This window comes from Notechis scutatus, chromosome Z (assembly GCF_049901735.1).
Source record: "Notechis scutatus isolate UNSWTSFEM ecotype Mainland chromosome Z, rNotScu1.2, whole genome shotgun sequence".
Classification (NCBI taxonomy): Eukaryota; Metazoa; Chordata; class Lepidosauria; order Squamata; family Elapidae; genus Notechis; species Notechis scutatus.
In genome coordinates, this window is record NC_142025.1 from 7,505,775 (window position 1) to 7,749,319 (window position 243,545).

Below are 243,545 nucleotides of genomic sequence, written 5' to 3' on the forward strand. Positions count from 1 at the left end.
TTTTCAGCCTGCAAAGGCTGCAGAAGTTTTCCTCAAGCCTCTGGGAGGCCGAAAAAGGCCTCAAACAAGCCGAAAATCAGCTGGGAGGTGCAGTGCAAGTAAGAGGATGGGGGAGGGGATTGCACGCGCATGTGCAGGAGGCATGGGGGAGGGCGTGTGCATTGCCTTCTGGGTGCTGGCACACGAGCACATGCGCGCAAGCATGCACACAATTTTTGGCACAGGAGCCCAAAAATGTTAGCCACCACTGGTCTATGGGAAAGGCAGATTCACTAATCAACAACTGCAGTGATTCACTTAACAACTGTGGAAGGAAAGGTTGCAAAATGGAGCAAAAGTCACCTAACAACAGAAATTCTGGGCTGAATTGTAATCATAAATTGACTACCTGTAGTCAAGATGGCAGCTGTGACCATAGGATGAAAGCAATACCTATTTCATATGTGTGTCAACATATCCCACATGCATAGAACACACAAATAATTATTTCCCAATGGTTCCCCTTCTCAATATTACCCAGGCTTAATCCTGCTTACCTATCTAGACTAGTGTTTCTCCAAAGAAGATTTGGAGTTTCTTTTGCCATCTGTATTCTAGTCAATTCAGTCTTGTTTTCAGGCAAAACAAGAAACTCCATTCACAGAGTTTGCTGGTTTAGTCCATTTGCCAGGAGCATTTTACACACAGCTTTGGGTCTGTTGAGGTAATTCCCCATTAGGAGAATGAGCGCACACAGGGAGATGTAGTGAGAGTGGTGAAGAATAACACACAACCAGCACACAGATACACTGTATAGTAAAATGTAGGTTTTTACTTCCAGTAAACGGTAAAACAAAGTCCAACAAACAGTCCAAGTCATTCATGGTTAAAACAGTCAGTATTCAGTCCAGGGATAATCCAAAATCAAAGTCCAGTATTAAAAACAGTTCAATAATAGACTTACATCAAATCCAAGAAGAACTATGACCAGCAACAGTCAATAGGGAAATGCAGGAATGGCAACACTCTCAGAAACCAGGTTTCTGGCTCCATCTTATGGCCGTTTGAGGAACCACACCCAATTACAATTTTAGCATTCCCTTAAAGAGACAGTATTAAAATGTCTATCCTGGTTTATATATTTCCAACCCAACTGTTAGGTGACTTACATTCCTAACAGGGTCTTTTTGTGTTTTCTTTTGTTGTGGGTTGCCCTTAATTCGAGAATCATTCAAGACTCAGAGGAAGATTATTTTTGGTTCTTTAGGAACAATGCAAGCTGAAACAGCTGGCATTGGATTTTCAAGGGAAGATGCTTTGAGTTAAGGTTGCCAGTGCTACCAGCATGTTCTGCAGTGCTGCTAAAAGGAATTCCTGACATGGGCAGAGACATGGAAGGGGAAAAAGCTCAGTTGGAACAAACTTCTTAATTCTATGGAAGGCAGATTCTGTGGTCTTTTGCTTATCAAGAAGTAGAAGAAGGGCTGAAATCAGAGGTGGTATTCAGCAGGTTCTGACCAGTTCTGGAGAACCAGTAGCGGAAATTTTGAGTAGTTTGGAGAACCGGCAAATACCGCCTTTGACTGGCCCCAACCCCATCTATTCTCTGCCTCCTGAGTCCCAGCTGATCGACTGGGTCTTCTTTTGTTGCCCTGCACAGGAGAACAGAGCTGGAAAGCAGGTTAGTGGGGTGGGGAGGGAATGGGGATTTTGCAGTATCCTTCCCCTGCCATGCCCACCAAGCCACACCACGCCCACAGAATGAGTAGTAAAAAAAATTGAATCCTACCACCGGCTGAAATCCCCAATGTCATGGAATACATAGCATGAAAAAGGCGAGAATCTTAACTGGTATTTTAATACCTTTTATCAATAGGTAAAAAAGATAACATGAATGCTGAGGACAAAAATAACATCTGATTGCAGATACAAATATATATCTGATTTAGCACCTTACCTTCGATCTGCACTTAACATTCTTTCTCATTCCTTTGCCACTTAATCATATATTAATGGCCATTCTTGTAAGGTAGAGCCTGACCTGAAATTGCAGAAGAGCTAATAATTGACCAGCTTATGCTATCATAATATTTGATCTATTCTCCCACACTTTTTGTATAAAAGAAACTCCCAGAACACTCCCTATTATGAGGGCTGTCATGTAACTCTTGCTAAATATTAAAGTGAAACATTTAATCACTGAACATTTGATGGAGTTGATAGTTCCCCTGACCTACTTCCAATGCAGGGGGTAATTCTGGGGGAAAAGCTTGAAGGAGAGGGAGGTAGGATATTATTGTCCAGAAGCCTAAAAGTTTACAATAAAGTTAGGCAGGATAGGAAAAACACAGGTCACTGAATATACAGGTTAATACAGGTCAAACAGGCTCAATCTGATAAGCTGTCAGAAAGCTGGATGAGGAACTGGTAAATGAAGTATCAGGAAAAAAATGTATAGTTTAAACATTTTAAACACTAAAGCAGGCATTTAATTTTAGTAAGGTGAGACATATTCAGTACATCAGCAACAGAATTGGGAGGAAAAGAAAGATGCCATGCCAGTGTATCTCTATCTATCTATCTATCTATCTATCTATCTATCTATCTATCTATCTATCTATCTATCATCTATCTATCTATCTATCTATCTATCTATCTATCTATCTATCTATCTATCTATCTATCTATCTATCTATCATCTATCTATCTATCTATCATCTATCTATCTATTTATCATCTATCTATCTATCATCTATCAGACAAATGGCTGCCCAGTTCTCTTCTTGAAAGCCTCTAGTGTTGGAGCACAACTTCCGGAGGCAAATCATTCCACTGATTGTTCTCACTGATAGGAAATTCCTCCTTAGTTCTAGGTTGCTTCTCTCCTTGATTGGTTTCCATCCATTGCCTCTTGTCCTGCCCTCAGGTGCTTTGGAGAATAGCTTGACTTCCTCTTCCTTGTGGCAGCCCACTTAGATATTGGAACACTGCTATCATGTCATCTTAGTCCTTCTTTTCATTAAACTAGACATACATAATTTCTGCAACCATTTTTACATATTTTGACCTCCAGTCCAGTGGTGGGATTCAAATTTTTTTTACTACCGGTTCTGTGGGCGTGGCTTGGTGGGCGTGGCAGGGGAAGGATACTGTGAAATCTCCAGTCAGAGGTGGCATTTGCTGGTTCTCTGAACTACTCAAAATTTCTGCTACCGGTTCTCCAGAACTGCTGAATACCACCTCTGCTCCAGTCCCTTAATCATCTTTGTTGCTCTTCTCTGCACTCTTTCTAGAGTCTCAACATCTTTTTTTACATTGTGATGACCATAACTAGATGCAGTATTCCAAGTGTGGTCTTACCAAGGCATTATAAGATAGTACTAATGTTCTACATGATTTTGATTCTATCCCTCTGTTAGTGCAGGCTAGGAAGGTTATTTTTGGCTCTGTACGAACAATGCAGGCAGAAACTGGATTTCTAAGAAAGATACTTTGGATTAAAATATGGCAGTGCTATCAGCACATTCTGCAGCTGCTGCTAAAAGGAATTCCTGACATGGGAAGAGACACCAAGAGAGAAAACAGGTGAGTTGGAACACACATTGAATTCTAATCCCGCCTTGGGAATGAAAGCTGGTTGAGGGACTTTTGACAATCACTTCCTCTTCCAATTCAAGGTTGTTGTTATGGAAAAAATAGGAGGAGAGGAAGGAGTAATATACATATTCATTACCTTGAGTTACTTATAGAATTATAAAGATGGGATAAAAATCTAATAAAGCAAATAAAGAAACGTTTCAGTAGTCTGGATATTTGCTTGCACAACGGAATCTATATCATCATTTGCATGTGAGCCCCCTTGAACAACACAGATAAGGGGGTTATTATTCTGGGTTCATGTATGTGTCTTGAAATACACCCAATTTTCCAACAACTATCAATAAGTTCAATCTTAGGAACTTTAGGGGAAAATTCCTTTGGGAATTTGTAGAGGGTTTAGCCCCTCATCTCAATGGTTCTTCTTCTAGCTTAATGTTGTTTGCTCACAAGGGAGAGGTTTTGTTTCCCTAATTCAGGAGTTTCCAAACTTGGCAACTTTAAAACTTGTGGACTTCAGCTCCCAGAATTGGCTTCAACTCCTTGAATTCTGGGAGTTGAAATCCACAAGTCTTACAGTTGCCAAGTTTGGAGGCACCTGCCCTATTTGGATATTCTGAAGCAATGATGAGAAATTGGTGATTCCTGAGCCAAAGATATGTTTAAGGATTCTTAATGGATTTACTTAGATATTTTTTTTCTGTTTTGAGACTTCTTTTTTCCAGTCCAAATGCAAGAAATCTGATTTGAGAAAGTGGGTTAAAAAAAAAAATTAGGGAGGATTCCTCTAAAATCTCTCTCCATACCATGACTAGGCATGGAAAAAATGAAGGCAGGGATTTTATGGTTGTAATTTTTATTATACTTTTGTAAAGCATCTAAGAGATTTGCCAAAGCATTTTTTTTTAAACTTGTGACTCTCCCCTCTCTCTTGCAAGCAAAATCAACTGTTCTTTTCCACAGGAATTTCTCCAGAATAAATGTTGCAAGAATCAAAGGTTTTTAATTTCATCTTTTGTCTAATATGGTAGAATCACAATGAAGGTCAATCAAGTGGACACTATTTGGAGTTGCTGAGCATCAGGTGACAAATTCAGGCTTGCGGTGTAAGTGGTATTGTTAAGTGATTTATTCATTTTTTAGAGTTTAAAGTTAGCACTTCTTCCAGATGCTTACCATACAAGAGCCTTGCTTCTCATTTTCTGCACAATAGCAACAATTTTGTAAAGTAATAGGCAGAAAGTAAAATAGGAAGCTATTTTTTGAGAAAACCTGGGTCTCTCATTTCCTCGATTGATCCCTTAATCCCTGCCCCCACCCAGCAAAATCACTAGTAATTATTTGGTCAGAATTGTTACATACTCTGATTACCAAGAACTTGATCCATTTCAGAATTAGAATGCAGAATGCTATCAAAATGGAATGCCCCTGTACAGCAATGCTCTTTCTAAACTACGTCGAGTTATGGTTTTTAACAGCCTCTGGCCATCATCGCAACGTCATGATGGTCATAGAGCCACATTACATGACCAGCCTGATTTTACAACTGTTTTGCAGCAGTTAAGCAAATTACTATGTTAGTTAAGCAGATCCATGGTTGTTAAGCAAACCCATGGTTGTTAAGTGAATAGGGCAGCTGTTAAGCAAACCAATTATTTGTTACGGGTGCAGTTTTGCAGAAAATGGTTATGTCACATGGCCGCGGGATGCTGCAACCAGCAGTAAATGAAGCCTGGTAGCCAAGCGCTCAAAATGCACTCCTGTGGCTGTGGTGATGGGGTAAATGTTGGACATCTGAATCTGGGTTATAAGCAGGGGTGGGATTTCACCAGTTCGGACCAGTTCTATAGAACCGGTTATTAAGATTCTGTGCAGTTCGGAGAACCGGCAAATTGTGCCCCTGGCTGCCCGGTCCCTCTCTATCTGTCCCTCCCCTCCTTGCCCAATCAGTCCTTATCACGCATGCGCCACATCGCGCGTATGCATGACATCGCTGGCTTATTCTCTCCTGGCCATTCACTTGTTAAGGTTTTTTTTTCTTTTCCTCCCGATGATCAGCTATTCCGACGATCGGCTGTGCCGGGATCCCCCTCGCTGTCTTACTGTCTTACTTTGGCACCCAGGAGGCTTCCCTGAGGCCCAGGAGGCAAAAAGGGGCGTGTGGAGGGGGTGTACTGCGTGCCCCCCTGCGCTCCATTTTTTTTGCCTTTTTGGGGCTCAGGGAAGCTTCCTGGGTGCAAAAATGCCCCCCCCGGAGGCTTCCTGAGGCCCAGGAGACCCCAAAGAGTGTGTGTGGGGAGGGTTGCTGCAAAAAAGCCACGCTCACCTCACCATGCCCACAAAACCGGTTGTTGTTTAATTTGAATCCCACCCTTGGATGTAAGTATCCCTTAGGTAGGTTTGTCAGAACTTCAAGTGGTTGCTAAGCCAGCGGTCGTAAGTCCCGTACTCCATTACCACATAGTCTCTGTTTTCCCCCTCCAAGCATTTTTCCCAATAATTGTCCTCATTCGTGCCTTTGTTGGCTTTAATTTCTAAAGCCCCACATATTGTTTCTCTGGAGTAACCCTGCTGGTGGCCTCATCCACCTGGATTTCCCAGAACAGTCATTGAGAGAAGAGAGGTGTTAGGAAATTTCTCTTGAGAGTTTGTACTATAGAAGGTGAACCATCTCCCTGGTGAGTCTTGTGCTTTGCAACACCTGGCTCCCAGAAGTGTACCTGGCTGCTTTGCATAAGGAGGCAAAGATGATTTTCTTTAGGTAGGGTTTTTAATCTAAGTAATGATGTCAGGAAAGTGTGAGTGGTGCAGAGTTTAAGAACATTCGGCTAGAAACAGGGACATTTGGGTTCTAGTCCTCCCTTAATCAGGAAGCCAGCTGGATGATGCTGAATTCTCCTCAGCCTGAGAAAAAGGCCACTTCTGAAAATGTTGCCAAGAAAATGTTATGGGCCATGTAGTTGCTTGGAGTCAAGATTGATTCAAGGACCATAACAAATAATGGTGGTCAGCCTTTTTAGTTGGAACCTGATATTACCATCTGCAGTTTGCGGATTTTTGTAGTGATGTTTTATGGTGTTTTATTTATTTTTGTTTATTAAACAGACTTATACAACTGCCCAACTCACACACAGTGAATGTTTTATTGCATATTATAGCCCTTTCATTAGTTTAGGCACATAAACTGCCTGGAAACATGGGAGGGGAGTGGTATGTAGATAGATAGATAGATAGATAGATAGATAGATAGATAGATAGATAGATAGATAGATAGATAGATAGATGAGAGAGAGAGACAGAAAGACATTTAACAAGTAAGCAAGCCATTCTGAGGAAGAGAAAAGCATCATATTTTAATTTGTGTGACTTTACCTATTGGCTGACATAATGGAATTCTAAAAATCGAGCAAAAAATAATAACCAGAATAGCAAAGCAAAAAATGACATTAGTAGATCATTCTTTTCTAATTTCATTTTGAATATATTGATGTTAATTGCCTATATTAAGTTCCACAGAGCTATGGAGAAGCTATATTCATGGAGTTATGTAAATTGGCGTTCCTATTTCTTCTATCTGTGCGAGGAAGAGGAGGCTCTCCATCCAATCAGATCCAATTATCAACAATTCTATGGACCAGTTATCTCCTCATATTCCAATCTTACATGGCTTCTTTCTGTTGTTTTAATGCTCTGGTTGGTGCTGGTTTTGATGTTGTCTAGCCACTATGTTTTTCTGGTGACCTCATTTCCTTTTACCACTGACCATTCCAAGCAAACTCTTTTTCAACGAGTTTAGTTGCATGACATGCATGAAATAAGTAAGGCAGAATGTTATAATCTTGCCTTCCATATTCCTGGTTTCATACACTCCAGGACTTGATTGTTCATCATTGTTTCTATCCAAGGAATATACAGGACCTTTCTCCAACACCACAGGTTAAACAAGTCGATTTTCTTCCTGTCTAGTTTTTTTTTCGTAGTCCAGATAGTTTAATCTGCATTTAGTTGCCAGGTTGAATATTTCGTATTTCCAAACTCGATGCATGCCCATCATTGCAATGCTATTACTGCAGTTTGATTTATTTCTGGATTATATTGACTGCTTTCACCAATATGTGATCCTAGGAAAGTGAATTCTTATACAATTCAATCTTTTCACCACAATTGTTTTTTTTAACATTTTTGTTCCTCACAAAGGTAATGAGCTTGGTCTTTTGGATGTTCAGGAAGAGGCCAAATTTCTCTTTCTTTTTTAATCCTTTTGATCAGATGTTTCCAGACTTCTTTGGTTTTTGAAAGGACTTTGAAAATTGTTGATACTGTTTCCTCCAATCTTTTCTCTGATTTTTGATTCTTCAAGATCCTGCTACTTCATTGTCAGTTGAGCACAGCACATTTGATTTATCAGATGGTTTTGGAGAACCATCTAGTGAAGGCATGGAGAATTGCATTTGGCCAAAGAAGAGAGGGGTTTGTGTGTGTGTGAGAGAGAAAATCCAACAATATCAGCGTCAATAAAGAGATCCAGGTTTCACTTTTAATGAATTTCACTCCTTCTAAACTTCATGTCTCTTGTTGCTATTTTTTTATTTTATTTTAGCTATCTCCTATTTTACTCCACTAAGTTTGAAAGATGTGTGTTAGGCATTGTTTAAAGGAAGTATTGGAAACTAGGAGACTGCAAGTACTAGTTCCACCTTAGGCATGAAAGCTGACTGGGTGAGTTTGGACCAGTCATTCTCTCTTTCAGCCCAACCCATCTCATGGGGTTGTTGTTGTGGGGAAAGAGGAGAAATAAGGAATACTGTGGATATTTGCCACCTTGACATATTTATAAAGGTGCGATAAATATCAAATGAATAAATAAATGTCTTCAGTATCAGCATTTAATGGAGATTACTTTTTAAATAATCTTGCTGAGCCTTCATGTGTCACATGACTGTGTTCAATCAATGAGTCAAAATAAGAAAACTCTGTGTACATACTGTGTATGTGTGTGTGTATTGTATAAGCAGAAGTTATTATGGTAATCTGAAAAGCAGAAGAAAAGATAATTCCATCTCATATTCTACTGCCTTCTATTGTCCAGTGCATTGCCTAGACTGAAATCTTACCTGTTGGCAGAATCTGAAGATCAACTTACTTTTTGTCCTTGTTTTTTTTTTTTTTTTTGGTTTTTTTTGAGGAGGGAGGGCAGGGGATTGGCTGGAATTTGGCTGACTTCCAATCCAAACTCAATAACTTACCTTGACAATTGACAAATTTCAATCTATCATACCTTAAGGTATCTTAAGGCTAAACTATAAGGAAGCCTTCATTATCTCATTGGAAGAATGTTGAGCTCTAAATCAAATAAACACAAAAGTAAAAGAAAGTATGTTATTAAAATAAATACATGGTCCTAGAAGGTCTAATTTTAATGGAATAAGATCAGAAAACTCTACATCAGCATATCATTGGGCTGATATTACAGGTAATCATCAACTTATGACTGTTTGCTTGGCAACCATTCAAACTTATGACAGACTATAAGGGTTACAACCCGGATTCAAATTTCTGACCATCATTACTTCTAATTTTTGACAAAACCGCATCCACAGTGAATAATGGTTCACTTAACAATTGTGACATTTGTTTACTGATTACTGCAAAAAAAATTGTAAAATTTTTTGTCAGTCACATGATGAATCCTTTTTTACAACCATCATGATTTACTTTATTATTGTTGTAAGTCAAGGACTACTTATGGTTGACAACACTATTTTTCAGACCTGTCTCTGCTTTTAGATATGCAACATTTACCTCCATGAAGATCTGGTCTTAAATTCCCCTTTTTGGACAAATTCAAGCATTAGAATTATCACTTTTAGCAGAGAAAATACTGCTGTTATTAGGGACAATTTATTGCAACGTGGCTTGCTTTTTTCTTTTCAAATCATAGTATCAGATGCTATTTGTCTTTCAGCAAATAAACGTTCACTACCACAGATCTCTCATTACATTTGCCAAGTTGATAAGGAGCAACGGAACTTTGAAATGTTTTCCTACCTTGAAACTCTGCTAAAGGTTAAGTGGGAGTGATCATAGAGGGAAGGACAGCATTGGATGCTGAGATGATTTGATTTATATTAAATCTCACTATATTTTGAATTTACATGCTTTGGAACTGAGAACAAGAAGTACTAAAAACCACATTTTTTCTGAGGAATGGTCGCCCTTTAAACAAGATTAGGGTTCTTGCCAAATTCAGTTAACGCATTTGGAAATGTGACCAAATTGATTGATTAAAATTGATCAAAAACAATTTTCAAAGATGGAACAATCACAAGATATCCCATGTTTGACTTTTTGGCACTTTTTTTTAAAATGATGAGGATTTATATTAATCCAAAATAACTTTACACATGTATGCGGTGGAGAGATATTTGGAGGGAATATTTGAAAGACTCACAATGATGTCTGTGATAGCACAATTAAAACTCAACCTGTTTTTAACGTGGGAGTTGTGTGCATTGTAGGTAAAAAGGGAGTGGAGGTAGAATTATGAAAGTGTGATCATTATTCTGCTTCTGAACCCTCCACAAAAGACTTCCACGTTTCCTGCACACATTTTACTGGTTACAATTGGAAGTATAAGTTTTCCTTGACTTATGACAATTAACATCAACGTTTCCATTGCTAAGCAAGGCAGTTAACACTTTGTCCCATATTACAACCTTTCTTGCCAGAATTGTTAATTGAATAACTGCTGTGGTTAAGTGAATCATGTGGTCATTAAGAGAATTTGGCTTTCTCCATTACTTTGCTTGTTGGAAGTTGGCTAGGAAGGTTGCAAATGGTGATCCTGTGATCTTGGGACAAGACAACTGTCATAAATACATGTCAGTTGCCAAACACTCAAATTTTGATAATGTGACCATGGAGATGCTGCAACAGTCGTAAGTAAGAAAACCAGTTAAAAATCCTTTTTTTCCAGTGCCGTTTGTAATTTTGAATGGTTGCTAATCAAATGGTTGTAAGTCAAGGATTACCTGTATTTTGACACCAAAGAAGTCATTTGCCCTAGGAATACATCTTAGTGCAACTTTATTTTTAAAGAAACATCCACTACTACCAACAATACGGTGAAAATAAACCAGCTTAAACACAAAACATAGAGCAAGTGGTTGTGAGTTATAGCCCAAAGTTTGAGGGATTATTTTTCTTGTTCTGAATTGAAACTATTGGTATAAGCTGGATTTTAGAGTGACATTTCATAAAGGTGTGTGGGGTGTCCAGTTGAGAAACCCACCCCTAGGTAAGCTCACTGCTTTGAGTTAATAGATAAAAAGGTGGGATGAAAAAAATTGAATAATATTGCATATTGACAACATTTCCATCCATTAATTACAAAAGGCCACACTCGTTGCATTTACACATACTATGTCAATGACCTCATCAGGATAATGATATCCTGGACTGTTGTCCATTGTCTCAATCATCTTCCATGAGTTGGGCACTCATATAAATTTGATTAACAAATACATCCTACGTCCTTGAGATCTAAATGCCTATGAAAGCCAATGTCGGCTAAAGAAGAACTGCCAGTTGCGATTTCACATTGTTGAATATATAATGTGAATATATAATTTTAAGGCCTTTTTTTTTAGCTCACTGGGCATCTGAAGGCAATCGCCACAGGTTTGAATGAATGAATGAGCTGGGACCTTGGAGGTCTTCTAGTCCATCTCCCTGCTCAAGTAGGAGAACCAGAGGTGGGATTCAGCTGGTATGGACTGATTCGGGTGAACTGGTAGTTCCAGCTTTCATTTGGCCCCACCCACCCACCCCTGCACTATTCTGTCCTATATTTCCTTTGTTTGAAGCCCAGCTGATTGGTGTGGCAGCCCTGAATGCAGCGCCTCAGCTCTTTTTACTCACTGAGGCTGCAGTAAAAGGTAAGTTTTCTTGCTATTTTCAAATATACCACGCACAGTGCATTTTTGGCAAAGCACACACTCACTGAACCAGTTGTTGCACCGGTTGAATCACACCATTGAGAACTATAGTATTTCAGACTATCTAGTCTCTTCTTAAAAATATCCAGTGATGGAGCACCCGTGATTTCTGGAGGCAAGCTGTTCCACTGGTAGGAAATTTCTTCTTAATTCCAGGTTGCTTCCTTCTTTGATTAGTTTCCAACCATTGTTTCTTGTCCTGCCCTCTGGGGCTTTGGAGACTAATTTGACCCACTCTTCATTGTGGCAGCCCCTCAAATACTGGAATTCTGCTTTCATGTCACCCCCAATTCTTCTTTTCTTTAGACTAGCCAAGCCCCAATTCTGCAGCCGTTCTTCATATGCTTTAATCTTCAGGCCTTTGATCATCTTAGTTGCTCTTCTCTGAACTTTTTTCAAAGTCTCAACATCTTTTTTTGTAGTATGGTGACCAAAATTGGTTGCAGTATTCCAGGTGTGGTCTTACTAGGGTTTTATAAAGCAGTAGTAATACTTCAAGTGATATTGATTCTATGTCTCTGTTTATACAACCCAGAATTGTATTAGCATTTTTGACTGCTGCTGCACACTGCTGGCTCATATTCAAGTGATCATCCACTAGGACTCCAAGATCCCTCTTACAATTACTGTTTTTGAGTCAAGTCTTGTCCAATCTGTACTTATATCTTTGATTTCTCCTGCCTAAAGGTAAAACTTTGCTTTCCTCCACATTGACATTCATTTTGTTGGATAGGGCCAATTGTTCAAGTCTGTCAAGATCTTTTTGCATCTTGAGTTTGTCTTCTGGGGTGTTGGCTATTCCTGCCAGTTTAGTGTCATCTAGAAATTTGTTAAGTTCCCCCGTCTATCCCGTCATCTAAGTCATTTATAAAGATATTGAAGAGTACTGAGCCTAAGATGGAGTCTTGTGGCACCCCACTGCTTACTTCCCTCCATGCAGACATAGATCCATTAAGGACTACTCATCGAGTATGGTTTGTCAGCCAGCTACAGATCCACCTGGTGGTGATGTTGTCTACTCCACATTTTTCTAGCTTACAAAGAAATAGCTAGTGGTCTACTTTGTCAAATGCCTTATTGCATAAGTGCATAAGCGCACCAACGTGCCTACCGTCCCTGTCCTATTGTTTCTCTTATTCTTCTTTTATTTTTCTTATATGTACCCATTTCATGTATTCACAACTATGTATACACTTATACCTATTATCTTGTAAACAATTGGCAAATCAAATAAATAAAAAATAAAGTATGCTACCTTCACACAGTATTTTGCTGGTCTACTAGGTTGCAATCCATAACTGGAAGCATTTCCCGCCCCACCCCCGGTTTTCTTTTCCACACACAAAAAAGAAAAAAGGTCCATAATTATTCAACCACGCAGCATAGAGTTCTCACGACTAGGTGGAGTCCGTTTGAACCAGTGGTGTTTTTTGCTTTTTCCAAACTTGGCCCCTTGAAGATGGGTAAACTTCAACTCCCAGATTTCCTCAGGCCTCCCTACAAGCCACGCCCCTTGGATCGCCGGTTGCTTTTGGCTCGCACTCCCCCACCCGGCCCCCCCTCTCCGCCGTATCAGCGAGCCGTCGTCCGCGGTGCCGTTGAGAGGAAGGTCAGGATGCTTCTTCTCCAGGCGCGCCGCCGCCGCCACCCTCCGCACCGTCACGGCCACGGGTGAGTCCCAGGAAGAGACGCAGAAAGAGGAACCGCGGTGTTCTCTCAGGAGGAGGCGGTTGCCCGGGGCGGGAGGGGGGAACCAGGCGGCGGAACCCAGCTCGGGCCTGAGCGGCGGGGCGGGGAGAGGGAGAGAGAGAGAGAGAGAGAGAGAGAGAGAGAAGATAATTCCCGCAGCGCCCCTTACTGGCGGGAGGGCGAAACAACCCCGCGGGTCACTTGGCCCAGCAGCAAGGCCGGGCTGGGTTTGGAGGAGCTGCTGGGATCGGCGGCGAAGGGGAGGCGGCCTCTCCGCCCGCCCCGACGGCTTCCTCTCTTCCTTGCCACGCCGCCTCTGTTCCTCCTCCTCCTCCTCCGGAGGGAAGGAGGGAGGGAAGGTGCCGAACCCCCGTCCTCGCCCCAGGTGAGCAGCTGATCTGCCTGGCGTGGCAGAGGGTCTCGGAGGCGGGGGTGGCTGCTGGGCTCACGGATCGGCAGACCGTCCGGGTCTGGTAAGCCCAAAGAGAGGAGAAACGGGTGGGCCGAGTCGTTGAGGGGTGGGTGGGAGGCTGGGAAACTTAGCAAAGGAGAACTGCACTCTAAAAGCCTGGTTTGTTTTGTTTGTGTGTGTGTTGTGTTGTGTGTTGTGGATGCATGCATGTTTGTGTTTGTCTCTTACACTCAAGAGTGTACTTTGAGTCCCAGTTTGGACTGAATACCTGTGTCCTTTTCATCATCTTGGTGCATACAGTCCGTGTTGATCGACTGTGTGCCATCAAATCTGTGTTGTCTTTCAGCAATTACATAGATTTTTTTTTCCCTCACCAGAGAAATTTATTATCCTTAATCTGCTGGTGTTTCAGATCTTCTAATAAATGGTGCATCCATTGCTGCTGTCACTGAGTCTGTTCACATTCCTGATGGCCACTCTTTTCTGGCATCCAAGCCTTTCCCTGCCAGTCTTCCCATAATGTGACTGAAAGAGGGAGGCAAATTAGAGGCGGTAAAGGTCCTGCTAGTATTTGTGCGAGCTTTGATGTTGTACACAGAGTTGCATTTCTGTCTAGACTGGAAAGAAGATGTCTTAGCCCTCTTTAGATGAAAATACCTGGAGTGATTCACCTTGTAAATGATTAGTTGACTAAACTTGTTTTGGAGGCAGGACCTGTGAGAGGATCTAAGCGTCTTAATGGATCATCGGGTGAACATTACAAAAGAGTGATGCAGTGTGACTCAGAAAGCCAGTGCAGTATTACAGGGCATTGGCAGAAGAATTGCATCCAGATCAGCGGAGGTAATTGTTTCATTATGCTCTGCTCAGGGCACATTGTTTGGGCATTGCACTTTGAAAGGAGCTGCTTCAGAGCTCCCAGAGTGTTAAGGAGGCTGGAGGCCAGATTGTGTGAGGGTCAAGGAGCTGAGTATGTTTCTGTTGCAGAAGAAAAGGCTCAGGGGAGAGATGTCTACAGAGATCTAAAAGGCTGGTGCAAGCAGAGTGCTTAAGTGAATGTGTTCTCTATTGACACCGAAGAAAGGAGCAGAACTAGCTAAAATTAAAAGAAAGATTGGCTGCTGGATATTGGGAAGAAGTTGCTGTCAGTAAGAGCAGAACAGTCCTCTTTAAGCAGTGCTGTTCTTTTTGCTGAAGATTTTTAAATGAGGATGAATGGGCCACCTGTTGTGGATGATTTAGTGGGCTATGGAACATAGTGGTTGTATTATAAAATGAATAACAATCAATCAGGGACTGAATTGCTTTGTAATTATATTGAACATATATTGAAGCTATTATCTGATTTTAGATAGAGATACCTTTTCTTCCCATTTGATTCATAGTGGATTGATATTTAGAAATCATTTTCCTAAAAAAAAAAAAAGTTTGTCAAATTGGTAGAAATTGCATGAATATAATAGCAAGTTCAAAACACTGGGATTAAGTAACTTCTAGAATGGAAAATACAGTCTTGGTGTTTGTCAGAACCAGCTTTAAATTGGCAGTTAAAAAACATTCTTATTCTCAGAAAATGAGCTGAGATGTTTCCATAATGAAATGGTTGGTTTGCAAATATTTCACAGAATTTTTTTCCTTGAGTGAATGATATTGGTCTAGTTCCAGGAAAATAAGAATCAAGTTAATAGCATATTAGAAAAGAGAAAGCTGGTAGATTTACATGTCTTCATGGGAATGATATAAACTTGATACCCATGTTCTTAGATACATATACTAAAGAATGTGTGGGTATTATCAATAAAGCACTGTTGGTGATTTTATCATACAATAATTTTTTTGCAGTCTCCCATGAAGTAAGTACACAAGAATTAATGCTTCAAGGAATAGCAAATCAGCACAAATTACGGTATTTCTGTTGTGGAGATTACAGGACAAAGTAATATGGAATGGTTAGTTCCACAAAGGAAGTGTGTGTTAAATAATACAAGTCATAACCTATATACACTAAAGCAGAGGTCTCCAACCTTGGCAACTTTAAGACTTGTGGATTTCAACTTGAAGTCCACTTAATACTTGCCAAGGTTGGAGACCCCTGCACTAAAACACTCCTGTTAACTCTGTAATCTTCAATTGGGTGAGAAACAGTGCATTTACAGGGCAACAATTTTTGAATCAATATGTCTGAAATGGACTACTTTACAGAATTCATCTGAAATTTGGGATCCATTATTATTATTACCATCGTTATCCATTATTCCTGTGGGATTAAAATTTGGTGAAGTTGTGGCCACAAGTGCTGCTGCTTCTAACACTCCCTACTAGCTTCCCACAAGCAAAGTCAGTGGAGAAGCTGGAAGTTATTCCTGCTCTTCCCCACCCATGGTTATTCTGTTGCTTTTTTGTTTAGGTAAGGAAATTCCTCTGAAACAGTGACCCAGCAGGGACTAGTTAATAAATACATGTATGAATATGGTTTGAGTAGAGTAAGAACAGCTTAGCTATTTATTTGAGATTTTGATTATAAAGACTTACTGAGAAATGTTGGCAGCTAATGTAGCAGGCTAAGGTGCTAAAGGGTCAGCTGCTTAAAAGCACTGCTGATTTCTGGTGATTGTATGGGCAGGTATCCGATATTGGGACCCAACATAAATACAAAATCTAACTCTTCTAATGGCATACTAGCGATCTCCCTGTTTCCATCCATTCCCCCACCTTATGTGTTGTCTTCCCCTGGTGCTGTTTCCTTCTAATTTGCCAAGCAAAATTGGCAAACTATATCACATGCTCAAACTATGTGAGTTTCTTTGTGCTGGTTGTCACCTCAAAGATTAGAGGACAGCAGGGCTTAATTAAATATCCCACAGGATTTTTTTCCCTACGGGCAGAAAGCTTTGCTGCCTCCTCTGGCTTCTGTGCTTTAGTAATTCCCACATTCTGTCTGAACATTTCTCCTATGTGAAGTTGACCCTGAATGGCAAAGCAGTGGACTGCATTGGATCACCTTGGTTTCCTTTTGTGGCATGGGATTAGAATGACATAGAATAACCACGTTGGAAGGGACCTTAGAGGTCCAACCCTCTACTTGAGCAGATCCTATACCCGTGATGGTGAACCTATGGCACAGGTGGCGTGCAGAGCAGTTTGTGTGGGCATGCGAGCCCCAGGCAAACTTACTTCACTGCACATGCACGTGCCTCCTAGCTGATTTTTGGCCAGTTTGAAGAATTTTCCGGCCTCCCAGAGGCTCGAGGGAAGCCTCTGCAGCCTTTGGAGGCAGAAAACCAGGCCTGTTTCATCACTTCCTGTATCTCCGGAAATACCGGAAGTGATGAAATGGGCCCATTTTTCAACCTACAAAGGTTGCAGAGGCTTCCCTTGAGCCTCTCAAAGGCCTCAAATGGGCCGAAAATCAGCTGGGAGACGCAGTGCAGGTAAGGGGGCGGTCGGAGGATGGGGAATCACGTGCGTATGTGCAGGAGGCGTGGGGGACTGCACACATTGCCTTCTGGGTACTGGCATGCGAGCATACATGCGCAAGGGCGAGCGCAATTTTTGGCATAGGAGCCCAAAAAGGTTAGCCACCACTGCCCTTTACCATTTCAGACAGGTGGCTGTCCAGTCTCTTCTAGAAAGCTTCCAGTGATGGAGCACCCACAACCTCTGAAGGCAACTTCTTTTCCACTGGTTGATTGTTCTAACCTTTTAAGAAATATTGGATTAGTTCTAGGTTGCTTCTCTCCTTGATTAGTTTCCATCCATTGTTTCTCGTCTTGCCTTCTGATGTTTTGGAAAATAGTTTGACCCCTTCATCTTTGTGGCAGTCCCTGAACATGGCACTGAGGCAACAAGCTGACTGGTTTGTTCCTCTAGTGGAGGCTGGAGCTGATGGGAAAGCCACTGTATGGAGCTGCGCCCAGATCTACCTGCCTACCTACCTACCTACCCACCTACCTAGACAGAATAAAAAAAAAAATGAAAAGTATGGTTTGTGATTCCTAAATAGATTTCAGAAACAGAACAATGGGGCATCTTGCAAGATTAAGATGTGTGAGAGAAGAAACTTAGCATTTTGAAGATACGTGACTTCTTTGGGAATTTGGATTTGCTCATGCTCAGAGTTATTTAATACGTCAAATTGTCCAGGTACTTCCTCTGTAACTAAGTATTTTGCCAAATATGCAGATAATCAAGATAATCTTCTGCATGAAGGAATAATATAAGCCTTTTAATGGATCAGATTGTAGGTGTCCTTATAATTTTGAGAAATTTCAGGATTTGTTAGTTGATTATTACTCTGCTGTAAATGACGTTTCTAGCTCTTTCCAAACAGTATTAAAGTTTATGCCTTCTCCCACAGAGGTTGTTTAAGGTTTAGAACAGTGGGGCACCACAAATATAGTTTTGCACATTTTAAAATTGATTTGGAAGAAATGTTCCAGAACATAAACAGGTAGTGACTTAAGTACTGCCCTGTTTATCAATGGGAATTCTGATCTCAGTTGTGGTTATAAGTTGAAGATTGCCTGTATAAGAATTGCTGGCCAACTGCGGACAAGGAAGACTACCCGTATACAGTTAGGATTGGCTACTCTGCTGCTAAATGACACAGACATAAAGTGAATTGTCTTGTGTCAGCATCAGATTACTACATTAGTTCCAGCTGCACTTGTTAAGTGAAAGCATCCATAAGATTTCCCCATTAACTTCGATTTAGGAGTTGCATTAATTTTTGACTCCTTAAAGAGCCACATTTTTAAAGACTAACATGGAAAGCTGAATAAAAGATGGATGCTTCAATGAATAGGAGTGAAGAGTTAGTTATACCAGTTGAGAAGCACTTTTCCCAAATAATTTTCAGAATGTTCCAGGTCTTGCAGAGAAATTCTTTGTTAAGTTCTCTCTTCCCTGTCCTATGCTGCAAGATCATTGAGTTCATCTTACACGAACCACAGATATTTAAGATTAGGAAAATACATATTCATCTTTGAAATATTCGAGGATTTTATATCGGCAAAGGTATTATTCAAGAACTGGATCCTATGACTGATTCAAAGAGGTTGTTTCTGTGCATTTAAATATTCCCCCTATGAGTTTGTTGTGCTTACTTAAATGGGACTAGTTGTACAAACTTTTAATCTAGAATGAATACTGATTGTGTGCTTTGTGTTGAAAGTATAGTGGATTTCAGAAGAATAACTCACATGTATATAGTTGCTAATGTTAGTGATAAAGATCTGTAAACCTATAATAAAGAGCACATTGAATATAATTTATGTCAAGAGTTTAGAAAAACTTGCAATTTTAATCACTCTATAAATTATATAGATTTCATCCAAGTTTAATCTGATTTTTGGGACCTTTCCCCCCATCTACCATATTCTCCTATTGTGTTTTGAGGCTAATTCCTATATTAGAATCTCATAATACATACTATCTGTGTCTCAGGTTTTCATTCAGGAAAAGATAATTGAATTGAGATAGAACTAACACTGCTGGTTTTAAGCTTTTGCTAAAATATATATTTTCTGTTAAAAATTGTTACTTGACCTAAGTAACAAATACTTCAAGCAGTAAATATTTAAACTTTCTAGTTATATTGGTTTTTAATATATTACAAATTAAACTTCAAGTAATCAATTAATTAAAAATACAGCAAGTTATAGTCCAGCTCAGTCTTGCAGTTGAAAAATGGAAAAAAATTAAATGAGAGCATTTGATAAAACATGAGAATTCCTAATCTTTTAATTTATATCCTACAGTTTGCAAGGAAACATAATGAGTATATGAGACCAAATGGAAACATTTACATAAGTGATAAGTTGAAAATGTAATCTTTATAGAATTCTATGTAACTCTAAATCATATTAAATGCCTTCCTTAATGCCATATTAGTGTAGTAGATATTAAAGATATATAATTTAGAATATTTGCTGCTATTTTTTGTTGCGTTTATGTAAAATGAAATGTAGTCTCTAAAGTAATTATCATGTAAAATTAATCTGGAATAGTCTCTTTTCAGAAAGGCCAACTGTTAATATGCCACAGGAAAGAATCTCTGTACTTAATTTTTTCCCTTTTGAATTTCTTTTAGGGGATTGAAAATGTGCCAACAACAATGCTAGGATTACAATGGGAAGTGTCACACTTCGCTATTTTTGCTATGGCTGTCTCTTTACGTCGGTAACCTGGACAGTCCTGCTGTTCATTTATTTTAATTTCAGCGAAGAGGCCCAGTCTTTTAAAAATGTGCCCATCAAGGGGCTTGAACCTCAGAAGCCCTTCTCCAAAAGATTCTATCCCCAGCTTGTGAATGGGCCAGGACGAATGCAGGAACCTAAGCCCAGATATGGCAAGATAAGGAATCCTTTGGGAAATGCTGCTCAGGATCTCCTCAAGAGCGATGCAGAGTTTTCCCCTGAAATGGGTATGTTGGAGGGATAGAGCGCTAAGGTAGTTATTTTCATACCGGGGAAGGCCGGGCCAGTGATCTTTGAATCAGATCTGAAAGCCCGATAAAACAGGTTGGAGGCGGAGACCTTTGGAGAGACGTTGTCTGCCTAAACCAATATCTGATCCGTGTGGATTCATATATTGCAGGAGGAAAAATTTGGTTTAAAGCTAATTTGGTGAATTAGCAGCCATTTTAACACACCAGTTTGCCCTAGTAGTTAAGGCACCAGGCTAGAAACCAAGAGAAGGCAAATTCAAGTTCTGCCACAGCCATGAAAGCCAGCTGGGTGACCTCTTTTTCAGTCCAACTCACTTCACAGGGTTGTTGTTGTGGGGACAATAGGAGGAGGAAGGGATGTTGGATATGTTTGCAGTCATGAGTCACTTGTAAAAATAATGAAGGCAAGAAATCAATCGATCAATCAATCAGTCCCATGATATATAAGCCACTGTAGAGGGCTCACACTTTGCATTAAGCCAGACAAAATAAAGACAGACCCATTATGGCTTTTTATGCAAAGAGTGAAAAACAGAGCTGCAATGTCATTATGTTGTTACAGATATTATAGTGTTCTGTTGCTCATGCTGGGGATTTATGATGTCTCTGTGTATTTACATATTTACTTGCCAATTTTCTTGAGTTTCAAGACAAATTAACAAAACAATTGTCGGAAAGTAACGTGTTTTGGGAAGCATCCTTAGTGGAATTTTTGAGATTAAGGGGATATTTTAGAAAATGATTTATTAGTGTGTAAACAGAATCAGTGGGTTCTCTGTTTCAGGTATGATTTTCAATGAACAGGATCAGGAAGTAAGAGATTTGGGCTATCAGAAGCATGCTTTCAATGTGCTCATCAGTAACCGATTGGGATATCACAGAGATGTGCCAGATACGAGGGACAGAAAGTAAGCTATCACATGCTCATCAGAAAATAAACATTTTGTTCCAAGAGTCAAATGACTTTATGGCGGATAGGAAAAGTGAAATGACATGATAATATAGGCCTTTTTTCTTCTCCAGGTGTAAAGAAAAAATATATCCTCACGATCTTCCTTCTGCTAGTGTTATAATTTGCTTCTATAATGAAGCTTTCTCTGCCTTGCTCCGGACAGTTCATAGCGTTCTGGATCGAACACCATCACGTCTTCTCCATGAGATTATTTTGGTTGATGATAGAAGTGAATTAGGTAAGAGATTCTTAGATTTTTGTGTCTCTCTGGGATAGGAGTTGGCACTCTATAACTATCACCTGACTGTGGTCCCAAAAAGAAATATTTTTTCCCAACTCACAAAACAGAGGGCTATCCAGCTCCTTAGATAAGTCATTTTGATGATGGCTTCACCATCCTTGGTGTGGCATGACCTCTGGCCTCTAGGCACAAGAAGACTGCCAGTTCAGTTCTAGGAAGAATTGGATTAAAATATGACTGTAGGTTTTATTGCCTCAGTCTCAGCTCCCTGGAATAAATAAGGACAATAGCATGAGTGTACAAGTACTTCAGATTTTGAGCAGTTGTTTGGCATTTGAGACAGGTTGTTCCAGCATTGTTGGAAATATTTTGACAGGGTTCCAGCCATTATGGAAGTAAGTTGAGCCCAGTAGATCTCTTTGAAACAGGTGTATTGAACACACAAGAGAGAGACATTTTAAGTTCAAAACATTTGTGGGATGTTCAGGGCAGCTGCTCCATTACTGAACAAAGCATTTCAAACTTGACACAGCTTTTCAAGTGCAAAATGTCTCAAATGTTTTGCACGCCACCCCTCTACTGGGGAATTATTCTGGAGAGAAGGCCTTAAGGATACGCAGCATGGGCAACGCAAGTTACTTCCAGAAATGGAATTCTGTCCATTAAATGATAGTCTGATTGATTCTCTGTTCTCTTGCATTTCTAATTATGCCATGGATACTGACATACCTTTTTAAATTCCAATCTTTATTAGAGAAGGACGTGTCACTAGGATTAGTCAGTTATCTCATTTCCTTCCACAAGGAAGAACACTTAACAATTGTCACAGCTGTTGGGTTTTATTTCAGGTTTGTTTTGCCAGCCTTTTAAAATAGAAGAAATGTGAGAAGTAGCTGGAAAGGTTTAGGATGACTATAAAGCAATATTTTTGTTCATCTTTCCTTCTCCTATTGTAGCTGATTTAAAAGAAGACTTGGACATATATTTAACGAAAAATCTTCCAAATAAAGTGAAACTAGTAAGAAATGAAAAGCGTGAAGGGCTAATTCGAGGGAGAATGGTTGGAGCTTCCCATGCTACAGGTAACATCCAGCACTAATGCAGGCAATACCCTAACCTTGTGCCTTTAAGTAGCAATGTTATATCCTTGTGGTGTACTCTTCCTAAATAGAATTATTGGGAATAGTGAGGTTTATCAATGCAGTAAATTCACTAATGGTTGTTTGCCATAAATCTGTAGGAATATAGTACAGATAGTCCTCGATTTGCAATCACAGTTGAACCCAAACTTTCTGTGGTTAAGTCATCTTTGCTGCATCCAATGATCTTTCTTGCCATAGTTGTTAAATAAACTGATTTCCCCATTGACTTTGCTTATCAGGAGGTCACAAAAGGTGATCTCTTGCCCCAGGGACACTGCGACCGTCATTTAAATAGGTTGAAATTACAGTAGTGACATTAGTTCACTTTGTACCTAATGATTTCCGGCAAACGTAGAATGTATAGAAATACAGGCATACCTTGTTTTGTTGCACTTTGTTTTATTGGACTCACTGATAATGCATTTTTTAAGACCCTCCACTAGCCAAAACACTACAACTACTGAAGCCCAAGTCTAGTTTTTACCAATAAAGTATTTTTAATTAAGCCATGTACCTTATTTTAGGCATAATGATATTGCACACTTAATAGACTATAGAATAATATAACTTTTATGTGCTCTGGGAACCCCAAAACTCGCTTTATTGCAATATTTTGGAACCAAGCCCATGATATCTCTGGGTACAAAACAAGTTCGCTCCATACCTTCCAATGAAACATAACTTCTTCCCATTAATGCCGAGGGGTTTTCCCCTCCCGCTGTTTCTTTTCCTATCAGCTCCTCTCAGTACTAATTCCCATTTTCTCTTACACGGAAAGGTGCAAGTTATAAGTGTCTTAATATTCTTGAGATAACGGTGTTCTCAGGAGGGCTTTGTCTCTTGTCTTCTTGCCCTTTGTCGAACAAGAGACAGTGGATGGAAACTCAGCAAGGAGGGAACTTATCTAGAATTAAGGACGCATTTCCTCATAGAAAAATGATTCAGTGGAACAGCTTCCCTCCAGAACCTGTGGGTGCTCCAATACTGGAGGTTTTCAAGAAGAGATTGGACAGCCATTTGTCTGAAATAGTTATAGGGTCTCCTGCTTGAGCAGGAGGTTGGACTAGAAGACCTCCAAGGTCCCTTCCAATGTTGTTGTTTGGTTATTCTGTATCTCCTATGCCTCTTCTGCTGTTGCTTTCTCAGGAAAGGTGCTTGTGTTTCTGGACAGCCATTGTGAAGTGAACGAGATGTGGCTGCAGCCGTTGCTGACGCCCATCCAGGAATCCCGCAGGACAGTTGTTTGTCCTGTGATTGATATCATCAGTGCAGACACGCTGACGTACAGCTCCTCTCCTGTTGTCCGAGGAGGGTTCAACTGGGGCCTTCACTTTAAATGGGATCTCGTTCCTTTGTCAGAGTTGGAAGGACCCGAACCAGCCATTGCCCCCATCAGGTGAGACATCCCAGTTTCAAATACCATCCTCTAATGCTAACCTGTGGGCTGTGGCCCGCTACCAGGCCATGGCTTCTTGGCTACCAGCCCAGGTGAGTGGCTGGCCAGTGCCTATGTGCATGAGCAGGCACGCACCCCCACCTCCACTCACAATGGCCCCGTTCGCTTGTGCGCATGCGTACATAAAGAATAGAATGGAATGGAATGGAAAGGAACGGAATAGAACAGAATAGAATTCTTTATTGGCCAAGTGTAATTGGACACACCAGGAATTTGTCTTGGTGTAAATACTCTCAGTATACATAAAGGAAAAGATACATATGTCAAGAGTCATATGTCAAGATATATGTGGGTGTGTGTATGGTATTCAGCTTTGTTCGGGTATTTTCCCACGTCATTAAAATACCCGAACAAAGCTGAATACCATACATGTAAGTACCTGCAAAAACTTAAGAAAACAAATTATATATATATATATATATATATATATATATATATATATATATATATATATATATATATATATGTATATGTATATGTATATGTATATGTATATGTATATGTATATGTATATGTATATGTATATGTATATGTATATGTATATGTATATATATGTGTGTGTGTGTATATATATATATATATATATATATATATATATATATGTATATATGGCCTTCAGCTTTGTTCGGGTATTTTCCCACGTCATTATAGTTGTGCTTTTAAAGTTGTAGCAACGTTTCAGCAGAATCTCATCTGCCATCATCAGGCTTCTGTATTGTGTCCGTCTGTGAGTCAGACTTTTACAGTGGTTTCAGATTTAAATTTGGGGCAGCCTATTGCTGTGCCAGAATGGTTTTTTCTTCATCCTGATTGGTTGGGTTACAATAAAGTAACACAATGCTGCCAGCCAATCAAGATACAAAAAGAGCCAAAAAACAGACAGAAGATATTAGAGACACCAATCAAGCAGAACACAGCAAACTCCGAGACCAATAAACACAGACCAAGACTCCCAACCAATCAGGATGAAGAAAAAACCATTCTGGCACAGCAATAGGCTGCCCCAAATTTAAATCTGAAACCACTGTAAAAGTCTGACCCACAGACGGACACAATACAGAAGCCTGATGATGGCAGATGAGATTCTGCTGAAACGTTGCTACAACTTTAAAAGAACAACTACAATGACGTGGGAAAATACCCGAACCAAGCCGAATACCATATATATATATATATGTATATGTATATGTATATGTATATGTATATGTATATGTATGTATGTATGTCATTATAGTTGTACTTTTAAAGTTGTCAGCAGTTTGGCAGTTTGATTCTCACCAGGCTCGAGGTTAACTCAGCCTTCCATCCTTCCGAGGTGGGTAAAATGAGAACCCAGATTGTTGGGGGCAATAGGCTGACTCTGTAAACCGCTTAGAGAGGGCTGGAAAGCCCTGTAAAGAGGTACATAAGTTCTATTGCTATTTTTATTTTTTTAAAAAGGTGTTAAGAAGAAACTTGTTCAGTAAATAATAACATTTGTTCTCTCTCGTTTTTATTAAGATTATGATCAACTGCTTCTTTCATTTCTTCTATTAAGTTTATAAGGCAACAAGACCTTGTTCTCTGTTGCCATCCAATGAAACCATAGAGGTAGTATGTAGAGCTGGGGTGGGCAGTATTCCCAGGGGGCCACATGAGAAACTGGGACTGTCTTAAGAGGGTCAAATCAATAGCTCCTGGCTGTGCTCTGGCCACTTGCCTGCAAATCCATGTTTGACCAAGGTCACACTGGGTGGCCAAGCCCTGATCCCTTCATGCGATGCTGTTGCCTCCTGAGGCTGCTCCAGGCAAGGGGCAGTTGGTTAGATTTAAATATTTTCTTGACCTAGGACAGAGGTCTCCAAACTTGGTAACATTAAGACTTGTGGACTTCCACAAGTCTTAAAGTTGCCAAGTTTGGGGACCCCTGACCTAGGAAGTTCCTTCCTTCCAATTCTTTGTAGATCTATGTTTCCCTTTTCTTTCTTCCACTTCCGCCACTTCTTTGACTTTGCTAAAGAATTCATTTCCAACTTAGGTCTCCCACAATGGCAGGAGGCTTGTTCGCAATGGACAGACAATATTTCAATGCGCTTGGACAGTATGACAGCGGCATGGACATCTGGGGAGGGGAAAATCTGGAAATATCATTTCGGGTATGTGATTTGGGATTTACTAGTGGGCATTCTTTTCCATTCTTGGATGATTGATGCAGGCCACTTTCAGAATCGGGAGGGGTTGGCGCATTATTGTTAGGCGATCACTTTCTGCAGCACTGAAGACAACAGTAGTGTTAATTTTGCTTATTTTAAATAGCTAGAAAGGATTCTGGCAAGATGAAGTTAGCTTCCAAAAAAGAAAAACCCTCCAAAATGGTAAACAGTAATTCTAGAGTAGTAGTTTCTCTGAGATAATTTTAGGTAAAACATCCATTGCAACACACACACAAAAATTATCTAGTATACATGTAATTATTGTGAGAGTAATTGAAATATTATTTAGTTAAAAGCAGGAAGGACTGTTTCTCTTGCTATCTAACTATCTAGTTAGCTACAATCTGTTTTATGTATAAAAGATAACATATAAATATATATTATATATAATAGTTATAAAGAACTGAGAGGCATATGGTTTGTGGGGCTTTTGTTACAGAAAGACAGGGCTTGAATTTAGGCAACTGACATTCTTCTGGAGTGAAAACAATTTGATGATGAATTCAGAAAACTTTTAATTGTTTGCAGTGTTCTCAGAGATGTTGTGGATTGTGCTATCCAGTAAAATTAAGGTGAAAAATAATTTGTAAAATAGCTATATAAAGCCTATTTTTAAATAAAATAACTTCAATTTGTGGGAAATAAGCAGATGGTGGATTGCATGCTATTCTAAAAAGAGATCCTCTTGGTAATTTATTGTTGTATATTAAATTTACATGCCCCCATCTCATGGTTTGGGGCATCTTTGAACAGCTTACAACGTAATAAAACATGTATAGATATAATAACAATTAATAGAAAAAGAGATTAAAATTACAAAAGATTGAAACAAACTAAAAACCATACGAGTGGTGCAGAGTAGCGGTGGTGTCTTCTCTTGGTACACAAACCACCTCCAGCCAGTGGCTTCTCTTTCAGGACGCCATGCCAGCCGGCATAACCAGGTTTTAAGGCTTTTCCTGAAGGCTGAAACGTGTGTGTGTGTGTGTGTGATAACTTGCCTCCTGTGGGTAGATGTTCCTTGGCTGATGGGGTCCACAGTAGGCCCTTCTGCCAGCATGAGTGGGGCAGGCTAACCAGGGGTGGGCTTCAAAAATTTTAGCAAAAGGTTCTCTGCTATGGTTGCAGGGTGGGCATGACCATGGTGGCTTGGCCTAGTCGGCGTCCTGTACCACCATGGCAGGGGAGGCGTTTTTGCACTCTCAGGGCTCTGGAGGCTTTCCGGAGGCCCATTTCTGGCCTTCCCAAACTTCCAGAAGGCCCATTTTTCGCCCCTCCCTGAGCCTCTGTGTGTGCCCTGCACTTAACCTGCATCCAAAACGGGCTGTGTGGGGACTCCTGGGAGGAGAGAGGAGGGGTGGGTGGGGCCAGCCAGGAGTGGGATTTGGGTTTTTTTCCAAACTATCCAGAATCCTAACTAGGGGCTCTCCCGAACCCCTGCGAACCCCCAGCAGCCCAAGCCCTGAGCCTAACCCTGTTGGGGAAGGAAAAGCTCCTCCGATACCTTGGACCGATGCCATAAAGGGCTTTCACAATACAGGTAGTCCTCAACCTAACGACCATAACTGAGCCCAAGATTTCTGTCGTTAAATGAGACATTTATTAAGTGACTTTTGCCCCGTTTTACAACCTTTTTTTTGTCTCAAATGAATCACTGCAGTTGGTAACTTAGCAACCCGGTTGTTAAGTGAATCTGGTTTCTCCATTGACTTTGTCGGAAGGTTGCAAAAGGGGATCCCATGATGGTTGTAAGTATGAACCAGTTGCCAAGCGGCCAAATTATGATCATGTGACCATGGGGATGCCGCAAAGGTCGTAACTGTGATAAATGGCCATAAATCAGTGCTGTTCTAACTTTGAACAGTCACTTAATGACCTGTTGTAAGTCGAGGACTACCTGTATTATAAAACTCCCCGCTTTCATTCTGTGTCACTGGAGGAGCTTTGAAGACAGTTGTCATCCTTAATGAGGTCATTAATAAGACCCGGGTGTAACAGTTATGCAAATAAGCAGACCTTTTCAGAAACTTAGATCTTGTGCCTAATATCACCTGCCTTCAGTACAAATATTTTACTAAGCCCTTCTATTCCCGAACAGATTTGGATGTGTGGAGGCAAACTTCTCATCCTCCCTTGCTCCAGAGTAGGGCACATCTTCCGTAAAAGGCGCCCCTATGGGTCTCCAGGTGGGCAGGACACAATGGCACACAACTCTCTACGCCTTGCGCATGTGTGGATGGATGAATACAAGGCAAGTCTGCCACTACTAGGTATTACTGGGCGGGGCGGGGCGGGGCGGGTGGGTGGGAGAAGGAATATACCTCAGTGCACCTGTGAAGGGGGCAAAAGAAGGACCCAGGAATTGTTCCCACCTTCCTGGAAAAAAAAAGATCTATTGATTTTATGGCTGTTGGTGGAAATAAGCATTGCTGCATCTTCCATTTCCAGGGCATTAGTGATTCTGATTATTAGACTGTGCCTGGAAATTCGGATGCCTGTCATATGGGAAGGGAAGAGAGGCATAAATGTTGCAAACACAACGTAAAAACTTTAATTCTTTTCAGTAGTATTTTGTAATTTTTAGCTGGGGAAAGAATTTGAATGTATAGCTCAGAGAAATCAGTCTCCCCACCTCCCAACCTAATGCTGTGGTTACCAGTAGTCCTTGTTTAATGATCACTCATTCAGCAACCGTTTGAAGTTACAACAAGGCTGAATGAGGAGACTTACAACCGATCCTCTTATTTGTGACCACTTTAGCCTCATACAGTCACGACTCAGGCGCTTGGCCAACTGTTTGCAATTACAGTATTTGCGGCGTCCTGCAACCACACACAATTGGCATTTGTGACCTTCCCTGCTGGTCAGTGAAAAGCCAGAGAAGAGTGCAAAGGATAACACCAAAGACTATGCAGGATTTGCTTAACAGCCACAATCAGAACTGCTGCATAATTTGCCGTAGTCGCATGACATCAAATTTCCTACAACCACATTGCTTAGCAACAGAGTTATCAGTCTGCAAATTGCTGTCATTCAGTGAGGATTGCCTGTTCTTAGACTTAGTTCCGCATAACAGCGATACCAATGATTCTCTTTTGTGATCTTTTCAAACAGGAACAGTATTTTGCCTTACGTCCAGAGCTGCGAACAAGGAACTATGGGAATATTACTGACCGTGTGGAATTAAGAAAAAAATTGAACTGCAAATCATTTAAATGGTATTTAGACAATGTGTATCCAGAGATGCAAATCTCTGGGCCCAATGCCAAGGTACAACTTCCGGTCTTTTTCAACAAAGGACAGAAAAGACCAAAAATATTGCAACAAGGAAGGGTAAGAGGCTGTTCTTCAGATTTGCTTAAATCCAAGCTCTTAAAAAAAACTAGACGTGGAAATTTTGAAGTGGTGTTTGAAGGGAAAGGAAGTATATTAGTACAACACAGCAATTTAGCTTTAAAATAAGTAATACACTGCAGTAATTGGAATAAAGATGTCTGACTGTCATTTGGTTTCTGTTTGGGCAAACAGTGCTTAATCTTTCTGAATGTCTTCTACAGCCGGTGCTAAAAGCTGTGATGAAAAGGGCTCACATCATAACTGAATGGTCAGTGCTGATCAGTTTTTTTAAATCTAATTTTTGATAAGCACGCTTGCCATGTGATTTCCTTTATCAGCAAGGGCTGCACAGCCTGGGGAGGTAAATAGCTTGTCTAACATTTTCTTCCTTTTGGATCAATCTGTAGTTTGATTTAACTAGAGCGCTGCCCTACTTACTGAGGTAAAAGTACACATTCAGCTTTTGTTCTGGTAGCTTTCACTCCTCGGGCCTGCAGCTTCTCTTAGCTGTACATACAAAGGAGCTACGTAGAAATCAGCAGAAATCAAAGTGATTTATTTTGGTCGCGGCACCTGTGCTCTAAAAGGGATGACTTTTTGATCTAAATTCTAGGCAGAGTACATTATTATAAAGTCCAGGAGCCTCCATCTTTTTTAAAAAAAATGTCCATTCTTAGTTACAGTGGTGGATTCCCAAAAATCACAGCCCTTCTTGTTTTCTTGTCTACTATCCATATTTAGAAGCAGAGTTTCAAAATATACTAGTTTAACCGCTATGACCACTATACTTTCAATATAAAGTCCTTCTACAGAAATTGGTTTCTAGCACTGAATTTTTTTAAAAAAGTGTAGTCATTGTGCCAGTTAGTTTTCTATTCATATACCTTTTGTTTTAAAGCTGCCAAGTAGTAATATTTCTCTCTAATTACACTGTCTCCACTCCTAGCAGTAATGTTTTTCATGACATAAGTAACGCAGTTGTAGCCATACAAGTGATCAGATGGCTTTTTAAGGAGAGATCTTATGCCCCTGCATATCATGCATCTTTTTTGCCAAGTTGATTCTTGGCCCATCAGGATGGTGGCAAATATTAATGATAGAATGAGACAAATATTTCATTTGTGAAATACCCCAGTAAAATGAAGCTGAAGATGTTGGGTGATAATTTATACTTGTAAAAATCCTTCTCCTCCTTCCTTGTTTATTCCTCACTCTTTTGTTTCTTAGAGAATATAACAGGAATGTTAAGGAAGGGTGGTTGGAAATTTCTCCTCTGCTCACATCGGTTGTTCTCTCCTCAGTGTGTTTGTGTTCCTTTTCCTTGCAGTTGCATCACCTTCACACTAATAAATGTCTAGCAGCGCAAAGCCACCCGAGCCAAAAAGGAGGACTTGTGGTGGTCAGAGAGTGTGACTACAGTAATAAAAATCAGGCAAGTTCCCTTTATTGCTTTGCTAATTTTGATCTCGCTGACACGTCTGACATGTGAGGGCTGCCTTACTTTAGTCCATCGTCGTCCGACTTTTTTGCTTGCCTAGGCCTCACTGAGTGAAGAGGAGTTGGGCCGCATATAAAATATATAATATAGTTAATATACATAAACAGTGAACTTCCTTCGTTTTTTAAAATATTTTTATTATCTTGTGGCTACTAGCTGCCCAGGGGTCCATGTGGTCTACAGGCCATGGGTTGAGCTTGCCGGCTTCAACCATTCCCAGCAGAACAGAGGATACGCCCTCAGATGCCATGGTCATTATTTGTTCAGTGAATTTTTATATTTGACATATTTATCTGTCTATGTAATTTTTAAAGATGGTTCCAAATACAACTAGTCCTCCACTTAATGGCCATAATTGGGACAAGAATTTCCATCACTGAGCAGGGCCGTTACTGGGTAGGTTGCCCCCGATTTTGTGTCATTTTTTGCTACGGTTGTTAAAGCAGTCACTACTGTTAAGTGAATCATGCAGTCGTTAAGCAAATTTGATTTCCCCCATTGGCTTTGCTTGTAGGAATTTGGCTAGGAAGATCGCAAATTGGGATTACATGATCCTCATCTTACGTAGCCATTCATTTAGTGACTCTTCAGGTTTACACTGGCACTGAAAAAAATGACTTGCGGCTGGTTTTCACGCTTACCATTGTAGCATCCCCATGGTCACACATGATCCAAATGCAGATGCTTGGCAACTGGCGTGTATTTAGGGCAGTTTTACTGTCCCTGGGCAGGTCAGGTAATCACAGTTTGTAACCTTCCCAACCAGCTTCTGACAAGCAGAGTCAATGAAGTGAACCAGATTCCCTTAATGACTGCGTGATTCACTTAACCAAAGCGATTGGCTTAACACCCAAGGCAAAATATGTAATAAAATCGGGCATGGCTCACTTAACAACTGCCTTGCTTAGCAGTGGAAATTACTGTCCCAATTAGGTCTGTAAGTTGAGGACATGCCAGTTGCCAAGCAGCCAATTTTGTTTTCATCACATGCCTGGGGGTGCTGCAATTAATGCAAGTATGAGAGTAAGTTTAAGTCAGTTTTTCCAGTGCTGTTGTAACTTTGAACAGTTGCACAATGAATGGCCATAAGTCAAGGACTACCCCGTGTTGCAACAGTCTGTTTCTGACCCCCATGTGCTGATCAGTAGTAGCTGCGGACCCAGGCTGTTCCCCCGATCTGCTTCTCTTTCACTTTTGTTGCCGTGGTGTCGTCCTGAGTGCGGGCCTCTTCCTCCAATTAGTTGTGTTCTCTTTTTCTTCTCGTCATTGCTCCCGTGTCTTTTCTGTTGCTGTGTATTCTGGAGCTGCTCCAAAGTCCAGAGGGGCTACCGGGAACGGTGTCTTCACTGTTTCAGGCCATGATGAGGTGCCTGGCAGATGGCTGGAAATTCCTCAGGCATATCCTGAAAACCAGCTGGACCCACTCAACACTTGGGCTGAACCCTTCCGATGGGTCTCCTACCCTTGCTGACCATCTTAACCGAGTGATCTGGCCGTGACAAAAAGGGAGGGGATTCATTTCTCCTCTGTGCTTGGATTGGATGCTGCCTCCTCCAAGGTCCAATGGCTGAGCTCGTTGTGGAGGGGACAGTGGTTGCTCCGGAGACCGTGAACTCCTGGGACAATCTTTGGTTCCATAGGGAGTCCTTGACTTACAGCCGTAACTGAGCCAGAATTGCAGTCACTACTTGTGCTGTTTATTAAGGGGGTCATCACATGATGACCCCCTTAATCTTTTTTAACAAAAGTTGCTAAGTGAACATGGGGGTTGTAAAATGAATGCCACCGTCATTAAGCAAACCCATTATTTACAGTGGTCATTTTCACCGGGAAGCAGAAGTAAATGCTAGTTTCTGGCAAAAATATAAATTGTGGTGATTTTTATGGGTCTCTGCAACTGGCCATAAAAGTGGGCTGGTTGCTGAGTTTTTGGAGTCTGTCTTAACTTCAGGTAGCTGCTAAAGGACTAGACATAAGTCAAGGACTACGTCTACCTAGATTTTGTTTCTGTCAACTCATAAAACATTTCTGTGTCTAATCCTCTGGAGTTTTTGAAGCTTGGCTCGAAGCTCATGATTGGATTACGGCCACTGCTGGAATCCTGACAGCTTCCTTATTTTGGCAGTTATTCAGTAAGCATATTCTTCCTTTACCGGTTTTTTACAGATCTTTACTATCACTTTGACTTTTGCTTCAGGACTACTAATTAGAAGAGGCTTAGTATATACCAGGCATACCAGATAATAGACCATATCTTGAAAACTTGGCATTTGTTTACATCTAAGTTAACTTCAATCTCCCAACAAGCAAGATAAAAGAGGGAAGATAAAATTTCTAGGGCAAGAATGTATTGACATATTTGGCTTTCAGAATTGTCAACAATTGATAAAAAAAAAAAGCAGTTTGTGAAGGAAAGCCATGAGATTTGTATGAGAACTGCCCGATAGGTCTTTTTCTTCCTGAAGAGAAGCATGAAGTTTATTGCATCCCCCACTCAGAAATCAGGAGCTACGTAGCCTGAGCCGATGTTGGATCGGCCTCTCTTCTCTTAACTCCTGCTCAGGGCAGTCCTAATTTTCCTACAATGGGGAAACCTGTCAGTGTGTCATTCTTCCCCTCCGTACTCTCTCTGCAAATACAGCCTCCCAGAGCCTGGCCTTGACAGGTGGGCAAAAGGCACTCAAGACATTGATCACACAAACTTAAATTTACTTTTGAACATCATTCACCTCAAAAGTCTTATTACTAGCTGATTTTATCTTGCTTTTTTTTTTAAAAAAAACCATCCCTAAATCGAAGACTCCCATCTAAGATTTGGTAGCAGAGCCCTTATCTAAGAGCATGTTTTTTGGCTGAGAGGTAGCCAATTTAGGTCCTGAATATCAGTGCTCTAGGACCACGATGGCGAAGGTATGCCAAACATGCCGGAAGTGACACACAGAGCCATCTCTCCGGGCACACCAGCCGTTGTCCGTTACTCTTCTGGGTTCCCGGCATGTGCATGTGCACCAGCTAGCTGGTCATCGTGCGTGTGGGAGCGCCAGGAACCAGAAGAGAAGCTCCCTGGAGCGCATGCATGTGCCAGCCGGCTGGTCTTCACGCATGCAAGAATGCCGGAAACCGGAAGAGCAGCTCCCTGGAGCACATATGAGCGTCACCCAGCTGATCTTCGCACATGCATGTGTGTTAGAAAATGGAAGACCAGGTGGCCAGAGTGCATGCGTGTGCTGGGAAGCTAAGCCTGGTTCCTGGCACTCCCGCGCACGTGTCAGGCAGCTGCTCTTCTGGTTTCTAGGGTCTGCGTACATGTGCGTGCACTTCCGTTTCAACACTCGGTGCCAAAAAGTTTAGCCACCACTGTTCTAGGATAATCTTTATCCAACTTGGGCACCTTTAAACCTGTTGGGCTGTAAATCCCACAGTCTTCAGATAACAGAAGCCTGATGGTCTAGGTCAGGAGCTATTTGTGGTATAATCTGAGTTTTGTAGCTTTTTTGGAGGCATTGGGTGGAGAAAAATTATTCTGGATAGTTTAGGGCTTTCTTAGGGCAAGTTTTTCTTGGGGCTATACAGATCCAGCTGCTATTTGGATCAACAATATATCTGAAAATTATACCTTAAAAAGAGCAATATCTCTTCCCAGGAGTGGTGCATTAATTGTCACCGGAGCTCAGCAGATTTCAGAAAAGTATCTGTAGCTAAAGCAGTTTTCATCCCTTTGTTCACTGAATGCACCTACCACCACCTCCTCCCTTCACATATACACATAGACAAAATTGACCAGCTAGATTGCATGCCATACACTAAATAAATAAGTAAATCTAGAGTACAGTTTTGTTACCTGAATTTAGGTGCATTACGGAAAAGTGCCAGCTTAGTAAACTGTAGCAAACTGTCCATGGTTAACCATGGTTAAAGCTTATAAATTATTTTTTTAAAAAGTGGACAGGATTGTTTCTGACCTACTAGTGATTTCCCCTTATGTCACTTTGAATGAGAAGCTGAGGCTGGTGGGAAATTTTTCTGTACTTTTATGCTGATAAAAATGATCTGGTGGGAAAAGAAGTGAGTCCTATGCTAAAATCAAGACCCATTGCTTTTTTTCAAGTGTTGAAATTACGTTTTTAGGTCCTAATTCACTATTCATCCGTGGACTGTTGGTTAAGTGCAAATGGTTATTTTTTTACAGCCAAACTTACAAACTAATTGTTCCAAAATACATTTTCAAAAGGCAACTGGAACTTGTTTTTTCTTGAAGACGTTTTGCTTCTTCAGTTCTGAGTGAATGGTGGAGCATGGAAGGATTTATAGTACTTGCTGTCATCTGGTCATTAGCACTCTTTCTGGGAGCCATTGAGGCCACTTGCAGGTTTCTCTGTGCCCTTAGGGTCACCTCAACAGTGCAAATGGGTGTGGAACCTTCTTGGAATGGCTGAAAGGACTGTGTTGTAAACAGGAGAGAGGTAAGTCATGTTCTCTGCGCACCCTCTCTCTGTTGAGAGAGGGCTGTTCAACCTTAATGTAGATGGCCTCTTTGATCCCACTTCCAAACCAGCGGTCCTCTCTGTCCACAATGTGAACTTTGCTGTCTTCAAAGGAGTGGCCTCTGTCCTTCAAATGCACGTGGATCGCCGAACCTGGTCCTGATGGGTTTGTTCTCCGATGTTGTGCCATGTGTTTGTGAAGCGGTTGTTTATCTCCTGTTTACAACACAGTCCTTTCAGCCGTTCCAAGAAGGTTCCACGCCCATTTGCACTATTTAGGTGACAAGGCACAGAGAAACCTCCAAGTGGCCTCAACGACTCCAGAAAGAGGGCTGATGAGTAGATGATCGCAAGGAATATAAATGCTTCCATTCCCCACCATTCAGTCGGAACTGAAGAAGCTTCTTGGACGAGGAGCAAAACGTCTTCAAGGAAAAACAATGTTCAGTTGCCTTTTGAAAAAGCAGCTTTGGGACAACTATGACCTGGATGACTGAGAATCTCCATAGACACTCACAAACAAGTTCGCACTACTGGAGGACAAATTTAAAAAACCCTATAATCAATAGATTGGTTTATATTTATGCCTAAACTGAGCTACTCTATGGAAAGCGAGGAAATAGATAACTTTTTAATTTTTTCCCCCCTGAATTTTCAATATTTTCAGAAATCAACCACTGTATATTAAATATTGAGGGGTGCCTTGGTTAAAATTGTATTCTGCGTGGCAACGCAGTTCCAGCTTGTTTCGTTATCTGTCTTTCAAATTGTATTGAATCAACTTTCCAAATTCCTTGGACACATTGGGTAACGTTATGGGAATTGGAGTCCAGCACATATGAAAAATACCAAGTTGGGGAAAGAAGTTCTGAATTTAAGTAAATATTACATGAAACAGATAACAGATAATCAGAGTTGGAAGGGACCTTGTAGATCATCTAGTCCACCACCCCACGCCCAAGCGGGAGACCCTACACCATTTCTGACAAATGGCAGTCCAATCTCTTCTTGAAAGTCTCAAGTGATGGTGCTCCCACAACTTCCGAGAGCAACTTCTGTTCCATTGGTTGATTGTTCTCACTGTCAGAAAGTTTCTCCTTATTTCCAGGTTGAATCTCTCCTTGTTCACTTTCCATCCATTATTCCTTGTCTGGCCTACAGGCACTTTAGAAAATAGCTTGACCCCTTCCTCCCTGTGGCAGCCCCTCAAATATTGGAAGACTGCTATCATGCCTCCCCTGGTCCTTCTCTTTACTAGAGTAGCCAGGCCCAGTTCCTGTAACCGTTCGTTGTATGTTTTAGCCAGTCCCCTAATCATCCTGGTTGCTCTTCTCTGTATTTTTTCTAGAGTCTCAACATCTTTTTTATAATGTGGTGACCAAAACTGGATTCAGTACTCTAGGTGTGGTCTTACTAAGGCTTTATAGAGTGGTATTAGTACTTCCCTTGATCTTGACTGTATCCCTCTGTTAATACAATTTAGGATTGCATTAGCTTTTTTGGCTGCTGTTGCACACTGCTGGCTCATATTTAGCTGGTTGTCCACTAAGATTCCAAGATCCCTCTCACAGTTACTGCTATTGAGCCTGGTTTCACCCAGTCTAAATGTGTACTTTTGGTTTTTCTTGCCAAAGTGTAGGACTTTACTTTTCCCTACATTGAATTTCATTTTATTAGATATGGCCCAGTGTTCTAGTCTGTCAAGATCCATCTGGATCTTGAGCCTATCTTCTTGGGTATTAGCTATTCCTGCCAGCTTAGTATCATCTGCAAATTTGGTAAGTTCCCCTTCTATTCCCTCATCTAAGTCGTTAATGAAGATATTGAAGAGTACTGGGCCTAAGACGGAACCTTGTGGCACCCCACTGCTTACTTCCCTCCATGTAGACTTAGACCCATTAAGGACTACTCACTGAGTAAGGTTTGCCAGCCAGTTGCAAATCCATCTAGTGGTGGTGCTATCTATTCCACATTTTTCTAGCTTACTAAGAAGTAGGTTGTGGTCTACTTTGTCAAATGCTTTGCTGAAATCTAAATATATTATGTCCACAGTATTTTGCTGGTCTACTAATTTAGTCACTGTGTTGAAGAATGAAATAAGATTGGTTTGGCATGATCTGTTTTTAACAAACCTGTACTGACTGCTAGTTATTACTTTACTTGTTTCTAGATGTTGGCAGATCTGTTTTTTATTATCTTTTCCAATATCTTCCCGGGTATTGATGTTAGGCTGACTGGTCTGTAGTTTCCTAGGTCTGGTTTTTCCCCCTTTTTTGAAGATGGGAACCACATCAGCTCTTTTCCAGTCCTCTGGTAGTTCCCCGGTGCTCCAGGATTTTTGAAAGATATGGTGCAGTGGTTCTGAGATGACCTCTGCCAGCTCCTTTAAAACTCTGGGATGTAATCCATCAGGCCCCGGTGATTTGTTTTCATCAAGATCAGACAGGTGTTCTCTTACTATTTTTTGGCTTATTTTAACTTTTATTTCTGGTCTATCTTTTACAGTTATGTTTTTGGTGGGTTGAGCTATAGTTTCTTTTTGCGTGAAGACGGATGCAAAGAATGAGTTAAACAGTTCTGCTTTCTCTCTGTTGCCTGTTACTTCCTTGCCATCTTCTCTCTCTAGTGGATCGGAAATGTGCCTGTAGAACAGACGGAAACAAAGGGTAGGGGGTCTTTTGAAATCATCCAAACAGAAGCAAAATTAATAGGAAACTGTTATTTGTTTGGTATATATGCAACTTTTAAGTGCCTTTTCATTCAGTGTTAACGTTCGTAAATTCAGCTAATTTTATTAATTAACGGCAAAATGTATCAGCTTGGAAATATGAACCTGCCAATCGAGCTAATTCACTTGCTCCTCTCTCAGCGCAGCTATTTCTATATGAGAATTTTTCTTGCTGTTCCATCTGGATGGTTGGAAAGGGTCATATGAGCAGAAGTGATTTGGTTGGTTTGTTAATTTCATAATTTTCTTGGCTAATCAACAGCATGTCATCTTAAATAATATTCCCTGCAGTAAGAAATAGTTTTGCTTTAAGGTGGGAGACATACGCAGGTGATACGGACACAATGAAAGAGAAGTGTATGTAGTTTTCTCCCCTTTGTGATTAAACCATTCTCAAACATAGGTTCCTAGTGATCCTAAAATATTCATAATTAATTTTGTAGGTATGGCTATACAACGAGGATCATGAATTAATCTTAAATAACCTCTTGTGTTTGGATGTATCTGAAACACGCACCTCCGATCCACCACGCCTTATGAAATGTCATGGGTCAGGAGGCTCTCAGCAGTGGCTACTTGGAGTAAGTGAATTTGGCCAGGACGAATTTCGTTCTAGTGTAACTCTGGCTAAAGATTGTTAAAAGTTTATATAAGCTTGAGAATTGGTTCATTGTGCATGGATGAGTTCCTGTTTACATAGATTATTGTGAAAACTAGATATTCACGAGAAAGCTTAACCTTACTGGCCGTGGATCTTTCACAAGGCAAGGCCTCCAATTAGGAATATGCCACATGGCCAAAAATGGTTTTGACCAGTTAGATAGTTTTGAAAGCTTAAATCCTTGCCTTTCAGTATGATTTATTTATTTATTTGATTTTTATCCCACCTTTATTACTTTAGCAACAGCAATAGCACTTAGATTTATATACCACTTTACAGTGCTTTACAACTCTCTCTAAACGGTTTACAGAGTCAGCATCAGTGGTGGAATTCAAAAATTTTTACTACCGTTTCTGTGGGCATGGCTTGGTGGGCGTGGCTTGGAGGGCGTGGCAGGGGAAGGTTACTGCAAAATCCCCATTCCTTCCCCATCCCACTAACCTGCTTTTCAGCTCTGTTCTCCTGTGCAGGGCAACCAAAGAAGACCCAGCCAATCAGCTGAGACTCAGTGGGAGGTAGAGAAGAGATGGGGGTGGGGCCAGTCAGAGGTGGTATTTGCTGGTCTTTCAAACTATTCAAAATTTCCACTATTGGTTCTCCCGAACTGGTTACAACCTGCTGAATACGACCTCTGGTCAGCATATTGCCTCCAACAATTTGGGTCCTCATTTTACCAACCTTGGAAGGATGAAAGGCTGAGTTAACCTTGAGCTGGTGGGATTTGAACTGCCAAATTGCAGGCATCCGACATCAGCAGAAATAGCCTGCAGTACTGCACTCTATCCACTGCGCCACCAAGGCTCATCATTCTCCTTCTATTTTCCCCACCCAAGAACCCTGTGAGGTGATTTAGGCTGAGAAAGGGACTGGTCCCAAAATTGCCCAGCTGGCTTTCATACCTAAGGTGGGACTAGAACTCACCGTCTCCTGCCTTCTAACCTGGTGCCTGCTAAAACCTGTTAGGAATAGGATAGTGCCAAAATACCTAGCCTTAATTCATTAGTAGAGTGGTCATGATCTAAATCTGGAATTGGGAAGTGGCAATTATCACAAAGTATTTTAATTTTATTGGTGACTAATACATTTATAGAAACAAAAAACTATTTGTGGAAGAATGAAAGTACTGTTAATCAAAACTGGCTCTTTCACGGCTAGATAGGTAGGTTTACATGAGTGGTGTATCCTGGCGGGCTCAAGTTTGATTCAGCCTTCAGCCTTCCGAGGTCGGTAAAATGAAGACCTAGATTGTTGGGGGCAATATTCAAATAATGCGTACATTATAAACTACCCAGAGAGTGCTGTGTTATCTAAGTGTTATTGCTGTTACTATTGCTATTAAAGGCAGAGCTGGCACGGGAGCATCTAAGTAACCCCATCAGCCTGCCAAAAGGAACAATGTGGCTGCAAAAATAGGTTTGGAACCGTTTTATCTCACCTGCTATGTTTCTTTCTGCAGAAAAACAACCGGCTGTATCAGGTATCTGTTGGACAGTGCATGAAGGTGGTTGACCCACTTAATCTCAAAGGCTACATCACTATGGCCATATGCGATGGCTCCTCCCTTCAGCAGTGGCGCTTGGAGAATTGAATACCTCCTCAAGGAATGCCCACTTGTGCAAGGACTCTTGGCTTAGTGCATTATTTTCTAAGGCTGGCAATCCTTGCTGCTATTTCTATCCCATAACACTTAAAGGAAACTATTTTAATGAAGGTTAGAAATCACAATGGATGGCAATCTTCAAGTGGAGTAGAAGTGGCTGCATTTCTTGCCCCTCCTTTCTGCAGGAGTAAAAAGTGTGATGACATTCCTTGGGAGCCCAACAGTATAAGGAAATATTCTAAGTCATAATTAGGACAATGTAATTTAATTAGCGGATGCATCTAATGAAGCCAGCCTAAGTGGTCTGTCAGAAACCTACCGTGTTTTGCCAGTATTTCTTGCAGAAATATGGTACTTTTTTCATTTCAGTTCATGGCTGGAATTCTGGAGAAAAGTATGTTTTAGCTCTTTTTTGTAAATAATTGTATTAATTTTAGCCTAATCAAATGTCCATTTGTCACATCCTATATTTGAACAGGGATGCCATTTTCATGATTCCGAAGACCATGTAGCACTTGCCTGCTTCAATGCAGCCCCCAATGCTACACCTCCCCCCCCCCCTGCCAACCAAGGCTCCCATGTTTGCCAGAAAGCCCAAAGGCAACTGTGGGAGTTGCAGCACTGAAACAGAATTCCTCAACTAGGGAATTCTGGGAGTTGAAATGCAGACATCTTAAACCTTGAGAAATTCTGCATGAGGGGATGATTGATAAGCGAGGGGCCATGGCAGGTGGCATAACCTTTCTATTCTTGCAAGGCAGTTTGGAATGCCACAGTACAAAACACCATTTTAAAAAAAAGTTCACAGATAGGCCTTGATATGTGACTATAGTAGAGACTGTCTATTATGGTTTTATGTTGTAACAATTGTAAAATGATTTTACAATTTTTTGCAGCAATTGTTAAGCAAACCAATGGTTCTCTATGGATACATTTTTCCTCAAAATTTGATGTAAATGTCAGTTTTTGGCAAAACAATCGTAAAACATGGTCAATGATTGTGGGATGCTGCAGATGGCTATAAATGGAGCCATGTTGAAAAGTGCCCAGATTTTGGTGAGGTGACTGAAAGAATAAACCTCCATTGTCAGAATTTTGAATCCAGGTCATAAATCCCTTTTGGATCAGTTATAACTTCAGATGGGTGCTAAGTGATGATTGTAAATTGTGGAACTTACCTGTACATTGCTTGATTTTTACCATACTCAGTTTCACCCCATTTGTTTGTGAAGAAGTTAAAAAAAAACCAGATCCTTTTATATTTTACAAGTTATTGATACACATAAATATTTGTGAGAAGCTTGAATTTGATACTGGACCGAAAACTTTCATTAATAAACCTGGCCCTTAATTTATGCAGTGCAAGGTTTAAGGCCCACATTAAGGATTATGAATGGGATTAGATTCTACTTAAGGTTGTGATATTCCTCCTTAAAATCAGGCAGCACATTAAAGTATGTCTAGGAAAATATCATTTATCTTTGCAATATCATGGAGAGACAACAAATATCCATTTTTATGTATTTTGTATTGCATTTTTTATTATTAACACTAGGTGTTATTGACATATTAGCCACTGTCCCTTTGGTCTCTAGTGTACATTAAATGCTTGAGTACCTTATGCCATTTATGATTTTAACTTTTATAACTATCTTTTTGTTTTAATTTAATGAAACCAGCCAGTCTGTTGGTGGTAGAAAATTCTTCCTAATCCTCTGTTACCCAATTAACTGTGCAGAATCTATTGTTCATATGATATAATCAAAAACTTTGGGAAAGAGAGGGCTACAATAATCTTAAATAGGCTTTTTTTAATTCCAAAGAAAAGAGCAGGTTCTATAATTATTAAGGATGTCCAAAATGGAAAAAAAATTAACTGGAACTACTAGCATGATCATTTATTAAATGTAAATTATGTTATGCATAAAACATAATTTGCGCAGTTATGTTTTCTATACTTTTATATTACATATGCATCTGTTTTGGTAGAATTGGGTTTTGGGTACAGTAGTGAGCTATCTTAAGGTATCTTCTTGATGGCAAAAACAGCCTCTTTGGTGTATCCCTGGAAATAATATATTCAGGATTGCTGCATCCTGACATAAAGGAAAATATTAAAATATTTATAGATGTAAAATATTTTATTTGTAAATGCTGATTTTCTAAATTTGTTTCCACAAATTTCAAAGCCCATAACACTCTGTATACTTCAAAAATTCATTTTTGCCAACATTAGATAACTATTATACAGAACAGAATAATAACCTGTAAGACAAATACTGGTAGGATGTTGGAATATTGTACAAGAGAAGAAAAAATATTCAAGAAACAAATTTCATACAGCTATTATCAAGAGAAAAATATATACAATGATTTATTCTGTAAGATAAAAATACATCATGCCATATACATTACAAGTTCAGAACTGTATCACTGAATATACTACCAGTTTTACAGTCCACCTTAGCTGTGCACACAAAAAACTTCATTTTTTTAATATTTAGACTGATGTGTCAGTACCAGAATTGAAAGTACAAAATAAAAAAGCTAACCTGGTTCAAAATGTTGATTACAAGCAAACACAAACAGTGTTTATTTTTTTAAAGAAATGTAAACAAAAACAATTCATACAAACACATTTTAAATTACTTTTTTTTCAAAATCCTATTGGCAGAGTCCTGCAGCTGAAAGCACAATTCCTATACTTTTTCCTTGATTTTACTTTTCAAGAAGGCAGCTATTGACTTACGCTCTCACTACACATTCCTAGTTTCATTACATAATTTTAGTGTAAGCTGAACAGTTCATATAATCTCCACTATTTCTGTTGGAAAAGAAAATCAATGTTCAGCATCTAGTTTGGGTGGTTTTAGCAGTTATTCACAGTTATCACAAATTCTACACACACAAAAAACCTGATTTTAGAAATTGGGATGTAACAATATAATACAAATAAAATAGATCAGTCTAAAATTCCTCAAACATGTACAAAAACCACTGCTGTAATTTACATGCTCTCTAATCAATCTGAAGGGTTGCTTTAAAAAAAGTCAATACAGCATAACTGAGCCTGCTTTAAAGATTAAAAAAATAAAGTAAAATCTCTCTCAAATTGAGATTTTGGTTACCCACAACAATTGTAATGACATGTTTAAAACACGAAATAATATTGTAACATCCCTATTAAGTTTAATAAGCACCCGAACTGCTGCAAGATCTGGTAGCATTTGGTCAATTCCTATTTTTTATACTGTACTTTTATCCTCAAAATATTTACATTTTTTGTACAAAGTAACAGGGTTTGTTAGTTCTGCAGGTAACAGCAGCAGCTTGGCTTCTAACTTTTCCTTTCAAAAATAGCTTCATTCACTTATTCAATAATAAATACAAAAAGTTTCTCTTATTTTACAGAAATCAAAACTACAATAAACTGACTCATGGAATCAAGTATTTTAAATGTATTTTAGTGCAAGTTATTTTTCCCTTAGCTCTATCCCTAAGGAAGTCATTTCAGTACATTCCTTGTTCAGTGGTGTCTACGTTTTTAATTTTTTTTCCTGTGTTTAGAGGGCCCGCCCCTTTAGTAAGTAAGGCTGTGGCCAGCACTTTGGATATCTCCCTTACGCTGGTGATTTCAGTCTACATTCATTATTAGTGCCCCACTGCCCTTCAGCAGGTCAGCCACAGCTTCTCTGCCGAGTCTGATTTCTCTTTAGTGAAAAGAAAATTTCTCTTTTATTGAAATCAAAAGTGCTGGACTGGTCTGGAGATCAGTTTCCTGAAGCCAGGCCTAACTCCATATACTGCCAGCTGGCTTCTGGTGCTCTACACTGGAGTAGAAGAGATAACTTGAGAGAAGCGATTGTTTTCATCATACACGTAACACATCCCCACCCTGCAAATGGACAGCATCAAAAATCACTTCTTCCTTGGGAAACGCAGCCCTCAGAGGGAGTAAGGAATGCATCTAGTTCATCCATTTTCGGCAGTTTACAGCCCCACAGTGACATGCAATCTTGTGCTGGTCATCTTCAAAATCAAACTTGTAGTCATAACACAGCTGAAATGAAAAGGGCCAATTAGCTTTAATTATTAGTCCAGAATTAAAAGATAGGGGCATTTTCAACATAAACATCGTATTAAATGAATAAAAAAATGAGAAGTACAAACTATCTGTTTATTTTTACCCTGCCTTTTTATATATAACTCAAGGTGGTGAGCATATCTAATAATCCTTCCTTTTATTTTTCCCACAATAACAACCCTGTGAGGTGGGCTGGGCTGAGAGAGGAAATGGCTCAAAGTCCCCTTGCTGGCTTTCATTTCCTAAGGCAGAATTAGAACTCACCTCATTTCTAGCCTGGAGCCTTAACCGCTAGACTAAACTGGCCTATAGACAACCCAACCCTATAAGGGGCATCGTAACAACTGTCTTAAAAGAAGTCCTGAGACAACCCTAGAATATTGCTTTTAGTTCTAGATATAATTCAGGTCCTTATTATTTCCTGGACAAAGTCTGCTTCTGTTTTTTCTTAACATTATTTATTTCATTAATGTGTTAGTTCAATCTTGATTCATTGCCCTAAAGGGGACACCAACCTTGCCCACCCCCCTCCAAACAATGCCTTTGGCCTCTATTTTAACAAAGGACAAATTGCTCCAGTTGCTAAAGGGTCTTCTGCCCCAACAAAAAATCCCTCCGGATCCTAAACATGCCAGCCTTCGATAGGATGCATCCCAGGAAAAACAAAAAGTCATTTCAGATGGGGAAACTGCTTCTGCTTAGAGAGCAAATTCTAAGGTTCCTACAGACTTTAGTCTAGAGAGCAAGACTCAGAGTCTGCCAGCCATCAATACCAAGTATTTTGTTCTTTGCAAAAAGTAGCAACAGAATATTCATTGTATGAATATATGCATGGTACTAAAAGCCATATAAACCGTACCTCTTCCCCTTTCTGGATTCTCCGGTTAGAGCTAATTATGATCTTATGTCCCCGTTCAAAAGTTACCACCTCAGCCACACAGTTGGGTGCACAGGAATGGTTAATGTACCTATGAGGTAGGGGAGAGAAGAAAAGTGTAGACATTTTTATATATTGTGCAATAATTTTACTATATGATACTTTGAGCAACAAAAGATAAAATTGTGTATTTAAGGTTAGGAAATAAGACAACTAGGTTGCGATATAGTAGGAAAGTACTACGGGTGATAAAGACAACAGCAACTTGGGCTGCTGTGGAAAAAAGTTTTAAGTGAAGTTTTTTTCAAAAATACACAGACCATGGATGTCCCGTGACCTGTTTGTCAGGAGCCCAGGGTGGTATCATATACAGCATACCTTCCTCCAATCTTTTCCACAATTATCCCATGCAGATAATTGGCTGGCACAACGGGCATTCAGTGAGCTTCCAAAGCTGAATTTGATCCATTTTAATCTGACACACTGGGGCACGATGGCTCAGCCATTAAAGATGCTGAGCTTATCAGCTGGAGAACTGACAGCCTGAGTTCGAGACCTAAGTTCCACACAAAAGAGTGAGCTCCCCTTCCTGCCCCAATTCCTGCCCACCTAGCAATTCGAAGGCATGCAAATGTGAGTAAATTAATAGGTACCACTTTGGTGGGAAGGTAACAGTGTGCCCACACCACTGTTCTAGAACTACCCACCTTGCAGGACCTCCAGTCAATGTGGCATCAATGACATGATCGTTATCAATGCGGAACATGTATACTCCACGATTCTGTGGGGAGGAAACCAGAAAGGAGAGAAAATAAAAGGTCTAAGCTAGCATAACAAGTATCAATATTCAAAGACATGATATGTAGCCATGCCTGAACTGTAATTACAATCCAAAGGTTTATTAAAACATTAGAAACTTCAATGTCTTTTTCCAAAACAGTAGCATTCTTGTTAGGATTTTGAGAATGGAAATGAAACTCCAAGGCTCAAACATAGTCACATTTAGCCTCTACAAATGAAAGAATCAAATGTTGCTATGGTTGGTTCACAACAAATTTATCTGAACAATTAAATACATACACGCACATACACACATACCTCAGTGCTTCAAGATAGATAAGACAGATAGTGAGATAGACATAGATGTAGATTGATAGATGATGGATGGATGGATGGCCGGACGAAGAAAGAGATAACCAGTCAGTCAGCCAGCTAGGCTTTCCCTTATTTAGGTCACTTAAGATGATGTTATCAATGAAAATACAAATATTATTAAAATCTATATGAAAAACCTATTTAAAACCTTGTAAAGTCATAATTAGCACCAAAGGCCTTAAAGAAACCCACGGAACTCTTGTCCTCATTAGATCCTCCATGTCCCACAAAGCTTGAAACACAAAGGCTTGTCTTATGGAATACCTGAGATTCATAAAGCTTCTCCTTCCTGTTGGCTACTTCATTGCGAATGATGGTTCCAATATATTCAATGACCATAGTGTGCTTTTCAATGTCTCTAGCAGCATATAAACCCAGGCCCTGAAAAGGCAGGAAGGATTTGGTAACAGAGCACATCACTGGCCTCTTCTGCTGATTTAAATTGATCTCAAAATCTCATATGGCCACTTAAGATAGTTTAACAATCCTACAATTCTTTTCAACTAATGCTACAATGGTTACAGGTAGTCCTTGACTTATGACAGTAACTGAACCTGGAATTATGAGCATGAGTTGTGGTGGTCACTAAGCAACTCACCACATGATTGTGCAATCTTATGACTTTAAAGAATGCCAAACTCATAAAGCAAGTGCCACAGCAAATCCATTGTACCTAATGGGTGTTTTTGTGTTTTGCAAGAAGAAAATCGTGGTTTATGGGAGGGGAAAAAATCATGGCCATGTGACCATGGGATGATGCAAATGGCCATAAATGCCAAGTGCATGAAATATGATCATGCGATCACAGGGGAGTGGGAACACAGGTCATCAGGACTTTGAAACCAGGTCATAAATAGCTATGGGAAGGTCCTTCATAACTTCAAATGGTTGCTCAGTGACCAGTCCTAAGTGGAGGACTACCTGTACTGAGAGAAAGTTCCACTATGTTCAACGGAGATTAATCAGTTGCAATTTAATGGAGTTGTTCAAGTAGGCAGCAAACAGATGCTAGTAATAAATAAACAAAAAGTGAGCTTCAATGAAGGATAAATCAGCATGAATATGTAAATGAAAAAAATAATAAATATAAAATATGTTTATTAAATAAGTGCTATTTTAAAATATATCTGGTATTTTCAATACAAAAATATAATTAATACTTTCCTGGTCCAAACTGACCTGAATACGCGACCGTGCCAGATAGACGTTGGACTTCCATTCGGTCTTCATCTTCCGATACTGAGAAGACTTTGAATGGACAAACTGTTTACTGTAAGGTGCATTTAGTTCTCCTGTAACTGTGCTCTGAAATGACTTTGAAGTGCTGGTGCTATTCAAGGTATGAGGCCTGTACCAAAGGGTCACAGAATAGAAGAAACAGAGAAGGAAAACTGAAGATCTCTCTGAATGTTATAAGGTTGTGAATCATAAAATAGCTCCTAGGTAGACAGACATTCAAAGCCACCTAGCAGAGACACTAAAGCAGCTGCCCCATCTTGGATGGGCCACATACACAGCCAAAGACAGCAGGGTTTGTAAGCAGCACACAGAAGCAGAGGTATCCTACGTAGCCTATAAACCCTGGGCTGTACTATGTGAATTTAAAAGAAAATACCTTAACACAAACCTCTTGACGTGGCTGCTCATTTTGGGCTCAGAACGAGCGCAGCCAGTGGGGTTGATGGCGAGAGGCAGCTCCATGAGGGGGTTTCGGCCATAACGGAAGGTGTAACGCTCACAGGCCTCAACCCCGGGAAGCTGTAACACGAAGAAAACGGGGTCAGTGAAACGGCAGAACCAATGGAACAACTCTTGATACTTGAAACAAAACCATCTTCTTCACAACAAGGAAAGAAGTACAAAGAGCGCATTGAACTGTTGCCTGTTTTTCTTCTATTTTCTTTAAAAACATAGAGCCCCAAACCCCAAGATGATAAATATTTTAGGGCCAGCATGTTCTGTGCTATAAGTATTGTTTAATTATTAAATGTGTATGTCATCACTGCCGAACAATTCTAGGCAGTTGGAAATACACAACTGGATTTATTTCCCCCCCTTACATTCCCACTGCCATTACACCACCAACCAGGGAAACGGCTCTGGTTTATTTGCACAGGACAGAAGGTATGTGTCTATGTCTGTGTATCTGTCTCTGTCTATTTGTTCTAAGGATGAATTTCATATTTTGTTAAGTTCTGCTGTTCAAACTATAGAACTCTAATGTATTCTATAAACAATTGCCACAAATGCCAAATTCTGATGATTACTAAGCAAGAATTGGTGAAGATCCAGCCTGGCACCAAACACTCCCAAACACTCACTGATTCAGCTATTCGAGCCACTGCAGAGACAGTCAGGCCAAAAAGATCTTCGCCCTTGAGATAAGCAGGGAATAACTGGAGCATTTCGGAGGTCTTCCGTATAGATGCAATGGGCTCAAGGATTTTATCCCAAACATCTATATAGGGAAAAATACAATAAACATTGGAAAGATAATAATGATCATTAACATTTTCTAAAGGTATTTATCATGGGAAATAGCCTTACATATGATTGGGATGAATTCTTCAATAATTTTGCTTTCCAGGTCGAGATACATGCCTAAGCGAGTATTAAATCAAGATTTGAATTTTCAAGCTAGTAATCTTCTCCTGGCTAGGAGTTTTCTTAAAGGCCTGAGGGGGGGTGTAGGGGGGTTTAAATGTTGGAATGGGAACATTCCAAAGCAAGATAATCAAACCCTGGTGATGTGATTTCAGGCTGGTTTTGCTATCAGCTTCCAAAGTAACCAGAAAATGCCACGTAACTATAAAGAAGGTATAGTAATATGAAAAAGAAAACACACCCATTTTGAGTTTTACAGATCAGGACATGGTAAAAACCATCTGGTCCTTAACTGTTCTTAAAAACGGGTGAATACATTCTCAGATTCATGACATATTACACCTTGTCATCATTTATGGTTTTTTCCATTTTGGCTTTCTAAAAAGTATTTGTTTTTTTTTCACATGAAGTAAATAAATGCAGTGCTCAGAAATAGGCGAGCTGCTTTCCTCTGGGTATTTTAGACATTAACGTGCATCAATTCAATCGGATCTCCTTGGCCAGCTCGACTAGGGTTCCCAGTTTTTAGTTTACCTTCTGGAGTCAGGCCAGTCAGCACCATATCTTCATGTCCTTGCTCAATCACCCTGATCACAAACAGGGGGAAGCCATCCTTCTCTTCAATGGAACACAGGTAGCGGGAGCGGCGGTTGGTGTACCGTATGCTCCAATACAACCGGCTGGCCTCAAACCCCACTGGGTACAGCACTTTTGAAGAGTGGAAGGCAACCATCTGGTGGGGCAGCAGCTGACCGATACTGTGGAAGATCAGGCTCCCCACCCGGAAGGTGTGCTCACGGTCTCCCCTTTGTACAATGCTAGCGATCTGTCGGACTTCATCACGCTGGACATAGACTCGCCTGAAGACCGCAAAATAACTGAGTTCTTGCTCATGAGTGCTCTTCGGTTTGTGCATTGGGCAAAGCATAGTTTTGTCTTTGAAAAACATGCATTGTGCTTTAATGGCACAGGTGAAGTGATAAACATTGGTGCACCTTAACCTGTGGCAGCCGCTGGTAGCACCCATCTTGTGGCAGAACACGCATTTCATCTGCAAGCCCCTTCGCAGAGCTAGTTCAACATTGATTAAGGCACCAGCTTGTGTCTCATAGACCTCAGTAGACCAAAGAGCACAGTTCAAATGAACCCAGAGGTCTAAATCCAGATTCAGAAGCCTGGCCGGTCCATCCGTTAGCCCATCACCCTCTTCATGGCAGAAGCAGCATTTCCGGTAGTCTTTCAGGATAGGATCAGGTTTAAGGGTCGTGTCCAGTTTCTTCAGAAGCTCATCTATCTCCTCCTCACAGGAAGGCTTGAACGTTCCTTTAGGAATCACAATCTGTACATTCCATTTTTTCCATTTCATTCCTTTCCATTTCTTGTTCACTGGTCGACAGTCATCAAGGCCATTGGGAACAGTTCTTAAGCGGGGCTTCAATTTCACGGTTACCTTAAGTTCTTCTGGTTTGGGCTCCACTTTGGCTGCTTCAAAAGCAGGAGGAAAAATAATAAGGGGTGATGAGGGGGGAGAATTTTTTTCCTGCAGTTGAGGGAGGCAGTGAACGTCAAATGTGGAGATGTTCGTACTATATTGGTGGAAACCTTTTGGAGGTTCTTTCATTGGAAATTGGATTTCAGGAGGGGCGGATTCCTGAGAAATAATCAGAACAGCAGTTGAAGAGAGATTCACAGCAAAAGTTATGGGCAGGCATTATTGGAATCAGGTCACAGTTATGTACTAAGTAACAGAAATGTGCTTGGTTTTAATAATCACTTTGCAAGACTGGATGGTTTTAAAATTCAGAGCTGGGAATATTAAAATAATGTTTAAAGAATTGCAAATACCTTCTTAACCAAAAGAATCTCTGGTTTTGAAATGTACACAGGTATCTGTACAAATGTGCACATAAAATCTTGGTACAAAGCATAAACTTGTACCCCTATTCTATCATTGTAAATTGGAATTTCAACTTATCTTGGATCAGGTTCAGAAAATGCAAAAGATATCTGAATAGATGGTTATATATTCATATTATATTCTTTCTTTGTCATGTACAATCCAATCTGATGAAGGTACAAGCTACTATTAGTGTCAGCAGCATCTATTTTATTGGTAGAGGAAAATCTGAGTGTTCTTATTAAACACTGTGACAAGCTGAAGTAATTTAATTTATTTATAACTTTAAATCCATTTTTATTAAATGAAATCCTGGTGTAACACTTATTTCTTCCCATTAGTGTGATAGATTCCAACATCAACTGCAAAATCTTGTAAGGTATGAGTGAGGCGCTTTGAGAGGTACAGGTAATGTATGAAGAGATCCACTTTATATAAAATCTAGAATATAGTTAAAATAATTATATCCTAAAGAGTCCAAATTTTCCCTTAAAAATAGATTCATATATAATTTGGATTTTACATTTTAAAACACTGTAAAACATATATACAGGGCCTATGTGAAAAAAGGTGAATCTTCATTGCAGACTGATGCAAAAAATGGAAAACAAATAAATGTATTTGATGTTAAACAAGCTGCATTGCTCTTGATCTTCTAAATAATTTTTATTAAAATGCTATATTAAAGCACTGTCATTACAAGTATGTGGTAAGTATTTACCTTGCTTTCTGAATGTTTTGCTTGCATGGATGCTGAATAAAGGACTAAGCAATTGTTACTACAGAAGACAATGTCTTTCTCTATTCTATCAGACTTTTCCTTGGAATCCTAAAAATAAAAAAAAAAAACCAAACAAAAAAATAAAATTATGACAGAAACATCAAGCTCTTCATTAACTGTAGGAAGCTTATATTAAAACATGATTTTGAGACATTTCTTTTATGTTGGACTGGAAAAACATTCAACGCTACCATTCTGAAGGATTTCACTAGTAACATATCTTGGGTGTGTACAATTTTCTGAGCTCAGAATGGACATTCTCATCATTCTGTACCTGATCAAAAAGACAGCATTATCTTGAACGGTCTGAAATATTTTAAGCCCTGAAATGCACTTTTGTTTTGTGGATTATCACTGAACTGTTTTCCCCTTGCTTTCCCTTCCAAAATAAATATTAATACAGCTGGGCTTCATCACGTTTTTACTGCTGTTGCCTTAGACCAGATAAGGTAACATACATTGTAGTAAAATCCTGGGCATAGCAATACTTTTATTAAAGTTAGTATGTAGTGCCTTCTTTTGCAGACGTATAGCTTACAAACAGATAGAAGAAGTTGGGTACACAAAAAACAATATGACTTCTTTCCTATAAGTTCTTGAAAAATGTTTTGAAAATAATCCTCTTAGTCAATATCAATGCAGTTTGGTCAGCGGCCAGCAGTTAACATGGCTCCCACCGCACCCGATTTTATGGCCTTGGATTAAAAAACAAGGAGCTTGCTTTGATTCTTTGTTGTGCCCTATCCCTGGAATATCTGATACATTTCAAATTTTATTTAGGTAAAATAGGCAGCATTCAACTAATTTTAAATTTTATCTGTTGGAACATAGTCAACAAGAAATGGAATAGTCCCAAACTTCTTGTATCCTTAATACTATAAGGGAAAACATAATTAAAAATGGAGGTCATACAGATATACCTGTTTCAGGAAATGCAGTTCTTTGAAAGGTTTTCGTACTCCGCTGCCCAGTACTACCACTTTACAATGAGAACACCACTGTGACCTTAATGCCGAACCATCGGCAACATTTGGACTTTGTGCTTTATATCCTGCCAAAACTGAAGATGAGAAGAATACAAATTCTTTTAATGTATGCATCATTCTACTGTAAATATTCTTGTCCTTACAAATACCTGCTCCATTACCACGAAATTAATTAAATTTATATGCCACCCATCTCACTATCAAGAGACTCTGGGCAGCTCACAATGTTATAAATAATGATATAAAACAGTTAAAACATCAAAAGACAGCCAAGTTAAAACACCAAGTTAACCATAAGATGCCCTTTTAGGGTGCCGAGCTAGTTGACAGAAATAGGTCTTCAGATCCTTTCAGAAGGCCGGGGGAGGGGGTTAAGTAGATTTCACTTCAAGGGGGAATAATGTTTCAAAGGTTAAATGCCATGGCAGTAAAGGATCTTTTCCTATATTCCACCAGCCACAGTTCCTTAGCTGAGGGTATTTGGAGCATGGCTCCTCTACCAGATTGAGTGAGGGGAATAAGATGGCTCCTCAGGGATTCCATACCAGTTAATAACCATTCCTTAATGCAACATCCCATCCTATCTAGTTTACAGTTAGTCTTCGACTTACGACCATAACTGAGCCGCCAATTTTTGTTGCAAAATGAGACAGTTGTTAAATTAGATTTACTCCATTTTATGACCTTTCTTGCCACAGTTGTTAAGTGAATCACTGCAGCTGTTAAGTTAGCAACACGGTTGTTAAGTGAATCTGGCTTCCCCATTCACTTTGCTTGTCAGAAGGTTGCAGAAGGGGATCCCATGACCCCTGGGACTCTGCAACCATCATAAATACAAGCCAGTTGCCAAGCATCCAAATTTTGATCGTATGACCGTGGGGATTCTGCAACAGTTGTATGAAAAATAGACAAAAGTCATTTTTTTCAGTGCCTTTGTAATTTTGAATGGTCACTAAGCAAAAGGCTCTAAGCTGAGGACTACCTATCTATACATTGTTGTCCTTCTTGGTGTTTATTTTTTTCAGTACCTTCTGTAGCAGTTTGGAACTGTCATGATTAATGACTGATATCCCATTAGTTCCCTTGGAAGCAGAATAATACCCAATCCTACAAATCTTTTATCAGAATTCAATTTATATTACTGGAAATTTTTTTTAAAAGTAATAAATATTTATTTTTTATCTTGAATTCCGTTTTTCAAATCTTCAATGCTGAGTTTAACCTCTTATTTATTAACAAAATATAGCAGGTCACACACCACACTGACTCACCATTTCCGCTTGATAAAAATGGGGCATTGTGTGGCTTGAGTCCATAAGGCCCTGTTAGTCCAGGAGGGCCGAAGGTCCCTGGCTGAGGACCATGAAGCAGCACATGTTGTCTGTACTCAAATGCTGGGTTTGTTCTGTGTGGATTCATTATTCCGATGGATGACGGAACATCAGATGCAGTGCTAATTTCATAGCTGTTTGGAATTCTGACATGTAGAAGATTGGAAAACGCAGCCACCACACTACCAATATTCTAGAGAAAAATAAGTGCATAGTTTCTTTGTGGTTAATAAGACACACATAGTCCTTACTTATCAACTGTAATTGGGACTAGAAACTCCCATCACTTAGCTAGGTGATCATCAGGCACAATGTCACATCACAACAATGGACATTCTGGCAGTCCTAGTTATCCCTGTTGCGTCACAGCATCCCACGATCACATGATTACCTTTTGCAACTTCCTGCTGGCTTCCCTCTTGGCTTCATTAGAAGGTGTCAGTGAAGGTCACAAATGATCATGTGACTATGGGGACTCTACAACTGCCACCACACTAATTTGTCATAACACAAGCCGGATAAATATTATATGCTTGGAATTTTAAAAAAATCGTCCCATAAATACCAAATTAAAGGAATGTGAGCAAACTCAGCTGAAAGGGAGAATCACCACACCCATATACTGACAAGTGATTCAGAATCAGAAAAGATTTTAGGAATATATGATCCAGGGTTAGGCTAAGCAATAAGCAGCCACCTTTACTGATCATACCAAATTATTCAGAGTGGCAAAATCAAACTGGTCAGAGAGGTAACAAATTGGCAAATGCAATTCAGGACAAGAATGTATAAAATAATGCATTTTAGTCCACAAAATCCTAACTTTAAATTAATCGGATTTGAAATGATCAGGTGTCTAACGAAGAAAGGGATTTGGTGGATAGCTTGAATGAAAACCCAGTAAAAGAAGCTAATTACAAAATTGGAATGATTAGGAAAGGAGCTGGAAATTGAATGGCCAATAGGATAATGTTCTTATCCAGAATATAGCAAAGCTATTGAGCTGAGCTTTTATGAGTCGATTATATACAATTCAATAAAACCATACTGAAATTGCATAGCAGCATTTAGTTCAATAACTGACTGCAGTAGAAATAAAATTATCAACCAAGACATCAATAGCACACGAGGACGGCAGCCAGCTTTGTCCATCTAGAGGTGTGGTACCTTTACCTCTGCAGCTGTAGGATGCAAAGTAATGGCAATGGACACAAGCCCGGATTCTGTGTTATTTGAGGCAAGTCCAAGCTGAGAACTGAAGAAAGTTGAACAAGGCTCCATTTTGATGAAATGTTGCTTTGCTTCTGAACCTTAAAAGTGAAGAAATTTAACTTTAAGTCACATTGGAATGCGGTTAGACTGCAATGTTCCCAAACTTCAACAACTTCAACAACAAGAAGTGTGGGCTTCGACTCCCAGAACTCCTCAGACAGCCATGCTATCTAGGGAATTCTGAAAACTGAAGTCTTACTCATCTCACCACTCGGTTAGAGAAATCAATATATATATTTGTTTAGAATAAATGTTGGCTTTACCCTTTCCAGTACTGGCTGGCAGAATTGGAATGACAGGAGACGAAACGGACTGTGGCATCTCTTCTTTTACTTCTGACAGATCTGGATACCTACTTATTTCCATGCCCATGACGCTCTCAGGAGAAGAAGAAGGAACAAAGCTATCTGGACTTTCTCTATCCTCACAAGGATCCTGAATCCTAAGACACACAGCAAAACCAGGACATTTGTAAGCATGGCTCACTATACAAAGAGCAAACATGTGATTCAGGAACTTGACAGCAAAGTGGAGGCCTTTCAATTTTTTTCAAAATCAAATTTGTTAGGTTTTTTTTTTTTTACAGCCAAAATATGCTAAGAATGCAAAAAAAAGTGTGATGTAAAAAAACCAAAAAAACCTACAGTACAGTATCTATTGATAAGGACGCTCACTTACTTTAGCTGTTAATTTTTAATCCTCCAATGATTGCACAATCTTGTGATTACAAGTAATTTATGTGGAAAACAAAATAAAGAGAATTTCAAGAATAAGATCTCAATCTCTTCCCACACGAGCTATTATCTCCCTGATGTTCATTATTTTTAACCCTCAGACTCAGTTCCCCGACTAGACCAGGGGTCCCCAACCCTCGGGCCAGAGCCCACTACTGAGCCACGGCCTGTTCAAAACCGGGCCACAGGAGACATGGGCAAGTGCGCGAAGCTCCGCTTTGTATGTGAGTGGAAAACACTAATACTTGTGTGCAAAGCTCTGCTCGTGTGCAAAGTGCCCTTGTGAGTGGAGCTTTGCACATGAGCACAAGTGCCCTCCACTCAAGCATCTTCTGCTTGCAGGTGAGTGCAAGTGCCTGATGCTTGCAAGAGTGGAGCTTTGCATGCAAGCACAAGCACCCTCCATTCAACTGCCCTCTGCTCACGCAGTTGAAGCTTTGCCTGCCATTTGCGCATGAGGCTGCATTTGCATGAGTGGAGGGTGTGTGTGCCTGCCACTCACGTGCTCTCCCCCTCGTAAACCAGGCCGCCAAGCTAAAAAGTTTGGGGACTGCTGGCCTAGACAACACTAGCTTTGTAATCTGGTCCCAGAAACTTGCATTTTCCTTTTTCAGCAGATAAAGCTCATTCAATGACAGAACAGAGTCTAATTCTGATTTTTCAAAAATGGGAGAAACAGATCAAGACAAAAAGCCATTCTGAATGCTGAAAACTACATTGCGTGGATGAAGTATAAAAACAATCGGCTGAACTAGCCTGAAGCCCTTGGAAATTCATAAATTGTGCTGTCTTTGGGGAGGCTTGTTGAGACATAAATTACAGATATTCCTTTCATTTATAGATCAAAGAACTTAATAGCAAAAATACCATTATGGGACAGCAGATTCTGCTCAGTATCAGAACACATGAGCATATTAAGCACAATACAATGTTAATGCCTTTAAAAAAAGACACCTACCTGAGCTCTTCATGATTGTTATGAGGCGGGGTTGGAAGAGAAGCAGGGACATCCACACTCTTAGGACCCTGAATTATGGCCCTGGCTAACAAATCATCCTGTGGCCTGAAAGGCAGCTGAAACTGCTTTGAACCTAAAGCTTTGGCAACAGATAGGATGCACAGATTAAACAAATGATTTTAAACAGCTACCTGGCTGGACTGGACTAATGAAAGCTTTACATGCACCTCTGAGGAGCCAGAGAATGTTTTGCTAACGTTTAGTAACATCCAACATATTCTATGTGTAGGCTATTCCAGATTTGGAGTAGGTCATACTTGGGCCAAAATATGAATCTTTTGCCTAAATTTGAATGCATATTTGGAAAAGGCATAGAGATTCCAGGGTAGGTTTACAGGAGGGAAAAGGTAAAGACAGCAAAGGTGAAACAAGGAAGATGCTTGGGGCAACTAAAAGGAAGGGTAAGTAAGCCTGGACCAGTTGAAATATTTATATTCGTTCATTTATTTTACTACCCTATCTTTATTATTTTTATAAACAATACAAGGCAGCGCACATACCTAATACTCCTTCCTCCTCCTATTTTCCCCGCAACAACCACCTTGTGAGGTGGATTGGGCTAAGAGTAAGTGACTAGCTCAAAGTCATCCAGTCGGCTTTCATGCCTAAGATGGGACTAGAACTTACAGTCTTCTGATTTCTAGCCTGGACTGTGCTGTATCCGAATTTAATTATGGATGTTGCACTGAAGGAAAGGGAAGTGACGGGGATGGGTTGATCAGTGGGTGGCTGAAGCAGAGGAAAAGGGCAGAGAAGAATGAGATACATTAACCTTGTCCTATTTGTCTTGCAAGACACATTATGAATCTTGCTTGGTTGAAACCTACAAGAATCAAATAAGAATATCTTAGGAAAAAAAGCATATGGTTCCTCATTTTCTCTTAATCATAGTTTCCCCAGAAAATCAGGAAACCAAAGCTGGGAGATATTCCATGATGGAGTCCATATTTATGAAACAGTTTTCCCCTGGAAGATAGATTAGTCCTGGCTTTTGTGGCTTCCAAGATGGAGGTCTTCCATTTTTTAAATTAGTTGAGTGAATATAACAGGTATATTATACAAGTCTGGTTTTATTGATTATTGCCTTCAAGTCATTGCTGACTTTTAGCAACCACATAGGCAGACTTTCTACAAAGGGATGTGGATAGCAAATATCTTACCATCAGATCCTCCCAACATTCCAGCTTTGGTACCAAGTTCTTCAGTCATTGCAAATCCATTAACAATTTTTTGGCAAGTCACAGGTGGAGGTGTAGGAGGAAGGGATGCTGGAGGTGTGGGTGGGTTACTGAGATTATTTTGCTGCACAAGAGAAGATATTTTCAATTGGTTTTCCAAAGGATTGTTGGGTAAACCTGCATATTTAGTAACAAAACTAACTACGAAGTAGCAATCAAAGTGCATACATATTAATTTAGTTCATACCAAACACCAAGCCATGGTTTCAGTGCTATCCAAACAAGGTAACAGGGCTTTCATTTTCTATTTTCCACTCTGTAACTAGTAACTATTAATAGTTACTAGCATAGTAAAGTAACTATTTTTTTTTGAGTTTTCTTATAATTACTCACCAAACACACAAATTATGACCGGAACTACTTGTAGGACAAATACAAATAATTTCCATGTTCTGTTTGCCACTCTGCATCAGGTAATCAAGAGCATATATCAAATAAGGCAAGAAATCAATCATATTGTTTTTGAGAACTGGCACTCCAGTTCCTACTAAGAACGAGGGAAGAAAGCATTTTATTCCAGATTTTTAAGTAATTTTCTGCTAACAGGGCACTGATGAAAGTGAAGCTTTGTGCAAGCGAATTAATGGGCATACATAAAAAATACTTTTTAAAAACTAACCTAGAACTACAATGGCAGATATTTGTTTAAAGTTTTCACATATGCCATTTAGGACAATTCTATTTTGCTGGTTTCACCCCTCTTTTCATGTGGCTTTTTTTGTTAGTTTCTCTTGATAAGTTGTATCTAATGAACAAATTTTTAAAAAACATACTCAACTGTAGGGTAAGTAACACTCTCTCACATTGGTTGATTCTTTTATCAATGGCACAAACCCCTCAGAAAAGCACGCAGGAGCAAAGCAAAAGCCTACTTAGAACAAGGTCATGATGCATACTCTAGAACAGGGGTGGGCAATTAATTTTCCCTCAGGGTGACATGAGAAACTGAGATCATTGTGAAGGGCTGCCGCCCTGATCCTCTCACTGGCTGTAAAGAAAGGAGCTCACTGCTCTAGAAAGAAAGGAGGAATTGTAACTATAATGGAGGAATTGTCAGCCAGTGGAAGAACACATGGAAGGCGATGTTTACCGAGAGATTTCATCTGCACGGTTGTGGGAATACAGAAAACACAATGTGAAATGAATACAATTCACAGTTGGGAAAGAACTATGATTTTCATCTCATTTCCTACAGTCTTTATAGCACATTCAGTACATATTGAGGCTTATTCCATCTGCAATAGTCAATTCTGTGATCAGTGGGAGACATTCAGGCAATGCTGCCACCTTTATTTTTATTTTTTAGTTAGGGTTTTCATATCCTATCATTGAGTTAAGTGGCTTCGATATCTCTAAAAGCACTGTGTAAATTAACCAGTAACAAATAGAAGAATAAAAACAACAGCCATCATGGGAACAAGAGTAACATCAACTTTAGATATTTCCAAAAGCTCTTGAAGACTAGACTAGTTTTGCTGATTTCTGTAAGGGGCAAAACAATAGATTCTGGGAAAATCTCCCGGTCACCAATTACTTCTTGCTGACCACCAAAAGGAGAAACAACTATGGAAGGGCCTTGTGATGGTCTCTTAAACCTATGCAAAATAGACCTAAACCTTTTATTTATTAGTATTTGATCTTTGAAATAGTAATCCAGGGTAGATTTGTTAATAAATGGAGAGTAGGATTATAACTTTCACGTGTACATGTCCTTGAAACACATTAAAAGATTACTGTTATAGGTTTTCATTTTTTCCCTCTAACATTTTCCTTGCAAGTGCAGGACCCACTTTTTTGGATCAATCAAATATTGATCCAAAATTGACCAAATGGCTTGTTGTCAGAGCCTGACATTGTAGGCTGAGAGAAAATGAACAGCTCAAAGTCACAGAAAGCTTTTATGCCTAAAGATGGGATTCACTATCTCCTGGCCACTGGCCCAAAATCGCCCAGCTGGCTTTCATGCCTAAAACGGTGCTAGCATTCATAATCTCCTGATTTCTAGCCTGGTGCTTCAACCACTAGAGAAAACTGGCTCTCTAAGTATAGGCTTTAGCATGCCACAATGTTTCAGTGAATGGGAAGGAAGAATGAAAAACATGAGGAAAAATCTCAAGAAATCCTGAGATATATAAAATAATGAATGCCACTTTTCTTTTAAAATTTTGAGAGAATTACATAGAAAAATAATACACCTTGTAGATTAGCTGAGAATAGTAATCAGATACCCCATCAAGCGTAGCACTGCCAAAAGCTCCCACAAGTCGACTTCCACTACTTTGATGGCTGCTACCATACGGGAGAAAGTGGGTGAAGCTCGCTCCAATCATTGGCTCCATTAAAGGCAGCAAGGAGAGTTGCTAGAGGAAAGATGTGTAATTGATCACAATTGAAGATTGCTACTTTTATAAGCTTAAGCAATCCAGATACAAGCATTTCAAAGTTTCCTTATACTAAGCAAAATCCTAACTTTTATACATTGTTCTTAAAAAATAATTTTGCCAGATATAATGACTCCCAAATACAGCAATTGTTGTGGAAGCCTTGGTCTTAATACCATATGTTCAGGATACAGAAAATTGTTCTCAATGAAAGTGTATCTAATGAAAATCCTTTCTTCATCATCGTCATTGTAACCACTCATCTCCAGACTGCAGTTTTGTTCTAAATTATCAAGATTTTCATAGCTGCTAATGTAAAAATTTAACAATAATGATCTTTTTATAATAATCTTTTTATAATAATGATCTTTTAATCTTTTCTCCCTACAAACTTTTTTCTTCACCAATATATTCTTTATTCCCTTTCTTCTTTGTGTCATATATCTCAGCAGCAAGGACTTTTATTACAGCAGTGACTGAGTGCACCACTGGAAGAAATGGTGGGCCAGGATAGGAGCAGATCATCCTGAAGAAATTCTATCTCTGTGTTTATGAAGATTCTCAGGCATCCAGGTCATTGTTGTCCCAAAGGTGCTTTTTCAAGAGGCAACTGGACTTTCTTTGTTTTCCTTCAAAACATTTTGCTTCTCATCCAAGAAACACCATTGTTTCAGAACTAAACATGTTTTTTGAATGAGGTGAAATGTCTTCAAGGAAAAACAAAGGAAGTCCAGTTTCCACTTGAAAAAAGCACCTTTGGACTTCCATCTCTGATTATTTAGAGTCAACATCAACTGGATTACATGCAATCAAGCAATCCAATAAAAAGTGGTCTATTAGAAGGCTCACAAAGGAGAAAACTGTCTTCTGGAATATTTTATAATAAATGCAAGAAGTGGATAAGCATCAAATAAAACTCAGAAATGCTCAAACCTGTATTACTACATGTATAACAGCTTTGAGTAAGGAAACATGGTAAAAATAGAACACAGATACCTATAAAACCAAATATAAGATGAAATTTTCAATGGCTTTTTTCAATCTCTTCCAAAACTTTTCATTATGGATTATTCTTTTCAGTGCTCACCTGTTTCAACTGCATGAAAGTTTCTGTGCTAGGAAAAACAGTCTGTTTTTCTTCTTCCTCTTTTTTTTTCCTTTTAGGGCGAGATGTTGCTTTTTCACCTGTTCTCTGAGTTCGTTTGTTCCTCTGTTTCTTCATTTCATGTCCTAAATCTGCTCTCTGAACTTGGTTGTTACCACAACTTAATGAGCCTTGCAATGGATTCCCTAATGGCTGGTTAAGGAAAAAGCAAATATAACATATCATATCACTTTTATTAAGTCCTAAATGTTCAAAACTCAGACTTTATAAACTGAACACTGAATTTTACAGTGAAACTACCTACCTACCTTCCACCCAGATCACCTAATGATATGATCACAAAGATAAATATCGATGGGCATATAGTTTAACTGCATCCTCATTTCTCTTAACCAAATTCAAAACCAGCCATAAAAATTGAAAGGAAGAGAATCAACAACCCCCAGTTTCACAAAAGAATCAGAGTTGGATTGAGGCTGATCCTCAGAAGTCACAGCAAACAGCACAAGTCTTTCCCCATTACTGTCATGATTGGAAGATGTTTTCCCATTGGCCAGAGACATTGGAACGTTGGGGAGAAAAGCACCTGTTTTATCAAATGCAGATAGTCCTCATTCAGCAACCCCAATTGTGGCTGAAAACTCAGGTGTTGAGCAACATGGTCACTAATTGAGACATCACGCAACCATGATGGATTTATGATATTACTTTCCATTTGATGGTTAAGTCATCCTGTGACCATCACTACTGATTTTACTTCTGGCTTCTCCATTGACTCTGCTTGCCAGAAGCCAATTATGAAGCATGGAAGTGTTATAGAACCATGGGATGCTGTAATGGTCATAAATGTGAGGACTGTTCATAAAATTACTTTTCAGTGCTGTTGTAATTCAAATGGCCATTAAACAGGGCAGACATTAAACAAAGACTGGCAAAAAATGGCAAAGCTGTGGTAAAAATCTATCTAAATTGCTGAGAAAGCGATATCCGTTACCCAGCAACAAACGGTTGTGGATATGAACAAAGTACTTCCTAACATATTTTCTAATGTCCTGAAAGTCAAGCTGTTATTATAAAAAATGTTTACCATGCTGCTTTCAGCCAATTCCTGTTTTTCGATTAATTTGTTCTCCTCAGCATTCTCTGGAAAGTGGAAGCTGTTATCTGATTTCTGACTGATGGGACCGGTGGCTGTTTTGTTCTTAAGCAGGTGTTTCAGGAGTTCATTCCCTGACTCCACTTTTGCAGGTGTTGTGTTGACAGGTGCTGCCAGATTCTCTGCAGGAGGGGAAAGCTGAATGCCAGCTTTATCATCTTCCACGTCAACTTCAGTCTTCGTCTTACACTCAGCTTGACTGGAGCACTGATCAGCTTCTACCTTTTCTGGTCTAATTTCTTGAAGGCTTGCAGAAATATCAGTCTTGGCTGTGTCCCTTTTTGGGTTTAGACTCGACTGTTCGGGGAGTTGGTTTTGTGGCAAATTGCTTTCAGCGGGTTGAGCTTTCAGCTCTAGGGAAGACGGACCCTCTGCAGCGCTTGGTGTTGCTGAATTTGGCAGTTCTTCTTTCTCCGTTTCTCCCGAGTTGCGTGCAAGCTCACCAGGGGTGCTAAGAGCTGGAGTGGACACCGCATCCACAATAACTGGAGTTGGAGGAGCAGTTATATCCGAATGAGGCGTTGAGGGTGTATTCACAGAGTCAGTGTCATCCTCTTTTTTCTTCTTTCTTGTTCTTTTCTTTTTGCCTTTCTCCTCAGGGATGATATCAGAATACAGTTGAATCAGAGACTGATTTGCTGGATTTGTCCCAGCAAAGTTTGTTCCAGGTGGCAGGCTGGAGTCCTGACCGCCAGCCAGACCACTGCTAGTTCCTGGAGAAACTGCAGGAACACCAGTGGCAAAGTGAGGCCTAGGCAAGGACTGGGTAAAGCTGACTCCAGAAATACTTCCGTGGGACTGCTTAGCAGAATGGTAAGCAGAGCTTCCATCTTGAACAGGGACTGGATCAGATGCAAAAGGGGAAGATCCCGCCTGCTGCTGCTCACTGCATGGTGGAAAAGTGGCAGTGGGAGGAGAGTTTAAGGGTCCCGATTGCAAAATTGATCCTTGCTGCTGCTGCTGCGGCGGCGGTGGTGGTAGCAGCGGTTGCTGGGGAGACTGCTGAAGGGGCTGTGGTGGCCTCATAAAATCACAAGGTCGGTCCGAACCGAGGTAAGACATTTGAGGGAAGGACGTTCTAGCATTTAATTCGGAGCCCACTGTGCCATGCTGCTCCATTTCTATCCTCTGTTGCAGTGCTCTCTGTCGATCCACTTCCTGCATAAGCTGGATTCGTTGCCTTTCCTGCTGCTCCCGCAGGCGCTCTTTTCTCTCTCGTTCCTGGAAGCTTTCGCTAAATGGGTTATTGTCTTCAAACTCCACACGGGGTGGGGGGCCCGACTGCACACTGGGGCTGGGGGCTAACACTGAAGCAGGTGTCCCAGGATTAACGGGCAGCTGGGGGATCGGAGGTGGCATCCGTGGTGCACTGTGGGAGAAAAGTACTGGAGTGTTTGGAGGTTGCCAGCTGGGCAAGCCTGGTATTCTAGGTGGATTGGGTTGGCCAGCGGTGTGCTGTGGATGCTGAAGCTGCTGGGATATCCTGGGGAAATTCTGCTGCCCCATGGCAGGCGATGACCCTCCAGGGATCATGGGGGGCTGCGAAGCAAGGCCTGGCATCCCTGAATGGGGTCCCATTCCAGACTGCTGCTGTTTTATCCGGTATTCTTCAATCAGCTCTGCATGCTCTTTTTGCTGCTTTCGTATCTGCAAAATTCAGTCCTTATTTAATTCTAATGTAATTTTTTAATCATCTTTACCCCGCCTTTATTGTTTTTTATAAATAACTGAAAGAAACAAACACACACAATCCTCCGTCCTTCTCCTATTTTCCCCCACGGGGAAGTTCATTATCGCGAGACTTTATTATGAATCGCATTACCTGTTCAAGCTGTTTTTGCACCATGCTCTGCTGCTCGGTGACGTGTTTCAGCTGCTCTGCCTCCTCCTCTGGGAACTCACGTCCAGCTTTCTTGGCTGTGCGCTGTTTTGCAGAGAGGGCCTTCTTTGATTTCCTGTGTGCTCCAATCTGCTCTTCGAGATACTTCTGCTGCATTTGGAGAAGCTGCTGGGTTTCCTGTAGCCATTCCTCATATTGCTTTCTATATGAATCATCTGGGGTTAAAAGATAACAAAGGCCACGTTCCTTCTAAAGATTCAAGTGCTAAAGGGAGATTTTTATTTTTGCTTTGGGCCATGTTGTTACTACAAAGAATTCCTCCACTGATGCTCAGGCTATTACTAGCTTCCATAAAACATGTTTTCAAGCAAGCTACAGAAAAGATCTGCGGTTGCTCTCTCTCTCTCAATCTGTTTTATGTTCAACATAATATAGGTAGTTTCACCGTAATTGAGCCTGGAACCATTGTCATAAACTGAGCAGGTCATTAACAGGTGATCATGTGACTGGCCTGATTTTATGTTATTTTTATTTTTTGCAATAGTCATTAAATGAATGTGGAAGTTGTAAAGTGAATGCTGCAGTCAATAAGCGACCCCATTGTTTTCAATTGGCTGTTTTTGATGGAAACCAGAAATAAACCAATTTCCAGCCAAAAGCATCGTAAGTTGTGGTCATGTGACCATGGGATCCTGCAAATAATTTAAATGCTAGCTAACTGCCCAAAATGCCCAAAATGCCCTTATGTGACCACAGGTTAGGGGTGGCCATCAGAATTTCAAACAGTCACTAATTTACTGGCCAATAAGGACCACCTGTATTAATACTTTGCCTCAAACATACTTTCTTTTCAAAGTATGTTTCAAAACAATGGAAAAAATATAAAATATTTTAAAGAAATGCCAAAATAGCTTTTTTAAGGCCCTAAAAGGTCGTGTTTATCTTAACCTAGCCAATGGTCTATTCCTTTTTTTTAAAGTCAGCGATAAGGCTGAACACACTTATACAAAAACATATTAAGTCTATAAAAATTGAACACATGAATGAAAATCTAATTACTCATTAATAATGAAAGTTACTCGGTGAAATTCAAAATACAGTTCAATAAAACTGTATTTTAGATGTTGTATTATTTTTGTAAATTATGTTTATGGCGTTTAGAAATCATGCCCTAAGAACATAGCACATGGACAGAGTTATACTTACTTACAAATCCAGGACCAAAATTTGGAGGATTTGGTCTAGACATCTGAGGTGTTAAGCTACCATCCTTCAAAGAAAAAACAAAAACAAAATGTCTTGAGATGATTTAAGAAAGGCATGGAGATTTTTCCAGCTCAGAAGTCAGATTATGTCAGTGTTCTTCAACCTTTAAGGTGTGTGGACTTCAACTTCCAGAATGCCCCATGCTGGCTGGAACATAATTTAAAATCCCCAAGGTTGAGAAACACTGCATTATGCACATAGGTTGTGTGCATGATTCTGCCTCCAGTACTAAAAGTACAATGCCTCACATATGAATCAGCTATCTCTTTCCATTTTTAACCCTTTCCCCAATAAATAAAACCATTATTACTGCAATCAGAAGCAACAATAACAATCATCTGTAAGACAGGGAAAGGCAGTATTTCAGATTCATCCAAACCCTTCCATAAAGTACTGTACAAGAACAGTGGGGATTTGATTCTTACTTTAACCACTAAACACACTGCCCTTAAAAATTATTATTTTGAACTGAGTTACTGCAGATTTCAGGACAAACTGAATTACCTGTGTAACTGCTTGTGGTATTAGATGCTGGCCTTCACTGCTCTGGGCTCCAGGTCCTGTCTGACCCATAAAGGTAAATCTAGTAATAAGTAAAATACCAATTTGGTTTGTTTGTTATGCAACTTGTATTAATGATGAGATCATAATCTCAAACAATTCCATCATAATATAAATCAGCTATATTATCTCATCTGTACCTATCATTATTTAAGATCCTTCCTTCCATCCATCCATCCATCCATCATGCAGAACAGAAATAAAAAGGAAATAACTTATTTAATGATGGAATTGTATAAATTCATTAATATCTCTGCAAGCAAGTTAGATCTGAACTTATAATTAAGGAGAAGAGCTCCACTTCCAAATTAGTATCTAACAATACTACATCACTTTAGGCAAAAGCATCATTTTTCACGAACCTGTTCATGACCAATGGTGGCATCCCCATATTGTTTTGTGCCATAACTTTATTGATCCCTTTCAGGGCTACCATTTTTGCCTTCATTATAGGATCAGTAATTGCATCAAAATCTAAGAAAACAGAATGTTAGAATATATTATGTTTACAAAGTATAATGTAGCCTTTTCATATTTATATCTGCTAATCAATTCAAGGTTGTTGCTTTAAAAAAAAAGTTTGTATTTGAAAAACTGTTTCCATGGATATATTGAATTTGTTTCAGATCACAAACTAAAGCTACCAACAATCATTTTAGAATCATTTTAAGCTTAAAGTTTACATGACCTTAGACTAAAATTGGCTAGCCAACTGGTGATTCAGATAAATATTTTGGCAGAAGCAGAAATGCTAAACTGTCAGTTTCTCTTAATGCCTGGACTGAGTTAGTGCCAGGAATTAAATGAAATTTGTTTTCGAGAATGTTCCCAGTTCTTATTTTGTCAAATTTACGTTTTTATTTGCATCAAAGTATATACCGTACTATATTGTATAAATCAATGGAAGAACAAAAGCAATCAAATCTTTGCATGAGCCAAATAAAAAATAAAAAAATAGACTATGAAAAATTAATACAGGAAGTCCTCAACTTACAACAATTTGTTTCCTAACAATTCAGTTACAACAGTATTGAAAAAATGTGACTTTGGACTGTTTTTCACTTAGACCGTTCAGCATTTCCATGATCAAAATTTGGACGCTTGGCATTTAAAAGACTGTTGCAATATCCTGGGGCCATCTGATCCTCTTTTGAAGCCTTCTGATCAGGGGAAGCCAGATTCACTTAACAACCATGTTAGTCAATTTACAATGATTAACAATTGTGGCAAGAAAGGTTGTAAAACGGGGCAAAATGCACTTAACAACTGCCTTGCTTGGTAATGGAAATTTTGGGCTCAACTATGGTCATGAGGCAAGGACTATCTGTATCCAGATTTTGTCTCTATATTCAGCTTTTAGAAAGGCAACAAAAATGGTTTGTTATACTTCTGGGGACTGAAATTGCTGGCTCACTCTAATTTTTAGTTTTTGTGGTAATGGTTTTAACGTTTGCTTTAATCATTTTATTGTTTTTCCACCTAGAACCTCTTGTTTTTAATTATACCTAGAACCTAATGAGCTGCAGGAAATAAATTCAATGCCATCAATCAACTATATGAATACATATCTACAGAAAGATCCCTGAATATAAAAGCTATTCAATGATCAAAAGTGCGTTAACAAATCTACACATTCCCCTGGAAGGTTGGAAATAAAATATAGGAATGGAGATGAGTTAACCTTCATGATAACTGAGAATGAAATTTATTTGCTCCATCTAGTTAGTACACATACCCAGCCAACATTACCATGGTTGGAAAAATAACAAAAGCATACCAATGTTAGGGAAAAATGGCTCAGACCGCTGGCGAATCATGGCTTGCATCTGCCGTTGCTGTTGCTGCTCTTGTCTTTCTTGATCCAAAAGATCTTGCAGCAACAGAGGCTGCTCTTCCAAAAGCAGAGGTCTCTCTCGATTCTGCTGTTGGACCAATGCCTGAGAAAGCACCAGCTGCTGAGAACCAGGAATACCACCAGGAGCAGGCCTATTTACAACAGGCCCTGTTTGACTTCCAGGCTGCCCTACCCCCAAACTGGAATTGAGGGGCTGGCCAGAGATAAAGCCTGGATTTACCACAGTCCCTTGTGAAAAACTATGGCCTACTGGTGTAGCCAAGTTCACATCCGATAACACATTTTCCATGTTTTGACTTGTGGATGTAATCAACGTTTGTGGAATACTGGAAATGGGATTTGTTTGGGTTGTCCGGAAAGAGTGAGAAGGAGAATCTAATAACCTCGTGTCAGGGTTTTCTGAATTGCTATGAGTAAGTAGGCTTGTAAGAACTGGTGTAGATCCAGGGGTAGAAGAATTTGTTGTATTTTGAGTAGGTAACGGAATGGCATCTGAACTGGACACTGTGGTTTCCTCATTCATACTTGCTTTATCAGTTGCTTCCACATGACAAGGCAAAACAGATTTAGTTTCTCCATCATGCTGAGCACTAGAAGCTGCCACATTCTTGTCAATCTTTTCATGGCTACAAGTAGCTTCTTCAATTGGAGAAAGCACTTCTGTTTTAGTCTCTCTGTTCTCAGTAGCTTTTTTCTGGGGAGGAATAGACACTTCAGGAACAGAAGTTTTATCATCTGAATGTTTTTGCAGATTGTCTTCTGCCTTGCCCTGTATATCATCTATAGGCACATTAAGATCCAGCTCTTCATTAAACATACCCTTTTTGTCACCCAAATCATGGTCTGGGTCAGTATATGCAATTATGTCAAATTCTCCTGATCTCAGAAGATCATCAAGATGACGGTCATTAGTTTCAAGATTATCTAATGTGTCCAATTCATCACCTTTATCTTCTGAATCTAAGTTTAAATTTTCAAGATCTTCATCAACCAAATCCTTAACCTCAACACCATCAAGGTCTTTAACATCTAAATCTTTTACAGAAGGATCATCAGGATCAAGTTTCTCTCCTAAGGTATCTGTAGGCTGACTGGGCACTTGTAAGTTATTTGTTTCATCAGTAGGTCTTGTGGTTGGCAAAGAGTCTCCTGAAAATGCATTATTTATTGATGGATGATTTAAGGAACACATGACTAGCGAAGGTGGATGACCTGGATTCATTTTATCCTGCTGGGATGGTGCTAAATGTTCCAAACCTGTTGAACTCTGCAACGGATTATCTGAATTTTGAGAATTACATCTTGTGGGTTCTAGGTGTCTTGGGCCCTGACAATTCTGTCTAGGTAGAAGTTCAGTTTGTTGTTGATGCTCAGGAACAGGGTTCATAATAGTAGTTGATGAAGAAATAAAAGACAGTCTTGGTCTGACTTCAGGTGATCTATGACAAAGCTCAATGAATGCCTGCCCCATTATGTTGTGCTGTTGAACCTGGATACCTTGTGGTGGGAAATGCTGTGGCAAACCAATGGGATTATTCATTGGTGGTTGGTTAGACAGTCTAGGCAGATCTATAGGTATGGTTCTTCTAAACTGTGGTGCAACACCAACATGTTGCATTTGTTGTGATGGACCAAGAAAATGATCTTGACAAGGTGGAAGTCCATGGCCACCACTGGGAAAGCCAAATCTGGGAAAGAGAAAAACAAGTTTTTATTGAATTGGATGACCCACAGGGGAATATTTCCTCCATAATGACTACGTACAATAACTGTGTAGCTAATTTTCACATAAATAAAATTAATGACATCTCTGATAATGTGTTATTTTCACATTATCCATTTAGTATTAAAAATAGATGATCCCTCTCTGTATATAATCCAGTAAAAAAAAATATGCATATTTTACAAAACTACAGAATTAGTGTAAAAAAAGAATATACTAAGATAAAAAGGCAATATATCTTATTTTAAACTTGATTAAATTGCAGAAAAAAATGTAAATTAAGGCCAATTAATAAAATTTTAATTAATTTTCAGGCTAATTAATATAATTGATATAAGGATAGTATTGTCCAGACATAACATGGAAAGTAAACATTTATGGACTTTAAATTTACAGACTATAAAATTATAATTTAAACAAAAATAATATATTCTGGTGTCAGAATGTTATGGCCTCAGAAGTTAAATATTTTTGTGCTTTTTACATTATTTTACAAAATAAAAAGAATATTTAATACAATATGAATGAAATTTTAAGTGGCTGCATGCAACTTTTAATACGTTTGCATACGTTACGTTCAAGTACTATTTTAAACTATATGCTATTTAAGGGGATTGTTAAAAGTAATGAAGATTTTTTTAAAAAAGTACGTTGCTGAAAATTACGATTTCCTCCCCTTCATGAAAGATGTATATCATATAATATCATATATCATATCTATAACACAATTTCTGCATTAAAATGAACTTATGCAAATTTGTCTTGGTCATTCTGAATGACAAACATGCTTTAATTTTTTCATAAATAGTCCAAATTTAGTAAAGTGTGATAAAGTATTTCTATACCTAATTGCATGAGGCCTCATCCCCATGCCAACAGCATCTCCTGGAAATTGAGGTCTATTCAACTGCCCATCAACAGGAAAACCTGCCAGCCGTAGTCCACCTGGACGAATGGTAGATGATCTAATGTTGCCAGGATACGGAGGTGGTGGTCGGGTGAAAATTTTATTCAGATTTTCTTGCTGCCATGGTTGAATAGGTGCCGTTGGAGTTGCTGAAGCAGGCTCTACTGGGGCTTTTTCTTGACGGATTGCGTTTTTCTTTTGTTGCTGCTGCTGAAGAATAATTTCACGTAACTTCTGGCGCTGACAAGAAACAGAAAAAATTATAAGCTAATGTTCACATAGAAACATTTTGCTTCTTTTGATAAAACATTGTTCCTACAGTAGGTCACCTACCTGTAAACCACATTTCTTTTTTACCAGCATTTGCTCATTTTAAAATTGTATTCATCCATCTTTATTCATCCATTAGTTCAGGAGTGTCAAACTCAAGTCATCACGGGATGAATCAGGACTTTTTTCCCCTTTGCTAAACTGGGAGTGGGTGTGGCCAGTACGTGACGCATCCAGCCCATGGGCCGGGAGTTTGACAGCCCTGCTTTAGATGGACTTTAAAAAAAAACTTAACAAAAACTCAAAACATTAATCCTCTGGCTTAAAATCAGTCTCTTGGCATTCAGAATCTCCAACTCTGTCACATTTCTACATTGCCCATCTCACCTCAGTAACTTTGGGCAGTTAAAATTATGTAGTTAAGAAAGGATCTGCTGAAATACAATGCCCTCAATTTCTAAGACTAGACAGCCAGTCCAGAATATTATTACGATAAAATGAATGAGTATTTTCACAATCCTCATGTCTATACAGAATCAATTATTCACTAGACTGACAGGCTTGAAATTAGGTTGAAATGGCTCTATTCAATTTGTCTCATTTAATTTAGCTTTGAATTACATGATTATACTTAAGCTTACTGCCCAATGCAAGGGTCTTAAGCACTGAATAATGATTTTTACAAATCTTGGATCCAAGAAGCATTTCTTTAAAAGAACAGTAGTTAACACAAATAAGTAAGTGCTTCTTGATTCTAACTATATATGGTGGGGGAAATATACAAATTTTATAGCTCATTTCTACCCTCAACTCTGGTTAAGAAGAGATGTTGGATAATATTCACACAATAAGTATTTAATAAAGATATGGCAACATTAGCCAGAAATTAGTCAGCTGTACATTTGTATAATTTAGCTGTGTAAATAAGTGATTTATTGAGACAGGCAGTCTCTTATGCTTCTAAAGGCTATTCTTACAATATTTCAACTGTCATCTCAATATGAAACAGCATAATATCAAACAAGATAAATTCACCTGTCTTAATTTTTCTCCATCTGTATGAGACACTGTGCTGTTCTGGGTTAGTCCTGCAGTTGGGCCTGGGACAGAACCTTGTGTAGTCTGTGAAAATAGTTTTCCCTGCAAATTCATGGATGAATTTACAGAGGAGTTGAAATTTCCCTCTGACCCACTTCTAGTTTGGTCATCTTGGGGGTGCTGAGCTGTTCCAAAAGCTTCAGGTTGAGATCTTGGAGTCATTGGAGGCTGATCAAAAGGATCACAAGGTGAGGGATCATGGCTAAAAGAATCTGTCACTGTAGACCCTGGTAGCTTTGAAGGCTGAGAAGGATCTGATGGCTTGACAAAAGTCCCAGATAAAGTCCTGCTCTGTGATGCCTGCAGATAAGGATCCCGATCTGACATGGTAATAGGTCTACTGAAAGTTTCTGAAATTCCAGATCTTTGAGTTGCTGGTGACTGAGAATATGGATCATTAGTAACTGGTATTGGTGTACCTGGAGGCTGGGTATACAGATCAGAATGCCTCTGATTAGCTGAAACCTGAGCAAATAAGTCTGCAGTCTGTGGAGGTCTTGATGCCAGTGGTTGATGCATATATGGGTCAACTGAAACAGGTCGAATGGAGCCAGGAGGCTGGGCATAAAGATCTGAAGCAGGTCGAGGGGTGCCAGGAGGCTGGGCATAAGGGTCTGTGACAGGGCGAGGAGTGCTGGGGGGGTGGGCATATGGATCCTGAGCAACTGTCCTTGAAAGAGATCCAGAATAATCACTCTGATTTCGCAACACTCTTTGTGGATGGGCAAAAGTATCCTTTATTGCTGAGTGTGAAGCCAACTGAGATTGGTTGTAAGAATCACTAGATGGGTTGTGTGCAAAACTATCTACAGGCCTTGGTGTCAAAAGAGGCCTTTCGTAAGGATCCATAGCTACTCTCCTTAAGGTAGGTGGCATTTTTGTGTAAGAATCTTGAGAAGATGGATTTGGGCACGCTGGTGTTTTAAACAGGTTGGAATGCCCTTCAATAACAGATGCTGAAGTCAATGAAGGCCTTGAACATGAATCAGTAGAAGAGATACGTGGTCTCTGAAAAGTATCACCTCCTGTTCTTGGAGGTGGCTTAGCAAATTGGTCACTGCTTGCCGGTTGTTCTGAAATTAAAGGTGATCTTGGTATCCCCAAAGGTTTAGAGAACTGTTCTGTTCCAGTTACAGGTCTTGGTGTATCTGGAGGTTTTGCATAAGGATCACTGGTGCCTGGGGACAAAGAACACGAATCTCTGGCTGGTGATGGCCTCCTTCCCACTGATTCAGAAACTTGAGTTGGCCTGGATATCGAAGGCAGTGGACAGACCTCTGCTGATGTAGCAGAATTTCTCCTGACAAATTTTTGATTTTGGTTAACAGGTGGTGGCCTGGGAGTTCCCACCATTTTTGCATATGGGTCAACGGGAGAAGGTGGCTGAGCAGAGGGGGAAGAAGAGAATGTTTGTTGTGATGGAGTCTGACAATGACCATCTTGAGCAGGCATTCGATTAGCAGTCACAGGTGGAGGTGGGGCTTGGGGTTTTAGGAAAACATCAGAAGTAGATGTAGAAGGACCAGGCAACTGTTTTGCATATAATGCTTGCTGTGCAGGAGACATATTTCCATTGCTAGTCTGAGGGGTTAAAGGACTTTGCATCCCACTGCTAGGGGTATCTGAGCCTGACTGGTTTACAAGCTGTTGTGATCCTAGTTGTTGCTGCTGCAGCTGCTGCTGCTGCTGCTCATTTTTCACTTGCTCAAGTTTCTGAGTTGCTTCAATTTTAGCTTGCTGTTTACTCTTTTGACGCATTTGCTGTTTCAGAAAAGGAAGAAAAAAAGTTAAAATTAAATAAAAGTGAACTAGTAACCCCCCACACATATTTAAATATTATTTATACACATATACAGACACACTTAAGAGCACAGAAACCAATGGCAAAGTTTTCATTTTTTTTTTCATAAAGTCATATCTGAAATTATTAAAAGTATGTATTTTTGAAAATCAGTCGTTCATATTAAAAGTGAACATAACAGTCAAGTACTATAAAAATGCTTTCAAGTCATATCTAAAGTTTCATCGAAGCCACTCAAACTTTTTGGAATCTCCCATTCAAATTTGCTTTTAGTGCAAGATTTTTTTAAAAACTGGATTGAAACATGACTGCAGGACATGCAATATTTCCTGACACCCCCAAAAAACATAAGTTCATCTTAATCTTCATTCAACTTATTGTGAAGTTTGAATTCAATACTGTAAAAATAAAATAAAACCCTCCCCTGAAGACATGCATCCTGTAGACTCCCCGAGTTCTCATCAAGTATGGAAGAGACTAGAAATACTGCAATCTATAATCGTAACAATATGGAAATAAACAATTTCCATATTCGTACCTATTTCCTGTATTCTTACTCATGTTTATACTTATACCTATTATCTTGTAAGCGATTGACAAATCAAATAAATAAAAATAAATTCAGATAGCTTCTATTAATCTCTAAATTAGCCTGTGTTTTCAGAATCTGCCATATTCCTCTAACACCTACCACTTCTAAAAACATTATATATTTTAGTATTTCCTTCTGCCTATAATGAATGCTTCACTTTAAGACAGAAATATAAATTCAACCTTGTATGATATGAGATTTCTGCATGAATTTGTTCCAATTTATTTAAAGTTCTATTTATGATACAAAAGCTACATCACATTTAGGCAGCCCATATCCACTGAAGGGGAGTGTAAAAATATGCAGCTGTGCTAGACAAACAGCAAAGAGCAAGCAGCAAATGCAACACACCTGCCTAAATTTCCATTCTTGCTCATGTTCAGACTCTCTCTGTTTTAATGGATCCTTGAAGAGATCAGTTTCAATACGAGATCCAGGATCAATGTTATCCTGCTGTTGCTGCCTCTTCATTGAATCATTGGACATCTGTACTTTGTTAATCCGTAAAGCAGCCCTATTATCTCTGGCTTTTTGCTATTTCAAAAACAAAAACACAATTTACTTGGGTTCTGATTCATAAATAAAACCAACCCTTTTCATTCTCCCAGAAATACTTAAATTTATTTATTTGATTTAAAAAATGATTTAATAAGCAACAAGGCAGCTATTTATTTCACTAGACAAATACAGAGTAGATGAATTTATGCAGATCCAGATGGAGGACAAAGTTGCCATCAACAAGAACAAATAAATATTGAAATACTAAAGAAAAGGAGTATTTTTAATCAAGGTACATTTGAAACAGAAAATTAAATCTAGGAAATGTGGCCCTGCTTTATTCTAAGCCACAAACATGGCTTTTAATAATTCCAAAAGTCTTATGCACTTATTTCTAACTAAGATTCTTCCAATTGCAACTCTAGATGACCAAATCAATTAGGTTGTTACCAAAAATTTGATCTGTATGTAAATTCCATATTAAAGTAAAATATTACACAAAGCATTCACAAAACATGAACAATAATAACAAACTTGAATGCCCTAAAAAGTAGATTTGGGAAATCAAAAAGCAGTTAGTATTGAGGAAAGCAAGAAACCTTAGCTACTACTGATTTATGTCCTTGAGGAATGAAAGAAGATAATGCTTTCTTCTTAGAATGTTTCTTCAAATTAATCTATTATCTTGGCACTTTCAAATTTTGGAACATGTAAAGGGGACTGAGATCTGAATAAAAAGGGTCTTCAAGGGTTCAGACACTTATGTGTTTCTTGTTCTGCCTCTTGGGCAATCAAGGGACCCAGGAAGTATGGGTTATTTATGTATCAAATCTTATTGTTTTCAGTCACACACCACTTTAAAGAAATCTAGACTCATAAAGAAAGCCTTTCTCTCAGTCTGATCCAGTTGGATCTTGAATGGGAGTGGATAAGAAAGAGCGGAAAGCCTAAACAAAAAGGGGAAAAATCCATAAAATCACTTTAATTCAGTGAATTATCATGGATCCCTGTGTAACCCACAGAGAAGTCTGGAAAAATGCCTATTGAACAAGTTAGTTTTACTAGATTTTATGTTTTTAAAATGTACTCTGCTGAGGCAATACACTTTTTAGCAATTCACAGTTTAAAATAATTTCTAGACTAATTAACAGAAGTTGTAGGTAAAGAGAAAATGTGTTTTCACAAACTGAAAAGGTTCAATACCACGTATGGAGCTCTTTCTTGAGAGCTTGCCTTTCTCCATAGCTTGGCAATCTGCTTGACTCTGGTAGTCCAGTCTGAGAACATGGAGAAGAGAAAGGAGACAAATGCATTAATTGGTACTAGAATTATTACTGATACATTGTGGAATATTATCCAATTCATAGGATATGTTAAAAAAATAAAATACCCTGAAACAAAGTGGACATCCAATAGCCCTGCAGAAATTAAGTTTAACTTGATAACATACCTGGAAACTCTTCTTTTAGGTTTGGGAAATTGATATTTGTGTATAAAACAGGTGCTACTGTTGCCATTTCACCAAGTGCTTCCTCTTTTTCCCATTTCAGAGTGCTCCTCTGCGCATTAGACATGGTATCATTTTCTCCCTCCAAAGGAGTTGCAGTTGCAACCCAAGGATTGGTAGGATCGTTAATCATTGCATTAAATACTGTGTTTTTATCTCTAAAATCACAACACAAAAACAAAGCATAGATATCAATTTTTGCATACAGAACTACATGGTCCCAAACCTTATATTTTAAAATTGTTAACATTACTGGCACCCCATATTCTGGTGTCAGTGAGAAATTAGGGAGCCCAATCTTTTAACTTAATTCTGTATTAATTTAATTTCTTGCTAGCTATGTTTTTTTAATTATAGTTTTATCCTGTTATTATTTTTATAAATAGTTCGGGGAAGTGAACATGTATAATGAGCCTTCATTCTCCTATGGTATTTTCTTCACAATAGCCACCATGTGAAATAGGCTGAGTTGAGAGAGAGGGACTAGTTCGAAATCACCCAGGTGGCTTTCATGCCTAAGGCTGTACCAGATTTTTTAAAAAAAATACTTGAACTTTAAATTTACTAACCTGGTATCAGCATAGGAAGGCTGTGTTATAGTTGAGAAAGTTCCTAATCCACCTCCAGGTACTAAGGCTGTATGAGGGAGATGGGGAGTTTGTCCAATCAGGCCATTCATAAGTGGAACTCTTGAAAATGCATTCTCCCCTTAGAAGAATAAAATGGAAAAAATAAAATTAATAATAAACAGTTCTAGACCAATTTGTTGCTAACAGGAGAACACAACTTAGGATATATCTACAGCATTTAGCTATTCTTCATGTTTTACAATATCTCACATCGATTAGGCTAATAAACCTCTGGTTCATGGTTTCACAGAATTAGATTAAAGCTTTTGAAGGAACTATCAAATACACAGTTTCAGTTCTGTTGGGAATAGTTTACAAAGACATATTCAGGGCCTGTGTTAACTAATATTATCTTTAATAAAACACTATTTGTATAGGTAAGGAATATTTATAATATAAGAAGGGAACGTGTAAAAGAACAGTTATGAGATTGATTTACATGCAAGTTTAAAGTAATCTCAATAATGTAATGAAAAAATAAATGCAAAAATGAATAACCATATTTTTTGGTGTATAAGACGCACCCTCCCCAAAAAAGCGGATGGAAATGTCTGTGTATCTTATACAGTGAATGTTGTCGAGGCCTTGCCCACCCGCCGGCCCCCACCCTTTGGCCTCTGCCTCCCAGGAATTTGCCTCCTTGCAGCAAACAGCAAACAGCCTAGTCACCTTTAGCACAGCCCGGTTAGCACAAGTAGCTGATTGTTGGTCATTGGCAATAGGGATTGCCATCGCCTATTGCTACCTCTGTGTGCCCCATTTTCGGCCATGTTCAGGTGGCAGGGATCAGAATGGGTGGAAAATGGGGTGCGCGGAGGCCGAAAACAGGGCGCACAGAGGCCAAAAACAAGATGCGGAGGTCAAAAACGGGGCACGTGGAGGCAGCAATAGGCAATGGCGATCCCTGCAGCCTGAAACAGCTGATCTTTGGGAGGCCAATCCAACTGACAATCAGCTGCTTGTGCTAATCAGGCTGTGCTGAAGGTGATTAGCTGTTTGCTGTTTGCTGCAAGGAGGCAAATTGCTGGGAGGCAGAGGCAGTTTCCCCCCTGTTTTCCTCTCCAAAAGCTAGGTACATCTTATATTTCAGAGCATCTTATACTCTGAAAAATACAGTAAAGGTCCTTATATCTCCCCTCAAAAGAGGTCAGAATCCCTTTTACAAATTATAGTGAGCAGTTAAGGTATATTAAAAATCCTTTAAAAAAAAACCACCTTTCCCGTACAGACTATCCTCTATTTAAGACCACAATAGGGATGGAAACTCTGTCGCTAAGCAAGGCAATCTTTGAGTTATGCTCAATGTTACCTTTTTTGCCATGGTCATTAAGCAAATCACTGGTCATTAAGTGGTAGTTAAATGAATTTGGCTTCCTCCATTGACTTTGCTTCTAGGAAGCCAGCTGACAAGGCTGCAAATAAGTGATCACATGACCCCAAGACAGTACCACTGCCAGAAATCTATGCCAAATGCCCAACTTTTGATCATGTAACTACAAGAACACTGTGTGACTGTTGCAAGTGTGAGGAATGACCCACTGTCACTTTTTGTGGTGAAATTACAGGCTGAAGGAGAGGGGGACCTTTTACAGAAGTAAAAACAACTCCCAGTCATCTCATTCCTCAGGGAAGGAAATGTCTGAGGTCAAGTCCTTAGGTCTAGATCTGCTGTTTCCCAAGAAATATATAAATCTTGTAATATAGGTGGTTAGCAATAAAGTATCTGGTTGGGCCTGTTCACGGAGTTGTTCTGGTTACTGGCACCTGACATTTTTTTCAGCACCACTGTAACTTCAAATGGACACTAAACGAATGATTTTTTAAAGTTGAGGACTATGTCTATGACTATGTACAAGGCACTGGTTATTCTTGAACTGCTCTCAATTGCCATATTGTTTATTTAGGATGAAATACTTTTAAATTGATAAAAAAACAAACCTTGATTGTGCAAATGCATTAACTGTTGTGGAGGTGGTTGTGGAGGCTGTGGCAAAGGAGCTGACTGAGTGGCTGCAGGACTCAGTACAGCAGTAAACAAGTCTTCCACATCTTTTCCTCCCAGTTCTATGAAATATAAGGGGGCATTAGAGCAATAGCAGACAGATATTGATGTGGTGCACACACACACACATATATATAATATGAATGTGTGTGAAATAAACTTCACAGAAAGATATTAAAAATAGGTCACATACCTGGAATCTTATATAATTTACCAAGAATTGCACCTGCACAAAGTAAAAGCAATGAATATTACCAATCACCATTCACAGCATTTAGATAATTGCAACACATTAATTTCAAGAATTACTAGCATGAAGTTGAACATATGTGGTAATATGCCAAAACAACAAGCTGGCTTGGAAGACAAGGACACAACATAACCATTTACCATCTGTGACCATCTTGTCCAATTCTGGGCTCAAGATCCCATCTAACTGTTCTTCACTCAGTGGCCGGGTACTCTGGCTGACATTCTGCAGAGGCATCGAGGTGGAGGGATCATCAGAGATAGGCCCAATGTCTAGTCCAGCTGAAGGAAAAAGTATAATTTTGAATAACATTAATTGGCTTAAATGGTAGGAAAAAATCCTATCGTGCATACAACCAAATGTAATAACAGTATTGAGCAGTTTAAGAAGTCAATGTTTTCATTTAAAAAAATATTTTGAATATAATAAACAGGAAAAGCATCCATACCGGTACCAGAAAAACAAACCCAATTATGTATTGTGGGAAAGTTTTTATTAGTGAAATGCAATTGCAAACTTTCAAAGTTTTCAAATAATGACAGATTATTAACTTTTGTCCCCCCTCCTGTTTCATAAACATTTCATAACCAATTTGTCTAATGAATAACACCTATCAGCTATTTTGTAAATGTTCAGTTAACTCAATAAAGGCATTATTTCCATATGGATTTGAATCACGAAATGCACATCAAAATCTTGACAATGATAAAACTACTGTAATATTTGACATATATCAAAAATAGATAAGGGTATTTTACATTTAAGGGAATGTTTTTTTCAAATAAATCAGTCAACAAATGAAAACTGTGTTATGGATGCTGTGAAACTATGTCTGAAGTACTCAAAAGATTAAAAAAGCTCGGTGTCTTTAAATATGATTTAGACACAAATAGTGCATACTGTTTGATGAAGGGTGTTAAGACTGCAACTATGGAGTATTGTTTTATAATAAAACAACAGTTATGGTTTTGAACAGGTATGTGTAGCATTACTTCTAATTATTTAGTAGGCTGAGAAATGAATGTTTTCACTACCAGTAGGAAGATTATAAACTGTTTATTTCTTTTCTACTTTACAAGTGTTTAAAAAGTCAGGCAAGATGTAGTGGGAACTGTCATGATTTCTGGCTTAGAAACTACATTTTGGTGAAAGAAAACTTTTTATCCTGATCCCAAGTTTGGCTTAGTACATTAATTTACTGCTCAGGGAAAACTTTTGCTTATAAAATTGCTAATTATTTCAAATACCAAACCACATGCTGGCTTAGACTGCTCCTGATTCTAGCTTGTTGTGCATCTCAACCTGGTTTTTCTCCTTGTCCTTCCTTCCCTTTGCAGACTGCTGCTTTGTATTAGAATCTTTCTGGCATCGTTTCTTCTGTAACTGACCTAATCCTGGTCTCTTCAAGGCTATGTGACAAGTATGTGTTTTACTTTCTCCCATTTAATTGAAAACCAAAGTAAGCTTCTTTGAGTCACTACTGGCACCAACTAGAACTCACTTTTTTATTAAACTGCCGAGGCAATGCTGGCAAATTGAAATTCCGTATGGTTCACTGTTTGAAATCATTTGGCTGGATTTTATTCAGTTGTTCTGGCAGCAGTTTACATGATATTTTATTTTATTTATTGAATATATTAAATTTCTGTGCTGCCCATTTCACTGTTTAGGGTGATTTATATGACTAAATTAGTTGGTTAACTATTTAGCCAATTGCTTCAAACCATTTTGATTGTTTTTTATTAAATACATAAATTGATAATATATTTTAGCTTATGCTTTTTTTTTCTTGACAGAAAAGTATTACAAGTAGTGATGGTGAAAAATTATTCTTCCGGGCAGAAACATTTTATTAGTCAAGTTAATAGAATTTAAGGTGTGTGTATATAGGTGTTGTGTGTATGTGTGTGTGTGTGGTATCTAGAAAGAGAGAAATCATGTATGCCAGTGTTGAAAAAGAAGCGTGTGGAAAATAGAGTCTATTGTTTTTACAAAATTGTAAGAAGACATAGTAGCTTGTGAAGATTGTATACATTTCTAATCTCATGAGCTAGGCCAGTGATGGCTAACCTTTCCTTCCTCGCATGCCAAAAGTGTGCACTCGCACATGTGTGAGCATGCAGACGTGCCAGCACCTATAAGGCAATGCACGCGGGAGCCCCCATGCCCCTGTGCATGTGTGCACAACACCCGCATGTGCGCTGCATGTCTCTGCGCATGCATGTACTACCCCGTCACGCATGCCTTTCTGCGCATGCACGCGAATCTCCTCCATGTGCCCCACCCCCCGCACATGCCCAGGAGCTACCCAATGATCAGCTGACGGGTGGGTAGGCGGCGTGCATGCCTGCGCAATTTAGCCACTCTGGGGTGATGGCTTATGTGCTGGCGGAGATGGCTCTGCGTGCCATTTCCAGCATGCGTGCCATAGGGTCGCCATCATGGAGCTAGAAGGTGTTAGAAGCTGCTGTTATGCTAAAAACTGGTCTTAACCAGAATTTACTGATATATTTACTCCTAGGAGAGACAACCCCTAGGAACTAGGACCACACAAGGCGATTTATAAATAAGGGCAGGGTGTGATAGAATTAGAGTAGTGGGAGATGTAATCAGGGGCGGAGATAATATATTCACTTTAGGTGCTTTGGATACATTGTGACGGCATGAGTACTAAGCTAATGAGGAAAGGGTGGGAGGTAAATCTGTAATGGCAATAGACAATATAAGGAAAACATATTGATGATGATTTAGGGTGTGTCCACTGTACCTACGTGTGCGTGGAGGCACCCTCTTTGCAAAGCAGTAAATAAAATTAGCATTGTTTTCTCTTGGAAGTTTTGGCTGGTGATTGTTTATTTCAAAACCACAACTGCAACATTAATTAGGTAAACAGGTAGTCCTCAATTTACAATCAGTTGCTTAGCAACCAAGTTATGACAGACCCCACGCAAAAGGTGTTTATGACCTGAAACATCGATGAAGGTTCTCAATCATCCAGGTAGAGTTGTCTGAAGGTTGAATCAATGCCACAGCACTAAATTTTGTTGATAGCTTGAGAGACATTTCACTGCCCAACCAGGCAGCTTCCTCAGTCAGAACAAGGCAGTTAAGGCAGAGAGTCGTAATGTACTAATTCCTGCCACATCATTCTCAGGGGATTGTTCCCCAAAGTGCGCTGAAACGTCTTTCAAACAAACAACAAAAAAGCCCGGTCCAGTTGCAATGATTCACCCTTCAGACAACTTCTGAGAACTTTACCTGGATGACTGAGAATCTTCATCGGCATTTTGCAATGCACTTTGGGGAAGAAACCCCTGAGGTTGTGGTGGCCGGAGTTGGTATGTCCCAATGACTAACTGCCTTCCTCTGACTGAGGAAGCTGTCTGGACAGGCAGTGAAATGTCTCTCAAACTAACAACAAAAAATTAGTCCAGTTGCAGTGATTCAACCTGACAACCTTCAGATATTTACAACCCAATTCCAAAGTGTTGACAATCATCTACCACCTATGGCCATGTGACCATATTTTGGGTGTTCGGCAACCAGCCTGCATTTATAGCTGTTCGCAGTGCTCTGCCCTCATGTGCCTGTGATTTACAACATTTTTGCCGAATACCAGCGTTTATTTCTGGTTTTTGGCAAAAATGACACATAGCAAATAAAGAGTTTACTTAATGATTGAGATGTTTACTTAAGAACCATGGATCACTTCATGATCATTCTGATTTACTTAACAACCACCACAAAATAAAAAAGAATGTGAAATTGGGTCAGTCACAGGATGACCTGCTGTACAACCATAACAACTTGCAAGCCTAATGGGTAAGTTCCATTATGGTTGTAGGTCTAGGACTATTTATAGCCACTTAAGGAAGGAAAAGGGAGCGAGAAAGAAATTCAAGATAACCCTGACATGACTGTCCTTATAAAATAGGGAGCAAAGGGAAACAGGTTTTCAAAATTCCAATATAATCTGCTGAAACAATGAAGTGTTTTTGTAGCTTGTGCAGTACGTCTTTTCCTGACCTAGCCTATCTCAAAGGACTGACTTTTTATGTCTAAAAGCAGAACACTTACCAGGAATGAAAATACTGTGGAATTTTAGAGCTTTTATAATATGTTTAATTTTTTTAAAAAAAAAACCTCTTTTTTAAAATATGAACCTGAGGCGTTACGTCTGGCATTCTTAACTTATATTTGCAAAAACATTCCAAAGCTAAATTGAAAACCAGAAGGTTCCCGCCCCTCCATGCTTTTATATTTATTGATGTAAATAAAAAGTCTACTAATCTAAACAGAGACATGAAATGCTTTAAATAAGTTCAAGAGAAATGTATTACTTGATATTGTGAAATGCACACATAGACGATTCTGTAGTTATTCACAATATTCTTTAAATTAAAAAATCGAGTTCTTCTAAGTGCACTATAAATACAGGCATGTTACATTGCGCAAGACTCTGCACAAAGGTAGTGAAAAATGAAAGAAAGTGAGGCAACAGAAGAGTTATTACACTTATGCATGCATTTTTTTAAAAATCAGCTGAAACCTTTAGGAAACAGAACTACTTCTAAACACTGATCATCCACTGAATATTTCCTTACCAAAGGGGGAAGAGGAGTTCTCAACCTGGAAAGTGCATAAATCAAGACCTACAGGATCCAAACCAGATAAAATGGATGATTATAAGAAAAAAAAAGTGAAGCAAGCAAGAAAGAACAAATCAAAAGTATATAGCTGCATGCTGAAATAGTTCATGGATATGAAAAAAACACTGAAAGATATCCCCAGAGTAATAAAGGACAATAAAAAAACAAAAACAAAGGACAGATGTATTAAGCAAAGCAAGAGGTAATAGCCTTGACTAGTAGAAGCATATTTTAAAATTATGCATATAAACAAATACACATGTAGGTAGTCCTGAACTTGTTGGAAGTTACTATGTCACTGAAAAATGTGACTTATGACTGATCCTCGCACTTACAACTGTTGCAGCAGCTCCATGATCACATGATTAAAATCTGGAGCCTTGGCAATCAGCATGAATTTAGATCAGTTGCAGCATCCTGAGGTCATGTGATCCCCACCTGCAACTTCTCAACCAGCTTCTAACAAGCAAAGTCATTAGGAGAAGCTGGATTTGCTCAGTGACAATGTAATTTACTTAAAAACTGTAGCATAAAAGGTTGTAAAATCGGGCACAACTCACTTAACAACTGCCTGACATAGCAATGGAAATTCTGGTCCCAATTGCGGTCCTAAGAGCCACGACTATTCATATACAGTACATTGAGGGGATCACAAGGCAGAAATATGGAAGTTCAAAAGCAAAATGATTTCCCTTTTGTCATCTCAGACAACATAATATGAATCAAAAAGAGCCCCAAGTGAATGTTTCAAGTGCAAGTAACCAGCTATCATAAACATCATAAAGAACATTTTTTCCAATCATACCTGAATGATCCCCAGGTTTCACTAAATCATCTGAAAGAATTCCAAGGATGTCATCCTCAGTGTTCAGCACAAGAGCAGCTAATGGGTCATCCAGAGTACCTTTAAAAAACAGACAGCTCAAACTCAAACATAATAAAGATGCCATCAGGATTGGCAACTTTCAAAACTTAGTAAACAAACATTTCGGTTACCCAGGGTAATAGATCATCTCTACCTCTGAACGAAGGAACTCCAAAGAGTAACTATGACATTAAACAGGTATTCCTTTTACTAAAAGGCTCTTCTAGCAAGGCCTCTTCTGATCTGTGCCCATGCCCACCTCATGCGAAAATATCTTCAGATTTATGTACCTTGTGCACCAGATTTTGAGGGAGTGGAAGTAGAAGTTGAACTCAGAAGTGGATCTGAAGATGGGTCTAAGAAATTGGTGCTCAGGCTCGCTTTGCAGGAAATGCTGAGGCTTTTATCACATAAATTATCCAAACTTGGCTTGCTTTGCCTACTAGTATCTAAAAGTTCTTTTCCAAAGAAAGCTTCCTAGAATTAAAACAAATAATAAACAAACAATAAAAGCAAGCATTTAATTGAAATGTCTTTATAAGCCACAGGTTTCCTATATTTGAATCTGAATCTGAACTGAAACAGATTCAAATACTTATTGGTTAATATTATAGTTAATAAATGTAATTTCTCTTGTTTCAAAACACACTCATATTTAACTCAATTATGATTCTATGTATAAAATTGCTAATGTTGTTCACTTGTGATTTGTTCCTCTATCCTTTTCTGCTCTGTTTGGGAGGGGGGGGGCAACACCAACTCTCCAGAAGGTATTTATCAGACAGGTTCCTCTATGAAGTTCCCTCCATTCATTTATCATAAAATCCAAGCAATTAATTTAAATACTATAAAAATAAAATTTAAATAACTTCATTGCCTCTTGGTAATTCAGTGACACAAACAAAAGTGTGTTCATACTAGAAACAGAACATTCTTTCAGCTAATTAGTCTATAATTAACTATTGATATGTTATATTAATATGTCTCTATTAATGCATTCAAAAATTATGATGTATTAATATTAATATATTAAAATAAATACTATACTTTTCAGAAATCCAATAAAATAATATTCATAGAACAAGGAAATTAACACCAGTGTTAATGGATTATAAATTATAAAGCAATTTCTTAAATTATAGATAGATTATTGACTACATGCAAATAATGATCTTAGGGAAAATATTTTGCATAGCTGTGACAGTACCTGCAAATATGCTGGGAAAATTTCCTCAAGCTTATTTTTCTTTTTTCTGTAACGTTTTTTCATTTTTTCCATATTTTCAGAAACAGACATAGTTTCATCAACAAGTGTATCAGGCAGTTGTTCATTCCAACCTAGAAATAGCAAACATGTACAATGTTACAACTCTATTTCACTCTACTACAGAGCTAAAGTACAGAAAGAGGGTATTGATTCGTTCTTTTCCCGATTTAAAAACAGCAAAAGTTGAAACTGAAAATCTGGTAAAAGTGATGCAAAGGTAACATGTGGCATTGGTATGCAAGACTCTTAAACACTTGGCACCATATTCTAAAGGAAGTGTCTTTAACATCATCTGCAATCTCCATGGAAGGACCTATTCTCTATGCCATGGGTTTCAGACTGACAGTTCAAAGGGTGCAGAGCTTTTTAGAAAGATACTTAACATACAATGTTAAGATATTTTAGGTATCTTTTAAATATATTGTTTTATAATGGTCGTCCTTTGCCATTAGCTCTCTTTAGAATTTCAGCCATTGGTGTATTAATTAAGGCTAGACCTGGGAGACTGCAAATCCTAGTCTTGCCTTAGTTACAAAGCCAGTCACTTTCCTTCAGTTCTAAGGAGGAGTCAATGGCAAACCATTTCTGAAAAATCTTGCCAAGCAAATTGTAGGAACCTATCCAGGCAGTAATGAAGAGTCAACATTACCTGCAGACCTCCCTAATATTTGTTTCTAGTGGATTATTTTTATTTTGCTTTTCCCCTGTTCATCATGTTTTTATATTAATGCAAACAAATTGCATTTCAATTCACATTTCAATAAGCTTTACTAAATTATGCATCTCAGATAATAGATAACAGATAATCAGAGTTGGAAGGGTCCTTATAGGTCATCTAGTCCAACCCCCCGCCCAAACGGGAGACCCTACACCATTTCTGACAAATGGCAGTCCAATCTCTTCTTGAAAGTCTCAAGTGATGGCGCTCCTACAACTTCCGAGGGCAAGCTGTTCCACTGGTTGATTGTTCTCACTGTCAGAAAGTTTCTCCTTATTTCCAGGTTAAACCTCTCCTTGTTCAGTTTCCATCCATTGTTCCTTGTCTGGCCTACAAGCGCTTTAGAAAATAGATTGACCCCTTCCTCTCTGTGGCAGCCCCTAAGATATTGGAAGACTGCTATCATGTCTCCCCTGGTCCTTCTCTTTATTAGACTAGCCAAGCCCAGTTCCTGTAACCGTTCTTCATATGCCTTAACCTCCAGTCCCCTAGTCATCCTGGTTGCTCTTCTCTGCACTTTTTTCTAGAGTCTCAACATATTTTTTATAGTGTGGTGACCAAAACTAGATGCAGTACTCTAGGTGTGGTCTTACTAGGGCTTTATAGAGTGGTATTAGTACCTTACTTGATCTTGATTGTCTCCCTCTGTTAATGCAATTTAGGATTGCATTAGTTTTTTTGGCTGCTGCTGCACACTGCTGGCTCATATTTAGCTGGTTGTTCACTAAGATTCCAAGATCCCTTTCACAGTTACTGCTATTGAGCCTGGTTTCACCCAATCTATATGGGTACTTTTGGTTTTTCTTGCCTACTGTAAGTGTAGGACTTTACTTTTCTCTATATTGAATTTCATTTTATTAGATATGGCCCAGTGTTCTAGTCTATCAAGATCCATCTGGATCTTGAGCCTATCTTCTTGGGTGTTAGCTATTCCTGCCAGCTTAGTATCATCTGCAAATTTGGTAATTTCCCTACTATTCCCTCATCTAAGTAGTTAATGAAGATATTGAAGAGTCCTGGGCCTAAGACGGAACCTTATGGTATCCCACTGCTTACTTCCCTCCATGTAGACTTAGACCCATTAAGGACTACTCGTTGAGTATTGTTTGCCAGCCAGTTGTGAGTCCATCTAGTGGTGCTATATATACCACTTTTTTCTAGCTTACTAAGAAGTAGGTTGTAGTCTACTTTGTCGAATGCCTTGCTGAAATCTAAATACAGTATATTATGTCCACAGTATTTTGCTGGTCTACTAATTTAGTCACTACGTTGAAGAATGAAATAAGATTGGTTTGGCATGATCTGTTTTTAACAAACCCATGCTGACTGCTAGTTATTATTTTCCTTGTTTCTAGATGTTGGCAGATCTGTTTTTTAATTATCTTTTCCAGTATCTTTCCAGGTACTGATGTTAGGCTGATTGGTCTATAGTTTCCTGGGTCTGTTTTTTCCCCTTTTTTGAAGATGGGAACCACATCAGCTCTTTTCCAGTCCTCTGGTAGTTCCCCGGTGCTCCAGGATTTTTGAAAGATATGGTGCAGTGGTTCTGAGATGACCTCTGCCAGCTCCTTTAAAACTCTGAGATGCAATCCATCAGGCCCCAGTGATTTGTGTTCATCAAGATAGACAGGTGTTCTCTTACTATTTTTTGGCTTATTTTAACTTTTATTTCTGGTCTGTCTTTTACAGTTATGTTTTTGGTGGGTTGAGTTTTAGTTTCTTTTTGCGTGAAGACCGATGCAAAGAATGAGTTAAACAGTTCTGCTTTCTCTCTGTAGCCTGTTACTTCCTTGCCATATTCTCTCTTTAGTGGACCAACTGTTTCCTTGATTTTTTTCTTGTTATTTATATGTTGGAAGAAACTTTTTTTATTATCTTTGACTTTTGTTGCAGGTCTTTGTTCGTTCTGAGCCTTTGCTATACTGACTTTGTCTTTGCAGATTCTGGCTATCTGCTGATATTCTGCCTTAGTTGTATGTCCTTCTTTCCATTTTTTGTACTTGTCCTTTTTTTCTTTCAATTTGCCAGAGAGATTTTGCCATGCTGGTTTCTTCTTGGATTTCTTGTTTTTCTTCCTCAGTGGTATTGTGCTGGTCTGGGCTTCTATGATCATACTTTTCAGAGTTTCCCAAGATTCTTTAGTTGTTTTCCCCTTTAGGATTTTCATGCATGGAATCTTTCCCAAGTTCTGTCTGAGTTTATTAAAATCAGCTCTTTTAAAATCCAAGAATGTGGTGTCATTATGTTCTATTGCTTGTGTTTGTGTTATGTTGAATTCATGGTCACTTTTCCAAAGGTTCCTACAGTTTCAACTTCTTCTCTGTTTGTAAGAATTAAGTCCATCTCTTCATAATACACCAGCTTTGCATAAATAAACTACCACAAGGATGCTTTTTAACTAGAAAGATTGTTTCAAGTGAGAATGGTTAACAAAATTGTAGAACTACACTTTTATGTTCAGAGTAAATCTGACTGAATTTAATTCAAACTGGAAAATTGTCTCAAATTATAATACATGAATGTATACAAGGATGTAATAAATGTAATGTCTTCAGGAATGACAATGAATTAAGCTTTTTGGAAAAAACTTAGGTTAAAAAAAGTAACTGATTAATTAAAATATAATTATCCTATATGACAGACATGGCAGTGACACAGAACTATGAGAATAAATTGCTAGATGCCTACTTTCATCTCTGCTGAGTATTTGCTCAGATACAGAACCAGAAGAATCTTTTCTAGAGAGAGCTCTTTTCATTTTTCCTTGTCCTGTGCGACTCCGCTGCCGTACCATGAATCCACCAATGCCTATAAAAAATACGTTCACAGTATTTATTAAGAAAACTTAGATAGCCCACACACAGGCGACTGTGTTATTTAAATTATTAAGTTATAGTTAATTTTTTTTAAGTAAAGAGAAACATCCTAGAGTGTAGATATTTTGTAGTCATTTCTATATAATACATAATGTCATTCAAATATAATAATAATAAACTACTAAAGGCAATTCTAGATATTAAATATATTTAATTTTTGTAGTTACTTTATTCCTACACACAAACACACACACCCTTTCCTCTTACCAGCACCACCACACCCAGCTGTCTCTCAACACAGCTTTTTTAGCCTAGCTTGCTATGTTGGCTAGGGAGAAGCTTAAAGAGGCAAGACAACAGCAACACAGGTGCTGGCACTTTTCTAGGCAGCCTGCCCTCCTACAAAGACATACTAAGAATTCTTTCCTCGGTCAAGATAATAGGGAATCAACAAAAAATTGAGTATCTATGATTTCTGCCTGATGAGATAGCTCCCATCTGTAAGAATTCAATACAACGCATAAGAAATCCAACAGTTTCCCATATTAATCCAACAAATGACCTGTATATCAATAGAAATATCAGATGAAAAAATCCTCACGCTTCCCTCGAACATCAAAATTTGTGATCGTCAAACCGTAATAAGTTGATATCTCTTTTACATGGAAGCTATGAGGATTTATTTAATAATAATGATGATGATGAAGAAGAAAAGTTATTCTGTTGTTTGGTAACTTTGGCATATATATATATTGATAATCAGGCAGTACAGGTAGTTCTTGACTTACAACCAGAACTGAGTCCAAAATTTCCTTACTAAGCCAGACAACTGTCAAGTGAGTTACACCTCATTTCATGATCTTTGTTGCCATAGTTGTTAAGTGAACCTGGCTTCCCACTGACTCTTGACTCTTCTTGTCAGAAGCTGTCATAGCCTTGTTGGAATCTCATTCTGAGGATGAGATTGAGCAGTTGACAGGGAGAGGGAGTGTGGCTCCGGTGGCTGTGGAAGAAACGGGGGAAGGGCACAGTCCGGCTGGGCATTCAGAGGAAGACCCAGGGCCATCCCCTCTTCATCCTAGGGCACGCAGGGAGGAACGGAGAAGGGAGAAATGTGGCTTACAAGAGAGAAGAAGGCCCTGATCCCTTTCATTAGTTGTAGCTGGGAGAACAGGATATAAATGGGGCGTTTGCACAGGGCTCCTTGCTGGATGCAAAGCATACATTATCTTGGTCAAGCCTTATCTGGATTTTGGCATCCTCCCAACTGTGGGTGCTGCATTATACTTTCAAAGTCTGCAATTTATCATCCTGGCATGCCGTGTTAATTACTTCAGTGTGGTTTGTGTTGTTGTTGTTTTATTTCTAATTATCTTTACTTTGGGTTCGGACTGCATTTCTGCCCTTTGTAGATTGTTTTTTGAATAATTTGATATCCAGCCGAGGATAATTGGACATTGGGGCCAAGTTGGAGGCATTAAAGGGAATTTATTCTACTTTGGTGACTTTGTTATTTTTGTGTCATGCCCCGGGTCATCACAGAAGCCAACTGGGTAGGTTACAAATGGCGATCACATGACCCTGGGTCCCTCAATAGGTAACAAATGGTGGTCACATGACTCTGGGACCCTCGACAGATGGCGCCTGTTGCCAAGGGTCTGAAGTTTGATCCTGTGACTATGAGGATATGGCAACAATCATAAGTGCGAAAGCTGGTCATAAATCCTTTTTTCAGTGCTGTTGTAACTTTGAATGGTCACTAAATGAATGGATGTAAGTCAAGAACTACCTATTTGAAAATGAAAACTACTGTATGAAACTGCAGAATACAACAGATAGGGTAATTCTCAACAACACTTAACTAACCTCATTTCTAAATAAAATATTATGTATGCATATATAACCAATAAATATAAACCTAATAAATATGAAAATATCTGGAGTATATACTCTACCAGGTCTGTATGGCTTTCTCTTTCTTTTTTTGATCCCTTCGGTTGCTTCCATTCCCTTAGGATCGTCATCTATAGGTTCTCGTTCAGGACTTGTATCTGATTTTCCTTCACAATCCATAAGGTCTCCTTCTGAATTAAAACAAGTTAAAAAGTTACTAGGATTATTAAAAGGCAGAAAAGATTAAATGCTGTTACGGAGTATGTTTACAAATAGTAAAAGAGAGGGAACCATATCATAGGGACATAAAGTAAAAAAGTTTTATTCTATTTTCCATTTTCTATTTGTGAGGCATTATGGTAGCGATTAAGACACTGGACTGGTATCTGGGAAACTCAGAATTAAGTCCACTTTTAGTTATAGAAGCTTGCTAAGTTATTTAAGGGCACTAACTTTCTCTTAGCAAAACCTACCTCACAGGATTGTCACTGAAGGGAAAAATAGGAGAGGGAGCACTGTCACTGTCACCTTGAGCTCCTGTACAAAGGTTGGCATATATAAATATTACCACCCCATTACATCCCAGAAAAGCCTTGAGAGATTATAATGGATTAAATTAAATCAAACTTAATTCAAGCCAAACTCATGTTCACATTAATTAGGGCTTTAAAATCCCCAAACAGCGCTGTTAATTGTCCCAGGATAATAACTAATACAGCTCTTTTAAATATTGGCTTGGCTTTTTCTCAAGTACATATACCAGATTTTAATTTTGCTGCTTCATCTAAACCCAGTGAAATTTCCGTCCAGTATTTAAAGAAACCTCCATATAAAACATGCTCCAATAAAGTATGGAAATTTGTTTGTTAAAGATAACTGAAGCCAACTTCCTGAAGAAGCTTCGGAATGAATTTAGCTGAGGCTTTAAGACACAACTGAGCATTGTAATATAATGGTTTTTTGGATATTAATAGGTATTTAAAATGTTTAGGCATTAGATCAATGAATGACAGACTAACAAAATTCCTCTATCAATGACTCTGTAGCTCCGCTGTGCCAAGCTGATCTTCGCCATCTTCCTCTCACATTGAGGAGGTGCAACCAAATTGGCCCTAAGCAAGGCAGATTTATTTATTTATTTAGAAAATTTATATAGCTGTCTACTCGCTCACAGCGACTGTGCCTTACAAACATTAAAAACACAATCTAGAACATTAAAAAAAACCCGTCTACTCACTCACTCCCGGCAATAGCACACTACTAAATAAGCCATTTGATGAGCTCAACTACACTCTGGGTTCTCCAGGCCCACTGGCAAAACCGCATCTTCAGGGCTTTCTGAAAGACTGTCAGAGTGGGGGGCTAGTCTAATTTCTGCATGGATGATGTTCCAAAGGGAGGGAGACACCACGGAGAAGAGCCTTCTTCTGGGTCTCGCCAGATGTACCTCCTTAGGGGACAGGACCCGCAACTTTCTTTGTCTCCCTGCTCTAGTGGGTCAGGTGGATGTGACTGGCAAGAGACAGTCAGTCAGATGCTAACTAATAAGCCAAGCCTTCTTCCCAAGAATACTCATGGCTTTGCCCACTGCACTAAGAGTGGAAACCCAAAAAGCTGAAATTTCTATTTCTAAATGAAAGGAAAAACTAGTCAATGACAAGAATGCTACCCAACAGTGAAAAGATATTATTCTCACTATCTTCCTATTCAGCTGTGGTCCTCATACTAATATTGCAATATTATGATTTTCTCATTTTCTAATTTTTATCATCTGATCTTGGACCAAAGTAAGATTCTGTTGGACAGACAATGCTACCCATGCCATTGAACTTGAGATCAAAGAACAAAGCATGCTGTGGCAAATATGTTTCTTTAAGACTTCATATAATATTTTGCTTCTTCCATCACTGTGCCTTAACAATTTCATTCTATAACATTTTGTTAATGGGATTTACTCTGATTAATGCTACAGAATGCATTATTGTTGTTTCTAAAAAGTATATTAATCTGCAATGAGAAAATTAGAAAGTTGTTGTAAACCAATAATCAGCATGCTTATTTTAGAATATGACATTGCATCAGCCATTTTTCTGATACAATTTTATGGTATTAATAATTTACATTATTATTATTATCTTTATTGTCAGAGTACAACATGTGTACAATGAGATTGGCTGAGCCTCCCTTTGTGCACCCTCCCCAACACAACTCACAATGAGGACAGAAGTTCCTAACCCAGTCCCAATCTTATTACACTATGTGACCTTGTTGCACAATGCGCCGGCCCCATACATACACTTAACCACACCATGATACACTTGTAGACAAGTTATCTTTTCATTAAATGATATATGATAGTAAATCAAAAAAATTCTTTGCTGTGTAATATTGGTCAACTCATATATTTCAACAAAGAATCAATGTATAACATTGATCCACTGATATTATGAGTTTTAAATACTTTTGTGTCTTTGAATGCACTCAATGCCATAAGTAGCAATCATGAGAAATTGGGATTTCCAACTTTCTGCTGGCTTTTCCATTAACTCTGCTTCTGGGAAACCAGCAAAGAATATCAAAAATTGCAGTCATGTGACTATGGCTTGCTGTGATGTCATAATTGCAAGCCAGGCACCCAGTTCACAATCACCAAGTAGGGATACTGCCCTGTGATAGCCAGAATTCCAAGGACCTATCCTAAGTATCCCAAGTTTAGGGCTGTTGCAATTTGGAATGGTTGTTGAATGAGTGGTCATAATCCAAGGATTACCTATATTCAGGCAAATAAAAATTATACAGTGACACTCGCTGCCTCTCAGATCAGCTGCCAATGTAAGCACCATTTTGATCAAGTATATAGTCTAAGTAAATAGTCTTTCCCTTCTGTTCTTCTCTTGGGCATTTGTTCATTTGCCACCCTGATTTTTGGAGGCAGCAACAAATCTTGAACTTTTCCCAGTCAACAAATACAATTTTAAAGTAAGCTATCATTCCTGTTACAAATGCCTTCTGCTTTATGCTTTGGATTTGTTCCATGAATTTCTTCTTCTTCCAGAGTGCATCAAGAGACCCTCTAACATATAATTCAATAAAATAGGAAAAGAGCAATCACCTCTACTGTCATCCATCTCACCATCTCTTGAATGTTCTGATTGGACATCAGGTGGTGTTTGAAGTACAGCAACACTATTCTGGTTTATAATCTTCAACTTCAGCTTTGGCTTTGCCCTTTTTCTTCTTGGTACAATAGCACTGAGGCTCTGTAACTGAGACATCCCTGTTTCAGTCAAGCAGACACCATCCTGAGTGTACGTCTTCGGTGGGTCTATAAAATTGGCATGAACCACAACAGTAATTTACACTATTAATAATTTTGTTTATAAGCACAATTCCTGGATTTTTAAAATATTGCAATTAATACACCATGGAGGACTATCTGTTCTAATATTAGATAAAGAGAGAAGATAGCATAATTATTTCAAAGGAAAACCAACATTATAATTATAATATTTAATTACAACATTTTATAAAGAGCCTATTCCATACATTATTCAACTCAACATATGTAAGTGAAGAGATACCCCGAGAATAATAAGTTCCACTACAAATAGATTGGGGAAAGATAAAGACTGAATAAATCACTCCAATTTTTGTCAAATTGTGCATCTGCCTTTCAAAGACCATATTTAAAAGGGCAAGCAGAGAAAGGTCTGCCTTCATCTTTATGAGTGAAATCTTTTGCTCACTTAAGCAATTTAACTTCCATTAAGGAGGACTTGAACATTTATTCATGAAAAGTATCAGTTGGGCTTAAAAATGAACAAGGGAATAGCTAACAAAAACCAACTATTAAAATCAATTATATTTATTATATAATTTTAAGACATAATTCTAGCTTCAACAGTGAATTATTAGTAGAAACTATGTTAGATGGAGAGAATGAAGAATTTTAATGGTTACCAAGTTCCTTTGCTTTTAATGGAATTTGGGCTGCAATGGATGGTTCACAAAATTCAAAGGAAGGCACTAGAAAAAAAATGAACAATGAAAATTATCATTTAATTAGGTTATGCAGTCCGCAAAGCAGTATTTTGATATTGAAATCTTAATTTGTAGTTTTCACATGTCTGTTACTTCAAACAATTATTTTTTTAGTTTACTTTTATTAAAAGTTTATTAAAATTTTCACATTTCTTTTCTAACATATTTTAAGATAACTGTCGATCTAAAGAAACAATAGATTTTTAATGTCATTTTCTATTACTGATTATACAGCATTAAGAAAATATCTAGACAAAAGAAAATGCTGTCTCTTTTGTTAACTCAACATCTGTCAGAGAAAAGCTTTACAGCAAATCCTACTGTGCTGTTATTAGATAAACAGGAGGTGAATTTACCATTTGCTGATAGTATATATGGTCTACACATGGTGCAATCAAAACCATTATCTGCTGTGTTTTCCACTTCTTCCTCCGTGTTTAAATTTTGACAGACAGTGTGCATCCATCTGAAAATTAGAGCATAGATGGCGAAGGAGTTGATTGAAACACATGCAATTTTATCATGCAATACAAATATTGTCCCTGCAGAGAAATAAGATCAGTGTTCCTGAAAAACCCAGATGTTTAATAAAATTAGTTATTAAAATTCCTTTTGGGCCAGTTGGTTGAGCTGGGGGTTGCTATATAATTCCAGCATTCTCAAATATGTCTCAAAATGTATTTGAACCAAACTGTTTTGATAAAAACAAACTTCTTTAGTTCAGGATCCAATGGTGGATGATTTATATCAGGAAGCTTTTCGAAACTTAATCTGAAAGATTAAGTACAGCTCAATTTTTGAGATTAAGTAGATGTATTGATATCCATGATGGCTTTGATAACAAAAGACCAAAGTCCCTGGGATTGGAATGAGGTCATTTAGTTCCATTTCTTGTCTACATTGATAAGTTAGGAAGATTATGAAGAAATATTGGACATAAAAAAGATGAATCCAAATGGGTCTTGATAATTTTATCAATTACTTTTTGAGCTGCAGAAATATTTTAAATTAGTGGTTTTTATGTTCAAGGGATTGCTGTTTATTCCATACTATATTGCACCATTGGAAGACATGACACATCATGAACAAATCTATTTGCATGGCTGTGAAGAATCAATCAATAATTAATGGTTACTTAAAGAATATTCTTCAAAATTTCTTCAGGTTACTCTAGAATTTGAAGAATATGCTCCTGTCATGGCTATATAACCCCAATAACATGACTGAGAAAAAAACTTTGATAAAAACTGAACTATTTTATAAATTGGGTAACAGAAACTAATTTGAAGAATCATTTTGATAAAAAAAATCAAAATTCATCCCACAAATATAAGGGAACACAGTATGAACAAGCAAGTAAAAAAATATTCGTTCCCAACGTAAAAGAAATTTTAACCTGTCACACTGCCTGCACTGCATAATAAGCTCTTCTTCTCTGTAATTGCAACAGCAGACTGGGCAGGTGGATAAACTTGAACAAGGAGCACACTGTGTGTAATTATTTTGCCATTCACATCTTAAACCAGGAGAAGTAGCTCCACAGTGTCTGCACCAAACACACCTTCAAAACACAAGCACATGAATAACATTTAGTTTGTATTTACATTACCATTTGCTTAGATTTCTGTTCTATCCAATGAACAAAACATTAACCCATTCATATAATAGGTGAGATTATGCAAAATCTTACCACTAAAGAGACTCTATTTAAATTAATTTTAGAATATGATGTACTAAATGGAGTCCTTTGTGTTCTCTGAACTCGATTGTTTCCTTGCAGATGTTTCATTACTTAATTAGGTAACATCTTTAGTGCATCTTCACTGGAGATATTCCCTAATTGAGTCATGAAAAGTCTCCAAGAAAATAACCAAGCTCAAAGATCACCAAGGACTCTATAATTCAACCTTGAGCTGAAAATATACTCTTTTATTAATGTACTATGCGGCTGCAACTATTCTTGGTTGTCATGGCTACCATAATACTCTAAGTCACCCCAGATTCCAATGGCCCGAATATATATGTTAAAAGCCAGATGCATCCCTAAGTCCTTAAGATCCCTAATTCCAAAGCATTTGCAAATTAATTCTCAATTTAGGCTCCTACATTACTCTGCTTGGGAATCTCAATTACTGGAAGGCATGTATGGTTTTCCCACTTGTCTTATTTGAACTTTAGTTAAAATATGATCATAATTTATGGACTGCAGTTAGGCAACCCCAAATAGTTCACCGCAAGACATGTTTAAATTTCAAGCAAAAAAACCTTGATAAATAAGGTGGTTTTATAATCGTGATAAAGATTTGATTTGAGCCCATAAAATATGGAGAGTTAAAAAAAAAAAAGAGAAACACACACCATTTGCATTTCCAACCTCCTTTGGGAACTGTCTGTAATGGGGGATCAAGGCAATAAGTGTGGTAGCTGATATCACAGTCATCACAAAGAAGTAACCTTCCTGGATCTGTAGCCTTTCCACAAGCTTCACAAACAGTGCACTCCAGGCATCTCCAACCCTTGTGGAGCACCACTTTTGTAATCTGTATAGAAGAAGGCAGCATGCAATTAAAATTCTTAAAACTTCGAAATTGTCAGTTTAAGGGATGTAAAATATGCCATAAATAGTTTTGCAAATAGATTTTTAAAAAAACCTAAGACTTGTTCAAATGTAATGAAAAAAGGGAATGCATTTAATTTTATCGTCTTTCATTGGATCCCATCAACAATATTCAAATGACATTATTTTCCTGAGGCAATTTGATGTTCACAGTGATATGCTAGCTGGGAATTCTGGGAATTGAAGTCTACACATTTTTCACTTACCAAGATTGAGAAACACTGGAGACAAGAGGTTTCCATGCTTACTATGTTGCCTATATTCAGGGACACATCCTTTGTGTTATATAAAATTGCAAAATTTTAAAGTGCTTTAATCAGTTCCTAACCTGACAATCAAGGACATTTTAAATGTTGAAAGTTTTCAGGCTCATGCCAAATTATTTAAAACAAGTTACCAAAAAAAAAAAATCTTCAAATTTTTTTCTCATTACATTTGTTGAAGTGCATTTAAATCATTTTTTTAAAAAAATTGTACAACAACTGAATCATCCATGTTCGTTAGTTGGACTTTTGTGTTAGTTATTTGGGGGGGGGGGGTTGATTTCCAAGATCAATAAGAATATCTTTTACTGGCACTCTTTAACAAAGTGTTTCAACTGTATATTCTTCTAAAAATACAAATTCTTTTCACGAAATGTATGTAGATTTTAAGTTAAATGTTCACGTAGAATGTATAGAAACTTGTTACTGTGAAACTAAGTACGTTTGAAAAAACAGCTTATATAGTAACAAATAATTTATTATTTCTGCATAAATCTTTAACAATCCAGATTTAGTCTGATAAATATAAAACACAGCAGTTATTGTTAATCCCAGCAAAGGGCAGTTATATACATTATATTTAACAAATAACATTATAACAAGGTAATTATTAGAATTTATAGCTGCAAAATAACTTTTATAGTATATATACAAAGTCATTAAAGTATTTTGCAAGCTGCAAACAAATTATAAAATATTTATAAAGGATTATTTTAAAAGATTTAAAAAAATTTAGATGTAGAATAGAAGATGAGGATACTGATGTTTTTATGACTGGCCATTATTAAGGTCTTTCGGTGGCCTGCCAATACAGATAAACCTCCATTTTATTACATCTACCTGGCCCACTAGGACAGGAAAGCAAGGTATGTTATAGGTCCTATTGATTAGGAATGTACATCTGACAGAACCACAAAAAGCGGCCTTCTCAGTAGTGACCCATTCTTTATAGAATACCATTCCCCCAAGACAGAGTTGGATCCCTCAGTTGCTTTTCTAAAAAGGCCCTAAAAACGTGGTTTTGTCAGCAGGCCTGAGGACCATGCATAGAGACAGAACTGAACAAGAGATAGATTTGATTGTATTGTGGCTGTTATGGGTGATGGATGGTGGTTTTTATTATATGGTGGATTTTTAAAATGCTATAAGCTGCCCAGGATTGCCTATGGGTAAGTTGGGTAGCTATATACATTCATTAAATAAATAAATTAATCAAATTAAAATCTAAAAGTTAAAAATGAATTTTTACAATAAAATTATAAGGGAGTTATGTTTTTGAAAAGAAAAAAAAAGCATTTCTCAGTTCAGCAAGGAGTGCATTCCAGAGACCTTGGGAAGCTACAAGAAGGGCTCGGTTCTAAATCCCTGTGAAATGACTTCCATGGGATTATCAGGTAGGGTCAGAGTATATAAAAGGGAATGTTCTCCCATAGGTAATCTAAACCCAAGCTACACAGGGCTTTTAAGGATAAACAGGTATACAAACACTCACCTTAATACCCACACAGTATGGATGATAACACTGACCACATTGTGAGCAGGCAAGTAATTGGCCTTCTGCACCTTGTCCAAAACTCCCACAAACTACACACATATCCTGGAATATCAAACAGGTATCTTCAAATAAGAGACAGCATTAGGCATTCCAACCCCATCCACTCCCAAGAGCATCTGATGGCTACATATCCTCATCTATCGTTTTTAAATGTATCTTAGGGCCTTATAGAAGATTCAGATGTTTAGTGGTCACTTATTAGCATAATCTATATATACATTATTACACACTCAATAGTACTTGTAAAATTTTCACATTTTTGTGAGGAAAGCTGATTTTAGACCCAAGCCACATAAGAAAACCATAGTAAGACACTAAAATCCCCTTTTCAATCTAATTAATTTCTTTTATAATACATGAAAGAACAATTGTTTAAATAGAAAGGCATATTGCTGATATACTGGTAAAAAAAATCAGAATTATAGAGTGAGCTGTTATGATCAAGAAACCCTTTTTTATACTTTTGTATTTTGTATCTTATAATACTCTGTAATCCAATTAAAAATTTCTTAGAGAAGAAAGCCATATTTTTTTAGCTCTGGTGTACTTGTAAGAAACATAAAAAAATAAAATATGTAGAACCAAATCACAGACTTAGTAGCACTGTCATGGTAAAATGCACCAGTATTTATGCAAATCTATCCAAAGCAAATACTTTAAAACTGCTAACATTTCCATAGCTGTGGAAAATATACAGGAGCAATACAAAGAAGGGAAGACAAATGAGCAGCTTATCAGGATATCAGAGGAAAGAAATCATGATAATACATGCCTAATGTCAATCCATCCCCTTTTCCTAATACACAGGGGTGGGCTGTGAAGCATAACGTCCTAGAACTGAATGCCTTCACTCTCTCATTTTAACAGGGACCTGGAATTTTGTAAACTATTGCCACTACTGGGGACTTGGGCAGGGGTGGGTGGATGAGAAGTGATTTTGATTTGAATACTCTCCCCCCAAAAAAGTCTAGATGGACAGACGGACAGACAAACGCACAGAAAGACAGATTTACACAGAAAGTAACAAAGTACATCTGAGTATTGCAACCTGATGTAAAGTAAACTTGTCACTGCTAGAGAACAGGACAACTGTATTATGCATGGAGTTTTCTTCTTCATCTTTGTTAGATGAGCTATCCATATCTGTGACCTGCAAAATAGTACAGAAGAATTAAATGAGATACTATAATAATTTAGTAACAGTTTTTAACTGCTTGTACAATAGACCATAAATTATTTGAGATGTATACAAATAAGCCGTACGTGTTCAAAATATTGTATCCGTGTTTCACTGAAGAGAACAAACGACCATACCCAGCCCTTCTGAAATTTTAATTTCAGTTATATACTAGACAGTCTATGACCCATGGCTCATCCTTTCAGAGATACTTCCTTCTTCTTCCTCAATGCTTTCAACAATGACAGAGCTTCTAACATACTGCCCTCGGTGAAAAAATTGGGATACATTCAGAGATGTATCTGCCTTGAAAACAGCCCATTTTGAAATGCATAGCACAGTCAAACATCAGCACAGAAAATATTTTATGACATTTTATATTATGTCAACAACTATTTTATGAAAAGTCAGCAATAACTTTGTTTGGGTTAGTTAACTTAAGACACTGTCATAGATTCTTACCCCTGCAGCAAGAATTGATCCAATTCCATTCTTCAATTTTGACCTCCCTCGCCCACCTCTTCCAGAAAGTCCTGCGCCTCGTGGTCTCCGCTTCCCTGGAAACCCTGACCCACGACCCTATTTAAACACAGAACAACTGAATTAAGTCATTGCAAATTAACAACTACAATAATATATTTATAGAGATACAGCTTGTAGGCAGTAATTCACTACATATAACTCAAAACATTGACTCTGTGAGAGGTTTGCAAAAGGGATTGCATTTCCCTGTGACACTGCAATCGTCATAAATACATGCCAGTTGCCAAGCATCCAAATTTTGATCATCCACGTGACCATCAGGATGCGGCCACAATTGTAAGTGTGAAAAACAGTCGTCTCTTTGTCCGCGCCACTATTACTTTGAACAGTCACTAAACAAGTGATTGTAAGTGAAGAACTACCTATTCTGGTGAATGACTGCAATAAAATTAAGTGAAGATTAATTACCACTTTGATGCTCCAAATAGCACTGCTAGGTAGTTGTCTAGATTTAAATGTTTCTCGACCTTCTGAAATGTCCTGGAACCAGGAAGGCGGGCTTGATGTATTATGGCTATTCCAAGTACCCTAAATATGGAAGAAGAGAAAATAAATGTATAAAACATTCACATCTATAAATGATGAAGACCATTGAATGAAAATGGATATGTGGTTGAAGATAAAAGTATAAAAACACAAATAGGAAAATAAACAACTATTGGACAATAAAAAGATTGAATTTTGATTTTTACAAGATGTATCACTTCAGGGAATATTTTGCCTGCTGTTATATAAATATATTTAATCTCTTAAAATCAGACTGCAAGAGATAGTAGATTAGATCACTTGAAACAAAATTATTAACCAGGAATATGAAGTATAGCAGACAAAACAGTATTTAAAATAAAAGCTGTAATATGAACATGAAAGACAAGAGATCAGTTTAGATATCTTTGAGCAGTATATAGTCTGAGAACTATTTTTAATACATATATAACTACTAAGTTTATATAAAGTAAAATTAACAACAATCTTTCTTACGTATCTTTCTTACGTATCTTCAAAGTAAGCAATACTGTATATATTTTATTACACAACATTCAAAAATAAGGATTGCATTCACACATATTTTCAAAACATTCATTCAAAACCGATGTTTCTTGTACTCTAAATAACTATTATATGGAAGAATCCATTCCTCACATTATGCTAGAAAGCCAAATTCAGAGATGGGAAACTCTCCAAAGAACAAGGAACACACAAATGTATTATCCCCTAACTCCAACACTGGTAGAAATCTTTTTTAAAATAATTGTTTCTTACAAAAAATTTATGAGACTTAATTCAAGTGTGTGGAAGTATGTAGCAAAAAGCAGCCAGAAAGGAAGCAGCACTCCCAAGGAGGAGTAACAACTGTAGCTGTGGGGAAGAGGGTTGAGTAGTAACAGTTTGCCAGTATGTGAATGCTTGTGTAGTCTGGGGACCTATGTGGCTCTTTTGCCATCCTAGACTATCTTTCTTCTCTCTTTCCCTCCAAAACTACTCTTCTTTTTTAATTAATCAAAGCCTTTCCTCTTGCTACTGTTTCAACATTTCTAAAATAATAATGGCCCAAGTACCCAAGCCTAGTTCCTTTTCTGAGCATCTATTTTCTTCTTTGGCTTAACCACAAGCACAGCGTGGATACCTGTCTCTACAAAGTAGCATCCTCTTCTATGTCTAAGGGAGGAGCTACCCCTTCTACCTTTCCCATTCCTATTTGTTTGGTGTCGGTTCTAGTGAGAGATCAGGCTTCTGCAGCCAGGATGTGAGCTATTACTGCAAAATCCGAGTTCTACAAGGGCAAAGCTCCCTTTCTTTTGCAATTAAGGTTTGTTTTCATCTCATACAGAAAAAATAATGGATTCCTTGAGTCAGTACTTTATACATAGCCATCGCTATTATTCGTGCCTGACCAGGAGACTGATTCCACTCACGCCTTTAAATTTTCAGATAATTTAGAATCATGCATTCAAAAGCATATGGTATCATTTAATGAGTTGATTATATTATTATATCTTTTTAAGGTATTATTTAGAATAAGCTTCCATCTTCTGATGAAATACCACCAAAATGGAAGAAACAAGATTTTATGTTGTAAATATTCTAAGCTTTGTTTGGTACAATAATCTTGATTGATAGATAATTCAGACATGTGTCTATATTAGAACAGTATCTGGTCTGGCATGGAATAACAAGGAATTGATCTGCAATTCATAACCACTGCAATAAACTCATCTTAAAGTTAAGGAATAATGTAGTAGTAACTTCTTTATCAATTAGAAGTAGGGAAAAAAACAAATAACTGTAGTTAAAGCATTATGTATATTTATTATTATTTAGTTTAATGCTAAGAGCAAGTTATAAAAACAATGAAATGAAGTTTATTAGAATATAAAACTACAGATAAATTCATCAAATCACTAGTACAACAATTTTTCTTTGCAAGCAAAGTGATGGGTTTAAAGAAGCAAATTAAATAAGTTGTACAACAAAACTTTGTGATCATAGCTCTCTAGCATCTGCAAAAATAAAGGCTTGCTCTATATATACTAAAGCAGCCTAAACAAAAATATACAGAAAAATATGCTTTCTATTGTGAAAAAAACTCATGTAAAAACCCCCCACCAATATAGAAAGCTTTGAGAAAAACCAGTAAACAATTATCCCTAATATACTAACAGAAAGAAGCAGCAGGAAAAAAAGTGATGTGATTCATATACTGCGTTTACATATGCGCATTAAAAGGGTTTTAATTTTGGTCTTTTTTCAAAATGCTATTAGCTTAGAGGAGTTTTCCATTTATTGCTATAAATATTTGTTCCTCTATAATTATTGGCGCAATAACATACACAAATGCCACAATCGCTCTTTCAAAGAGTTCAAACAATATCATTTATTTTATTTTTATTGTTAAATTAGTTTGTTGACCATCTTGCCACAAGGCAAATCTGGGTGGCTTACAAAATGAAAAGCAATAAACAATACAAATATATATGGGGAGCCATAGTCAAAATTATGATTACTTTCAGCCACAATTGAGCCCAAAATTTCTGTTGTTAAATGAGACAGTTATTAAGGCAGTTTTGCTCTATGCTAACTTTGTTCGTCAGATCACAAAAGGTGATCACATGACCCCAAGATACAGCAACCATCATAAACAACTGGGGACCAGTTCCCAAGTTTGAATTTAGACCACGTGACCATCGGGATGCTGCAACAGTCGTAAGTGTGAAAAACAGTCATAAGTCTTTTTTTCCATACCGTTGTAACTTCAAACAGCCACTAAATGAATGGTCGCACTACCTGTATTAGGTTGCAATGAGTTTTAGCAAACATGCTTACCTGTCTTGACCTTGGTCTCCCGGGAGAAAACTTTCTCTTAGTGATAGCAGGTTTTCCCATTCCAATTTTTGGAGTGAGGGATACAAATGTGGTTGGAAGGACCGCAGCAGATTCTAATGGTGACATCTGACATCGCAACATCTCATGGGATGTGCTTGGATCTAGTGAAGATGTTGGCAAGGAAGATCCATCAACAGCTTTGCTTATTTCAGCAGAAGATGGACATGGAGAAAATGTCTCAGGCAATGATTCCGAAGGTTTGTCTGCCAACTGGCAACTCTCAGTTGCACAACTTTCATTTTGAGGAAGAAGTGACACTTCGGGAGTGCCTCTTCCAGTTGTACTTTCTAGAACAACCACTGTTTCAGACTGTTCTTCTTTAGGATTGGAGACTGGCTCTTTAGCGACCAAAATGAAAGTTTCAGATATCTTGGATACATTCTCTGGTTCCATCTGAAGAAGCTGACATTCCTCTTGGGGCACTTCCAACTCAGTGCTTGTCTGTGATGGTTTTGTTTCTTCAGCTTGTTCATCTGATCCTTGCTGGGTTATTTCTGGAATATTTTCTGAAGTTTCCCTCTTTTTATCTGAGGGATTGCTATCAGATGCAAGAGTATTTTTAACAGATGTTTCCCCTTCTTCTGTATCAAAATGATTGGAGACCTGGGTCTCCAGTTCACATTTCTTTTCATCTAATGATAGGCCTGAAACAAATGTGGATACTGTATTTCAGTCTCATACAACGGAACTGCTATAGAAAGCGACATCCTTTCAAAAAAAATATTTTTCCCTTGAAAGTGCAAGCAGGTAAATGTCTATATTGACTGTTTCTGAATTTTAGTTCTTTTACACTATATGAAAACATGGTTCCAATTAGTATCTTGCTGTTAATTATTGGTAAAGCTATCCCTTCACATATTTATCTAACTTAAGTATAAATTTGCTTATCACAACTTGAAATAAAAGTCCACAATGTATATACCACATAAGAAATATATTTTATCTTTAGGTACCAAATACATGTCCATTCAACTAAACAGCCCACACTTTTACCACTATAAAAGGGGGAACATTTTCTATTTGACATAAAATAATTGTATAAATTTATATCATATCCATGCCTCAGTTATAGAGGTAGTTCTTGACTTACAATCACAATTGAGCCCAAAAATTATGCTGTAAACAAGACAGGTGCTAAATTTCACACCATTTTATGATCTTTGTTGCCACAAATATTAATTGAATCACTGCAGTGGTTAAGCTGGTAACGTGGTTGTTAAGTGAATCTGGTTTCCCCAGTGACTTTGCTGGTCAGAAGGTTGCAAAAGGGAATCATATGACCCTGGGATTCTGTAACCATCATAAATATGAATCAGTTGCCAAGCATCCGAACTTTGATCATGTGACCATGGAGATGCCACAACAGTCGAAATTGTGAAAGCTGTCATTAGTCACTTTTTCAGTGCTCTTATAACTTCAAACAATAACTAAATGAAATAAACAGTAAGTCCAGAATTGCCTGTATAGGAATATATATAACTATAATATAATATACCAGTAAGTTTTTGAATTATTGCTGACTTGCAGTTTTCTTGGCAGGATTTCAGAAGTGGTTTGCCATTGCCTGCTTCTTAGGACTAAGAGGGACTGATTGGTCCAAGTCAACCAGCTGGCTTTGTGCACAAGCTGGGATCAAAATAAAAATATCCTGGTTTCTGGCTAGTGCCTTAACAGCTACAGCAAACTGGATCACGTAATATAAATATTATATTTTTATTCTTATTGGTTCAGAATGTTTATATTTTACTATCAAATTTAGCAAACTAGAAATTTCCAGTAATTATCTTTTTTAGAAATATTTCATTCATGATTAGACAAATAGACAAATGGTTTTTGTTTACATTATCACACTTGTGTTAAGTCTGATGGATTTTTAAGTTATCATAATTTACAAAATAAAACATATCATGATGAACAATTAGCTGACATCCAAGGGGAACCCTGATAGTGCAGTGGTTAAAGTGAAGTATTGCAGGCAAACTCTGCCCACAACCAGCAGTTCAGCAGTTCAATCCTGACCGGCTCAAGGTTGATTCAGCCTTTCATTCTTCTGAGGTTGGTAAAATGAGGACCCAGATTGTTGGGGACCATATGCAAATAATGCTTATAACGTAAACTGCCCTGAGAGTGCTGTGCAGTGCTAGGGGCCAGTAAATAATTTAGCCATTAAATGCTATTACTATCGCTGTTGTTATTCAACTGATCTTACAGATCTTGTAGGCTGAAACTCATATTTTATTTCAGTATTAGTTTCTTTATTACTCTACCTTGCTCAGAAATAGATCTGGGTAAGAAACTATTTGTTTATTGGGACAGTTTTAGCTGAATTGTAACATTTTAGATTTATGCTTCATAAACTGGCATAATTTAAGACATGAGAGTTCCTTAAAAGTCCTATTCTTACTTTTAAAAAATTCACACTTTAATTCTAATATCAAACAATTACTTTACAAAATTATGTAATGCCATTCATTCACACTTGTATATCATTATTAAAAAGTCAATAAAATGATAATGTAAGATACTTTTAAATTATTCAACCAACCAAGAAATGAATAGTTTAAAAAACTATCATTCCCTAAATAATGAATTTCTTATATGGTGAAAACAACAAACAGAAAAAATTCAATCTGAAGAAAAGGAGACCAGAAATAAGTTACTATGCCACTGATTAAAAACTATTGTCTATTTTTCTGTTTGTTTTTTTTCAGGTATATCTTTTATCTCTGGTCTTTAACTGTAATAAAGAATTGTTGTTATATTATGTATTTCATCAGAAGATTGCAGGGTGAATACCTGTACAAAACAGTTCTATTTCTTCTATAACCTTTAGAAACTCTCTATTCCAAAACCCTTATTATTGTAAACAGAAAATGCACTGCTCAAATGTTATTACATTTTCTAAATATTCTAGAATTCTGATCGTATTTTATATACATACATATATGATCTTGTGCTGTCAAAGAAAGGGTATCCTTATAATCTGTAAAAGACTCATCCACCAATTCTTGATCAAGGCCACCTTCGAGTACTAACGGCTTCTTGTTTCCTATGTCTTTTGAATCTATGTTTTCCATTTCTATGTCATGTGCACAGATATAAAAAAACAAAGATATTATCAAGTTGTACATTTAATTATTTTTCTCATTCAAATCATGGGGAAAACTTTGGATAGCAAATACCATTCTACTCTGGACAGTGTTCCTATATTAGGTTTATACATTTTAAAGAGTTGGGAATGGTTTCTTTTTGAGTTCCTGTTTGAGTTACATGGTGGGAAGAAAATGAAATACGAGACACTCCACTAAAATGTGGAGGTCTTTCTAGAAAATTTTATCAAAGCATTCCAGCAATATAAACTTTAAAAAATAATTGTGCTTTGTTGCACCAATAATCTGGAGAAGGAAGAAATCTGTAGACTTCTGATGAAAAATCATCAAGAGGCACAAAGAGATAGATAAAAGAAGAGGTACCCCATACCTGTGTCAACTTCAGGCAAAAACTGTTCAGTCTCTATCATCTCACACATTTGTGTATGTTCTTGATCTACATCTGAATGTTTGCAAAGACTGCAGATATATTCTTTTAAATGAATATCCAGTTCATTGTCAGGAGGCTTATCACATCCTATGTGTATCCACCTGAGGGAATAATAGGTTTAGAATTCAGATTAATGTGTTAATTTCTTCCACTAAAATACTAAAAAGGTCTTTTCAACATTTTGGACCATTTCAAATTAGCCTTTTTAATATTTGTTTTACTTGGATAACTGGTGTAATATGCCATACTTACTTAATGAAGAAAAAGAGTAAAGATAGTCCTTGACTTATGACCACAATTGACCCCAAGATTTCTGATGCTAAGTGAGACATTAGTTAAGTGACTTTTATCCCATTTTATGATCTTTCTTGCCACATTTGTTAAGTGAATCACTGCAGATATTGTTAGTAACATTGTTGTTAAGTGAATCTGACTTTCCCATTGATTCTGCTTGTCAGGAGGTCGCAAAAGGTGATCACGACTCAGCAACTGTCAAAAATGTGAGTCGGTTGTCAAGCCTCCAAATGTAAATCATGTTACCATGAGGATGCTACAAAGGTTGTAAGTGTGAAAAATGGTCATAAGTTTTTTTTCCAGTGCCATTTTAAATTTGAATGGTCACTAAATGAACTATTCTAAGTTGAGGGCTACTTGTGTTCTGTGCACTTACACATAATTTCTTAACCAGAAATAAGTTCCATTATAAATGGTAATAAGCCAATCACACTTCTTAATCAAACCTTTATAGGATATGATTCTACAGAAGTTGGTGAGAGTTTGATCACTGAGTTTCATGGCCAATTAGCATAAGTTCTTGGGCATATTACTATTCTTAAAATAAAAGAAATTAAGATCAGTAGTTAAGTACCAAAGAAAAGTAATACTGACATATTCTCCTTGAAATGACTTGGAAACCATTAATGACAAGCAAAGGACTAAATTAAGGTAGAATAAAAAACACACTTCTCACCTTTTACACATATGACAGTGCAACCTTTCTTTTTGCAAGTTGGGATAGGGAGATTTTTCACAAAAAGGGCAAGGCAGGTTGTCTTGTTGACGGTAACAACTGTCACACATAAGGCAGTTGTGATGCCACTGGCTACTGCTCCGTGTGCCACATTCTGCACATACCCTGCAGTTCTAGAAGTCCAAAAAATCACTTTTTTTAGTCACACTATTTTATGGTATCAAAACAGAAACTTCAATCAACTAATAATGCTGCCTATATAGAACATTTTTAAAATGCCCCCTGTTCAACAATTTATACCTTTTGTTAAAGTTTATTAATACAATATTAATACAACAATGTATGTGCCACTTGCTCAAAAGATGGCTGGGCAGTTTGCAATACATTGTAACAGTAGTAATAACAAACAATTAAAAATGTAAATAAAATTTCATTCTGCCATTTGAGCAGCAGCAGTTCTTCATACGGTAGAAAAAAGGCCGTAGAAGAACATCACTCCTATAGCCTTCTGAATACTACTCTTAAACCTAACTTGCACTTCAATTTCACACAAGCTCTACATTTAGGAAACGGAATTTAAACTTACTTTGCATTTCCACCCATTTGTTGGTACAGAATCCATAACTGGTTGTAAACAAAAAGTATGATACCCTTTGTCACATGTATCACAAACAAGCATTTTGTTGTCTTCTCCAGACTGCCTAAGGGAAAGATTTTATTTATTTATTTATTTATTTTTGTCAATTGCTTACAAGATAATAGGTATAAGTAAAAACATAGTTATGAATACATGGATACATATAAGAAAAATAAAAAATAAAAGAAACAATAGGACAGGGACGGTAGGCACGTTGGTGCGCTTATGCACGCCCCCTACAGACCTCTTAGGAAAGGGGTGAGGTCAATAGTTAAATTGGATCAAAAGATAAAATACTTTGAAGCAAGGTAGGTGAATATAAACAGCAAGTAGGCTAATGAAATGTTAAAACGCAATGTCTATGACCAATGCCACAGTATCAACTCTTTTCTAATGGATATCGGTATACCATTTCCTCTTTATGTGTAAGAAACAATGCACATTCCTAAAGTATATTATATTCATGATTTGTGGCCTCAGAAATTAAGGAATAAATACAGCAATTTTATGTTATCAGATCTCCCCAGAATGTAATAACATTAAACATGATTTAAAAAGTAATATCAAATTCAACAGTGGTTAAAGAAATTGTGGAGTATTATATAGCGCTTACCTTGATTCTGAAACTGACATGGACACAATGAGTAGCAAACACAGTGTAAAAGTTGGGGATGCATTTTGTTTTATATTAAATTGAGCATTTTATCTAAGACTACACTAGGGATTTCTAACTCTATTGAAAAACATGTCCCAAAGATTATTTTCACTATTCTTCATAGGTCACAGACCACATCTGAGGAAGATTGTTATAGAAAAGAAACAAAAAATGGCAAGCAATTTGCCGATTGTGGAAGAATCAAAATTTCTAGGAGCAAATCTATTTAGGTTATGTAGTGAAGTAAATATAGTAATGCAAGTGTCATTTGTTGATAATGTCCATAACATCTTATCTTCTAATGCACTCAACAGAAAAAAAAATCATAGGTTTTACTTCATCTTTTCATAATACTACAGGTAAGCCTCACTTACCAGTTGCCTTATTTAATAGTTGCTTGAAGTTACAATGGTGTAAAAATATAAGACCATTACAATGTCCCATAATCATATGATCAGCATTTGTGTACTTTTTAACTGATTAGCAATAATCAGAGTTAATGGAGAACACAGAAGTAAAATGGTAAGTCATGATCATGTGATATTCCAGTTAACAATATTGTGATTCATTTAATGACAAAGCAGAAGTGAAGACATGAGGCTATCATGATCACATGATTTTCCATTTAATGACTGCAGGATTTAGTTGAGGAGTTTCTAGCCCAATTGTGGTCACTAAGAAGGACTACCTATACACAATAATTTAAAATGAGGTACCAGTGTTTTAGCACTTTATTCTCCAGTTTTGCTTACTTGCAGTTCTGGCACACTTTACAATCAGGGCACTGCCAACCTGCCCTTTTGATAGGTGTCACTTGTATATCCAGGCACATTCCATGGTAATGCTGGCCACAGGTTGTACAAAAAAGTTGATCTAACAAGTCACCAGGGCTGTCACACACTGCACAGTTAGCTTCTTCCTTGGCTACAAATTAACAGATGAATTCTGTATTATTTTATAGGGAAAATAACCTTCAAAAGATGGAACAGCTAGATATATTTTTTAAATTTTATAAATTTTATTCAGGTGTTAAATAAGGATTATGCAAGCTATCTGTATCCAGAAAATAAAACATTTAATGTCTACATGAGTCTGTTATTATATACAGATCATAGTTTTTAAAATTAAAACAGGTGCTAGTGAAATTATTACCATTAGTTAAAAAGAAGATTGCAGCAAGAACAAACATATTTCAAGAAAGATGCTGTGAGATGAGAGAGGAGGACAAGTTGATCTTAAATTAGCTGATAATAAGGCAATCTGACTTCTGTCATTTCTCAACATTTAATTTGAACTACTACTAGATAGGAAAGAGGAAAAATTAATTTTGCACCATCTCCTTGCCTATAATCCTTCATCCCATCATAGCACTTACAAAAACCCACAAGAAGAGTACATTTCAGCAGATCTATCTACTCCAATTGTTTTTATTTTTTTAATTTATTCCTTCAATGTATTACATGCCCATCATGCAACAAATTAAAACATTTTTTAAAAAAAATCAATATGAAAACAACAGCCAGGAGCAAAACCAATCTGTGCAAATAATATCCAATCAAATCCACAGAGATCTGAAATAACTAAATAAAAATCTGATTAGGAGGCTCTATTACAGGGATACCCAAACTTGGTAACTTTAAGACTTGTGGACTTCAACTCCTAGGAGTTGAAGTCCCCAAGTCTTAAAGCTGCCAAGTTTGGAGACCTCTGCTCTATTACATATTTTCAGCATTATTTAATATGGCTACTTACATCTTAGCGGAGCCTGGTCAATGTGATCTGGGCAAAGAAGGGTAAAGTTATTAAAGTCCTGAAATGTGCCTGCTCCAGCAGCACATGGGTAATGATATATGTGGGTGCATTTCTCTTCACAGCATTTGATAGTGGCTCCAAGGTGCTTGCAGTATGCACATCGCTGAAACACAAAACATAGGGCCACTCAGCATTGCTTGAGTTCACAGAATTTTAATACTTTGCTTTCTCCCCTAAATTAATTCTTTCTTTGAAATGACTGAAGACATAGAAATTTTGTCACATAACTTTTTAAAACTTATAGCTGGCTACTGCAATTTGGATTGCCTATTTTCAAATTCACTGTTCATTTATTATAACTGAAATGCACATTTGTTCATATCATAAACTGGCCACTCAACAGGCACAACAATAAACAATAAATAATAAACAAGTAAATGCCATATTTTTAAAATTGCAATTATTTTAGTAAATGGATTGAATTCAACCTGTATATTAAATAAATAGAAAATTATTTTCCCCCTTTTAATATTATTCCTGTATCTTCAAATGTTTTCTATTTTGAGATTAAAATGTATGTTTTTCTCCCATCACCAACAAATGCTGATCCATCAATTAAGCCATTGCAATACCCTATTTTTATTCATTAGACCTACCACTCATTTAATTAAGTACATTTATTCTTACTGCCTTAGATCTAACTACAAACTAGATTTTGTTTGTGTAGTCATATAGTCATGCAAAAGAAAATATAAAAGCACAGAGCAGAATTTTTGTTATGCTCTGACCTGTGCCAGGAAATTCTCTCTTGAGAGAATAAGTTAACATTTTACATTATGCTTTTTAAGTTATGTGACAAGCCCTATACTTTGATATTTTATATATGCAACTAGTCTTGTCACCAGTGATTTTATAAATAAGTTAAACCCAGAAATGACAATAGCCTAAAGAAACCCGAGAAAGTGAGAAAAGAATTCATAGTGCCAAGTAAAGAAGTATGGATAGAGACTGAACATTTAACTGTACTTAATTTTTATAACTGCTATAGGGTAACTATGTTGGCAATTATGCTTGTAAAAGCATTTCACAACTTTATCAAAAAACCCACTTTATAAACCAGGTAGTGTGTGTGTAATCAGAACCAAAAATATATAAGCATTAAGGCTACCAATATTTACAGAATTCATATAGAAAACTAGTCAACTACCAGATGTAATAAACATGCTTAGGAGTCTCTCTCTCTCTCTCTCTCCCCTCCCTCCCTTCTCTCTCTCTCTCTCTCTCCCTCCCTCCCCTCCCTCCCCTCCCTTCATTTTATGACCAGTTACAATATCCCACACAGTCAAGTGACTCAGGTTTTCTATGTTTTTTGCCAGTTTCCAACAATTCTTTCTGGTTTCCGGTTAAAAATGCCCATGGGGAAAAGGGACTTGTTTAACAACCAGTGCTCACTTAATGACCACAAGGTTCATTTAACGACCATGCTGTTTGTCTAACCTGGGGTCTGAAACCTGAAACACTCAGAGCCATTTTTCTATTTTCTTTTAAACAGATCTCTCTCTCTGTCTCTTTCTCCCCACCCCCTCATCTTTCTCTCTCATCTTTTTCTTTCTCCCTCTCCCTCTTTCTCATCTGTTTCTCATCCCTCTCTCTCTCTCTCTCTCTCGTCTCTCACTCACACATCTCACGGTGCTGCAGGGACTTGCCCACATACCGACTCCTTGCAGATAATCCTCCCGGCGCTGTGTGCGCATGCTCTACCCAAGAAGGAGAAGAGTTGCCTAACTTTTCTTCCTCCCTTCCCTTCACAGCAGAGCTGCTCGGAAGGCAGCTGCTGTGGCCTGGCTGTCCCTTTATGGTCCCCACTTACCTCCACCCCCACGTTGACATACCTTAAAGGGACAGGCTGTGGCGGCTGCCTTCGTGCTGCAAGAGAGCAGCGGGCAGTGGAAGAACAAAAAAGGAGCAGCCGCAGCCCCAGGAACATCAATTCGCCCTCCCTTTCAGTGGGAGCAGGAGGGGGCGGTGGTGGGAAGCTGTCCAGGAGTTCCCGCCCTCCCTTTTGGGGCACCTCCGTCACCTCTTTCAGTCTCAGGCCTAGCCCCAGCGCAGTAGAGAAAGCGAACGGCCGTGGCATGCTCTGGCCACTGCCATCGCTGCATCACCCTGAGGGCTGCTTGCTTGCCCATCCGCCGGCCGGACTGGCCCGGAAATGGCGCCCCACCTTGGCCTCCTCTCACCTGACCACCAGCTTCTTGACACAAACAGAGGCTGCTGGTTGGAGCTAGAATTGGAATAAAACGCTGTGCAGCTGTAGTGGAAAGAACAGGGGCAACACTCGGCAGCTTGGATGAGCAGGTGCGAGCGAGGCAGAGGCTGCTCTCGCATCAAGAAGCTCTGGTTCTTTCCGCCAGAAACACGCAGCCTCTTCCAATTCTAGCTATGCCCTTGGGTGGCATATATAGAATAGGGAGCCCAGCACTGCGGTTCCCTGCACTCCAACCAGCAGCCTCTGCTCATGTCAAGAAGTAGGTGGCCAGGCGGGAGGAGGCCCAGCATGGATGCAAGGTGAGGGAAGCCTGGCAAGGGCTGGGCAAGGCCCAGGGATCTCACGGAGGGCTGAGCAAGGCCTGGGGAGCTACAGGGAGGCCTGCAGAGGGCTGGGCGGGGCCCAGGGACAGTGGGAGAGGGGTTAGCGCGACTCACAAGCTTACCTGTAAGCAGGCAAATCAGGGCTGCTCAGCTGGAAAGAACAGTGGAGAGGCTCGTGTCGGCTCTGGGCTGCTTCACGCACCTGCTCTTGCTGGGAGAGCCTCTCCCAGCAGAATGAAAAACTTGCAAAAGGCAGACAGCAATGACTAGCCTGGCAGGCGGGCAAAAGAAGGCTGCAAGCATGTCGTGCATGCGCATGTTGCGCATGTGCGATAGGGACTGACTGGGCAGGGAGCAGAGAAGCGAGCGGAGAGGGGCAGGGCCAGCCAGAGGCCTGATTTACCAGTTCTCCAAACTACTGGGAACCATAACAAGCAGTTTTACCAAACCGGTGCGAATCAGTAGAATCCTGCCATAAAGGATTATGGGGTGATATATAAGCCTAAATGCTATTGCTATTGAAACAAGGTGATGACATCAGAACTAGATGATGTAGGATAGATAAGAAGTGGGGAGCTCGGGTTCAAATCCCCCTCTCTCTACAGAAGCTCACTGACTGATTTTGGACCAGTTATTCTCTTTTAGCTCTCTGCCAAAATCCAGTTCCCCTCAATCATGGAAGTTCCCCTTGGGGAATTTGGGCCAGTTCCTTTTTTTTAGCTCAAGAGCAAGGAAGTGAAGGGGATGGATAAAGAATAGGAAGACTCAGGTTCAGGTTCACCTCACAGCTTCAATTGTTTACCAAGTATCTCTGAATTAAATGCTCATTATCCTGCCCCATCTTTCTTGGAGGCATTTGATTAATCGCTGTTGATTCTCTATTAGTCTGATCTGATCTACTAGAGGTTCTCTTATACTGCAAGTATTTCAACACATAATTTTTCAACACATACCGGAATTTTTATGCCTATGTGCAACTTTCAATGCATTTTTACCAAATGATGAGCAAGCCTAATATTAAGAAGATAAAATCCCGACACAGTATGATTAAAGAAATCACAACAAATACCAATATGACAGAAAAATTAGAAGATCGGTGCTATTTTGATTCGTATTTTTCTTATGTCAACCTTACAATTTTTCTGAGTTATTCACGATCTGGAATTTCAATCATTCCAATTACTCCAAACAAAAACAAAGTGGAGAGTAGAGTAAAAAGCAGAGGCACCCTCCCTCTCTTTCTCCTCAAGCCTCAACCTTCATTCCCATCTAGCTACAAAAGAGGAGGTTGCTAGGAGATAACAGACTCCTTTCATTAGGCAAAACTCACTCATTTACTAGAGTGGAAAGTCATATTGAATAGAGCAGCATTATTATGTTTTAATTACTGAATGTGTTTCTGACATTGTAGCCACACATAGTGATTTATGTTCTTTATACGGAACAGTCTAACTAGGGAAAATTTCCTTTGTCCTTCTGTAATAACTTTCTTTTCTCTCTACTGAATTGTTCATTTGTGTGACTTTGCCAATTTTCTGAGAACAATTTTAACATTCTACCTTTAAATAAGATTCCCCAGATGTGTCATAAACTTTTATTGCTAAGTAGAACTCATTTAGTAAAAAATTAATAGCTCATGAAAAAATAGTAACAATTTCTACACCAACAAAAGCTGTATTAATATAACTTTTTGTTTCTTTCTGGATTGTTCAATTTGACTACATTAGTTGAATATGTTTTACATTTTTACAGCATATTATTTCACAAGCACTTACTAAATGAGGAAAAAAACAAATGTTTTCTTTCTTTCTCCATAACCACTTGCCGCTATCTTTTAGTTCTATTGATTTCCTTTATTTAATAATATAGAAATTTAAATGTTTCAATTGGTCTCTGTGTTTTGAACAATCAATAAGGCTACTCTTATGCAATTATTTGGCAAAATGTTTTACAAAAATCCTGAAGTACATTGTGTGAACACTTAGCAGAAGTTGTAACAATTAAATAAATTAAGTAAATATTATAGTTTGCCTTATATTATCTTTAATCCAGAAAGCTAATAGTTGTTTCTCTTGGAATATAAATTGTTCAGTGGTAGAAATCATAGATGATCAATTTTTAAGTGGTTTATATAGAGAATGCTGCTCGGTTATGTTGTTAAATCCACTAAATGGTTATTCTCTTCCAAGGTCCTTACTCATTAGCACAGATAAATTTACACTTTTTGTTATTTATTACTTTTTGCTATCAATACCATGTGATATCTACTAATGGTTCAAAAGAAATTTTGAGATTTCTTTAAGACACTTTAACAGAAATGATCCTCCAATACACTTTCAGTATATTAATACATTATGATGTGTAATTTGCTTTGCTTTTATGTATTTGAGTTTTCTGCAGTGAAAAAAAATAAACTATATTAAGAATGTTCCATGCATCAACTATTCTGTGCACATCTGGTTTTTAAATTAAAAAAATAACCCTTTAAGTAATCCTCATTTAATGAATGGCCACTTAGCAATTATTCAAAGTTACAACAGAACCAAAAGAAAGTATTTATGAACTGGATTTGAAGTTCTGGCATCTACTCCCTTCACACCATGATCATGTTGTAGCATTTTGGTGCTCAGCAACTGGTCCATATTTATGGCCATTTGCAGTGCCCTGTTGACATTTGAACATTATTTTTAATGTGTTTTGCTAGAAATCGGTGTTTAATGGACAAAAAACGGCCATTGCAATCAATGGATTCATTTCATGAGTGCGGTGTTCATTTAACAACTGCAGCATTCACTTTTCAACCACTGTATTCACTTAAAGGCTGCTGCAAAAAAAAATGTCATAAAATTACGTTGGTCATGTAAATGACCTATTTAACAACTGCCATGATTTGTGGGCTCAATTGGAGTCATAAGTTGAGGAATTTTTATAAAACCTTTTTCTCTTATGTGTACATCATTAACAATATAATATTGTACCATGTAACTGTAAACAGCAGAAGATTCAGAAAGGAAGTGGGGTGGGTAGGTAGGTTAGTACATCATGGTTAAACAAACATCTAATGTATAATGTGGATAGCTGTCAAAATGAAAATAAGGATGAAGCAAGCCCTCAGCAGAGAACAATAACATGGCCATAATCAAATGAAAATAGACAATATAATAGCATTTATATTAGGTATTTATAGGTTTTAATGTTCATATCACATATTCTTCAATAAGCTTTGGAACAAAAAGATAAGCAGCACAACTCTTTCAACATGAAATACAATTAGACCATTTAAATGTATAAATAAACCAGTGAACAAATATTTAGTACAATGGAACAGGTGAACAATTTAAAATGTTTTATTATTATAACAAGGCGAACTATGGCAAATTAAGCCCAAACAAGAACATTTGTAGCAAGCAAGCATACAGTACTGGGGAATGGATTCTACTTGAAAATTGGTTTGTTGAGCTGGAAGGGAAAAAAATAATCTGTCTGATGCTCCACCATTCAAAACAAATAAAAAACCTGGAGTGGGGTGAAGCGAGGGATGTAAATCAATTGGAAAAATCCCTGTTCTGCTACTTTTAATGATTAGGAAAATGAAGTACATTTCTTTTTTACTTAATGAATAGAAAAATTCTGAAAAGTGGTGCCTGGAGATGTGATGATGGCCACCAATTGAAATGATTTTAGAAAGGGACTGCTGTAGATGATTTGCAGAGTACTGGAATATCCAGCAAGTATCGTCTTACGTTTTTACAAAATTCAGTTCATTTTATCAAATGCTAATTTTTTAAATTAAAATTCCAAGTTTCATGGTATTAACTTTTCACATAGACAATAACCATGTAAAAATCAATGTAAATAATGTGGCATTTAATTTTTATATTTTTTAATAATTTATGCATTATTCTTTTAATCCTCAATTTACAAGATGAATCATAAAATTTAAAAGAATAAAATATATAGTAATAAAGCAAAAGCAGAATACGTATGTCATACTTACGTTATGGTTCTTAATTCCCAAAATTAAAACTAGAAAATTTTTAATACCTAAGCAAAAAATATGTTTTTCTGGTAGTAAAAAGATACTAAAGTTCATTGTAGGAAATATTTTTTTACAGAAGATATTCTATGCGCCCAGAAGGTAATTTACTGAATTTTGTGGGATATCTGGGCAAAGAAGACATACAGATCTCATCAGGAAGGAAATTAGTCCTGTGGTATGTAAATCCTGCATATCAAATGGAGGAAAACTTTGACACCATAACTCTCAGTCCAATTTAAAAACCAACTAAGAGAAACATAAGTTAGTAATTCATTGTTAAGCAGCTCTTTTTCCTAGGTTTTGAAAGACCTTTGAACACTGGGATGAAATAAATCCCATATAAAAGTTATTTGATAAAATATTCAAGTTACAACACCCATGGTTACGTTCATGACAAGGATTGAAAGGAGGATAACAGTTTGTCTCTAAAGGCTATGTTCTTTAATTATATAAGACATAGAATACCAGATTCCATATACAATACCTATAACAGTAACCAGCAATTTAATCCTATAATGAAAAGATACCATTATTACATTTCTGAATTGTCCAATTAAAAGTGTGAACAAAATAGATTGAATTAGCATGCAGAACTCAAGAAGTTTGACATTTTTGTAGCAGATAAAATAAATGAGCTGCCAATGTTAATGCAGATCCAAATAAAATAAAGAAAATGGGATTTTGACCACCTTACGCCGAAATGCAGAATCTGGCTTCCATCTCAATTTCATCTGCCTCTCGAGCATTTTGTTCTTTTCACTTTTCATGTAATGACTCTCTGACCTGTCCTTATTATATTATAGGTTATATTATATATCATATCGTATTATTATAACTATCAGACAGAAAAGGACAGGTTTTTTTTAAAGAAATAGAACTAATATTTTTCTTTGATGAAAGTATCTTTGAAAATAGTAAATGTAATTAAACTAACAGACCAGATTCTGTGGGAAGGTAGGCTGGTTTATATATAAGGACAATATTTGTGGATTTTACAAAACAAAAGGCTGTAATAATATGAGTTAGGCAGCCTGATTGTGACTAAAGAGAGCTAACTGGAACTAAAAGAAGCCTGCCTTTTATTCCCACTTAGTAACAGAAATATTTTCATGTTCTCACCATGACAACCACAAGAACAATAACAACTTATTGATAAGAATATTTTATCAGATTTATTCAGAAATGGTTTGAAGAATTTGGTTAAAAGGTGAAAGCAACAATTAAGAAATGGAAGAAGGATTTTCAGAGGTGAAAAATAAATTTAAAAGTAGTTAAGAAAGTTTGGAAAATCTGTGGGGCAAAGGGACTGCAGACTTACAACAAATTACAGAGTTTTGGAAAGTAAAACAAAAATTATAAAATAGGGAGAGATCGAAGGAGCTGCGCAATTTGTTATTATTGGAATTTGGGGGGAAAGAATTTTGTTTAAGATTTAGATAAATTCCAAAAGGACAGAGAGGACATTACAGAAAAGACTGTTAAGTCTCTGCCTGGATTTCTGGAATTGGGAGGAAGACTGATTATAGGTAGGATGGATTAGACCTCTTGTGGGCACAAAGGGATTTCAAATTGATGAGCCTTCCCTTGGCCTCAACCTATTCATTTCCTTCATCTGATTACTTGTTTTCTTCTTCTGACAAAGTATACAAAGACATCTATTGGAATGTTCCTTAGCTTTGCTAAACCTTCATTGATCCTATAGGCTTATGAAATATTGTACAGAAATCTTTTGCAAACTGAATTGTAGAATGACAAGAAATATCTTGAGAGAGAGAATACAATTAGGAACTGACTGCAGTACAAAGTGAAGTATGACAGGTGCTGCTAAAATAGATTACAAAAGAAGAATAATGGAGTAACATTGTATAGCCCAGAGATAGCAAAAATTGTGTGTATGTGGAAAAACACAGACATGAGAATTGGTAAATGACTGAACTACGGCACTAGTAGAAGAATTCACTAATTCTTCCATATTTTATTTAGGATCACATATAAAAGAAAAACAGAGTTCTACCTGAAGAAAGAAGTGCCAAATAGACAGTCAGGTTTGAAAAAAGATTAGAAACAAAACATTCCAAAATAAAAGATGTGGATTTACCTTTGCTTTGCTGATTACTATCTCACTACATTGCTTCACTTAGTAGTGAAGATTATACCTAAATGTTTAACGCATAAAAGGTTAATGAATGTACCAGAATATTGATTGTTCATCTGAGGAACTTTTGCAAGGAACAAGAAGTCATTTGAACAAAGAAGAAGTCATTTGGACAAACAACTTTATTGAAAAGAGGAAAGGTGTGAAATAGGGATGCACATTGTCCTTAAATGAGTTTTACTTCTTCAGCAAATATTATTTACATAACAGCAGGACTGAAAGTGATGGAGGCTGAAATATTAACAATTTGAGATATGCAAACATCACTTTATTATCAGAAGATTAAGGCAACTCAGAAGACCTTATTATAAATTAAAATGGAAAATGAGAAATCTTGGCAATAGTTAAATACTGTATTAAGAAGGCAGAGATAATGTCAACCAGCATGTGAGCGAACTTACAGTTGATGGTGAGCAAATGACAGTGGTAGGCAGTTTTGTTTTCTTAAGTTTAATAAATAAAAATGGATGATAAAGAAGAATAATCCTAGGGAGGAAGGCACTAACAAATGTAGACAAGATCATAAAGGATAAAGATATTTCCATCACAACAAAGATAAGAATAATTAAAGCAGTGCTCTAATGATAATATGCAGCTTTTAAAAGTGGGCACTGAAAAAGAAAAGAAAAATTACTTTGAATTATGAATTTGCAGATGTTACTCTGAGTATTAGATTGCAATAAGAACCAAATAGAGTCCAACCTCAACCACATAACAATAAGTTGATCTCTACTGAGTAACCAAAAACTATGATATTTTAGACAGACAATAAGAATAATCGATGGATTAGAAAAATTCTCATTTTTGGTAAACTTGGGGGAAGCAGAAAGGAAAAACACTGGATGAACAGGATCAACAAGATTACTAAACAGATTTTGGAAGAGGTATTATTAGATATCATGAAAATTTGTTCTTATAGTCACAAGAGTTGAATCCAACTCAATTACACTTAACTAATTATTGTTGCTTCAGTACAGGTAATCTAATTTATTTTAGGCAAAATTGAAATATAGAATTTCCTAATGAATTTTGGACAGAATCGGGAAAAGTTTACCATTGCCTAATCTACTCACAATTTAATCTTCAAACCCTGCTGTTCCTTTCACATATTGTTTTCTCAATTTCTTGAAAAGTTTTTTTTCAGAACAAGGATTTCATAAAAAATATGTTTAAAAACTTCAGCCAAGCAATTTATTACCTAAGTTCTTTTACAACAATTATAACACTGAAATAAGCTTATTACTTAGAAACAATATTGAAACTAAGGTTATTTCTATTCCTCTTGCATATTAATCAATTTGTTATAATACTATGTGTGAATAAAGTGGTGGAATTAGGATTTCATTTTATTTTCAATTGTTTGCAAGCATTCAAGTAAACTTCCTACTTCAAGCTATTTTACCCATTATTGTTGTATTTATATTAAAAACTATTTGTAACTGTAAGTAATTAAAGAAACTTAGTTCCTCATTTACTTCAATATATAGTGCATATTCCTGCATAGCTAATTTTCTTGCTTATAACTTTCCACAGCTGTTAATTCACATTTGTAAATGGATAAAATAAATTGTAATATATGTCACTCACTGCATAATATCAGGAGGCAAAATAGATACATCCTTGACATTCTTTAAATATTTGTTTTTAAAATCCAAATTGCACCTCTTATCATTAAAATTATCTGGTCACATCTTAACTTATAATTTGTAAATGAAGCAAACATGCATTTATATGAAATCAATTATTTAAAATGACCTACCTTTACTAAGTCCATCTCAAAACTGCCCACAAAGTCTCACCTAAACAACAAATATATAACTGCAGCTACCCGAGCTTCTTTTAAAGGAAAGCAAGATAGATGTGATTGGTTGCTGTGGTGATGGATGTGACACAACTGCCTTAGTTCATCTTTTTGCCTGACTATATCCAGAGGAGAAGCTCACCAATTTCTTCTATAATTGGTTCCACTGTCACTAATCACTCTTATTGTTAGGAAATGTTTCTAGCATTCAGCTGGAATCTGCATTCTTATAACTTAAGGTCATTATTTTGTGGTTGCAGTTTAAAATTATAAAGAAGAGATCTTATTATCATCTTCTGAGTGACAATCTTTCAAGCTCTTAACGAGATCCAATCATAGCCTAACTACCATGAGCTGAATAGTTTCGAGGGAAAACACACCTAGCATTTTCAGTCTTTCCCAGTAAGATTTAAGATTTCCAACTCCACCGTCAACCTTATTGTTCTTCCTTGCACCAGTTTTTAGTTTCTTTTAATTCTCCTTAAACTGAATTGCCTTGAATTTGAAAAAAATTAAGATCACATCTCAGTAACACAGAATAAAATAAAAAGTCCTCTTTCTATTATTTGGAAACTATCCTTTTATTGATGAATCTGAAAAGTGCAGATTTAACATTTGCATCACAATATAGACTTATATTTAGGTTGTGATTTATTGTAATTCCAAGATCCACTTTTCCTTGGTTTGTTTGTTTGTTTTTCACACTTCTTAACCATCCATTTCTCTCAGAGAGGGATTGTGGGTAGTACAATTTAATCAATAAAATGAAGCATTAAAAATGGAACAATTTTACAATAATTTATATGCCTCTCATCTCAGTATCTTGATACACATTGCTGAGCCAAGTATCCTCCATCTTAAACATATACATAAATAAATAGATATGGAATAGAGAATAAACCTGTATTTCTCTCTGCTAAGCCTCATTTAATTATTTTTAATGGGCTTCTCTAATTCAACAAGAGTGTTTTCAGCTTCGTTTCTTCTAGAATATTAGCTATCTGATTCAGATTTTTGCAAATTTACAAGCATCCATTTCGAAACTTCATGAATCTGCTGAATAGCACCAGGCTCAGGACTGAGCTATAAGGCATCCCACTGAAATGTCTCTCCTGTTTGATATGAAGCTACTGGTAAGTGCTCTCTGAATATATTTTCAAACCAGGACAGAAAACATACTTGGATATTCACATCAAACATCAGAATGCTCTATAAACTGCTTAAGGAAAGTCAAGATATATTCGGTCCAATTCATTTCAAAATTCCAATAAAAATTAATATATTAAGCAGATACGCCTTTCTCTTCACAAATTTTGGGGAGGAGCAGGAGGGTTTTCAGAGATCTGAAGAAAGGAAAACTGTTGTTTATCAATTCTGTTACATCTATGCACTCCTCTATATCCAAGTCTGAATTTAAATGTTTCCTTATCAATTAATGAAAAGAAGTATGTAAAGTTCTATCATATTAACTATAGGAATTCACAAAACAACTTTGATAGTTTACAAAAGAAGATTACCGTGGAATTCATGTGGAATACAGATTATTCTGTGAACCTTTAACAGGCCTGTAGGTTTTTGCATCTATATTTTTGTGCATTTTTTTGACAGCTTCACCACTCTGTTTTTTCTTTGAGCATTTAGGTTCAAAGCAAAGTATTCTATTTTTTATTTTATGTTATTTTATTCAGCATCAAAACTCTCTTTGAAAGTTCTTTGTAGAGACAGCCTCACTTCTTCCATTCTAGAACAGACATACAAATGTAGAGTTCAAGAAAGGGTCCTTTTCTATATCATTGAAGAACCAATGAAAGTTCTTATAAGCCTTTCTTTGCTACCTTGCTTCACTGCCAAGAGCGCATTGATATGGAATATTTCTAACAGGATTTTCTTTTGATACTTTATGGGAAACTAAGGGGCAGCATTTCAGTAGAGGGAAAAAGAAGGTTGCTAAAAAGAAAGTTATTTCTTGGTATATACTACCAAGAAGGCTTTGCAAGGTAGCAAAATATGGCAAAAGGATCAAACTTGGAATGATAAAAATGTTCCAAGGATTGCAATGATAAATTTGTCATGTAAAATATTTCATCATTCATTTGCCTAGGGTTAACTTATTAAAAAGTAAGTGAAAATCAGAATAAGCTTGACAGTAGAATTACAATACTATTTATCATGTAATTTCTGAAGGAACACAGCCAGCTAGATTCTGTTAATTAGATTCACATATTATTCAATCTAATGTACAGTATATACATCCATGCCTTTTTAACTGGATCCTCAATTTTGACTCCTTCAGAAAGGGACTGTAAGGACTATAAGACAAAACAGATAGCTTGTATGTACTGGTATATGTTGGAATTCTTACAGAGCAAGTTATTTACAAAGTGCAACTGTCACCAAATACTAACAACTAAAGAACTAGATGAAGTATTAATTTTTTAGTAATAGGTCATGTTCAAAATACAGGCATTATGTTTTAATAAGCATTTTTGAATGGAAAAAAATCTGCTAAATTCCTGGCATCGGGGGTTGAAATATCCAAAAATAAAAGACCTCCCAGCCCTAGATGTAATTTGTAAATTTGTTCTAAGAGAAAAAAATGATATTCTATTGACATTTTAACACTAAACTGAATACAACAGTATTTTAAGTCATTTTACAAACTCTTTCCATTTGGACAGCAATGAAATGACCACTTATTGTGGCTGGCATGAGCACACAGTATCTATTTCAAAAAAGCAAAATATAGTACTCTGAAAAACTCCACAGAAAAGCCATAATAAAATAATTCTATTTTAATTTTAAAACATAATATAGATAGTCTTCACCTAATGGTGGTATTGCTTAACAAAGGCAATCTAGGCACTCCTTCTTGTTGCCATCATCCAGGGGAGATTATAGGTCATTAAGCAAAGAGCTCCTTGCAAATTCCATCCAGATTCCAACAAGCAAAGTCAGTGAACAAGGCAGAAGGAAGTGGCATGCCCCAGGCTGTTAACAGGCAGGCCAGTGGGTGAGGGACTTGTGACCTTCCCTGCTGGGTTTTCCATTGGCTTCCCTTGTGGAAAGCCAGAAGGAAAGAGCATAAATGGCAGCAACTATTGTAAATGCAAGTCCCTTGCTAAATACCTGGATTGTGATTATGTGACTGCAGCTGCACTGTACTGACCAGAATTTTGAGGATCAGTCATAAGTACATTTGTTCAGTGCCATTGTAATTTCAACTGATCACTGAACAAAAGGTTGTTAGCCAAGGACTACCTGCAGTTGAAACTGCTGCTAAAGTGAAGATTGCAAACTCAAGTTGACATGACGGCTTCATGAAGATCATTTTCATTAGACCAAGGGTTACAACAATGAAGACTTTTCATTCAGAAAGATAAAAGTTACTAACTTTTAATGATGATATTTTAATTAACTATCTGTGGCCTTTCAAATATTCCTGAACTGTGCCTCCCAAACAGCCTCAAACAGCCTGATCAAGAATGAAAGATGCAGCACAGTGGTGGGATTCAAAAAATTTTACTACCAGTTCTGTGGATGTGGCTTGGTGGGTATGGCGTGAATTGGTGAGCATGGCTTGGTGGACATGGCAGGGGAAGGATACTGCAAAATCCCCATTCCCTCCTCATTCCACTAACCTGCTTTCCAGCTCCATTCTCCTGTGCAGGGCAACAAAAGAAGACCCAGCCGATCAACTGGGACTCAGGAGGCAGAGAAGAGATGGGGGCGGGGCCAATCAGAGGTAGTATTTGCCGGTTCTCTAAACTACTCAAAATTTCTGCTACCGGTTCTCCAGAACTGAACAGAACCTGCTGAATACCATCTGTGATGCAGCACCTTTAGAACTACATATTGCCTACTGAGGTCAGACAGCATGTTAAAGGGAAGCTTCAGTTTCCAAGGAAGATATATTAATTCTTCTTCAACTTCCTGCCTCTAATCAAATTTCCAATCTTTTACTACTATTGTAGAAGCAAAAATGGAACAAGTGCAGAATTTCTTTCCCACATCCATTCTTTAATTGTGATTATGATTCTATGAAAAGTTGTTGCATCTCACACTTCCTTAGTCCCAAAAGTAGCCCCAAAGAGATCTCTTCCCAATTCTTGTACCTGTCCATTTGTCTACTCCCTCCAACTTATATTATGGTCCCTTTCTACCAAGACAGGGATAATCCCTGCTCACCCCTTCCATGGTGCCAGGGGAAGGAACAGCCATATATGAAAGTGCTGCACATTTCAACCTGCTTGATCTTTTTTCTTCTCTTTTTGGGGAGAACGGGAACTCCTCCACATGATGGCTTTGTTCTCTTAAAGGCCAAGAGTGAAATGCATGAAGGGGAGAAATCAAAGAATGGAGTTCTTGATTCCCTACCATGCTCTCATTCACATGGAGGAGATGTAGGACATCTTAAAAAAAACTCCAGCAACTTGGGCAACTAGTGTATGGGTTATGTCGTTGCCAACTCAACACTTGAAAAAAGATGAAATGCTACTGTTGTATTTCAAGGAGGCTTAACTTAGAATAGTTCTGTGTTTTGGTGTAAGACAAATTCTTTGTGGAATATTTTGTCTTTTTAATTAATGTAGTGATAATAAAGGCAAGGTTTATCATGAGTGCAACGAAGAATACTTAAGACCATAAATAGAGGCATTTTTCACTTGTTGAAGACTTTCTTCAAAGGCAATCTGACACAATGCATGAACAATAATGCAAAATAAGGCTGTTGAAAACATGGAAGATCCCAGGACGTTCACAGCAATATAACCTGGCAAACTCTAAAGAAAGACTTCACTGCAACCAAAGCAAGCTTTCAGTTAATCTACAGCAGCTCAATTATTCAGAATAAAACTAATCCCAAAGAGTATAATGGTTATTCAAATAAAATTATTGTGCATTTGACATAATGAATAGAAAGCTCCATCATATGAAGCCAAGCACAAATTCTTTTAATTTTCTCTTTAGGGAAATAAATACATCAATTCTTAGTTATTTCAATTTGTAATCAATTATCAATAATTGCAGAGGAGGGGTCAGCCACAGCTTTTATTCTGGAGCTGTTTTTATTTGTTGATTATTACTATTTTTCATGTAAAAGAGAAAACTTGTATGTTTAGGATCTCAGAATTTCTGAAACATCAGAAGTGTTGTTGTTTTTTTGTTCTATCTATTGAGCTACTAAAATTGGCAGTGATGCAGTACCCGAGAAAGAACATTATGAGAAAGTAAAGAATGCCTGGTTCTCTGTACTTTGCCAAGAAAAAAGGCAATTGCAGGTAGCTTTATTTCCAGAAAGGGAAAAAAAACACCCTCTCTATTCTACCTTCCTTGGAATTGCAGTATTTAGAAGAAGCATTCTCAACTCTATTAGAGTTTTTTAAGAATATGCTTAAGTCATGTTTAGTACTGCTGAAAAACCTGAACATAAGCTATTAAAAATCCAAATTTATTAAAATATGTTTTAGATACATAAATTCATTAATATTAAAGAGAATATTGCTTCATGCCTGCCTTTTAGAAATGGTCAGAAAATTAGAGGACTGCTACCAAAAACCATCAACAGAAGCCCTGAACAAACTTGAGAGCTCAAGTACGAAATTGGTTGAAAAATCTATTTCATTAAAATTCTTACAGAAACTTGAATTCACTTTCAGCCTTATTTATAAGCATATAAACACATGAAACTAATGGCAGAAAAAGATCTAGAGGGTCCATAGAATCTGCCCCTTAAGAATTTGAAGATAAAATTAATTAATTTTAATTATTATTTTTATATTTTTTAATTTTTTGTTGGATGGTGGACATGTGTTTATTCCAAGCATCTTTAAACTCAGTTACTGATGACTGACCAACCTCTGCTGGACGTTGGTTCCAAACTTCTACTACTCCAGTGGTCCCCAACCTTTCCAGCTTGCAGGACTGGTGGGTGGGAGAACGGATGGCTCCATCCAAGTGACAGGGGGTATGCATTTGCACTGCCGCAGTTGCTGTAGTGGCAGGACGCGTGCCCACTGCTTGCACAAATGGAGCTTTGTGCGGAAGCTTGTGCATCCGCCACTTGCGCAAGTGGAGTTGCACGTACACACCGCACACTGCTTATACGGACCAGTTTTGAACAGGCTGCAGCCTGGTATTGGGCCAAAGCCTGGGGGTTGGGGACCTCAGCACTACTCTTTCTGTGAAATAATACTTTTTAACATTACTTATGAACTTCCTCTCTGTCAGTTGAAGTTATGCCCCCGTGTTCTTGACTTTTGGTTACAATTGAAAATATTTCTAGAACCTTATTCACATCCTTAATATATTTAAAGTTTCAACCATGTCCCCACTTTCCTTTCTGCCCTCCAGGTTGTACATATTAAGTTTCTCCAATCGCTCTTGATATGTTTTTGTCCCTCAGACCTTGCACCAATTTTGTTGCCTGTCTCTGGACTCGTTCAATCTTATCCATGTTTTTGTTTAAATAAGGCCTCCATAACCGGAAACAGTATTCCAAATGGGGTCTGAGTAAATCCCTTTACAGTGAGATTAGGACTTCCTTAAATAAATATGTAAAACTGGTTAACAGTTTGGGAGAAAAACCTTCCATACACCTGCAGCTCAGTAACATATTTCCATTTTCAAATCTACTAGAATCTTCCTCCCTCCCTGCCTTTCCTTCCTTCCTTCCCTCCCTGAATACCCTATGAAACAAAGCATATACATTATACTTGTAAACCATTTAATTTTTAAAGAACAAATTAAACATTACATTGTCATCCTTAATCTTATTACTTGAAGAGAGCATATCCTTGTTAAAATAAAAATAATTATCCCTGAAAAAAATATTTTAAGAGGTAAGAAAGTGGATAGTATGGACTATCTCTCTCTATCTCACATATAAGCTGTTCCAATATGTAAGCCCCAGAAATGTACAATAATGCAAGGATAAACATGTCGGGAGGAGGGGGGATATAACTGTCTTCCAAAAAAATAGGGGCCACTACAGAGAAGGTCTTTGCCCTATGACCCCAATAGCCTACTGCTAACGAGTGTAGCAACCGTAAGACCTTGCAACAGCAGGATTGCCGTGCCAAAGTCTAGCTTCTGCATACTGGACCAGTGTTCACTTCCAAGTGATTTCCAATACAGCCTCACTTAAGAGAATATTACAGCAGTTCAACTGTGTTTGTGATCAAAATGTGAATTACCATTACAAGGCCAGGTAAAATCGTATGTTAAAAGCAATGACATAAAAAGTAAAGGTATAATCTAATTTGAAATCACCATCTTGCAAACAAACTAAGAAAAATACTTCTACAAATGGAAGGATGCCATAGGTTTGCATTTTTCAAACAGCAATCTCCAATTGCCACATGATAAACCAATCATTAGTTACTTTCATAAGCAAGGCATAATTTTAAATGATGTTATATTTAGCTAATTCATTGATGAAGAAAACTGCATACATTTTAAACTGACTTAAAAGTTTATTCATAACAATAATCATTAGTTTAATTAAACCTTTAAAAACTTTAGTGGAGCAGCTGACTTTAAAAAAAAAAAGAGGGTATGCTTTCTTTAAACAAATGTGCCTAGGTAGTCCTCGACTTACAACAACTATTGGGACCAGAATTTCTATTGTTAAGTAAGGCGGTTAAGTGGATTGTACCCAATTTTATAACCTCGTTTGCCACAGTTGTTAACTAAATCAGTGCAGTTGTTAAATAAATCATTTGATTGTTAGGCAAATCAGGTTTCCTTCACTGACTATGTTGGAAGCCAGGTTGCAAATCACTCCAGGATGCTGTAACCATTGTAAATACGTGCAGGTTGCCCAACGCCCAAATTTTGATTACATAGCCATGGGGATGCTGTGAAATTATGTAAATCACATTTTTTGCTGTGTTCCAGTAATTTTAAATGATTGCTAAATAAATGGTTGTTAAGTCGAGGACTGCCTGTAGTTGGATGCAAAATAGGAAAGGTGTTTTGGTTGTTGTATGGCCATACTTGTTAAGTTAGGTTTTCCTTAAAGAAAACATACTGAAAGCATACTGTATTTACTTATCTATAAACTAGAGTTCTTTTGCTGCCACTAAATATGCATATTTCAACTAAACGTGAAAAACATTATTGTTTTATCCAGAACATTATTCATATACAAATAAGGAAATTCATCGAAACATATTCAAGCATTTTTTCATGGGGTGGGATATCTATTAGTAGGACAGAGGGGTTTATAATTCAAGGGGGGGGATCTAAATTCTTAGATGTAAAACAGCACTCTAAAATCCAATGATGGCCTAGAAAAGCAACTTGAATAGAGAATAAATGTTGCTGTTATATGATATGATATGAATTCTCTTCCTACCTTAAAGATATAAATGTTAAATTCCATGTAACATTTGCAAATTTTATACTGCATGTTCACGGCACATCTTATCCTTGCTACATTTTTGTATAATTTATAAAACAGGGACTACCCATATCAGGAAACTAAGAATCAGTATCACATAATTACATTAAAAAATAAAAGACATCCTCCCCCAGCAAAAAAAATTCTTAAAGTGAAGCAAAAAGCATGTTATGGACACAGTATTTTCTATGTTCTGAACTCACAAAATGTCCCTCCCTTTAGTACCAATATAAAGTTACTATGTACTCCATTTAACTTTATCCTTAAAAGATATTTCCTCCTCTACAATTCCTCCAACCTCAGTAAAATCTTTATGTTATCTTACCAGAATGTCATATATACCTTAACTTATACATTTAAAAGAATACATAAGTCTATTTATTGCAACTGTGTTCACATTTACCTAAAATCAATGTATTTAATATTAATTGATTTACTGGGCCAAAATCTTTACGGCAAATATAGAAACCACTTAAAAGTCTTGTTTTTTGTTTTTTAAAAAGTCCTCCTTGTTTGCAAGTCTGGGAGGTGGGATAAAAACTGATTACTTAGTTATCTGGAGGCTGACATTTTGCAAGTGAAATGTACCACCTCCCATTTCATTTTTATTGATTTCATCATAGAAATTAATAACTGAAAAACGTATTCCATATGTATTTTGAGATAACCTGCAAACGCTATCACCGGATTCCATAACGTTTTCAGCATTTATGACATAGAATTTAGATTTTACTATATTTTAGAAAATATATAACCTTAGTTATTTTCAAACTCACTTTTGTGCTCCCTGAGACAACAGCTTTGTCCACGTTCGCTGGCAGCTGCTCTTCTGTCTGGCAAACTTCCAGTGACCATTCCGCACAGCGGTGATGAGCCCAACAATAGCCTAACACATGATGTTAGCAAATTAATCAATTAGTTTGATCCCTTTTGCCAAGTAATATCTAACTTTCAGCTTCAAAGGGAATAGAAAAAAGCACCAATGTATAACAGAAAGACAAATGGCATAACTTGATCCTATCAGTAATTCAAATTAATATGAAATTTGGAATCTAATATTAGGGTCTTCTGAGAATATCTGTAAACTGAGATCTCTGCAAATTTGTAAGAATTCATACCCACATGTGTTATTACCATGTGACATGAATATGTTTCTGAATAATAGATCCTAGTTATGGTACAACAAAGCTTTCTGCCTAATTTGAACTTGAAACCTGATATATTGTACCCATGTCTCTTTCTTAATATACTATCTTCATGCAAATTATGCTTACATTATTCTCCATATATAATATGTAACTTTGCTTCTGGAACATTTTGTAAGAACAGAAAAAAGAGCAATTTTTAATGTACAATTCAAACTTTAATGATCACGTTTATCATTTGAGTTGCTACTGTGAACCTCATATTCTAAAAGTCCCAATAAATAGATAAAATGTATTTCTAGTTGCCTATACCCATTCAGTTGTGAAATTGTGAATTTTGTCACCTCTTACCTATCTCCACTAACAATTGCATCTTTTTCAAAGGTTTTGCTAAACTGTGGGACAATCATCTTTTAGAGAACTGCAACGTTTAGGCTAATTTCATGCTTTTCTATTCCCCCTCAACCTTGCAAAAAGGTCTAACTCTTCATCTTCGCACCAGCTATTTATTATTCTTTGTCACCATGAAAAATAAATTCAAGAAGTTATTGTTAAAGGCATCAGATATAAATTTTGCATTTCAATATGTAAACATTTATCTATTGTATTAATCTTGGGTATCAAAACTCAGTTCAATTTATACCTGTTAAAAGTTCTGGACTTCCAGCCCACCATGCTCTATTAAAACAGGTAGCAGGATTAAAAAGATCCTTTTAAAATTTAGTAGACCGGTCCAACTTAGACCAATGATAAATTAATTATATACATACATACATACATACATACATACATACATACATACATTTACATACATATATATCAGAAAAACTGTAACACAAATCCATTACAATGGATTAAACAGGGCAGTTTAAAATTTTAAATGGAAACTTTTACCTAAATATAGTTGGTCCTCAGCTTATAACCACAAGTGGGACCAGAAATTCCACCAGTAACCAAAGTGGTTCTTAAGGAAGTCATACCTGATTTTATTATCTTTTTTGCCACAGTTGTTAAGTGAATTGCTGCAGTTGTTAAGAGAATGCACAGTTATTAAGTGGATCTGGATTTCCCCCATTGACTCCACTTGCCAGAAACCAGCTGGGAAGGTTGCCAATTATGATCACATGACCATGGGATATTGCAACCTTTATAAATACACCCCATTTGCCAAGTGCCCAAATTCTGACCATGGGGCTATTGTGACAGTTGTCAAGTTCAAGGACTGGTTGTAAATCACCTTTTTTCAGTACTGCTGTAACTTTGAATGGTCATTAAACGAACTGTTGTAAGTCAAGGATTACCTGTATTTCACAAGGTTGATTAGGATCATGGATATTGCAACATATACTCATCGTCAATCCTTAAAGCCTTATATGGCTACACTTATTGCAAAATATTATTATTATTTTAAAAGAGAATAAGATTGTCACCCCAAAAAGGCAGAAATAAAATGTTTTGAATGAGTTACAGGTTGTCCAGTTAAGAATATGTGAAGAATATGTAAAGAATACCTGTTGGTTCAAATAAGGCTTGGACATCAATGTCATCTGGTAAGCCAACCATCCTAAGTTCATCCCAGACTTTGACTATCTCATCATCAGGAGTAGCGTCAATCCTTATACAGGTACAAGTTGTTATATTCTGTTCTCTGCATAGAGCACAAGAAATGTTTATATAATTAAAGATGACACATACAGGATGTGTTTTACACATTAACATAACAGTAAAATGCTTTAGACAATAAATAATTATATGATTTTAAAAATTCATTTAGTTAAAGCATGATTGCACTTCTAATTAACTTGTTCCCTTATTGTGAATTACCAACTTATTTTTTTCCTCCCAAAAATGCAGCATTGGTTTATTCATGGGAGAGCTATAATTTTTGTAATTTAGTTGGTCCTTCATGAATGAACTGAACTTTATGCTGAACACTCTCCTCTGTCTACCTGTTAAAAGGATGATTTGGTTGGAAGAAAAAGGGCAACAGCATGGAATAAAGAGACAGGAAAGAAATAAGTGCTGTATTTTCCTATGCCTTAATACACTAAATTATATTTCTTCTGCACAGCAGCAGGCAGCATGAAATGGTAACTTCACTTAGCAGAAATCAATTTCATTTAGAATAAGAGACAATTTAGAGCCCCAGAAGTAGTAAGTGGGACCCCAACCCCATATTTCTGCAGAGAAGCGATGCAGACTAAATTCTCCCAGGTCACATACTAGCTTCAAGGGCAACTGCCTAGAAGAGAAATCAGTTTTTTCATGGCTTCCCTTTGCCATGTTAAACCAGCATGACAAGATGACAGAGAATGAAGGGGACATTTTCTTTCAACATGCCTTTGTCAACTCTTTGAGATAGACCAGACCAGGAAACCAAAGCTATAGATTTATTTCATGTTTTTCATTTTTCTCTTGGAAAGGGATTCTGGGCAATATGCAATAAAACGTTAAAATATAAAAACAGCATATAAAACTTGAAAATCTAGAATTTAAAAGGAGGCATCTGGAGCCCGACAGGATCTGCAGGATACCTTCATGATTGACAAGGTGGGACCAGCTGATGTAATGGGGCAAAGATAGTTCCATTATGTCATCTGGCCCTATCTAAGGCTTTATAAATCACAACACTATGAATTGGACCAGGAAGCAAACTGGCACCCAATGCAGTTCATACAAGCAAAGGTGTTACATGCTCCCATTTTCTTGCACCCGATACGGATAGTTCTCGACTTACAACAGTTCATTTAGTGACCGTTCGAAGATACAACAGCACTGAAAAATGTGACTTATCACCACTACAGTATCCCCATAATCATGTGATTAAAATTCAGACAAATGGGATCTGACTCATATTTAGGACGATTGCAGTGTCCTGGGGTCATCACAATCACTTTTGTAACCTTTTGACAAGCAAAATCAAAGAGGAAAACAGAGTCACATAACAACTGTGGCAAGAAAGGTCATAAAATGGGGCAAAACTCAACTCAATTATGGTCATAAGTTGAGGACCTGTATAGCTTGCACAACCACATTCTGCACCAACTGAAGCTTCCAGATAATTTTCAAGAGCAGCTCCATAGAGCAGGTTGCAAATAATCCAGATGAGAGATGACCAAGACATTAGTGGCTGAATGAACAGTCATCGCATCCATGAAAGAATGTAAATGGCACACAATATGAAGTTGAGCAAAGGCCCTTCTAAGCATGGCTGCCACCCGTTCTTTGAACAGGAACTGTGAGTCCAAGAGGCCCCAGGTCTTACGAACTGGGTCTTTCTGGAGTGTGTAGACCAAAGATGATAAACTCCTGGATACAGAGGGCCTCATCTACAGTCATTCTATCTTACTAGGGTTCAGCTGAAATCTGTTGTTCCGCATCCAGGTCTCCACAGCCTACTAGGGTTGCAAAAGAATGCCCACAGCATGATTCTCTTCACTTGGGATGGAGATATATAACTGGGTATCATTAGCATACTTGTGATTCCTCATCCCATGGTGACAAATGATCTCACCCAGTAGTTTCATTAAAATATTAAAAAGGAACGGAGAAAACACCAACAAAACGGACTATTAGCTGGTGCCCTATCAACATCGCTTGGGGCCGGAATTGAAGGAAGAAGTGAACCAGCACAAAAACTGTGTCATCCACCCCCAGCTCTCTCTGTTGGCCTAAAAGGACATCATGGCCAATGGTATCGAATGTTCGTACTAGTTTTATTACAGGGAGTCCTCGACTTATCATTTTAATTGAACCTGGCTATTACAGTTGTAAGTGTATGATGATCAAAAAGTGGACCACCATGTAACTGGACCCGTTTTTATAACATTTTTGCAGCGGTTATTAAGTGAATAATGTGTTTGTTAAGCATTGTTTGCTATTATTTTTTAACCAGAAACCAGATGTAAATGCCAGTTTGCAGCAAAACCACTGTAAATCATGATTGTGTTACTCCAGGAAACTACAAATAGCCATAAATGCAGGCCAGCTGCTGAGTGCCCAAAATGCAGTCATATGACTGCAGGGGAGGGAGAGTAATGTGGGAATTTCAAAATTGGATCATAAAGATTTTGTGGAAGTCTGCATAACCTTGAATGGAGTTGGAAGGGACCTTGTAGGTCATCTAGTCCAACCCCCCGCCCAAGCGGGAGACCCTACACCATTTCTGACAAATGGCAGTCCAATCTCTTCTTGAAAGTCTCAAGTGATGGAGCTCCCACAACTTCCAAGGGCAACTTCTGTTCCCTTGGTGGATGGTTCTCACTGTCAGAAAGTTTCTCATTTCCAGGGTAAATCTCTCCTTGTTCAGTTTCCATCCATTATTCCTTGTCTGGCCTACAGGTGCTTTAGAAAATAGCTTGACCCCTTCCTCCCTGTGGCAGCCCCTCAAATATTGGAAGACCGCTATCATGTGTCCCCTGGTCCTTCTCTTTATTAGACTAGCCAAGCCCAGTTCCTGCAACCGTTCGTTGTATGTTTTAGCCTCCACTCCCCTAATCATCCTGGTTGCTCTTCTCTGTATTTTTTCTAGAGTCTCAACATCTTTTTTATAATGTGGTGACCGAAACTGGATGCAGTACTCTAGGTGTGGTCTTACTAAGGCTTTATAGAGTGGTATTAGTACTTTCCTTGATCCTTCCTGTATCCCTCTGTTAATACAATTTAGGATTGCATTAGCTTTTTTGGCTGCTGCTGCACACTGCTGGCTCATATTTAGCTGGTTGTCCACTAAGATTCCAAGATCCCTCTCAGAGTTACTGCTATTGAGCCTGGTTTCACCCAGTCTATATCTGTACTTTTGGTTTTTCTTGCCTACTGTATGTGTAGGATTTTAATTTTCTCTATATTGAATTTCATTTTGTTAGATATGGCCCAGTGTTCTAGTCTATCAAGATCCATCTGGATCTTGAGCCTATCTTCTTGGGTGTTAGCTATTCCTGCCAGCTTAGTATCATCTGCAAATTTGGTAAGTTCCCCTTCTATTCCCTCATCTAAGTAGTTAATGAAGATATTGAAGAATACTGGGCCTAAGACAGAACCTTGTGGCACCCCACTGCTTACTTCCCTCCATGTAGACTTAGACCCATTAAGGACTACTCGTTGAGTACGGTTTGCCAGCCAGTTGTGAGTCCATCTAGTGGTGGTACTATCTATTCCACTTTTTTCTTGCTTACTAAGAAGTAGGTTGTGGTCTACTTTGTCGAATGCTTTGCTGAAATCTAAATATATTATGTCCACAGTATTTTGCTGGTCTACTAATTTAGTCACTGTGTTGAAGAATGAAATAAGATTGGTTTGGCATGATCTGTTTTTAACAAACCCTTTCTGACTGCTAGTTATTACTTTACTTGTTTCTAGATGTTGGAAGATCTGGTTTTTTATTATCTTTTTCAGTATCTTCCCGGGTATTGATGTTAGTCTGATTGGTCTATAGTTTCCTGGGTCTGTTTTTTTTTCTTTTTTGAAGATGGGAACCACATCAGCTCTTTTCCAGTCCTCTGGTAGTTCCCCGGTGCTCCAGGATTTTTGAAAGATATAGTGCAGTGGTTCTGAGATGACCTCTGCCAGCTCCTTTAAAACTCTGGCACCGCCCCTTAGACCCGGAAATGACTAGCACATAGGTGCGAGGGGAACCTTTACCTTTTAACAGAAGGTTGCCAGTCTAAATATTCTTCCTCCCTCCTTCCCTTTATATTTGAAAGAACTAGGAACGATCAAGTCTGAGATGTTTTCTCAGGTTGTAGTTATGTCCTGGATTCAGGTTACTTTTATCTGACCATTATCTTGGTTGCAGATTTTCCTCCTGTTCCTCAAGTTTCTTTCTACTATCCATTATAGCTCTCTACAACTGTTTTAAAACTGTAACTTGCAAAGAAGAACTAAAAAGAGTTTCTATCTTTCAGACATACAGTATCAGGCTTTTGGAGATAATACCAGATATTTTGTATCTGACAAATTATTTCAATTTTCAAAAAGAAAATGCATAACTTTTCCATGTTTATAGCTTCAGGAATGTTTAATTCCACATCTGTTTCATAGAGCCTACCTTCCAAAAGGCTCTACTGCCCTAGATCAGATTGGCCCCAATCCTGGCCTTTCATAAAAGATCCTTCACTGAAGACCGTCATGTACACCAGGGCCTGAGGTCAAATAGCTTTCTGCCACTTTATCAATTATTTTGTTGGGTTTGTTCTTGGTGACATTTTTGACGTTTTATTCCTTGCCAATATTGTTTTTGTTGGTTTAACATGTTGTTAGCCACGTTTTCCAGATTATGCATTTGAATCAATTATATAAATAAAAAATTTAATCCTAAATTGTTCTGTTTTAAATAGTTGAATTTATTGACTGCATTGTACGTTGATCAGAGCCCTTTTCCAAGGGAGATGGATGGTTGAGAAATAAGAAGTACAAATAAATAAAAATAAATTAAGATCTAGCACAAAAAACTAAACATTCCCTATAATTAAAAATGCTTTGCTTATATAATGGCAGAAAGCTAAGCTCACAAAAAGTTAAGAATTCGAATTTAAGAGAAAACCCAGAACCAAAATACACAACAGAGACCACTATTCTTCAATGAGATGCAAACAAGTTTAAATTGGATTATCAAGAGTTGCATAAACATTTCTAGAGTCATCGCTGTGGAACTGCATAAGCAAAAAATGTTTTAATAATAATAGTTTAATAATAAATTTATGAAGACTTTTAATTACTAACATAGAAAATAAAGACAATAACCTTGAGAGAAATATGCAAGCACCATTACATAAAGAGAGAGGGCTGAAACATTCTTTAAGCCAAGGGTCTTCAAACTTGGCAAGTTTACTTGTGGACTTCAACTCCCAGAATTCCTGAGCTAACATGACTGGAGGAGGAATTCTAGGAGTTGAAGACCATTAAGTTTTAAAGCTGTCACATTTGAAGACCCCTGCTCTAAGTCCTAGGAAGATAGTTTTCGAAAATGACCCAGGTAGATCCTTCCTGATTCATTGGGATATAAGAAGGAAGGGCATTAAAGCACCATTGGGTTTGCAAGATTGATGCCTAGCCCAATAGATAGACCAGACCAAAAAAAAGTCCACTCTATAGGAAGATTAAACTACAGATAGACAACAATTGAGTTCAAAATTTCTGTTGCTAAGCACGATAATTGTTAACTGAGTTTTGCCCCATTTTACAACTTTTCTTGCCACAGTTAAGTGAATCGCTTCAGTTGTTAAGTTAGTAACATAGTTTTTTAAGTGAATCCGAAGAGATTATCTAATCTCTTCTTAAAACTTCCAACTTCTGGAGGCAATTCTAACTGTCAGGACACTTATTCTGTGGTGCACCTTGCGCCTAGAACTTTGCTTAACGGAAAATCACAAAAGATGATCACATGACACTGGGACACTGCAATCATCATAAATATGAGCCCAGCTGCAAACTGTCCAAAGTTTGATCATGTGATCACAGAGGTGCTGCAACGATCCTTAAGTGCGAAAAACAGTTATAAGTCACTTTTTCAGTTCAATTGTAAGTTCAAACTGTCACCAAATAGTTAAGGAATACCTGTATATCTTTGTGAGATCGTGCTTTATCTCCCATCCTTCAAATATAATAGTTCTTGTCTAGTTCTGTCAAGGTAATCTCCATTATTTTCTATATCAAATATTATTTCATTGAAATTAATTATTGACTCATTCATGTGACTAGATATAAATAATTTGTATTTCAATTTTAGAAAATACTTCAGCACAAATTAGATATATATAAAAAATCAAAAATATACCTTGATCTAAAACACTACAAGAGTGACAAACTGTTAATACTGATCAGGAATATGCCTAATTACATTTCAAATCATTGTAAATTTCACCTCTTTACATTCAAAACATTTGAGATTCTTCAAATACCTGTAATTGTCTTGTGGACATGTAATTGAACACATATTCAACACATTTATTCTATGTAGAATAAATTACTTTATTTTTACTTTACAAGTTTTTATACTTAAAATGAATCAAAAAAGGGAAAACAAATTACATATATTCAAATAAGAAGTTAAAATACTTTCAATATGTTAAAATATTGTAATCTAGACCTTCCTTTAAAATGATCCACTTTAAATCAATCAAAATACTTATTTTGCATAGTTTTTGTTTTATTTCCTACTTCACTGCTTTTATCTGATTGGCACCAGCCCAGAAATCACCACCAATAAGGAAACTCCAACAAACAATCCCCTTTAGTAGCTAAACTTGGAGACCAGCCAGGATGGCACTAGAGTATGATTGCATCACCCTCCTCGGGGACAGAGATGGTTAACTGTTCCAAGTAAATTAATTTTGCACTTTCCCATAAGCTACAAAAACTTTGATTAATCAGCTCAAGCCTCTTTTAAGTATTTTTTTTTTTCAATGTATAAGTGCATCATTCAAGCTCTCAATAAATAGTTACTACTAAGAACGTTCCTTAGGCATAGATTATATTAAATAAATGCAAAAATGAAGAAAACAAAATGGGATGAAAAAGAAAGTCCCAGTGTCAGGTATCCTTACAGCTGTGCTTCTCTTTCCAGGATTATAGAAGAGTAACAGAGGTGGTATTCAGCAGGTTCTGACCAGTTATGGAGAACCGGTAGCAGAAATTTTGAGTAGTTCAGGGAACCGTCAAATACCTCTGACTGGAGATTTTACAGTATCCTTCCCCTGCCACGCCCATCAAGCCATGCCCACAGAACCGGTTGTAAAAAAATTTGAATCCCACCACTGAAGAGTAACCCCACAACAGTCCTCTGATAGGAATGTTTCTCAATTTAAGTTATATGTTCATTTTGCAGTATCACAGCCTCCAAGTCTAAAGCCAGCTTCACATCATTACTCTCATTTCTAACCACTCTTGCTCCAGGATTTTGTTTGTGTTTGTGTGTTCATTTCTACTCTATTATTTTACAACACTTTCTGTCAACCAATATATTCCTTTATTCTGTAAGGAACTTCTGCTTTTGATTTTTAGTTACCACTTAGATAACACTCTGGATGTATCTTATGCTAACATCTAACATTTGTTTTATTAAACAAACAGATAAGCAGACCAAAACCGTACGCTGCTTCAAAATATACTTATGCTTTGGGAGAAAATATTAAATAAAATAGTTTAATTTTGTAACACAGAGAAATGCTTACTTTTTTTGTCCTCTTGCTTTGTGGAGGACTGGGTTCTGCCTTGGAATACTCTCATCAATGGTATCGTTGCTGTCAACAGTTTCATTGATATTTAAGGGCTGGTTGTTCCATGGAGCAATAAACCCTGGAGTTGGACTGAATTGTTTAAGCTCGCCTTGTCCTAATGAGCTGCGTTCCCCACAGTAACAAAAAGCGCAGACCTGTTCACTGCTACAACAAGCAGACCAAAAATAAAAAAGACCAGAAAGGCAAAAGAGAAAGTTCAAATGGTATTTAAAATTGCAAATTTAAAAAAAAATTGAAAGAGAAATTTTGCCATCCAATTACATTAAATACAGTCAATAAACTATTAATATTTAAATTAGATCTAACTTCACCTGTAAATGTTTTCACAAAGTTATCCCAGATGAATAAAAAAAATCCAATGCTAAGCATTCCTGGATTGCCTATACTACGGGGTGCAACTCTTTTCAGGCTGAATAGCACATCAAGAACTGCACTGCAAAAATTAGCATAGTCAGGATGAAACCCTAAATTTAATCGTGAATATAATTACATTTAAAAGATAAATTTAATTTAAAATTAATTACTTAAATATTGACATTAAGCAAAATGTATTTAATACCGTAGATTTTTCTGTTAGGTTAAAATTGAAATTTGGCAGCATTCTCTGGAAAGTCTCAGAGAAGTCAACCTAAAGCTTGAGAAAAACTATATTGCCCTAGGACAGGAATTTTTTTTCCCTTGCTGTCTAGGTTTGCTAAAAACTGACAGCCTTGTTTCTCACCAGTTTAGGTTGAAATGAAGAAAAGCTCCACTGAAAAATAGGCATACCATAACTAAAAAACAACAACCAAATGTCAGCCTCCCACCTAATTATTTTCAGTCTGCCCCCAAAATGTGTTGATCACACAGGTTGTGCATTTAAGTTCTAAATTCAGTATATAATCTTAATTTACAATTAGTTTGGACTTTTAGTAACTCATTTTGACTAAATTTGAGAGCCAGTTTGTTCAAGTGGTTAAGGCACCTGGCTAGGAACCAGGAGACTGAATTCTAGTACTGCCTTAGATATAAAAGCCAGTTGGGGACCTTGGGCTAATCACTTTCTAAATCTTAGCGCAACCTATTTTACATGGTTTTTATGAGGAAAACAGGAGGAGGAGGAGGAGGAGGAGGAGGAGGAGGAGGAGTTATTAGGTATGATGGCTTCCAAAGGTGGGATATAAACAAAGGAATAAATTTGCTAAGATATTCTTGTGAAGCAGAAAAACAAATCCAATCTTTTTCACAGCTATTTTCAGTGCTTTAAGGAATAAATCTATTTTAAAATTTAGTTAATAAAGTGACTGATTTCTATATCATCCAAACCACTATTATAACCGCTATTATAAATTTAGAGTTAGAGGAAAAGTTATAAGCATGAATCTACCTCTCTTGGTTAGGAATGAACAGAATAAACACAATTAAATCACTTATAGACAAATCAAAAGTAGTCTAAAAAAAGTAGCAGTCTCAGCCACCCTCTCACTCATTCTGAATCTGCCTCGCTAACCTGCTTTTTGCTTCAACCCCAATCGAACAATTGGTGTTGGCAGAGTCCAGAGAGACTGAGCACTGGAGATCTGGGGTTGGCTTCTTGTCATCATCCACTTCACTTTGGGCATCCTCCTCTGTAAATTGTTCCCTGGTATCTGCTTAGCAAGGAGAGTATAAGTTGATTATAGATTTCATTTTAAAGTGTTTAAACAAAACAAGCCATTCTGTTCTAAGATGGTTTTTTTTCCCATTTTCAAAGTATGAGCAAAGTTATACCACAAAATTTTATCTATTAGTCTGTTTGCTCATTTGTTTATTTAAAACATTTATATAACTGCCCACTTTCCAACCAATTCTGGATAGATCCAATCAAAAATCAAAATAATCTATAAAATTATATTAAAATTATAAAACTAAACATGTTAAAACTAAACATGTTAAAATCAATGAAGACCTGGTACCAAATCAAACTTTTAATGTATAAATTATCCAATCTTTTCCAAGCACTTTGGGGGGTGGGGGGAGGCTAAGAAGACAAAGGATTGTCAAACTTTAGGGGACAGAGTGTTCCACAGAGAGTGTTCTATGGCCTGCCATAGAAAGGACAGGCTTCCTAGCTTCTATCAGATATTGAGGGGAAGCAACTAGGAGTACATCCATCCTATTTCACCTGATAGGAAGGGTGGTCCTTAGGAAAGGATGGTCCCACAGATAACCAGGCCCTTTGCCATTTAGAGCTTTAAAGGTAATGATCAGCAACTTGAATTGCACCCAGAAAGAGGCTGAAAGCCACTGTAGTCAAGCCAAACCTAGAGACTCCCATTACTGTATACGATGCTGCATTCTGGACCCAGCTGAAGTTTCTGGGTGGTCTTCAAGGGTAGCCCCATGTAGAGTACATTGCAATAATCCAGATAGGCGATGACCAAGTTATGACTGACCATAAGCAAGGCCTCAAAATTTAATTATTATTGTTCCCTCTTTCAGGAATGTAAACAAAAATGTGGTGGATGTAGATTTAGGCTGTACAATTGAACAAGCAGAGGCTGATTTGTGACTGTCTTCACAGCAGCTCTACTAGTCATTGATAAATGCTATAGAACAGGGGTGTCAAACTGCTGGCCCACAGGCTGGATGCTTCAGATGGAGGCCACGCCCACCCCAGCTCCACAAAGGGGGAAACCATCGTGAAACATCATGTGACGGCAATGTGATGTGGGGAGTTTGACACCCATGCTATAGAAGGTATGGGAAGTAACTACAGTGTGATAGTTTAAATTGCTTCCCAATTTCCATTGAACTTTATTAGCTTTAACCCTTTCTAATTCTTGTCAATCTCATCCTATTAAATAGTTCTGCTTCACTCTTGGTGTAACATTTTTAACAGGACACAAAAATTGTTATGGCATGATGGACATATGGAAAGTCTACTTCCACCAGGCTAGGAGGAGAGTTAAATCTAAATCCATCACAGAATGTAGAAACCTAGTATTAATGCATTTATTCAAAAAAGGACCCGAGGATAACTGAAGTACATAGTAAAGGTTACTGAAATGGCATGTCAATGTTCAAACTGAAATGTGAGAAATAAAATATAAAAATAAAAAAATAAAAACACCTTAAAAGATATAAAGGAGGGGGGGGAGAGAGACAGAGAATACTGATTTTTCAAACTTTTTCAAAGCAGATTATTACTAAATATGGTAAATTTATTCTGTGACATAGAATTAGAATGAGTATCCCAAACAATTTTTAGAGCAAATGAACAAAACTGAGCATGAATTATTACTTATCTACCCATCACAATCCAAAGAGTATCAGTGGCTTATATAGATTATTAAAAACCAAGTAAAACATTAACAGTATAACTGCCATAAAATTAGTAAAAGAACATTATCTAAACATAAAACAATAAAAACAAGAAATAAAGATGGCCTAATAAAATCAGAAGACATTCTGGAGCTCCATCTCAAAAGCTTTTGAAATATTAAGGAATGGGCTAGCTTGATCTCAGCTGTTATAGAGCATCAGTGCTGCCCCAGAAAACGAGTACCTCGTTGCTTCAACCTGAAAATGTGGGATTAATCACAGTTCTCTGTTTGATTTAATTGTTAGGGCTGATATTGGTGTGAGTAAGCTGTAATACATTCTTTAAAAATTGTATCCCTCCTTGCTCCAGATAAAACTCAAGGTACTATGAACTTAAGATATGCATTGCACTTACACAATAGCTGATCACAATATTCAAAACTAAAGAATTCTTTAAAATAATAAAAACAATATTCAGCTACAGTGAAAGGAAGATATTTCCTGCTAGAATTCTTAACGCAGAACGGTGGGAGACCGATTGATTTTTTCCATTAATCTGGCTATTGTTCTTGGGATGGAGAGAGCTAAATAATAGCCAGCATATGGAGGCTAATCCAGTAGTATCTATGATAGGAAAAGAAACAGCCTAAAATACAGCAACATTCAAGCCAATGTAACAGGAAGACTGAGGCTGACGTGTTCACTACATTGGACTCTGAGCCATAGTATTTTGAAATAGGAAACATAATATTAGTCTGACTAATTTGGTCTTTGACCAGCATAAAATGGAAAATCGATAATATAAAACTTATCAGTAATTTTGTATTTATAACAGTGTAAATTAATTTTTTATGTTTAACAGAAAATACCTGTAAATTAAACCTAAAACTATAATCAAACACTATGTATGATTCTAGAATAGAACATTTTTATTATAGCTTCATAATAGCTTTTACAGTATTCCGATGGAAAAACATAAAAATTTCTTATTAAATTAGGTAAGAATAAAATAAAGCAATAAAATACAAATACTACAGGATTAGAAGTTTAAATACTAAAGATTAAATCAATAAATTACAAAAGTACTTTGCAAAAGTATAAAATAATATTGTCAGTTATAAAATACAGTAATATAAAATAACTCTCACATAAAACTTTAGATAGGATTGCTAAATTGTATCTTTTGCTCATGATCAGACAGAATAATAATTTTCGTGTTTCACTATCTGCTACCTAATGATACAGGCTCTGAAAAATGGTAACCATAAAGCATTATGACCTGAAAGAAATGAAATAAAATGCAAAATTTGTCTGGCCTACCACTCTTTAGAAGAAGTCTTAAATATATATGATAAATTTCATTACAGAAACAGCAAAATAGAAGCACATGCCCTACAGTTACAACCAGAAATAATCCTTGACTTATGGCTATAACTGAGCCTGGAATTATGGTCATACATTTTTACAGTTAGTAAGCAGGTACCATGTGATTGGACCTGATTTTATGACCTTATTGCAGTAGTTGCTGAGCAAACACGGAGGTCATTAATGGAATCAATTTTATATAATGAGTGTTTTTTTGGCTAGAACTCAAAAGTAAATATCGGAAACCAACAAAAAATGTCAAAAAGCATCAGTCATGTGATCATAAGACACCGCAAGCAGCAGTAAAGTTGAGCCACTTACCAAGCATCCAAAATGTGATCACATTACTATAAAAGGGGAGGGGTTGCAGCCAATATAACTTCAAAATCAGATTGCAAATAGTTTTGGGGGCTCCGCCTTAATTTCTGTCATTAAACAATGTAAACAATTTAACATTTAACAATTGTTAAATTGAGGATTATCTGTACTCCTGTATGGCAGTGGGCAACTTAACATTTATACTGTACATTGTTATAAATGTTATACTATAACACTAAAGGTAAAATCAATAGAATTAAAAGCTGTACATGAATATAATTCAAATAATCTTGGCACTAGCTGTAACCATAACTCTTGGAAAGGATTTAATCATGTTAAAATAATATCTTGTTAACTTTAAAACAGGGGTCTCTAAACTTGGCAACTTTAAGACTTGTGGACTTCAACTCCCAGAATTCCCCATGGCTGACGAATTTTGAGAGTTGAAGTCCACAAGTCTTAAAGTTGCCAAGTTTGGAGAGGCCTTGCCTTAAAACATAAATAATACAATAATTATTAAGGTACAAATACAAATATAACACATTTCTCCCTCAAATAACACTTAACTATAAATTCCTGTTGTATTTTATATGTGGCTGCACAGAATTTGTTGACATTATAAATAATTGTAAAATCATTATCCAAAAGTAATCAATGTATGATATAAAACTAGTTTGTATGGTCTGGTATTCTTAAGTGCAATAGGAAATAGGAAAATGACTGACTTGTAAATGTCTATAAATGTTCTATGTATAATGAAGAAAATCACAACCGGTACTTCCTTACTGTCATCACTGCACAGATACGAATGATCCAAAAACAAGGCTCCTCCTATATTTTCCTTCTCACACAGAGTTGGGGACCACTAAAACTTGCAAAAATATAAGCCATTTTATATTTAGGCACTTGTAGCTGAATTTTAGATAGGGAGAAGATATATCTGAAACTTTCACAAATAGGAAAATTTAACAAAGTCAGAGCAACACTCTATAGCCATCATACACTGTCTTGGCAGGAGACACTAGAAAATGGGAGACAATCTCAATACAGAGAATTTCTTTAAGATTTTTATCTCCATTCAGATTGGAAACCTTCCATAATTTAGTGAACTAATCCTGATTAGAAAAGAGATTAGAGAAGATCTAAATCAAGAATATCAGTATGATATTCATGGCTGGCTGGGGAATTCTGGGAGCAAAAATCCACATATCTTAGAGTTGCTAAGGTTGGGAAACATTGATCTACAGTACTTTTAAGTTCTGCCTGCCCACTCGTGAGCTGCAGTATTCAAAAGGCATAAGGTTTCAGTCCTTAGAAACTTTGATCATCATTCCAAGGGGATAAAGTATGCAAAAGATCCTAGCTCCATATAAAAGTTGTGCCTTGCATTTGGCTTGGAAAAGTTTAAGACTGCAAGTGTGTAGCAGTAACTTTTATTCTGAAAATTCTACATCACATTTGTTGGATAAATTTTTCTGGAGCCAGACATGAAAAAATACCTCCAGTAATTTAAACATATTATTTCCACTGGCCCATTGGGAATATATCCTTAGTTCCCTGGGGAAAAAATGTTTATTTTGCAATTTATTTCCAGCAAAGCTGATTTCCTTTGCTATACAAGTAAGAGGCCCCTAATAAGTGTTCTTCAATCTAGATCTGAAAATATCTCCTTTCCATCTTGTAACTATGAGAGTCAGTTTGGTGTAGTGCTTAAGGCACTGGTCTAGAAACCAGGAGAGTGCAAGTTCTAGTTCCACTTTAGGCACGAAACCAGTTTGATGACCTTGGTGATGGTTAGACATTTCTAGAATCTTGCCACGAAAACTGCAGGGACTTGTTTCACCAAAAGTCAACGCTAACTCAAAAGCATCAAAAAACAAAACAATGCAAAAGTTGTAACTGTAGAAAAGCGCTGAGTTTCTCAAGATACCAAAACTCATGTTCTCTTGAGTGATCAAGTGACTGCTCAGATTGCCATGCACAGAAACCTGTAATGCTGTAATTTATGCACTGAAAGGCTAAAAAAAAATTGCTGAACAAAATTGAAAATAAATGCAGATGATGAAGCTGCCGCTAGCATTCCAGCAGTGCTTAGGCAATGCAGTACAACATTTTATCCATCATCCTAACTGGCTGCCTAACAAGAAGGAATTTAATCAGCAAGATCCTGTTTCTTGCAACCCTGTCTGGCAAAGGACATCTCCCCTGACCCTGCCAGCTCACTTGATTGATTTATCTTGCTTTATCTTATGCAACCTTAGAACAGAATAAATAATAAAACTTCAGAGCGGGCACACAAGGCAAGTTAGCAGGTACTGCAGTTGAGAAAGAATTGTCATAATGTGGTAATATCTACCAATGCCCGTTAATAAACTCATTCCATTAGTTTCAGTTTGTTTTGGAGGCCTAATAATTCAATGCAGCAATTACCTAAGGGAAACCAAAGTATTGGGTAACTAACACAAAGCTGTCTCTGCCATGGAAGTGGCCTATTCTGTTCATAAATCACAGCTGATAAAAGGCATTAATAGAAATCTAAGCTTCCTGCCTCCTACAGCATACCGAAATTATCAACCTGGTTCTTGAACCAAGTTCCATCCAAAACCATCATTCACCACTCAATCGTGCAAATCACAAAAACTGGGCAGATGAACCATACATTAAAGCAACATTTCTGTCTCCTTTGGATTAGGTTCTAGATCATTCTATTTATTGCAAATCTCACTGCTCAAATGCTTCCAATGTGCATGGAAGAGACTGGGCTATTTCCTATTTCTCGTGATTCCCTGTTCCCCGTTCCTGGGCAAATTTCACAGTTTCAGATATATGCTAAATAATATGAAAATTAAAACAGATACTGTTTTGAACATACCTTAATTGCTACAGAGCAGAACAATAATCCCAAAGCATCCCTTTTGGGAATCAACCATCCAAGCAAGAGCAAAAATACAGAAATTTATTACAATATACTCCAAAACCAAATTAGACTATCAATCCAAGATTAATATTACAAAGGCTACCAAGAGAACTACAAACAGGATTGTACTTCTTGCCATCCATAACTTTGTAAATTCATTTTCCCCCCAATCAAAATAAATCTAATAATAAGTTTAACTCAAGAATCCTTTTACCTTTGTTAGTAACAATCTATCACTTATGGACAGACAGAACGTTGTTTGACACTAGTCTTTAGCTGATAATGATCAGCTTTTACCAAAAGCAGCCTAATCACTATTTCAAAAGAGAGTCTAGTCCAGGGGTGTCAAACTAAATTTCATTAAGGGCCGCATTGGGATTGTGTTTGCGCTTGGGGGGGGCGTGGCTAGGATGGGTGTGGCCATCTTGATGTCACTTGTGTCAGGGGTGTCTGTGGGCCCAAGTGCTCTTCCAGGGAGAACGGGCTCCTGATCTCCATTTTCGGCCTGGGGTGGCCTCCTACAACCCTATGCCAGTGAAAATAGAGCTCAGGAGGGACACACGTGGCCCTCCCAAGCTCTGTTTTTGCTGGCAGGGGCACTTTCAGGCCAGTCCTTTGCTGTTTCCTGGGAGGCTCCACAGGCCAGATCTAAGTACCCCAAAGGCCATATCCAGCCCATGGACCTTTAGTTTGACACCCCTGGTCTAACCTGTTTTTCTTAAGGAAAAAAAAATAGAAGAAACTGGAACCAAATATATATTCTTCTAGATATAGTAGGCGGTTGGTTAACACTGCCCAAGGAAACTATCCTTGAGCAAAAGGCCATAATTGAAGTATATTAAAGTGAAGTCCAGGTCATATCAGAATAAGGAAATGTTATTTTTGAAGTGGTTTGCAAATATGCCAAAGTGAGCCATTGAAGGCACATCATAAATAAAGCATACAGGCGTTACTTGTTTGAGATCAAGGGAATAGATAACTCTCACACAAAGGCAGGGTTCACCTAATACAAATGAGTATTTTTGTACAACGTTCAATACAGGTAGTCCTTGACTTAGGACAGATCACTTAGCAAACCATTCAAAATTACATCAGAGTTCCCAAAAACTACTTGCAACAATTTCATAGTTACGATGACTATGACAACCCCACAATCATTTGCTCTTACAAGGATATTCAATCCTGCTGGGTCCCTGCAGCCACTTATCCACCCATTGGAGATCAGGCAGCTGTAGCAGGCATGAATCAGCTGGTGCTTGCAAATCTCAGTTTCCTTCTCACCCAGCAAGCAAGGTGAGATCAAGGCAGCCAAAGTTTGCAAGTTCGCAACAGATCTAATCTTCTCTTACCTGCTGGATGGGAAGAAAGCTGAAGGACTGTGGAGATCCTGTCAAGAAGTGGAGCATAGGATGCCTCAGGTGGTGGGGGTAGCTTTGGGAGGCCCTGGACAGGTTTTCTGGGCCTACTGCCGAGGCATCCTATGCACTATTCAACAATTCTCTTATTCATTTTATGTTTGCATAAGGAAAGTTAAGTGATGCTGTTTCACTTAACAACTGTTGTGACATGTGACTGTAATGGGCAGGCACCATTAACGTCATATCTCGAGGACTACTTATCCTCAAATAAATGAACTACGGTTTGACATCGGGTCCTGATTCATGCAACAAAAAGAGTCACAAACACATGGCACAACAAACTCATCAAGACAGCAGTCCATCTGCATCTGAAAGACAAGGGTCATTCTTTTGAAGACATCAAAGTTCACATTCTGGACAGAAAGGAGCACTAATTTGAAAGAGGAGTCAAAGAGGCCATTTATGTCAATATTGAACAGTCCTCCCTCAACAGAAGGGGAAGATATGATACCACCTATCAAGAAGATTCCACACCGGTTTACACTCGGATTCAGATGACTGAAGCTATAGATAAACCCTCAAGTGGCCTCAACAACTCTCAGAGTGCTAACAACTGGATAGCTGCAAAGAATATAAACCATTTTATTCCCCACCAGTCAGTTGGAACTGAAGAAGCTTCTCAGAAGCAAAAGGTTTTCAAAGGAAAAAAACCAAGAAAATCCAATTGCCTTTTGGAAAAAGCACCTTCGGAATAGAATTGCTAGGTTCACACACAACACACTGAACCAAAGTTGCTTAATAGGATAGGCAGCACTTACATGTACTCCCAATTCCAGTTGAGATTCAATTCCAAAATGATACTTCAAAGTGGAGTTACCATGCTATCTCATAGCTGCTTTAAGAATGGCTGAAAAATGTAATGTTTCTGGCCTAGCATACTCTAAAGTTCCCTTTTGGGACTAAAACTAAAATGCTATGACCCTACTATCATTTCAGCCTATTCCATGGTATAAATTCAGTTTAGACATTTGTTAAATCTATCTATATCAGTCCTAGTCTATTTGCCTTACCAACTTCCACAGTGTTTTCTGTTTCTGTTGCCTCCAATCCATCCATACTGTCTTCATCCTCCACCGCAGGTTTTCCTCTATTTCGAGGCCTGTGAGAGGAAAGAAAGACACAATTTATAACGTTAGGAAAAAAGCAGCAAATTACCAAGGAAACTGTTTTGTTCATTACAGTACTAAATTTTATTAAACATTAAACCTTACAATAATAATGGGTGAAATGTACAATACAGAGAAATATCAAGATGTGCATTTTCTATCTGCTCCTAATGTAACATCAGAGGCAAATAAAATACAGGTCATCCTCGACATACAACCATAACTGTTGCTAAGTGATACAGTTGTCAAGTAGGTTTTGATCCATTTTGCAATCTTTCTTGCGATAGTTGTTAAGTGAATCAGTGCAGTTGTTACATTAGTAATATTGGTTATTATAGTTGCTTCTCCATAGACGTTGCTTGTTAGAAAGTCGCAAAAGGCGATCACATAATCCCAGAACATCGCAACAGTCATAAATCTGAGTTACTTGCCAAGTGTCTGAATTTTTATCACATGATCATGGGGATGCTGCAATGGTCATAAATCTGTAAAACGGTCCTAAGTCACTTTTTTTCAGTGCCATTGTGGCTATGAATAGTCACTAAACTGTTGTAAATTAAAGTCTACCTGTACTTTAGTAAAAGAATCTGGATCCTAAAGGGGGATCCCCTCTTTCAAACAGTAATGAGCAAATATTTTCAACACATTTCTCCCTTCCAAATAAAACCGTGATTTAAACTAACTAAGCATTGACCTTTGTATCTTGTTATATTTTAAAATTCAAAGTAAGACTACAACAATTTTATTTGATGAATAAAATATTAAATCTTTGGGCCTATTATTAACAATATACCAAGTTTAACCCAGCAATAGCACAACACGAAGTCACTTCTCAGATATGTGCAGCTATTGTATATAAATTTGATTAATAAATAAAATAAAAAAATATTGGAGACTGTAAAAAAAGTGGTAGGGGAAACATCAAAATCAAAAGGGCAAATACAGAAAAGACACACAGAAATGCATTCTATTATTTAAGCCAAGTAAATTCCTTTGACATAATGAATTTAACAGCGAACCTTTTAAAAAATATTCTCTGAAAGGCCCAGTAAACATAGCAAAAAATCTTTTAGTGAATTTGTATCATCTTAATATCAAAATGCAAATATTTATTTCCGGCTACGGTTCCCTTCTTTTTAAGTTTCAATAATTCTTCTTTATAATTTATATCATGTATTGTTAGTGGAGCACGGTGGCTCACATAGTTGGGATCCTGGGCTGATGATCAGCATGCTCGCGTTCAAGACCTGGTTCTTGCCATGCAAAAGGGGTTACTCCAGCTCTTGCCAAACCAGCAATTTGAAAGCAAGTGAACACAAGTAGATAGAGGGGTACCACTTAGGTGGGCAGCTTAATGGGATATGAAGAGAGCCCCCAACTGGGCGCCCCTTGGGCAAAAATGATGTCATCAGCTAATTCTTTCAACCTGGAAGCACTTTGGTGCTCCCAATATGACTGTAGTGTCATACAGAAAACATACTCCAAAAGATAGGGATGAAAAAAACTTAATTTGAATTTAATTTGCTTTTAATTAAGTAAAGTTTAATTAATTTTATTTCTCTAGGAAAATATTTAATGAAGTTTCCCTTTGGTTGCATTTAAAATTACAAGTGGATAAGAGTTTTGGATTTCTCTATCATCTATAGGCTTTTAGATTTAGAAAATGATGCCATTGAAGTGACTATTCGTTTTCAGTCTCTTCTAAGAATCCATAATACTAAATCTACATGACATGAAATGCTATTTGGGGAACAAATAAAACAAATATTTAAGGCTTATGCAGTACAATATATGAATATTGTAGAATTTTATACTAGCATAATAAAATATGTTTCATAATCCCTCTATCTATTTATCTAGAACAAAATTAAACCATCATGGTATATCTGCACTTGCTTTACGGTTCTGATGTGACCTTTTATATGTAATTTTTTCTCCTCTATCTTGCTAGTGTTGTTCAGAGAAAATTCTTTATTACATAAAGAATACGTAGTTAACATTTGTATGTTTTTGAAAAAATTCTTATGTAGCATCTTATAAAAGAGTCTTGAGGACTTTGAAGATCCATTGTGTTCAGTACAATTTACTAAAGTAGGTGTGATGCTTGTATTCCTTCATACTCTGAGCACAGGCTCCAATGTAAATACATTTCTCTTATTTTAAGCAGTAGAGAAACTTGTGCAATACCAGTAGGTAGTTCCAGATCAATTGCAAGTTTTCTGCAATCATGAAAGATAATGAAATCATGAGATAATATTAGGTTATTATTGCTGTGAACATTATTCAAATCCAGGAAAATATTGCTATTTTAAGAATCAAATCAATAGACTGAACTTAATTCTTCCTGTAAACTTAACAGTCAATCTTGATTCAGAGAAAAGTGAAGTAAATTGTATGCATATGAGAAGGAAGGAAAAAGATACTGTCCAAAAGTTACAATCAGGTCTTGTGCCTTAGAGATAATACATCAAGATATATAACTGAAAATTCGGACAAAATTATGAAGACCACACTGATATTTTCCCTATTTTTCTACTTCATCACTAAAATTTTACATAATGGTTATAATTGGCAGGGGCAAAATTATATAGCAATTAGGGCATGACAGCAAAAGCAAACAAGTACTGAAAATGGGTTCACCACTTCTGGTAATAAGCAGGTAATTATCACAGCAGCTTGAAAGGGGCATAATCAAACCAAGTGACATCATTCCACCCACATAATAAATGTGAAATCCCTTTATGTCCAATGTAGCTTTTACACACAGCTGGTAGTGGAGCCAGTCGACTTTCCATGTCTGACTCCGTTGACATATCCTTGAGTTAAGCTCAGAGAGTTTTTCTGAAATCTATGGGTAAAATATAGATTTAATAGAAATAAAGATTTACAGATTTATATTTAATATTTGTATTAAATATTAAAATACTGTATTTCTTATCTTTTTTAATCCACTAAAAAGTAGTTACAAGGATTTTAAAGTAGTTCCTGGTCATATTTTAATACTGCATCCACTTCTTTTAATAAGTAGTACATGAAAACAGTTCAACTGACTTTCCCCCACTTTTAGTATCTAAGAATACATTTATATCTAATGAAAATTGTTCCCGATCCTCTGAAGAATTGTTATATTATGGTTTATAGCTGCCTATTCACAAAGGATTTTTCAGAACCCCTGTGAGATATACTGTAATTATACAGACCTTTTACTATTTTCAGCACAAGAAGATCCTCCAATACCTATATGTATCCTGCTTCCATTATGGAATAAAGTCCCTATTCCCAAGTACTACAGCTGACCAATTTTTGTTGAACTGCAGTAAACAACAGTAGACAATCTAGATTTTTTTTAAAACAAAATGTGAGCTTCATCTCAAAAGTTTCTTGTTAGCTACTCAAAAGAAGTTGGGGCTTATTTTATTTCAATTTCTTTACTTCTTTTTCCTAGGTACTTGGAGCAGTCACAATTTAAATGTTGCCTAGTAACAAAGAAAACCAATAAGTTCTATTTTAATGTTGGGCTTTGATCATCAGCCTAAGTAACTTATTCGAAATAAAAGCAAGCTACTTGAAAACTCTCATCCTTTCAGTTTATTATTTCTGATGTTCCCCTGCCTCAAGCTCCCATTTTTGCCATTTGTTCTAGAAAAAAGCTATTGACAAGAAAAATATATCTGTTGCATTCATGTGGACTTTGGTTTTCTATCCCCCTTCTTTAGAGAACTTGCATGCATTTTGTACATGTAATTTACTTTTCTATTTCTCCTTCCCACCTCAGGGTTTCGGACCATATGATATATATAGGATTTTTTTAAAAGTTGCTTTAATATTTTTAATAAAAGCTATTTTTATTAAAACCAGTTAAAACTATTTGAAAACTAAATAAATTATCAATAAGTAATTTAAAGTTATTTAGACTTTGCCTCCTGAATGGACTACAGGTAGTCCTTTACTCTGAGGCAACTATGGGGGCCCTAGGAGTTCGCATGTCACACCTCTAATCTGTGAGCTTCACTGTTTACCAGTTTGCTTTGAGGTGCACATCAAGCTTGCTGGGTTTTGATTTTAAATCCATGCATGGCCTGGGAGAGGATTATTTGAGGGACCGCCTCTCTCCTGTTACTTCTATCTGTCCCATCAGACCTGGCAAGAGAGCACGTTGTGAGTCCCAACTGCTAAGGATTTCCACCTGACAGAACCGAGGAGACCCAACTTTTCTGACCTAGCAACCACCTTTTGGAAGTTCATCCACCTGAGGTAAGATTGGCAACAGCCCTTACTTGGCAGCAGAAAACTCACACATTGGCTGCACCATGTATAGCATTCTGGTTTCAATCTTCTCATGTACATGTTTTTATTTATGTATATTTATTTAAATGTTTTAGTTATTTTATATTTAATTATTGTATACCATCCAGAATCACTTTCTGTGAGATGGGTGACCATATAAATGTAAAGAATGAATAAAAAAGAGAAAAATTAACAGATAGGAAAAAATGTGATTATAGTAAAAGCCTTGGAGGAGGCCAGATTTAATCCATTATCTATTAATTGCAAACTCCTAATGTTCTTTTTGCCTGTCATTTAAATCATCTTCATAAGAATCAATTGATACAGAATGGAAATGAATGGAAATAACAACACATCCTTCAGTTAACAATAAATATCACTCCTGCTGTAACCTGAATTGCAATTCTAAAAGGGAAAAACTCACCCAGAATTTAAATATTGTAAATCAAGCAGATTATTAAGATTATTTATATCAAAGCAAATTTACTGCTGCCATAATGCCAGCTACAAACAAAATATCAAAGAAGTATGACACTATTCTATACTGTATATATACGTAACAGAAAAACAATAAGAGTAATAGAATCCAAAATAATTAAAAAGAACAATACTACAATATATTCAAAATGCTATTATAAGAAGTTCTAAACTCAAGTAATGGTGCCACATACAACACAAACCGTAGTCCAAAACTGGGCAATTTGAGGTTATTTTTGAGTCATTGTCCAAAATAAATAACATTAAATAGAAATCACCTCCCTACTTTGAAATTTCAAGACAAGATTACTTAATTGTCTAGAATCCTTTTATATATAATAGAGTATAATAGCACATATCTTGGAGTTTCTATTAAATCATCAAAGATGCACAGCAGTACCACTAAAAAGTCCCAAAAAAAACTCCTGAGGGAAAATATCCAAGCTGGATTTAGTGAAGGCCTTACAAAATTTCAAAATTGTTAGTGATGATAAATAAGAAGCTGAAATGAACTCTTTTGGAAGCAAGTGATAAATATTGGGGAGTGACACCTTACCTAGGCTTGTTCGAAGATCTACATACCAAATTCACTGCTAGTTCTAGAATTATCAAAACCTAGCAAGGCCAGACTTTCAATAGAAAATCCCAGCAATTTAATTTTATTATGGCTTTTTAAAGCCATATTAATTAAAAAATGATTTCTAAATATTAAAGGGGCCAAACCTATGGGAAATAGAATTAACTTTTGTTAGAAAGTAAAAGGAAGAAATTGTGCTGTAACATCCTATGAAATTATGCTTGCTTCTACCATGCAGATGGCACTTTTAATATTTTTGGAATCATGGTTATGATGCCCATAAACTTACTTTAAATGATTTCAATAATATTAAGTTTTGCAAAAGAGTAAATTTGGAAGCCATAAAGAAGCAGAGGGATTATCTTAATTTAAAAGACATCGAAGGTTGAAGGAATATAACGTAATAAGGTAGTCCTCGTCTTATGACCACAATCGAGCCCAAAAATTATGTTGCTAAGTCAGAAATTTGTTTAATAAGTTTTGCTCCATTTTACAACTTTTCTTGTCAAATATGTTAACTGAATCACTGCAGTTCTTAAATTAGTAACACAGTTCATAAATGAATCTTGCTTCCCCACTGATTTTGTTAGAAAGTTGCAAAAGGAGATCACGTGATCCCAGGACACTGTAACCATCTTAAAGGGAGTCAACTGCCAAGCATCTGAATATAAATCACCTGATTTATATCAGATGGGCATATGCTGCAATGGTCGTATAAGTCATTTTTTTCAGTGCCATTGTAATTTCAAAGAGTCACTAAATGAACTGTTGTAAATCAGGGACTACCTGCATAAGGTTATTTATAATTAAAGATTTTGAAATTTTAATAATTTAAAATTTTTGGTACACTAATAGATAGTGACATAATCAGAAGCCTTAAAAATCAAATCAAGCCAGGTTTGCTGTAATGGCACAAAACAGCAATTTCTACTCACTAACCAGTGACATTCAATCCCTTGTCATTGGTTTGGTTTTGTTCTGTTGTGTCAAAAACATATTTAAGGAGAAAACTAAGCAAGACTTGAAGCTCTTCTAAAAAATTGGTTTCACATTTTAAACAGATACATTTTATAAATATACTGTATTTCGGCTACACAGTGATCCAAAACATCTCAAATCAACCATAAAGGACTTGAGCTGGCCTACCCAGTAGTGATAAATTACATACCATCATACTTTAATATTAATCAAATCAATGGGAGGATACCAAACATGCAGCATATAGGAAACCCAAAAATATTTAGACCCAGAAGAGTTCTGTAAGAAAAGTGGGGGGAAGGGGTCCAAAAGTAACTCTTCATTACACTTCAGGAAACATTTGGAAGTTATTATTTCTTCTCCCTGCGCTACTGTAAAAAGTACTTGACTGAAAAGGTGTCCAAACATCTGCATATTCGGGGCTTATTTTGAAACTATATACAACTACACATACACAGTAACCAGGTATTCAAATTTTCAAAAAGATGTTTTAATCTTGTTTCATTTCAAGATAACTTCAATTTCTTTTCATTTAGATTTCCACTGAAAGGTACTATTTGATTAAGGACATCTGTATTTTTATTTACAAATTCAATATATGAAAATCTGATTTCTAAATTCTTCATGGGTAATAGGAGTTACCTATTTGGTTGACAACACCTGGATACACTATTCAATTGGCATATTTATAAACCATTCACTTAACTCTGTTTTCCTTTTTTTTCCCACTACAGATTTTAAAATGAGAATTCTATCTTTCTGGAAACATAATTACTGAGAGCTAATTCACACAGTCTTGAAAACAAACTGAAATACACATTAGAGTAAAGAGGTTACTCAAGAACTAGTTTTCAAGCTAAGATTTTAACCTATCATCACAAAGCTTCTGAAAACTACTCTAGTGGAAGTTAACTTATTCTTTTTAATATGGTTTGGGTTCAAATATTTTTTAAAATAATATTTATTCTTAAAGTAACAACTTTTAAAAAATGAAATAAAACACATACGTAAGAAAAAATACTGTATATAACATGCTCTAAACAAGTGAAAAAACAGAAATATAAAAGAAATATAAAGTATAATACGTTGTTATGGTAAACAGTTGCAAACTAATATAGAATTATCTAATGAAAATGATGCAAATATATCCTAATATTCAAACCTATTATATTTTGTGTAAATGAAACCCTTATTTCATTATAGTTATCCGTACGAAGTCTACCTCTATAAGCAGCCCACTCATGAACAGCATGTATAATCAATTCTCCAATTCATTGAGTAAATGGGACCATACATATATTTTTGCAATCAGTCTTTTAGCTATAGTAAGGGCATGGAGAATCCACTATGTTCTCTGGTATGGGTTCAACTATGACAAATTTTGAATTAATGGTAGGTAAAACAAACAAAAAAAAGGAAAATAACTGTTTTGGTAATCATAAATGGAACTAGATAATGCTGGAAACTCTTGAGCTGATTTATACTGTGTAACGGTACCCAGTACCATGATTTATATAAACTAAAAATACTGCATCAAAAGCAACTAATAAGTTTATTATTACATAAACTTGTGTAGTCTGAAAACCATTAAAGTTTTGGAGTCTTTCAAAGTTACATTTCATTGACTATTTAACCTAGAAATTGTAACATGTTAAATTATTGTAATATAGGGTTCCTCCAAATGAAGATTATGCGGCAGTCTGAAATCATCTTTAGATCTGTCTGAAAAAACTGATAATAGGTCCATTCAAATTCACCCTTGCCACTTCAGTTGACTATTATAGATACTGGAAAAGTTGTTGACATGAGATATGTTCCAGTCACATCTTTATATATCTGTGGGTTTGCATACTTCCTTTAAATTTATTACCAATTTAAAATTGTTACATTTTTAAAAAAAAAGTCTGCAAGATTGCATCGGGTTTTATTCCTTTTACCATTTGAGACAACATATTAGGAATTTAACAATACAATTTAATACAACATATTCTACAGTCTTCAGAATTATTTTCCCCTAACGATTTTTCATTTATGGTTATGGTTATAAGCGTGAAAAATGATAAGTCACTTTTTTCAGTGCCGTTGTAATTTCAAACAGTCACTAAACAAACTGTTGTATGTTGAGGATTACCTGTGTAGACTCTACTTATTCCCAAATAATATCTCTGTGCTGAGTATGGCTAACTAATATGTTAATCACATTAACTAATAAGTTAATGTGTTTAGAAAATATGGAATTTTCCATTGAGGAGATCCCTTCAGATACTTTCCAGTACAAAGACATTTCAAATCAGTTTAAGAAAGAAGCATCCAGCATCTTTATACCTTTCTATCTTCACCCAACAGATTCCACCCCACAATACCACTGAAATAGATTCCTTTAAAGCAGGGGTCCCCAACCACCGGTCCGCGGAACAAGTCCTACCGGGCCGCTGGTTGCTGCCATCTTTTTTTGATGAAAAAGTGCTTCCGGTGAGCTTTTCCAGGTAGAAAGCTCACCGGAAGCACTTTTTCATCAAAAAAAGATGGCAGCGCCCAGGTGATGCCGGTACCGGGCCGCGGCACCCAGCTGATGCCGGTACCGGGCCGCGGCATAAAAAAGGTTGGGGATCACTGCTTTAAAGCACAGATAACAAGAAAATCTCTAGCGGGCTAAACTAAGCATTTCACAAAAACATGAGCTCTAAAATTCTGGATTTTTTCTGGTGGCCCGTATGCAATGTAGAAAAGTAGTTTGATTAATATGAAACCATGGAGAGAGAAGATGTTTACAAAATCATTTATGACAATAGATTCAAAGAAAAGTAAAATTCAGGAAAAGTATTGGTTAGGAACAACTGATAGGGAATGGATTTGGAAAAATAACTAACAATGTGAGAAAATAAGTATCAAACATACATTTAACAGAGAAATTTCTTCATAGAGGAAGATATAGTCATTCGTGGGCCACGTTTCCATATAAAGTACATTCCAATGCAACAGATAATCATTACTAACACTTTCTCCCCATCCATGGGCAAATAGGCGGCAATATGAATTCAATTAAATAAATAAATAACCCCAGCCCATCTCATGCTCATTTTTCTCTGCTTTAAATTACTATACATGTAGAATCAAAAGAAACTGTTGTACAACCAGTGAAACTATTTGACCAACTGTCCAATATTGTCTACTTTGATCATATACAAATATACAATGGGATATGAAAGGAGCCCCCTTGGATGTCCCTTGGGCAACAGTGATGTCACCGGCTAATCCTTCAACCTGGAAGCACCTTGGTAGGTGCTTCTGATATGAATGCAGAAGCATACACAATGTCATCACAGAAAGAACCACGCACAAATATCTTTTGTATAGAACTAACTATCCTAACTGGAAGTTAGACTTATCACAAAGGTCACTGTTAGGCTTTGCACCATTCAACACCTAGCTTACTTTAGTTTAAGTCTCTCAGAATTAATCAGCTCGTTTAAAGAGCCTTGGTCGCGCAGTGGCTAGAGTGCAGTACTGCAAGCTACTTCTGCTGCAACCAGCTGCCTGCAATTTGGCAATTCGAATCTCACCAGGCTCAAGTTTGACTCAGCCTTCCATCCCTCCGAGGTGGGTAAAATGAGGACCCAGATTGTTGGGGGAAATATGCTGACTCTGTAAACTGCTTAGAGAGGGCTATAAAGTACTATAAAGTGGTTATAAGTCTAAGTGCTATTGCTATTAAAAATTGCATAGACAGGAATGAAGCCTTAATCACAACCACTAACTGTTCACTGCAAAGGCTTTACATACATATATACAAACACACATACAGTTTTAAACTCTAAACATTTTCCTTCTACCCTCCCAAGATACTTTGCTAGTCTCTTGGTAGTCTTGAAAAGAAATTATATTTATATAATTATAAATGTAGTTTTCTCCAGGTTGAGATATATTACGGCTTACAGATACTTTAAAGCAGGCATATCCAGTTTATGGCCCAGGACAATAGTTATGTGGCCCCACAAGATTATAAGCCTTTAACATTAGAGAAAATGTGTGTGTGTGTGTGTGTGTGTGTGTGTGTGTGTGTGTGCACACATACACACTATATTATATACTTTACATGTGGCTCAGGACAATTCCTCTTCATTCAATGCAGCCTAAGGCAAGCCAAAAGATTGGATGCCTACTTCAGTGTAGGAGAAGCACAAAAATAGCACCTGCTGATGCATCTTCAAGCAGCTATGATTTTCTCACAATTGCATACCTGCTTTATGGTATTGCCAACAGGTAGTGTATTTGCACTCTCATGAGCTTTGAAGCAGCGTTTGAAGGTCTAAGCATTTCACATCCTGGAAGAATTAGCAATTGCTACCTTTGACATTCAAAATGCATTTTGTCACTGAACTTGCTACCCATCCTTGCACTTGTACATGTAGAAAGAGCAATTAAAGTCATAGTTATAGTTTTACTGTACACTATGTCATTTCTTGATTCCCTCAACTTCCTAATATGTCTTATGAAACCACTAGTGTTAATTGGGATAAAGATTCTTACAACGAAATTTTATTATTTTTGCTTTTTCCCCCAAAGAAGAACCAGTCATATGAAGTCTCTACTAACTAAATGATCTAAAGGTTATTTGCTTTAGACAATGATACATTTATTTATTTGTCCAATGATTTTTAGACTGCCAATTTCCAAGGGCACTTTATAATTCTAATCTATAAAAACAACAGAGAGCAATCCAGCCTCTGAATTGCTCTCTGTTGCAAGGTAACTAGGCAGGCAGTCCAAATTATCTCTCTACCAGGCAAAAGATCAATTTACATATCACCTGATCAAAAGGACTGTTTCTAGAATGAAAAATCAAACTACAACATTAAAATTTCAAACTATATATTTCTTCATAATAGTTAACAATCAAGCAAACAGCTTTGTCTAACACTTTTGACTTTTGTGGACAATAAGAACGCCTGATTTCATAGATGTTTAATTGAATCTCAGCTATTTTGTCAGTGCACCACAAACCTGTTATCTTACAACTGACTTATGAAACACCTGCAAGTTTAAACTCACTAGTGAAATTTCATCTAAGCAGTGCCAAGATTTTTATTACAATTTTTCTAATCCTGCTGTCAAGCTTTATATTAGAGAAGAACAATCTCTTCTGACAATTTTCCAAATTCAGGGCTGTCTGCCTGTCAAATGTTTCCAGTCAACTGTCATTTTCATATTGCCCTAGGTATAGTTTGATATCTCAAAAATAATCTGCAAATCTCTTATCAATAAATATTTTCATAAAAAGCATTATGCCATTCTGTAGGTAGCAAGTGCTGCAAATGTAATGTATATTTTGAATTTTATATTCATTTTACTTTCATCAGTTTTTCCTTTAACTGCAAATTCCTCTGAGCAGAGAATGGTTGCAGCTGTTTGGAAAAAATCCAAAACATAAAATGTCAAACTGGCATAGATGGTAACATTTTTTTCATTCTGCAAACCAGTAATATAGAAGAATTAGCATTAAAATGTGAACAAGCAATAACTAACTTTCCAATAGGGGTGGGTTTGATATATAAACTGAATATAATGCATCAGAATATATAAACTGGGATTGCACCATGCAACACAACTAATGTGTTCCCATAAATGTCTAAGCCAAAACTAAATGAATATTGGGTGTGTAATGTACAATGTGTAAGTTCTATAATATCTGGTTTTTTCTTTAGATCAGAACAATGCAACTTATTAGAATAAATAAACCTATTTGCTTGTGATTAACTGTTCACCCACTAAATCTATATTCACAAATAATCTTTCTTAAATATTAAACCTTAAATTTAAAAAAATTAAGATTTTACTTCTATCAGACAATATTACTATAGCAGTCTTAAAATCTCACCCTTAATTACCTAACGTCTTCCAAACTCCAACAGTGCTTTCTCTTTACCTTATTGAATACATAATTGTGTGACAAAATATCTGTAATTTGCTATATTTACAATAAGTCTATCAGTGAATCAAAAAGAAAATGTGATACAATGCCAAGATAATTTTATACTCATTGTTTCTTAAAGAAAATTAAACAGCAATGAATTAACCACTTAGTAAGAAAATCTAACCAATAGTACCTAGTATTTAAACTACAAAAGGTTGGTGCCATGTTGATTTTATGTAATGGTTAAGAATTAGATTAGATTTTTTTTGTAAACTCATAAACTACTACATTTCCACTGTTCCACAGTATAAAAGCAAAACAAAAGCAACACCAATAAGTCTAAGAGAAAAAACAGTATTTGAAACTCATACTTTAAAGAATAAACTGACTAGATGTCAATATAATGTCATTTCTTCAACCACTGTCCTATAATCTGTAAATAAAGTCTGCTGAATGGCATGGTGCTGACTTCTGAAAATAAAATGTAGAATTACCACATAAAAACCAAACAATAATAAATTGTATACAGTTCGTTAATTACTATTTTTTTTATTCTTTGTAAAAATGACTTTGTGTAAACAGAACCACTGATACTGCTTTTTTTTTTTTCAACAGGAAGTTGGCAAATATAAACACAGGAAGTTTGTATGTGCCAAGCTGAAAACATCACCTGAGACTGAATATTTTATGTAAATTATATTATAAAAAATCACTGAGCTGTGATGCCAAATTTTTAAACCAAAGTAAATTGTCTTGGGCTGCTATATTAAAGTTATGTAGTAAGTATTTCTGCACCATTAGGAAACTACTATATAATACACTTTAACAGAACATCAATATAGCTGTAATAACTACAGTTAACTGAATAGTATCTATATCCACTTAAAAAGTATTGAAAATAAAAAATATTTTTAACACTAGCCCACTTTTCATTATTAGAATTCATCTTATTTTGCATTAAAATAATATAATGGATATTTACTTAGACAATGGCAAAATCCAATACTTAGCATTTTAATTTAGGCACATATTTTTTCACTTTTTCTCACTGTACTGAAGTGATAAAATATTTTGCCTTGTAGCACTTACAGAGAACCATCCACCTGTTTCAATGTAATTCAAGTGGGGAGAATTGGAGAAATTCAAAAATATATCCTAAACATTCAAAAATGAACAAAATTAAGACGTTTAAGCTATACTGACATGTCAACATGTTTATCAAAGTATGTGTTATCTTTTAAAGGACTTGCAATGAACATTATGATAAAGTTACTAGAGAAATTAACTGCATACACACATCATGCAAAATTAACTGAATTTGTATTAAACTGTTGGATGGAATTTTCCTTTTCCTGAGTATTAAGTGCACGAAACAAAAGTTACATAACCAATTTGTTTCAGAAACTACCTATTCCTAAATAAAGCTTATCATAATTTTAAAATAGCTTCGACCCCTATCAGGCAAGATTGATGAACCACATAAAAGACTTTTTCAGTATTCCAGATATGTGGACAGCCGACTTTTACACATTTCTTGACATTTTTTCTTTTCACTTGGCTGGAATTCACTAAAAAATGCTAAACGGATACCGTTGCAACTATTCCCACGATCAGCAAAGACAAAAAGTATTAACAGCTTGGCAAGCTGTCGAAGGTTTGATCTAACCCTCCCGATAACTTTCCAGAACAGGATGGGTCCTACTGGATTTCTTTCTTTCATTTTAAAATCTACCACTGTATCCAGGGCACTGTAACACGGCCTGCCACACAGTGCCCGAGGCTCCTGTCATATTCAGCCCTCCAATACAAAGAAGTTAACGACAGGGTACTCACCGACGCTCAATTCTGTCTGCCTAACATTATGCACAGACTGGCTCCTCTCACCAAACCCTCGGGAAGAACAAAGAGGCTGGCACCCGTGCCCAAAGCTAACAATCCGACATAAGTTATTTACATGTTAGAATCCAAGCTCGGCGTCGTACGGAGAAAAACAAATTGCTCCGTACTCCATTAGATCAGCCATATTACTCTTCCAAATCAAGCAGCACTCCACTTCTCCGGCTACTTCGCCAGCAGCTCCTCTGTGGGCGCTCCTCTGTCTTGTTTAAACCCCACCCCCAAGCAGGCACTGATGGGGAAAGTGGTCTGCAAGCCCTCGAACTTTGGCTCTTACGGTGCCCCCCCACTACTGACTAAAGCTGTCGGATGAGGAGGAAGAGGAGGAGGAAGAGAAAAGGGAGGGGAGAGAAAGAGAGAGAGAGAGCAAGAGTGGGGGGGGCGGAGGAGGGAGAATGGGGAAAGTAGATCCGACTCTTCCGAGCAATCCAAAAGCGCGGACTGGATTCGCTCAAGGAACCGGAACAGCCAGCCAGTCTCACAAACATTTACGGCCTCTGCCTTAACTCTTTACCGGCCGGTTGAAAGCCTGCCGAGAAAGCCGACTGGCCTTACATTAGCCAATCATTTCCACTAAGACCGCCTCAGATATAGCGGAAGAGAAAGGTGGAAAGGCATCAAAAAGAGGACGGGGCGCCCTGGATGCGCCTCTTACTGGAAGGATGGAAAGGCTGCTAACAATCTCACCCTTAGGAAGGAAATGTCTCCTAGGTTTCATACATTCCGACGGCAAACTGTTCTATAAAGGTGTATTTTTATAAATGATTGTGCAGGGAGACAAGAAGGAACTTATTCTCCTTACCTAGGCAACTACCTTTCCAAGAAAATAAAACATTTCCAACATCTGGCAACAGCTCTCTTACTTACAGCACAGATTATTTCAATAGAAAGCTACATAGTTTTAAACTAAACAGTTTCCACTTAACCATATCCCACATATTGGTACCATTCCCCTGTTTTTTTGTCCCTTTTCCAGCCCCTTCACTAGCTTGGGCCAAAACAACGTTCAGCTGAACAGAAACAAAGGAAGCATTATGTAATTTATTTTACTTACTGAGTTTGTCCTCTAAAAATAACAGTCCTCACCCAAACATCTTTAAAAACTAACCAATTTCCCCCCTTAGGCCACAAACTAAACTGGGGACTTTTCTTTTTCCCTGTTTAAAAATGTCATGCCTATTTGAAAAAAATATTTCTCACATGCTATCTTGAACTGTATTAGAAAACAATTTCCTATATTCTTTTTTTTTTAATGTGAAGCTTACATTGTCATCCAAAAATCTTTACTGGTTCCACTCCACCACCCATGACTTAACATAAATATCACTATATGCCTCATATTTTCTCCCACCAGATTTGATACAACAATTTACATGGTCATTTTGAAATTTCTTTTTAGGAATTGAACAGTAATTAAGGTTTTTTTAGGAATTGAACAGTATATACATTGCAGAACAAATAAATACAAATAAAATAAGTGGGAATTGTGTAACAACAAAAATAAAATACATTCAGACTGGAATATGTGTTGGGCATGCCAATCCCACAGAACAGGTAAAATTTTCTATACTGCATATATACAAAGCTTGTGTGACAATTCTCATACTGTCACCACTACTTATATTTACAGTGTTTGTCCAATGTGACACTATGCCAAAACATCTTTAAACAAGAAAAAGATGAGCAACTGCTGAGTAATTGATGCCATCCCATATCATGCACTGGTACCATATTCTAATTTGGCTCTTGACAGGAAGGTCACAATCTGGTGTTGTTTTATTTACACTTGTACAACTGTCATCGAACTCAATTTTAAAAGTTATTACCAGAATAGCTATCCAAAGAACCAGTATATCTGAATAAATAAAAAATGTTTTATGTTAAAAAGCAGGACTCTGAAAAAGAAATAATAATATTGAAATACAATGAATAAAAAATGGTTAAAATGTTCTGCTATTAATATTTTAACATTGTGACAGTAAGGGTAACAATGATAAATTGGTGTAATGGTAGATTTGCCTCAAATATTTCAAGCTCATTTAATTCTAGCATTGACTCTAAAAGAATTTTAGAGCCTAGGACTGCAAAACTAGACCCAAGGGGACTAATAAGACAAAGCAGAATGATTTTCAAAAAGAAATAAGGGGAAGAAAAAATTAAAAAGAAAATGTCAGAGATAAAAATGGAATTGGTATAGCCAGCAACTTCTAAACCCCACAGGGATGACTATAAAACATAATAGACTTTAAAACAAGATTTCCCTGAACAAGTTGAAGACATTTTTGGACATTCACATTTTTTTACTCCCTTAAGATGAGAAACTAAGACAAGGATACATAGCAAACAAACCCAGATATTATTCTTGGTAATATTAGTCTTGCTTGTATATTGAACAGAGCTCTTAATATTATAGTATTGTAGTGAAGAACAAGATTGAGATTGTAAAAGTTGTGGTTGTGAAAGCTTTGAGGTTTTAATAAAAACTGTTAATCTGAAAAGGTGATACCAAACTTGATCTGACTCGTTACCATAAGCTAACACAGCTGTATACAGCTTCCAATTGAGTGGATCCAATCTCTAGTGAGATAGCTGGTAACTGTAGTTTAACATTCCTGCTTCTGCTGCTGTAAATATTAACTCTGACTACCATTAGGGAGAGAGGGGATCACAATGTTAATTATGGAACAACAGACAAACCCAACAAATCTTTCCTTGGATGAGGCAAGGATGTCTTTCTTATAGATATTATCCTATTTTGGAGATCCTGAAGCAATTTCAATGGTAAGCCTGAACAGGGAAATAGGGACAAATGTTGATTTTTAGAAACATCTTATTAGTAATCAGAAACCCTGTTTGGGAAAAGTTAATATCGTATCACAGTCTAAAACAATTTTCAGCAGCTTATGTGATATAAAGAACTTAAAAACATTTGAATTGTATTTTTATACAGTACTTACTCTGAACTGTTAACTCCATACCTAATTACGTATCTTGGGTAACTGACTAGTTTCACTTAAAATATTTGCTTTCAGATTCAAATAGATATGACATGCAGAGATTTTATTTTATTGATTTGCTTACATAAGTCACTAAATTTCAGTTTTATGTAAGGTGTTTTACAGGCTGGTCATGGACCACATTAAAAAATTTTCTTCATCATCTGAGGAAGGCCCAGTCTAATCTCTTGTGGCAGACTATTCTAGAGAACTAGTGCTATTAATAAGCAGCATCTCTGCCCTTGATTCTATTTACTTTCTGAAGGTGGGAAACTAGTAGCTTCTCCTGAGCCATTGGGGTCAATTCTAATCAGAGTATGCACCCTTGGAGACACCCAGGTGCCACGCCACAAAGAATGCAACTGCCTGAATGTTACATGGGCTGAAGAGACCAGCTGGGTAGATTGGTTGCTCACGGGTCTCACTCCTTGAGCTCCTTGAACTATTTTGGGTTTGATCTAGAGTCCAGATGTTAGATGCTTCTTCCATTATTAGAAACTCAGCTGGAGAAAGTGAGAGAATTTATGATCTCCATAGATACAGAATGGCTTGCCTCGGGTAATCTCTGGCTGATAATGAAGGCAGATATACGCTGGACTGAGTAACTAATTTATGACTAGAATATGGGGGACATTGCTGCTTGCCTTTGCTGAGGTCTGATCACTTCCTAGTCCAATTGTAATTGACTGCTAACAGGGAATCTACAAGGCTGTCAGGATTATTAGTATCATCTGCCACAATGTCTGCTGGTTGGGGATGGGAGGGATGGTCTGGAAGGCACTTGGGGGATTTTCCAAATTATGGAACCCAGTTTGACAGCTGGTGGTATAGAATTGGTAATTCTGAAGTGGGCAGGTTGCTCTTGGCATGATCTTCACCACCAGTAGGTTCAATCCATTCTCCCGTGGTTCCTGCATAAACCTAGGACAAGTCTGGACCTGGGAAATTGCCAAAGGCACTTGAACGAACTGTATATTAAGCCCTTTGCAGCACGTTAAAAGGAAGATTCAGAGCAGGCAGATTTGTAGAGAAAAAGCGTTAGAGAATCTTGTAAACTGTGTATCTATACCCTGCTCTCATTTTCAATTACAGATCGTACTCAACTTGCAACCAGCTGTTTAATGACAGCTAGTAAAGCACTACCAGCCATCATGTCATACACTCCTTCACATGGTCACATTATTGTATTGTGGGTACTTGACAACCAGCTCACATTTACAACTGATTCCAGTGTCCTGCAGTCACATGACCATGATTTAGTACTTTTTTAAGACCAAAATTTGTGGGTCCATTCAAAAGAAGGGATTCAAACTTATGATCACAGGATCAACTTAACCATCATGAGATATGGTCTCACAACCATGTGATTCAATTAACTGCTGTAAAATGTTTTAAAATTGGATCTGGTCACATGGCTGCTTCTGATCTCAATGTCCTTTTAAGTGAAAGACTACCTGTAATTCATTAAAATAGAAAGGAGATAAAAGGCAATAGAGAGGCCCTAAGTAGTTTAATGGGGAGGATGCTGATCTTTTATCTGAGTCCACAAAAATGTCTACTGTCCTAGTTTTACAGTATTTTGGAAACTTCCTCTAACATTCCCAAAATCAGGAAATTCCATCATAATTTCCCTCAATGTGCCCATTTTGCCCAGTGTCCCGATATTCCATTTCAAGGATGCAGCCATATTGTACACTGGCAAAAGGAATTATCTGGACTCTCCAGTCAGGATTCAGGCATGGTCATGGAACTTAAATTACATTGGTTACTCTGATCATCTTTTTTCAGGAGACAGATGAGATCCTGATCCCACTAGGTTTCTCAATGGCCTTAACACTATTGACCATAGTATTTTTCCTGGACTGGCTGAAAAGGCTGGGGTTCCATTCCCACTTGATTCTGTAAGTCAATAATTGAGGTCAGTAGCTGTACAGCTCAATCTCTTCTCCAGTTTAACACACCTGAAGCCACTGGAAAAGTTACCCAGTGTTTTTGGAAGGAGATACCATCATCAATTCTATATCAAAACTCTTGGCCTAGCTAAAAATGTTCAGCAACTGTCCCCTGCCTGGAGGTTATTAAGCCCAGCTAGGATAAAATAATTTTGAGTGAACTGAAAATGGGAGTTACAACTGGATCATTAGAGTCCCATTAGCTCTAATGCTGTCACTCTATGGGGAAGTTCTTCCCTCCAAATGAGCAAGTTTACAATTTAGGGATCCTCTTGGATTCCTGATTGCTGCTGGAAGGGAAGTGGAGGTCATGGCCAGCAGGTCCTTTGCCTAGTTTTAACATTTAAATTTATAAATCACATAATTTATATGATGTGCCTGAGCAGCCCCACTGGAGTAGATATTTTTTGCTGGACTATTTCATGCCCTCATCACAATTTGTCTGGATTACTGCAGTGTTCTATATGGAACTTTCTTTGAAGATTATTCAGAAATGCAATTAAATGAGAAAGTAGTGGTCTACTTGTTGTTTGTATTATGCACCAATTTTATGAGCCCCACATTCATGCCAATAGGTTCCAGGTGCAATTCAAAAATCTAATGTTACTATAGAAGTGTTTATGGTTTGGTACCACTTTCTCCAAGCAGTCTGAACTCATCTTGAGTGATTTTCATTGAAGAAGCTGCTGCTGGTGTCTTGTAGAAGTTAGTTAAGCCTAAATATTCCACAGGGTTTTCAATATTAATATAAGAATAACCCTGATAGGGCTATGAGGAGTCTTAGGTGTTCTCTGAGCTTGGTAACATCATTGGAGCTTGGCAGCGCGTAGCAGTGCTAAGATTAGCACTGATGATGTTACATAGTTTGAGTAATGAAATGTCTGCAAGAAAACTGCCAGGCTCAGAGAGCACCAAGGATCTCTTCCCTTCAGTCCTGAGCTTTAAATATTCTCCTTTATTAGTCAGGGTTATGTTGTCATATGATTCTAATTACTTAGTTAAGTAATTTATTTATATTTTTTACAAGGATTTTTACTTTAATCATAAAAGCTGCAAGATGCACTGATATATTTAATACATTAAAAGGATTAAAAATAAATTATTTTATTATAAACTAATAGTATGACCCTCTCCTCTCCTCCTGAAAACATACTGACAAGATTTCAAATTGTGTTAAATTAGACTGCCTTATTTAACTAAGAGTATATAAACAAAAAAACAATGATCACTTGATTACAATCTGGGGGTTTTCTTGAATTCACAGCTCCTGCTTGAACTATACATGTAGGTTATGATCAGGTTTTCATGCACTTAAATTCTGTGCACTATTTACAGCTACCTCTGTAATAGAAACCTTTGCTCTTGATCTTTAATGGCCTTATCATCTCCTATTGTTGCAATTCATTCTATGCTGGACTGCTGTTGAAGATCATATTGGATGTTTCAGCTAGTTCAGCATGCACCAGCATGCAGCAGCCTGAGTAATTTTGGGAATACCTAGGTTCACCTGTGTAACTACTACTGAAAATTTTGTTGCCATGTTGTGGCTCTCTTGATTTTAAGTTTACATGTTTTATCTTTATATTCTTATTTGGAACCAATTCAAAGACTTTGGAAATAGAACAGCGTATAAGATGAAGTAATAACTAAACTCCTGAAGATCTAGAACTTGGAGATAAAGGGTAAGGAAATAATGACTTCATTGACCACTGTTTGTGTTACCCAAGATTGGAAATATTATTATCCTAATAATGTGTCACAATGTCATAATTCAAATGTTCTCAAAGTGTAGGTTGAGGAACTCTAGGCATCATAAGCAACAAAGTCAGGGGTCATAATTTTGTTTTAAACATAATCTGACACACAAGCATCCAACTTGCTTCAGGTTTTACTCCTCACCTTTGTCTGTGCAGCATGCCCCAGTGGGTTCAGAGCCCTTGTGAAATACAGATTAATATTTAATTACTAACACGGAATTATTAAAAGTGATGTATGTATTTCTTGACTAACTCTAACCCCAATGAAGTAATTTATTTTAATAATGGGAAGAGGTCCACACAATTTCATTATTTCAAGAATTCTGGTACTATAAAATTTTAGAATCTCTCCAATAATCCTTATCAACTCATGGAGCACCTGATACACCTCAGGTTTATATCTATATATGACATAACTATGGATAAATTGTCTTCTTTCATAATAAATCATATTTTACATTAATTCTGTAACTTAAAAAATTAATAAACAAGTTTAGTACATGTAGTCCTTGATTTACAATTCATTTGGTGACCATTCAAAGTTACAATGACACTGAAAAACGTTATTTGTGATTATTTTCACACTTACAATTGCTGCAGCATCCTAATGGTCACATGGCAGAATTCAGACATATTTATGACAGTTGAGGGTCCTGGAGTCATGTGATCACCTTTTGCAACCTTCTGACAAGAGAAGTCAATGGGAAAGCTAGATTCACTTTACAAACATTTTACTAACAATTTCAGTGATTCACTTAATAACTGTCTCCTGAAAAGTCACAAAACAGGGTAAAACTTACTTGAATATCATTCTCAGCAACAACGTTTTGGGCTCAACTGTGTTCGAAAATCAAGTTCTAACTATATTCAATAACTTTCTGATGCATTATTGTGCTAATACATAGATTCTAAAAGGAGCATATCACATTGCACATTGCACTTTTTGTAAAGAGAAGTTCTGAAATAATTTTCTATATCATTGAAAATGTATATAGTGAAATGCATATATTTACATTCTAATTTTAATTAATACAAGTATTTTCTTTATTAAAAAATTTCCCAGGTATGCCACTCACAGTTCCTCAGCAATAAAAATAGCATCCTCCAAATTGTGCAACTTCATCCACTGCGACTATCCTCCCAAGCAACTGTGTTTGCATTTCCCACAGTACACTATGTTAAATTATTCCATTTATTACATGACTACATCATATTACAGGAGACAAAGGGACACCTGTAGTTTGTAGAAGCAGCTTCAACCAGATGGAATAAAACATAAAATCAGCCCTAGTGATAAACTATAATTAATAATCAGATTACTTTATAGAATACCAATAAAATGTTTCCCTAACATGGGAGTTAGCAAAGTTCCATGAAGAATGTTTTCTACAAGTAGGGGAATCATAACTTGGAATTTTCTTCCTTCAACTGCTCCAGGTAGGAGTTCAAAGACAAGCCAGAGAATAAAAATAATGGTAGTATTTTTCCAGCATTCTAAGCCTAATGTGGCTTATTTAAGTCTGGCTTAGTGTAGTTTGTCATTGTAGATATTATCACCAACCCTGGTTTGACATTGTCTTGTGCAAACCCAAACAATTGTGAGCTTTTCAATAAACTATAGTTAATCAAACATAGCTTAACATTTTTAGCATTTATTCTATGAATTAAGATACAGTCAATCAAGTGGCTAGAGCTTTATAAGTAAGTATCAATAGTGTAAACAGATAGTTTAAAATTTAAAAATTTGTGTTTCACATTTCACTTTTTTTTTTCAACAGCTACTGCATTTTATAGCAATTGAAATATCTAAAAATTCTTCAAAGCTATTATCTACCTACAACAATTTTGTAAGCTACCCAGTATCACTCTACAATGAGATGGGCAAAATAAAAATTAAATCAATACAATCTTTAGGCTCAATTCATAAATCAACTTAACCATGGTTTACTCATCAAACTACAGTTATTAGGATTTACACGTGACACTAAATGAGAAACTAAGCTTCTTAATCTATGTATCCTCACACTATGTTGATTTTAACTCCCATAATTCTTCAAGCAGCATGCCCATTAATGAAAATTCTGAGAGTTAACGTTTACAGATTTTGAGGCCGCACAGGTTAGGGGTTGCTATAAACTATGCTATTCAAAGAATAACTGGGTTCAAAAAACATACTAAGACATACTTACCTACTTACACACACACACACACACGAACAACATCATGGCTGGCATAACTAACATGAGCTGAGAAAAGATATTTTATGACAGGGAAAAAAAGCCTTGGGCTGCAATGATATTTCCTGATGCGGAAGCACACCCAGCTACAAATCTGATCCTTGAGGGAGGGTATATCTACTACCTTGTTAATCATATGACTCACCAATCAACAGAATCTCCATGCTGCCTAAGTTCAGTTTGTTGGCTGTCATCCAGGTTGCTGCTAAATTTCCATATTGATTTCAATCTCCCCACAACGAAATCCAGTAAAAAGAAGTAAATTTGGAAGTTTTCAGTAAACTGACGACACTTCATTCTAATTTTGTGAATGACCTCACTCAGTTCTATATAAACATTTTTAAAAATGGGCAAAATGAGGCCTGTAGAACCCCAAATCCCATGCAGCAAGCCCAGATCATTGTTTTCCAGCAGGATGTTCTGTAAACATCTGTTGAAAAATGCAGAGACTGGAAGATTGGAAGAAAAGATCCTCACAAATCAGTATAAGTTTCAACCAAGATCAGTGCTTTTTGAAAGTACTGAAAGACACAGGATATTGATGATGCTATTTCCATCTTTTAGAACAGGATTCATCACAGCAACAAAAATATATTCTATGCAACAATAGAGCAGAAATAGATCAAAGGTTTTCACACTCTTGCAAATATGTTTGAATTGTGTAGAGTTCCATCACTTAAAACATCTTATCTAGGAAGGGAACTAGATATTATTATATAATTCTATATTAAAGTATTAAAGTATTTTCACCATAAAAATACTCACAATCACTTGTTTCAATGGTGTTTTTTTTTTTCAAAAGGCAACTGGGCTGTTTTTTCCTTGAGGAGGAGGAAAAAGAAAACGTTTCACTTCTCATCCAAGAAACTTCATCAGTTGTGAAGGTGGGGGGATAAAAGGGCAGGAATTGACAGTTGAGACTGGATAGTGCAGAGATGGAACCTATCTTTCCATCTCCTTACCATCACAATGGATGAAGCTTCAGGGATGAGAAGCGAAATGTTTTCTTCTTAGGGGAAAAAAGCAACCCAGTTGGGTTTTGAAAAAAAAACAACCTTTGAAATAATTATGATCTGGGTAACTGAGAATCTCCACAGACATCATGATCACTTATTTTCATAAAGAAAAAAATGACCATCTGTAGGACTTGACTAGTTGGTCCACTCCTGCAGGACATAATAAAGCATGATAGGATGGGATCAGCTCTTTATCTACACATATACATCTGGACTTCCGCAATGCAGTCTATTCAGGGCTGCTTTTGAAAACCATGTACAATGCAGAGGACATTTTACTGATGAATGAAAACTTCCAAACCCATGTAACAGTTGTCCTTTGGGCTTTCCAATTGGCTTAGCTGCCAACAGAATTATAGCTGCAAAGTACTGATTTTTAACTCATGAAAGTTGTCCATGACTTGGTTCCCAAGTACCTCCAGATAGCTTGTCTAAGTATAATTGATCCATCTGGACTATTTTATTTGAAATAAATTATGGGAGGGTTGAAAAAAAGTGTCTCTTACTTCTGGCCCAATTTATGATATAACCTCAGCCCCGAGGACAGATTAGCAATCACATTAATGATTTCTTGGAAGTTCATCAAAACTGAATTCTAGCAGAAAATGTTTGATAGGGGAAAAGACAGAATTTCATGATGTCATGCTAATGCAAGTGAAAGCGGGACGTGCAAAATGAGAATATTTTTTTAGCTTTATTCCCAAGCTACACACAGTTCTAGCTTTTTAAAAAGTACCTTTCTCTGCTACACATTGACATAATATGATAGATGATACTTTGCAAATAATTAGCAATATCAATAGCACTTAGACTTGTATACCGCTTTACAGTGCTTTACAGCCCTTTCTAGCGGTTAAAGTCAGCATATTGCCTCCAACAATCTGGGTCCTCATTTTACCCACCTCAGAAGGATGGAAGGCCAAATCAACCTTGAGCCTGATGGGATCTGAACTGCCAAATTGCAGGAAGCCGGCTGTCAGCAAAAGTAGCCTGAAGTACTGCACTCTAATCACTGTGCCACCAAGGCTCTTCCTTTTTACTTGAAAGTTACCAGTAGGGTTTTTTTTAAAAAAAAAAAAACATGGTCCATATCATGATTCTAACACTCTTAAGACTTAGCATTAGTATGATGATGTTACCTAGTTTGGGTAATGAAACATGTGCAACAAAACAAGCAAGCTCAGAGAAGACCAAAAACCCCTCATTGCAGGATTTATATGATGTTGAAGATGGTGACCTGTGGAATACCCAGGTCAATAGGGATTATATAGCAGCCTTCAGACACACACACATTCCATCTGCCTTCTTAGGCAGAAAGTACTGGAACTACTATAAAATAATAACCTCAAGGATCAATCCATTAGAATATCCAGAATGACAGCTACCTGGGTTGTTGCTGTTTTTAGAGATTTTTAAATATTGCTAACAATTCTAGTTGTTGTTAATTCTAATATCAGGTTTTTATATTTAATATTAGTATTATCTTTATCTTTATATGTTTTGTTGTTAGTTGCAAAATCATGTCTGACCCATCTTGACCCCATGGACAATGTTCCTCCAGGCCTTCCTGTCCCCTACCATCCCCCAGAGTCCATTTAACCTCACGCCTACTGCTTCAGTGACTCCATCCAGCCACCTCCTTCTCTGCCGTCCCCTTCTTCTTCTTTTGCCCTCAATCGTTCCCAGCATTGGGCTCTTCTCCAGGGAGTCCATTTATCTTTACCTTTGTATTTATCTGCTGGAAGATACTACAGCATACTTATTGGTGTCTGGTGCAATATACAACTATTTTAATTTGCAAAAAATAATAAATCCAGCTCATTACAGACCAGAAGGAAGAGGATAGTTTAAAAAAATATTAATTATGAGAGGATTATTTAACTATCTATTTCAAAGTTTTTGAAACTATCTTTTGTGGAATGTCCATAATATTTTAAAAAATCAAAATGTAATTGGAAAGCAAAAATAAAATTACACATATAAAAATAAAAACTACAAATAAAAACATTTTAATCCCAATATCAACAATTCTTTCTGTGCCATAGATGTTAATAAAGAATAGCTATTTTTCCAAGATTTAAGGTATTCCAATACATAGAAGAAATCTACTTCTTTATTTTTTAATACCTGCAAAAATTTAAGGACGTAACAGCTAACAAAAGAACCTAGTTTCACACTCATTTTACTATCTGTAACCACATCACCCATCTCATCATTTGGGACATTTTTTTCATTTTAAGACTATGAAACATTTAGATATTAGTGGGATAGAATATAACTGCTACTTGAAAGCATCAAATATTGCTTACATGGTTTTTTTATCTCTTTCTGGATCTCTCAGTGAATTTACATATATACAACCTTTCTACAACTGAAACTGTAGGTGTGCATATATAAGACTTATATGGCTACTTATCTCATATAATGATTTTAAATGATTTCATAACAATCCTTAAAAAAAGATAAATAAACACTGTATAAATGTACCCTTTCCCCAGGCACCAGACCAAACAAGTTCCCATCTCAATCCCGATCATAACCCAATATTTGGGAGAAGAGCCAAATCTTTACGGCCCTGACCTTCCAGAAGGCTAAAAGAGTAGCCTTGGGGTATCCACTGAGAAGGCACACATCAGGTAACAAGATTTAAGGGAAGAGACCTGGAGTGTGCGGACCTTATCTAACTTAACAGAATGAGCAGATAACCTCAAGGAGGGGCAGTCCCACATTTACATTCACTTCATAATTAGATGGTTATGAAAAGTAACATCATAAGCAAGCTTGCATTCATTTCCAATACAAATAGATAGACCAGCCTGTTGATTATATTTGTGGAAAAACAAATATAATGGAGGGATTCTGAACTTCTATTGAAATGAGGAAACTAAGATGATATATAACTAAAGATTATAGATTCTAGGGGGATTCCTAAATACTGTATATTTCTAATCAATAGAGCTGGTAAACCTGTCGAAGCTCTGACTGAGGACTGAATAGGAAGTGAACATGGTGTTGGTATGGTATTCATTTCCAAAAGCCTGAGGACCTTAAGTTTTCTGAAATACTACTAGCTGGAATGAAATGCTTAAATAGACCTTAGGAGTATCAATGGAGGAAAATATATGCAAAAATTCATTTAAGACTAATTATAGGAGAGATTAAAAAGGGGTGGATATTGTTTATTATTGTTGATTGAGTCACAGAATATTATTCAATGGGATTGTTTCACAATAAAATGTGATTGCTATATTTTATGCAGATTAGCAAAAAAAAACCCTTAAGTAATCTTAACTGTTGTTTTCTATCTCTTTTAAAATCACACAACTAAAGTAAACAGGTATAAACACCCCAAATTTTCAAATATCCCTTTCTTTGGGAGCTTTCCATTAGTTGCATGTTATTATCTGAGGTGTGCAATATTAAAGTTACCATATGCAATATATGTAAGCATTTTCCAGTATATCAAAATAGGTTATCTTAATTCTAATTCTATCTTAATTTTAACTTAATTCTTAATTCATAGTGTATCACATCAAATTAGAAAGTCTTTTTAAAAGAATCACTTTTTTCAGTTAGATTCTAAACAACTGGTATTCAGAATGACAACAGTTTTAAAATGTGAAGCTTAAAATATAGTTTTTGTATGAAATTTAATACTGCAAACATAGTTTCAAAACCTACTGGTATGGATACAGAAATGATAAGATTTTATATACTTTAAATTTATAATTATGCTGAAAATATGAAATTGGAAATTAGAAAATAATGGGTGCATATATTTAATACCTCTTTAATCCTAAAAGATGGCCCTGGTTATTTATCTCATATGGCTTTCATAAGCCATAACAAGAAACTAACAAATTGGGCTCTGTGTCCCCTGATCACACAGGCACTAATGAAAAAATAGTCCTGGGATCACCAGGCCTAAAGGTAATGGCAGTAATCAGCAGCTATTTCTGATTGTTTCATCTTTAAAGAGGGCTACAATTCATGTTAGACACAGCCTGGCCATGTATCATTCATGATTTTACCATATCAAAAGTAGAAAACTGTAATTTTACTTATACACTAAATCTATTTGATATGAACTATGAACTAATCTTCATAATAGAAAGCCAAACTGTTTAACAATATAGAATATAAGAAAGCTAGAGTTAGCATATAATTGTACATAATATGTCTCCAAAGACCTATGTTCTTCATATATATTAACCATGCAACCAAAGACATTGGTTTGATCTGTAAGCCATTACGTAGTTAGAACTAGCATACTGGGACAAACCATTTTCTACAGCTTTTATAATAGCTTTTAATTAATGTACAAGTTGAGTTGAAAAAGATAACAAGGTATATAGTGGCTTGCAGGTATCTTCTTGAAAACTGACGAATATCAAACCACACAATGTATGTGACAGATTTGTGTCCATACAATTCGGATAAAAAGTTTTATTGTCAGGGATCAACAGGCATAAAATTCGTTTTAAAAGCCAATTGTTCCTTTTTGGTTTTAGATAAATGCTGTAAACCTCTTGAAGTACATTTTTAAACAGCAAATAGTAGCATAACATCCATTCATCCATCTACCAACTGAAGCAGTGGTCGCCAACCAGTGGGCCAGGGACCACTGGTGGTCCACGTGAAAATTTTGGTAGTCCACAGAGAAATGTCACTCCCGAAGCACCCCCAAAGCAATTAATCCAGCCTGCGCTGGAACACAAGGCTGCGCTGCCCACATGGCCCGCAGGAACACAAGGCTTGCATCGCTTGCATTGCGAACAACATGAGGTAGTGAGGGGAGTAGGGAAAGGGCGGAGGGGGGGGACTTGCCCCACTCCCCCCACGTGCCTCGTCTGACCACTGGGCTGCTTCTTTCTGCTTCTTTCTTCTTCTGCTTTTGGCTGCACGCAAGAAAGCAGCAAAAGTCTTTCTTTCTCCCCCCAAACTTTGCCAGAAATGAGTCTTTGGGACCCTGCAAGGCCTCCTGCTCCAAGAGGCTGTGCTGGCGCGATAAGTCTCACAAAGACTCGTTTCTGGTGGAGTTTGGGGGGGAGAAAGAGAGACCTCTGCTGCTTTTCTTGCATAAAGCCAAAAGTCTTTCTCCCCTCCCCAAAAAAAAAAACAGAGCTGGAGACGGTATCCCGAGATCCCAAATAAAGAATGATCGATCGGTAGGAAAATGGGGTGGGGAATTTTTCCTACAGACTTTTTTGGGGATTTTCCCAGGGTCTCTGGTCCACGGGATTTAAAATTATGAGTTTGGTGGTCCCTGAGGTCCAAAAGATTGGCAACCCCCAAACTAAAGTATTTTACAAAACTGACTATGGAAACTTGGGAGTAATTGTAGTGATTACAATAGGACTTATTTTTAAGTAATGATGCCTTACATATATGCCATCATATTTCAAATACTGAAAACATTTAACAGGTAAGATTTAACAAGTCTTGTTTTGGTCTAGGAATGTAAATGTCAGCCAAACAAGGAATAATTAAATACATTTCTGTGATCCATGTCCTTTACAGTTCCTATTATCAGATTTATTCCCGAAGTTTGTTGCAAAAGGAAACATTTTCTGCTCCATGGGAAGAGGTATTTTATGATGAAAAGATCACTCGTGGGTATCATTCAATAAAATGCATAACTCACATATTGAACCAAATAAAAACAGCTGTATTAAGAAAAGAAGTAGTAAGTAATCAGAGAAAGTAAGCAATAGTTCAAACAGTAGGTAGAAATGCATAAGATGTATTAGCAAAAATACTTTATCTGGATCTATTTTGCAATCCTGGTAGAAACAGAGGGAAAATAACTTGTTATTCCAAATGACACTATCAAATTAGGAATAATTTGTAATAAATTCTGTGAATGTGTTCTAAATTTAAATTATCACTAAAATACAATTGTTTTTAATTCTTGCTGTTGTAGGAATTCTTAAAACAATCTGTGGTCACTTTCTAAAAAATATTAGCTCTTAAGGAAAAAGATCAGTATGCTACATGCAACTAATTAGCAGCGCAAAGAGAGAAATGCATGTTACAACTTTATATACAAACTAATCCAAAAAGAAAAGCATTTTAGTAAAATACTTAATAAGAAATTAAAACTATGAATATGAATATGCAATTATAATGGTAATGTAATCGAATGCATTATGAAATTTCATACACTTTAAATTTAAAGCACTACTTTAAAAATACAGATCTGCTGACAGAATTGCCTTATGCAGCAATTTCCATAGGGTTTTTTATTCATACTGTATACATGCAAGCAATTTCACAGTCATAGAAGGATATAACTTCTCTCTTGCATCATGGTCCTACCACCTAGCAGATGAGATATTGTAAACTTTACTCGTCAAATACCAACTATAGAAAAAATTATCCAGCCTGTTCTCCATTTTTGCTGGAACCATGGGTTCCAGAACTTGTAGCCACAATGACTATGAAGAACACTAGACAGGGAAAAACTGAATGGTACTCTGGTGCTTTGAAAATCAATTGACAGACTAAATGCCTCCCTTAACCAAAGATACAGTGTCTTCTAAACATTTTGTAATGTACTGGAAACAGGGAAGAAAGATATCGTCACTGTGTAGGTTGTTTTTTTTTGCATAAGTGTAGATTTTGCTTGAGGATAAAAGCTTGCTTTACTCAGTATCACAGGAACTGGATAGATTATTAAACAGCAATATAAACAGCAATATTATGTAGGGAGGTACAAAAATGGTTTATAGGGTTTCCTATGTAGCTTTTCAATTTCTGAACTTTTGAAAACAAGTACAGCACGCTGGTTTTTGTTTGGGATAAAATCTAAAATAGTTATTTTCCAATGTTTGCTAGTTGTCCAAAGAAAATCATTACTCTTGTGGGATTGTGTAGGGGGTGCTGGCAAATTGCACTCTTCAAAAATGAACACAAAGGCATCTTAATGCGTAAATTATGTGAGCCCAAATTAACATAATACTGTATATAGAGCAATATTAAAACAGTCCTGAACCTTTATACAAAATATATTTGTATTCTCTATTTCCTGGCAAACCCAAACTGCCTGATTCACTGCCAAATACAAAGTACAGGATGACCCACACTTACATCAACTCGTGTTGCAAGAATGAGACACAAGTTTGATTTCAGCACATTAACTCTTGGGATGCAAGTAGAAAAATATGGCAGAATCAGAAACAAAGCCAAAAGAACCCAGTCTTTCCACCAGCCTTTCTCTGCTAGTTGTGTATACCCCTCGCTGTGGCTTTTGACAGCTCCTGGGGAGGAGCTTCCCATTACACAATTACATGCCTAAGGTTGGTGGATTTGCAATGTACACCACAAAAAGGGTGGAAGGAAAGTAATCCACTTCTGGGAGAATAACTTCAAAATAAGTTTATTTTATTATTTTTTAAAAGAGATGATTAGGAATTTTAAAAATGGGGACGGACCTAGAAGTAATTAAACAACTAGATTAAAATATAGCAGGGTGACAAATGAAGAATAAAGTGGTGGTGGGGGGGAAGGATAGGAAAGCTCTTATCAGTGTTAAAGAGGAGGGAGAGAGAAAGGGGAATGGAAGCTGAAAGCAAAAGGGAAATGAAGGTGGGGAGACGGTGACAAAGGGGGAAAAGGGGGAAGGAAGTAGATAGGGGAGAGGAGGGAAAGATGAGGAGACAGGCCATTCCCAATATGGCACGGTGACTGGGGCAAGGAAAGGACAAAAACAAAAGGAGGGAGAAGCGGGGCAGGGCAAAATGACACAGGTGAGGAAGCGGCAGAAGAGCCGGGGGCCTGGCGACACGGCAAGCCGGAGTAGCCGAGCAGAGAGCGGACGCCCCGGCGGGGCTGACAGCGCTCCTCCGGGCTTCCTCTAGCCCGCAGCGACGCCCGCACGGAACTTACTTCTTCCTGACTCTCTGGAAAGGGGAAGCGCCATCTTTACGAGGCCGGCCCCTCGGTCTTTTGTCTGTAGCGGCGGCCGCGGCCGTGGGGGAAGCCCCCGGCTCGCGGAGCGTCGTCGTCGTCGTCGTCAGGTTCTGCTGCTCGGTTGACATCCTAGTCAGCCGGACGGGGGAGAAGCATGGAGGGTGGCGAGCGGGGACGGCGAGAGTGCGGGAGGACGAGGGCGGTCCCGACGCTCCTCCTGCTCCAACGGCCACGGCGGCGGCGGCGGCTGCTGCGGCTCCCCTTCTCCTGCGGGTCCTCGGCCACCACGACCGCCTCCTGCGCCTCCTCTACCTCCGGCTCGCATTGCTGGCCTCAGCCGCCGCGGACCAGCGCGCAGGTAGCTGCATGGGGAGGAGGAGAGGAGGGCCCGCCTCAGTTACACGCAATTAGACCCCTCGGAGAGGCTTGGACGGAGGGGAGGGGAGGGTAAGGGAGGGGGCGCCGAGGGCCCGCGACGGCCCTCGCGCACGGCCGACGCCTTCTCCTCTGGGGCGCGCTCGCGGGGAGGGCGACGCGGCCTTCGAGAGCTGCGCTCCGGCTGAGTCCGCTGCTTCCTTGTAATGTTGGACCGGCGCCCTTCCCCCGCCCTGCCGGGAAGTGGAGGCGGCGGCCCGGGAGGGCGGAGGGCAGCCGGAGATGAAGTTTTGACAGCTCCTCCAGCTGCTGCTGAGGAAAGAGCGAGCGAGCGAGCGAGCGAGAGAACGGAGGGCGGGCGGGCAGACAGGCGCGCCCGGGGGAGGAATTATGGTTCTCTGTGTGTGTGAGAGAGATAGAGCGCGCGCGCCCGCGTGTGGCATACATGTGCGTCTGTGGTGTCACGGGGGGGAGGAGGAGGAGGAGGAGGAGGATCTGGGGCCGCTCTCCCTTCTCTCCCTCAGGCCCGGCCGCGAGCCAGGAAGTTGGAAGGAGGGGGAGGGGAGGGGGAGAGGTAGCGTCGGCTCTGCCTCAGAGGGTGTTGCGTGTGACTGACGGCCCGGCTGACTGACGGCCCACCCGGCCCCTCCCCATCCCCTGAGGTGGCGGTTGCTGAGCAGCCACCCTAGACGTCGCGGACGCCGCCAGGAAGGGCTCCGCGTCGCCTTCCCGAGAAGGCGTCGCCGCCCCCTTTCCCTTGCCCCACAGGAACAAGGAGCCGGGGGGGCCGCGCGGGTATCTCCTCCTCAACGCCTCTTTTGGAAGAGGAGGAGAGGAAGACGGTGGCGGCGCTCGATCTCCCTCCTCCCTCCCTCTTTCCTTCCTTCAGCGAGGCCCCACACTGCGCCTACCCGAGCCACCCGCCCACCGGCCACCCCTTTTGCTCAGCCCAGACAGCTCATTCGACGCGCCGCCGTCGCTGACCTCACGGGCTCGCCTGGTGATGGTTGGGCGGGAAACCTGGAAGCCCGGATCCGAGGGACGGATGGGCCGGAGTTTGGGGAGCCCAGAAAGGGAGCAGCGCGCGCTCCCGCCTCTGTGTGTGTGTGTGTGTGTGTTGCCAGCTGTGCTAAACAAACCGTCGCGCGCGGCCCTGCAAGGCGCCTCAGCTCAGCCTGCAGGTGTTGGGTGCCAAAGCGTCAGGCGTGCCCACCTCTCTCCTCAACGGAGGCGCCCTTTTCGAAGCTGCTTTGGGAAACAACTGCGAGGGCAAGAGAGACATAGTTCTCGGCAGCTTTTTTATGAAGCACTTTTCCATCCTCTCAAGAATTTGGGCTATTGTGAATGTTTTTATCTGTTATGAATCAGCCTCCCCCCACTCCCCCCCATGGCTTGAGAAGTGCACTAGGTCATGTCTGCTTAACTACAGTTTACTGAAGAAACTACAATTGTTTGGGACCATCCAACTTCTTTTTCTGAACTCAGAGTCTTACACAGTGTTTCCTGAACATAAAGCATTAGTTCCTATGGGTGCATTTGACAACCCTTCCAGCTTTGGTACCTTTATTTAAATTTCACAGTTCAATTTATATGACTGCCCATCTCAAATTCATGATTTTGATTTTATTATATATTATAGACTTATAAAACAATGGATTGTATTGCTCAAGCAATGAAACAAGCCCTCTCTTACTCAAAAAGTTTACTCTCTGAAGCCTTTTAAGAGCACCATCTTAGCTTTTCTGTTTTCCAGTTCTGTTATTATAGCACATCAATGATATTGTACATTATTTACAGAAAACCATTAGAAGATGGATGGTGTATGAATAAATAGCCTACATTACAATGCATTTCAGCTGCTTTCATTTTAATATCTTGACTAAACATTTCATTTGAAAATGTTCCTGGACATATAGTCAGCATAGTTTTATCTCACTATGTATTAAATGACACATAAAAGTCTTTGCTTAGAAAGAGGGTTAAAAAAGGGGAGAGTTAAGGAAATGAATTAATGTTTACAGCTGGTGTTAACTTCAGCCTGTGTGAAAACTCTATAGATTTATTATAATGATTTGCCTACTGGCTTGGGAATTCTGGGAGTTGGAAAACGTTGGCTTGGTTCTTTAATCATACAGCAACCCAAAAGTCTTGGGTAGATTTATTTGAATCCTGTTCCAACTGTTCATACAAGAACTGGGAAGTGGAATCATAAAATAGAAATGCAATTTTAATGTAAATGTTAATCAGATTATGATTGTTGCAATGAAATTGCTATTCTTCAGAACCAGAAAGGTGCTGCAATTCTGTACTATTCACTAGACATCACCCTCTTGATGTCTCTCAGAGATGTTGGCTCTTGAACTGTACTTGGCTACAAATGAAGAGAGCTGGTCCAATATTTTGGACAGCAGCGTCAGACTGAGAAAGGCTGCTTCACTCTCTTTTCCAGCCTGAACGGAGCGGACTCACTTCTTGGCTGGATTCAGACGAATTGGCCCGTGAAATTCAGCGGGACCGACTTCCCCTGCTCGGGATGGGGCCAGCTGACAGCGCTGGTTGGCTTAGAAGAGTCTCTTCAGACTTTGCTCGCTTGGAGGGCGCCTGGAGGATCACCGGCAAAATACTGAGCGGATATGCACACGTGGCCTTCGTGGCAACGGCCGCATTTTTCACCTCGACACCTCCCCAGCCTTCGAGTTGTGTTCAGAAACTGGCCGCCCGGGAACAGGCGGAGCTTCATCCAACCGATTGTTCTCACAGTGAGGTCAGCAGAGGCCGGGCAAGAAACAAGGGAAGGGCGCGGACTGACCAGGCGGACGTGGGAAAGAGACGTAGGCGGGCAGCGCTGAAGCAGCGCCGCAAAGGTGGCCAACGTGGGCGTGTGTTACCTGTACGCACAGAGGGCGTTGCCGATACCCGAGTGTTTCCTCTGGCGCTGACTGGAGGCGCTTGGCTCCAGACCAGAGACCCGAGCCAGCATAACCGAAGCCTCGGGGAACTGAAATTGGCACAGAGTGTGTGAGAGAAAGGGAGCGAGGGAGAGCTCCTAAGGAGAGGGTTGGTTTCCAGCAATTTTGGCTGCAACAGCTGCTGATGCTGCCACTGCTCCGGGGGTGGGGGAGGGACGGCGAGGGGGCTGGTGCTTGTGCTAATCCTGCTCCCCGCTCCCCAGGGATACGGGCCTTGCTGGTTGGCCCCCTGCCCAGATTCTCTGAGGCTCAGTGCGGGGGTTAAGCCTCATTACATGGGATTTAACTTGTCCAGCCAAGTACAGAATACAGCCCAAACTCTACTGGCAGAGAGATTTTTGAGGAAGAGAGTGCAGATTAGTATCCCAAAATCAGGATTTTAGGTGTTGGTGATGGTGATGTGGTAATGATGATGGACTATAGCAGAGGGTCAGTGGTATTTCCATTTTCATTCATAAATAAATGCTCAAAAAGTATTCATGTTCCCTGCTCCCTCCCCCCACATCTCCCTGCTTTCTGCCAAATTCAGAAGTTTAATTTTCCGATATTTTGCCTTCCATATAATTAGAAGGAACCTCATTGCACATTTCTTGCATCCTGGAATATTCATTTGACATGTTATCAGACACGTCTGATCATCATCTTTCCCAACTTTTTAAAACTATTTCCCTTTTGCTAGAAAATATCTAGATTGAACTACTATTTCTTAGTTGATTTTGCCTCCTGTACTAGAGTCATGTAACCTGTTAAAAATAACAACAAAATTACTATAACTCTAATGCCTTTGAAGTGAGAGAAAAATTATACAATCTCCTGAGTGTGCATTTAAAACAGTCACATTTATCTCTTTGGTAAAAAGATTTATTTTCAAAAAATATATTCACAAGGGATATTGTCTCTAAAACTAAAACTGAGAGGTAGAATGATTGAAAACACCAATATTTGAAAGGCCAACAGACAGAAACTGGGATCCTTTATTATTTATTTACGTATTTATTCCATTCTGTTCCAACATATTTTGCAAAACACACTGAAAAAAAACCCCATGAAATTTGGAGCTAGGAAATGAGACATGGGCATGCACAGTTTAATAGCTGCAAAATCTGGAACATGTGTGTTTGGCATTTGAATACTTCTAATAATAATTTATTTTTTTGCCAATACTTATGAATCTTTGCTAGTCAGTATGAAAAAAAATTGTTCATATTCTTGTAATATTTACCAGCAGCACCAGCAGAAAATGGTATCGGAAAATGGGCTTTAATTATGGAAGGATCAAAGCCTGTTAGGATGTTGTTTATTTTGAATTGTTTATTGTTTGCTGTGATTGACAGCTATGATAACTCTTAGGTCAATATATGTGGTCAGGAATGACCATCAAAGCACTTGCCAGCACACTTTCTGACGTGTAGAGCCCTGGGAGATCTTGAAGCTGTAGTGACCCTGGGCAGTAGTGATCATGTGATCAGTGATGGAGAATTATATCAGAAGCCAATGCTGGGCTGAAGAGACCCCTGCAGTTTGATGGAGTGCAGCTTTCCTGCTGGCTGGACATAAAATGGCTGGTGGCTAGCAGGCCTTGGCTCCAATTGAGGTCCAGCTGCACACCTCCTGAGTTTTCCATGTGCTCCTCACCAGCTGCCCAAAGTAAAGGTTGGGCATTTCCCTTAGACCTGGAGATGGCCTGGATCCCTGAGTTCTCTGCAACTTCATAATTACTTGTGATGTGGTCTTTATCCCTGGATAGGAAAGGGGGGACTGTGGTTCCACAGGATGCGTGGTAGAAGCTTGGCATTCTGACAAATCAGTTGTTAATAAACACACAGATATACATGCAGATACATTGACATACAATTTAAAAGACACAAGCAAAAGCTGAGAAGGAAGCAAACAATCTACAACACATCCCAACCTATTTGCAAGGATGGCTGACGCCCCTTTCTTTTCCTCACCAAGGTTTTTTTGTTTTTAAATTGTTGTCTTGGTTGTGTGTAGTGTGTGTGATTTCTGAAATGATTTCTGCATATTTATAACCACTGTAAATCACCCAGAATTGTTGGGAGTCAAGTAGCCTATATATTTCATAAATTATTATTAATTTATATAAACTATTGTTATCCCACTTTCCAGCAGCCAATGCCAAATAAGCAGGAAACCGCACAAGAAAAACAGGAAAGAAAGAAAACAGCTAATAACAGAACCATTGAGGAAGAAACTACAATCTACCTATGACTATTGGGGCTAGGGATTATGTATTAACAACCAGGAAACTCAATTGTCCTTTACGCTGATAACGTAACATCTATATAACACAGTAGTAACAAAGCAACTGCAGGAAAACAACCAAGCTCGAAGAGTATCAAGAATAGCTCAAACCCTTAGCTACAGACATTATTTTTCGTATTGGATAGTAGAATTTGCTACAGATCCATACAAGTTGTGGAGTACATGAGTGGTGATGCCCTTGTGAGATCCTAGATTAACTATGGCTGAGTTGGTGTGTAGTGTGAGAGGTGGTGCTAGTAGTTGTTAGGAATGTGTTTTGGCCTGGGAGGGGGGAACTAGAGGTGGGTGGGAAATTAGGAGGGCAAGAGAAAGCAAGCAGGAACCTCTTTAACACATTCTTTGGCGCAGTATTTGTAAACAGCAATGGATCATGCCCAGTATTTCCTAGTCGAACCACAGACAACTACAATGATCTAATACATATTGATTTTACAGAAGAAAATGTTGAAAAAGCACCGCAATCTAAAACTATCTCTATCTATTGGACCAGATGGAATATGTGCCTACTTCTTAAAAAAGCTATCCACTGCCATAGCCGAACCTCTAAGCATAATCTTTGAAAAATCTTTCAGGGCCAGCTCCTTGCCAAAACTATGGTCACAAGCCATGGTCATCCCCATCTTCAAAAAGGGAGACCCCAGCCTAGTTGAAAATTACAGACCAATCTCCTTATGCTGCGTCACCTGTAAAGTCATGGAATCAATTATTAACCAATCCATCATCCTCCACTTAGAGACAAACAACCTACTCTCCAATAAACAATTTGGTTTCAGAAAAAAACTATCCTGCAATCTGCAACTCTTACACTGCAAAAACATATGGACTACACAACAGGGCAAAGCAATAGACGCAATCTACATAGACTTCTGTAAAGCCTTTGATTCAGTGGTACACAACAAACTACTCCTAAAACTAAAATCTTATGGTATCTCTGGACACCTGCATATCTGGATAGAAGCATTCCTGTCAAACAGACAACAAATAGTCAAAATTGGGAGCATCCTATCAAATTCTGTACCTGTCAACAGTGGTGTCCCCCAAGACAGTGTTCTAGGACCAACTCTCTTCATACTCTACATAAATGACTTCTGTGATCATATTAAGAGCAATTGCGTTCTCTTCGCTGATGATGTAAAGCTATTCAAAACCACAGACAATACTGCTACCCTTCAAAAAGACCTCGACTATGTATCAGAATGGTTAAACAAATGGCAACTTCAAATCTCAACAAATAAATGCTCTGTTTTACATATTGGCAAAAAATAATAATCAGAAAATAAAATAGAAGCTGAATAGTCAAGACCTTGTCGATGATCCAAACTCTGTCAAGGATTTTGGAAAACTCATCTCAAATGACCTAAGTGCTAGAGCCCACTGTAACTACATAACCTAAAAGTCATTAAAAGTTGTTAACCTAATCTTACGTAGCTTTTTCTGTGGTAATATTACACTAATAACTAGAGCATACAAAACATTTGCTAGACCAATACTCAAATACAGCTCATCAGTCTGGAACCCACGTTACATATCTGATATTAACACAGTTGAGAAAGTCCAGAAATATTTCACAAGAAGAGTTCTCCACTCCTCTACTCATTGCAGAATACTTTATGCCACCAGACTTGAAACTCTAGACCTAGAAAACCTAGAACTATGCCGCCTTCGATCCAATCTAAGTATAGTATATAAAATCATACATTGCAATGTCCTACCTTCAATGAATACTTCAGCTTCAACCATAACAACACTAGAGCGAACAATAGATACAAACTCAAGGTTAACCGCACCAAACTTGATTGCAAGAAATACGACTTCAGCAACAGAGTGGTTAATGTCTGGAATACTCTACCTGACTCTGTGGTTTCTTGCCCAAACCTCAAAAACTTTAACCTTAGACTGTCTACTATTGACCTCACCCCTTTCCTAAGAGGTCTGTAGGGGGCGTGCATAAGCGCACCAACGTGCCTACTGTCCCTGTCCTATTTCTTTTATTTTTCTTATATGTATCCATGTATTCATAACTATGTTTTTACTTATGCCTATTATCTTGTAAGCAATTGACAAACCAAATAAAAAAAATAAAAAAAATTGAGATTGTGACAGATGTGAGTATGATGGCTCAGGGCCATTATTTAAGAACAGTATTGACATTTGGTCCTCACTAATCACTTTTATGCTTATTGTACCCTATGACTATTATTAAGTGTTGTACCTGATGATTGACTCTTGACGAATGTATCTTTTCTTTTATGTACACCGGAGAGCATTTGCACCAAGTCAAATTCCTTGTGTGTCCAATTACACTTGGCCAATAAAAGAATTCTAATTATATTACATTGGTTTCTTAATTGGATATCATAGCATCAACATGTTATGATATCCAATAACTCTGGATGTTGGTCTTGAAGTGAATGTTAGGTTACTTTGTGATCTTCGGGGGGGCGGGGATGAGTCTGCCTACCAAGATGAGGTGGACCGGTTGCCTTCGTGGTGTGGAGACAATAACTTGATCCTCAACACCAATAAGACCAAGGAGCTTATAGTGGACTATAGAAGGAACAGATCAGACATCCAGCCCTTGCTTATTACTGGAGACCGAGTGGAGCAACTGGCCAGTTTTAAGTTTCTGGGTGTTACCATAAAAGAGAACCTGACCTGGGATGCTCGCATTGCTGCCCTGGTCAAAAGAGCCCAGCAGAGATTATACTACCTGAGACTTCTCAGGAAACAACAACTGAATGAAAAACTGCTGGTGACCTTCTACCGCTACACCATAGAGAGAATCTTAACTTACTGCACCTCTGTATGGTTTGCCAATTGCACAGTGGCAGATAGGACAGCACTCCAGAGGGTTAATGTCATTGCCCAGAGGATCATTAGTTGCTCTCTCTCCTCTTTGGAAGAGCTTTGTAGCTCCCGCTACCTTAAGAAAGTCCAAAACATCCTCAAAAGTTTCATCTCATCCTGGGAACCCTTTTTTTGAACTATTACCATCTGGCAGACGGTACAGGATAATAAAAACAAGGACAAATAGGCTGAAAAACAGCTTCTATCCCAGGGCAGTAGCTCTTTTGAATTCTGCTGTATAGTGTGGTGTTGGGGGTTTTCAGTTCAATGTGTGGAGGGTGAAGGATGTGTGTTTGTGTTTATTTTCATGGTCATGATGTGCACTGAAGATGGTGTTTGAAGGAGGTGCAATGACAATAAAGTAAAGTAAACTAAATAAATCTGTCCATTCACAATTCAATCATGCATGAAATGGCCAATCTCATTTGTATTACCAAGACCTGGTTAGGAATGTTTCCTATTTGAATCCCAGGTTTGGCATCAGCTGGAAGCCTTGGAAATTGGGGGTGGGGGGAGAGATTTGCTGTCATCTGTGTCACTCTGGTCAACTGGTTGAGGGTGGGCTGTGGAAAACAGCAGGCAATTATAGGCCTGTTCAAGTCATGAAGGGCCCAAAACAGTGGTTGCCTTACAGGGGATGCCATTTTTGTCTGAGGGTAATTGCAACGTGACTTAATAGTGGAAGACATTAATATGAGTCCTTTGCCAAATGACTCTCTGATTGCCCTTTGCCTTGCTGATGTGACCCTACCTTATAGGGAGAAGGGGCCTATTAGGTTGTTTTCTCCAGTTTTCCCAAAGAACCAGTTGCACAGTTCATCTGAGACTTTAGCTGCAGCCTGTACTGAATAGTGATAGAGTCCTGTGTGGCCTTTTCCTATGTGTCAATCCTGAATCCATTTTGGGTATTTTGAGCAGCTCCAGAAAAAGAAGTGCCACTGTTGGAGAATAATCAAACGTAATTAAAGCCTCATATTCGGAATTGCATTACGAAAAGTGGCAAAATGGCGTTGTTTTCCTTCCTTATTGCCAGTTCCAATAACCACCCGTTTAGTTCTGTTTAAGATGACTCAGTCTTCGCTGGGGAGGGACAAGCCACAGGAACATCTGCAGAGCCATTGTGAGGAATATTTGGTGAATAATTCATTCACATCCACTGTAGTTGAGAAAACTTTGAGGGGGCCCCCAGGGGCATGGTTTTGTATAAACACAAGAATGGGTTTGAACCAGGATTCCTAAAGGAGTGAGCAGGTCCTTGGGAATGTAAGCTTGGCCATTCAGGCTCCTCTGGGTTAAGGAGTTGATCTGTAGGGTTGGGTCCACGTCATGGTTCCAGCTTGCTTGAGAGAGGTTTTCCTTCTGGCTTTGAAAGAGGGAGTAGTGGCATGTCCCCTCTTTAAGAAGCCATAGCTGGAGCCAATGATCCTGGACTATTTTTGACCAGTCTCCAACTTTCCCTTTTAAGGGAAGGTTGTTGAGAAGTGATCAGGCAACAGCTCCAGATAATCCCGGAGCAAAGATATTAACTCGAGCCATTTCAGTGAGGTTTTGAGCCAAGGAACAGTATGGACGCAGCATTAGTCACACTTGCTGATGTATGGGGCTGGATTGGAGAAGTGTATCCATCCTTGTGCTCTTTGATCTTCTTAGTGATTCCGATACTGTCAATCATGGTATCCTTCTAGACTGAATACAAGGACTGGGAGTGGGAGGTATTGTATTAGAGGGGGTACATCACTTTTCTCTGTGATCAGTTCCAGTTCGTGCAGTGTGTGTATGGAGGAGGATGGGGATCATTTGTGGGTTGCCTCAGGATTTTCCTTGTGTTTAAAATCTACATGAAACTGCTGAAAGGAGGTCATCTATTGGTTGAGGGCCTGGAATCATCAGCATGCTATGATAACCAATCATATATATCAAGGCTGGGCTGTCCAAATCATTCTTGAATGTATGCATTCATTTATTCATTCACTCCCTCTCTTCCTCCCTCCCTCTCTCCAGCAACCAGCAAGATAAGCAGGGATTAACACCAGACAAATTTTCAAGAAAACCACAGTCCCACCAACACTGGCAGGGCAAATTATCGTAAAAAAAAAAAGAGAGAGAGAGCACACTCTGCATTAACTAGTGTTGATAAGCACCAAAAGCTCCACAGTTCAGTCCTGAGCTACATAAATTCTCTTCTTCTGGAAGTTGATATATTTTTCACCAAAGTAGAAATCCTTGCTTGGCTTATAGGCAGTTTTTGTGGTATTACTCAATGTTACAGGATTATCTGTTAATGGCAGGGAGTTTTCACAGAGACCTGAGGAAAAAGCCTTACACAACAGTTCTTGTATGCTAGCTTGTACTTTAGGCTTAAATAACCCCCTTTAAAACCAATAGACACAAGATAGATTGTTCCCATTTTAGTCTGAATTCTAAGCCACGGTTCTTGGGTTGGCATAGTATATCTTGTTAATTCAACCAATATGTTTGTCCACTAAGGCTTGTATTGTGCAATACAGCCACTTGTGGCTTAGCCAATAAACTACAGTGGTCAAACCATGCCTTAGCACGATTTCTTAACCCTGCCTTTATCAGTGATGTGTGAATGACACAATATACTTCACCATATTTAGCTTTGCCTTAGTACATGAGGCAAACCAGCCACCTCTATCAAAGCTAACTGCCTATGCTCCAAAAGAGATGGAAACAGATTTAGGGTTCATCCTGAATCTCTTTTAGCCCAGACTTTCCTCACACTAGTTATTATCCTTGTTATAAGCTTGGTATTAAGTGCAAGTCTATAATTACATATTTGCTTGAAGTTTAAAATGACAGTGGAGTGAACCTGACTATTATAAATCCATTTTGAGAGCTACAGTCAACTTGTTTTCCCAATTGTTTTTTTTTTTAACCTATGGTCAATGGTGTCTGTGTGCCAGATACAGCACACGAATGACTGCCCCAGCATCACATACCACTCCCCACTAATAACTCAGTAGGAATAATTTGGTTTGCCTTCATCCTCAGGAGATTTACACACACACACCCAAAAAAAGACCCCATTTGCTCTGCTCTGTAAAAGGCACCGTTGGGATATGCCCAGAGTTGGTTGAAAGATGAATGGCTGTATAAATGTTTTAAATAAGTAAAAAAATAAAATAAGTTCACTTCTGCTAGTGGAAGTGCAAACTGTAAATGTAGGAGTTAAAACGGACAATGAGCAGGCTCTCCAACCAAAACGTCTGGACTTCAGGTGGACAGTTTCTCCTTGCCAAATCCCCTGGTCCCTCGCCAGATTCGGATCGAGGCCTACGGTTACCCACCCGTCACGATTCCCGCGAGGTTTCGCGCCTTCGCTTTTTTTGGGGGGGGAAACGATCCACCGGTCGAGGACCAGCGAGAGAGCATCATTCTTCGGAGCTGGAAAGCGCTCGGGGCGGAGGCTGGCCGGGCAGCGCAGAACTTCCCAGAGCGGGAACGGACTCAGGGCGCGGCCGCTCTTTGGCGAACTCCGCGAGAGGGAGCAGGCTGGGGGGGAGGGGAGCAGCCAGGTCGGTCCGGCGTCCAACCTGTCAACTCCACTTCCTTTCCAAGTAGGTGAGCATCTTCTCAAGACCAGGGCCGCGATTAGTTCCGAAGGAGGGCCTGCTCTCTACCAACATGCCGGTGTGAGACCCACGAAGCTCCCCTCTTATGCCTTCCCCGAGGCGAGCGTGATCCTCCTCTAGCGCCTTTCTCCCACCCACCCCACCCCGCAACTCTTCTCCACCCATCGCGCGTGCCTAGACCTATTTAAGAATACACCTGACCTCCCACCCACCCAGATGACAGTGAAGGGGTTTGCCGGGATGCATTTACGAGGGAGAGAGTTGTTGAAGAAGGACGGGGGCAACATCAACCGGTGGGTTCCTCCCCTCCTTGGTCTAGTGGGGGAGATGCCCAGCGGGCCACTTTCGCTGCTCATGGAGATTTCCAAGGAGCGGGGCTGCCGTTCGTGGGGGTCCCGCCGTAGGTATGCGGATTCGGGCATCCAAATTGACGTTGGCAAGGGCGCTCGCGCCTGGAATGCCATGCCTACTTGGCACCGAGCACTATTGGCTGCCCTTTTGGATGCTGCGGTCCGTCCTTCCCTGTCAGGTTTAGACTCGGAGGAGTCCTTCGTGCGACCTCTTCTTCTCCCTCCTGGCTCCCCCTCCCTCCCTTAGGAGCGCCTCCTTCCCTCCGCGGCTCTGTTCTTGGCCTAGGGAAGAATGGCCAAGGCGCTACTTTTCGGTGTGTGTGCGGAAGGATCTCAGGCTAAAGTAATGTTGCAACTAGACTGGTGCGATTCCCGGCGGGGAGGGAGTGTGAAGTCTTCTTTGAAGCCGAGTTTTCCAGCACGGAAACTGCAGTCTGAGCAGCGACTATTGCAGAGTGCGTGCGTGTGCGCGAGTATGAACTCTTGGCTTAAAAAAGGCAAGACATCGTTTTGTGGGAGTGAAAGCCATGAGCTTCAAGATCAAGGGAGGTACTAATACCACTCTATAAAGCCTTAGTAAGGCCACACCTAGAGTACTGCATCCAGTTTTGGTCACCACATTATAAAAAAGATGTTGAGACTCTAGAAAGAGTTCAGAGAAGAGCAACCAGGATGATTAGGGGACTGGAGACTAAAACATACAACGAGCGATTGCAGGAACTGGGCTTGGCTAGTCTAGTAAAGAGAAGGACCAGGGGAGACAGGATAGCAGTCTTCCAATATTTGAGGGGCTGCCACAGAGAGGAGGAGGGGGTCAAGCTATTTTCTAAAGCGCCTGTAGGCCAGACAAAGAATAATGGATGGAAACTGAACAAGGAGAGATTCAACCTGGAAATAAGGAGAAACTTTCTGACAGTGAGGACAATCAACCTATGGAACAGAAGTTGCCCTCAAAAGTTGTGGGAGCGCCATCACTTGAGACTTTCAAGAAAAGACTGGACTGCCACCTGTGAGACATGGTGTAGGGTCTCCTGCTTGGACGGGGGGGTTGGACTAGATGACCTACAAGGTCCCTTCCAACCAGAGATGGTTTTCAGCCCGTTCTAACCAGTTCTGGAGAACCGGTAGTGGAAATTTTGAGTAGTTCGGAGAACTGGAAAAGACCACCTTTGACTGGAGATTTTACAGTATCCTTTCCCTGCCATGCCCACCAAGCCATGCCCACAGAACTGGTAGTAAATCCCACCATTGCTTCCAACTCTATTAATCTGTTAAAGCTTTTCTCCCTCTGCAGGCATTTCAAGCACCATTCTTAACAACACAGGCAGTTCTTGACTTACAATCATTAGGTTTAGCAATCATTCGAAGTTATAATAGCACTGGAAAAAGTCACTTACAACCGTCCTCGCACATATGACCGTTTATATGTTCCCACAATCATGTGATCAAAATTCTAGCTCTTGGTAACAGGCATGGATTTACCGCTGTAGCATCCCAGGGTCATGGGATTGCTATCTGCAACTTTTCCAGCTGGCTTCGGACAAGCCAAGTAAATAGAAACCAGATTCACTGAGTGACTTCATGATTTACTTAACAGCTGCAGTGAGTCACTTAACCATGGCAAAAAGTTTGTAAAAGTGGGCATGACTTATTTAACAACTGCCTTGCTTAGCAATGGAAATTCTGATCCTACTTGTCATAAGTTGAGGATTATTTGTAGTGGTTGAAATCAGGTTAACTATACAGGTAGTCCTCAACCTATAACAGTTCATTTAGTGACCATTCAAAGTTTTAACAGCACTGCAAAAAAATGAGTTATGACTATGTTTCACACCTGCGCCCATTGCAGCATCCCCATGGTCACATGATTTACATTCAGATGCTTGACAACTGACTCACATTTATGACGGTTGCAATATCCCAAAGTCACGTGATCCCCTTTTGCGACCTTCTGGCAAGCGAAGTCAATGGGGAAGCCAGATTCACTTAACAACCGGGTTACTAATTTAAGAACTGCAGTGATTCACTTAACAATCATGGCAAGAAGTGCCATAAATGGGGCAAAACTCACTTAACAAATTTCTCACTTAGCAACATAAATTTTGGCCTCAGTTATGATCATGTTGAGGACTACTGTACAATTTGTGTACACTTTCAAATGAATATTTGCTCAGAAGCAGAGGTGGGTATTCAGCAGGTTCTGACCAGTTCTGGAGAACCGGTAGCAGAAATTTTGAGTAGTTCAGAGAACCGGCAAATCCCACCTCTGACTGGCCCCACCAACCCCATCTATTCTCTGCCTCCTGAGTCCCAGCTGATTGGCTGGGTCTTCTTTGGTTGCCCTGCACAGGAGAACGGAGCTGGAAAGCAGGTTAGTGGGGTGGGGAGGGAAGGGGGATTTTACAGTATATCCTTCCCCTGCCACACCCACAGAACAGGCAGTAAAAGTTTTTGAATCCTACCACTTTTCAGATACCACACAAACAAACTACCCAGGAATGATCTATGCATTAGCTAGTGCAAACAGCTGAATTTTTTTAGCTTTGGTACATTTTTGTCAAATTTACAACCAGTAAAAACATTTCTATAATGCCTTTCTTTTAAACTATAATTAAAACAATTACTCCAGCGCTTGTGTGTAGTGCATATGGAAAAGTTTAAATAAATAATAAAAGAAAAACCTCAAACGTTATGCTTGCAAAAAAAAAAAAAAAAAGGCAACAAAATGTCAATGAATATTTCATTCTATTCTCTCTAACCAGAATTATTCTTCCCTTCTCTTGTTAGACAGCCCCCTCTCCCTTACTCAGGATCCTTAAAAGTCCTCTGGTTTGATACACTTTGATGATGTGTCAGATCATCAAGTCTACCACTTCAGTCAATCGCAGTATAGCTTAAACACATCAGGAACAAAACCTTCCCGTGAAAATTATATTCTTCAAGAAACTCATATAGATTTATTCCACCTCCATGGTTTGATCGATGCCATTAGGCGACCAAACAATAATGGATTTTGTTTTCTCCTCTTCCTCCTTTTCAAAATGTTTAAAATGTCACAGCTCAGGATTTACACAGGTATGCCAGCGATTTGTTTTGGCAGTTGCCCTTTTGAGTTCTAGCCGTATAAGAAGTCACACACTCCCTTTTTCTGAAAGCCATATGGCTAACTCTGTGCTACATTTCATCTCTTATTTTTAACCTGTTGTGTTGAATGAATGCTGCAGCAGGCAAAACTAGATCTGAACTGCTGAGATCCGGATGACCTTTAGAGGGCAGCAAAGAGTTACAGTTCCTACCACCTAGTGGTTTTCTGAAATCAGTTTTTCATATGATTTAAATTACAGGAAAAGAATATATATAGAATTGAAATGAAAATGAGAATATACAGCTGTAGCAGAGGTGGCATTTGGCAGGTTCTGACTGGTTCTGGAGAACCAGTAGTGGAAATTTTGAGTAGTTCGGAGAACCGGCAAATCTGACTGGCCCCTCTCTATCTATTGTCTGCCTCCCGAGTCCCAGCTGATCGGCTGGGTCTTCTTTTGTTGCCCTGCACAGGAGAATGGAGCTGGAAAGCAGGTTCGTGGGGTATGGAGGGAATGGAGATTTTACAATATCCTTCCCCTGCCACGTCCACCAAGCCATGCCCACCAAGGCACAACCACAGAACTTGTACTAAAAATCTTTGAATCCCACCACTGGGCTGTAGTAGCATAGGTTACTCCATATGGTAGTGTATCTATGTACAGGTTAAAAACCAGTATATTTCAACCCTGAAATGATACATTGTGTTGTTGGAGGAAATGTCCATCTAGGTTCAGTTCCAAGTGGGAAGAAAGACACTGGAAACATGGAGGCTGATTGGAAAGATGGTTAAAAGCATATGTGATTCTGGGTAGCTGACCACATGGAGTGGAGAGGGAGGTAGATCTTTGTTATGTAGAATAGAGTGGCCCAGGCCTTAATAGCCCATTAATAAAGTTGGGGGGAGTATGAGTTTCTGCCTCTCTATTTCTCTTCAGGGGAAATATTCTGCCTTTTTAATATATCCTAAAATATTCCATTTTTCTAGGAGAGGGGTGGGTTTTAACTTCCAACAGTATATAACGTCAACTTGAAAGACATCACAATCCAAATTTGGTGTCCTAAACAGTTGAATACAGGAGAAGAAAGTTGCAAAAGGGAAGTTGGGAAGTTCTGTTCTATTCTGCTGTTCTGTTCTGTTCTATTCTTTTTTTTTTTTATCCCCACCTTTATTATTTTTTAAAAAAACTCAAGGTACCAAATATACCTAATACTGAGTTTCATGCCTAAGGCAGGACTATATATATGGCCTTCAGCTTTGTTCGGGTATTTTCCCACGTCATTGTAGTTGTGCTTTTAAAGTTGTAGCAACGTTTCGGCAGAATCTCATCTGCCATCATGACTCACAGATGAACACTATACAGAAGCCTGATGATGGCAGACGAGATTCTGCCAAAACGTTGCTACAACTTTAAAAGCACAACTATAATGACGTGGGAAAATACCCGAACAAAGCGGAATACCATTCATGTAAGTACCCACGAAAACTTAAGAATATATATATATATAGAGAGAGAGAGATACACATATATATATATATACTGTATATATATCTATACGCATACATGCACAATTGAGTCCAAAATTTCCGTTGCTAAGTGAGACATTTTTTAAAGTGAATTTTGCCCCATTTTGCAACTTTTCTTGCCATAATTGTTAAGTGAACCACTGCGGTTGTTAATAGCAACACAGTTGTTAAGTGAATCTGCCTTCCCCATTGAGTTTGCTTGTCATAAGGTCACAAAAGGGATCACATAACCCTAGGGACACTGCAACCATAGTAAATATGAGTCAGTTGTCAACTGTCCGAATTTTGATCGGGGATGCTCCAACAATTTTGACCATGGGGATGCTCCAACAATCGTAAGTGTGAAAAAAGGGTATAAATCACTTTGTTCACTGCCTTTGTAACTTTGAAGGGTCACTAAATGAACTGTTGTAAGTCAAGGACTACCTGTAGTAATTTAATACATATATACCTGTTGGAAGTTAAAACCCACCCGTCTCCTAGGAAAATGAAATATTTTAGGATACACAATAAAGGCAGAATATTTCCCCTAAAAAGAAAAGTAGAAACTCAGCCCCCCACTACCACCTTGACTAATGGACTATTACTCTGGCCTGGGCCAGTCTATTTTACATAACAAAGATCTACTCCGAGTAGAGCAATAATAGGACTTGCCCAAAGCCTTTTCATTACATCATCATCCAGCAAGGCTCAACCAAGCCTGGAACTCAGGACAGCCTACAGAGTTGCCACTGCATAGCCCCCTGGGAGTCTGATAGCCAATGGGATATACGTTTTTTATACAGAAACAGGAAATACTAAGGTGGGACCCAACAGAGGGTCTCTCTAACTAAGGGTCTCTCAGCATCTCAGCCCTTCCTTCTTTTCCTTCACCCAACATCTTGAAGCCTATAATCATCCTTTTCACTCAGGAGCTCCAAGGCATGGGATCCTGTCCACCATGAAACCATCTTTCCAAACAGCCTCCATGTTTCCAGTGTCTTTCCCCCCCGCACTTGGAACTGAACCCAGAAGGATATTTCTTCCAACAATACCTATATGCATATGCCCTACTCAGAAGCAAAGACAGATACTTCCCTCCATTTGCCCACTTTCGGTAGCGTCTTCCTTGCAGAGTCCCATATTCTTCTGCCATCCTGATTTCAGCAGGATGAGAGTCAGCAGCCTCAATTCACAATTATTTGGAGTGAAAATGTGTCTTCCTTCTGGGAAACGTAGCATTACTTGGATTCACATCTCTCTCCCTTCCACTATCTTCCTAAACTAAATCGAAAGAAGCATTTCAACTGCAAGGCTCTTTCCTTCCTAACGTGGACTACCCACCCAAGACTTAATAAGCCACCGAGAGAGAGGCCCATCCTTAACAGATCTCTGTCTTTTTTGTAGCCACCTCTCTGTGGAATAATTCTCCATCTATACTCTTGGTGTTGGTGAGGGGGGGGGGGAAACCTACCTCTGGTTGTTCCAGAAAGCTTTTAGCAATTGATTGTATGCCAGGTCCACATCCTTCAATAGACAATTGTTGCTTTGGGATTTGTTTTTTTTCTTCTTCTTCTTTCAATTCTCTTTAAGTTTGCATTATTGTATGGCACTCAGAGAGCCTTTGTTGGGAGGGGAGGTCAATGTAATTATTGCAGGAATAAAGAACTGAAGCAGAAGATTCAGATTCTTTTGTATCTCAAAGAGAGCGGCTTGTGCTATACTACAGCTGCACATGGGTTTTGAAAGAAAGCTTCATTGGTGGGTGGGGAAGATACTGGAAGCCATACCTTGGCATTTGTGGGAGGCATCAGGTCTGTGAAGGCTGGTATAGAGCCCACTGTAGAACTATTTTCATTGCCTTGGTCTTTGTTGCTGAAAGCGTGTTGAGAGCAGAATGGGAAGAGGGCATATATGTATAAACAGAATCACTTCACTGAAGCATCTCATGAGCAATTCCATTCAGTGAAATTGAATTGTAGAGGTCTTCCAAGAATATTCTGTCAAGGGCCAATGTTATGAGTTGGCTGGATGAGTACTAAGCTCAAGAGAGAACATTCTGGATTTCCGTTGCTCAATGGACCGTAGAAGTTTCAGTAGTTCTCTTTATATAAACAGATTGGAGAAATTTGCAACTCATAATAAGGTCACCATTAGTGATGCTACATTTGCAATGACATCTTGGACTTGATTAGTTGCGCACTAATTTATCCATCTTTCTTGGAAAAGAACAGACATTCCTAAAAGGTCTTTCTGGAAGATTATTTATTGCCTGCCTACCTACCCACCCACCTACCTATCGATCTACCTACATATGTTTATCTATTCTTTGATAGGATAGATCAAAGAATAGATAGAAATCGATAGGTAGATAGGTAAATAAGTAAGTAGGTAAGTAGGCAGGTGATAAATTGTCTGTCTGTCTATCTATCTTTTCAACTGTTATCTATCTTTTCATTTATATCTCTTCATTGATCTATCCATCTATCTGTCTATTATTATTAACTTTTTTTGTCAGGGTACAACATGTGTACAATGAGCCTCTCTTCATGCACCCCCCCCCCCACAACACAACTCACTGTGAGGACAGAAGTCCCTAACCCAGTCCCAATCGTATTACATTATGTGACCTTGTTGCACAATGCACCGGCCCTGCAAGATTAGATATTATCTAACTAATATCTATCTGTCTTGCTATTTCTTCTTGATCTTCCACCCACCTATGCATCCATCTATACTTATCTAGCTGAACACACACACACACAATTGTGCACTATTTTTAAAAGGTTTGCACGAAGAAAAATATTTTGTACAATGATCTGAATCAACCACAGTTCAGGCCAAGAGAAGCATAGGGAATGCCTTTGAAGGACAGAAAGAAGAGGCCCTACCAAGGCAATAGGCAGATAAATGGGGCTTGAGCCTCGGTCAGGAAAGTAGTTTGAGAAAAAGTGTCAGACAAGACCCTTCCTAATTCGTGCAAAGATTAAAGGAGGGAGAAACACATGCAGACTTGCAAAATTTTGTTAGTATAGCTATTACATTAAAACTAGTGTTGACCCATGATCTGCCTTGTAGGGCTAAAAAGTTTTAAAGTTTTGGTAAATAACTCAGTTTGTGTTAACCTTCTAAATAATCCAGATAAGAAACACAACTAAGAGTCCTAGTTCTACCTTTATTCTAAGGTTACATTAACAGAATTTTGCAAATCTGTAAATATTCCTTTCTCCTTTCACTTATATTATCCCCAAAACTAGAGAGAGGCCCTTCTGAGATGCCTCCCCTCCTTCTTCAGACTCAAATTTCATTTATTAGACCATTAACTAAGATGTAGTTCTTCCTCCAGCCTTCCAAGGTCATTGCCATATAACATTCCAGTAAAAAAAGTTAAGGTTTTTTTTGTCTCCTGATCCATAAATGGTGTAACTTTCTTTGGGTGAAATGTCTAAGCCAGGTAGACTTAAACTCAGAATTAAATTCACTTAGCTTTGGGAAAGTCCATCAGGGATTTGAAAGTTCCTTTATATTCTGTTGGGTTTTTTTTGTAAGGGAAGTGCCTATCACTCCCCCTCCCTCTTTTAGGTTAGCATTTGATGAAATTTACAAGCAACAAATTCCTTATCTGTACCAAAGAGACTGGAGATTAGGAAATAAACCTGTTAGTCATTGACTTGCCTCCTTTCCCCATCCCAGATAAATAAAACCTTGAAAACTGTTTTGCAAAACATAGTTCCTACCTTTGCAACAACTGCAACTGCTGGAATAGTTACACAATTCTATGGTAGTTCTGAATTGATTCCAGTTACTTTCTGACTTGTATCATAAAACCATATAATCAATCCAATCAGCTTGGTTTGATTTGACAGTGCAGGCTAGATTTGGATGATGATGTTGATTAAATGTTACCAAATTCTTCTGTACTCCTGGAAACCTCAGAGATAGATGTTCTCCACGACAATCTAGCCTGAACCTGGTCTTCAGTGGTGCCTCCATCGCCACTGACTGAATCCATTCACCGTGCTGCTGATTTCCGATTTGTTTCTTTCTCTTGCCTTCTACCTTTCCCAGAGTCTTCTCCAGAGAGCCAGGCCTTTGTAGGATAACTTGAGCCTAGTCATTTGTGCCTCAGGGGAGAATTATGGGTTGATTTGTTCAATGATCCATTGGTTTATTTTCTTGGCTGTCCATTGTATTCTCACGAGTCTTCTCCAACACTAATGTTCAAAGGCATTGATACTCTTCCTATCCTGCTTCTTTAAAGTCCAACTTTAGAATACTACAGGAATGCCAAAGCTTGCATGACTTTGATGTTTGTAGGTATATAAACACCTCAGAGCATTTGCATATTTTTTCCAAGGCCTCTATGGCTTCTCTACCCAAGGCTAATCTGCGGCTATTTTGATCTTACAAGGCAAAAGCTTTATGCAGCTTTATTCCCAGTTCTAAGGAGAATTGTTCAATCTGTTGGCATTAGTTTGGTCTTCTTACGTTTAATTTTATACCAATTTACCCGCTGTTTTTAATCCAGCAATAAAAAGAATGCAAGATTGGTGTCAAGCATTCCAAAGTCTAGATGATAGCGTAGAAATAGCCAGCTGTTTTGTAGAGCAATTTTTGAAAGAGAAAGACACCTGATGATCTTAGCACACAGCAAACGAAGAGAAGAAGAGCTGTTCTTTCAGATATTTGAGTCCTCATAGATTTGAAAGAGGAGCCCCAGCATTCAGAATACGCGCAACTCCTACTGGAGTGGAAGAATATAGTTCCACTTACATTAACCAGCTGGAATTTTGTCTGCTGAATGTTGTGCTTTGAAGTGGCGATGACATGCGTAACTCCTTACAATGAAAGAACTTGGCAGCTAGTAGGATATGGATAAGTGTAACCAATCTATGCTACTAAAAAAACAACACCCAACCCTAGATCTTGATAGATGGAAACTTGTTTCTGATTCTTTTCCTATTATGTGATGTGCAGTGGACAGGGAATGCTTGTTTACAGCAAAGGCATATTTTCTATCACAAGCCTGCGAAAGGGGAGCATATTTGTTCAAATCAGATTTTTGGGAATGTGCCAGACTGATTTTAGCAAAGACCTAGGATGATGAAAAGTGTCACTATTTTCTAGGCCTGCCTTGAGGGTCACCTAGTTTCTGCTTGGCACAGGATCTGCTTAAGTATTTCAGACAGTTGGCTGCTTGGCCTCTGTTTCAAAACCTCCCCTGAAGTAACCTATTTCATTGTTCAACCGTTCTTGTCACTACACAGTTCCTCTTTGTTATCTAACCTGAATCTACTTCCTTGTAGTTTCAGTCTATTGGTTCTGTTGCTGCTCTGCAAAGAGATGGAGAGCAAGTATTTTATAAGGCAACCCTTTGGAAATCAACTGTCATACTTTATCTCCATTTTCTTTTCTGCAGATTACCAAATGATTGCAGGAAATACGACTTGCGGTCGACTTGTGGTCAATGTCTGGAATACTTTACCTGACTGCGTGGTTTCTTCCCCAAACCCCAAAAACTTTAACCTTTTAGACTGTCTACTATTGACCCCACCCCTTTCCTAAGAGGTCTGTAGAGGGCGTGCATAAGTGCACCAATGTGCCTCCCGTCCCTGTCCTATTGTTTCTTTTATTTTTCTTATATGTATCCATGTATTCATAACTATGTTTTTACTTATATCTGTTATCTTATAAATGCTTGACAAAATAAATAAATAAAATAAATAAAATAGATTAAACAGAATAATCGAGTTGGAAAGGATTGGAGATCTCCTAGATCAGGGTGTCCACCTTGGCACTTTAGATTTGATTCAACTCCCAGAATTCCTCAGCCAGCTTTGCTGGCTGAGGAATTCTGGGAGTTGAAGTCCACAAGTCTTAAAGTTGCCAAGGTTGGACACCCCTGTCCTAGACTGTCGTCCTGCTCAAGCAGGACACCATATAGTATTCCAAACAAATAGCTGCCCAATCTCTTTTTTAAAACCTCCAATGATGGAACACCCACAACTTCTGAAGGCAAACTGTTCCATTGGTTAATTGTTCTTTCTGTCAGGAAATTTCTCCTTATTTCTATGCTGGATCTCTCCTTCAAAAGTTTCCATCTGTTGCTTCTTGTTCTGCCTGCAACTGCTTTGGAAAATAGGCTGGCTCTCTCTTTTCTGTGTCCCTCCTAGATATTGGAAGACTGCTATTAGGTCACCCCCCCAATCCTTCTCTTTGTTAGATTAGACACACCCAATTCTTGCAACCATTCTTCATTTCTTCAAAACATTTCTTCATTTCATGGATATCTAATTTGGCCTTGACAATCTTCTTTTTAACATCTTTGGATGGCTACTCGGGACTGTTTAATGTCAGAATGGAGGCTATTTTAATAGTAGGGCTGGGCTACAGATAGTGATTCTTGTGGTACATTCTGGGTGAGAGCTGGCTTGTGCATTGTTTTGTGTTCCAAAAGTACAAATCAGGATCGAATTCAAGTTGATGAAAAGTTGAAACAATAGTTAGGTTAAAGCCATCTCAAGTATGTTTCTTGTTTCTTGATCATCTATATTTATGTGCTCTTTCTTCAAGAGCAAAATACTCTGCTAAGTAGGAAAACGTCTTCACAAATGGATGATGAGATGATGGCAGGGAGCCTGGTTGAATTCCTAGTATTTTCCTTAACCCTTTTTTGTTTCTGTAAAAAGTCAACACAGAATTGGATCTAAGTGTGCAAAGCATATTGGTGTCACAAAACAAGACATTGGATCTCTTTCAAAATCAATCATGGGTAGCATGAGGAGAACCACGACCTCAGGCAGAAGGCAGCATTCCTTCCCTTATTTAGAAACCACTCTTCTAAAGGGGTTGTTAGAGGAATCTAGATGTCCTAATGGAGCACTGAAGTATGAGCCAGAACTGTAGCTGCTAAAAAAAAGCCAATGAAGTCCTAGGCTGCATCAACAGAGGCTTAGCATCAAGATCACGAGAAATGTTAATATCATTTTATATTGCCCTAACAAAGCCACACTTGGAATATTGTGATCAGTTTTGGTCACTAGGACTCAAAAAAAAGATACCGAAACCTACAAACTGTGCACAGAGTAGCAGCAAAAATGATGAGCAGTCTGGAGGCTAAACTGTATGATGAACAGTTGAGGGATGTAGGTATGTCTAGCTTACCAAAGAGAAGGAATATAGGAGGGGACATGACAGCAGTCTTCTAGTACTTGAGGAGCTGTCACAGAGAAGAGGAGGGGGAACTACTGACCAAAGCACCAGAAGCCAGGACAAGAAATAATTATCATCAGAGGAAGCTTGTTAAAAAGAAATCCATCCTAGAAGTAAGGAGAAATTATCTGACACTGAGAACAATTAATACATGGAATAGCTTATGTCCTGGAGTTGTGGGTGCTCCATTGCTGGAGATTTAAAAAGACAGATTGAACAACGATTTGATTGGAATTTCATAGGGTCTCCTGCCTTGAGTAAGGGGTTAGATTAGACTACCTCCGAGATCTCTTCCAGCCCCATGATTTCATTGCCCCCTTAAAACAAGTCACTCTAAGGATCCTGTCGGAGTAGACTTTATATGGATATCCAGGGGTGGGATTCAAATTTTTAACAACCGGTTCTGTGGGCGTGGCTTGGTTGGTGGGCGTGGTTTGGTGGTCATGTGACTGGGTGGACATGGCTTGGTGGTCATGTTATTGGCTGGGTGTGGCCAACTCAATATCACTCACATCGAGGCACACATCTCCTCGCCTGGACTCTCATGACTGTGGGGATGCTGCAAGAGTTGTAAGTATGAAAAATGGTCATGTCACTTTTTTCAGTGCCATTGTAACTTTGAATGGTCACTCCACACAAGCAAAGTACCAGCAAAGGAGGGGAAAAAAACTCCAGAGAAGTTCCTGAGACAGGAAGTCTAGTCCTGCCAAGAATGTAATAAGGGTTAACGGAGAGGCAGTTTCTGTAAGCAACACCAGAATGTTTCCTTCCTGCCTTCCTTACAGGATTAGGCCAGTAATTTCTTCTAACAAAAGGTTCTCCGAACTGTTTAGTATGTTAACAACCGGTTCTAGCGAATAGGTGCGAACTGGTAGAATTCCACCCCTATGGATATCCAATAATGAAATCTGTTTTTAGTAGTACTAAAAGTCAGGAGAGCAGCAACTATGTCACATCTTCATCTGGGATTTCTCTACATTTTGCCTATTAATGTGGATAATGTTAGAATCCCTGAAAAGGTAATCAATAGATGCAGAACAGACAAATATCCCTGAAACACTGTGCGTAGTCTTCTTTTGTACAGCTTGATTTATGAGTGCATGCCTTCCTGAGATAAAGCGTATTTCTTTGCTCTCTTGAATGGCCAGAAAGCAAATTCTCCATGCTGACAATAGTGATGAAGACAGTGCCCAGTTTTTATTAGGCCCCATTTATCTTGATTATCAGAGGCCATACAGGCCTTAATTCTCCCTGCAGTGTGTGTGTGTGTGTGTGTGTGTGTGTGTATATATATATATATATATATATATATATATATATATATATATATATATATATATATATATATATATATATATATATATATATATATATATATATATATATATATATATATATATATATCTTTTTTAAGAAGGGAAAGAATTCTGAATTCATCCAATCCTTGCAAAGATTATCCAAGATAGATTAGAAGGAAATTTACTGGTGGTCTCAGCGCAGTGTTCAGAGATCCTGAAAGAAATTCATTAAGCTAAGAAAAAGCTGGCATTGGGACAGCCTTCCTGTAATGTTCTCTATAATATGCTACAAGGGACACATTTACAGTCATTCCTGGTGTCTTTATAGGACTAGTGCATGATGAAGGGCCAGTTCATAGTTGTCAGACTTCTAATGAAAAGAACTTGGTTTGTTGCCACAGTCCAAATTATTTTCCAAGCATCTCATGCACAGCACAGTCTTTTGAGCACTGGCCTTTCCCAAGATTGGCAAAAGGATTCATAGCTGTAATCTCTTGCGTTGCTGAGATATAATGGCTGGCCTTGTTCCAAAATCTTCAACTTACATGCTAATCTCTTTCATGCTAGTGCACAGCCAGAAAACATGGAGAAAGATGTTTTTCGCAATAATCTTTCAGAAAGATCAGGTGGTCCACCAACCTTTGTTTTTCCACCTTAATTTTCCTTTTTTAAGCATTTGGAAATAGAATTTGGTAAAATAATGAAAGATTTGCTTTTTCCTGAGGATTTCAAAAGACCTAGCTTATCTTAAGTTCAAAGACAGTGATGGTGGCGAGTAGCAGAAATCAATGTTTCGGAGGCACAGATTATGATTTGGATGTGATAGCTAGATTAGGAATGTGTATAAGAAGATTGGTCAAAGGCTGAGGATTTTGTATTGATTAGTAGGTCTCAGATGGTTCCAAGAGTATAAACTGATGGTGTCAAGCTACCTTCTGTGTGGGTCTGATAAGAGCTGAAAGCAAAATTTGACGCTTAGCAGAATCCATTGGAAATAAAGCAAGGCTGGGAGCACATGGAAATGGAAGATTGGGAGTAAAATCCTTCAAAGAGGCAAGTAAAGTTTAATCCTAATAACAGTTGATTAGTGTTTCTCAATCTATTTTAATATGTACAGATTTCAGCTGCCAGAATTCCAATCTTAAAAAGACCAAGGTTGAGAAACTATTCTAATCAACTGTTATTGGTATAAAACTTTTGGTAGATTTATCACAGTCATGTTAAATTAGCTTTCCCCAACTTGGGGCCTTCTAGATGGCTTGGATAAATCCCTATGATCCCTTGGCCCCATAACTGTTGTTCACCACATCTGGAAAACCCCAAAGATAGCTTAGATGTGTTGGAGGGAAAGAATTTGTGGATGATTGGTTCTGAGTGGATATCTAACTTGAACAGTGATTAGTGAAGCTGTATTTTTAGTAAAAAGGAGAAGAAAATGAGCAACTTCTGGCATCTAAATGGAATAGTGAAGAGAGCAAAAATACACAGGTGCTTGAGGATAAAAACAAAAGGAAGACAGTAGACCAAGAACAGTCAGAGTGATCAATGAAGGTGGGACACAAAGTGTATCCTTAATTCTTTCTCTACACTCTAATCACAGCCAATGAAATCATACAAGATCAGCAACAGATTCATTCAAAGGCTGTGATAGGCTGGATACAGATAACTTTGAATTTATCCCAGATAGCTTGAAAAGCTGGCCAGATAGCAATAGCACTTTCCCTTATATACTGCTTCGCTGTGCTTCACAATCCCCTCTAAGCAGTTTTACAGAATCAGTCTATTGCCCCAAACAATCTGAGTCCTCATTTTATCAACCTTGGAAGGATGGAAGGATGAGTCAACTTTGAGCAGGTCAGAATCGAACTCTTGGCAGTCAGCAGAATTAGCCTACAATATTGCATTCTAACCATTGCAATAGATCTAAAAAACTAAAAACTTTGAAAAACTTTTGCAGCAAACCCAGCATGTAAGCTATATGGATGGAGAAATAGGTGGTAATCAATTACACAGAGCCTCACTGGTGCACGTAGCCCTCATAATAACAAACTTTTCAGTTTATTGGGACTTTTAACATTAGCATTCCTAACAAGGACATGATGTTCTGTTGAGTTCTGCTTTTCTTCCATTACTAATCATAGGATGATGCAGTAAGGTTTAATTACAACTGGACATTAGATACTTGTAGAGTTGTGGATCCTGAAGAATCAATACAGAATACTTGTGAGGAACAAGATGCCATATCTCTTTAGCAAGGGCTGTTCCTTTAAATAGGATTTCTCCTGCAAGGTCAAATTGTGACATATTATTGGAGACACATAAAGCCAGTGCATGTCTCAGCTATGAGTGCTGTGGAATAACAATGGACAACACTTGTTTTTTCAAAAGTTTTGCTTCCTGAAAAACTCTTGGTGATGATAGACCCCTTCAAATTGAACACAAGTACAATTTCAGAATGACTGTATCAGATAGGAATCTTGAGAAACATGAAATTAACTTTTAATGACTATAGTGTATTTGGTCGCATAATGTTTCTGACACATTAGGTTGACTTCCAACAGGGCTAAAAGTGTTTTGCTGCTGATTTTTGTTTGTATTCAATGTCCGATGCATCGCGCTGCAATGTCCAACAATTGTCAGCCAGCATTGATGGATTCCAGTTGCCTGGATAAAGTTTTTCATTGTGGCAATATCCTGGTGAAAACTTTCACCATGTTCATCAATGGCCACACCTAGATTTTTAAGAAGAAAGTCCAAAAGTAAATGCAGAAAATGTAATTTATGGTTGTGTACGTGTAAGAAGTTTGTCAACCAGCTGAACATGGTTTGCTGCTCCATATTGCCAAGAAAATTCTCAATTGCATCATTGAATTCTTTCCAGGAAATTTTCTCTGGCCCCACTAACAGATCTTTGAACCACTTGTCACTGACAAGAAATCTGATTTGTGGATCAACAGAAATGACCTACTTAATTAATCTTGGCATTATTTATTCTTGTAAATATCTGTCTTTAAGTATCCTTGTTTGTTATTTAACAAAAACCTTCACCTTCCTTCTTGCTTTCACAAAACTTTTCATCAATCTGAGTCTCATGTGATGCAGAAACAAAAATATATTTATTGGATCTTGTGCCACATTTTTTCTCTTATGGTACCAGGAGTGGCTATTTCTTTTTAATGTAATGTGACTTTCTTGCAATGGCCATTTGCACCTGTAACAACAGTACTTGGTATATCCAAGCTGCCTTCCAAGTAGCTGAGCCATTACTTTTAGATCCCCACAGATATTCCAGTTGTAGTTGGTGCACTGGATGTGCCTCAACATTTCCATATATTCATAAGTTTCTTTCATGTGTGTAGCATAGCCAGCAGGTACTGAAGGATGTATGTTGACATTATGTAACAAGGCAACCTTGAGGCTTAACACTGATGAATGTTAATGAAGAGATGCCATTCTAGTGAGTCTTGCTCACAGCCCAAAGCTGTGAACAAACTGTCAATGTCAGCACAGAAAACAAGGTTGTCAGCCTGTGCAAAGAAATCTGTTAAATCATCTTGGCTGCTAGACTTAGAATAACTTTATTGTCACTTTGAATGTACACCAATCGGCATACATTAAAATGAAATTTCATTGCATACAGCTCTCAAAGGGTCACCACCTCCAATATACATTACATAAACATGACAAAATAAAATAAAATAAATAAATACAAAATTATGCATACACCCACATATATTATATGACACATAGAAGCAACACAGTCCATTTTGGATACATACATGTACATGGAGAGAAAAATGAATTTTATACCACCAGGCGGATAGCATAGGGAACAAAGCTGTTACAGAATCTGGTAGTCCTGCTAGAAACACTTTGAAACCTCCACCCAGAGGGGAGCAACAGAAACAGAGACTGTGAAGTGGGTGTGTGGGGTCTCTAACAATGCTTTGAGTTCTAAGCACATAGCGCTTATAAGCAATATCCTGAATAACGGGAAGCGAACTTCCTATAATCTTCTCCACTGTCCTTACCACTCTCTGTATGGACTTTCTATCTGAGGCACTGTGCCACCCGACCAAACACTGATGCAGTTTGTTAAAATGCTTCAAACATGCCTCTGTAAAAAGTGGCCAGGATTTAAGGAGAAAGATGTATTCTCCTCATCCAATGCAGAAAATGTGGATTTTATACTATCTATAGAGTGGTACATGATAGGTTAAATTTCAGGTTATTTTTGTAATCAAAACTCTATATAAGATACACCCAGATGTGTTCAGGAAGCAAATTTTTTGTTACCCATTTTCCCGTTCATGTGTGATCAAAATTATACCCTCCCACTTTTGAATTTATAATGGAAGGCTGCAGTGGGTTTGGTTGAGTCAAACTGATCAAACATGTGAATTATCTTTCTTCATCTTTAAGTGCTTTGGTTTTATTGTATTGAGAACAGTTGCTGGGGTGCATCCACAGTTTCGTTGTACTTGTATAGTGACAATAAAGTTCTAATTCTAATTCTAATTAGAATACTTGTGGGGTGTTTTTTTTTCATTCTCCAACAAATGGGGAGGGAAGCTGAGAATGGCTTACTGGGTCAAGTACTGTACAGAAGATCTGCCATGACTGTTTAACTTTTAACAGTATTTTAACCACTATTAATTATTCAATGGAGGAACACTCGCCCGCTGCATCGCTGGAGAGCTACATCCTATTTGCTGCTCCAATTAAATGAAGAAAGGCTCTCCTTCACAAACAAGTCTTCCTCCGCCATACCAATTTCCCCATCCTATATTATCAGAAACAGTAGGTTTTTAAAAATGCCCAGACAGTGGCCACAATATTAAGACTGGTTTTTTATTGTTTGATATGCTTATTGCTGATTCTTAGGGACCACATATATCAATATTTCCTTGCTGGTTAGAAAATTCTGGGAGTTGAAGTTTGCTCATCCTAAAGCTGCCAAAGTAGGGAAACACAAATGTAGATGGCCTGGAAGAAATTTGATTGCTGTATCATGGCCACCAGTTGATATTTTTGAATACAATTTGTGGATACCGCTAATTAGCTTTGCATCGGGGTGGGATTCTACAGGTTCGCACCTATTCGCTAGAACCGGTTGTTAACATTCTACGCAGTTTGGAGAACTGGTTGTTAGAAGAAATTACTGGCCTAATCCTGTAAGGAAGGCAGGAAGGAAACATTCTGGTGTTGCTTACAGAAACTGCCTCTCTGTTAACCCTTATTACATTCTTGGCAGGACTAGACTTCCTGTCTCAGGAATGTTTCTGGAGTTTTTTCCTCCTCCTTTGCTGGTACTATGCTTGTGTAGAGTGACCATTCAAAGTTACAATGGCACTGAAAAAAGTGACTTATGACCGTTTTCCACACTTACAGCTGTTGCAGCATCCCTACAGTCATGAGAGGCCAGGCAAGGAGATGTGCGCCTCGATGTGAGTGATGTTGAGTTGGCCACACCCAGCCAGTCACATGACCACCACGCCATGCCCATCAACTAAGCCATGCCCATCAACTAAGCCACGCCCACAGAACCAGTTGTTAAAAAATTTGAATCCCAGCCCTGCTTTGAATCTATGAATAGCACCACCTCCAATTTTAATTTGGAAAGTGGCTGAAAAGAGAAATGATTAAAATGTAAATTTAATAATACTCTGTTACAATACAATTCCAGCATAAGCCCTTTTTCAATCCAATCAGATTTATTCCTTTCATTTATTTGTTCTCATCTTCTCTGCTTTTTTGTGTGTGGCCTGATGTCACCATTACAATTCCATGCTGTATAATTTAAAGTGATAAATGTTATCCAGTATTGTTTCTTGACAAAAATGGAAATAATGTAGAAGGAATGGTGGTGGATAACATTTATAAAGTGCCGTGGTGGCTCAGTGGTTAGAATGCAGTACTGCAGGCTACTTCTGCTGATTGCTGGTTTCCAGCAATTTGGCAGTTCAGTTCTCTCTGGCTCAAGGTTGACTCAGCCTTCCATCTTTTCGAGGTGGGTAAAATGAGGACCCAGATTGTTGTGGGCAATAGGCTGACTCTGTAAACCGCTTAGAGAGGGCTGTAAAAGCACTGTGAGATGGGATATAAGTCTAAGTGCTATTGCTATTTCTATTATTGTATTGAGTTATCCTGCATGGATTGTCTCACGGCAAGTTGGCCATGGCGAGATGGCCACACTAGGTTGGCTACAGTCAGATAGCTGCGGTGAGTTGGCCATGGTGAGTTGGCCCATTCTGGAGACTTGATGTTCTGTTCACCATTTACCGAGATGGATTAAGATAACCTAAGAAAGTACAGTACCATTAGTACTTAGGTTTTGGGTAATCCCTTCTTAAGCAATCTTCTCATTACAGGATGAAGCGAAGGAGGTAGAAGAAATTCCCATCAGTAATACACTGCATCATCTTCTCTTGGTGTTGTTTGATTTTATCAGTTTCCAAACTGATAAAAACAGTTCCCAAACCGGCTCTTTACTAATCAAAACAGAAGACTGGTGCTTGATTTCTTTAAAGTCTTCCTTCGCCATGATAATTCAGCCAACTCTGCTGAAAAGTTCTTCCTGCTTGCTTAGTGGCTTAGCTTTTTGGAAGATATTGCTCTCAGACCAGATAGGATTGTTGATGTAGCTGTGCTTCCTGACCAAGAAGAATACATTTTTAAATCACCCATCCTGTAAATTACATCCACAATATGCTTGGGGCTCATAAATTTGATTTTAAATAAATAAAGCTCATTCCTTGATTTTAAATAAAGCTCACGGCTTGATGCTACTTACGCATTACTTTTTGGGAAATGAGATTTTCTATGATTTGTGTTCTCTATGATGTCATTTGGCAGATTTCGGTGTCCCAGGAACACTGAAGGATGACATTTTGTTCCTGAAAACATGTTAAATTCATGTGTTCGAATAATTCACACTTGAATATAACTGCGATTGTTTTATTGTAGGGCTAAACAAGGGACCGGCCTTTTATATCAATTTATTTTGAATGGTTGTTATATTTAGAGTTTGCATGACGAATATGGCTTACTTGGCAATATATACAATTTTGAAAGTCTGACTATGAATTCCTTCCCCTTCCTCTTATACACCAGAGAGTTAGTATAGAGCTAGTTGGAGTTCCTTTTTAAAATGCTTTTCTCATTTTCTGGGCTTAAAACATGTTTTTGGTTTTGTCTATTGTTGCATAGTTAAATAAAATAGATTAAATATCTATTTTTGGAGATTCAGTAGATCCAAGGGTTACAAAAAGTGTATGCTTCTTATGATTTAAAAATGAAATCAATTTATCAGAAAACATTTTATGTCTGTGAAGAATGTTTAAAAAGGAATAGCATGTTTTTTTTTATGTTGGCGTAAGAACTTTGAAGGGTTTTTGTCCTCAAACTCATATTATTTGGTCTTGTCTTGCTATAGTCTTGTTGCTATTTCAAATTACTCCATATATCAATACAATTTTGAGAAGGATATCATTGTAATCTTATTTGTAAGACAGGAAATATTTGTAAGACAGGAAATATTTCATTTCTTCAAGAGTTTTACCTCTGTTTGGTACAGAGTGACTATAATTTTACAGAACTAAAAAGAAGCTTATCCTCCTGATTACAAATCCAGACTATGAGCTCCTTATCTATTTTTGGAAAGTCTCTAAAAATGAGAAGATAACACAACATGTTGCTAAATGCACAACTTTAATGATAAGCTTAAGGATTAAATTATATTGTTATTTGTAGTTATTAAGTGGATTTTTCCCTGTTAGGTTTTGCTGTGATGCTTTAATATCTAGAATATATGTAGGTTAATCACTATCTTTTAATCACTATATTTCCCCCCCTCTTTTTGGTGAAGTAGGATTTTAAAAAAAATATTTCACTATTAAAGATTTCCTTTAAATTTCCTTCACTTAATCGGCTTGGTAATTGGACTTTCATCATTCCATATTTAAAGCCCTTCTTTCGAAGTTTCTCCTCTCTCTCTCTCTCTCTCTCTCTCTCTCTCATGCTTTACATATGCTTGCTGTAAATATTTTATGGCAAATCAAGGAACTTAATTATTATCAGCTCCTGGCACAAATGTGGGACAAGCGAAAGGAGCCATCCTGTGCCAATTCATCCTAGAGTAAGTGATGACTTCGTGGTGACCCTTTTATGTCCCAAATGAGCTCATATCACACATCTGGAAGCTCTAATGCACCTGTCCAGAGGGTGCCATTCAAGTCTCGTTATTTAATTAATTAAGTGCTCTGCCAGAGGAAGGCAATAATGAGTCCATTAAAGTGGCTCCACCCTCCCCTCTGTGGTTTCTTCCTCTAAACCTCTTTTTTTTCTCTCTCTCCAGCATAGCAATAGCATATGTTACGTGCACTGTTCTTTCTGTAGGGAGCACTTACAAATAAACCTGTTTATAGATTGAATGTTGTTTTTTCAACAAAAGAAAAAAAATATCATGTCACTTTCAAGCTACCTTGTCGGTTGTATTGCTGAAATGCAACAGAAGGAGTTCTAGAAATAACCTGCTCTTATTTGGTTCTTCTGCCTCCTCTTCCTCAATTCAGCTAGCAAGCTCTTCATCTTTATGTATTTCTGTATTTTTTTATAAAAAAATATTGCTTTATCATGTGGGAAGAAATGTCCATCGGGGTTCAGTTCCAAGTGGGAAGACAAACACTGGAAACATGGTGTCTGCTTGGAAAGATGGTTTAATGGTGGACAGGATCCCATGCCTTGGACCTCTTGGGCAAAGAAAAGAGGGAAGAGACGCTGAGAGTCCCTGGGTTTTATGCCCTCTCTGGGGCTTTGAGCTTTCCTGGGGCACAGGAAGTGTATTCTGATTGGTTGCTGTCAGAGGTCACAGCTAGCTCTGTAGATAGTCTGTGTGTTAAGTTTGGTTGAAACTTAAGCGGGTGGTACAATGAAGGGCAATTAAATGGCTCTGCCTGAAGGAGGTAGATCTTTGTTATGTGGAATAGACTGGCCCAGGCCTTAATGGCCCATTCACAAAGGTGTGGGAGGCTGAGTTTCTGCCCCTCTACTTCTCTTTAGGGAAAATATTCTGCCTTTTTAAATATATCCTAAAATATTTCATTTTTCTAGGAGAGGGGTGAGTTTTAACTTCCAACAATCATAGAAAATAATTATATAAGTCAAACAAACAACAAACAAAATGAAACAAAATGGAAACATACATCCAACCCTCACGACTACAACGAAATTAGTGTTGTCCCTTTTCTTCTACTGATTGCTTTTTTCCTTGCTAGAAAACAGGAGTATGAAGTGGGGAGTTTTAAAAGCTCAAGATGACCATAATGTAAACTGTGCAATCAAAGTTGTACTCCATCCCCCCCCACACACACACATTCATTCAAGATCCAGTACACATTGGGACAGGTCTCAGTTGCATGGTTCTAGCACCTTCTTGAGCATTTTTTTTTTTTGACTCTGTGGACTGCCAGAAAGGAAGATGACTGTAAAGAAATCTAGAGATGACAGAATCATTAGGGATGGAGGTGAAGATGCAACTATATAGTCCGGAGCTTGAAGCAAGAGTAAGGGGGAAAAATATCACAATGTCTTGATTGTCATTGTACAAGAGGCCACAGAATGAAGCTTAGATCAGCTTTCTAGATTCTAGTATTATTCAATACTATAGTGTTTCTCAAGTAGATATGAGGATAGCTCTCAGAATTCCCCAGTCAGTACTGATCTTAACCTGGGAAATTGGCATACCCCACCCAACCCCAGTTGATGTCATAGGAAGAGAGCTATGGATGTCATGTATATCACATATAATTATACTACCTAGCTTTACACTTATGCAATGTCTCAAACATTTCTGATTTTCTGGGACAGCTGGGATCTGTTGGAAGAATTATCTTAGTGGGTTCAGTTCCAAGTGGGGAAAAAGACCCTGGAAACATGGAGGCTATTTGGAAAGATGGTTTAATGGTGGACAGGATCCCATGCCTTGGACCTCTTGGGCAAAGAAAAAAGGAGAGTCCCTGGGTTTTATGCCCTCTCTGGGGCTTTGAGCTTTACTGGGGCACAGGAAGTGTATTCTGATTGGTTGCTGTCAGAGGTCATAGCTTTGTAGGTTGTCTGTGTGCTAAGTTTGGTTGAAACTTGGTGGGTGGTACAATGAAGGGCAATTAAATGGCTCTGCCTGAAGGAGTTAGATGTTTGTTATGTGGAATAGACTGGCCCAGGCCTTAATGGCCCATTCACAAAGGTGTGGGGAGGGGTTGAGTTTCTGCCTCTCTGAGTTTCTACTTCTTTTTTAGGGGAAATATTCTGCCTTTTTAATACATCCTAAAATATTTCATTTTCCTAGGAGAGGGGTGGGTTTTAGCTTCCAACAGATCACAGACAAAAATATAACTTTCCGAGCATATTAGCTGTTGAAAATCATGACTTTAGGTGCACTTGTAAACGTTATTATAATTTCTCTGCAAAATATATCCTTGTAAGCTGCCTTGAGTCACCATGTACAGGTAGGCAGCAATATAAAATTTCTAAATAAATAAATATTTTAAATAAAAATATTATAAATAAATAATATTTATAAAATATTATTTATAAAATAAATAATATTTTAAATAAATTTATTATTTTAAATAAATAAATGGACTAGGAAATTGCAGAGAGATGTTCCTACCGTGTTTCTCCAACAATACGGCCTCCACCAATAGGAAACCCCACCATGTTTTATTGGCATAAAATCAAATTAAGCCCCTCCCCCAAATTAAGGCCCATATTAAACATGCGAAATGGGGGGAATGGCGGGGGGAGGCTTGCCGTTAGGAAGTACTTTTGTTGCATGCCTGGATATGGTGCTGCCTGCATTGGTGGGGGCTTCATATCGAGATTCCGCACACCGTTGCTTTCCTTCTCCCTTGCTGCCGCAGCGTTAGAGCAACACTGCGGCGTTTGGCACAGCCACGTGCGGCCAGCCAGGGCTCCTCCTGCAACCGGAGCCTGCAGAGACACTTGGCTTCAGGCGCTCCTGTCGCCACCTTCCCTTTGCCTTCGAAGGTAAAGCGAATTCTTTAAAATGACACCTACTACAACAAAGCCTCCCTGCCCGAGAAGGCAGCCCAACCCCACGTGGGAGGTGAATCTCCCGGGGCCGCAGCGCAGGATCGGTCCACCTCGGGAGAAGTGCCCAGCCGCCATCCCTGCCTTGTGCTGGGCAGAGCGTGAAGAGCTTCGCCTGGGGCGCCCAGCACAGATGACAGGCGGGCCCTCCTGTGCGGCGGCAGAGCTCTCACCAAGGCAGCAAGCGCTTCCCCGCCGGACCCTCCGCTCATCCCACCAGGGCCGCGCCGGAGCCGTGCGGGCTGGGCAGAGCTGGGAAAGCGAGCCGCGGGTGCACACCTGCCTGCCAAGCGAAAGAGCCGGGCTGATCCAAGCTTGGCTTCCTTCCCAAGTCCCTCCAGCCCGAACCCGAAGGTGCCACCGGAGAGGCCGCCCGAGGCAGTCATAGCGCCCACCCATCCATGGACAGGGAGGCAAGGCGACGGCCTGCGCCGCGTCCTCCTCCGAGCTGAGCCCCGCCAAGTCAGCGCCTCTGCCTGATCCCGTTCCGTTGCAGTGTTTGGAGCTGCCGGCACATTTGGAGATGCGTGGGGATGGGGACGGGCTGGGCGAGGGGTGGAAAGGATGGGAGGCTTTGGGCTCTCTCTCACTGCGGATGGGTGGGCGCTATCACTGCCTCGGACAGCCTCTCCCGGTGGCACCTTCGGGTTCGCGCTGGAGGGACTTGGGAAGGAAGCCAAGCTCAGGTCGGCCCGGCTCTTTTGCTTGGCAGGTGGGTGCGCACCCGCGGCTCGCTTTCCCGGCTCTGCCCAGTCCGCATGGCTCTGGTGTGGCCCTGGCAGGATGAGCGGAGGGTCCGGCGGGAGGCGCTCGCTGCCTTGGTGAGAGCTCTGCTGCCGGACAGGAGGGCCCGCCTGTCAGCTGCGCTGGGCGCCTCAGGTGAAGCTCTTCGCGCTCTGCCCGGCGCCAGGCAGGGATGGCGGCTGGGCACTTCTCCCAAGGTAGGCCGATCCTTTGCTGTGGCCCCGGGAGATTCGTCTCCCCACGTGGGGTTGGGCTGCCCTCTCGGGCAGGGGAGGCTTTGTTGTAGTAGGGTGTCATTTTTAAAATAATTCGCTTTACCTTCGAAGGCAAAGGGAAGGCGGCAACAGGAGTGCCTGAAGCCAAGTGTCTCCGCAGGGCTCCGGTTGCAGGGAGGAGCCCTGACTCGCTGCACGTGGCTACGCCAAATGCCGCGGCGTTGCTCTAACACCGCGGCAGCAAGGGAGAAGGGAAAGCAACGGTGGCGGAAGGTCTCCCGAACATCCAAGCTGTCGCCACCCACCCACCCGAGGATGCAAGGGGGGAATTAAGTCACCCCAAAAAGACAGCCTAGCCATGTTTTCAGGGGTCAAAAAAATAAAATAAGGCCCAGCCTTATTTTGTGAGAAACACGGTAGCTTGTGCTGGACTACTCAGCCTGGGAACAATCCTTTGAAATAAGGCTGATCAAGAAACAGATTCTTCAGGACTCCTATTTCATTGTTAAAGGCAGAGGTGGTATTCAGCAGGTTCTGACTAGTTCTGGAGAATTGATAGCGGAAATTTTGAGTAGCTCAGAGAACCGGCCAATACCTTCTCTGACTGGCCCCGTCCCCATCTATTCTCTGCCTCCCGAGTCCCAGCTGATTGGCTGGGTCTCCTTTTGTTGCCCTGCACAGGAGAACGGAGCTGGAAAGCAGGTTAGTAGGGTTGGGTGGGGATGGGGATTTTGCAGTCTCCTTCCCCTGCCACACCCACCAAGCCATACCCACCACACCATACCATGCCCACCAAGCCACACCCACAGAAATGGTACTAATAAATTTTCCCCCGGTCCTATCTTATAGTAAACAAAACCCTTATGGTAAACAAAATCAAGACAGAGTTAAATTGAGTTTCTTTCTCATGTTTCCTTCAAGCTCTGGACTGTGTAATCCTGTGTTTTTCAACATTGGCAACTTTAAGATGGGTGGACTTCAACTCCCAGACTTCTGCAGCCAAGTCCCTCCTTAAAAAGTTTGGTCACACTTTCTTCATGGTCACTTTAGATTCTTTTACACCCAGCCCTTTCCAGCTGTGCTCCATAATTCCCAATCAGTGAGAAATTTCTCTGCTGATGAATTTGGAATTTCACCAGTAGTTGGGAGTTGTTAGCATGGCCACTGGATGTACAACAATTAATAAACACTAGAGCAGCGGTGGCTAACCTTTTTGGGCTCCTGTACCAAAAATTGTGCGCACGCTTGCACACTTGTGTTGGCGTGCCAAAACCCAGAAGGCAATGTGCACCCTGCATGTCCCCTACGCATGCGTGCGCAATCCCCCACCCACCCACCGCCCCCTTACCTGCACTGCGCCTCACTGCTGATTTTCAGCCGGATTGAGGCTTTTTTTCGGCTTCCCAGAGGTTTGAGGAAGACTTCTGCAGGCTTTGCAGGCTGAAAACTAGCCTTGTTTCGTCACTTCCGGCATGTTCTGAAAAAACAGGAAGTGATGAAACAGGGCTAATTTCCGGCCTCCAAAGCCTGCAGAAGACGGTTGGAGGCCAAAAAAGGCCTCAAACCAGCTGAAAATCAGCTGTGAGGCGTGAGCATGCGCAGTGAGGTAAATTTGCCTGCAGCTCACGTGCCGGCAGAAATGGCTCTGCATGCCACTTGTGGCACTCCGATAAGTTCGCCATCACGGCACCAGAGGTCCACATGATGATTTGTTTTCCAGATTTGTTTGTTTCCCCCTAATGGCCATTGGGATACTTGCATTCTAATGATAGTAGCCCTGAGAAGCTCTTAACTTTAGCAGAGCTCCTGGTTGTAGTTCCATTCATGCCAATGCAAGGAAATCCTAGTTTAGAGGTGGGTATTCAGCAGGTTCTGACAGGTTCTGGAGAACCTGTCGCGGAAATTTTGAGTAGTTTGGAGAACCGGCCAATCCCGCCTCTGACTGGCCCCGCCAACCCCATCTCTTCTCTGCCTCCCATCGAGTCCCAGCTGATCGGCTGGGTCTTCTTTGGTTGTCCTGCATAGGAGAACAGAGCTGGAAAGCAGGTTAGTGGGGTGGGGAGGGAAGGGGGATTTTGCAGTAACTTTCCCCCAGGAGTGGGGAGGGAATTTTACAGTATCCTTCCCCTGCCATGCCCACCAAGCCACAGAACCACAGAACTGGTAGTAAAAAAAAAAAATGAATTCCACCACTGGTTTAAACGTAGGGTCGTGTTATCTTTCCCATATTTGTGATCATGAATGTAGGGTTAAATTGATGGATGAACTGAGGTTTGAAGTGTGTGTTCCTGATAACTCCTGCGTTTTCCCTGTTCCCATGTATTCCTTGCCAAAAGTTGGCGAATCACATTGCTTTGTGTGGCCTTTCTACAAACAATCAGCTGAATGGTTGGTTAGTTAGTGCATCGTTAAATAAAACCTCTTGTAAGGCTTGCCTGGTGCTTAATCCCTTGTCCCTGAGAGATCAACCACAAGCTCCCTTTGCTTGCGTCCACCCTCCTCAGGAGGGGAATCCAACTTGTTTATGAGCTCCTTGGGATCCAAATGTGCAGAGCTGTTTATTGGAGTGTTTTTCATTTGCTTGTTCCCACTTTGGGTCCAAGCTGGGACTGTGAAAGGACTTTGTATTCTCCTTCTCGCATCGCCTCTCAGCACAAGCCAAAGGACTGTTCTGTTTTTCTCAACGTCTCAGGCTTTGCCAGGACATTGGCAGCAAAGCAAGCTGGCAAGAGACAAGGCCCCGTCTCTGTTCTGTATCATGGAAGCTGCGGCAAAATCCCTGAGGCCCCAGGCCAACCCCCTATTTTCAACCCAAAGCTGGCCAATCGTGTTCCAGGTGATGTCATTGCATGGCAAGAGCGCTTCCGTCTTTTTCGCACACAGCATAATGCCCAGGCCATCTATTGGTGCTTTTGCCTTCAGCCTTGGTCCATGAACTGTAATCATTAAGTCAACTGGAAAAAATATTGAAGGAAGAACGGGGGAAAAACGGCATGCGAAGGCAGCTGGATGCAGCACAAGGAAGCCCACTGAGAGCCATCAAAGAGCTTTGTGCAGCCTCTAATCCTGGCTTCAGGATGTGGAGGTCCTGACAGAGGTTGGAGAAGATGGGTAATAAGCTGCTCTTTCTTTCCAGAGGTGCCCCTGGGGAGTCACAGCTGCATCGGGATCTGCCTTGGGAATACACCGGAACAACAGGCAGGGCAGTCGCTCCCTCTTCCTCTCCCTCTTTCCCTCGATCTGCCTTTGCTTCCAGCTCAAGCGGAGGGGCCTCAATCCAGGAAAGCAGATTTTGCCCCTGTGCACCAGTGACCCCTTTGGTCAGGGAAAGAGGCCAAAGGAGCCAGAATCAAAATCAGCTTCGGAGGAAAGGAAGCTTCTCGGTGGAGAAATGGGCCTTGCCAGGATCTTGAGCGCCGCTGCACAGAAATCCAGATTGGATTTGCTGGTCAGCAAGGAGGCTGCCTGTCTAGACAAGGGCTTTGTCTACTCATGACCTGCCCCAATAGCCAAAGAGGGGTGGTGGATGGCTGTGTTTCTGTCCCAGGCAAAGCCTCAAAAGTGGCTTGGGGAGGCTCTAATCCAGAGCCACAGAATCAGAGGTGGGTATTCAGCAGGTTCTGACCAGTTCTGGAGAACCGGTAGCGGAAATTTTGAGGAGTTGGGAGAACCGGCAAATACCACCTCTGACTGGCCCCGGCCCCCTCTATTCTCTGCCTCCCATTGAATCCCAGTTGATCAGCTGGGTCTCCTTTGGTTGCCCTGCACAGGAGAACGGAGCTGGAAAGCAGTTTAGTGGGGTGGGGAGGGAAGGGGGTTTTGCAGTATCCTTCCCCTGCCACACCCACCAAGCCATGCCACGCCCACCAAGCCACGCTCACAGAACCAATAGTAAAATATTTTGAATCCCACCATTGCTCAGGAGGAACCCATTTATCGGATGCTTTTTAATCTTGCCCTTATTATTTTGCCTGCCTTTATTATTTTATATAACTCAAGACTGCAAACCTACCTAACACATCTTCTTCTGTTTTTCCCGCAACGACCACCCTGTGAGGTGGGTTGGACTGAGAGTGATTGGCCAAAAGTCATCCATCCAGCTTCTTGCCGGAGGTGGGACTAGATCTCACCATCTTCTGGTGATTGGCCCAAAATCACTTAGCCAGTTTTCATGTCTAAGGCAGTACTAGAACTCACATCCCCTGGTGATTAGCCCAAAGCCACTTAGTTGGCGTTCATGTCTAAGGTGGGACTGGAACTCACGCCCTCGTTTCTAGTCTGGTGCCTTCACCACTAGAACAAACTGACTCTAGATATTTGCAAGACCAAGATGTTAGGGTTAAGTCACTATAGCTAATGGCCAAAATGCAAATATTTTAAAAAGAAGTTTATTAAGGAAATGAGCCAAGAAAGAAACGGAGAGATAGACATTCTTCTGGAGGCCCCCATCCACCTTCACTTTCTTACTCTGAATCAGAACATCCAAAGGAAAACTTACTAATTCATTTTAAGGTCTGTCCAATAGCTTTTCTTATTGTAATTCGTGATGCTTTGGCTGTAAACATTTGCTATAACTAAATCTGAAATAGTGACGTTCCACCTCCCATCCACTTTGCAATAGCCCTGTCTATCAGTTCTGTTGAATGGATAATTTAAATTCAAGGTAACAGGTAATTTACTAGATGTAAAAACAACAGAAAATGCAGCCCCACGCATCTCATACAAGCCCAGGCAGAAACCTTGACGTGTAAAAGGGGCTGCAGAGCTTTTTAAAAAAGCATTTCAAAGAAAAGAATGAAATGAAGGAACGAATAGCGGGAGTTGCCTTTGTGCATTTATTTTCATACTTGGCCGATGAATTTACTGGAGCGCTCAGTAATGATGACGTAAAACAAGAAAGATGACAAAAGAATGAGGGGGCAAGTTTGTTTTGGGTTATAAATGGGCTTCCGCATCAGTAGTTTGTTTTACCAGTGCTCATTTAAAACCCTTTCAGAAAATAGTCCCCATTCTAACTAGCACACAAATCACCCGTAAGAAACGACTATGCTCAACTCCTCCCTCCCATCTACCTAACTACCCACCCATCCTGTATCTATGAAGACTATCCGGTGCCCTTTTCGGATTTATTCCTGTCAAGTCTAGGATGCCACAAAGGCTGCTCAGGCTTCCTTAGTAAATACAAACGTTGCACAGCCGTTGTTTGCAAACACACCCTTGGAATTGGGGGTGGTGTGGGGGAAGTATTCCGGGAGTGAATGATGAGTGTCTTGGAAAGCTTTGGACAGCACCGTTCTGACGTTTTGCAAATGGAAACACTCACTGCAGACTTTTTCTGATTGACCCCTTTCTCATATCAGACTTTCAAAATGTCAAAAGGCTGATGAACCTTCCCTCCTATGCAATGGTGGGATTTAAATATTGTTGCCACCGGTTTGGTGGGCGTGCTTTGTGCGCATGCACAACTTTGCCAAACACGTACTTTGCGCAGGCGCCAAGGCGTTTGTGCAAGTGCAGAGGCATTCTACTTCGCTTACTGCAAGCCTGCAAGATCCCAGTCGCTTCAGCAGCTGCCATGCGGCAAAGCAGCTGTGCTTCAAATTCAGGGGATAAAGGTGACTATGGAAGCCTGGGCAGGTGGGTGAACCCAACAGCAGAGCCATTAAGAGCAGCTGAGAGAACCAGTTTGGTCTCCGCTGCTCCTACTGGCTCTCCAGAACCGGTCAAATACCACCACTGTTCCTATGGCTTCCTGCCATCTATAAATACTTTTATTTATTTATTTATTTATTTGATTTGCCAATTGTTTACAAGATAATAAGTATAAGTGTATACATAGTTGTGAATACATGAAATGGGTACATATAAGAAAAATAAAAGAAGAATAAGAGAAACAATAGGACAGGGACGGTAGGCACGTTGGTGCGCTTTATGCACGCCCCCTACAGACCTCTTAGGAAAGGGGTGAGGTCAATAGTAGACAGTCTAAGGTTAAAGTTTTTGGGGTTTGGGGAAGAAACTACAGAGTCGGGTAGAGTATTCCAGACATTGACCACTCTATTGCTGAAGTCGTATTTCCTGCAATCAAGTTTGGTGCGGTTAACTTTGAGTTTGTATCTATTGTGTGCTCTTGTGTTGTTATGGTTGAAGCTGAAGTATTCATTGACAGGTAGGACATTGCAATCTATGATTTTATATACCATGCTTAAATCAGACCGAAGACGGCGTAATTCAAGGTTTTCTAGTTCTAGAATTTCAAGTCTGGTGGCATAAGGTATTCTACAACGAGTAGAGGAGTGGAGAACTCTTCTTGTGAAATATTTCTGGACTTTCTCAATTGTGCTAATATCAGATACGTAATGTGGGTTCCAGACTGATGAACTGTATTCGAGTATTGGTCTAGCAAATGTTTTGTATGCTCTGGTTAGTAGTGTGATATTACCAGAGAAAAAGCTACGTAGGATTAGGTTAACAACTCTTAGTGCCTTTTTGGCTATGTAGTTGCAGTGTGCTCTAGCACTTAGATCATTAGAGGTGAGTATTCCAAGGTCCTTTACAGAGCTTGGGTCATCAACAAGATCTTGACTATTCAGCTTGTATTTTATTTTCTGATTTTTTTTGCCAATATGTAAGACAGAGCATTACATTAATACATTAATGTTAAGTACAGTGAAAAAAATGAGACCACAATTCAACACAAAGAAGACCAAACTAATGACCTCAAGTAGAACCATCAGCTCTAGAATGGACAATGAAGAAGTGATGAGTAGCTTTGCCTTGTCAACTCTCAATAATAAAGCATCAGTCAAGAAGTAGCTGCAAGCTAGCATTGGATAAAGCAGCCATGAAGTCCTTGGCAAAGATATTCAAATGCCCTGGTGCATTTGAATGCTCTGATCTTTGCAATTAAAAAGATCAGAGCAGTCCATGTATTCCCTGGGATGGTCTTCTTCGGAAGTTGGACTTCGAAGAAGCATGATAGGATTTCGAACTGTTGTGTTAGAGAAGACTAAGAATAACCTTGGTAGCCAACAAAATAATGTATCGTCAAAAACAGGTTTAAGACTTGTGGACTTCAATTCCCAGAATTCCTCCTCCAGTCATGTTAGCTTAGGAATTCTGGGAGTTGAAGTCCACAAGTCTTAAACTTGCCAAGTTTGAAGAGCCTTGGTCAAAGATATCAACCCAGAGTTCTCACTCAAGGCACAATGTATCTTACTCCACACAATTATGCAAAGATCCAATCCTGGAAATGGTGAAAGAGGACAGCCAGGAAGCAAGGGGGAAGGGTTCCTTTAGGATGGCTATGAGTGCCCTGCTGTTGGGAGACCTGAAAGAATAGGCTAGGGATACACCGTCATGGAGAAAATGTATCTACAGGTGGTCCTCGACTCACAACCATTTGTTGAACAATGGTTCAAAGTTATGATAATCTTGGAAAAAGTGACTTGCAACCTGTATTCACACTTGCATGTGATCACAATTCAGTCACCTGAAACCTGCTTGCATTTACAACTGGTTGCAGAAACCTGCAGTCATCTGATTAGTTTGTAACCTTTTTTTGCAGATGTCTGGTAAAAAATGCCCATTGTTGAAGCTGGGTTTGCTTCATGACCCTATGATTTGCTTAATGATTGCTGGAGAAATGATTCCTACTCAACCTTTGACTGCAATGATGGAAATTCCAGTCCTGGTTGTGGCCGTAAATTGAGTACTACTAGTAAATGGTTCCTAGGAACCATCTATCTGTACCCACCACAGATCTATCTATCTGTACAGATTCATGTATATGTATAAAGGATCCCCAGGAGAAGAAAACATACAAAGTATGCATTCAGACATGTCAGTAATACTATAATTTCCTGTTCAGGCAGGTTGGCAAATTGTTTCTCCATCTGCAATGTGGATCATTTTTCAGGATTGTTGTGAAGATTGTAGCATGACAGATAGAAGGGACTCTATTCAAAAGTGGGAAGCGTGACAATTCTACATTAATGGAAAGTCGCGAAATATATGGATTTCATCTATAATGTAAGCATATCTTTTTAGCCTTGCATATATAACTTGTCAATAATAAAATGTATTTTGCAAAGCACTGAAATAATCAAAGGGCAATAAAATTAACACGCACTGTACAGACGCAATATTGGTTTTGCTACTACTCTGAGCTGCAGAGCATTTTTTTTATTCAAACAAATCTTGTTTTATCAAACTTTTGACATATGACACGCTGAATAAAAGTGCTGGGGTTTCAGACACACCAAGCTCTCTTTAAGAACTTCACTTGTTTGTTCTGCCACTGCATCCATGGCTTTCCATATTTCAAGCTACAATCTGAATAAAGGGCCAATGAGAGTTCCCCAAAGCTATTTCCCTGGTGGACACCCCACAACCCTGGATGGAATGAAGACCACTGAAACAAGTGAGAAAAATTTCCAGGAAATCAGGACAAAACAGATAAAAACAAACTATTCAGTGGATTATTAAAAAAAAATAGTATTCTTCCTATTAAATTCAGTTGCGTGCTGGGCATGCAGTTAACGAATATATCTTTTCTAAGAGGAAAAAAAAAATCAAGCTGAACCTCAGCGCTCAGCCCAGTTCAAGTTTGTGTTTCTGTGCTTGAAAATAAGAACTAACCACTTTTATTAGACTCCAGAACTTAACATTTTTTATAAGCATCATCAATTTGCCCACATACACCTGAAGCATGCTTTCTAACGTTAAATTTGAGATAACGTTAGTACAAAAAATATAAAAACTGTTTTAAAAGAAAGAACGCATGCCTGCCTTTAAAATTAACCTGGGCTTTTAAAACTGGATCCCTTGTTCCGTAATGCAGAACAAACGTTTTACCACGCAGTCGTTCTGAATGTGACATGTGGTCATTAAAAATCCTTGGGTGTCATCTGGATGAGGATGCCTGGAGAAGAAAACCCGGTGGGTGACGAGCTGTCGCCACGCTTTACAAAGAAAAGGGCGGTAATCTGAACCCGCATCACACTCCGTTTTTTCTGAGCTTTCCACAAAGTTCGATGATTTCTGCATAAGCGACTGAGTGGTGGCAAACAATACTAAGTGATGATCCTTTACAAGCTTCTGGAGGACTTGCACACATTTTTTTAGGTTTGCTTCCTGCAGACTCAGGTTTTCTCCTCCGTTGGCCCGGTCTATCCAATAAAAAGCCGACATACTGTCTACAATCAAGAGGGAAAGGGAAGGGTGGGACAAAAACATGCTTTCCAGAGAGTAAAGACTGAGCAGCAGCTGAGAGCTGCTGTGGCAATTCATAAGGAAAAACCTCTCTAGGTAGCACTTCATGGTGGCTTCGGTGCCTTGAGACGACAATCTGTACTCCAGGAGAGTCACTAAACGCAGCATATCGAAGTGGAAGTCCGTATCAATAAAAACAACGCTGACTTCCAAACCACCTCTTGATTTTGGAAGAATGCAGCGAGCAATGAGATGATAGAGCATTTCCGTTTTCCCAGTGCCTTCCGCACCGTGGAATTCGACAACGTCTCCTGTGAAGCGGTGAAGAGAAATGTGGTCATGTACAGTACCTTCCAAATATTTTTCCCCCCTTTGAATCCTCACACTTCACATATAATCCAAAGGAAAAACATGTGGAATCTTCTGATTATTGGACAACTCCAATCCAGTATAATTAGTTTACATTTCCTGGTTTTACAGGAATTAATCTGGAGTAATTAGCACTATAAGCAAGGAGATAAAACCCCAGGGGGAAAAAAATGGAGGAGCAAACATTTGTATTTTCTAGAGCAAAGAGCTTCCCAAATCGTTATCTAATCTCCAGTGTTTTTATTAAAAACAGACAGATAACATTGAACACTTTAAAACTTACTGGAAACTACCAGCTGACATAACAGAATACAATAAAACAGATTAATGGTCACTCTATAGCCACAGAAAGTTTCTTCAAATTTCCAAAATGTGTAAATTTTTAGAGTTAGAGGTTGTGTTTTTGGGAAGAGGAGAGATTCGTAGTACAGGCAGCCCTTAACTTACAACAGTGACTGTTTGAAGTTACAATGGAACATAAAAAAGTGACTGATGACCGATTTTCACACTCCCAACGATCACGTGATTAAAATTCAACTGACTCATATTTATGACCATTGCAGTGTCCCCGAACCCGCTTTTGCGACCCTCTGACAAGGGGGAAGCCAAATTCATTTAACAACAACTGTGTTACTAACTTAACAAGTCCAGTGATTCACTTAACAACTGGGACTAGAGAGATAGTAAAACTTGCTTAACAACAGAAATTTTGGACTCAGTTGTGGTGGTAAGTTGAGGACTACCTGTATTTAAAATAATATGCACTGGTTGAATATGCAAAGTAGCATATTTGCCAGAAATATATATATATGTATATATATTTCCAAACCATAAATGGGATATCCTTCCTCAGCAAACAGGCACGGTTCAAGAGTTTTCAGAGAACTTCGACCTTCAAGACGAGCAATCAGCTTTGGGGGGAAAAAAGGCAAGTCGTTAGATACCATAAATATGTCAGTGCACTAAATTTGTAGACTTATAAAGAGAGATAATATGAATTCAATGATTTCACAGTAGCTTAAGTGTTTACGTTGTATATGTATATAATTAATTTTAAAATTCTGGACATGTTTCAACAATCAAAGAAATACCTGTTCCCAGAAAATGATGTTTGCTGTGACAAATGTTTGTGTGGTCCTTGACTTATGACTGTAATAGGCCTCTGTCCATTATATTCATAATGACATGGCTGACCCAGGGGACTGACTGATTTTTTTGCCTGTTTTTGGTGGTGGTTGTTAAGCAAACCCCTTGTTCACTATGGGCATTTCTGCAAAAAACCGTAACTAAATGCTGGTTTGGGGCAAACACTTCTTAAATTATGGTCAAATGCTGCAAATGGCATAAATGCAGACTGGATGCCAAGTGCCAAAATGTAGAATTGAGCAGAGGCCACCAGAGCCTCAGAATTGGATTATAAATATCATTTTCAGTGGTCTACTGTGACTTAAAACGACAGCCAACTGAACGGTTGTAAGTTGAGGACTACCTATAATCAGTGATCCGTAACAAGTTATATAAAGTTTAGCTTATTTCTTCATTTTACTAAAATTGCCCAAAGCAATTACAAGACTTACTACAATACTGCAAAGTACAACCTAACAATAAAAAAAATTAATGGGTTCAACACTAGCATTATATTGTACTGAGGTGAGTTTAAGTACACAGAAAGTCACAGAATAACAGCAATCTTAAGCCAGACACAAAATAATTTTCTCTATTTTGAGATGTTAATTGTGGAATTAGGTTTTCCAGGAAGTACCTGGGCTATAAAGAAAGGCCATCAACATTTCTCCTTTAATCCACTTTCCTGATGATAAAACTCTAGTATTTTCCTAATCTTGGAAGATAAAACAGTTTCTAAATTGGGGAATGTTTTCAAAGGTACATTAGCGCTCTGGTTATTTAGGCAAAAGGACTATGAAATGAACTCAAATGCCATAAGGTTGGTAAGAATGTGGCTTCCAGGCTCTCCCATAATTTGGTCCTGGTTACACACTCAGAAGCTGCCTTAAGAGCTATAATAGTAACATATATAGTAATGCCACGTGGTTGGTTGAATATTTTGTAACTTAGTTAGAAAATATTCAACCAACTATGTGGCAAACGTTGATCAATGGTGCCTTCTTTACCTTCTTTAAAACTGGCCTGCTGTTCTGCTACCAAATTTCCCTGATGCAACCAATCCTTAAGTTTATCTTGGGGGTGTTTAGGATAAAGTTTGCTGATTATGTTAAGCCTATGGCCTGTATAGGTAGTTCCTCGACTTACAACCACAGTTGACCCAAAAATTTCTGTTGCTATGTGAGACAGTTGTTAAGTGAATTTTGTCCCGTTTTATCTCAGATCATAAATGAATCACTGTTGTTGTTAAATCAGTAACATGGCTGTTAAGTGAATCTGATTTCCGCACTGACTTTGCTTATCGGAAGTCACAAATGATTACATGACCCCAGGACACTACAATCGTCATATTTTATGAGATGCCCGGCACCTGAATTTTGATCAGGGGATCCTGCAACAGGTGTAAGTGTGAAAAATGGTCATGTCAATTTTTTTTAATGCCGTTGTAACTTCAATCACTAAATGAACTGTTGTAAGTTGAGGACTACTGTAGTTAGTAGGGTTATCTCTCTATTCCCTCTTAAATCTGGAAGCATTATTGTCTGCTCCCAGTCCCTGGGGATACAACCATCACACTATGTTATTCTCCAGAAATTCCGGAGCAATAAAGACATCCAGCTAACAATGTATATGTTCTTTTCTTCTTAATCTTGAGGTTGATTGCAACATTCAGTTTCCCACTAATTTTCAAGGGAAATCACATTATCTCCCCATCAAGGTGACTAACTCCACAAACTATAGCCATGCACGGCTGTTGGTTTCTTTTGGACCAGAAAAGAGCACAAACTGCAGAATAAACAAAACTTCTGCAATAGGGGAACCACCAGCTGCACTTGTAAACTACGAATTGTTCTAAGGCCAGGGGCATTTCCCATGTGAGTTACCTTTTCCTAGGCATGCTGGCATTTAAAATACAGCGGTACCTTGGTAGTCATCATTAACTGGTTCTGGGAGATGCGATGAGTATCAAAATGATGGGTACCAAACACATTTTTCCCATAAAGAGTAACGTAATGAGTCACAGTGGTAGCCAACACTGACAAGTTCTAGCCTATGTGCTGAGTACGAAACAAATGATGAGTCCTGGGACAAAATGTTCACATCAAAATGCATTGAATATCAAATTTGATGAGTTTCAAAGCAGTTGAGTACCAAGGTACCACTGAAACTTCCTTCCAATTTATCTGAATTTCAGTATAATTTGTTCACTTTTATCAGAGCCAAACAAAAGAAAAGCATTTCAGGATTTTCAGACTGCTTCTAATCTAGTGGTCTTTCAGGGTCTTCAGATACATATTAAGGTGAAAGATGCAGATAGTATTGAATTTGAATAGCAGAATTCATAGCCTATTTTCTTTTTCCTGGACATATCTTGCTTTTTGTTTGTAACTTTCTCTTTGAGAATAAAGTCCTGGAGAACTCAAATACTTGAAAACTTGTAGCCTTTTTGAGGTGATGCTAATCAAATCGGCTGTCTAATGATGGGGTATTTTAAGATGAAATTGCACCATCTTCCATTAGCCATCAGACACAAATTATTGCAATCCCAAGTTCAAATGGTAGCTTGCTGTGTATGATAAGCAATCTTCCAACTCTTTCTGGAAGCTGCAGGTCTGCAAGATACTCAAAAGATCCAAATGAAGGCAATATTTAGGCATTTGGCAAGAAGCACAGTCACATATGCAGCCGAAGGTCAAATGTTCTTTATGTGCCCATTTTTCTAACACCATGGCTTTGTAGACAGAATGGCCCATTTATTTTGGACTGCAAAGTTCATAGTGTTTAACAAGAAATTCCTGGAAAACACACTCAAGAGAGCCTAATGCAATATAGATTTTTGTGTTAGGTGGACAAGTCTCTCAATTTAATGGGAATGCTTTTAGTATTTCAAAACTCCTGAGATTCAAAAAGACAGAAATGGACATGTTCCCAATGGCACCATGTGACAGCTTGTTACACATCTATGTAATATTTTTGTCCCATAATCTTGTCGCTGGGTTTATTTCTTCTGAAGTTTAATTTCTTTTAGTAATGACTTTTTAAAAAGCAAATATCAAATAATTAAGTTCCAGCTCTTGCTGCTCGCTTCTCTATGGGAGAATCAGTAATGAAAACCCTTTGTATTTTAGAGCAGTGATGTAATTATTTTTATTGCAGCTTTCCGCTTTCAATTTCACAGAAAGAATTTTGACAAACGAAAATACTGAACCTTAAGGTAGACAAAAATCAGCTAAAAAACAAGTCAGTCCTCTCAACTTTTGTTTCCAAAAACGTTGGACCAGCTGTAGAGAGGGAATAACTTGATGAAAGAATGCACATTCTGCAGAGAGATCCTCATGCATTCTCGTTCCCTGAGGATGGGCTTCAGCAAAAATCCAAAACCTTGGAAGATTAAAACTCTGGTTCTGGTGATCGATTGAGATTGGATCCTGCAATATTATCCAGGGACATGAATATGTTGCCTTCATTCGTAATGCATTCTTTGCCCATGTGAGACCCCAATTTACATTACGAGTAGTCCTTGACTTACAACACAACTGAGCCCAACATTTCTGTCAAGTGAGACATTTGTTAAGCGAGCTTTGCCCCATTTTGCAACCTTTCTTGCCTCAGTTGTTAAGCGAATCACTGCAGTTGATAAGTTAGTAACCCCAGTTGTAAATGAGCTTCCCCATTGATTTTGTTTGTCAGAACATCACCAAAAGCGATCCCATGACCTTGGGACACAGCAATGGTCATAAAATGAATCAGCATCTGAATTTTGATCACATGATCATGAGGATGTTGCAAAGATCATAATGAAAAATGGTCTTAAGTCAATTTTTTCAGTGCCGCTGTAACTTTGAACAGTCATTAAATGAACTGTTGCAAGTCGAGGACTATTTGCATTACATTATATCTCCAGTTAAAAGATTCAGGTAGCTAGCTATAAGTAAGTTTCAGATGTTCTGAAATAGCAGCCATTTTTTTAAAAAATTCCCTTGAATTGAGCTTAGCTTTTGCTTACTGCATATCCATATAATATTTTGGGTAACGTAGATATGGTTCATCATTGCCTTTTTTCCAGGATCTTTTTTAAATTTCCCAATCTAGAATACAACTATTAACTATAATAATATTATTAACTAACTTGTTTATATATTTATTATTTTTATATAATTTTTATATAATTATTAACTATATAACCTATGCTCCAAGATCACCACAGATGGGGACTGCAGCCAAGAAATTAAAAGACGCTTGCTCCTGGGGAGGAAAGCTATGGCAAATCTAGACAGCATACTCAAAAGCAGAGACATCACCCTGCCAACACAAGTGCGTATAGTCAAGGCTATGGTTTTCCCAGTTGCAATGTATGGCTGTGAAAGTTGAACCATAAGAACGGCTGAGCGCCAAAGAATCGAAGCCTTTGAACTCTGGTGCTGGAGAAGATTCCTGCGAGTCCCTTGGAGTGCAAGGCGATCAAACCGGTCAGTCCTAGAGGAGATCAACCCTGACTGCTTTTTAGAAGTCCAGATCCTGAAGATGAAACTCAAATACTTTGGCCACTTAATGAGAAGGAAGAACTCACTGGGGAAGAGCCCAATGCTGGGAACGATTGATGGAGTAGAAGAAGGGGATGACAGAGAATGGGGTGGCTGGATGGGGTCTCTGAAGCAGTAGATGTGAGCTTAAATGGACTCCAGAATATGATAGAGGACAGGAAGGCCTGGAGGAACGTTGTCCATGGGGTTGCGATAGGTTGGACACGACTTCGCAACTAACAACGAAATAATACAACTCTGAGATTTCCTTGTGGTATTCTATAAAGCACTAACCAAGACTGATTTTATTGATCTTCCTACTTCCAAAGTTAACAAGCAACTGCAATCAACTGACTGATAAATAGTTTTCCTTGGTAAAAAAATTTTTTAGATTGCTCACTTTCTGCTCTTCTAACTGCTAGGCAAGTTATTCTTTCTGTTGATTGTGGACTAAATTATAGAACTCCACTATTTATTATGGGCTAGATAATTGCCCTACAAGGGTTTGGATATTTTTGACAGGGAAAAAACAGCAGGTCCTTAACGGCCGACGCAGGTTATTATAATAATTTAAACACTAATGCATTCATGTTTACTCTCTGGTTTTTAAGGGAAAGTAAGTGCAGTGATTTAGCATCATGCTGTGTGCACTAACATCCTGGGAGAACCAGCTAACAGAAAAGAAATAAAAAGGAAGACGCATGCCAAAACCAAGCACTGTCACCACAGTTTCAAATAATGATATTAAATATTAATCTTCATAAAAGGTTATACTTTTGACCACACTCAAAATTGATTTTTTTTAAAAAAAAATCCTACTGGCTGAATAAATTGCAGGATAAAAATTCTACCTTGCTACCTATTTAGGATGCCTTAATTTCACTTTTGCTGCAAAGAGTTTTAAGCAACATCATTTTTGCTTTCCATTAATGTCACTTTATATTTCAAAAGGGGCTCAGAGTGCTGCATTAAATTCAGATAATAAGCAACTTAACAGAAAACTTGCCAACCATTTTAAGAACTATTATAACCTAAAGGGCCAACCTAAGAGCTGAAAGTGAATGTCATATTCATGGCAAATAAAATAGTTTTTCAGTTGTTTCAACAATTGTAAAAAAAAATGGAACCAAAATTTAATAAAAACTTTTGTGAGCTGCAAAGCAGAAAAAAAAGCGACACAACCAACTGACAGACTTCCACAGACAAACTGTTGATTTCTTGAAGCTCTAAAGCCAGACTGCTGTCTTGAAAGGCTGGCATCAATCTCTTGCAGAGTGAAGACAGCTGACATATTGCTATCATGGTATAAAAAAAAGGCTTTTAGGTTCTCCCTCTCCCCCCAAAAACCTGGGTAGAATTAGCAAACGACTGGGTGGAATTAGCAAACAACTAACTCTGACAACATTGTCAAGTTACTTAGTAAGATTGTATTACTATTATTATTCTCATCCTTCCTATTACCTATATCTTCCCACTTACGACTATTACCGTGCTGCTTGTATCTTTACAATTTATATTGTTTTATTTGTTTTCCTAGTATGTTTTTATTGCATATTAGTAACCTATGTATGTATGATTTGACTGCTTATAGTAACCTATGACTATCACTAAGTGTTGTATCTTATAATTCTTGATGAATATATTTTATTTTTTCTTTTATGTACACTGAGAGCATTTGCACAGAGGCAAATTCCTTGTGTGTCCAATCACACTTGGCCAATAAAGGATTCTATTCTATTCTATTCTATTCTATTCTATTCTATTCTATTCCATTTTATCCAGTTTATGTCCCTTTTCTTCTGTCTTTGAATTGTTTGCAAGGACACAAACTGTCCCAAAAGGTTTACAATTACCCTGATTTCTTTTCTACACCTGCCTTTATTAATGTCCACACACTTTTTGCAACTACAAAGCAGTTGTCTGTGTTTGTGTAAATCCCATTCATTTTGCATCCTGTGCTGCAGGCAAATACTGAAATGAAAGCATAATTTCTCAACCTGAGCAACTTGGGTGGACTTCATCTCCCAGAATTGCTGGCTGGGGAATTCTGGGAATTGAAGTCCATCCATCTTGAAGTTGCTGTACTTTCATTTCCCATAATCCCCAATTATCCCGATGAAACTAGAAAGTCAACCTTTCTGGATTGAAAGCTGATTTAAAGCAGCAAGTGAACTGTTTTAGGGCCACAAATCCATGCAACAAGGACAAAACGGGTCACTGGAGATAAGGAAGGAAGATAGGAAGGGCGAAAGGAGCTTTCACAGCAGAGCCTCCATAATCTGCAACAGTATACCACCTCGACTGATGGGACACTCCTCCATCAGGAAACGGTCTCAGGTCTCCTCCCCTTCCCGCGCAGGAGCCGGTAAACCGGTACCTGCCTCACCTGGGCACCCGACTCCCACTTCGACATCCCGCTGGTCATCGCTCAGACCGGGAGCAAGTAAAAAACGCCCCTCACGAAGCGCTCCGCTTTCCAGACGACCTACCAGCGCGCATGCGCTACCCTGCAATTTGAGCAGGCGCACTCGGGCTTCTCAAACCGCGGTCTCGCCTGACAGATCTGGGCCAATGAAATTATGCTCTGCGCACGCGCAACGATGCACTCCAGCTCTCTACCGCCCCCATGCAGTTTATAGAGCTTTGCGTGTGGGCGGAGAATTATTTTCATCCTCATCTCTTTCGCTGTAAGTTTTGTTAGGCGGCAGTCAAGAGCTGTTACTAAAGGTTGTGTATCCCTGCTGCCTCCTCGTGGATGTTTACATTTCGCAGGCCAGACGAAATCGAGAGATAAAGCAGAAGAATATTGCCTCAAATGCTATACTGTTGTGTACCGTAAGTGTACTGTAGTGTCGTGTATACTGAATTACCTGCAAATTAGTCACTCACAATATAATCCCACATTTTCTGTTCTTGTAAACCAATCTTGCTTTCCCCAAGGCTGACATATTCCTTCTTACCTATCCTTTAAAAAAAATCATCTGCTTTTGAAGACATCATCAACTATACTGAACCACAGATTTCTCAGTAAGGATAGGATTGCTGATGGGATTTTGGCACTACAAATCTGGCCAGTGGACCTTTTGATCAGTGTTTTTCAAACCTAACAACTTTAAGATATGCAAGCTTTTAACTCCTACCGGTAGAATTCCCCAGCCAGCATGTACCGATTTTGTTCTTTCGTGGACTGGAAATACTCTGTCATAGTCACTTACATCTTAAATCAATTCACATGTGACTCTACTTACAACTATTAGTTTAGCCACGTTCAAAGTTACAACTATGCTGAAAAAAAGTGTCTTATAACCAATCCTCACACAACTGTTGCAGCGTTCCTACAGTCACATGATCAAAATTCAGGCACTTGGCAACTGGCATGTAATTGTGATGGTTTCAGTGTCCTGGGATCACTTGATCACAATTTGCTACTTTCCTAGTCAGCTCCTAACAAGCAAAGCCAATGGGACAAGCCAGAGTCACTTAACAACCATGTGATTCACTTAACAGAGCAAAAAAGGTCATAAAAGTGGGCGCAACTCAATTTAACAACTGCCTTTTGGTGGTACCTTGGTGCTCAATTGCTTTGAAACTCATCAAATTTGGTCCTCAACTCATTTTGACATGAAAATTGTGTTCTGTACTCATCATTTATTCGGTGCTTAATGCATAAGCAAGATTGTCAGTGTTGGCTGCCTTATGACTCACTACATTATTTCTTATGGGAAAAAATTGTTTGATATTCATTATTTTAGGTAACGCATTGCGTCTCCCTGAACAAATTAATGATGAGTATTGAGGTACCACTGTACTTTGTGATGAAACTTCTGGTCTCAATTGTGCTTGCAAGCTGTATTACTACTTGTATTACAATGTGCTGCATGTGGGCTTGGAATTCAGAGTGTCAAATGAGGGGGTATCCAGGTATGCCCATACAACATCTCTGCTGGGCCAGCTGTACTGATTAGCAGTAAATTTTTGAGTATGTCTACTACAACATGTGTAAAAAAGAGTGGGGCTTTGAACATGCAGTCATGCTTGCCATCTTAATTTTTTCATCCCTTCCCTGCAAACTAAATTTCAGTGGTCCATATTCTAAAATACTGCACAATCTATACTACCACCATAATGTAATATACCACCACCATGCCTTGCAAAATTTGAAAAAGATCATTGCAGTTGTTCCAAGAGCTGATAATCTCTCTTGTTTCACATTTCTGATTTCAGAGTCAGAATTAACCATGTATTTTAGGAGCTGTACTTGCATGTAAAGCTGACCCCTAGATTTAATGAAGTAATCATGGTTTTCCCAATTAGCCTTTATTTTCAGTGTTTATCTGACCCTTTGAAGCAGCTTCTAATCACATGGCTGGGTTTGCACGATGCAGTGATCCATAGACTAACTCCCCTTATTTGTGTTGAACAAGCCCAGCCATAACTTTCAGATTAAAAATCTTAACCAAAACTCTTTGTTTGTCAACTGAGTAGGTTCATATATCAGGCAGAGGCAATAAAACACAAAGATATGACAACAGATCAATTGTCAGCAGAAGCAGCCACAGGGCTGAAGGGCAAGGAAGGGGTCAATGGTGAAACGTGCATTGAGATACATGTCAATACTACCAACCCTGTAATTTATATATTTGTGTCTGACATCAGCAAGGCTGTTAAGAAAGTCAAAATAGTGGTTGTAACCATAAGGTCAAAGTGTTGTCATTTTAAACATGCATTATACACATAAAAAGATAGTGCTTTGATTGCACAATTATGGCTGCCATTTTGAAACCTTCTCCAGATATCTCTGAAGATGAGCTGCAAATTCAAAAGGCTTAGTGTTTTCTGCTTTGTGATGCTACAATAAATATTTTCTTTTTTCCTTCCTTCCTTCCTTCCTTCCTTCCTTCCTTCCTTCCTTCCTTCCTTCCTTCCTTCCTTCCTTCCTTCTCCCTCCCTCCTTTTTCTCTCTCTCCTTCCTTCTTTTTCTTCTTTCTCTCCTTCACTCTTTCTTTTTCTTTCTTTTTCTTTCTTTCTCTTTCTTTCTCTTTCTTTCAATTCATACTGTATGCCAATAATAAATAGTACCCTAGGGAGCATTGCAGTCTTTTAGAGGAGCTGATCAAGAGACTCAGAATAAACCTTTCTTGGTCTGGGAGCTGTAAAATGGAGAGACATACTTTCAAACTTGCAAGATTCTTTTTAATGTAACTTCACAATAAAGTACAATTATCTAGCTCATGTTGTACATGTTTCTTGTCTGGTCTACCCAGTAAGGCTGGCATGGTATCACTTAAAGCAGAATGCTTTAGGCTGCCAATGGCTAAAATGCATTAAAATGTACAAGTAGTTTTTTGACTCTACCGTGCATTTGGTGATAGTTCAAAGTTACAAAGGCACCGAAAAAAAAGTAACTTATAAGTGTTTTTTACACTTATAATCGTTGTGGCATTCCTACGGTCACAGGATCAAGATTTGAGCACTTGGCAACTGGAATATATTTAGGATGGTTATGGCAACATGAGATCGTGCAATCACCGTTTGTAACTTTGCCAGCTCACTTCCAATAAACAAACTCAATGGGGGGAAGCCAGGTTCACTTAATCACCACATAATTCACTTAACGACTACAATGAGTCGCTTAACAACGGCAACAAAAACGGTCGTAAAATGGGGGAAAGCTCACTTAAACAACTGCAATGGAAATTTGGGGGGCTTAGTTGTGGTTGTAAGTTGATGATTATCTGTATTTATTCAGTGTTCCAAAGATCATTGGAGTATTGAAGAAGAAAA

At 38.5% G+C, this 243,545-nt stretch overlaps 4 protein-coding genes across 28 annotated transcripts; 2 read left to right on the top strand and 2 right to left on the bottom strand.

Annotated features, from left to right (window-relative positions):
- Nucleotides 1-13,246: 13,246 nt before the first annotated feature.
- Nucleotides 13,247-42,549, top strand: GALNT11 (polypeptide N-acetylgalactosaminyltransferase 11). Of its 4 annotated transcripts, none has more exons than XM_026678959.2 (12): nucleotides 13,247-13,647; nucleotides 19,766-20,098; nucleotides 20,907-21,030; nucleotides 21,146-21,312; nucleotides 22,272-22,397; nucleotides 23,604-23,853; nucleotides 25,931-26,048; nucleotides 28,204-28,356; nucleotides 29,220-29,438; nucleotides 30,769-30,873; nucleotides 38,595-38,732; nucleotides 40,269-42,549. In XM_026678959.2, exons 2-12 carry the CDS (start codon nucleotides 19,804-19,806, stop codon nucleotides 40,398-40,400), a joined length of 1,827 nt encoding a protein of 608 aa, XP_026534744.1. In that variant the 5' UTR covers nucleotides 13,247-13,647; nucleotides 19,766-19,803; the 3' UTR covers nucleotides 40,401-42,549. The 4 variants fall into 4 exon arrangements, with proteins under 4 accessions (XP_026534744.1, XP_026534743.1, XP_087801663.1 ...); XM_026678958.2 differs by having other exon boundaries at nucleotides 13,457-13,735; XM_087945536.1 differs by lacking the exon at nucleotides 13,247-13,647 and adding an exon at nucleotides 14,291-14,517.
- A 209-nt stretch (nucleotides 42,550-42,758) lies between these two features.
- KMT2C (lysine methyltransferase 2C) lies at nucleotides 42,759-185,070 on the bottom strand. Of its 21 annotated transcripts, none has more exons than XM_026678945.2 (60): nucleotides 184,919-185,070; nucleotides 152,849-152,937; nucleotides 144,028-144,166; nucleotides 142,473-142,682; nucleotides 134,814-134,950; nucleotides 132,934-133,043; nucleotides 113,173-113,335; nucleotides 112,173-112,344; nucleotides 110,715-110,829; nucleotides 110,129-110,301; nucleotides 109,099-109,259; nucleotides 108,560-108,697; nucleotides 105,559-106,262; nucleotides 102,643-102,762; nucleotides 102,154-102,270; nucleotides 101,563-101,664; nucleotides 100,452-100,556; nucleotides 98,438-98,619; nucleotides 97,476-97,640; nucleotides 96,436-96,545; nucleotides 95,999-96,064; nucleotides 95,151-95,363; nucleotides 92,101-92,229; nucleotides 90,018-90,137; nucleotides 86,552-86,682; nucleotides 85,635-85,821; nucleotides 85,285-85,383; nucleotides 84,435-84,482; nucleotides 79,971-80,111; nucleotides 79,774-79,806; nucleotides 79,517-79,642; nucleotides 77,519-77,657; nucleotides 76,893-77,107; nucleotides 76,646-76,719; nucleotides 75,296-75,478; nucleotides 72,489-74,312; nucleotides 71,122-71,423; nucleotides 68,476-70,241; nucleotides 67,061-67,172; nucleotides 66,642-66,720; nucleotides 66,078-66,141; nucleotides 64,854-65,086; nucleotides 62,963-64,678; nucleotides 61,858-62,067; nucleotides 60,585-60,749; nucleotides 58,312-58,453; nucleotides 57,092-57,230; nucleotides 55,663-55,841; nucleotides 55,301-55,437; nucleotides 54,068-54,320; nucleotides 52,731-52,870; nucleotides 51,751-51,858; nucleotides 49,667-50,783; nucleotides 48,850-48,986; nucleotides 48,144-48,286; nucleotides 47,708-47,876; nucleotides 46,793-46,909; nucleotides 46,081-46,154; nucleotides 45,356-45,464; nucleotides 42,759-44,472 (listed from the first exon to the last, which is right to left on the bottom strand). In XM_026678945.2, exons 1-60 carry the CDS (start codon nucleotides 185,068-185,070, stop codon nucleotides 44,380-44,382), a joined length of 14,796 nt encoding a protein of 4,931 aa, XP_026534730.1. In that variant the 3' UTR covers nucleotides 42,759-44,379. The 21 variants fall into 21 exon arrangements, with proteins under 21 accessions (XP_026534730.1, XP_026534732.1, XP_087801648.1 ...); XM_026678947.2 differs by having other exon boundaries at nucleotides 71,122-71,417; nucleotides 144,028-144,169; XM_087945522.1 differs by having other exon boundaries at nucleotides 60,618-60,749; nucleotides 144,028-144,169.
- LOC148128762 (uncharacterized) lies at nucleotides 184,948-188,754 on the top strand. The gene is made up of 2 exons (XM_087945538.1): nucleotides 184,948-185,300; nucleotides 187,767-188,754. Exons 1-2 carry the CDS (start codon nucleotides 185,097-185,099, stop codon nucleotides 188,337-188,339), a joined length of 777 nt encoding a protein of 258 aa, XP_087801664.1. The 5' UTR covers nucleotides 184,948-185,096; the 3' UTR covers nucleotides 188,340-188,754.
- Nucleotides 188,755-230,680: 41,926 nt separating this feature from the next.
- Nucleotides 230,681-240,265, bottom strand: XRCC2 (X-ray repair cross complementing 2). 2 transcript variants are annotated; one of them, XM_026678964.2, is made up of 3 exons: nucleotides 240,148-240,265; nucleotides 232,943-233,024; nucleotides 230,681-232,055 (listed from the first exon to the last, which is right to left on the bottom strand). In XM_026678964.2, the coding sequence occupies exons 1-3, from the start codon at nucleotides 240,184-240,186 to the stop codon at nucleotides 231,343-231,345; spliced, it is 834 nt and encodes a 277-aa protein (XP_026534749.1). In that variant the 5' UTR covers nucleotides 240,187-240,265; the 3' UTR covers nucleotides 230,681-231,342. The 2 variants fall into 2 exon arrangements, with proteins under 2 accessions (XP_026534749.1, XP_087803828.1); XM_087947702.1 differs by having other exon boundaries at nucleotides 232,943-236,619; nucleotides 240,148-240,231.
- Between the last annotated feature and the right edge of the window lie 3,280 nt (nucleotides 240,266-243,545).

Bases quoted from the DNA above. Each gene is read 5' to 3' on its own strand.
- GALNT11 (XM_026678959.2), top strand. From the start codon at position 19,804: ATGGGAAGTGTCACACTTCGCTATTTTTGCTATGGCTGTCTCTTTACG. The intron at 29,439-30,768 runs GTAAGAGGCTGT...TTTTCCTTGCAG, and splicing joins AAATATTGCAACAAGGAAGG to TTGCATCACCTTCACACTAA. The intron at 30,874-38,594 runs GCAAGTTCCCTT...TTAATTTTGTAG, and splicing joins ACTACAGTAATAAAAATCAG to GTATGGCTATACAACGAGGA.
- KMT2C (XM_026678944.2), bottom strand. From the start codon at position 185,070: ATGTCAACCGAGCAGCAGAACCTGACGACGACGACGACGACGCTCCGC. The intron at 58,454-60,584 runs GTGTATTATTTT...TCTCTTGTGCAG, and splicing joins ATTCTCAGCTAATCTACAAG to CAAAATAATCTCAGTAACCC. The intron at 51,859-52,730 runs GTATATCTGTAT...TTTTATTTTTAG, and splicing joins AACTGCATTTCCTGAAACAG to GATTCCAAGGAAAAGTCTGA.
- LOC148128762 (XM_087945538.1), top strand. From the start codon at position 185,097: ATGGAGGGTGGCGAGCGGGGACGGCGAGAGTGCGGGAGGACGAGGGCG. The intron at 185,301-187,766 runs GTAGCTGCATGG...TCTCTTTTCCAG, and splicing joins CGCCGCGGACCAGCGCGCAG to CCTGAACGGAGCGGACTCAC.
- XRCC2 (XM_026678964.2), bottom strand. From the start codon at position 240,186: ATGACCAGCGGGATGTCGAAGTGGGAGTCGGGTGCCCAG. The intron at 233,025-240,147 runs GTGAGGCAGGTA...TTCCCCCCAAAG, and splicing joins AGTGGGAGTCGGGTGCCCAG to CTGATTGCTCGTCTTGAAGG. The intron at 232,056-232,942 runs GTTTGGAAATAT...ACCGCTTCACAG, and splicing joins GGAAGGATATCCCATTTATG to GAGACGTTGTCGAATTCCAC.